The sequence below is a fragment of the Delphinus delphis genome, chromosome 1 (genome assembly GCF_949987515.2).
Source record: "Delphinus delphis chromosome 1, mDelDel1.2, whole genome shotgun sequence".
NCBI classification, from domain to species: domain Eukaryota; kingdom Metazoa; phylum Chordata; class Mammalia; order Artiodactyla; family Delphinidae; genus Delphinus; species Delphinus delphis.
Window position 1 is genome coordinate 12296340 of NC_082683.1, and position 228404 is coordinate 12524743.

Sequence of the window (228404 nt, forward strand, 5' to 3'; positions counted from 1 at the left end):
TCACAGACACAGGAGCTAATCTGACAGAGTTCCCAATGGCCAAAGCTGGAACAATTTGAACAATAAAATAAATAACCTAGTATTGAATTATAACCCAAAGAATAAGATAGATAAAGGCATGGGTCCACGCTGATAGAAATAAATGGGGGGAGGGGGAGGTGGGAGGAGGAAAAATCTTCCTAACAGAAGAATTCAAAATAATATATGTGGATATAGCTTCCAGGAGGTGGAGTATGGCTTCCCCCCAACTTGAGTGTGGGCTCCACTTGCTTCAAATAACAGACTGTGAAAAGGAGAAAATAGTTACTTCACAGTGGAAAAGGCTGGCAGACACCAAACTCAACCATGTAATCAAGGTTAACACAACCAGTAACAAGTCATGGGGACATGACGTGCCTCCTGGGATGATGTGACAAGAAGGGCACTTCACCTCTGTGGTCTTCTTTCCCCAAACCCACAACTCCTGCCCAGTCACAAGCATCACACAAACCCAAACAGAGGGACAGTCTAACAAGCTACTGACCAGAACTCCTCAAAATTGTCAAGGTCATGAAAAACAAGGAAAGACTAAGAAACGGTCACAGACTAGAGGTGTCTAAGGGGACGTGACAACTGCATGCAATGTGGGAACATGGACTGGCTCGTGGAACAAAAAAAAAGGACGTTAGTGGAAAAACTGGTGAAATCGGAAGAAAATCTAGAGTTCAGTTAATAGTCATGTACCAGCGTTGGTTTCTTAGTTTTGACAACTGTTCCATGGTCATGTAAGATGTTACCATTAGGGGAAACTGCATAAGGGGTATACAGAACTCTCTGTATAATCCTGCAACGTTTCTGTAAACCTAAAATTATTCCAAAGTAAAAGCTATATTTTAAAAACTCATACGGGGGGGCTTCCCTGGTGGCGCAGTGGTTAAGAATCCGCCTGCCAAGGCAGGGGACACGGGTTCAAGCCCTGGTCCAGGAAGATCCCACATGCCGCAGAGCAACTAAGTCCGTGCGCCACAGCTACTGAGCCTGCGCTCTAGAGCCTGCGAGCCTCAACTACTGAGCCCACATGCCACAACTACTGAAGCCCATGTGCCTAGAGCCCGTGCTCTGCAACAAGAGAAGCCGCCGCAATGAGAAGCCCGTGCACCGCAACGAAGAGTTGCCCCTGCTCACCGCAACTAGAGAAAGCCCACGCGCAGCAATGAAGACCCAATGCAGCCAAAAATAAATTAATTAATTAATAAAAAAAAGTCATACGGGGGACTTCCCTGGCAGTCCAGTGGTTAAGACTCTGCACTCCCAATGTGGCCCAAAAAATAAAAAAATCATACAGGATATAAATGTATGAACCAGCATTCAAATTCAAATATGTCTGTCCTCTTAGCCCATACATTCCACCTTCCCTGCACCATCTCATGTTAGAAAGTCATTCCCAAAGCCTTCTTCATGGGTCTGAGCTTCTTCCCATCTGCCCATGTTTGCCCTCTCGGACCACCCTAACTCATTTGTTTCCTTTGCCCCATGACCTCCTCTTGAGAGATAAAGGATGCTCCTATCCCCTCAGGTGTGTACACATCTCCAAGCTCATTATTCCCAGGTCCTTCCACTCTCATGGATGACTTGGGTTTCAGTGAATATTGGCCTCCCTAGCACCTACTCCTCCTTTGCAGCAGCCAACAGATTCCACTTGGGGATCCATTGGGGTTCCAGAGAATATAACCTGGTTCCAGAGATAAAGCACATGACTTAGGCTAGGTCTATTAGCACACACCATTCCTTGGCCACCGTGATCAGCCCAGAGGTAGCAATGTGACCCAAGCAGGTCTAAAACATCCCAGGACTTTGACAGGGAATGCTAGGACAAAGACAATTCTCTTCCTCCATTTTGGATGTAAATGAAGAAGCCCCTGGAAGCCTTAGGATGAAGCCAATTATAGGGACAACAGTGTAGAGAAATGGAAAAAGCTGGGTTGTCAGTGACATCAATGAGCCACTGGATCAAGCCTTGCCTGAAGCACATCCCGCCACTACACTTCTCAGTTGGCTGAGAAATGCTCCCCCCCAAAAAGATATCCACATTCTAATCCCTGGAACCTGTGAATGTTATCTTATAGGACAAAGGCAGGGGAGGGGGGTTCTTTGCAGATGGGATTTAAATTAAGGATTATAGGATGGGGAGATTATCTGGGTGTGCCCCAAATGCAACCACATGTATTCTTTTATTTTTTTTTTAATTTATTTATTTTATTTTTGGCTGTGTTGGGTCTTTGCCGCTGCGCACGGGTTTTCTCCAGTTGTGGCGAGCAGGGGCTACTCTTCGTTGCGGTGACCAGGCTTCTCATTGCAGTGGCTTCTCTTGTTGCCAAGCATGGGCTCTAGGCTCATGGGCTTCAGTAGTTGTGGCTCGCAGGCTCTAGAGCGCAGGCTCAGTAGTTGTGGCGCACGGGCTTAGCTGCACGTGGGATCTTCCCGGACCAGGGCTCGAAGCCATGTCCCCTGCATTGGCAGGCGGATTCTTAACCACTGTGCCACCAGGGATGCCCCAACCATATGTATTCTTATAGGAGGGAGGCAGAGGGAGATTAGACAGACACAGAAAGAAGGCAATGTGACCGCGGAGGCAGAGAGTAGAGTGATGCGGCCACAAGCCATAGAATGCTGGCAGCCACCAGAAGCTGGAAGAGGCCAGGGAACAATTCTCCCCTAGAGCACATCTCCTCTACAAGACAGAGCACAGCCCGGCCGACACCTGGATTTTGGCTCAATGATACTGATTTCAGACTTCTGGTCAGAATTGCGATGGAATAAATTTCTGTTGTTTTAAGTCATCTAGTTTGTGCTAATTTGTTAAAGAAGCTGTAAGAAAAAAATCCAAGAACTAATATATTCTCTTTAATATTTAAGACTGTTTGAATCTGATATTTTGTTAATTGCAGCCCGAAGCAGCCTAACTGATATAGAGCCCCTCTCTCACCCTCCTCTGGTTAAGAGGTAAACTCTACAGAAGGGCCAATGCCCAGTGGGAGGCAGCCAGAGACCCTCCTGATCTTTAGCTGGGGAAATAGGGCTGGGGTGGAGGCAGCACCAAAAGGCTCACAGACTCCAAGCAAAGGCATTATGGGACTTTATTTACAGACAGGTCACAGCAACCAGGGCCCCCACAGGCTCAGGCCAGAAGACTCCAGATATATATACATGTACAGGTCCCAGCACCCAGCAGCACCACAGCCATTGCCAGCCAGGTCCCTGCCAGAGGGACCAAGAGTCAGGCAGTGTCGAGGGCAGGAAAGGGAGAGGGCCCCAGCCCTTGCCAGATATCAGAGGTCACAAGTTGTGGCCCCCAAGCCAGAGGAAGAAACTACCCTCGTCCCTGAATTGTGGACACTGAGTAGTATGACAGGGGAGAGCCCCTCCTGTGTCCAGCCTGTACTCTCAATGCCAGGTCTCGGAACAGAAGTCCCAGTGCCAGCATCTTGGGGCATGGAGACACTGCAGGCCCCCTCCAGGCCTGTCCAGGAGCCGGGTGTGGAGCAGGTGTCCCAGGCCATGGCTGCCCATCACACGGGCTCCCCCAGTTTGCTGGCGGCAGTTGTGATCCGCTTATTTTCCCGGAGGTTTCGGAGGCGGGCACTGAGGCTGCTGATCTCTTCCACGTAGGCCTGGGGCACCCACCCTTTCTCACCATCTGCCAGGCGGACCCCCTCCAGCCAGCCTAAGGGCACATAGGCCAGGAGTTGCATCAGTGGCATCAAAGGAACACCTGGGCTAGGTCTGCGAGGAAACACCTAGGCCCTGATACAAGCCTCGTCTGCACCCCTGGGGCCGAGGTGACATCATCTCAGCATCCCCCAGATCCCGGAAGGAGCATGCCTCTAGCAGACTTGTAGATGAGCTTCTGACCTGTTTTTCCCGACATCCTCTCAGAAGGGATTTCCCACTCTCCCTCATCAGTTACTCTCAATCCTAATCTTTGCAAGCCGGAAGTTCCTCCTCTTGTCTAACTTGATTCTTTTTTTTAAATTTATTTTATTTATTTATTTTTTTTAACTTGATTCTTGAATGCTGTGGTTGACCAACACTTGCATAACCTTTTTCCTGTGCAGTCTTAGCTACCTAGCTACTTCCTGCCCACCGAAGCCCCATCAGGGCGGCCTTCCCAGGAGGCCCCTCTCACCATCACTGGTCTGGGTCCTCACTGCCAGGATGTCAGTCTTCTCCAAGGTCAGCTCGTCTGGCTGCAGTGCCTTGTATGTCCTGACACACTGAACCTGGGGGCGGTCTGAGAGCCCAAGGGAGAGTGAGGGAGTCCCCAGGGTAGGATGGGGCAGGGGGAGGCAGGGAGAGGCAGCAGGAGCAAATAAGGGCTGGGAGGGTAGTCTCTGCTGCTGCTTTTCCTCTGTCCACCCTGGCCACTCTTTTCTCTGACCCTAAACACAAGTTCTAGGTGAATCCAGTCTCTCCCGGCTTCAATACTGCTTCTGTGCCTGGGCTCTCATCTTCCCAGCTCAATTCAATACTTTGTTCCTGACTTCCTGGTCTAACTGCCCCCAGAAAGCCCCCACAAAACAGTAATGGTCCCTTTGTATGTCCCCTCATGCTACTCTGGTGTTCCCTCCAGTCCCTCCTTCTCAGCTGAGATTCAAGCCACATCACTCCCCCATTTATAATCCTCCAGGGCTTCCCGCTCCTCTTAGAATAAAATCCAAAGTCCTCCCCACAGCCTACAAAGCCCTACACAGTCTGGTGTGGCCCCCCTTGCTAACCTCCTCACCTCCCTCATCTTCCCCTCTCTCCTTCGCTCATGAAGCTCAGTCACACTTGTCACCCTGCTGTCCCTCAAACACTCTAGGCTCCCTCCTCCTTCAGGGCCTTTGCACTGGCTGTTCCGCCTTCCAGGAATGATTTTCCCCAGATCTTTTCATGGCTGCCCCTCCCCATCCTTCAGGGGCCTTCCCTGACCACCTCTTTGGAGTGGGAAGTTTACCCTCCAACCCAAACAGGACCTCTAGCTCAAGTCAGAGAATCAGCTCCAGTCCAGGCCCTCAGCCGCTTCTACCACACTAGGTGGGCTGGGAGTATCGGGAAAACCACAGGCCTTGGGGCTAGACCAGCTTATTGGCTGTATGACCTTGCAGGTTACCTAACATTCCTGGGCCTCAGTTTTCTCAGATAGGAAAAATGAATAGGATTTTTGACTAATGACTAATAGGATCGTCATGAGGATTAAATAAAATAAAGGCATATACAAAGCCCCTAGCACCCTGGCACATGGAAGGTACTGGGTGGAAGTGAGTTCCCTACCTTCCCCTTCATTAGCTTAGCCTTAACACCCTCTCTCAGAAACCTTCCAAAGCTACCTGGTACCCACTACACCAAGATGCTCTCTGATGGGGCTGCACCCTAGCTTACCAGCCTCATTTCATACCCAGAGAAGCCTCTGGCTCAACAGAGCAGATCCCTCATCCTACCACCCCCACCCCCATGCCCCAGCCACTCTGGTTCCCGTCCTCTTTGCAACTGATGCAACGCTAGAGACAGACCTGGGTTCCAGTCCCAGCTCTGCCACTTACTAGCTGAACTTGGACAAGTCACTTTACCTTTCTGAATCTGTTTTCTAACTTGTAAAACGGGGACGAAATGGGAGGATGTAAAAGGCTATGTCATCTCCAGGGTGCTACCTGTGCACGTGGAGGTTGGTCTGTCCTATGTCAAGCCTACCCACCCTTCAAGCTTTCACAGAGCTGCCCCTGCCTGCCCCAGGCCAGTTGATCTCTCTTCGCACTAACCCCGCTGGCAACAGGACACCCGGGGCTGGAGGAAAGGGGAGAGCAATGAGGTACCCAGCCCAGGGAATGTGGCTCCAGTGGGGGTAGGGGGCAGGCTGTTACCTTCCCCCTCGCTGATGACCTCCCTGTCCTCCTGGGGGGTAGAGGGGCACATGGCTGAGATCCATCGCTGCTTCTCACTTCTAGGGAAAGGGGGTCTGAGTTGTCACAACATGCAAAGTGCAGTCTCCCAGGGCCAGGGTGGTGAAACCGGAGCTGGGAGAACTGGATACGATTTCCAGACCTGGGACCCAGAATTAGGTCTTCTCTACCCCAGGGCCCACCCACGGCCCTGTTCCCAAGCCGGTGCCCACCCAGCTCTGAGCATAAGAACAGAACAGGTGCAGGACACCCTGGATGCCAGCTCTGCCCATGTCCAGCCTTATGCCACCATCCTGAAGCCAGAGATAAAGGCCTTGTGCCTGCCGGGGGGTCCTCTCCCCACACCCCAGCCCACTCACTCTGTCCGGGCCCTCAGCAGGAACTGGTGCTTCGTGTGCTGCCCATGGAGGAGTTGAAGGAGGAACACGTGGCCAGGGATGCCCTGGAGCTTCAGGCTCAGGTCCTTCACCTGCAGCTCAGCCATCCTGGCGTGGACGAAGACGGCGAATTTCCCCAGCCTGCAGGACCAGAGGAGGCGAGGTCAGCCCGGCCCCCACCCTCAGGACGAGATGAGTTCTGATTGCAAGAGAGGAGAAGGGGTCACCTGTCCCTCTAGGTCCCTCCTCAAAGAAACCTGGCTGCACAGGGCACCGCTTCCCTGGCAGCCAGCAAAGTCCCTAAAAGGAACAGGGGCTCCATTCGTGCTGGCTCACTGACAGAGGTGGAAGGTGATGGAGACCAGTCCCTGGCCCCCAGGCACACTTTCCACTTCTCTCTGAACCTCTTCCTGGAGGCTCTGCTCCAAAGAACCAACTGGGCAGCTCCCCTGATGAGATCTATGGACTGTTTCGTGTCTGACTCTCTAACTGGTAGAGAAGCTGAACTTTGTCTCGTTTGCCGCTGTATCCCAGCGCCCAACACTGCCAGGCCCACTGTTTGGGTCTGATAAACCCTTATGGGAAGGATGCGTGGGTGGGTGGGTCAAGGATGTTCCATAAATTCCTTCATCTCAACCCATCTAAACAAAACCAGTATCTCCTACCCCAAACCAGGTCCCTTCACTGTTCCCCATTCCAGTGAAAGACGCCACCAAGTTGCCCAAAAGGAGACTCAGTCATTCTCACCTCTTTCCTCCCTCTCCCCCGACACCCAACCAGTAGCTGTGTCCTATCTGTCTACCTCCTTATGGTCCCAGAATCCAGTTATCCCCAAGCCCATTACCACTTCTGGAGCATCTACTCTCATTTGGGCAGTTACAAGAGCTTCTGGTCTCTGCCCTTCCGGCCCATTCTCCAAATTGGCCTGGAGTAAATATCACGCCTCTGCTTAACTCCCCATGTTCCCTACTGCCTTCAGAAAGTCTAGCCTTCCTGCCATGACTTTCAACATCCCAACTTCCTTCTCCTGCCCTTCCCCTCTATAAATCCAGCCATACTAGGCTTCATCGTCTCCCAAACATACTCTGCTCTTGTACCCTTCTGTGACTTGGCTATATCCCCCCAAATTCCTCTACCTGAAAAACTCCTACTTATCCTTCAAAACCCAACTCAGATGTTCCTTCCTCTGTGAAACTTTACTGATTCTCACCCCACACCAGGGGATACTACAGTATACTACCCCCTTCCATCAAAACCCTGAACAGGTGGTTATCAGGATGTATTTTCACTGGTCTGAGAGCTCCTACACACTTTGGAGGGCCCAGTATAGAACAGGGATTCAGTGATGCATCATTGAATGAATGAGTAAATCAGCAATGAACTCTTTTCACGGCATAGGATGTCCATCCTTTTCATGGCGTAAGATGTCCCATCCAGCCTTAAGGCTTACATCATTCCAGCAGTCTCTCCCTCATCCCAAACTTATAATAATCAAGACTAATACTGAGTGAATGTTCATTATGTACCAGGCACTCTGCTAAACTCTTCACATATTATCACATTGAATCTCCCTTCTCTTTTACATATGGAAGACAGGATAGTACAATAGTTAAGAGTCTGCGATCTGGCATCAGACAGACCTGGCCTCCTCCTGGCTCCTGCACTTACTAGCTCCATGATCTCGAGAAAAACAAGGGAGACTACTTCTCAGGAAGATGATTAGAGGATTAAAGGGAACAATCCACATAGCATGCCTGGAACAGAATACACTCTCAGTAAATGTTGATCAGTATCATTATGACTCAGGGGAGACTGGGACTCTAGGGTGTGCTTTTAATCTCTGCTCCAATTAGCTTAAGCTCAGAGCAGCTTCAGAGTTCTTGGCACACAGTTCAGCCCTTGATTCTCAGGTCCAGAAGATGGACTTGCCCTGGCTCTGCCTTTCCTAGGGGAACCTCCAAGGCTCAGGGAGCCCTGGGAGCACAGCCTGTCAGATGGACTGATTGTGAGCCCGTTGGCGGGGAAGAAGAGAGCTCCACTCTCATCTACACCCACCCCCGCCCCGACTCACTCCTTCCTCCGGGAGAGCAGCAGGCAGTCGTTGAAGAGGTGCAGGTAGACCGCCTTGCTGGACAGCTTCAGCTTGGAAGGGGGTGCTGCGGGCAGCGGGGCCAGCTCCACCAGCTCCCCGTGCCGAACCAGCCAGCGGGCCTGCGAGATCAGCGGGAAGATCTGGGAGGATAGAGGAGGCAAGCGGGAGCCCAGGTCAGGCCGGGGGCAGCGGGGCAGAGAGCACAGGGCAGGGGATGGGAGGGCTGGACAGTGATGAACTGGCTTGCAGCCCCCAGGGAAGGAGGAGACAGGGCTGTCCCTTCGCGTGCCCCATCCTATCGGCTGCGGTCACGCACCTTGCCCTCAAAGTGGATCTTCTTGCTCAGGTGGATGAGCTCCTCCGTCCTCTTCATGGACTGCACACTGGCATTGCACTCTTGTACCAGCTGGGGAGACCAGAGGTGGGTCACCTGCAGCGCCCCCTACCCCGGCTCCCAGAGCCCAGCCTCAGGCTCCCACCTGGGGACCAGAGACTCTGAAGGCTGGGGCTCCTTTAGAGGCACACAGGGATTCCGGGGAGGCCCTTGGAAGCCAGACATCCCCCGCCCTGCCGAGCTCACCTCCTTGAGTGCATTGAAGGCCTTGGTGGCCATGTCTTCGTCTTCTGAACCCTGTGCTGTCCGTTTCAGGATGTTCTGGAGGGTGGGGTCAGCACAGTGAGGCAGGCTGTGACCTCTCCCAGTGACCCTGCCCAGCTGTGGGTGCCCGGAAGGGGCTGCGGAGGGCACAGCAGCATCTCCCCCACCCAGCCCTCCCCACAGCCTGGTGCCCTCTAGGTACCTCCACCAGCATCTTGAGGCGGGTGATCCTCTGAAACGGCAGGATGAGGAAGGAGGTGAGGGGCAGACGCTGGCACACGGGAGACTCCTCCAGGCGAGCCAGGATGCTGGGGAACTTGGGGTTCTCCAGGCTGGAAAATGGGGAGAGGGGAGGGTCTGCGATCACAGGTGACCCTGAACTTCTGGATCCACGACTCCAGCCACCCCATTTGTCCTTGAGGTGCGTTCTCAGGAGAGAGCCCTTCTCAGGTACCCTTCCCCTCCCAGGTCACCCTTCCTCACCCAGTCCTCTGCGCCTACTGCTGCCTGAGACTCCCCTATCCTCCCCCACCTCCCCTTTCAGAGCCCCCAGCCCTACAGCAGCCGCTGGTAGGTGCGCTCCTGATAGGCCTGGTTGGTGACATAGGGCAGGTAGACGCGGCGGAAGGCCGGACAGTGGTGCAACACAATATCGCACACGCTGAAGCGCAGGACATCGGCCTCCAACCGCTGCTCCAGGTCCTGTAGGAACCTGAAAGGTCAGAGAGGGGTCAGGGCCGGCACCAGGATGAGACCCCAGATATGGGACCCCAGGCTCGGTCCCTGATTCCCGGCGAGGCCAGACCACTCCCTCACCTCTCGCTGGTGCTCTTGACCTCGGGCAATTTGGAGAACAGCCACTGCTTGTCCTGCACCCCCAGACACTCACTCAGCTCGGTCGAGCCTAAGAAGTGGCCCACGGCCACCGACAGGCTGTGGATGTATGAGGCCTCGGACGTAATCAGCTCAAATTTGGCCTGAGTGAGGGCGGACGCAGGATTGAAAAGGCGGAACCAGCCCACGCTGAATGCGACCGCTTCGCCCACCACGCACACCCCAAGCCCTGGACACCACCTCCTTAGACGTAGCTGCACTCCGGTGTCGCCTCCCCTTCTCTAGCCTCACCCAGGATCTGGCGCCAGATGGGGTTCGGAGACACGCCTCCTGCTTCTTGCGATTGTCCAAACCCTACTGCAGCCCTGGTTTGCGCCCTTAGCTCCGCCCATCCAGCCGGGCCCTAGTCTTCTGATGGCCCTGCCCCTCCCTGGTGCGCCCTCCCATGAGCCCCGCCCTCCCTCCGACCCCGCCCCTGCTCTTCTCGCTAGGTCCTGCGCGCACCTTGCGTTTTGCGCTCTGCATGGCTCCCCCAGCCCAGTCCCCGCTTTCAGTGTTCTCTGTCATAAGGCCCAGCCAGATTCCGCCCTTCCTCTGGCCCTGCCCTATCCTAGGCCTTGCCCCGTTGACACCGCCCCTCCATCGAGCTTCCCCACTCGCCTTTGACTCCAGGGCTCCTGCGTCCTCGCTTGCATCCAGCCTCACCTTGTCGTGTTCTAGACCCATCTTCCCCATTGACAGCCCCTCTTTTGTGGCCCCTCTTTCCCCGCTGGATCCCATGCCCACCTACTGCAGTTTGTAGTCCCGCTGGCCGGGTACCCCTGCGGCCCGCGTCGCCTTAGTCCGCGGACCACCTTACTCCGCGGACCACCTACTCCTGACCCCGCCCCTTATGTTGCCCCGGCCTCTTTGGGCCCCAGGACCGCCTCCCACGGCTGGCAGTCCCGCCGGCCCCGCCCGCCGGGTCCCGGCGCCCACCTCCTGCAGTTTACAGTCGCGCAGGCTCAGCGTAGCCAGGACGCCGCTGCCGCGCACGTCGGGGATGTCTTGCCACAGCGAGAAGGTGGAGCCTCGCGCCGAGCGCTGCGCCCGGAAGGAGCTGCTCGGGGAGAGGTTGGCGCGTGGCGGCCCGGGCCCCTCCTCCGCGCCCTCGGCCTCGTCCCCCGGACCCTCCTCCTCGCGCTGCTGCCGCCGCAGTTCGCGGGCGCTGGCCACGTCGCTATATTCCTGGTAGAGGACCGCTGGGCGGGGAGAGGGGCGGGGGAGGGCCGTGGGGCGCCCGCCAGCCCTGCCCGGCTCTTCCCAGGCTCCCCCGAGGGCCCGCCTCGCTTAACCAGCCTTTCCGATGGTTCGGATAGCGGGACTCAGTGAATTCATTAATTCACTCACTCATTCCACGAACACTACTTGAGCACCAATTGCGTGCTAGCCCCTGTGCTGGATACTGAGAGTTCAATTCTCTCCCTCTCACAAGAGCCCTACCTCTCAACTCTCCAAACCCCAGTTTCCCAGTACACCAAAGCCCCCAGACCCTTCCTCGGTGACCCCCTCCCACGTACAGTTAAGGAGGAACCGTGACTGGCGCCGCTCGCTGGCGCTTCTGGAACCCGGAGCCGGCTCTTCCTGCGCATCTAGCCTAAGAAAGGGAGTGTCAGGGCCCTTCTTCACCTGTACCCCGCCTCGGACCCAAGGCCGCAGTGGGAGGTAGTACCTGGGCTCGGGCCAGCTGCCGTGGCCCCCGCTCAGGTCAACAAGAGCCCGCATCGCCATAGCGTCCACCCGCATCTCTACACTGCGCGACTCTCTTCCAGACGCTTTCCCTGGAGGGGGCAAGAGCTGAGGGAGGGTGGCCCCAAGAGTGGCGCTGGGCACCGGGGCACCACCACACTCCAGTTGACCAGGCCCCAGTCTCAGGTATCCAGTGAGCGTGAGCTGTGCCCCACCCCGCGTCTGGCTCTTGGGCTGTTCTTAGGGCCCAGGGGAGGAGGCTGTACCTTCCCGGGCAGCAGCTCCAGGGCCTGACCCTGGGGTCAGTGCCCTGGCTGCCGAATTCCGTCCCAGGCGCAGGGAAGAGTGCAACCGGGTCATCAGCTCAGAGGCTGAGAAGCGCCTCCGCTCAGGCCCCTCGAGGCCCACTCGGGTGGGCCCAGGCAGCTCCAGCGGCCTAGGCTCTGCTGTGCTCAGGGCCTGTTCTGTCGCCTGGCTTGGCTCTAGGAAGACAGCATGGGCCTCAGGGCTGCCAAGGGCCTCTTCTTGCTGGTACACCCGCATCTTGCGCCCTGCAGGGGGAGGTGGGGTGAGAGAGAATAGGCTGGCACCCACTGGGGTCTCTCCTCTCCTCCCTGCCACCGCTCTGTGGCCCTGAGCATCAGCGAGATGTGCCTATGAGAAAGGCCAATGTTTTTGCCGGGTACTTTCCCCAGAGTAATGGGATCAACAAGAGGGGCAGAGAGGAAGCAAAGTGCCTGACTGCAGTTGGCAACGGGTGGGCAAAGGACCAGGGAGGCCAGGCCAGCCACTCACTGTGTAACCTCGGACAAGTCACTTGCCTCCCCTGAGCCACAGTTCCCTTATCACTAAAATCTATCACTTGTCCCACCTATTTGGGGAATTTGGGGGCTTACGGGTCCTAAAAGAGCCACCCAACCTCTTCCTCGTCCTCCCCACCAGGCCACCACCCCCCCACCCTGAGTGACTCACAGGCTGACTTCTTCTCCGAGCCGTGGCTGGCCCGGCGCTGTGGCTGTAGGTGCTGGGAACTCCAGGGTCCCTCCAGAGCTGGGGACTGGGCACTAGGACAGTGTGGCCAGCTGCCAGCCCTGCTGGGCCGCATTCCCCCACCGGTAGAGATCTCGGTGTCTGGGCCTCCTGGGGATGGTGGCCATAGCAGCCCTTGGAGAGGAGCAGGGGTCCCCAGAGACCAGCGGCTGCCAGGTGCCTGCAGCTCCTCTGGAGCGACGGGGAAGAGATCCAGACACACAGGGCTCGGGGGCTGCAGGGTGGGCAACTCCGCAAAGGACAGACTCTCCTGCTGGCACACAGCTACTGGGCGGTGGGCAGTGCCAGGTGGCCCAGCCAGATGGGACTGGAGGGCGGGAGGTGGCCCACAGTCCATTCCTCCTTTGCTCTGCCACCCACCTGGGCCTGCAGGGGAGAAGGCATCAGAGCGAGACACAGGACAGCAGGGCTGGCCAGTAAGCACCATGTCCTGGAGACCTGGACAAAGCCTTGTGTACACACATCCGTACAAGCACACACACACCTTATTATATAGTAATAGCTGATGCTTACTTGGCACTTACTGAATGACAGGCCAAGTACTTTACACATCTTATTTCATTTAATCCTCACAACAACCCCGAGTTGATACTATTATTAGCCCCTTTTTATAGGTGACGAAAGTGAGGCACAGAAGTTGTTATTTGGTAAATAATGGAGCCAGGATTCAAACCCAGGCAGTCTAGCTTCTGAGTCTGTGCTTTGAAGCACCTTGCACATTTCCTAACTCTCACTGACATGCAATCAGACATACAGATACACACATTGTCACACAAACCCATGTCTGTTCCATGCACATCCACACACATTTTCTTCCAAGTATACACATTGACATACATACTTGCACGGATATACTCAGACATTTCTAATTCGCAGGCTCACACACATTTTTATACAAGTACATATATTCACTCAGACTTTCACAAACACATGATGACCCATCAGATATTTCCATATCCACTCAAGTTTTCTCACACTCCTGTTCCATTCACACTCACACACCATGATGCAGATACAAACACACAGGCCCAGAAATCCTTGCTTTGGTGTTACCCAACCTCCCCTCCCGCGCCCAGAGTTGTAGCCTTTAGCGCTGAGTGGTGCCCACACCCATGCCAAGCTGGCTGGGAGGGTCACACACTGGCAGGCAGGCCACCACGCAGATCAGACTGGGCCCTCCCAAGAGACGGGCAGGGAAGTGCCCCAGCCCCTCAGCTTGGGGTGAGGGAGGGGTTCTTCCCTACCCCAGCTCCCCGCCCCAGGATCGGGCCAGGCTGAATGGGTCCTCTCTGGGCAGGACGTCGTCCCGAGGCAGGCTGCCGGAGCCTCAGGACAGGTCTACTGATCAAGGGGTCTGAGCCCCCCAGCCCTTGCCCTGTGGCCCTTTGCCGGCTGCCCTCCTGCAGCCCCTCACCTCTCCAGCCAAGGCCCACAGCTGATGTCGCTCGGCTGCTCCGGCAGGGGAAGCCCTCTCTCTGCCCAGCTGGCTGGGGGAGATCCCACCCAGACAAAGAGTTTGATTCATCAAACCCTGTGGTAAGGCAAGCGGGTAGGGAGGGAGGGAACAGGCAGCGGGCTGGGCGGGGGCCTACCCTAGCCTGGCCTCGCTGTGGGCAGGCTGGGCAGCGAGGACCCCCCAGAGGCCCCTTCAGGCCAAAGGGGCAGTGCCCAGCCTCGCAGGGCCAGGAGACCCAGGAGACAGAGACTGAGAGACCGAGGGACTGAGACCTGGAAAACTGAGACCCTTTAGACAGCAACCCAGAAACCAAGACCCCAAAGCACTCAAAACCAGAAAACCACAGACGCTGAGACATTCAGGGACCCAGAGATGGAGACACAGAGACAGAGACACTGAAAATTTCAGACAGACCAGATATTCAGAGACAGATGTGAAGCCCGGAAAAACTCGGGGAGACACATGGGCAAATGTTTCATGCCCCGCAGGATTGCCAGTCTCGTGGGGAAGCCAGAAATGAAAACAGTTACAATACAGGTTGGCAAGAGCCAACCCAGAGGAACCGTCAGATTAGGGTGCTGGGCTCCGCTCAACCCGGGCATTCCAGGAAGGCATCCTGGAGGAAGTGAGAGTGAACTGTTCTGGCTGAAATACCCAAGGACCCAGGTCCACAGAGATAGGGAGAAAGCCTCGGCCTGAGAGAAACAGTGACAGTGTCAGTGACCCTGGGAGAGAGGGAAAGAGGGGAGGACCCAGTGGAGGACAGCTGGATCTGTGACTGGGTCCCACTCTCTGCAGTCCCTCAACCTGCTTCCCCTGCTTTCTCATCCCCTGCCTGGAGTACAGGTAGGGTGGCTGCTCCTGAGGGACAGTTACTCCTCCAGACCCTCCCCACAGGGAGCAAGTCTCTTCTTATCTGGTAAATGGGACAGTCATGCTTCAAAACGCTAATAGGAGAATTAAGAATAATTTAGGGGGCGCTTCCCTGGTGGCGCAGTGGTTGAGAGTCCGCCTGCCGATGCAGGGGACGCGGGTTCATGCCCCGGTCCGGGAGAATCCCACGTGCCTCAGAGCGGCTGGGCCCGTGAGCCATGGCCGCTGAGCCTGCGCGTCTGGAGCCTGTGCTCAGCAACGGGAGAGGCCACGACAGTGAGAGGCCCGCGTACCGCAAAAAAAAGAATAATGCAGGGGGACTTCCCTGGCAGTCCAATGGTTAAGACTCCTCGCTCCCAATGCAGGGGGGCACAGGTTCAATCCCTGGTCGGGGAACTAAGATCCTGCATGCCTCACGGCGCAGCAAAAAAAAAAAAAAAAAAAAAAGAATAATGCATATGAAGCACCTATCACACAGTGGGAGCTTTGCAGTTGACAGTCATTCTTCTGAGTTTTATTAGTCTTTCTCTAGTCAGATGGATGGCTTCAGCCATCACAGAATTAGGGAAACTGAGGCAGTGAGGGTGAGACACACCCTATTTTGTAGGAGCATGTGGCAGGAGACACAGGGGACCACTGCCCACCAGACAGGTCTCTTTCTCTGCTGGAATCAGAAGTCCTTAACACAGAAGTCCCACTTGCTTCTGTGGGTACACATGTGCAAGAATACACACTCTGCTCCCTTGTATTCTGGGTGATTCTCTCCACTTGGGTTCTGGAAGCCCCTAGAGGGCAGGGAGGAACCCCCTGCCCTTGTCAGTTGCAGGGACAAATGAGCAAAACATGGAACCCTTGGGGCAGGAGCACCCCCAATTTTTTTTTTTTTTTTTCGGTACGCAGGCCTTTCACTGTTGTGGCCTGTCCCATTGCGGAGCACAGGCTCCGGACGCGCAGGCTCAGCGGCCATGGCTCACGGGCCCAGCCGCTCTGCGGCATGTGGGATCTTCCCGGACCGGGGCATGAACCTGTGTCCCCCGCATTGGCAGGCAGACTCTCAACCACTGCGCCACCAGGGAAGCCCGCACCCCCAATTTTTAAAAAAATTTCTTTTTTTGGCCATGCCACGCAGCATGCGAGATCTTAGTTCCCTGACCAGGGATCGAACCTGTGCCCCCTGTCATGGAAGCGCAGAGTCCTAACCACTGGACCACCAGGGAATTCCAAGGAGCACCCCCTATTAAAGCCTCAGAGGAGAAGGCTGAGTAAATGGAGGGGGCGTGTAAGGCCTCCTCAGGGGCCACAAGGCTGGAGGCAGGTCCCTAGGGAGGAAGTCAGGAGTGGGTCAGCCTCCACCTCCGTCCAGGCCAAGGGACAATGAGAATGACCCATCTAGCCAGGATGCCAGCCCTGTGGCCTTCCATGGATGTTGTCCACTCAGCCTCAATGCTGGGGACCAAGGAGGGGCAGAACTATGTTCATAGTGTTTATAGCTTATCCCTGCTAGAAGAAGAAAAAAAAAAAAACCTCAGGAAGAGACTGGCCCCAGGTAACAGAGGGACATTACCTGCCCAAGACATTGTCACGGGATACTCTAGTGCCCACTAGGCAAGGGTCATTCTGGAACCCACAGGGGAAAACCCCTGCCAACGTTCAAGGCCCTGCGTTGACACTGGCCTTAGGCAAATCATAGCCTGGGCCTGGGCCTGAGTGTGCCCATCTGTAGAGCAGCCCCTAGGGCCCCTCTCAGCCACCCCACCTAGGAAACTTTGGTCATCGTGAGTATCTCTGCAGGCTGAGAAGGATGGGCAGGGCCAGAAAGTGTCCCATCCAGTGGGCACTGCTAATCACATGGACAATGGGCCCACTTGGTAAGGCTGGCAGGGAAGGTCCCTGGACACTACTATGGTCCGGAGAAAGCATCTCTGACCTCCTGTGCCCAGCTTTTCCCTTCCCCCTCCCTGGTGCCCCCTGCCCTGCTGCCTGAGGAGTAGGGCCCTGCCAGGGCCCCTCTTCTCCTTAAGGGACAAGGCCAAGTGGGAGGTCATGACTGGAAAGGGAATCCAGGCCAAACAGGCTGTGGAGCCCCAAGAGGCCTTAAGTGTGTGGGAGCCAGGATCAGAGGCCAGGCAGGCTGCACAAAGGACTCGCTTGGGAAGACTGGCGGGAGGAGGAAGGGGTTGCTGGCAGCCAGGTGGGGCCCTACCTCAGCCAGGGAGCTCCGTCCAGCCTCCAGCACGGTCCAGGGCTCCAGGACACCCTGAGAGCTCTGGGGATGCAGCCGGGTCCTCAGGGGGCGATGTCAGCATGGCCCCTGAGCCAGGCAATGCAAGCTCCCGGGTATTGTGTGGGGCAGGGAGAAGGGGAGGCAAGGGCGGAGGGAACCTCGCGGGCGGGCAGGCGGCTGTCTCAACGTGCCTGCTCCCCGCCCCCCTTTCCCAGAACCGGTTTGGCCAGTCTGAGGTACAAGAGGGGGGCTGGAACAATGGGAGTCCTATGCCCAGGAGAGGCTCTGAAGGACCCCAGACCGACATCCTAAAGATGGGGGAGGCACTGCTTTTCCTCCCAGGGGACAGACAGGTCACCCCTCTTCTGGAGCTTCCCAAATGTGAGATGTGCTCAGGGGGCTTCTTGGGGCTGGGGAGCATCCTGGGAGTTTTGCAGAGAAACTCCCAAGCCTTGGTCTCCTCAGGGATCCTGAGAACTCTGCAGTGTGTTGATCCTCTCTGAGCCTGCTACAGCATCTATAAAGGGATCACTCATCTCTATGGTTGGGGACGGAAATCGTGAAAGCCAGTGATGTGACACACCTGGCACCATCCTGGCCATCCTCCCAGCATCACAGCTCCTCATGAATGATCTGTCCTCCCCTGCTACCTGTAATGACCCACCCTCACCATCTCCAACAGCCTCCTCCACCAGACTTCCCAGGCTCTAGTCCACACTGAATGAGCCCTCAAAAAACCAATTCAATGTCCCGAATGGATGAAGAAGATGTGGCACATATATACAATGGAATATTACTCAGCCATAAAAGGAAACGAAATTGAGTTATTTGTAGTGAGGTGGATGGACTTAGAGTCTGTCATACAGAGTGAAGTAAGTCAGAAAGAGAAAAATAAATACCGTATGCTAACACATATATATGGAATCTAAAAAAAAAAGAGGTTCTGAAAAACCTAGGGGCAGGTCAGGAATAAAGACGCAGATGTAGAGAATGGACTTGAGGACACGGGAAGGGGGAAGGGTAAACTGGGACGAAGTGAGAGCGGCATGGACATATATACACTACCAAATGTAAAATTGCTAGTGGGAAGCAGCCACATAGCACAGGGAGATCAGCTCTGTGCTTTGTGACCACCTAGAGGGGTGGGATAGGGAGGGTGGGAGGGAGATGCAAGAGGGAGGGGATAGGGGAATATATGTATACATATAAATGATTCACTTTGTGATACAGCAGAAACTAATACACCATTGTAATGCAATTATACTCCAATAAAGATGTTAAAAAAAAATTCAAATAGCCCAGTGGTATGCAATCTTTGCATGCCTTCTTTTTTTTTTTTTTGGCCACGCAGTGAGCCTTGTGGAATCTTAGTTCCCCGACCAGCAATTGAACCCCCCGCCCTGGCAGTGAAAGCGCCGGAGTCCTAATGGACCACAGGGAATCCCCTTCGCATGCCATTTATTTGAGCAATTGGTAATTGCCAGACACTTAATATGAAGATGTATACAAATACTAATACTCACGTTGCTTAACAACTCTTATTGTACACTCACTGTGTGCCAGGCACTGTTCTGAGCACTTCACATAAATAATCATTTAATATCCACCACAACCCAGATAGATACTGTTACTGCTCCTACTTACCAGATGAGGACATGAGACTTGTACATGTTAAGTACATTATCCCATTTAAATCTCTCATCAGTTCTATGAAGTCCCTATCTTACAAATGATGAAATTGAACTTGCCCAAGGTCACACAGCAAATAAAAGTCAGAATTCATATTCAGACCCAGGTCTGTGACTCCACCACCAATCTGTGCCCTTAACTACTGCCCAATACTGTCTCACCAGGCTTTGCGGAGGATCTGGTGAAAAGTGTGTGGAAGTCCATTGGGAGGTGTCTCAGCTGACCTAACTATAGACACTTTCATTACTATTGACACACTACAGGTCTTGATGAGCATACAGGGCAGGAGGTCCACGCCCAGACCCTAATGAGCTCTCCCTTACCAACTGCTGACCATTCAGTTCAGAGAGGTTAGGTCCCTTCACTCCTTCATATCCACTTCGCCCCCCAGAGCACAGTCACATAATGAGGAGACACTGCAAAGAGTGGTTGGGGACCAGATGTCCATGGAGAGGTGGCACGCTGGGGCGCAGAGAGGATTATTGTCAGCGTTGCACATAGAGCAGGACACTGGAAACATGAAGAGGGAGGCAATGCAGGACTAGGGGTCTTCAGAGAACCCCAGCCCTCTCATCCCAACTCCAGGGCCGACCTTGGGGCCGCTGGCCAGGGTACTGCCCAGACCCCTAGCTGGAAGCAGAGGACCCCAAAGGAGGGAGGATCCTGGGGGAACTAGGGTCTTGGAAGGGCAGTCTCTCCTCACTCGACCCTACGTCCTGGGCTCTGGGAACAGCGCCCTTGCTGCAGTGGACGGAAAGCAAGGCTAGGTCAGGCTGAGCAGGAGGGCCCTCCAGAGCAGAAGCGACAGTGGTGGAAACAGTGTAAAAGAAGGGGCGTGGCGTGCGCGGAGCTGGATGAAGAGGGAGGCCAGGCGAAAATTTGAGGGCGAGCGGCCAATCCTCCCCCTGGGCGAGGCCAAACAAGAGGGCGGGGCAAGAAAGCAGAGCCTAGGCCTGGGGGCAGGCATAGGGGCGCGGTCAGAGGGGTGGGGCCAGGGTCCGTGGGCGGTGCTAACCGAAAGTAGCGCCTCCCTGTCGTCCTCCAGCGCCTGCTTGGCCAGGTAACGCTCGCGCTTTATCTTGGTAGCCAGGGCGGCTGGCACGTCGGGCACGAGCCAGGCGATGAGGCCCAGGAAGAACACCACGTGCTGGGGAGAAGGAGGGGCCAAAGAGAAGGACTGTTTTAGCAATCTTAATCTGCCGAGCGTTTACTAAGTGCAAGGCACTATTCTGAGGGTTTCCGGGTATTCATTCAGTTAATCCTCACAACTCTAGGAGGTGAGTAAATTACTTCCCCTGTTTTACCTGTAAAGAAACCGAAGCATAAAGAGGTCCTCATTTGCCCAAAGACAGGGAGGTATAATTCGAACCCCTTAACACTAGGGACCCTGTTAGAATCAGAGCTAGAGAAAGAGGATCTTGAGCAAAGCTGGAAGGAGCTCCAGGGCTGTTGCCAAGAGACAATAATAGTAGTAGTCGTGACATTAATTCACTGCGCACCCACTATGCTGTGCAAGTACTTGCCACTGAATCTTCAGAGCGATCCTATGAAGTAGATCCTATTCTGTAATATACCCCGTTTACAGCCAGTCAGCCGCACAGCCTGAACTTGGACCCGGGTCCGTCCGACGCACAGATGGCTGAGCCTACCTCGAAGGCGATGATGAAGCCCAGACGCACAGCCAGCAGCTTCCAGTAGAAGAGGGTGAGATTCCTCTGAGCGTCGCGAAAGCCCTTGTACCTGGGTTGAGGAGGGCGCGGGGTCCCGCGAGGTTCTCGACTCCGCGACCGGCACTCCCACCCCTCCCCACCCTAGAGCCTGGCCCTGCCAGGTTAGCAGTACTCTCAGCCAGCTCTGCCCTCTAGCCGCCCCCTAGACTCAGCTTCCTGCCCTCCCAGTTAGGCCCCGCCCCACCCCTCCCACAAGCTCACTGCCCCGCCTCCAGATTCAGCACCCCGCCCCCAGCCAGGCCCAGCGGGTCCGCAGACTCAGGGCCCCGCCCCTCCCAAGCAGGCCCCGCCCCACCGCGTTCAGCCCCGGCCGGTCGTTCTCCCACCTGCAGGGCGTGTGGTTGCCCTAGGCAAGGTAAGCAGGGGGTGTGGGCGCCAGCATGAAGTTGACGTGGCAGGAAGTCCGAGGTGAAGGCCATGAGGAAAGCCTGCAAGGGGGCTTCACAGGAAGGCCGTCCCGCCTTTCAGGGCCCAGTCTCCTAACTCATCCCCGCCCAGGTCCAGCCCCACTCCCGCAGGCAGGAACCTGTGCCCGAGGATCCTAGCCTTCTGCCCCTATTTCCCAATCTCTCACCCTGATTTCCACCCTCAGCCCCCATTTCCCTATTCCCGAGCCTCCTCCCAGTCTCTGATCTTCATTTTCCCCTCTGACCCTGTATTTCCCTCCTTACCCCCCTCTCCTCACATTCACGATGACAGAAAGGTAGGCAATGGCTTCAAGCAGGAGCAGCCGGGTCCGCTCAGCCGCCAGCCACCAGTACTCACACAGAACTTCTGGGTGTCCGGTCGGATCTCCACCCAGTTGTTGAGCAGAGCAAATAGGGGTGCCGGTGGGAAGGCTGCCACGAAGATGGTGATGAACCTAGACTGCAGCACTGGAGTTGGGGAGTGTCAGGCCTGGGGTCACCTCCCCTGCTGGGCCAGGCCCCCAGGAACCCTGCTGGGCCTGGTACTGCTGGGCCACTGCTCACCCATCTCCAGGTATTCATCAAACTGGCCCTTGAACTCAATGAGCTCACAGTCCTCCTCCCAGCGCCGCTGCTCCTGCCTGATCTGGGTGTCCTGCAGCCCGGCCAGGTGTCTCTTCTGCCGCCAGGTCTTCAGCTTCCTGGGACCAGACAATGCCATTTCTATCCTCCCACTCCCTTAAAGATAGGCACCATGATAATTCACACTTTACAGAGGAGGAAATGGAGACTCAGAGACCTGGCCCAAGGCTCCCCAAGTTGTAAATGGTGCAACCAGAGCTCAAGTCCTGTTTGTTAGACTCCAGAGTCCAGGGCTCTTAAACTCTGTGCTTCCTACATGGCCATCCTCGGTCTCTGAAAGCCCTTCCCCAATCTAAAATGCTAATAGAAAGCCCTCCTCTTTCCTGTTCAGCATATCATTTAATCCACTCAACTCTCTTGGAGAGGTATTATTGTCCCCATTGTACAGGTGAGCAAACTGAAGCTTAGAAGCAAAGCCAGAGCTTACAGGAGGCAGAACTAGGACTTATGTTCCAGGGTCCTGACCCCCATGGTGGGGGGTGGTTTCTGCTTTGCTCTCATAAAGGCCCCCTGCCCCAGCCTGACTAGGCCCAACCCCCAGATCATCCCCTGCGCTCACAGCACAACGAACTCCTGCACGTTGCTGACCAGCTGTTTGCCCACTGTGATGATGAAGAGCTGTTGAGCAAGCTCGAGAAGTCAGCCTCCAGGCTCACTGTGATTGGCAGACACGCAGCACCTTACTCAGGGCTTAGGGGCTGGCCCCCTACTCCTTGGAGGCCCCAGAGGCAGATCCTGCCCTGCCAGGCCTGAGGGTGTGATGCCCCCCGCCGTCCCGCAAGAGCTGGCTCTCTAAGGATACTCACGTCCTCGTTCCACATGCCAAGCAGCCTGCCGTGCTCACCAGGGTATCCCACAAACCTGTAGACCTACCGCATCTGTTGGCAATGTGCCCACCCCTTCTGGAGCCAGGCCACAGCTAAACTCCACGCTGAGGCTGACCTCTCTCCCTGCCCACCCACTGAGAGATAACTCTGGTGACCGGGCTGCTGGGAGGCCTTGTCCCACCGCCCCCAACTAGGCTATGTTCCCAAGGCCTGTTGGGACCATGGCCCATATCTACTGCTCAACCCATAAGAAGTCAATTGGGTATTTCTGGCCCAGGAAGAGGGAGTCATGCTGCTGGTGGGGGGAGGGGTGGTTCTTTTGGTGATTCTCCCTCCCATTCCTGCCAAATGACAATGGCAATTACACAGTAACACCACCTCCTGGGAGTCTAGCCCTTGAGGACTCCTGACCCATCCTTGTTAAAAACTGGAAGCTCCTAGAGGGAAGGCCCAGCTCTGGTTCATTTCTGTGTCCCCAGCATCCAGTCCAGACTGCTCAGTGGAAAGGCGACCACAAAGATGGTGATGAAGCCAAATGTCAGCAATGGGAGGTTGAGTGAATGAATGAATGCAGGTGTTCGAGTTTCACATTTACCCAATGATGCACTGGAATATTACAGTTGAGAAAATTGAAGCCCAGGGATTTCCTTGGGGCAGCGGTTCAGACTCCATGCTCCCAATGCAGAGGGCCCAGGTTCGATCCCTGGTCAGGGAACTAGATCCCACGTGCATGCCACAACTAAGAGTTCACATGCTACAACTAAGGAGCCTGCGAGCCACAACTAAGAAGCCTGCCTGCCACAACTAAGACCCAGCACAACCTAAATAAATAAACATGTTTTTTAAAAAATTGAAGTCCAGGGAAATCAAGGACCAACTTCAAGGTCAAGACCTTGGTATAGACAAATCTAGAGGCTCAAGGATGCTGCCACTCTGCTGGCAAATCATCTGAGAGTCGACAGCCTTGGTGGGGGTGGGGGGGGGAGTCCTCACCTGCCTTTGAAGAATGCCACAAAGAAGGGAGAGGAGTAGATGGACTCCCCTGGCGGTCCAGTGGTTAAGGCTCTGCACTCCCAGTGCAGAGGACGTGGGTTCTATCCCTGGTTGGGGAAGATCCAGTATGCTGTGTGGCGTGGCCAAGAAAAACAAAAAAAGAGAGGAGTAGAAATTGACAAACTGGAAGATGAAGACTTTAAAAGTGAAGGCATCTTCATGGAGGGTCTGGGCTCTGTGCATCTCTGGGAAAAAGGCAGAGCTGGTCAGAGTTTTATTGAGTGTAAGGGGGCAGGCCCAGCCCATTGGGTCAGCTCATATGCTTCTGTCCCCAATCCACCTTCCCCTAAGGCCAACCATGCCCCCCTGGCCACCTTCATCTGAGGTTGGCTGAGCAGGCTGGGGACACCGAGGTGGGAGCTGCAGGCTCTGAGATGCAGGGAGCCCTGCCTCAGGGCTCACAGTTCCCAAGTGATGCCAGGACACCCCTGCGATCTCCTGCCCTTACTCATCCCACCTGGTGAGTTGCTCAGCCAGTGAGGTGTAGATCTGGCCCAGGAGGAGGATTAGTACCAGGTAGGGCACAGTGCTGCCGATGTCGGCAACATTACCAGCCTAGGCAGCGTGATAGCTATCACCTTGAGCCCAGCCACGTGGAGAGGCAGAAGGAACTTGAGGATGCCCCCGTTGTGCCCAGAGTCTGGAACAGTGGTCCCACCCTCCATTGCTCCAAGGGGCACTCACCTGGGTCATGAGCACAGAGTTGGCCGTGTGGAACATTGCAATGCTGATGATGCCACAGTAAATGATGACAGACACCAGGAAAATCATCGCCACACAGAGTGGGGGCCAGCAGAGAGAGCTGTCAGAGCTGGAAGGCAGGTCCACCAGGGCACCAGCGCATCCCGGAGGGCACAGTCCTTCCAGAGCAAGGGCTCAATGCCCCCTCACCATGATGAGGATGGCTGCAGAGCTGGTGAGTAGGCGGGGAAGACGGGTGTGGGGTGGGAAGTAGGGCTCCTTCAGGCCTGTCACTGGGTTCTGGGCCATCTGTGGGGCCAGGGCAGCAAACTCTGGATGTGGGCACTCCTATCAGAGGGGGCAACAGAAATGTACATCCCAGGGCCCAAGGGTCTGGGTGTCATGACCCTGGGGCGGGGGAAGCCTCCTGCCTTTTCCTGTTTGCACAGGGAGCTCTGGAAATGCAGGAATGAGGTCTGATTCATTTTTGTTTCTGCAGGGCCTTTTTCCCTAAGGCCTGGCTAAGAGCCTGTGGATGGATGGATGGATGGATGGATGGGTGGATGGGTGGGTGAGTAGCCAGAGAAGTAAACAACAAATGGATGCACACGTAGGAGAGGGCTGGATAGTCTGAAGGACGGGTGGCAGTAGGTGGACAGGTGGGTGGGCAAACTAGACAGGCAAATCTCTATAAGTGAATGCACAGATGTGTGGGTACATGGGTAGATGGGTGCATGTACGGATGGATGGCTAGACGGAGGAGGACACGAGGGTGTGGTTGGATGGACGATGGACATGAGGATGGATGGGTAGATGGATGGATGTGTGGATGAATAGATAATGTATTAGTTATTCAATAACTATTAACCGACCACATACACTCTGCAGTAGATACTGGATATGACATGATGAACAAACTGGACAAAATCTAAGTCCTAACAGAGTTTACAGTCTAGTTGGGGAGACGGACATTAGATAAATGAACACAAATATGTACTTGTGAATAACTCATATGAAGGAAAACTGGTCTTCAGGGATGGTCACTCAGAGGAAATGACATTTTAGCTAGGACCTAAAAGACAAACAGGTGCTAAGTAATGGGAAAATGAAGGGGAAGCACGGCAGGGGTTGGGGAGGAGACTGTGTGCAGAGGCAGGGCCACTCTTTGAGTCACATGAGTTGTATAATTCACTGCTCTAAGAGGTGCTGGGGGCTTCCCTGGTGGCGCAGTGGTTGAGAATCTGCCTGCTAATGCAGGGGACACGGGTTCGAGCCCTGGTCTGGGAGGGTCCCACATGTCGCAGAGCAACTAGGCCCGTGAGCCATAACTACTGAGCCTGCGCGTCTGGAGTCTGTGCTCCGCAACAAGAGAGGCCACGATAGTGAGAGGCCCGCGCACCGCGATGAAGAGTGGCCCCTGCTCGCCACAGCTAGAGAAAGCCCTCACACAGAAACAAAGACGCAACACAGCAAAAATAAATAAATTAATAAACTCCTACCCCCAACATCTTCTTAAAAAAAAAAAAAAAGAGGTGCCGTTCACAATGACTTCGTTACTTCAGTTTTTCCTTCCTGCTTTTTCAGTCCTCCAGAACCTGTTTAACCAATCAATACCTTATATTAAATCCTCTCTGTTGAAATAACTAGTCTCGTTTCTATCTTCTTGTCAACCCTAACTGTTGGATGGATTACCTTATGGATATCTGGACAGATGGATAGGTGGAGAGATAGATTTGTGGTTCACAGATTCACCCATCAAATGTTTAATGAGCACTTTCTATATGCTAGGGACTGTTCTGGGCCCTAGGGAGACAGCAACACCACACACAAGGTCTCTGGAGCTCACATTCTAGTGGCAGAGGACAGACAAAAAACAATAAACAAGAAAATGTAGTGATAAATGCTGTGATGAGATTAAAACAGTGATAGGGAGCCTCTTCAGACTGGGTGATCAAGGAAGGCCTCTTTATTTTTATTTATTTATTTATTTTGGCCACCCCCTCGCAGCTTGTGGGGTTTTAGTTCCCCGACCAGGGATTGAACCCAGGCCCTTGTCAGTGAGAGTGCAGAGCCCTAACCACTGGCTATCAGGGAATTCCCAAGAAAGTCCTCTTTAAAAGGGTGACGTTTAAGTCAAGATATGAATGACAAAAAGCAGGCCATATAAAGTCTGGAAGAAGATTCTAGCAGAGAACAGCCAGTGCCAAGGCTCTGGGGTGGAAATAACCCTGTCCTATTCAAGAAACAGCAGGAAGCCAGTGGAGGCAGTGGAGGAGAACTAGGCAGAAGCCAGATCACACAGGGTTGTGGGCTGCTGTGAGGGGCTTAGATAGTTTTCCAAGTGCATATGAGAACCCACTAGAACGCTTTGAGTAGGATAATTCAGGATGTGATTCGTATCTTCAAAAGATTGCCCCAGGGGCTTCCCTGGTGGTGCAGTGGTTGAGAGTCCGCCTGCCAATGCAGGGGACACGGGTTCGTGCTCCCGTCCAGGAAGATCCCACATGCCGCGGAGCGGCTGGGCCCGTGAGCCATGGCCACTGAGCCTGCGCGTCCGGAGCCTGTGCTCCACAGCGGGAGAGGCCACAGCAGTGAGAGGCCCGCGTACAGAAAAAAAAAAAAAAGATTGCCCTGGCAGCTGGGAATGGATTGAATGGGGCAAACATAAGAGCAGAGAGATATATTGGGAGGCTACGGCAGGGGTTCAGGTAAGAGAGAATTGTGGTTTGGACTGGGGCTAGGGGGTGGGGAAAGTGAGGGTGGCAGTGGAGACGGAGAAAAGCAAACAGATTCAGGATCAATGATTAGATGTTTGGATGGACAGGTGGATGGCTAGATGGGTAGGTGAGTGGAACGCTTCTCTCCTTCTTCCCTGTTTCAGGAAGAGTTTCTCTTTGAGCCTCTAAATGCCTCTAGTATTTAACTTCACCAAACCTTATATCATCCTGATGTCAGGGGAGGGTGGGAAAGTGACCCAGGAAAATTGTAGGGAAGAGTCAGATCTGGATCCCGGGATGCTGGACTCCAGAGTCCGAGCTGTTCCCAGCATGCCTTATGGCCTCTGAGAACTGCAGGAAGCAGGGTTCTGGGCCTGGAGGGCTGAGCTGGGCGTCACTTCCTCTTCCTGGAAGTCACTGCAGTCCCAGTGGTGGGCCAAGGTGGTACTCTTGTGCTTCCAGTGCTCCAGGAAGGCTGTGGCCCAGAAGCACATGAGGATGCTAAAGAACACAGTTCCCAGATGGTCAAAGAGATAGCCCATCTGCAGAGGAGGGAGAGAGGGCGCACTGCAGAGGGCACACTGCCTTCCCAGCAGCTAGGCCCAAGGTGCTGGGTCCCAAACACCTACCCATTCCCTTGCTCTCTTCCCTGGCTCACCTTGGCCATGGGGCAGATCTCGGAAATATTCCATGTGGCACAAGTATCACAGAGTGAGCACACGAGGAAGGAACTCCTGCTCGCACAGATCTCCTCCCTATGAGCAAGGGGTACCCCATCCTGGGAGGGTCTATCCTCAACCAGCCAGCTGACCCAGCCCATGCAGCTCATCCCCCCAGCACTCCCAGTCATCACGCTGGTACATTTGTGCCCATGGTAACTAGGCCAGAGGTAAAGACCAGGGTACCCACAAGAGCAGCACCCAGGCTGTGTAGGTGACAGAATGTGGGGGGACGGAATGCTCATGAGCCTGCATCTCTGTACTCACCCCCAGCTCCCAGCCCTCACCCCCAACACCAGATGCACCAACCAAAGCAGATAGCTTCCTTGTCCCCAAAGTCCTCCTGTATGTGGTGCAGGGGCTGGTACTTTTGCCAGCAGCCCCAGCAGGCCCAGTATGAATACAACAATTGTGGAGGGTTGAGGTCTGCACCAGGCACCTGGTACCTGGGCAGATCACAGGGGCCCTAGGGAGAGGAAAGGCAGGAGGGCTGCAGGGAAGTCCCAGAATTTTCTCCTGATGCCCCTGCAGTGGAAGAAAGCTGGGTTTGTGTCATCTCTACCTCACGCAGTGGGAAGGCTGCAGTGTAGACTCCCTCGGTCAGCAGACGGGCCATGACCATCTCTGCACGTTTCTCTTTCCCATAGATTGTTCAGGCCAGGATCTCTGCCACCTGCCAGAAAGAATTCTGGCATCAACTCCGCCCCCGTAAGGTCCCAGCTGGACTCTCCCCAGGCAGTTGTCTCACCACTTGGTGCCTCTGGGTGCTGGAGAAGTAGGAGTCATGGGAAGCCCTGCCCAGGAATCTGTGAGCAGAGCAGGGGTCAGAAGCTGAACCCTCCGCCGAATGCGAGACCTAACACGATGGGAGGGCAGTCTCTAGGCTGGGGACACAGGGATAAAACGTGCCAGCTGGACTTCCCTGGTGGCACAGTGGTTAAGAATCCACCTGCCAAATGCATGGGACATGGGTTGGATCCCTGGCCGGGGAAGATCCCACGTGCCATGGAGCAACTAAGCCCGTGCGCCACAACTACTCAGCCTGCGCTCTAGAGCCCGCGAGTCACGTCTACTGAGCCCGCGAGCCACATCTACTGAGCCCGCGAGCCACAACTACTGAAGCCCGCGCGCCTAGAGCCCGTGCTCCGCAACAAAAGAAGCCACCGCAACAAGAAGCCCGCGCACCGCAACGGAGAGTAACCCCCGCTGGCGGCTGCTAGAGAAAGCCCGCGTGCAGCAACGAAGACCCAACGCAGCCAAAAATAAATAAGTAAAATAAATTTATTTTAAAAAAATGTGCCAGCTGCTAAAACCAGAGAGCCCTTCTCCCCACAAAGCTCAGCCTGGGCTGGGTGTTTTGCAGCCAGGCGAGCATCTGAGGGGCATTGAACGGGTGGGAATCAGGGACGGGGAGCCGCTCGGGCACGGCCTGAACCCCAGGCTGCGGAAAGGACAAGCCTGAGACCTAAAGTGAGTTAAGCAGGAGTTGCCTCACTGGCAAAGCAAGGAGGAGCAATGGAGCCTCGATTTGGCTAAGCCTGCGGCTGGCGCCCCTCCCCTCTGCGGGAGGCCCCGCCCACCCGAGACAAGTCCAGCTTGGAGCGGCGGAAAGTCCAGTGGCTTATTGGGCACGTGTTGCTGCAGAGGTTGCAGCAGGCGAAGGCGCCGCAGTAGCTCCCCCCACCCCCCCGTCCGAGTCCGGGTTACGTCGGGCCTGCAGGACTAGGGCAGGGTCACCGGTACCTGGGAAGACTCCGCCCCCGGGCTGACCTCGCCCCGGCTCGTCCCTCCCACCTACAGCGGCACACGCTGGCTCAGTTCCTCTGCCAGCAGCTCCCAGGGCGCACAGCTTGGCGAAGTACACGGCGAGGGCGCGGCGCTTGGCAAGACACTACTCCTTGGGGGGCCGGGGTCTCCGGATGGGCCAGAGCCCGGAGCCCCACCTCTCATGATCCCGCCTGGGAGTGACAGTTCCCGTTCTGCGCGCGCGGGCCCTTGGCCACCTTCAAAAGCGCTTTGATTTGCGTTTCCTCGTTTGAAATTCAAACGAGGGGGGAACTAGCACCCTCATTTTACAAACGTGGAGACAGACGCAGACGCTGAGTAGGCCGGAGTCATAGAGTAGTGGCTGCTGGTTCCCATTTACTGAGCACCTCCAATGAGCAGGCCGTGGGCTGAGCGCTTTGCACGCTCGCCAGTTTAATCATCACAGCCCCTCTATGGGCTGACGCTACGGTAAAGCCCATTTTACAGATGAGGTACTGAAGTCGCTTGCGCAGGTCACAAGGCTCGTTAGGGAAGCCCGCGCTCGGCCTCGGGGACTGAGCCCCCGCAGCCCGACCGCGCCGCGCTCACCTCCTCCAGGAGCAGCCCGGCGCGCTCAGGTTCCTCTGGAACTTATCGCGCCAGCTCCGCTTGCAGGAGTCGCTGTCACCACGCCCGCCGCGGGGGTCGCAGCTTGTCCTCCCTCACGAGCAGGAAGTCTGTCCCATCGCGGGGGCAGAAGGGCAGTTAGGAACGGTCTGCCCCACCCTACCCCACTTCCACCCTGGGTGGGGAGTTGGGGGCTGGGTTTATCAGTCCCACTAAGGCCCAAATTAAAGGAAATAGTTCGTGGGACTTCCCTAGCGGTCAGTGGTTAAGACTCCGCGCTCCCAATGAGGGGGCGCGGGTTCGATACCGCGTGTCGCAACTAAAGATCCCGCAGGAGACAACGAAGGTCCGCGTGTCACAACTAAGACCCGGCACAGCCAAATAAATAAATTTAAAAAAAAAAAGGAAAGTTCGCGCCACAGCAAGAGCGACTGGGCTTAGCTCAAAGGAGGAACTGCCCATTGCAAGAAAAGGACCAGAGATGCCACGGGATTCCTCGCGGAGGTAAGACCTCTCTTTCCTCCCTGTAAGAGAGGGACGGTGGGTGGGCTACTCCGGCTGCCAGAGTGAAGCGGTGAAGTGGGGGTAAGAGTCCTGTCTGGCCCCAGTCTCACCGATTTCGGTTTTCCAGTCGCGGAAAATGTTGCCTCCGGAGTCTGGGACACAAATGCTGCAGCGGGACGCGCAGAGACGGTCGTCCTCCGGTCCTTGTCCTCGGCACCATCGCCGTCCTGGGCGCAACAGGACCGGAGTGCGGGTGAGAGGACCCCGGCGCAGGTGCAGGTGCCAGGAACTTCTCCACCAGCCCAGCTGGGCCGCCCCTCCTTCCGCCCACCCGCCCGCCCACCGCTGGCTAATTATAAAGCGCAACAGTGGAGGCGCTGTCGGCGCGATCTGCGACCCTTCTCCCTCTTCTCCACTCGCTCTCAGCCCCAGAAACACCACCACTACCATAAGCAACAGCAGCGACAAAGACAGTAGCCAACATTTGCTGGGCCCTTAATTCAGTGCCTGGCCCAGTGCTAAATATTTTACACGCATTTACTTGTTACAACTCAGAAGAAGTGAGCGGGTGCTCTTGTTCTCTCCATTTTATAGATGACGCAAAGGAATTACAGTGACCAACCCAAGGTCACAGCTCTTCACCTTCCTTCTGGACCACGGCCCCAAGCCTCAGTCGGTCCCCTTTGCTCCCAGGAAACACCCCTTCTTTCTAGAATAGAATTGAACACCAACTCTCCCCACTTCACCTCGCCCCCACTGACCCAGCCTCTAGGTCTGAGGTCACAGGGAGGGAGGGGCCCCCCCACCCCCCTACTCCCAGCTTGGGCCTCTGGGGATTTGCCTCCACACAGCTCTGACTTGTCTTGGGCCCTGAGCCCCATGCCACCCTCTGGGCACTGCTCCCCCAAGTCTGTTTCATGGCACGGGGTGGAGGCCGGGGGTGGTGTCATGGCTGGCACCAGGCTGCCCTGGGAGTAAGGAGATCCAGGGCAGCACCAGGGAGTCCCACCCCCATTCCGGACTCACCCAAGGCTCTGGAGGCCTGCCCAGCAGCCTTTGCAGATCTGGCTCCTGCATCTCCTTCCTCATCCTGGGAGCAGGCAACTTGCCTGGGGTTCTCCTTGTTGTCCACAAGGCCGGGCTTGGCTGGTGGCTGGCAGCAGGCAGGAGCTTCACTTACCAGCTCACTGTGGCCTGGGAAGGATGGGGGAAGGAGAAAAAGAGGAGAGGGAGGAGGGAGCCAGGCACCAGTACCGTATTTCCCCTCCTACAGGCAGCCCCAGGCTTCTGGTTGGAAAAGCAAGACCAGATGGGATCATGTGAGGGGCTGCACCCAGAAGACACCATTGGGGGATGAGGGGAAGGGACAGTCCAGGGGAGAGGGGTACGGAAGGCTAAGGGCATCAGGGCTGCTCCATGGCTCTGCAACCTTGGAGAAACGCCTGACCCTCTCTGGCCTCAGACTCCCTATCTTAGTCCATTGGACGGCTATAACAAAAAACCACAAACCGGGTAGCTTATGAACAATAGAAATTTATTTCTCGTGGCTCTGGAGGCTGGGAGTCCAAGATCATCATCACAGCCCAGTTCTGGAGAGGGCCCTCTTCCTTGTTCGCAGCCAGCACTTTTTCTCTGTGTCCTCAGATGGTGGAAGGGGCTAGGCAGCTCTGTGGGGTCCCTCTTATTAGAGCACTAATCCCATTCATGAGGGCTCTGTCTTCATGACCAAATCTGCTCCCAAAGGCTCCTAAGACCATCACACTGTGGACTAGGATTTCAGTGTATGCATCTTGGGGGGACACAACCATTTGGTGCATAGCACTCCCCCTCTGTAGGAAAGGGGCTTGGGGAGGGAAGAAGAGGGGTCTGGGATGTCCTGACAAACAGCACCAGGGCTGGGCTGCAGCACATACACACCCCCACCCCTGGAGAAGCTAGTTCCTCCTCCCTCCAGCTTCCCTCTAGAGCCCTGAAGTCTGTGGGCTCCAGGGCCCGGAGGAGCAAACATGGCTACCCTCTTCCCAAGGATCCCCTCTAAGTCAGGGCTCACCCTTGAACCAGCCTGGGGGCACAGTCACCACCCCTTCCCTCCAGGTAGCCTCAGGGCCCACAAAGGGAGCAGCAGGGTATTTGCCTTTGAGCTGTCGTAAGGCTTAACCTAACGGTGGAATTTCTGGCACCAAAATGGGGAGAAGGCAACTCCCCGACTTCCGGTGGCCTCCGGACAGGCCACAGGATGGCCTCTGTCTCCAAGGCCCTGAGAGAGGAACTTTATCTGGAGTCTGGACCCTCTCCTGTGCAGGACCTACCACGTGATTGGTGGTGTCCAGTGGAAAACTATTGAAAAATTATTAAGGATTTCAAGATGGCAACAGCAGAGCATTAAACCAGGTGTGGGCCCCCCAGTGCAGAGCCCTGTGGACTGCTCAGGTGCCAGGCCCACAAAGCCGGCCTGAGTCCGTGTGTGTGTGTGTGCACACACATTCTCTTCTCATTTGCTCTCCACGACCCTGCCCAGAGTCCACTCTGCGGCGACAGCCACCAGCTATTAGGAGAATTATGGCTCTGCAGCTCCCTCCTCCCTCGTGCTTCCAGTTCTCTGTACTTCGGTGGAGGCCTCTAAGAGGGTAGCCTATGAAATACCAAAGTGGCACTGGGCCTGGGCTCTGAGGGGCTGAGAAGGCAGCGCTGGGACGGCAGGTGGCCGGCTCCAAGTCTTAGCACCGTTGTGGTCCCCACTTCGTTCTTACTCAGGGAGAAGGGAATTGTTTACCTCCTGGCTTGGGGTGAAAGTGTGTGAGGGGTTGATTCTCTGACTGGAGCAGTGCTAACCAGTGCCAACCAGTGCCCCGCTCTGCTGTGGGGAGGATCTAGGTTACTTCTCCAGAGCAGCCTCTGGCTCTTGGCTGAGCTGGTGCCCAAGAAGGATGCTGACGCTTTAAGGCCTGAGATAACTGGCTGGGATGTGGGGTAGCTGGTGCCCACAACACACACGGGTATCCATAGCTGGAAGGCCACAGTCCAGCCCAGAGGCCACCTTGGCTGGGTCCTGCCTTGCTCTGCCTGGTGGGTGAGGTCTACTGGAGCTAAGACCAGAGGGAAATGGGCCAAAGCAGAGCTGAAGGCGGCGGTGGGACACTCTGCGGCGCGGGAGCAGGAGTCGGCCGGTGGGCTGTGCAGGCTGTGAGGCCTGGGTCCTGCCCAGCAACATTCCTCCTCTGGGACATGGGCTAAGCTCAGGTCTCAGCTCTGAACCTGAGTTGGGGGTAAGAAGGTGCTAAAATCAATGCTTTAGGCCCTGGAAAGGTTGACAAACCTACAGGCAGTGCACAGGGTGGACAGACTGACGAGCAGTGCCATGCAGGCCATCAGTAAGCCAGGAGCGTAAGCCAGGGAGAGCATGCAGGAGCCTCCTGTGTGCACCAGGAGGGAGAAGCGGGGCAGCATTTTAGGGCAAGTACTGGTGTGTGTGGGCACATGACCATGCGTGTGAGTGTGGAGTGTTCAGAGCTGCTTTCTCGAGAGGGGGCTCTGAGGGTCGGCTGGCTGACCTGGGCATCCAGGGCCCTTCCAGCTGGGTCAGACTCAGGCCGGCTCTCTGCCCAGGGGTCCATCTATGGGGCTGGAGAGGGTGTCACCGGGGAGGGAAAGAAAGTATAAAGGCCGATTTTGTAGGCATCTGCCCGCAGGTGCCTACAACTCTAGCCCGCATTCACTAGTGTCTGGCTGATGGGGCAAGGGCACAAGGTCACTCACCTTCCTGCTCCTGTCCTTGCTGGCCTCCTGCCAGCTCACGCCCTGACCCCCACACCTGGCCCAGTCCCTGCCCAGTGATACTTTCTGGTTCCCCCAGGCTGGCAGGGCCCCTGTCCTAAGCATAGCTTGACAGCTTCATGGTCAAAAAAAGGAATTCCAGAGTGAGGTGCTTGCCTCCTGGACACACAGGTGGACTACATTTCCCAACTTCCCCTGCTGCTCTGTGTGACCATGTGACTAGGTGCTGGCCAATGGAATGTGGGCAGAAATGAGGCACACTGTCCTAGGCCAAGTCCATAGAAACCTGCTGGGGGACCTTCCACCTGCACTCATCCCGTCTGCTGACTGGATGTTGATGCCCCAGGACAAACTGGGAAGAAACTCATTTAAGATGTCAGAGGCTGGGTCTCTGAATCAGTGTATAGAGCAGAGCCTCCCCACCCACCTTCACTTCCACCTGAGGTGAGACATAGAAAGAAAAAAACTTCTATTAAGTTAAGCCACTGAGAGTTCAGGGTTTACCTGGTACAGCAGATGGTGTTACCTCAACTAACACGTACAGGCTCTGACTGAAGTCACTTGAGGTCCAGGGCCCAGCTGAGGCACCCCCTCTCCCCAGTCACACTCCATGGTTGCTGCAGAAGGGGGAAGGGCAGGGGGAGGCTGGGGAGACGCTTGAGCCCTCAGGCCTTGCGCATACAGTTCCTCCGTTTCCAGAAACCCAGACTCCTAGGGCAGAAGGAGGAGGCCAGTGGACAGCCAGATGCCCTCAGATGGCTGCCCTACCGAGCCTTGTGCTCCACTTCACTGCCAAGAATTCCACAAGGAAAGTGCTCTGGGGCTGGGAGCCTTCTCAGGCCACCATTCTCCCTGACTAGGACCCTCTGGCCAGCCCTCGGGATGAGATCAATATTCCTGTCCCAGCCTTGGGCCCTGGGTCCTGCTCTGGGTCAACTGAGGGTGGGGAGTGCCCACTCATCATGCCACCACCCCTCAGCTGGGGGGGTCCTCTGAGGGGCTGGGGAGCAGGCCAGCTGCCACCTGGTCCTGGTGCCACAACTGCTCTGCCAGGCCGTTGAGCACATGGGCAATGTCGGCCAGCCCAGCCCGCCCATCCAGCGTGCGTCCATCTGCCAGCCGTCGTCCTGGCACACTCTTCACCCGCAGGAGGGGCAGCTCCCAGGCCTGCCGGAAGGCTGTGAGGTCACGCTCAGGCACGTCCGTGTGCATATACTGGTCAAATCTGGAGGAGGGTCAAGGAGCCTGGCCGGGCACCTCTGCTTACCACTCCATCAAACCCAGCCTTCTCCCTCCTCCCTTGCCCCCAACACCCAGGGTCTGGGGGAGGCCCTGTTGCAGCCTTTAAGATAAAGCCCATGGGGCTGGACCCCATAGCTGGGCAGAGGCAGAGGACCCCATAGCTGGGCAGAGGCATAGCTGACACCCTTGCTCCGTGGCTTGCCAAGTGTGGCCTCTGACAGTCCTAGGGGCCACCCAAAGGATACTTGGAGCCGATGACCATCCTGACCGCACCAGGGGCCTCGCCTGCTACTCGGGCCAGCTGTCCAGGGAGGTCTTCAAAGGAGGCCCGGTCAGTGAAGGAGAAGAGGAAGAGGAAAGCATCTGTTTTCTCCTGGCAAGCCTGGGGATAGAGGCTGATGAGCGGCTCATACGAGGCTTGTAACCGGAGCCTATCGGCTGCAGGGCCCTGAGAAGTCTCAGCACCATCCGTCCTTTCACAGACCGGGAAACTGCGGCCCAGAGCAGGGAGCGGCTGGTCCCAGGGCAGAGGTCTCCCCGCCCAGGCAGCATCCTCAGTCCATTCACGCCCGCTTCTGGCTCCTGCAGACCAGGCAGGCCAGGCTCAGACGCCTGTACTCAGAAGCCCACCTCAGGCAACCAGCCCCTCCTGGACCCACCCAGGCCCACCTTCCTGCTCACCGGCAGCATGTGATCAAACTTTTTGAGCGCAGACTCCCCGCAGTCCCAGAACTCAAAGCGGAACATGACAACACGGTCGCTGGCCTGCAGCTTGGCCGGCCAAAATACCACGGTGGTCTGGATGCCTGGGGAGGCCGGGGTCAGTCACTCAGCATGGGGGAGGCAGAGGTGGAGAGGAGTAGGGGGCCCAGAAGGAACAGGAAGAGGAGATATGTCCCTACCTTAATGGGTCCTCAGTCTGATGGGGAAGGCATAGTCCCTGACGTGGGAGAATTCTCAGTCCGACGGGGGAAACTGACCTGCCCCAGAGGAGCCTCCAGTCTACCAGGGAGAGGCGGCCCTAGCCCTAGCCATGACAAAGTAGTTTCCTCTTGTGCACTGGGGAAGCCAAAGGTCCCGGAATACTCTCAGATATTGCAACATGATGGTCAATCAGCATCCAGTAGAAGAAAACAAGAAAGGAAGATCGGTGTTTTCTGAGCACCTACCCTGTGCCAGCTCAGTGCTAGGCATGTTACCACCACTATCGCTAGTACCAACCCCACCACAACCCCAAGGGGTTGGTACTATTATCCCTTTTGGACAAAGGAGCGAATGTAGGCTCAGAGAGGTGAAGTGACTTTCCAAGGTTGCAGAGTAAATGGTAAGGCTGGTTACAAATCCCAGCTTATGTGGTCCAGGGCAAGTCTTTTCTCCACCCCAGGGAAGGCCTCCTAGGAGGGACTCACCAGTGGTCTCGTGGTGCACCACGGGCACCTCCAGGCCAGCCAGCTTGGCCACCAGCGCTGTCTTGCCCACACCACTCTTCCCAGACACAAAGATCTTGTAGCGGGCGGTGTCAATGGCCACAGGCGGGGAAAGCACTGGTCGCTCGAGCAGCCCTGGGGCAAGGAGGGATCCAGGTGGGGTCAGGGAGTCAACGTGCACTTGCCCCGTCATACCTTGGGTGTACAACCTCATCTCTCAGGGCTTCTTCAGTGCCAACCAACCATTCCCTATACAGCACTCATGACAGAGGCCTGGGATACAAGCAGCATCCCCGGAGGAGAAGCTCTGCTGGGAACACCTGTGCTCTGTGAACTGGGCCAGTGCCTACTCCAAATAACACCATTTTTCAAAAAAGTTTGATGCATGAGATGATTTTTATTATTTTATTTTATTTTTTGCCACACCACACGGCTTGCGGGATCTTAGTTCCCCAACCAGGGATCAAACCCAGGACCCGGCAGTGAAAGCACTGAGTCCTAACCACTGAACAACCAGGGAATTCCCTGAGATGGTTTTTATTAATACTATCACATATCCTAGATTTCCCACAGGTAAAGGAAAGGTTTTTCCTAATTCTCTCCTCAGTGAAGAAATATCAGCAAAAGTATTCTTAATTAATATAAACTCCTTAGAACCAATACAGTGAGATATTTAAGAATGTTTATTTATTTATTCTTTTTTTTTTTTTGATCCCACCTTGCAGCGTGTGGGATCTTAGTTCCCTGACCAGAGACTGAACTCAGGCCCACAGAAGTGAAAGCGCCGAGTCCTAACCACTGGACCGCCCTGAATGTTTTTAATTTAAAGCTTGCAAAAAATAAAGTCTACACTATGATCCACCTACAGGTGTAGGACCTGAAAGTCCTAAATTGTGGGTTGCCTGTCACTCTCTGGTCTTAAGCCTTCTGCTGTTTTGTCTCTCCCGGCCAGAGCTGGACTCCTGCAGCCGATGCCAGGCCCCTCTGCTGGCCTGTCAGCTGACCTTGCCTGCGTGAGTTAGCTTCATCCTGGGGAACATGAGTGTCTTACCCTGGAGACAGCAGGACATGGAAGAGGCTTGTCTCTACTCACTAGGGGATCTTGTACAAGTCTGCAACGTGCTGTTGAGAAGGTTAAATTGGAGTCCATTGTATAAAGTGCCCAGCAGAGGGCCTGCCACCAGCTGAGGCCTCAATCAACAGCCTCTCTGGTGACAGTGGTTCCTGGCAAGGTTTTGGCTGTTTCCATGGCTCTGATGACAGAATTAACGCTAAGGAGGTTTGGGGGTGGGGACCCCAGGATAGGGCTTCTGGGGTCCCCAAGGTTGAGAAGTGCAGTGGAGAAGGCCCTCACTGCCCTGCTTCTCTGCTCCACGCCCCCCACCACAGGGGACACTGTTCTCCCCAGGGAGTGGCAGGTGACAGGCTGGGGGAGGGGGGCACTTACCAAACACCCGCCGGCGGTTCTTGCGCAGGATACAGGCCAGGTACTCCTTGCCCTCGGCGCTCTCGTGCCAGTCTGGGACAATCACTGAGCCTGGGGCAGGTAGTCTGGCCATGGCTGGGCAACCTGACGGGGAGGGTAGATGGTAGAAAGCTGAGAGTAGGGGATGGGAGAGGGTAACTGTTCTAAGCTGTACCTGTGAGGCCTCTTAACCTGCCCTCAGACTCTCCCCTGGAGCCCCAGCTCCCTCCTTAGAGGATGGAGCAACTATGGAGCCCCACCCTCCTCATTATTACGACTAACATTTTTGGAATCCAAGCTCCCTTTCAACATCCTGAGGTGGTACACACCCCCGTCCCCCTCTTATCACCCAGAAGGTGCAAAACCATAGTCCTTTCTCCTCCGTATTGCCCCCTGGGGGACAGCCATCCCATTATTGCCCCAGAGGGCATTTACACAGTCCCTAGCTCCCTTGTCACCTCCGGGGGGTGGGGGAGTCACACAGACCTGCTTCTCCTCTGCCTCCTGGATCCTGACTCCCAAGCCCACCCAGCCTTCACCATCAGCAGTCCCCGCGGGCGAATGGGCCCGGGTGGAGACAGCCCCTTTAAAAGCCTGCCCAGCGCTCCCGCCGCCCAGCCAGCCGAGCCAGCTTCCGCCCTGCTTGCGTCCAGCTTCGGCTCAAGCCGCCAGCCCAGGCGCCGGTGCTTGAGGCGCATGTGCGGAGGCTGTTGTCATGGAGACGCGGGGGGCGGGGTTAGGCTGCCGGGTTCCACGTAGGTCCTATGTGTGCAGCCACCCCGGCTCAGAGACGCCCTGGACAGGGACTTGCCCTCTGGGCCGTGGATCCTCTTCACTTTGCTCAGTCCCAGCCTCAGTCTTTCCTCCAAAACTTGATCAAATCCCCCTTCTCCAGGAGCCTTCCCTGCCTCTTTGCTCTTCAGTTTCCTCTTCCATAAAGTGGAGGTAAAATACTACTACCTCCTAGGGTTCTTTACAACACTGCCTGGTCCATAGCAGTGCTCAGTAAGTTTGCTTATTATTGTTGTTGCTTATTCCTGCTCGGCAGGAACTCGATATGAATTAAACACCACTGGCTTCACAGATGGGGAAAAAGCTGCTGAGAGATGTCAACGGACTTGCTCAAGGTCTTAAAAATGAGTCAGAGGCTCTCCAGTCACTCATTTATTGATTGATGTCACTCATTCAACAAATAATAACTGAGCGCCTATTGTATGCCTGGCCTGTTCCAGCTGCTGGGAATACAATGGCAACAAGAAGTCCCTGCCCTCCTGGAGCTGACGTTTCAGCACTGAGGCCATGAGCCCTTCTCCACTGTTCCAACACTGGGCATCAGGCCTGTTACCCAGAAGATGGGTGCTCAGTAAATGCCCATTAGTTGGACAGGACGCAAAGTGGGTCATTACTGACAGGTTGTCTATTACACTTTTTTTTTTTTTGGCTGCGTTGGGTCTTCGTTGCTGCACGCAGCGTTTCTCTAGTTGCGGCGAGTGGGGGCTACTCTTTGTTGCAGTGCGCAGGCTTCTCATTGCGGTGGCTTCTCTTGTTGCGGAGCACAGGCTCTAGGCACGCGCGCTCAGTAGTTGTGGCTCGTGGGCTCTAGAGCGCAGGCTCCGTAGTTGTGGTGCACGGTCTCAGTTGCTCTGCGGCATGTGGGATCTTCCCGGACCAGGGCTCGAACCCATGTTCCCTGCATTGGCAGGCGGATTCTTAAGCACTCTGCCACCAGGGAAGTCCTCTATAAGTTAACTTTTATTGAAGGCCAACTAAGAGCCAGACAGTGGGGTCTTTACAGAGGTTAGCTTGTTTACTTCTATAAACAAACTTGTGGAGTAAATATTATTATCCTTCTTTTCTTTTACAGATGAGGAAACTCAGAGACAACGGGATTGTCTGAAGTCACGCCATACAGGTGGTCAGTGGGAAAACTAGGCTCAGAACCTAGGGTTCCTGGACTCTGAAGGATGTCTCTGTTCTGCCAGATTGGGTCTTGTGTTTTTAAAACTTTGACCCCAGCCACTAGGAGGGCCATTCCTAGTAAAGCTGAAAGCAGCCAGAGGGCCATGAACCCACAAATCATTGAGGTCCATTATGAGGCCCCAAGGGGGTAGAGGGGACAGGGCACTTGCCCGCAACTTGCTTGCACTGCAGCTAGGCAGAAATACAACAAATTAATAACCATTCCTACAGGATTCTGCAGCTTGAAACCATTGCCTGTACTCCCAGGTCACTCAGTTCCCCTTCCTGCAGTTCCTAGCGCATCTGCCAGAGGTGGGGTTAATCACAGCTGTGTGGAGTTCACACCGTGGACCCCGAGTGCCTCAGTCACAGGCCTCAGATCTGATTTATCTCTGGGTTTCCAGACTTCACACCCAGCCCTGCTCAGGCTTGGCTTGTGGAGGGCTCAGGGAGAGTGTGAGGAAAGGGGGCAACTCGACAGAGTGAGCTTACTAGTTAACCTGGAGGCCAGATAAGATGTGAAGTCCTCTTGGGCACAGAGAGGGAGGCTGGCGGTCAGAGGAGCTAGTGGCCGGAGGGTTGGGGGGGATCAGTCTTCACTGCCCTCAGGAGCTCATGGAGAAGACACTTCAGTGAGCGTCAGCAACCTGTTCAAAACATGGGTTCTCGGGCCCCGACCCCCAGGGATTCTGCTTCAGGGGGTCGGATGGGTCTGTGAGCCTGAACATTTAACAGGAGCACTGGGCAGCTCAGAAGCTGGGCTCTGCATCAGTTGGCTTGGGCGCCACAGACGGGGTGCTGGAAACAACAGAAAGTGTCTTCTCACAGTTCTGGCAGCTGGAAGTCCAAAACCAAGGTGCCAGCAGGGTTGGTTCCTGGTGAAGACTTTCTTCCTGGTTTGCAGGCAGCTGCGGCCTCACAAGGCCTTTTCTCTGTTCACACGCACCCTTGGTGTCTCCTCCTCTTTTCATAAGGACACCAGTAATATTGGGTTAAGGCCCCACACTTATGACCTCATTTAACCTTAATTACCTCCTTAAAGGCCCCACCTCCAAATAAGTCACATTGGGGGTTAAGGCTTTAACACGCGGTGGGGGTGACGCAATTCAGTCTGAAACAAGGCCCAAAGGCCTCATTGAACATGGTCACCACTGCTCAGGACAGGAAGCCAGTTGGGGGTTGCAGCCTGGGAGTGGGGTAGTTGGAATTGTGTTTCAGAAGGATGCTGTGAACATGGCCTAGTGAGTTCCTCTCTCCTGTGCCTCTTTGACCACTAAATTGTGTGTCCCCATAAGGATCTCCTCTTTGGGTCTCAAGTGAAACGGGTGGGCCATCTATCTAAAGGCCCTTCTAGTGTAGAACCTTCGGATTAATCCACTCGTTTTTTCATGGTTTGGTCTTCTCCCCAGATACAGCACCTCCTGGACAAGGCTCCACAAGGCCTCCAAAGGAAGGTCTTCAAGGCAGGGACGCAGGTGGCTCAGGAGGGCAGACACACACAGAAACCTGAGGACCTGGAGGGCAGGGCTGGGGGTGGGTGGGACGCCCAGGGAGTGTAAGTGGAGAAGGGACACCATCAGCTTCATGTTTCCATCTCTTGCTCGGATGCTATAGCTGCTTCCTTTAGGGCTTCCCTGCTTGCCCTCGGGGACGCCACACAGGCACCAGAGTGATCTTTTTGCAACATAAATCCACTACTATCACACCCATGATTACAGTCTTCCAGTAGTTTTCACTGCGCTCAGAATAAAATCCAGACTCCATGCCTTCCAGGCCTTCCATGACTGGCCCCTGACTACCTCTCGCTTTCATTTCAACTGCCACCCTCTTCCCCTGGCCTACTGCACTCCAGCGACTCTGGGCTTTTCCTGTTCCCACTTAGGGCCTCTGCGTTGCACCCCACCCCAGGAGCCCCCTGCACCACCCCAGTGCCTCATGTGGATGACTGCTCCCTGGCTCAGGTCTCCTGCACAGAAGCCTTCCTCCCCTACACTCAAGGATATGCCCGCACACCCCTGGCTCACTTTCACATCGTCCTTTCTTGATCCTGAAATTTTAAAACGTATTGTCTGTCTCCCTCACCTAGGACATAAGCTAGGATAGGGGCCTTGTCTTTTTGTTCTGTTATATCCCTGTATTAATTTCCTAGAGCTGCAGTAACAAAGTACCACAGACTGAGTGGCTTAAACAACAGAAATGTATTTTCCCAGTTCTGGAGGTTAAATATCTGTGATCAAGGTGTTGGCAGGGTCAGTTCCTTGGCGCGGTGGTCCCTAACCATTCTGGCACCAGGGACCAGTTTTGTGGAAGACAATTTTTTCCACGGACGGTGGGAGGAGGGGATGGTTTTGGGATGATTCAAGCGCATTACGTTTATTGTGCACTTTATTTCTATTATTATTATGTTGTAATATATAATGAAATAATTATACAACTCACCATAATGCTGACAGGAGGTGGAGCTCAGGCGGAAATGCAAGCGATGGGGAGCGGCTGTAAATACAGATGAAGCTTCGCTCGCTCGCCCGCCACTCACCTCCTGCTGTGTGGCCCGGTTCCTAACGGGCCATGGACCGGTACCAGTCCATGGCCTTGGGGTTGGGGAACCCTGCGTTGGAGGGCTAAGAGGGAAGGATCCATTCCAGGCCCCTCTCTTTGGCTTGTCGGTGACCATCTTCTCTCAGGGTCTTCACGTCGCCTTCCCTCCGTGTTAAGTCCCTGTCCAATTTCCTCTTCTTATAATGACACCAGTCCTACTGGTTTAGGGCCCACCCTGAATGATCTCATTTTACTTTCATCACCTCCGTAAAGACCTTATCTCCAGGGCTTCCCTGGCAGCCCAGTTAAGACTCTGCCCTTTTACTGCAGGGGGTGCAGGTTTGATCCCTGGTTGGGGGGACTAAGATCCTGCAGGCCGTGTGGCCAAAAAAAAAAAAAAAAAAAAGAACTTATTTCTAAATATCACATTCTGAGACACTGGCGCTTAGAACTTCAACATATGAACTTTTTCCAGGGTGGGGGAGACATAATTCAGCCCATAATAATCCCTATTGCTTAGAATATGTCTGAAATATAGTAAAAACTTAATAAAAATGTGTTGACTGATTGCCTGGCTATGGCTACAACATGAAGAATGGCTTGAAGGACCAGTTAGAAAGCAGGGCAAACATGCCAGGCACGAGTGGATGAGGACATGTGTTTGTCAAATATTTATGAGCGCTCTGGGTGCCAGGCCAGACACTGGGAAGACAACAGTGAAAGAGATGCAGGCCTTGCCGTTGTGTGTTCCACATTCTGACACAGACTGGTAAGCAGGGCAGTAGGGTAGAGAGGATTCTAGTCGGCAGACTGAAAATATCCAGATTACCTTTATTTTATTTTTTTTTGTGGTACATGGGCCTCTCACTGCTGTGGCCTCTCCCGTTGTGGAGCACAGGCTCTGGACGTGCAGGCTCAGCGGCCACGGCTCATGGGCCCAGCCGCTCCGCGGCATGTGGGATCTTCCCGGACCGGGGCACGAACCCGTGTCCCCTGCATCGGCAGGCGGGCTCTCAACCACTGTGCCACCAGGGAAGCCCCAGATTACCTTTAAATACAGGATTTGGGGCTGGAGCTGCCAAATCATCCCCAGGGAGTTCTTTTTAGGCTGGGATGTGACAGGTTTGTGCTTGGTGGCAAGGCTGGTGTCCTTGACCTGGACAGCCTCGGGTCAATCCCCTGCTTAAAACCCTCTAACAGCCTCCCACTGCACCTGCTGTCCACACCCCTCCCTCACCATGGCCTACAAGGCCCACCTGTGCACTCTGCCCCTACTCGACACTCCAGCCACACTGGCCTTGCTTCTCCTCCTTGCACTTGTCAAGTTCACACCAACCTCAGGGCCTTTCTTCCTGTTGTTCTCTCTGCATGGAATGCTCTTCCCCCCATCTTCGCATGGCTGCTGTTTCTTACATTCACGTCTCAGCTGAAATGTCACCTCAGAAAGGACACTCTGATGAGCCCAACCCCATCACATTCTGTCACATCCCATTTTTATTTTCTTCATAGTATTCATCTGGAATAATCTTGCTTAGTTGTTTACACATTTGTCTGTCCCTTCTCCTGCCCCTCCACTGACATGTAAGTTCCACAGAGCAGGGGCAGGGCCTGGAAGTGCCCCTTACAGTGGGTACTATATATATCTGCTTAATGCAGGGATCCACGCTGGCCAGACACCTCCTTCTCCACCGCCAGATCCAGCTGGCCACCAGAGGCCGATTTTTCTCTTTATGATTCTAATCTCTCGTCGTTGCCACTGTCTGGGTTCAGGCACCCATTCCTGGGCTCTGCCTCTCGTCCCCCATCTCCAATTCATTCTCCAGTTCTGTCCACTCCAGTCACACTGACCTCGAGGCTCTGGAGAGGCCCGTCACACCCGGGTCTCTGTGCCTTCGCACAGGCTGCTCCCTCTACTGGAAGACCCTTTTCTTTCCTTCCTCCAGCACTTGCCAGAATCCCTCTCATCCTTGGTTCTTGTGGATCCCAGGCACTTCATCTGACTCCTCTCCTTCTATTTGGAGCAAGTACAAGTTTTTACCTCCACTGATTCAGACATTTAAGAAACGGAGCTTTGTTTCCTCGGACTCAATTTAACCCGTCTCTGCTATGCAGACATTTTAATCCAGCAATTTCCTGGCAAACTTAAGTTCAGTGATTCCTCATTCCTCATACAGTTTAAACACTCAGTCTTCACAAGGCTGTTCCTTTTCATCCCTCCCTCCTCTGGCCCTGGGGCTCGTGTTCAGTGGGGTGGCGGGGAGGCATGGTGGAGTGCGGGTGGGGTACACAGCCCGCAGATGTCATCCCTCCTGGGCCTTTGTGGGCCTCCTGCTCCAGAGAGAACTCTCCTCTGTACCTTTGCCATGGCCTCGTCCATGCTGGCCTGTTAGAGGTGTTCTCTCCTCCCACTGTGGATCCTGGTCTTGAGCTTCTGTCCCTGCTACATCTGAGGGGATGACCTCTGGTCACTCTGCATTGTCCTCAGCCCTGAACACCGGCTCCTCTGGACATGCCAGACTCCCCACAGCTTCTCTCACCCTTCCTGGAGCACAGGGAGTCTGTCTTCCCAGTCTGAGGCCTGTAGGTCTGCATATTCTGCATTACTGCCTGCCAGAGGCCAGGCCTGGGCCCCCCCGAGCTGGGATCTCCCAGAAAGGCTCGGTCCTCATCTGCCCTCTGCCTCAGTTTAGCAGGGTGAGGCCAGGACAAGAACAATTTCCTAGTTCTCTGGCTTCTTCTCAACTGTCCTGCCCCCTGCTGGCTGTGTTGGTTGTTCTACTGACTTCACCTTCTTCTCATCTTTTGGTATGACATAACTGCACTGTCTTTTGGCCTCAGAAGCTCAGGATTTGTAGTCTTTGTTCAGGCAAGGTGACACTCCCTGGTGTGTGACGAGGTTGTGAACTCCTCCGGGGGCAGGCCTCTTTTTGCTTTATCTGTGCCCAGTGCCTCAGGGGTCAGTCCACGTTCAGGGAACATGTGCTGAGAATGAGTGATCCCCAGGGCAGCCCTGGGCCCTCCCGGCCTTGCTGATGAGCGGGCAGCAGCCCAGGTCCCAGGGCCCCAGAGCAGGGGCTTCCTTCTTCCAGGGCCCTCAGCCCTCCTTCTCTTCCCTGCAGTGGGTGGGCGGACAGGCTCCCTGGTAAGGGCATGGCACACACCGCCAGGCCTCTCAGGCATTTAAAACTTCAGCTCAGCTTTGTGCATACTGACAGGGCCCGGGCCCAGAGCCCAACCCCATGGGGAGAACACTGGCTTTCCCACAGCCGGGGGCTGGAGCAGAGAGGGCAGGCCGGCCAGCTTCGGGATGGTGCTCAGAGGTGTGGCAGAGGCCAGAGAAGGGGTCCTCCCCAGGCTTTACCAACAGAGGTGGAGGAGAAATGGGCAGTTTTCTCCTCTAGCCCATTTAGTTTCCTTCTCAAGACTGCTTCTGATAGTGTCAAGGAGGACTTGAAGCCTTTCACAGGGTGCCCCCAGGTGGTCTTTTGAGGAATCACACCCAGGCCATAGACTAGCAATTATTGCTGGCTCCAGCTGAACTGCTAACCTGTGAAGCCAGCGGCATCATAACCGTTTTAGCTGAGGCTCAGAGAAGTGGGATGACTTGCCTCAGCTCAATGAGACAGGAGCAGCTTTTGAACCAAGGTCTTTTCTGGTCCAAAGTCTGTGCCTATGTCCCTGTCCTGCAGCCTCTCTGGGAAGTTCTAAGTCCACAGAACCACGTCTCAAGAATTAAAAGGGCATATGGCGGTCCCTTGGTCTCATTATTGATCTGATGCATAAATCATCTCTGTCATCACCTCCCATACAATTTACCAGTCTCTGCTTGAATACTTCCATCAATAGTGAAATCATTACCTCATAAAGAATCCACAAGAATGCTGGACTGCTTTTGTCAATGGTATATTGTAGGGAGAAGGGGATAGTTACGGCCATTGAGAGCAGAAGGCAGACTAGCTGGAGATGCTCCCCTCTTCCCGGAAGAGGTAAGAAGGGTAAACCCCAGTCACCTGTGGTGACACTACAAGCAGACCAGCCTGCAGGATTTCAAGGTGATGCCTCCTGTACTACCTGGACCTGAGGATACTCACAGCCTGGTCTTTCCCAGGTTCCCCGGATGAGGGTGATGTGAGGCAAAGTCTTAGGCTGAGGAGCCGGCTCAGGGTAGTAACAGCACGTGTAAGGCCTTTGTCTCCTTGTTGGAGTCAGTGATTCCTGCACTGCTTCCCCACAGGGCCGGCTGGAGAAGAGCTGTAGAGATGCGGGAAGCAGACAGGACAGTGTGGCATTGCCCTTTCGCTGGCTGGGTGCTGTGATTGAGACGCAAATGTACACAGGCCTCTGGCCCTTTAGTACCCAGGGAAGTGGCCAGGGAGTACTGTGCTGGGACTGCACGGGACTGCTGGCTGCCAACTCCTGCAAGGCCTGGGATTGAGTCATGGCTCTTCTCTGCGCTGTGTTCTCCTTGACATTAAGGTTTCTCCTCAAATTGGCAAGTTCCCTCCTCTCTGCTCCACACATCCTCTGACGTGGGGTCAATCACACTGCTATCTTCATGCTCTGACGCTTCCAGAGCAGGAGCCTGCTCATCAGTAGTTAGGAGCATGGCCCCTGGCACAGATGGACTGAGTTAGGAAGCTGTCAGGGAGCCTTATGGGACTGACCTATTCTGAAGGCTGGGCATGTGGGGTCTTCCCGGACCACCAATCACCACTAGCACCCTACCCACCGAACATCACCTCCTCTACAACATCCCATAGTCCGACTATCTAGGCAATGCTTGAATTCCTCCAGTGATGCCACACTGGTTCCTCTCATTTACGTAGAGCTCTGACAGTACAAAGTTCTTCCCAATGAGCCTTCTCTAGAGCTTCTACCTACTGGACCTTGTTTAGCCCAATAGAGCCATAAGGAGCAAGCCCAACCCTTCTGCAAAGGCAACTGTGGAAGCATCCGAAACAATCCTTCTATCCCTACCACCACCAAATCAGTACCTGCCAGCACATGGGCCCTCTGTACCCAAGACCCTTCCTCACACCATGGTCTAGTTTGCTATAGGCCTCAAAGTACAGTAAACAGAACAGAGAGTATCAGACCACACGTTGTTAGAAATGGAAAAGTTTCATCTTGCAGCTTGGGAAACACAACTGTGCAGACAGGATGAGACCTGCAGGCTTACAGCACCTGAGCCTGGGATAAGGTTAACGTTCAGCATGCACTGAATGAAAAGAACGTGACAGTGCTTGGCGCAAAGACCCAGGGTTACGAGAAACTGGCGCATACTCAGCAAGTGGCTTCAGGGCTGCAGCCCCCCCTCCCAGGCTCCCACACGGGTGGGCAGACTCATGTCATCAGCCCCCAAATGATACTAAGTGTGCCTTTTTCTTTTTTTATTACCTACATGAAAACTGGTGTCCTTCTCTTCCTTTATCCTTTAAATGTAGGAGACACAGGAAATTGACCTATATCTGATGGAATCTGACTTCTTCTGAATGTTTTTTAAAAATATTAATATATCTATTGTACAAGAAACACCTGTGGTTACTACAGAATACACATAAGCAAAAAACCCCTAAAATTAGCTATAATTCTACCACTTAGAAATAAGTCTGAAGTGGGTCTCTTGTAGACAGCATATATATGGGTCTTGTTTTTGTATCCATTCAGCAAGACTGTGTCTTTTGGTTGGAGCATTTAATCCATTCACGTTTAAGGTAATTATCGATATGTATGTTCCTATTACCATTTTCTTAATTGTTTTGGGTTTGTTTTTGTAGATCCTTTTCTTGTGTTTCCCACTTAGAGAAGTTCCTTTAGTATTTGTTGTAGAGCTGGTTTGGTGGTGCTGAATTCTCTTAGCTTTTGCTTGTCTGCAAAGCTTTTGATTTCTCGGTCGAATCTGAATGAGATCCTTGCCGGGTAGAGTAATCTTGGTCGTGGGTTCTTCCCTTTCATCACTTTAAGTATATCATGCCACTCCCTTCTGGCTTGTAGAGTTTCTGATGAGAAATCAGCTGTTAACCTTATGGGAGTTTCCTCATATGTTATTTTTTGTTTTTCCCTTGCTGCTTTCAATAATTTTTCTTTGTCTTTAATTTCTGTCAATTTGATTACTATGTGTCTCAGTGTGTTTCTCCTTGGGTTTATCCTGTATGGGACTCGCTGTGCTTCCTGGACTTGGGTGGCTATTTCCTTTCCCATGGTTAGGGAAGTTTTCGACTATATATAATCTCTTCAAATATTTTCTCTGGTCCTTTCTCTCTCTCTTCTCCTTCTGGGACCCCTATAATGCGAACGTCTTTGTGTTTAATGTTGTCCCAGAGGTCTCTTAGGCTGTCTTCATTTCTTTTCATCCTTTTTTCTTCATTCTGTTCTGCAGCAGTGAATTCCACCATCCTGTCTTCCAGGTCACTTATCCGTTCTTCTGCCTCAGTTATTCTGCTATTGATTCCTTCCAGTGTAGTTTTCATTTCGGTTATTGTTCATCTCTGTTTGTTTGTTCTTTAATTCTTCTAGGTCTTTGTTAAACATTTCTTGCACCTTCTCGAACTTTGCCTCCGTTGTTTTCCCGAGGTCCTGGATCATCTTCACTATCATTATTCTGAATTCTTTTTCTGGAAGGTTGCCTATCTCCACTTCATTTAGTTGCTTTTCTGGGGTTTTATCTTGTTCCTTCATCTGGTACATAGCCCTCTGCCTTTTCATCTTGTCTTTCTGTGAATGTGGTTTTTGTTCCACAGGCTGCAGGGCTGTAGTTCTTCTTGCTTCTGCTGTCTGCCCTCTGGTGGATGAGGCTATCTAAGAGGCTTGATGGGAGGGACTCCTAAGTGTGCCTTTGAATCCAGGCAGAATCCTTCACGAGCTAGAGGCTGAATTCAACTGGCAAACCAAAGAATAAAGTCCACAGGGAGACGAAACTACTGAGACCATTCTGACCTGATTGATGGCAGCAGCTGCTACGTACTGCTCTCAAGGCAAAAGCCTCAGGGGTTCTCATGGTGACATGTAAAAGACGACTCAGACAACTGTAGACATGCATAATCTTTAGTATGGCCATGCTCCTAACAATTTACACACATTGCCCAGCACTTTCATTCAAGATCACGTATTTTCTTCAAGGGCTAATTATAAATAACAGCCACCATTTATTAAGCATTTATTATGTGCCAGGCACTGTGCTGGTGCTCTTCATATACAACTTTAATTAATCCTCATGATCCTATAAAATAGAAACTATATTTATAGATAGGAAAGTTGTAACCAAGATTAAGTAGTAAATAGCGGAAGGCAGAATTAGCCACAGGCCTATAGGGCTCAGGCCTGTGTTCTGAACCCCCATTTGCTATGCTGTTTCAAGACCCGGAGGCCCCGTGTCCTCATCTTTGCTTAGGAGGCCAGTGATGGCGTAGATGTCATCCTGGTCCCTGGGCCTCTGCTCCAAGCTCATCACCTCTCTTGGGTCTCCAATGCAGGGTGGTACTGAGGCTCTGAAACACTGAGTCCTTCAAGCATGATGGAGAGAGCTGCTTTATTAAATGACGTCCTCATGGACGGGCAACCTCCTAGAGGAGGAGAATCTTTCCAACTACCTTGCTTCCAACTTCAATCTCCAATTGCTTTTCGTCACAGCTTGCTTTCTTTCATACTAATAAAACAGTTAAGACAATTCTATCCATTTTGTTTTATTTGTTAAACTGCTAAAAAGTCATTGGGGAAATCATAAACAAAAAATAAAATCGACAGAGATTTAAATATCAATGAAATCAAATCCACTTTTCATTCCTACACTGTTATGTGCCTAAAATGATCATCTCAGGGTAAGCCACCCAGGACCCCTGAGCTGTATGGAAAACATCACTCACAGCACCAGCTTCGTCAGGGCACAACAGGTGTGCACTGACATGAACCCTGGTTGGTGGGAAGGGAGCAGAGCGAGGAAAGAGAGAGTACAGTGGAGCCAATGCCTAAGGGTTGCTTTCATTTGACAGTGAACATGGTGGAGGGAGCCACTTACTGGTGACCATGCAGAACATGCCTTCTGCAGTTCATGGGGAGGCTGCATGGGGTACAGGCTTTGAAGTTCGGCTTCCTTGCCCCTGGGTGTGTTCAGATCCTCCCCACTGACTTGTGCGCTGGTAAGAGACCACAGATAATGCAAAGCAGAGCACATCACCATACCAGGATCATTACAAGGACAAGGACAGACAGACAAACCAACCAGGAATGTCACTCTGAAGAAGCAAAGCAGAAGGAAATCCAGAAAAATAAAGTGAAAGGAAAAGGAAGCATCCCTTTGTTCTCCATCAGCTGGTGGCTTTCTGTCCTCCAAAGTCAAGACTTCAGTTGCTTTTCTTTCTTCTTCCTCTTCTTCTATTTTAAAGAGTTTGGACACCGTTCCTAGGATAGTTCGTGGTTTCAGCTCTTGATAGAAAACTCAAATATTAAAATGAAATCAATCTCCAGAGGGCTGGGAGGAGAGTAAGCCCAGTATTGCCTTACAACTAAAATTTAAGTTTGTTTTGATACCAAATGTGTGCTTCCAAATGTATGGTGGGTGCGGTGGGTGGGTGGGTGGTGGTTTGTGGAACCCACCACCGAAGTGTAGCAGCAGGGCAGAAACATGAGCAAAAATACAGAACCCTCTCTGCTGCACAGCCTGCAAAATGAGAAAACAGGAAGCTCTGTTCAAGAGGACGGGAAGAGACTAAAATTCTCACGACGTCAATGAGGTGGCCAGTGGAGTCAATGTGACATGGGGGCTCTCAAAGGCACACTTGCAGGAATGGAAGGGGGTTAAAGCTTCAAGTAGAAACAAAATGTATTTTAAATACTTAAATATGGATAAATATTTACTTTAGGTGCTCCTGAGGGTTTAAAAAAATATTTTGCCTCATTTTCCTCAGTGAATTTTAAGACAAAGTCGGCATCATGTCAAAACCAGAGCTGTGGTTAAATCTGATCTGACTGAAGCATCCATGGCGCCATGGAAATGGTCACCTCAGCTGAGACGCCTGAAGTTCCACTGCATGGGGTGGCTTCACAAGGGCCGGAGGAGACAGTCACCTTGACTATGTTGAGTCACTCTCCCAAGATACACGGCCACAACGCCCAGGAGCCACCAGGACCCACACCACCAGGTGCGGAAGAGGCAGATTCTTCTTCAAGAGCTGTAAACAGACAGTCTGGTTCCAAGTGGCGTAGGTAATACTGGGATGCCATGGAGTTCCGAGGAGCCAGGTTACTTTCTAAGAGAATCATCATCTCTGTTGCCTGCCTACTTGGGGAAAGTAGAAGGAATCAACAAGTTAACAGCTGGCTTAGGAAGGCCACAGGACAAAAGGAAAGATTACAAAGTTGAGATTCTGAACTTGCAGGCTTCCAAATACTTTATATTTAAGTAGGAACTGAGTTTGGAGGCACTGTCCATGCACAAATGCAATGTCATAAACAAGGTTCAGCAATAGTAGTAATGCCAAAATTGCTGATCTTCTAGGCTAGCTTTCTCTTGTGAATAAGGACCCCCACACGATCAAACAGTCTTTGCCAAAGAAGGACTGGCAACAGGCCCAGAGCAGAGAGTCTGGAAAGCTAAGTGCTGAGCTCTGAGCAGTTGGACACCACAGTAAGTAGGCACATGGTAGTTTCCTCATCTAAGGGAGCACATAGAGCAGTTTCTGGAACACGTACCCCTCCCCATGAGCTGGCCCTTTCCTGGGCTTGGCACCAGGGGCGCTTTCCCACCAAGACCACATTGTAGAGCCAATGGCTAGGGGAAAGGATTTAACATGACGTTAACAGGAGAAAACAGACTTATCAGACAGACTGCTAAGAGCTGGCTGAGAGCCAGGACCCAGGGCCAGCTGTAGCAGGCTTGCGCTTGGGAAATGCTAACAAGAAAAAGGGGAGTGTGGGGATGAGAAATGCCGTGTTTTGAAATTTAAACCCTAAAGGCAAAATAAAAATCCTCTTTCTACTGATGAGAAATCACCAAAAAAATCCACATTTAAGTGGTGCCAATGTATCCTATGTCCAGGCCGTGGTTTAGAGACTGGTAACTTGTAATTTCCTGTGTCAACCAAAGAATATGCTCTGGTTGGTTACACCTTATCTCAGAAATGACATGAAAGTAAAAACCCAAGCCTTGTTTGGGTGACAGGTAAACATGACAATGACAAAGAAGGAGCTGCTCCCAAGGTCAGCCACACATCAAAGAGGCCAAGCACATGATATTCAACCCAATCACCAGTCAACAGCCAGGCAGAAAAATGCATGTCACAAACAAGGGCAAAAGTCATTTCTAGAAGGAACCGTTATTGGGATTCTCTCCCAAGATCCATTTCCACGTTCCATAAACATGGATGGGTGTGTCCAACGTGCTTTGGAAATAAAAAGAAGCCCATAAGGTAAAACAGTATCTTTTGATGCTTCAAGGATTTCTCATGATACTGGCATCTCAGAATTCCCTACTGGTCCCCTAGTGACACCAGAAAATGGATTCCAGAAATATTTCTAAGAGATTTCTCTGGGCACCCAAGCTTAATAAAAGAAAGTGCGAAAGGTTTTAGGGCTTAAAAAATCCACATATTAAAGAAAAAGAGGGAGGGAGGGAGGAAGGAGGGAAGAAAAGCAGCCTATAAATAGCAAAGGCAGCCTCTGAGGATCAGGTTTTAAGGGAAAGAAAAAGAGAACAAATGTGGTTTTTGGCAACTGCAACGAAATATGATTGTCAGAAAATTCCACAATCAGACACCAGAATGTTTTCTGAAACATGGAGAGAGCAAAAACCAGTGGACACTAGGTGTTTCTGCATAAACTTTGTTTCACGATGATCCCGGCACACAAACGTGGAACAAAATCCCTTGTTGGGTAACTTTCCTCAGTCACAAAGAGCAGAATAGGGCCAGGCACAGGGCATTACTGCAAAGAGAAGTTTTCACAGGTCCTCTGCGGGCGGGGCAGGGCGGGGAGAAGAACAGTTTTCTACAGGTTACTTTTACCCTGCCAGCCCCTGAAGCATGGGAATCTGAAACCTCTAGTCGTGCATCTTACACATGCCCTTTCTTTTTCTAACTCTAAGAAGGCCAAATAAGATTTACAGGTGGCTCTTCAGTTTCTTTAGTAAGGTTCTGGTATTAATCTATTCCCTAAATTCTTGGTCTAGTTATCAGCAAAGTAGAAAAAGGCAGCACAGCCTCTGCTAAAACACAGCAACAATTTTATCTGAACCAGGACGGAGATCTCTCCCTCTTTGTAAACAGAGTTGGCTATATAATATATATTTATATAATTCTTTTCTTAATGGAGATTTGATCCCAGCCTGGAGTGAGTGAGGTTGGGAATTGGGGTTTGGTTTATGAGAGTAATTTTGTCCCTTGTTTTCTCAATTCTCAGTCCAAATGCTTGCACGCTGGAAAATTCCAAATTAAAAGCCACAGGAAGGGAAAGGGTTTTAGAACATATTATCTCTTTGCTCGCACAAAGTACAAGGCGTTTGTTTTTGGATAGTACTTCACATTCTGCTTCTTGTCCATGAGTCCTCCAAATATGATGAGTTCGCCCCTGCCTTGTACCACTGTATGCAGGCTGGTTTCGGGAGGTCCAACCACAGAACTGCTATTAAATACTTTCCATTTGACTCGCCCCTTCTCCTTGGTGTCTTTAATGTCCAGCACGTACATCTGCATGGGCTTGCAGTTCATACTCTGGTACAAGGGTTTGCCAACATTTAGGGACTGTGGAGGGTGGTGGCCCAGGCGCCGGGCAATGGGAGGTAAGGAATGTCCATCTCCTTGGGCAGGCCCTGGGCGGGGAACGGGCACTGTTTCTCCACTGCTCAGGTTCTGGCTCCCAGGGGAGCCTGGAGAAGACCCCAGAGGAGGACTTAGTGCTGCGGAGGCTGGGGGGCCTTTGGACGACATTGCTTTGATGGCTTCTAGGCTCCGACGCAGGGCACCTGGGGAAACTGCTCCTGCAAGGGCACTGGCCACGTGCGGTGGGGTATGCACACCATTTGTCTGTTCAGGAGGGTGTCTCAAACTTCCCCCAACTGTTCTGTTGTCCACACCATCCATGTGACTGCTACTGGAAGCAGGTTTCGGATCCCAGTTCAGATCCATTGATCCCAATCTTAGATCTTTCTGATCTGGTAGTGACCCTCGCCGGGGGGCCAAAGAAAGTCCCATTTTTAGGTCATATCCTTCAGTGGTAGATGGAGTGCTAGGAGATATAGCCTGTACAGGACTGTCCAAGGAAGAGCCACCTACAGCTGCTGATCCTGGAGATAAGTTCCCACCATTGAGGATGGGAGAGCCATCGCCTCTGGCTGGGGAAAGGCTTCCTTCTCGGGAACTTGAGGGGGTCTGTCTTTGCGCTCTGGGCCTCAGTGTTCCCCAGCGGCCGTTAACACAGGGAGCTTCATCCATACTCCTTACCGGAGACTGAGAGCGGTATTCTCGAGGTTCGGGAACTAGGGCTGGAGGAGTGGCACTGATAGGTGATGGGCGAGAGTTCAAACTGGGGCTGAGTGGGGCTCGCCCACTAGGAGCCTGGCTGAAGACCACCACGCACTGCCCTACCTGGAAGATAAAAAACCTGTGCTCAGTTCTGATCACTCATTTAACCATCAAACATTTTATCATGAGCATCTGGGATGTGCCACGTGTTTTGTAGGTACCTGAGATGTAGAGGTGAAAAGATTGCAGTCTGCCCTCTAGGCTAGATGTGGGGATAGATGGGAACAATTTGTTGCTACAGGGAGACATGTGCTACCATTTGAATTATCTCTACAGAATAGGGGTAGAGTGGAGGAAGGAATCAAGTATTTGTTTGGGGGACCCTGGGGCAAGTTTTAGAGACAAAGAGATGCTTAAAGCTGGGGCTTAAAGGATAAGTGGGGCCCATGTTAAGTTTTTCCACCTAGTGGCTCATGTATGTGAGAAATACCCAAAAAGCTATGGTCAATGTCCACCTCTTTTGTGACATCAAGGGGTTTTCAATTTCCATACAAAGTTGCTTGGAAATCTGATGAGTTAATTTGGCTTCAGAGTTTAGGACTCTCCTTCTGCTGGCCTGTCAGCTCCCTACTTACTCGGCAAGCTGGATGGCACCACAGTTCTGGGGCCCCATGGTCTTCATTTTCCACCTTGAGTGGTTGCCAGGCCCAGGGACCTGAGTGCATGTGCAACAACCAAGCATCCTTGAACAGCTGTAAGAGAAGCACCAACAACAGGACTCAGGTGTGGTACACGTCACAAAACACATACACACACAGAGCTGGAATCTCAAAGTTGTGCTGCCTGTCATAGAGTGCGTGAATTCGTCAGAAAGAATAGCAAAATCTCTAGCCATTCATTCATTCATATATTACCACTGGCCTGGCACGTGAAATTGTACTTGTGACCCCATGAATCAATTTTAAGTGGTTTTGAATTTTGCCTGTGGTTTTATGTGTGTATGTGTACACTGATGAAACGGTAGATAATATATATCCAGCATGTCTGAATCTGCATTTTTTTTTTTTTTTTTTTTTTTTTTTTGCGGTACGCGGGCCTCTCACTGTTGCGGCCTCTCCCGTTGCGGAGCACAGGCTCCGGACGCGCAGGCTCAGTGGCCATGGCCCACGGGCCCAGCCGCTCCGCGGCATGTGGGATCTTCCCGGACCAGGGCACGAACCCATGTCCCCTGCATCGGCAGGCGGACTCTCAATCACTGTGCCACCAGGGAAGCCCTGAATCTGCATTCTTAAATAAATTCCATGTGAACTCTGGCCATTATCCACCTGCTTTTCTGTCCCACCCATCCTTGAAAAAATAACAGCAGCAAACCTTATAGCCCAAAGACTAAGTGGGAGTTAGGAAGACTTTAGATATGAATATTCAATAGACGAATGTCTCTGATGAAAAGCTTCCCTCCGCAAAAAGAGAGTGGAGAAGAAGGCCAGAAAATACAAAGGCTACATACCCAAAGTGGAAAAGGTATTTTCTAAATAAAAATGCTATAGAAATGGCCTTGTACACTTTTACAAGATGAGACAGGGGAAGCAAGTTTTGAATACTTAGCAGCATGTGCATGGGAACGCCATACCAGCAATACTCACAGCATTGGGACCACCACACCCTCCAAGGATTAAAATAGTTGCATCATCTATGACAATCTGGGGAGATGAAGAAATTTAAAATAAATCTACAAAGACACAGGCATCTGACCTCCTGTACTTCAGTGGTAAATGAAAATAGTCTACTCAGCTCCCAAATGAGAGTATTCTATTTACCATAAGATCCCCATTACCCAAACCATGTCAATTCTGATCCTTGTAAACAAATTACTGATGATTCACCTGAATGGATTCTTTGTTGATCAAACATTATTAACATGAGAGTGCCAACCACATAAAATGCAGGGTTCTCTTGAAAAATAAAAAAGCAAAGTAAATGCTTTCAGGAGAGGCATAATATAAAGCCAACAAAAATAATGATAAGCCATTAGAAGTTGAAAAATAAATACCAGCAAGAAAGAATGATAAATTCTCTTTGGCTTTTGTATGTTGGCATCTTACCTGCCTCCCTCCTCCCTCTCCTGCCCTAACTGAAAGATGCTACAGTGTTTGCTGAATAGTTATTTTAATTTCTGAGCACCTGAGATTGGCCACCTCGAGGATGAGGACTAGGGCCAGAGATGTTCGGCTTGGACCACGCCCACTGCTCGAGGTCAAGGACCCAGACGTCGTTGCTCCTATAAGACAAGGACAAAAGAATGAAGCAGTTGGGAGCTCTCAGGGACCACAAGAACTGATATAAATGAAGTTACATTCATAAGGATGCCCCCCAAGAGTGCCATGCTCATAGCTAGCACTCAACTATATTTTTCTTCTCCTCCTTTCCCTGGAAAGGAGAGCTTCAAACCTTTGCTCTTTCCATTGACCCATCAGGCCTCATTTGAGTCATGTCTGTAGCCAAACAATAATACCTAAAGTTAGAGTTAATTAATTGGTGATAGCAGGAAATAGATACTAGTCATGATATAGTCCTTCAAAGGCAAAACCCACAAGGAAGAGAAAAAAATTATTCAAAAGGCAGTTCTATCATTGTCCAGGAGATAAAGATTTATTGACTTTGGCTACAAAAGGTAATTTCACCATGGCTAATGAAAGCTGCAGTTTTATCAAGGACAAATTGGCATCTCCAACCCTCAAGGGACCAGTATGGCACGGACAGACTCCTAAATGGCAGTCTCTATTTTACGGTCCCCTCTCTATGGTCAGTTATTCACACACAGAAACACAGGAGGAAGAGCTCCAATACCTTAAGCCCTAAACCCTCTCATCTGGAGGGTAGAGCTCACATTGTCTCCTCCATACCCTTTTAAAATAAGAAGATGGAAAGTACCCTGAGGGGGAACAGGGTTGGATCTGGAATGGTTTTATTGCTGACAGCTCATCAACTTCCATTTCAAAGCACAGAGGAAATGACCGCTACTGCTGCTAACGCCAAAGCAGATACACAGTGATTCACAGACTCTGCTCTGGGCCTGGCCTGGGCTGGCCAGTCGTGGCCAGAGGTGGAGGGCAGTGGGCAGGGAGAACCACCTCACAGGGGATGTCAGGCCTGACACAGTTTTCTTGCTCCTACCCATTCCCTCAATCCATCCTATTTGGAGAGTGAACCATTTCCACCTGTCCTGTCAATCGACCTCTCTCCTTCTCTAAAGCTGGGCCATAAAGGGGAAGAAGGAAAAGTACTCTGCTTCTTGGAGGGTGGCCTTCTGTAGGCACAGGTAGAAACAGACAAGGTGGAGGCCCCATCAGAACTTGATCCCACTGAATTGAACCACATATCAAGCAAAACAGAGATTCTACACAGCCCTGATTCTATGGAGCAAGTTTTTCAACTTATTGGTCTACGACTAGAATCAAAAAATGGAATACTAGGGGGAGAGATAATTATTGGATTAATTAGAACCATGCTCAGGAATACTGACCCTGACTAGTTTACTTTTCTGACCTAGTTTACTCTTCCAGGAGTATTTACGTTCAGGTTGATAGCGAGCAAGCCAAATATACTTACATCTGCCGGGATCCTAGGGAGCCACCAAAGACGATCATTTTATCGTCTATCACACAAGAAGAATGCCCAGCCATGGGAGGTGGGCCATGGGTTGTCACAATGCAGTTCCACCTAATACAGAAAGACAGGAGGAAGCCAAGAAGTCAGCCCCTCTGCTTCTGGTCTTATGTGTTTAAGGTGGAAAACAGTAAGCAGGCTTCCATTTAAAATGACAATCCTATCACCTTCAGTAGAGAAACTGTTAGGATAATATATGGAGGATGCCACAAGGTATTTATGCCTTTTCTACGAATCTGCTAGCGTTATGTACACTTTCAGCTTCTCAATGTGTATGGCTTGGAGGTAGAGTGATGAGAAAACAATGACAAGGGATTCCACTATGGTTCCTTAGCTGCTTCGGACTAGTTTGCTGAAGGAACACCACCTGCTATTTCTTCCTAGAGGCCTGATCTGATCAGTGGCGGCCGCCAAGAGCCCTGTACTAAGTAGTCCATTACAAGGAACAGAGGTTACTGTCATTTAAAAAAGACAAGTTTGTAAAACAACTGGGAGTCAGTCTTGGGGACAAAGCAGGGAGTAAAGAATCATCTGGGTCCACAGCACTCCTGGGGAGTCAGTAGCCAAAGCTGAAGAGCTCTCTATTCTTCAACTGTCTCATTCATTTTTCTTGGAAGAGGAATAAATGTCTTCTACATTTTCTCTTTGGAATAAGCGTTCTTAACTTCAAGTTTTAAGGGGGTCCTGTAAACCCTCTGAAACTGTAGGCAAAATCTGTGCATATGTAAAAATTTTGTTTTTCTGGGAAAAGAGTCCAAAGCTTTCATCAAATTCTCAAAGAGATTCCTGGACACACAAAAAAAGGTAAGGAATCCAAACATTTTAAATCTTCTACTCCAGATTGAAAGGACCTTATCCTTGTGGCTTACCAGTTTTTAGAGGGTGAGTAAGTATGTATTTCATCAAAGAACCTCTCTGGTTGGTGTAGGGGGTAAGGGCTTGGCCGTGTCCAACCACCAAACAGCACCAGCAGGTCCTTGTATACAACCAGAGTCGCGCCAGCTTTGGGGGAAGGATAGGACCCTGGGAGAAGTCAATAACAGCATGGTTAGGATTCAGGGCCTCACAAAAAACCGTAATTAGGCTGTCTATAGATCACCTTTTCCTGGAAGAGTGGCAAAACAGGAACCAATACTACAAAGCATAAGGGAGAGGAGGAGACAAAACTGGGTTTGCAGGTCTGAGAGAAAACCATCCCCAATTTATACGTCTTTTATAACTGAAGTAAAGAAACCTGAATTAGAGGAAAGTTACTTAGTCTCTCTCAGGCTTAGTTTGCTCTCCTGAAATTAGGGATGAGCGTATATATCTCATAAGGTTGTTTTGAGCATTAAACAGTAATTCAAAGCACCTAGCACAGTGCCGGGCACATAGCAGGTACTCAATAAATGTTGACTCTCCTGTCCGTCCCTTCAATAAGCTTAACAGAGATCACAAACGAAAGCATGTAAAGGATCCGGGGAGGAGTATATATAAGGCTAGATACAACTTAAAAATAACTGCTGCTAACAAACATAGGTTAAAAAAAAAAAAAAAAAGGAGGCAGAATGCAGTTCTCATTTGTCCTATAAGTCAAATGTTAACATAGTGACCTTTGGGCCCCTAGCTATGGGCCTCACTAGCACAATGGAAGCGGACTTTCAAGGCTTGATATGAAAGCATTCCAATGAAACTGCAGCCAAGAGTGGCTACTAAGGCCCTCCAGGCTGGACCTCTGAGCCATGATTTCACATTTCAAAACAATAGAAATCTGGCTTACGCTGGAAAACTTTATGGCTAACAAATGTCCCACAGGAGCATCATTTGTCAGAGCTTCTTGTCTTTGACACAATAACTATTTCTCCCAGTCTCTTACTCTATCTGCCACCTTTAGTTTGCTTAAGACCAAAGTAATTTGTCTCATCCAGTATTTACTAATACTGGAATATTAAAAAGAATTTTTGTTGTTGTTAAAGCTACAGGATCTATTTTTCAAAGGAAATCTTAAGCAGAAAGAAGCCCAGCAGTATATTAACATGATAGCTGTTGAGGTGCTCCAATTTAAGTGGATAACTTGGCCTCCGCCTTCAGCAAGGGGTATGGGAACACAGTTTGAAAAGCCCTACTCAGTCTGCTTTAATGGTGTCGATTACACAGTCCTGAGGTTGAGAAGGTGGAGAAGAGGACTGTCTTCCCTGGGATGCAACTTAAGAGTAACAACATGAGGAAAGTCCCTGGCAGTTTAGCGGTTAGGACTCTGTGCTCTCATTGCTGAGGGCCTGGGTTTAACTCCTGGTCAGGGAACTAAGATCCCACAAGCCTCGTGGTGTGGTTAAAAAAAAAAAAAAAAAAAAAAGGAGTAACAACATGATTTACTAGGAAGGTACTGGCACTCAGAATATGGAGTGAGCATCAGATATTTTGAATACTTTTCTAATAGAACACACATCAATCCAGACCAGGATCTGACCACAGAAACAAGTCTTCTCTAGGAATGGTTCTTGCTGAGACACTAGGTGAAGTATTCCATGAGTCACTTCTTGCTATCCTCATATCTCACAGGAATCACGACTAAGGGGGCTACTCATGATATGTTGTCTTTCATACAATCTCATGATTTCTGGTTAAAAACTTTTGCCCTCCTAGGAGGAAGCCTCCTAGCCCAACTAGAAAGCCTAACTAATACAACAGTCTAGTTAAAATGCTAGTGTTACCCCAAATGATTTAATTTGTGAAATACCAAACAAAGCTTCAAGTTCTTGCCCCTACTTTGGAACTCCTAAGTACTGTGAAAAAGTTGGAAAAAGCTAATAAAATATGTAACAGGGGCTTCCCTGGTGGCGCAGTGGTTGAGGGTCCGCCTGCACATGCAGGGGACGCGGGTTTGTGCCCCGGTCCGGGAAGATCCCACATGCCGCGGAGCGGCTGGGCCCGTGAGCCATGGCCGCTGAGCCTGCGCGTCCGGAGCCTCTGCTCCGCAACGGGAGAGGCCACAACAGTGAGAGGCCCGCGTACCGCAAAAAAAAAAAAAATATGTAACAGACTTCAGCAGAGTAGTAGCTTAAAAACTTTCCAGACTAAAATTTGGATTTGAATTTGAGATACTGGAAATCCCAGCTTTTAAATTGAGTGTATAAAGTGAAGAAGCAGAGAATTCCCTGGTGGTCCAGTGGTTAGGATTCTGTGCTTTCACTGCCGAGGGCCCAGGTTCTATCCCTGGTTGTTGAACTAAGATCCCGCAAGCGGCAAGGTGTACCCTTCCCCCACAGAAAAGTGAAGCAGCATACCAAGGTTCCCCCAATAAGCAAAACATGGAAACAAACAAAAATAGGATTTTTAACTTAAAATGAGCAGTTTGTATCAAAAAAGTTTAAGTGCATATGCTTTGAATCAGAAATTCCATTTCTAGGGATTAATCTAACAAGACAGCTGAGCAAATGAAAAAAGAAAAGATACAAGGATGCTTATTTGCAGTGTTTAAATAGATCAAGGAATATCCATATAAAAGAGTGGTTGGGAAAATTAAATGACTTAAATCACATAATGCATTTAGGACAGTGCCTGGTATTGTTATTATCATTGCTAAAGCAAATTAATACGACGTTAATACCAGGTCAATTGGCCACAGACATCTGATAGTACTGCTTTCTACATGGCACAAAGTTTATGAGAACAGAACTGAACTGGTGGACATATTTAACTACTACAATATGATTACAGTATTCCTGGCAGAGTAACTATTTAGCTCAAGAAAGTACAATAGAAATGAAATTGTAACTGATGCTACATGATATGAAAAGGAGGTCTTCCCAAGTCCCAGAAGGGTAACTCAAATATACCGAACTATGATTTGGAAACAAAAACCAATGGTTAACATGATAAGACTAGTTAGGGTTTGCTCTTTCATGTGTACTATGTATTTCCTATAATATCTTTTGAAATAAATTACCAATACTTTACGAGGCAAGGCAAACCAATGTTTACCACTGCTGGGTGTAAAGAGATTACAAATGTAGTATAAGAATACATACCTCTTAAGGGGAAAAACTAGTCATAGAATCAAAAAGAGTGTTTGTAAAACATAACAACATGTAAAATCAAACCCAAGTAAAGACTATACTTTAGACCTGCATGCCCAACACAGTCACCATTTAGCCACATGTGCTAGTGACTACTGAATTGGAAAGTATAGATACACAACATTTCCAGCATTACAGAGACAGTACTACTTTAGACAAACGATTTTAACTTTATAAATTCTATGCCTATGTTCACAGGGTATGGGGAAGGTGGTAGGGATGGATGGGTGACCTGACTGACTTTTAAGAGAAATTACAATTACTGCTACTTAAAACTATTACTGGGACTTCCCTGGTGGTGCAGTGGTTAAGAATTTGCCTGCCAATGCAAGGGACACGGGTTTGAGCCCTGGTCCGGGAAGCTGCCACATGCCGCAGAGCAACTAAGCCCGTGTGCCACAACTACCGAGCCCATGTGCCACAACTACTGAAGCCCGTGTGCCACAACTACTGAAGCCCGTGCGCCTAGAGCCCATGCTCTGCAACAAGAGAAGCCACTGCAATGAGAAACCCGTACACCACAACGAAGAGTAGCCCACACTCGCTGCAACTAGAGAAAGCCTGCGTGCAGCAACGAAGACCCAACGCAGACAAAAATAAAATTAATTAATAAAAAATAAAGTTAAAAGACTTTTTAAAAGCCTATTACTACTGCTACTAATGATAATGACTAATATTTACTGAGCATTTATTATATGCTAAGCACATTTCTAAGTACTCTGCATGTATTAAGTAATTTAATCCTTCCAAAACTCTAGTTTTACCTCCATTTTATGTTTTTTTTGTTTTTGGCCATACCACACAACATGTGAGATCTTAGTTCCCAGACCAGGGATCAAACCCGTGCCCACTGCAGTGGAGGTGTGGAATCTTAACCACTGGACCACCAAAGAAGTTCCTTTATTTTCATTTTACAGATGAGAATACCGAGGCATAGCTTATACTCATTCTCTAGATTGTTCTTCATGCACACAGATACATTCCTTCTGAGTAGTTACCACAGACAAGTGAGGCACCTCAAAAGGTCTGAGTGTTTCAAAGCTGAAAAAGTTCTTTCCTAAATCTTTTTAAGTTCCTTTGTATTAAAAAAAATTTTTTAATTGAAATATAGTTGATTTACAACCTAAATCTTTTATTATCTTTCTTTCTTTCTTTTTCTTTCTTTCTTCCTTCCTTCTTCCTCCCTCCTTCCCTCCCTCCATTCTTCCTTCCTTCCTCCCTCCCTCCCTCCCTCCCTCTCTCCCTCCCTCCCTCTCTCTCCCTCTCTCCCTCTCTCCCTCTCTCCCTCTCTCCCTCTCTCTCTCTCTCTCTCTCTCTCTCTCTCTCTCCCTCTCCCTCTCCCTCTCCCTCTCCCTCTCCCTCTCTCTCTCTCTCTCTCTCTCTCTCTATCTTTCTGCGGGCCTCTCACTGTTGTGGCCTCTCCCGTTGTGGAGCATAGGCTCTGGACGTGCAGGCTCAGCGGCCATGGCTCACAGGCCCAGCCGCTCCGCAGCATGTGGGATCTTCCCGGACCAGGGCACGAACCCATGTCCCCTGCATCGGCAGGCGGACTCTCAATCACTGCGCCACCAGGGAAGCCCTACAACCTAAATCTTAATTAATTAAAGCCACAGACCTAGAACAGACAGAGAGATAAGTAAATTGAACAGAAGGCTATTCTTAGGATCTCTTTTCCACAAGGCTCTGGGTCACACTCTACCTCTAATATAGACAGGACCCTTTATTTGTTCTCCAGGCTCTCCAAAGAAAGTAAACTGGGACCAGTGACAATGATAAATCAATCCTTAAGGATTATCTTAAATAAGGGCTTCCTGAAATGACTTCTCAAATATCTTGACCTTTAAGAAAGCCAAAAAATTTCCCTCTACTCCTTATCCAAAGAAGTAGGAGAATCCTCTCATCCAAAATTTCCAAGGTCTGTTTTGTCACATATGGAAGCTTTAATTTCAGCATCATACTATCTTGACAGCTATATAGAGTCATACTGAAAAGTTAAATTGTGCTCCTCCACCTCAATTTATAAGGAAAGTGGGGGGAAAATTACCCTACAGGAACAAATGAAGCAGGGGGGAGGGAGGGCACAGAATTCAACATACAACCTCTGTACAGTTGGTGCAGCAACAAGAGGTCAAAGACACTGGTGTGTCAAATTTTCTGTGACCCAATCATGCACGTAATGCTATTTGTTGCAAATTGGATACTTTAAAATTCCTGTTACTTGAAGAAATCAATATTGTAAAGCCTTTGTCAAGAGCCCCTAATTTTATCATTTTTAAAATTTACATATTTCCTATTTTGAATTTGTTTAAAGCAAAGGGTCTTCAATTCTCCTCCCAATTATCTTAATGCAAGGTCCACAAATGAATTAAATTTATGGTGAGATCAGAGACTGCAGAGGTCAATGAATTTTGGCAATTTCTGTATCTTAAAGAATAAACAGTCTATTTATCCGAGTTCTGGAAAGCAGACAATATCTTTACCAGAATTCTCAGAAAAACAAGAAAACTCATTTTCAAATTACATACCTTTATTTGCTGTTTTAAAGTTCCATGAAAAGCAAGCTATGTAAAGAGTAGTATTTACAAACTTTATTAAAAAACAAACAAACAAACAAAATGACCATACGTTATTGGGCGAGGAAAGTAACTTTTATATGGACTATGCCTAGATAAAATATCAGGTCCTAAACTTTGAAGAACTACACCTATGTGCAAGCAATTCGTTCCACACAGTAGCTAGAATGACATCACATGGTTGTTTAACACACCCACCTGTGACATTAGAGAGGGGATGAGTCACTGGAAATCTTGTACAGTATAGGGCAGTCTGACAACAGAAGACCTTCCACAGTTAAAAGGCCCATCATCATCACGGTGACATATGATAAAATAAATACCCTTCCTTCAAGAAAACTTATAAATGGAGGTTTTCTACTCATTAGGACCTTTCTCGGCCTGCCTTCAAAATATGAGGTCACTGGGGCTCTAGACAGTCTAAATATCATTGTAACACAGAAGTGGAGTTAGAAAGGGTGTCACTCCCAAATCGGTTCTCATCAAGCACCACAGAACCAAATATGCCCACGTCAGGCTTGGACAGACATGTTACTTAAGCTCGTTCCTCCCAGAGCTGATGGCTATCCTCACCGGCTTCTTTCCCCAAACACTAAAGGCTTCTAATCACACAGGAGATATGATCAATGGAGCAAGTTTCAAAACAAGGCACAAGCCAAAAAGGCATCTGTGGGAAACTGGATAATCTGATAGGCACCCTATACACAGAACTAACATTCCCTAAAATCACTAATTGGCTCACATGTTTCCCAAGATTCCTATGAAATCAGAAGAAATTTTCACATATGAAAGGCAGAATTACAAGGTAGAATTCTGGTAGAATTACAAGGTAGAATTCTGGTAGAATTACAAGGCATTCTCGTTTACTTTTGCAAAGACGATGGTAAAACAGTGAAGCGATGCCAAATTCTGGTTTGGTTTCTACGCCACTTTCCCACAACTGCGGTGTCTACTCACGTAGACCCTAGCACTAGAAGAGAAGCGCGATTGTTTGATACAAGATAAAACAAGCACCCATTCTAATTGGGGGTGCCTGTATTTTATGCATGGCTAAAAAGCTACTTTTACTTCTCCATACTGTGAGCATTATTTATTAATATTATTGGTTTACTATTCAGCTGTTATAGTTACCATTCCCCTCGAGCTGTAGTTCTCAAACTTCAGTTGTATCAGAAGTAGCTGAAGGACTTGTTACAACACAGATTGCTGCGACCCATTTCTGAGTTTCCTATTTAGTAGGTATGGGGTAGGGTCCATGAAGTTGCATTTCTAACAAGTTCCCAGGTGATGCTGATGTTTGGGGACTAGACCTTGAGAACCATGTTGCGGAGAGTTAAATAATCCTTGGGTGAACCTGTTAGAAAATGCTCGAAGATGACATTAAAAGGGCATGTGGTCAGCCTTTTGACTTTTTCCCCAGTTTATATGATTTTCCTTAACACTGAATCTATCCAGACTTCTTTTATACATACACTCTGTTTATGACTATATGAACATGGGTCCAAAGTGGGTTGTCCCTGACAAGTGCTTTGATTAAAGGGGTGCTGAGGGGCTTCCCTGGTGGTGCAGTGGTTGAGAGTCCGCCTGCCGATACAGGGGACGCGGGTTCGTGCCCCAGTCCGGGAAGATCCCACATGCCGTGGAGCCGCTGGGCCCGTGAGCCATAGCCACTGAGCCTGCGCGTCCGGAGTTTGTGCTCCGCAATGGGAGAGCCCACAACAGTGAGAGGCCGGCGTACCGCCAAAAAAAAAAAAAAAAAAAAAAAGGGGGGGTGCTGAAAGGAACTACTTTAACATTTTCAATACACAAATATTTCCTTGGTCATCCTCATCTACATGTTACTGAACCTACACTCTTCAAAATAAATAAATGGAAAAAAATTGTTCCACCTACTGCTTTCAGACAAGTCAATTTAAGACTTATTTACAGCAACATAAGTGACTTGCTAATAGTTCTCCATGACTCTGAAAATAGAAAGATCTAATACTAGGAATTAGGTACGTATAAGAGGTAAAGTTTGAAAACAAGAAAACTATGAGCATGAAAAATTCTACCAAGCGAGACTCACTAGCATGCCAATTAATCCAGAAGAAAAGCACTGGACAAAAACATCTCCACTTCGCTCATGGAATTACAGAATGCTTTGGTGTGTGCTTTGCTTTTTTAAAAAGGGGGTCTAAATTGCTTCTTAACTGGAAGTCAAAAACTTTTCCCTGGATGCTTTCAAATAATTACTATTTTGTAGTAATGATGCCAAAGGGGACATTAAAGAATGAATAATGGGACTGAGGTTTCAGGGCATACTCTCCATCTCATATTAACAACTCCTCACTCGCACTCACTTTCTCAGGGTAGGTCCAATGAAAGGCATTCACTCGCAGCTCCAAATGAGGTACTCTCGTCTATCCCACACAAAACTGGCCTTGAGGGCAAAATAAGACCAGATAGACCAGATTAACCAACAACCCTACCTCACAGTTTCTCTTCTGTGGGTACTCGTCTGTGGTAGTGAGGAGCCTGAGTTGGTGTGTGTGTGTGGGGGGGGGGGGAGGGAGTAGGGGGAGATGAATTTTGCTGATAGGACCCAAGCTGGGTCTTGGGAAGTGGACCAAGCCCTTGGTGTGACAGAGCTGTCATTATGGTAGTGTGTGAAGTGACTGACCTTGGTAGCAGGAGTCACAGGTCAAGAGAAGGATAATTTGGAGAGGTATTTCCCAGAACACCACATTAGCATCTGAAATCAGAAAACCTAGAGGGCACAAGAAGATAGGCTGGCACTTATAACTTAGGAGGGAAGAGACCCTTTAAAGAAAAATTACTGGAGTTATAATTTAACTGCTTACATCTCTAAACTGGTTTGATTTTATAGGTAATACTTTGTAATCAGAACAAGAAAAGCATGTTTCATGGTTTTATGACTTGAGGAAGGGGGAGACAAAAGGAGAACTGAGAAGAACACAATTCATGAGTATAAAGTCTGTCTTGGGCACTCTAAACACCTTGAAGACTAATAACTATTCAGAATGGTCTCCAAAGTACGCAGCCAGGACCACAGAGGTTCTATCTGGAACAGATATCAGTTTCTCTTCAGCTAATGAAAATGTTTCCAATTGAACTTCAATGTGGCCAATAATAATTATGCTGAGTCTCCTCAATTATTTACATGCCCAGGGAAGATACAAAACTATAATGCCTATTTTAAAGAACAAGGGTAGGAGATAAATATAAAGTTACTCTTTGGCAAAGTCACTACAGAACCCCTAAACTGCTTTCCAAGACTTGATTCTAGCCAACTGTGCTCTTTAATTCTAAAATAGGGACTTAAGTTAGTCACCAAGGACATGGTACTGGATGCAAAAGAACTAAGTTCTTCTAGACATGGCTTTCTTCAGGACCAGCACATTCCTTCCCATGCTGGGCTAAAGACCTCCTAGGGGAGGGAGGGGTGAATGGAGAGGGACAACCTTTATCTAACCTCAATCTGAGCATTTAGGACAGTGCTGAAATTATCCATTTAGAATCTCCCAATAAGATTATATTATTATATTATCCTAAAGAACAGGAACTATTTCTCATGAAAATGTTTGCAGAACTGAACCCCTCCAAGGAAGCCAAATGGTTACGCATCCCTTGTGGGCTGGGATAAGACCTGGCTCCAGTTAATCACAACCTACCCTGGAGGTATCAGTGTGCCTTTCAGCAGGGGAAAGACCAAACACTTCTTTAGGTGTTCCCCTCACACTCCAATTTTTTTTTTTCCTTTTCCTATTTTTTTCCTCAGTTGCAACATGGTCAGAAAGTTACTGATTGATATCAAAACAACTCACTAATATTAGACAAAGCTTGTCTGGATCTCAGGCTTCATGGCACACATTTTCATTATTACAATTATACTCATATCTTTAAAAACATCACTCCCTGGGTCATTTACAGAACATCCAAAACAAGAGGAACTTTTTAAATAGGCATGAGAAACTTTTAGATCCTGTATAACTATATTGGCCATAGGCATGAACAAAAAGAAATTCCTGGTTGGCACTGTTTTCACTTCTAAACAAACCCACATGAAAGACCACTTGATAAATAAGGCAGCACTTATCAGTTAAAAACTAACAACATGAAAACCAGTAACAGTTCCTTGTTACCATTTTAAGTAGTCTTTTGATTCAATTTCTGGGGAAGGAGATGAGGTCCAGAGTCTGAGTTTAATCTGGTAATTTGTTAATTGCAGTTCTCAGGGTGGGGGGTAGGGGTGGGGTGCCCTTTTAAGTGGTTCTGTTTAGAAGTCAAAACAATGTTGCTAGTCATAAAGTTTCTGGCCTGGTAACAAAACAGGAAAATCCTAGTCAGGCAGGAGAGAGCTAAACTGAAATATGGTATAACCTTATTTATTCTCTTCCTTAGAGGACTAAAGTTCACCCGGATTTGTGCTATGCAAATTTCCCCACTCTTCTCTCCACCAGGAGAGAATGTGTACCCACCTTAGAAAAGCATGTATTCTGGAAAAATCCCAGGATCTGAACTTTATAAATAAACAGAAAGGATTCCTTCCTTTCCTAGGGGAACCCACTGGCTCTGCTCTCATTCACATCTCCCGAGACCACCACAGATCCAGGCTGTTCCAGGATTGCATAGGGCTAGAGGAGACAAGGAGAAATCACCAACTCATAAAGAAGATTAACCAGGAACGGGTCCATGAAGCAGGAAGGAGCTCACTCAACAAAGAATTTAAAGTAGTCACTTAACATCCTATGCCTTCCTCAAAGCGATTAACACTATGGTATCTGGGCCCTGGGTGCCTTCCTACTATGAAAACAAAAAAAATGGAGATGGAGATTCAAATATGTCAGAGTTATTTTTTAAAAAATCACATAATCTTAATAAAAACAACTAGTCTTGGGCTTCCCTGGTGGCGCAGCAGTTAAGAATCCGCCTGCCAGTGCAGGGGACACGGGTTCGTTTCCTGGTCCAGGAAGATCCCACATGCCACGGAGCAACTAAGCCCACGTGCCGCAACTTCTGAGCCTGCGCTCTAGAGCCCATGAGCCTCAACTACCGAAGCCCACATGTCTAGAGCCTGTGCTCCACAACAAGAGAAGCCACCGAGATGAGAAGCCCGTGCACCACAACGAAGACCCAACTCAGCCAAAAATAAATAAAGAAATTTCAAAACAAAATAAAACAACTAGTCTTAAAAATAAATTGTACCAAGGAATCCTGTGGCAGTCCAATGGTTAGGACTTGGCGCTTTCACTGCCAGGGCCGGGGTTCGATCCCTGGTTGGGGAACTAAGATCCCGCAAGCTAAACGGCGGGGCCAAAAAAAAAAAAGGTAACAAATTGTGAACAGAATCCTATTTCATTAGTTTACTACTTTTCTCCTCATAAGTCATATTTCTTTTAAAAACCTATCCATCCATATAAGTCCTGGCTCTATATACATTTTATAACTTATTTAAACACCTCCATCTACTTTCTTGCACCACCAGTTATTTTCCTCTTAGTTCTTTATATTTTCTTCGTATTGATTTGTTTATTGTCTTATAGACCTTGCCACTTGTTCACATCTATATCTGCAGTACTTAGAACAGCACTGGGCATAAATACTCAATAAATAAAGCATGAAAATGAACAAACAAAGGAATGAATGCACTTTTCAAGCTTTGGGAACTCGAGGATAACTTATGACCACTCTCTACACTCCTCAGCTAGGACTTCAGTATATATATAAAGGTGTATTGTATATAATCTGAACAAAAACTATGAAATGTAGGTATTACCATGTGTACCTTATAGGTGAGGCAAATGAAATGTTAAACAACCTGTCTAAGGTCATCCAGTTACTAAGCAACCTTAGCCTGAAGAGATCAGATGCAAACCTGTGTTTGCTCGGCACAAAAACCATGCTCTTAATGGTACTACCACCAACTAGCCTTCTTCCTCCCATCACTTTAGGTTATGAGGCCCTAATAATGAGTGTACCTTTAATTACTAGCTGAGTGGTCTTTTTTCTTCAAACCTCTAAAATACTTAGTTATATCAACATATCCTCCTACTCAGAGCAAGACTAAGTGAGGAGAGAACTCTCTGGGTACTTAGTGTGTCTAGAATATTCTTTTATTTATTTATTTTTGTCTGCGTTGGGTCTTCGTTGCTGCACGCGGGCTTTCTCTAGTTGAGGCGGGCGGGGGCTACTCTTCGTTGTGGTGCACAGGCTTCTCATTGCAGTGGCTTCTCTTGTTGCACAGCACGGGCTCTAGGCGTGTGGGCTTCAGTAGTTGTGGTGCACGGGCTCAGTAGTTGTGGCTCGTGAGCTCTAGAGCTCAGGCTCAGTAGTTGTGGCGCTCAGGCTTAGTTGCTCCGTGGCATGTGGGATCCTCCTGGACCAGGGCTCAAACCCGTGTCCCCTGCATTGGCAAGCGGGTTCTTAACCACTGTGCCACCAGGGAAGCCCCCTAGAATATTCTTTAAAGTTGACAAGTAGGTCTTAAGTAAGAAATGAGTGCATACGTCCACAAACAAATTTATGTAAGAATGTTGTCTGCAGCTATATTCAAAGTGGAAATAACCCAAGTATCCATCAACAGGAGAATGGGTTCAAAAAAAAGTGGTATATTCATGTTACGGAATACTGACAGCAATGAAAAGGAATAAACCACTGATAGATGCAACCACATGGATGAATCTTAAAAAAAAAACCAAGATGAATCTCAAAAAAATCTCTTGGAAGTCAGAATAGTGGTTACCTCTGTGGGGAGTGGTACTGACAGGAAAGGGGCACAGGGAGCTTTCTGAAGTTATAGCAGTATTTTGTATCTTGATCTAGGTGATCATCACATGGCTGTATACACATGTAAAAAAGTCTTTGAGTTATACACTTAAGATTTGTTCATTTCCCTATATGTAAACTGTCTTAATAAATTTATTGTTAAGAAAGAAAAAATGGCTAATGCCAAAGCTAATGTTAAAGCATGCTACACTGTTGTCACATGGTATCACCCACTACTTTCACCAGTAAACAGAAATACCAGCAATCCATTGTCAGAATTAAAATTCATTATGTGAGGTCTTTAAGAACACATTCCTCATTTAATATCTAACCACTCTATAACTCATATATACATATAAATCAAATAGCAACAAACATTTTAAGACTGGGCAATGGGATTTCACACAGCTTACTAAAATGGGAAGAGAAAGCAAGAAAGGAACACAGTGCAAAAGCCAACAAACCACATATAAAATCCACAGCCCACAGTCACTTTCAAGAGAACCATAGAAAAGAGAAAATAATCAGGGGTACTACTTGTTTGATAAGTAGTCAATTAAAGTATAGTTCAAGAGTTCATCTCCCAGAGAAGAGATGAGAGGTAGCTTCTGAGCTTTGAAAGGATAAAGTAGTTTCCCAGAATTCAGGCTGATATTTTTAAGTTAATAAATGACCAAACGCAACTCTCACCCACCTGGGAAGAGCACCCTGTAGATTCTTTACAAAATCTCCTCAAGGTTAAGAGAGTTGGAAAACTTGAGAAACTGGCCTGATCCTGGATTGTAAACAGCCAAACAATGTGCACTGGGCACGAGGTGGTACACTGTAGTGCTGAGTGTACTAGAAACCAACAGGGTCATTCATGGGGAAGGAGAAGTCAGAGATAACACAAGGACAATACCTTTTGTGTTCCCCCATACAGGACTAGCTTTCTAAAACTTCATTCAGGACACAACATTAATAAATCAGACAAAATGAAGTTTACTGTGGTCATAAAACATGAAGTACTCTTGCCCGGGGTAGGGTGTGGGGTAGGGAATTATGTGTATACCTGACAATAAACAGAAACACTAGATGGTCTGAGAGTTTTACTGCACAAGGAATCCAAGAGCAACCAAAAATTGTTTGTCAAGATAGTAGGCAGACATGAACACACGTGTAGATATGAAAGCTCAGAATTCTAAAGAAAGTCACTGCTTATATTCTCAATGACACTCTGAACTTCTATCTAAAATAAGAAAAAAGATTAGAAGGTTTTAAGAAAGGACAGGAAAGGCTCATGAGTTGGACCAAATGAATAAAGTTAAAGGATATAGAATTTCCAGCATGGAAGAGATAAACTAAGGACAGATTTTAATACATTTTGGTAATCAAGAAAAGATCTGTAGGTAAGAACAAATTGGGACTTCTCCTTCATGAAGAAAATATTAAAACAATGGGATCAATGATTTGTTTTTTATGACAGAAGAGAAGCTTGAAGTGCATTTGAAAGGCATGCAATCGTGTCCTCTTGCTACACAGTCTAATATGTACCAGCTGATAAGCATCCATCTCTCCCCCTTCTCCATAGACAGTATTCTCAGAACACATTTACATATAATGGTGATTTTTTTAAAAAAAATGTATAAAGTGTTTAGATGCAAAGCAACGTTAAAAAGCAGAATCTAATGCCTATAAGTACACTAATACATTTTATTCTAAAAAATTCCACATCCAGCTATTTCAATGTCAGCATTGACATTTGGGACCTAAGGCAAGGGAAGGACTGGGTCATCTTCTCCTGAACACATTTTTCTGTCAGCTGTTTTGGTTATATCTGGTGCCAGGTATCAGTCCCAGACTTCCTTCTTTCCAGGTGATATTACCACAGGCTCAGGAAAGGGCAGTAGAAAACCTAAGAGTAAGCATTTCCACTAGACACAGAACAGAAAGCTTCATCAATGGATCCAAGAACCCTATGAGTATCATTTTTAAGGTATCATTTACACAGAAGAGAAACAGTGACACTCTGGGAAGTTATTTCTGGATAGTTCCAGCACTTCTCAGCTTCTGAGGATACTCTGGCCTTCCTATAAACATCTGATATGACCAATACTCTTTCTTTTTCCTGCCCCTGACTCCAAAAGTAGACTTTCTGCAGGATTACTCAGTGATTTTGTAAGATGTGATTTTTCTCTTGAGGAATGGTCCTAAGGAAACAAAATTATTTCCAACAGAGCTTCTGACTCTGGATAGCTGGAAGGATCTTGATTGGGTTAAGTCATAATAAAAGAGAGATTCTGTCTTCAGCATCCTCCTGCTTCCCACCAAAAAATTTAAAAAGGCAAATCATGTTGATATTTTAAAATTCTCTAAGCTGCGAAAAGGTTTCTTTGCTGACATACCCTCTGCTCATCATTCTTTCCTGACTCTGATGATAGACATAATGGCCAGACAGCTTAGTTATTCCCCCTCAAATTGAATATCAAGGACCAAGGGCAACTATAAAGAAAGAAAAGAGAATCACAGGAAAATAAACAAACTTTAAAAAAGAATTTTAAAGGGAGGGGAAAAAAAAGAATAATTATTATAGTGGAGAAATCTAATGAACACTATCTCAGCCAGATGATAAGGCTGACATCAACAGTGATAAATCATGGTGACAGCATTTACCCTTGATGGGATGGGATGGGATGAAAAGGGCACTATACCACTATGGTCTTCTTCCCCCAAATCCATAACTCTAGTCTAACCATAAGAAAAACATCAGACAAACCACAACTGAATGATAGTCCACAAAATACCCCTAAAACTGTCAAGATCAACAAACGAGGAAGTCTGGGAAACTGTCATAGCCAAGAGGAACCTAAGGAGACTTGAAGACTAAATGTAATGTGTCCTGGATGAGATCTTGGAACAGAAAAAGGACATCAGAATAAAAAAATAAGGAAATGTGAATAAAGTATGGACTTCAGTTAATAATAATGTATCAATATTGGTTCATTAATTATCATAAATGTACTATTATGACTAGATGTTAACAACACAGAAAACTGGTTGTGGGAACTCTGTTCTATTCTAAAATTTTAAAGTCCATTTAAAAAGTAAAATTGAAAATGTGAAACTAGCAAACTATAGAATAAAATAAAACTACTCACAGCATGTCATAGTAGAAAAAAACACAGACTCTAGAGACAAAATCTTGCGTTTCAATCACTGCTCCGTCACTTATTGGCTGTGTGATCTTAGGTAAATTATTAGGTGATTCTCTGAGCTTCAGTTTCCTCACCTGCAAAATGGGGATAATAGTAGTGCCAACCTAGTTGGGTTGGTTTGAAAGTTAGGTAGTATGTATGAAGAGTCTGGGGCAACCAACATCCAAAACCTTTCTCCATAATCATTTCCTCAGAAAGTAGGCTATTCCTAACTAGGGTAACAGCTAGTTCTACAAAGCAGCAGCTAAGAGAGCACAGAGCGGCCATTCTTAACAACAGTTAGGGAGTCCAGTTTGGCACACACCCACCTAATAGACTGTGACAACAAAGTGAGGTCACAGTTTGCACAGTAAGAAAGCAAGAAGATTTCGCAGCGATCCAGGGTTTCCAAATTTAGCTAGGTTTAGAATCAACTGGGACATTTTCTTTTTTAAAATGCAGATCTCCCCAATCCCTTGAGAACAGGCGAGTGACTGTTATGAGGCTGAGGAATCTATATTTTTAGTAAGTTTCCCAGGTGATTTGCTGTGTAGTTTTAGGAACAGTGGTCTTGTCTTGTCCTCTTTATACAGTGAAGGAAATCGAGGCCCAGAAAATGCAGACGTGATTAACTTCAAAAGCAAGTAGCTCAGAAGTAGCAAGGCCAAGATTAGAACAGGCATCTAGTACGTGTGTCTCAGACCTTGATATGTTTTTCTAAAACAAAGGGCCTGAACCACAACCCATCATTTGGAACTCCACGTGTGACTAAAAGGGAAGAAACTAGAAAGGGGGAAAAAAATCCTTGGGAAAGAAGATTCTATGGGGAGAATGTGGTAGGAAAATCAACTGTGCTCCAGGACTAGAGTTGACAGGCTAAGCTTTAAATCTTTACCTGACATTTATAGGCTCTCCCAAAATTTATAGACTCTCATTAACTATGGAGAGTTTTAAAACTGAAATGTGTTTCCCTTTTGTAAATGGGTGTGAGCTAATGTTTAATAAGTTTTAAAAATCACAACAACAGTCCAATATTAAACGTAAAAATTTCTACTTGAAAATTTCTACCTGGATTTAAAGTAACCAAAAAAGGCTGTGACTTACGACATTATATATTAAACAGATGCCAAAATTAGCTTCGGTTTGAATAAAGGGTATTTTAGAAAGAGTGGTTCAAACATTAGTCTTTTGAAGTGCCTGTCCTAAGAACTGCTCATTTGCTTTGGGAACTGAACACAGGCTGAGTCAAACAAAACTAAGAGCGAAGGTGTTACCTTAGTACAATACAGGAAGTCGAAACATTCAACTTCCTAGAACCGCCTGGCAAAGACTACAATGAATATAATTGTACATTCATAATCACCAGCCCAGATTTCCAAGGGCTTCTGTTCTGTTCCATTCTTAATTATTTTATCTGAGTGATGAAGCAATCAGTAGAGAACTTCCACCAGTTCCCACATCTACCCATCCACCAGCATCCGTAATCTGATATTCCTTCTTGTTCCTTTGGATAAAGGGTCAGTGTTCCTATCCACAGTCAAGCCCTCCACCTGTATAGTAGATTCTGCCTTTGTCACTATGTGAAGACACTGTCCTAGCAATTAATTCTTCCTCTTTATCCAAATCAATTCCTCCCTCTAGAAGATCATTCCCATCAGCAAATAAACATGTTATATCTGCCATCTTAAAAAAAAAAAACAACTCTCAATTCTACATTCATCTCTACTTAGCACCTCACTTCCCTGCTCTCCTTTATAGTAACACTCTTTTAAAAAAATTAATGTATTGTTCATACTTACTATCTTTAACTCCTCTCTTCCCATTCTCTTAAAACCATTCCAAGTAGGCTTCATCCTTACCTCTCATTGAAAATACTCTTTATTAAATTCAAAGTCAGTTCTCAGTCATATGACTTGACCTCTTAGCTGCATATGACGTGGTTGACTATTTCCTCCTCTTCTGGAAACACGTGCAAGTATGGTAGCTTCCAAGATGCCACATTCCCCTGGTTTTCTCATACCACCGCCCCCACCCCCCCAACCTTGCTCTTTTTCTAATGTTTTGCCGTTTCCCTCTCCTCCCTGATTTCCAGATGGTGGAGTCTCCCAGACTTAGCCTCTCTATCTTCACTCACTCCCTTGGTAATTTCATCCAGTCTCACAGCTTTAAATCCATCTACATGACTCCCATTTGGCTATCTACACAAAAATCTCTAGCCTGCATTTCTCCCCTGAACTCCAGGCACATACCTTTTTCCACCTGGATGTCCTAATGTGCATTTCAAACTTAACATGCTTCAAACTGAATCTCTCATCTCTCCTGCACTTTGCCAACCCTGGCCACCCACAGTCTTACTCATCTCAGTGAATGGCAACTCTATTCCTTCAAGTGCCTAGGCTAAAAATCCTTACAGCCATCCTTGACTCCTCTCTTTCACACTCCATATCCAAACTGTGGGCTCTATCCAATGCATCCAATTTTTATCTTTCTGCTAACACCCTAGTCCAAATCACCATCATTTCTTGCCTAGACTATTGCTACCATTTCTTAACTGATCTCCTCGCTTTTACACTTGCCATCTGACAGTCTTCTCAGCAACCTCAATCATCAGCCATTTCACTCAAAGAATATGACAAAGTCCACGAAGTCCTTATAACATCCAGAAAGCCTTATATGTAGGACACCCTCTCCTCCATTATTTGTCCAACCTCTCCTAGTACAGTCTCCTTTGTTCACTCTGCTCCAGCCACACAGGATTCGCATTACCCCTTGACTGTCCCAAGCACACTCTCACCTCTGAACCCTTGCACTGATTATTCTTTGGAATGTTGTTTCCTTAGATATCCACATGGTTCACTTCTTGTACCCATCAAGTCTTTGTTCTAATGTCACCTTCTCCATGTGGTCTACCGTGATCCCCCTAGTTATAATCTCCCCTATTCCTCATCCCCTTTACTATGCTATAGTTTTGCTTCAATAGCATTAATCATCTTCTAATATATTATATTAGGTACTTGTCATTTTATTTTATTTTTAAAATCTATTTATTTTTATTTATTTTTGGCTGCGTTGGGTCTTGGTTGCTATACGTGGGCTTTCTATAGTTTCTCGGCAAGCAGGGGCTACTCTTCTTTGTGGTGCGAGGGCTTCTCATTGCAGTGGCTTCTGTTGTTGCAGAGCACGGGCTCTAGGCGCACGGGCTTCAGTCGTTGGGGCACACGGGCTCCAGCAGTTGTGGCGCACAGACTTAGTTGTTCTGCGACATGTGGGATCCTCCTGGACCAGGGCACGAACCCATGTCCCCTGCGTTGGCAAGCGGATTCTTAACCACTGCGCCACCAGGGAAGCCCTGTACCTGTCATTTTAAATATGTCTTCCCTCACTTGAATTTAATCTCCAGTAGGATTTTTTGTCTGTTTTATTCAGTCATGTATCCCCAGCATCTAAAACAATACCAGGCACAGAGTAGGCAATCCATAAATATTTGCTGAATGAACAAATGAAGGATAAAAGAAGAATTAACTAAGCAAAAGGACTGTACTGCCATTTAAGGAAAGTCAAGCCCTCTATTTTAAATGCCAAACTCCTCATAACAACTAATTACTTGATACCATCACTTAAATGTTTAAAGAGGTAAAAAAAAAAAAAAAAAAAAACTCTTCCAAATGTTTCTTCTCCATTTCAGCAAATGGCCCCACTACCTACCTAAGTGAACAAACCTGAAACATAAGTTAGCCTTGATTGACCCTCTCACCCCCCCCCCATATCCAATCCATCAAGAAGTCCCATCATTTTTAACACAAAAATTCAGCTCAAATTCATTCACTTCTCTTTATCTCCACTGTTAGGACTCTAGTCCAAGCCATCACAGTCTCTCACCTGTACTATTCTGATAGCCTCCTACCTGTTCTCTCTGCTTTATTTTCTTGCCTTCTTTAACCCATTTCCTAAATAGCAGCAAAAGTGTTCCTAAAAATGTAAACAGGATCATAATATTCCTTTGCTTAAAATCTCAAAATCTCACAGACTATGGTTTGTGAATGATTTGGCTTCCATCTATACCTCAACTCCATCTGTGCCACTCTATCCCTTGCTCATTATGCTACATCCACAAAGCTCTGTTTTCAGTTCCTCCAATATGTCCTCTTCTTTGTATATGCCATTATCACTTCCTTCCCTGCTGCATCTTTCATATCTCAGCAAAAAAGGTCGTCTTCTGTTTAAAGTAGATCTCCCCCTCTTATTTTGTATCTCATTCCTCATTTCCTTCATAACTGTTTTTTTTTTCTTCCCCATTACAGTATAAGCTCCATGAGGGTAGGGATCACCTACCCTCATGTAAAAGGGAGGAGGCGGTAACTCACGTAACTCCGAAATGTCGGAGAAGTACTGTAGGTCTCTCTCAACTGTAAGAGCTGTCATTCCAGCACTCATCACCACCATGCTCCCTCCAGATGCTCCCTCCTTCTATCATTTCAAAAGGAATGCAAGACAAGGTTTCATTGGCAAATCACATTAATTCCAACTGCTATGGACTGAATTCTGTCCTCCCAAAATTCATATGTTGAAGTCCTAATCTCAGTGTGATGGCATATGGAGAACGGGAGCTTTGGGAGATAATTAGGTTTAGACACTCTTATAAAAAGAGGAAGAGATACCAGAACTCACTCTTTGCCATGTAAGGACACAGCAAGCTCACTAGCTCTCTGAAAGCCAGGAATAGAGCCTTCACCAGCACCCTGATCTCAGACTCCTAGCCTCCAGAATTGTAAGAAATAAGTTTCTGTTGTTAAATCCCCCCAGACTTTGGTATTTTGTTATGGCAGCCTGTGCTAAGACACCAACCAAAATGAGATGCTCCAGTCTCATCTGTAATAAAACCAAATACACATGTAAAAAGATACCTGATACAGTAGCATTCTTTATCAAGATTCTGCTCTTAACCCAAACTGTTCCACTGTTTTTTGATGCTCTTTTCCAAAGAGCTACACTTTTGAAGACTGAGCACTGTTAAAACTATCACCCTAGGCTTCCCTGGTGGCGCAGTGATTGAGAGTCCTCCTGCTGATGCAGGGGACACGGGTTCGTGCCCCGGTCCGGGAAGATCCCACATGCCGTGGAGCGGCTGGGCCTGTGAGCCATGGCCGCTGATCCTGCACGTCCGGAGCCTGTGCTCCGCAACGGGAGAGGCCACAACAGTGAGAGGCCCGTGTACTACAAAACAAAAAACAAAAAAAAACTATCACCCTAGATACCCATCACTTGCAAATACTCAAATGCTAGAAGACGTCACATCTGGTACCAAAGGGTGGGGGTAGCACCTTTCCCTCAGCTACCATCTAACTTAGCCACCACCATGCACTGAAAACGGGTGAGTCAGGCACACCAAGACATACCAACAACTGTGTTTTATTCAGAAAGACTCACTGATGTTTCAGTTAGGAAGTAATTTTGGTTGCGACTCATGACAGCGTATAGAAACATTTCCCCAGGCAATCTTCCCATGGGATTTCTGCCTAAATGAGAATCTCATAGGACTCTTTATTAAATTAGTGGTTTTTTTTTTTAAAGTAGACATTCAAGAAGCTCAGTTTCCACCCCTCTAAAACTAGGCTCTAATTGTAGATTAGAGGGAAGCAGAAACTAGATTCTTTGAGACATTTTGTTAGAAAATTACTTTTAAACATTCAGGAGCTAATATATTTTATAAAAGGGAACAGTCTAACATTGTTTTTTTTTTTTTAATGGCGATTTTTTTCTTTATTGAGAAACTTAAGACTTGGGTAACATTGTATTTTTAAAAAATTCAGATCCCTGGGACTTCCCTGGTGGTGCAGTGGTTAAGAAGCCATCTTGCAGTGCAGGGGACGCTGTTTCGATCCCTGGTGGGGGAACTAAGATCCCACATGCCGCAGGCCTACTAAGCCCGTGCCGCAACTAGAGAGACCGTGCACTCACTCTGGAGCCTGCACAACCACAACTAGAGAGAAGCCTGCGCGCCACAACTAGAGAGAAGCCTGTGCACCACAACGAAGATACTGCACCGCAATGAAAAGATCCCACGTGCTGCAACTAAGACCCGACCCAGCTAAAAAATAAATTAATAATAATAATAAAAAAAATTCAGATCCATTGTAGAATCTGAATTACAAAGTCAGTTATTTCTCTGATACTTCTACCTTGGGGATTTCAAAGCATTGCCTTTAAACTTAGTATTTAACAACAACAACAACAAAACATCCCATGTCTATCTTATAGGGAGAAATAAGGAAAAATAAGCAAAGTAGATGCCAACAGGCCATGAAGGTCCAGAGCTCCATGTCTACAAGAAAGAGCAACACCCATGCCAAAGGCATAAAGCTTAGTTACGAAACAGAGAAAGGCAGTATTTGTATTTTGCGAGTGGAACATCAAAGCTACTCTGAAATGGGGCCTGGACAACAAGTACAATGGCAGTAGGATGTTTAAGCCAATAAGACCCTCTGCATTTTAGAATCTGTGATTCTAGATTTTAATTAATATTGCATTAAGTACAATAAAGGACAAAGTGCTAGAAAAGGAAATGCTCCAAAGTACAAAATTCTGAAGGTTCTAAAATAATACTAATCTTCAAAAAATTTTAATGATTAACATCTCTTTATCTTTCCAATAATTTGAAAGAATTTCATCTGTACAAAACCCAGCCCCACTTGTGACTATCCACTGTCAGTATGCTCCTCCCTCCTATATTTGCCTACTGCAGAGGAAAGAAACAGAACTTACAGCTCTGGGGAAGCAAAATGTAGCTTCTTCTCATGAAATGATTTTAAGCCCCTGGCCTAGACATTCACAGCAGTCATTACAGAAATAAACGAAACATAAACCAGCTTTCCCGACCCATTTAAAAACAGAATCTTCTGCTCCTCCTCCATATTTCTCCCAGAAAGATATGGTAACTTGTTCATAGTTACATGGAGAATTGGTGATTTTGCCAGGAAATGAAACTCATGTCTCCTCACTCTTAGTCCAGTGACCTTTCTAATACACCATGTTGTCTTCCATTTAGTAATCAAAGTAAATCAAGACCTAAATAAGTATGGAATCTGCCCAAGGGATACCCAAGTCTCCTTAGTCCTAGAGTGATTTCCAACCTTGAAAAGCCAATGAAGAATGTTTGGGAAGAGCTTGCCAACAAATCTAGCAGAATACTTTATACTCAGTGGACTCTATTTCTCCATCACACCAGCCCCTCCAATCTCATAACTGTGCCTTTTCAAACTGTCCCGCCTCATGAGTGCAAAAACAATTTGTGTGTGTGTGTGTGTGTGTGTGTGTGTGTCTGTGTTTCTTCCCCAAGAAAGATTAGGTCAAAAGAGAAAATAATCTAGTTTCTTTCTGCCAGAATTGTGGCATAGTGGGACTGTGCAGGAATGTACCTGCTGTGGAATCTTCCCACACTCCTGAGTTGTTAAAAGTAACCAGCAGAGGCATGTTCCATACACTGCCCAAATACCTGAGCTGGCAACAAGAAGATATTCAGACATCTTAGCCCTGGGACAATAGCTTCTGTCAGTCAACTACAGTTCTCACGACTGTGCTTCTTCTGCTCTTACTTCAACTTCATACCAAAGAACATATCACACCTGTACAAGTACTTCAGAAAACCACACAAATGAATTCACACAGTAGTATAGCAATTTTGGCAGGGTACCAATACTAATGATGAAGTATAATTAAAAAAAAATTCAAAGACCTTACACAAGCATATTACTCTTAGCATTTACAAGCAGATTTGACAAAGGATCTGGGGCCCCAATAATCTGTTCTTGAGACCAACACCTAAAGGATCAGGTAGAGTTTCCACACAAAGGGGGTTACCTGATAAGGAAGCAAAGATCAGCATTTTCTCTCTTACCTGAAGCCAAAGGTCGGATCCACTCTTTGCTATTTAGGTCAAGTCTCCAGAGGTCATTGAAGGCAGCATTGCAGCTGCTTTGGGTACAGCCTCCAAACACATACATAGACTGATTAGCATCATAATAGCACGCACCTAGAGAGAAAACAATAAATGAATAACTGATGTCTAATTCTGAAGCCACTCTAAACCTTAACTATAGCCCATATCTTTCAAAGATCAATTACTTCACACATTCCGCAGTTGTTCCCAGGTATCAACCTTTCTATAACCAGCCTCCTGTCTTCAGGTTGATCAATATCACATTAACCTTTAAAATAAGGACCAGAGAAAAGCTATGGAAATGTTATGTTATTTCTGAGCACACTAAGCAAACTGACAATGATATCATTAAATAAGACAATATAATTCTAGCAAGAGAACACAAGAATTCAGACTACGGGTGTTCAATGAGTGAAATTTCAGCACAGCTGCATCATTAATCTAAATCTGCATTGTTATCATCTAGGGCTAGGAGAAGACAGTCAGCGCTAACAGAAGTACTCTGTCCTCCCGTTCCTCTCCACCTGTCCTCGTCTTATTGCTTTTGCTTTCAAATGAAACATGAGGCACAAAACAATAACAAGACTTTATATGGAAGAGAATGACAGAAAACAATTTTAAGAACCTGCTGTATGTATAAATAAATAAATAAAATTTAAAATTTCAAAAGAAAAGAAAACAATTTTAATCAATGCCGTAAAGTAACCACACATACAGAACCAATGTAGCTCAGCGATCTCAGAGGTAGTATGGTCCCCAAACAACTGAGAGAAAAAACATGAAAGTCATTAAGCTCCTAGGTGTGTATCCAAAAGCCACCAAGGCCGACTGGTTGGTGCTGAATAGAAAACCAATGCAGTAGGTAACAGTTAAAAAGCACCAAGGTCTCCAAGAAAAGCCTTTTTAATTAGGTGACTATATACACCTCACCAATGGGCACTATTCTGAAGAAAAGAGTCAATGACTGTGAGAGGGGCTGTTCCCGTAAAACCAGAAAGACCAGAGCCAGAGCCTAGACAAGAAACATGAAAGCTAAGCGCTGCCACCTTGCTTCTCATTGGAAAGTTCACTTAGCCTCTGTCCTTTGGAAAAGATGACCATGCGCTCCTTCCAGTCCTGCATTTACCATCTTGTATTTCAGGAAAAGGGCTGAGCAAAACTTCATTCATTTCATGCATACCACTGGGAAAAACAGACCTCTCAATGTGAAACTAGGCTAAAAAAGTTAAGCGTCACATAAAAGAAAGGGTAAAGGGAAAAGAAATTCAGAGATTCAACCCACTAGTGCGTGGCTTCAGTGATCATCCAGTTTACCTGTAGGTCTTGTTCAGTTTAGCACACCACCATTTCTAAGATCTCTTCTGAACTCTGGCACCACTTATTCAAGTTCAGAAAAAGGGAAACACCACCGCTATAATTACCTCTGTGATATACACTAGCTCTGGGAATAACCCTCCTTTTTTATTTTTTCTTAACTCAGCCCACTTGATATGCCTTTAAGGACTTACACTAAGAAAGCCAAGTCCAAAAATTGGATGAGTTAAGAGATAATAAAAGCAATGTGTTCAGTCACACCCGGTAATCTCAGCCAGTGGAAGGCGTAAATCCAAAACATCTGGGACTTTACTGGGGGCACAGTGGTTAAGAATCTGCCTGCCAAGGCAGGGGACACGGTTTGATCCCTGGTCCAGGAAGTTCGCACATGCGGCAGAGCAACTAAGCCCGTGCGCCACAACTACTGAGCCTGAGTTCTAGAACCTCTGAGCCACAACTACTGAAACCGTGTGCCTAGAGCCCGTGCTCTGCAACAAGAGAAGCCACCGTAATGAGAAGCCTGCACACCGCAATGAAGAGTAGTCACTGCTCGCTACAACTAGAGAAAGCCGGGGCACAGCAACAAAGACCCAAAGCAGCCAAAAATAAATAAACAAATAAAATTAAAAAAAAAAAATCTGACCTCTGATGCTGTGCAATAACAGAGCTACAGACTTTTCAAATTAACAAATTAAAGAAACTAGAGATGTGAAGAAATGAAATACCATTTAATCATCAACAGGCTCACATCTGCAAAATACTTAATTACTCCCAGAACTCAAACATGCTACAATGGTATATGAAGGTTTAAATGATCTTACACTTTCCACTGACTTTCTTCCTTTTTTTTTTTTTTTGGCTGTGCCCTGAGGCTTGCGGGATCTTAGTTCCCTGACCAGGGATCGAACTCGGGCCCCCACAGTGAAAGCACCGAGTCCTAACTACTGGACTGCCAGGTAATTCCCCCATCCCCTTTTTTATTCCTACTGACTTTCTTTGCCTTTGAAAATAACTTCTAATCCATATCTAAATCAGTTTTTAAATTAACATTCCAATAAGAAAGTCTATTAAGAAGTAAAATCCTGGGAATTCCCTGGCAGTCCAGTGGTTAGGACTCTGTGCTTTCACTGCCAGGGCCCAAGTTCAATCATGCAAGCAGCATGGCCCAAAGGAAAGAGAAGAAGAAAAAAAAATAAGTAAAACCCTATGTAAGTCCACTGCTCATGTTTCAGGTTTGTTGAGAACTGCAAATAACAAAGGATCAAGTTAGATGACATTAAACAAACAAAAAGGATAATTACTGAAGCCACACTTTAATATCCACTAAAGGGGGCAAGCTTCAGGTATCTTGGTCTTCTCATACATACCTTTTTGAACTAGCTACTCCAACAAACTGGGGCAATTTTGAATTGAACTGACTGGTGCCTGGCATAAAAGAACGTTCTCTTCCACCTGATAATCCATAACCCCAGAACAGAAATTAGCAATATCCTCTGGCTTCTGAAACCTTAACTGATCTTCACTGTAACAATGTTTAATAAGACAAATCCATGATTTCATAACTAAAAGAGTCAGTAGCTCATTTATGTCCCACTATCCCTCAAAGATCAACTCTGGGCAGCTGCTTCCTTCGTGCAGCAAAAAAGCACAGCGCCTTTATTTTTCAAAGAGGTAGCAAACATTCTTCTTCTCTATTTGGACTGAAAACCTAGCCAGCAGCTGGGCCCCATGAGGTCCTTACCACGTGTATTTTAATGCTATACTAAAATAAGGCAATTGGCATTTTCCTGCTTCTCTTTGAGCAAACAAAGGTTTCTGGAAGAGGAAGGTACAGCCCAAACCCTATGCAAAGCTAATGCGACTGAAACGACAAGTTTCACACACTGTAGTTTCAATATCCAGCAGTCATTATCAACAAAGCTTGGAGAGGAAGGGAGTCAATTTAGGCAGCTATGTTTAGAACTCAGATATAATGGGAATGAGAAACAGCCATCAATAATACACTCAAATATTTTAAGCATCCTACTGAACTCTGTTTGCCTATTTTTATTTAAGATGCGTACATGTTGGTCTGGGTGGGGGTTGGGGACCCAAGTTCAATGAGCCTTTCAGAAAAAATTAAGAATTTAAGCAAATACCACTGCTCAAGTAAATACTTCCTTTTACCAAAGTTCTCCACCCAAACAGAACATTCTCCTTTCAGAACATCTAGACCACTGGAATGTGCTATACAAAAGTTACCATTTGTAGTACAGTATGACTGCTCTGCTAAGAAATAACATTGAGAACGTGATTATTCCAACTGCTAGATCTCTTCAAGCTTTCTGAAATGTGCTTGACTGCTCCACAAACAACTATTGCAAGTCACATACCTCAAGTTAAAATCTAATAATCCCTACTCGAAGACAAGTCAAATATGCACAATTACACTCATGACAAGCAAAGAGTTCCTCAGTGTTCTGAATACTTTTCCTACTATATTATAATCCTCTGAAGTTCAAGGTCTTCCAGTTGTTTCATATTTTCCATGGTGCCTGGTAGTCACCAGATTAATGTTCACTGAACTCTAATTTTTGCACTTTCAGAGGTTAAATTCTCTTGTTCCCTCACTTGTCTCCAGGGAAAGGTCCTGAGGCATTTATCCCATGCTTAGAGACTATGCTGTCATGTGTCTCACATCTACAAGCCAGGACATACTTGATAAGGCCTGTAATTATGTAACTATGGAATAAGAAAGGTTGGTTATCCAGTCTGGGCCTGCTGGCTATTGCAGGAGCAAGATTAGCAAGTGTATGGAATGACCTGACCATATTTGGAGGCTAAACACTAAAAGGTTTTTCAAAACATAATGCTGGGGATTCAACAGACCCCTATGTCGATCTGAAAGGGACATTCTACCTCAATCAAGGATTGCATGATTGGCCATGAACATACTCATCAAATAACCAGGAGAACTGGCTTCATTTTATTTTCCCTGCATTTTTTTGTCCCAGACTTCTACATAAGAAAGAAGCTCTATCGCTCGTATCTTTGTTACACAATTCCACAGAATTAATAGATGTCAACTATGAACCTGGTGTTATGAAAGGTGCACAGATGTCTAAGACATGGAGCCTGACTGTCCTCAAGTAGACAACAATCTTGTGGAGGAGACATCATCATCGTCCTATAATTTTGCAGGTTAAAATATATTTTTGCAAGTGTTTCCTCAATTAAATTTCCTAGCAACCCTGTGGCACAAACAGAATTTATCATACGCATTTTACAGATGAGGAAATTGTGGGTTAGAGGAGCCAAGGAATTTGCTTCCCAAGTCTAAAGTTCTTCCTTTGCATGCAGCCTCTCTTACACAGATAATTATGGTAAAAGACAAATGGTAAAACATTAAGAAGAAGGTATGAAGAGTGTATTAAACGAGTATAAGCAGAAAAAGAGAAGAGCTTAATCTCCATGGTGGGGAATTTGAGAGTAGTGTGAAAGACGGTGGCTTTTGGCTTTGTCTCCAAGATGGGTTTTAGAGGTCAGGACATTTTCAATCAATTAACATGGGGCGAACAAGTCTAGAGGTGAAAGAGGAATGGAAGGGGAAGGGAAAATGAAATCAGGGCATCCAAACAAAGCCATGAGGTAGGGAAGTTGAAGACAAACAAGGAATCTCGTGTGGGCAGAGCCTGGCTGTGTAAGGATGCAGCAGTGAGTCAGGCTGAAAAGGTAGGCTTGGTGAATGCCAGGTGGGGTGGAAACTTCTACATGCAGTGCAAAAAGGCTCAGGCTTTTTGGCAGAGGAGTGACAAGGCTGGTTTTATGGTTCAGGTTTGCAGTTTTTCCCGACAGGAGCTCCTGTCATTTTGAGCAAGTCAATTCTTTGTGTGCAGGATCATCCCATTCACTGCACAACATTTAGCAACCCAAGTAGGTCCTTGCCTACTAACTGCTTGTAGTACTTTCCAGTCAAGACAATAAACAATGGCCTTACACATTTCCAGATGCCCTAGGAGGTGGCACTGTCCCCAGGTTTGGAGATGGCTGCCAAGTGTCTACACCAGGTTCAGATGAAGAGAGAAGAAAGGCAAGAAGATTGTATAGAAAAGACTTAGGGGGACTTCCCTGGTGGTCCAGTGGTTAAAACTCCACGCTTCCACTGCAGGGGGCGCGGGTTCGATCCCTGGTTGGGGAACTAAGATCCCACATGCCACGGCCAAAAAAAAAAAAAAAGAAAGAAAGAAAAGATTTAGGAAAGATGGAATGATTAAGTCATAAGTGTGAGTAATGGGGGGCATGGTGAAAGGAAAGATATGAGAGAGAGTGCAGAGATAGAACAGAATCAACAAGATTTGACTTTTGTTGTTGAGGGAGGGAGAAGAATTGAGGATTAATCCAAGATTTCAAGCTTGTATAATTGAGAGAATGATAATGCCATTAACTAAATTAAAGAGAGGAGAAAACTGGGGGGAAACTACTGAATTCTACTTTTGGCTCACTAAATATGAAACATCTGTGAATCTCTGTGGCAGTACGAGCAAAGAACTGGAAATGTGGATCTCAAGCTCCACATGAGTTAGGCATAAGGAATAAAATAGAGCTAAACGGAGAAATACAGAGATGGAAGTTGAAGGAGCTAAGGAAAAAAATTAAAGGAATGCCTTGTTTTCAACCTATTTTGAAAACTGCCCATTCCCTGTAATAATCCTCTTCAGTTTGCCAGTTAGATAGCATGTAGAGACTGATGGAAGAAAACAATAAAGAGACAGACCGAAAGAGACAACGAAAGACAATGAGAAATCTTTTCTTGGATATCAAGTAAGGAAATGAAAATACCAAGTAAGGAAATGAAAAAAAAATTTAAGCAAAAACAAGTATCAAAACCCACCAACCCCTGAGCTTCTGTGAGCTTACTCATGGTACTATTCCTTTCTATTTCCCCTTCAAAGAACTGCCTCTACTTTGTGTAATACTCTTTTTCGAAAGCTAGTTAACTGAAAAATATTTTTTCCCCTCTCTTATCAGAAAGCCAAACTGTTGCTATGATAATTATTCACCCCTATTTCCTATTCTAGTTTCACTTTCACCCTGATTCATTTGATTGCCCTCTTAGGGTTCTAAAACTATTTGTTTCCAAACACCATTCTAATAAAAGTCCTGTCTTTAGAAACCTCGTCTTTGCTTCTCATTCCAATCATCTGTAGGTAACTGAGGTTACCCCTCCCTCAACAATAAATACTGGACCTAATATGGATCCTCCTGTAATTTCATTAAATGTTCTCAGCAAGGACTCATGTATAGTTTATTGCAGTCATGATCAAAGTGTGGTCTGTGGACTCCTGAAAACATTTGAGACTCTTTCAAAACTACTTTTATAATAATAATAATAAGTACTAGTAGTAGTAGTAGTTGTAGAGGTAGTAATTTATTGTTTTTTTCACTGTGCTGACATGTGCACTAACGGTGCCAAGGCAATGCTGGGGAAAACTGCTGCAGCCTGTGCATGACTCAAGGTAAGGGAACTCAACTACTCTACTGTCACTGTGCTCTTCACTACCACACACTCACAGATTAAAACAAATGAAGCCAGTTCTGACTTCACAGATCCCCCAAAGAGTCTCATAGATGCCTTCCTCCCCCAAAGTCCAGGAATCACACTTTGAGATCTACTGCTCCAGGGGATTTACAACAGCACAAAAATAGCTCCCTGAGAGAACTGAAAACACAGCAAATAGTTTGACCCATTCCTTTGATCTATTTAGATACAATTCAAAGACAATGACGAGTTATCATTATTTTCATTATTTACGGAACTCTCCTCTGGATATGAGAGTACAGCATGTGGTCTGGGGCAGTCAACCACCAAGAGGCCTCCAAGGATCCTCACTTCCTGGTATTACGCCCTTGGTCAATCCCTGTGTGACTTACAGGATAGAACAGAAAAGATGGTATTCACTTCAGAGATTAGGGTGTAAAAGATACCTTGGCTGCTGTCTTAGTGTCTGTCTCTGTTTCTCAGATCACTCATTTTGTGGAAAGTCAGCTGGCAAGCTGTGAGCAGCTCTATGGAGAGGTCCATGTAGTAAGGAACTGAGTCTCCTATCAACAGTTACTGAGTGAGCTTGGAAGCAGATTCACCGGGCCCCAGTCAGGCCCTCAGGTGACTGTAGCCCCAGCTGACAGATTGACGGCAACCTCATGAGAGACCCTGAGCCACAACCTCCCAGCTAAGCCACTCCCAAATTCTTGACCCTCAGGAACACTGTGAGATAATGTTATTTTAAGCTGCTAAGTCTGCAGGTAATTTTTACACAACATGGATAACCAATAACTCTCCTTCCCCTCAAGAGTTCAAAATATGGCTTAAAAAAAAAAAAAGACACAGACATACAAGTTAACAATGAAAGACAATGTGAGTTAAGTGCCAAATTAGTATTCCAGACATAAGCTCGGAACAGGAAAAATTTTTCTGTGGGCTAGAGAGTTGAGAAAAGGTTTCCCAAAGGAGCTAAAACTTCAACTGAGTTTTCAAGGAGAAGCAGGCTTCAGCTAAGTGGATGGGAATACTCTAGAGAGGAAGAATCAAGTACAGCAAAGTGACAACTTGAAAGAGGAGAGCTCTTGGGAAAAGTTGGGAGATGAAGTGGTAATTTAGAAATAAGTCAACTTAAAGAGGGTTTTAAATATAAGACTAAGTTTTTATCTTGTAGGCACTGGATAGACACTGAAGGTTTCTGTTTTTCTTTTTTTAAAATTAATTTATTTTTGGCTGCGTTGGGTCCTCGTTGCTGCACGTGGCCTTTCTCTAGTTGCAGCGAGCGGGGGCTACTCTTCATTACAGTGCGTGGGCTTCTCATTGCAGTGGCTCCTCCTGTTGCAGAGCTTGGGCTGTGGGCGTGCGGGCTTCAGTAGTTGTGGCACACGGGCTCAGCAGCTGTGGCTCGCAGGCTCTAGAGCACAGTCTCAGTACCTGTGGCGCACAGGCTTAGTTGCTCCGCGGCATGTGGGATCTTCCCGGACCAGGGATCAAACCCGTGTCCCCTGCATTGGCAGGCGGATTCTTAACCACTGCGCCACCAGGGAAGTCCTGAAGGTTTCTGAATACAGAAGTAATATAACTAAAGCAGCAATTCTGAGAACTTTCTAAGCGGCTTTCCTCTCCTGTCAATGAACTTTCTTTATGAAAAACCATTAATAAATACAGCTTTTGTGGCCTAAGATAGATCACATCTCAGTCTCACTTTGATGGAGGGATATAAATCACTAATAGAATAAAATGGTATCGGGAATTCCCTGGTGGCCCTGTGGTTAGGACTCGGTGCTCTCACTGCCAGGGCCTGGGTTGAACCCCTGGTGGCGGAGCTAAGATCCTGCAAGGCGTGGGGTGCAGCCGGAAAAAAAAAAAAAAAAAAGAATAAAATGGCATCTACAAAAATCAATTAAAATGGAGAGTTAATTCTAGAAAAAGTTGGGGCTTCCCTGGTGGCGCAGTGGTTAAGAATCCGCTTGCCAATGCTGGGGACACGGGTTCAAGCCCTGGCTCGGGAAGATCCCACATGCTGCAGAGCAACTAAGCCCGTGCACCACGACTACTAAGCCTGCACTCTAGAGCCCCTGAGCCACAACTGCTGAGCCGACGTACCACAACTACTGAAGCCTGTGTGCCTAGAGGCTGTGCTCCGCAACAAGAGAAGCCCGCGCACCACAACGAAGACCCAATGCAGCCAAAAATAAATAAATAAAATAAATTAATTTTTTTTTTAAAATCCTAAAAAAAAAAAAATTCTAGAAGTCAAAAACTCTAAATTGTCTATTTGCCAAAACATTTTATTTATAATTTTACTACTTAAATTTGTATTTTATAAACAATATCCTTCATGTTCAAAATTTTTGTGTGACCCTAGTCAAATTCAGTGTTTGCTGAACATACACTACGTTAAGATAAAGAGTTATTGCAAAAATTAGTGCTAAGCTCTGGCTACTCCCTAAGCAGGATCCCAGAAAAACCCTCATGTATGCCTTTCCTTTGTTTGCCTCTTACATGATGTCAAATGTTTAAAAACCTAAGCATAACACCTTGACCTCTTTGGAGTAGAGATAGTACAAAAATCCAATGAAAAAGCAGAATACAAAATTATACCACAGTGCCTACAATATGTTTAGGCTCATGCTCTTCCCTAATTCTGATTGTAAAATTAATATAAACCCTTATTTAACATTTTCTTCATTAAGAAGTCAGACAAAATACAAGCCTCCAAAGTAGCTTTTGGAAATACGACCACCGGCAGGATGGGATCTGCTTTCACAGTAAATACTTACTGTGTGAGAACCGCTGAGTGATTGGGGTTCCAGGATAAGGGTAAGTCCGACTCTCCCACTGAATGTTTCCTTCCTGGACAGCCTTTATGAAACCATGATAACACTGGTGGGCTACACCTAAAGACAAAAATAACAAAAGCTTCAGCCTGGACTCTTCGCTTGTAAATCAAATTATTAAAACTGCATCATTAATTGTCATCCCTTTTATAAGACATAAGTTTCTTTGAGGAACTCCAAATTTCTTTGATTTTTTCATTCAAAGACAGAAAACAGAATCACAGAATTTCAAAACTGGAAGATCTAATCCTTTCATTTTACCAAGGTTAAGTGACTCCCTCAAGGTTACAAAATCAGCTCACACTTAAAATCTGCTCCCCTTTACATCATATCATGAGGCAACACATCAAAATAATTGGTGCTATTTACTCCAAAGCAAAGGGGCTGGGAGATAATTTAGTTTTATGAAAAAAGCGTGGTAAAACAGTCTCCGGAATATAACAGCTGTTCAGTAAATATCTATGGTTAGACCATGGCAACCAAGTATTCTCCATCTTAAACAAGGAGTAATAATAAGCTTACAGTGGATTATGAAATGATGAATTTATAACAAAGGAAAGCTGTTTTTTTTTTAAAAAAAAATCAGAGTTTTTACTATAATGCTGGATACATGTCATTATATATATGTCCAAACTCACAGAATGTACACCCTATGTAAACTACAGACTTTGGGTGACAAAGATGTATCAATGTATGAGCGTCAATTGTAAGAAATGTACCCCTCTGGTGAGGGATGTTGAAAGTAGGGGAGGCTGTGCATGTCTGGGGACAGGGGTATACGGGAAACCTACGAACCTGCTCAGTTTTACTGTGAACTTAAAACCACTCTAAAAAAGTAAAGTCTATTTTTAAAAAAGTGAGAGCTTTATACTTCTGGAACAATCTGCTTTCCCAACACACGAAATTACTTTCTTATTTCAAAGAGAAACATTTTGAATGAAGAGTACAACCAATTTTATATATATATATATATATATATATATATAAATTTTTAAATAAATTTATTTATTTATTTTTGGCTGTGTTAGGTCTTCATTGTTGCGTGTGGGCTTTCTCTAGTTGTGGTGAGCAGGAGCTACTCTTCCTTGCGGTGCAAGGGCTCTAGGCGCGTGGGCTTCAGTAATTGTGGCACATGGGCTCAGTAGTTGTGGCTCGCGGGCTCTAGAGCGCAGGCTCAGTAGTTGTGGTGCATGGACTTAGTTGCTCCGCGCCGTGTGGGATCTTCCCGGACCAGGGTTCGAATCCGTGTCCCCTGCATTGGCAGGCAGATTCTTAACCACTGCGCCACCAGGGAAGCCCCAATTATTTATATTTTGAAAGAGTGTATCATTCTTGAATTTATGCCACCTTAATGGATCCTTAAGCAGGATCACAGAACATATTTTCTAATGATGATCATTATCCCTTGGTTGAACTCACAGTTAAGAAATGGAATATTAAAAAGACATGGCCATTTTTTGGTTTTGAAGAAGCTGGGGGCAGGAGAGGAATAAAGACGCATATGTACAGAATGGACTTGAGGACACGGGGAGTGGGAAGGGTAAGCTGGGATGAAGTGAGAGAGTGGCATGGACATATATACACTACCAAATGTAAAATAGATAGCTATTTTACATTATATTCTCCATAGCAAATGGAGATCAGCTCAGTGCTTTGTGACCAACTAGAGGAGTGGGATAGGGAGGGTGGGAGGGAGACACAAGATGGAGGAGATATGGGGATATATGTATATGTATAGCTGATTCACTTTCTTATAAAGCAGAAACTAACACTCCATTGTAAAGCAATTATACCCCAATAAAGATGTTTAAAAAAAGAAAAAAAAAAAGACATGCCCATTTTTAATGTGTGACCATACTGCCAACTACGCACTGGTGAAGTAATACAGATTTGCAAATGCTGAAATGAGGTAAGGCAGTAATGAATAAAAGACAGACACATAATGATTGAGGGGAAAAAAAGCTGTCTTGGCAGTGACTTCCCCCAGAAGATCTAAGAATGCGAGTACTAGGTTAAGGCTCTTCTCTCCTAAAGAAAGATCAAAATGATAAGAACGCCAAATAAAACCTAAGAATAAATTCATATATTTGATTAGATCACCACCCCTTGTCTGTGATTCTCCACCTCTATTTTAGAGGTAAAACCATCTATTTCCACAGTGTAAGGAGCCAATCTCTCCTGAAGAGTCCGTTAACTCTGCAAACAGAAGCAGGCTGTGCATACCAGTATTACCAGTTGGGAGCAGATGAGCACAGGGCCCAGCAAACAGTTTCAACACAGCTGGTCCTTATTAGCTCTCTAGGTTGGACTTTGGACAAATGACAGGGACCCTAATCCTCAGAGAATCACTCTGATTTGAGGAAAAGATTTTAAGACTGATTCTGATCTAGAGGTTTTTCTCTCTCATATCTCTGGCTGCCTTGTTCCCAACAGGAAAGAAAAAATTGATACGACCCTTGCTTTGATCAAAGATTATTCAACTGGCTCGGTCATCTTCATTCAAAAAATGGGCCCTTTCCACCTAAAATGGAATGAAACCAAATAACTGCTATTAATTAAAACTACAGTACAACTAGTAACCTCAACATTTAGTCAAAGTTGAAATCTTGATTAGAAAATGGAGGGGAAAAAAAAAGAAACTCATTTAAAAAGTAAAAGACATACATAGGGCCTGTTGTGTTTAGAGATAAAATCAAGCAGTAAATGCTTTCATAATCCCACATCTGCCACAATTAGCTACTTTAAGCTATTCATAGTTCGCTATGAGGATTGTAAAACAGTTACAATAGTCCTGACAATAATAAGGGTTATATGAAGGTTAACTATTACTGTCAATCCAAATCCATCCCTACTCTACCTATTCAAGAACAACACAACATACCAGATCAACTCCAAGAATATGCAGAAAAAGAATCCTCATTTTAAAACTGGAAATTGGATTAAATACTATAGTATTCAAGCTGTTCATAAAATTAGGCAGGATAAAGAGAAAAGAAAAATGTACAATGCTAATCGTCTAACACTGAATTTTAGAACCACAATAAATTTAAGGGAGAAAAGAGAAAATGAAATTGGGAGGTAAAAATAAATCATTCAAACAAATTTTAAGTAAATAAATAAAACTTTCAAAAAAAAAAAAAAAAAACTTTCCACTTTCCACAGTACCTTTAATAAGTCGGTACCACTGTTTGCAGACAAGGGCTGCAGTTTTGTGTTCCTGGTATGGTGAGAGAAAGGACAGGATATACTCCAAAACCTCTTCTGGCAGCTCAGACATGGACCTATTATGTCTAGTCTCCTCAACCTCCAATACTGGGCGGGGCTCCTCATCTTGCTCCATTGTCCCTTCCAGCACAGTCTCTTCTTGGTCCACAGCCATGAAACTATCATCTTCACTGTCCGAGGAGCTGGCCATGACATTCCACTTGACAGCTACAGCGGGAAAGAAACAAACATCAGTATACACTGTCTGAAGTTCTGAAATAACTCAGGCAAGGCATCCAAGCTGTTCATGATTTCTTTTAGATGCTCAATCTGAAATCTGTCCTTTAGCACTTTCCCACACCAGTTGTGAGCCACCTTAATTTATCAAGTACAGCTCAAATACCAATGCCATCCCAAATATCTAATAAATCCCTAAAGGCTTCTGATGGTATTTTTTTCTCTCCACTGAAAACCAGAGTGACAGCCGAGTTCTGGTATAACCATAAAACCAAAAAACTTGTTCTCAACAACTCCTCTAACTCAAGGATCTGACTGGCAGACAGCAAAGGGAACAGCAACTAGCTTCCCTTGGCCAGTAATATGATTCAACACCTCAAACTTAGAAGAAAAAACTAACTGTGGGTCCTAAAAGAGTAAAAAGAACATTCTGAGGATATGGGAATAAGAAATGACAGGTTTTTTAGCTTTTATACAAGGTAATTCACTTAAGAGGACAATAAATATTTCAATAACAGGCTTAACTAGCTATAATACCAAACACAAGGCAATATTTATATTAGAAAACATCAATAACAGATCCAAGGAGTGAAAAACTGGAAATAATACAAATGCCCACCACCAACAGAACAGGTAGATTGTGGTACATTCACACAACAGAATACTATACAGCAAGGAACCACAGATACACACATGGGTGAATCTCTTAAACATAATACTGAGCAAAGAAGACAAAATAGTACATACTACATGACCATGCTTATATCAAGTTCAAAACTAGGCAAAATTAATTTATGTTGTTGCAAGTGAGGATAGCGGTTACCAAAGGTAACGACTGGGAGGCTCCTGGGGTAGTGGTAAAGCTTCCTGATTGGGTGATGGTTACACAGATGTGTTCAGTTTGTGAAAAATTCACCCAGGTGAACACTTAACACACTTCTCTAAAGTTTACCAAAATAAGCCACTATTAACAGTTACCTCTAGTGGAGATTAATTAATTTTTTAAAAAATATTATGGGTATTTTTAAATGTCTTTGTGCTACCTGTATTCCCTGAATTTTCTAGGAAGAGCACAAGTTAAAACACACACAGATGGACTTCCCTGGTGGCGCAGTGGTTAGGAATCCGCCTGGCAATGCAGGGGACATGGGCTCGAGCCCTGGTCCGGGAAGATCCCACATGCCGCAGAGCAACTAAGCCCGTGCACCACAGCTACTGAGCCTGCGCTCTAGAGCCCATGAGCCACAACTACTGAGCCCGCGTCTAGAGCCCATGCTCTGCAACAAGAGAAGCCACCGCAATGAGAAGCCTGCGCACCACAATGAAGAGCAGCCCCTGCTCACTGCAACTAGAGAAAGCCGCATGCAGCAACAAAGACCCAGCACAGCCAAAAATAAATAAATAAATAAATAAATAAAACATACACAGAGGCAGGTAATTCATTTATACCACACCAGTGATGTTTCATGCAAATCCTGAGGTAAAAACAGTACAATGTTCAGGAAATAGGGTGATTTATGTAAGAAGTGTGTCACAGGTTAGATTCTAGAGGAAGCAGATGCTAAAATAAAATTAGGAATGAAAAAGGTTTAATGGGGAGAACTCTTACGAGAAGAAAAGAATAGGATTTAGCAGGAGAAGCCATCAGACCATGAGGCAGATCTGACAAAGCCTGTCCAACAGAGAGCTCGGGAGCAAGGACGGCCAGCAGAGGACTCCAGAGCTGGGCAAGAAGGTGAGGCTCTTAGATCACTGCTCTGCTCACCACCACTGCCTGCCCTGAGAAGAGCATGACCTTGTTTCCAATGCTGTGGCAGACCCTGAAAGGACTAACAGCTTTCTTTTGCTACATTCCTTACAAACAGGCAGCAAGTCATTTCTTGAAGGGGCATCTGAGTTCATTCTATAATTTGTTAATACATCTATTCCCTTGACCATACACACCTACCCTGATCATTCACTACGCCATCCACCTTACAAATTTCCAGCATTCCCTCCAGCACTAACGAGAAGGATAAGAAATAACAGGAAGAGAAGAGTGACCCTGAAATATACTTTGGGGCCTAGAGAAAGATCTGAAATGTTCCAAAAGGTGAGGGGCGGGGGTGCGAGGAGAGCAAAGAAAAGAAACCTCCAACCTCATCTCTACCGCTCCTGTAATTCACATACTAATTATGTACAGCATCTTAAAAACTGGAAGAATGATCACATTAAGAAAAACATGAGTCAAAACTCATGAAATTGCTCCCAACATAATTTATCCACAAAATTAGCTCATGATACTGCAATGTATCCTAGCAAAGTGGCTGCTAGAATCTTGATGATGATGAACAACGGGTGGCTAATTAGAAGTAGGGGAGGGACGTCCCTGGTGGCACAGTGGTTAAGAACCTGCCTGCCAATGCAGGGAACACAGGTTCGAGCCCTGGTCCGGGAAGATCCCACATGCCACGGAGCAACTAAGTCCGTGCGCCACAACTACTAAGTCTGCGCTCTAGAGCCTGTGAGCCACAACTACTGAGCCCACGTGCCATAACTACTGAAGCCTACACACTCTAGGGCCTGCGTGCCACAACTACTGAGCCTGCGTGCTGCAACTACTGAAGCCTGTGTGCCTAGAGCCCGTGCTCTGCAATAAGAGAACCCATCGCAATGAGAAGCCCATGCACCGCAACGAAGAGTAGCCTCTGCTCGCCACAACTAAAGAAAGCCCACGTGCAGCAACGAAGACCCAACGCAGCCAAAAAAAAAAGGTAGGAGAGTAGCCTAAATCCCCCTATCTGGGGGAGAGTGGTGGCGGCAGAGGGAGGGCAGCAGCAATTCCCTCCATTCCTCAAAAGTAGAGAAGTATTGTGATAGGTTCACTATAAACTGTGTTAAATAAAAAATCCTTAGCCACATCTGCCCTATTTTCAGTGAACTGTTTTTCCACATGCTTAACTTGCTAGAGGAAGGCCTTTCCATTTCTAGCCCTAACTCCTACCCTAAAAAGAACAGTTACATATCAAAATGACTATACTACCCAAGGCAATCTACAGATTCAATGCAATCCCTATCATATTACCAATGGCATTTTTCACAGAACTAGAACAAAAAATCTTAAATTTTGTATGGAGAAACAAAAGACCCTGAATAACCAAAGCAATCCTGAGAAAGAAAAATGGAGCTGGAGAAATCAGGCTCCCTGACTTCAGACTACACCACAAAGCTACAGTCATCAAAACAGTATGGTGCTGGCACAAAAACAGAAATATAGATCAATGGAACAGGATAGAAAGCCCAGAAATAAACCCACACACCTATGGTCAATTAATCAATGACAAAAGAGGCAAGACTATACAATGGAGGAAAGACAGTCTCTTCAATAAATGGTGCTGGGAAAACTGGACAGCTATATGTAAAAAAATGAAATTAGAACATTCTTTAACACCATACACAAAAATAAACTCAAAATGGATTAAAGACCTAAATATAAGATGGGATACTATAAAACTCTTAGAGGAAAACACAGGCAGAACACTCTTTGACATAAATTGCAGCAATATCTTTTTTGAGCCATCTCCTAGAATAATGAAAATAAAAACAAAAATAAACAAATGGGACCTAATTAAATTCAAAAGCTTTTGCACAGCAAAGGAAACCATAAACAAAACGAAAAGACAACCCACAGAATGGGAGAAAATATTTGCAAACTATGCAACAGACAAGAGATTAGTCTCTCTCCAAAATTTAAAAACAGCTCATGAGGCTCAATAGCAAAAAAACAAACAACCCAATCAAAATAAGGGCAAAAGACCTAAATAGACATTTCTTCAAGGAAGACATACAGATGGCCAAGAGGCACATGAAAAGATGCTCAACATCTCTAATTATCAGAGAAATGCAAATCAAAACTACAGTGAGATAACACTTCACACCAGTCAGAATGGTCATTATTAAGAAAAAAATCTATAGGGAATTCCCTGGTGGTCCAGTGGTTAGAACTCTGTGCTTTCACTGTCCAGAGCCCGGGTTCAATCCCTGGTCAGGGAACTAAGTTCCTGCAAGCTGCACGGCACAGCCAAACAAACATATCTACAAATAATAAATGCTGAAGAGGGTGTGGAGAAAAGTGAACCCTCCTACACTGCTGGTGGGAATGTAAATTGGTACAGCCTATGGAGAAGAGTATGGAGGTTCCTTAAAAAACTAAAAATAGAGCTACCATATGATCCAGCAATCCCACTCCTGGGCATATATCCAGAGAAAAACATGGTTCGAAAGGATACATGCACCCCAGTGTTCACTGCAGCACTGTTTACAATAGCCAAGACATGGAAACAACCTAAATGTCCATCGACAGATGAATGGATAAAGATGTGGTACAATGGAATATTACTCAGCCATTAAAAAGAATGAAATTATGCCATTTGCAGCAACATGGATGGACCTGGAGATTATCATACTAAGTGGAGTAGGTCAGATAGAGAAAGACAAATATCATATGATATCGCTTGCATGTGGAATCTTAAAAATAATGATACAAATGAACTTATTTACAAAACAGAAACAGACTCACAGACTTAAGAGAATGAATTTATGGTTACGGGGGGAGGGGGGGAGGAGGGATAGATTGGGAGTTTGGGACTGACATGTACACACGGCTATATTTAAAACAGATAACCAACAAGGACCTACTGTCAGGGAACTCTGCTCAATATTCTGTAATAACCTAAACGGGAAAAGAATTTGAAAAAGAATAGACACATTTATATATATTACTGAATCACTATGCTGTACACCTGAAACTAACATAACATTGTTAATCAAATAGACTCCAATATAAAATTTCTAAAAATCTTTTAAAAAAGAGTACAGAAAACAATAAAGATAATTAGAATTTTTCTGGCCCCTCTCCCACAAAAGTGCCTTTTTCTACTGGAAAAAATATCACTTCCCACAATCCTTCTTACTCTTTCCCCTGCAAGTTACCATTTTTCATCTCCCATTGACCATATTCCTTTATTTATTGACTTTCTCATATATTTAACCCTCATTCACCTCTGAAATTCACCAAGGAAAAGAGTCCAAAGAAACAGATTCCTTGAGTTCGGCTGCATCTTTCACATTTGAATTAAATATAGCATGTGAAATACAACTGCTCCCTTACACATCTTGACAGATTGTGAGCTGAGGGTCTGCTTCTGAACAAACTCAATCAATGAAGGCTGCAAAAGGTTATTTATATTACTATTTTTTCCCAAGCAAAATAAATCTGTTTGGCTCAATAAAACAACTTCTTACTCTCTTCCCAAACCTTCTCAAAGTACAATTAGCAAGCTTAAATAAAGGGACTCACACTTTTGTAATTCCAAGTTTTAAGCAATTCTCATCGTTCAACCATTTCACTGTCCATAAAAGCAGCAAACCTCATGCCCCCGAGGGCATGTTTGCTGACTTGGCTTTGAGCACAGATGCCAATGAGAACACACAGGTATGGGCTCAGATGCAAATCCTCTGTAATTACGTGCCCTGCACCAATTTGCACAACCCTTCATTTTCATGTCCATGATTAGGTAATGAAATCATCACTCATACTCCCAGAGGATATAGAGACACTTTGAAACAGTTTTTCATTTTTTCATGCCAAAAGGTGTACACTGGCCTGAGAGTCTGCTGCCAGACTCCTGAGCCGTACCCAATGACCCTTTGCTGGGTCAAGAGGGATGGTACTGAAGAGAAACCATTTATTTGGCCCAGCTGTATCTTTTCTTTTGAAAAACTACTACACTATATCCAACTAAATACAAACCAATATTTAAAACCCAAATATTTTGCCCTTCTGGAGTTTAAATTAAGGTTAAGACTTTGAGACTGGGAGATCTGGCTACTGCTTCTAGCAATAATGATCTGTTACCCAGGCTAAGTCACACAGTTAAAACAGGAAAATCTCTCTATCCCTAAGTAATGAAAGTTCCCCACCTACTTCATAAAGATTCTGTAAAGCCAGCAGATGGCAACAAACTCCTCTGAACTTATTGGAGGAAACAGATTAACTTGTAAAGGGTTAAAATCGATTCAAAGAAATTCAAGATGGGAATGAAACTACTTTGTTATCCATGTAACAATCACTGCCTAGTACAATATTTGACCAATTGTACCTTTGATTTCTACACAACTAGCCATCTGACAATCCTCTTGGAGTAAACACATTTTCTTTTCTTAAGAAAATCAGAATACACTTCACTTACCTGAAAGGAAATTGAACATTTAAAATACAATCAAGCTTATTCTTCACAATTTCAAAAGGTTAAAAAATGCAATTAAGGAAGAACCTTAATGATGATGGTAAAAAAAAAGCACTGAGACCTAACTAAAGAATGCGTAGCTGGATTGAATGGAAAGCACCCACAGTCATCGTCAGCATGAGGGCCTCTCAAGCTTCAGGGGCAAAGTAGCAACCCTGCACAGACCTCATTATGAACTCACGAAGTTACCCACCCCGGCCACACTAATGGGAGCTAAGTATTTTTTTTTAATATTTATTTATTTATTTGGTTGTGCTGGGTCTTAGTTGTGGCAGGTGGGTTCCTTAGTTGCAGCACGTGGGCTCCTTAGTTGCGGATCGCAGGCTCCTTAGTTGTGGCCCGCGAGCACATGAGCTCCTTAGTTGTGGCATGCAAACTCTTAGTTATGGCATGCACATGGGATCTCGTTCCCTGACCAGGGATCGAACCCGGGCTTCCTGCATTAGAAGCGTGGAGTCTTATCCACTGTACCACCAGGGAAGTCCCGTGAGCTAAGTATTAAATACTATCCTTGAAAACAGAAAATACTGTTGAATGAAGATTTACAGACCACAATATGATCCAATCTAAGATGATAATAAGTCTTCTTCATATTAATATACCACCATTATTATCATTATTGTACTAGGTCAAATGAAAAAGTTACAAGAAGTGAAAAAATGGTAAAATATAAATTTCTACCTTACTTCATGCACTCAATAAATACCAATGGAACATTTGCTATATGTGAAAATACTGTGCTTAGATCTCATGGGAGTTATAAAAAGAAGATATGCCACTGTTTCCTCTCAAAGAGATTCACCCAGTAAGAGCCAAAGACACATAAAGAATACCAGCACAGGACAGACTGTGGTACCAATCAAGAAGCTCTAGCAGCTCAGGAAAGGAAGAGATGGTTTCCAACTAGTATGAGAAGGAAGTAACACAGAAGCAAGCATTTTGGCTTTGAAGAATAGGTAGCATCCCAGAGAATGAAATGGGGAAAGGTGGAAAGAGGAAAGATTTTCAAGTTACTGTCTCCTGTACGATATTCTTTGCCACTTACAGAATTACTTTTAGGACAAAAGGGCAAAAACTGGGCTTCCCTGGTGGCACAGTGGTTAAGAATCCACCTGCCAACGCAGGGTCACGGGTTCGAGTCCTGATCTGGGAGATCCCACATGCCACGGAGCAACTAAGCCCATGCAACATAAATACTGAGCCCACGTGTCACAACTACTGAAGCCCATGTGCCTAGAGCCCATGCTCCACAACAAGAGAAGCCACCGCAATGAGAAGCCCGTGCACTGCAACAAAGAGTAGCCCCTGCTCGCTGCAACTAGAGAAAGCCCGCGCAGTGATGAAGACCCAACGCAGCCAAAAATAAAATAAATTTAAAAAGAATGATAAAAAAAATTTTTTTTAAAAAGAGCAAAAACTTTTTTATTCGATGGGCATTTTACCACATGTACAAACTACTTAATATTTTATCTACATTAACAGAAGCTCATGATCTGGAGACTCCTTGGTTCCTGACAGTCAATGTTTTGATATAAAAAAAGTCTAGAAATAGAATAATTTGGCATAACTACTGTTGCTATTAGCAAACTGTGAGCTATTTTGACAAGTAAATTCAGAGAGCTGTTTCTAGAAAGCATTCCAAATTTAATAACAGATATCAGCTGCAGTAAGGTTTGTTCTTTTTAAATGGTTAATCAACTCTGTGTTATCCAAGTAAGAGTCCCTTTAATGAAACAGAAAAATAAAGTATTTTCCCAAACTACCCAACAGTATACTTTCTTATCATTCTTTGCAATGGCTGATGTTAAATGAAAGCATTTTATGACTGTTACAGAATAGTAGCAGAAATGTACAGTTCTCACGGCCATTCCCCATATTCATATGTAGCAGCCAAAGGATTTTACTAAGTATAAACGGCTGAGAAAAATATACTGGTTTCAATCATCAATGAAGATGTTCTAGGTTCTGAAAATTCCATATGGAGAACCATATACTATAGGTTCAGCAAAATGTTTCATGTGGTACAAAATGAAAAAAGTATAACAAAACTTTAACACTCAAATTTATATTTCGTGAGAGCTTGAATTTTTAGATTTTAAGAGAAAACAGTAATAATATACAAAGTATAGCGTAATTCTAATTGTAGTAATTTAACTGTAGGACTTCCCTGGTGGCACAGTGGTTAAGAATCCGCCTGCCAATGCAGGGGACACGGGTTCGTGCCCTGGTCCGGGAAGATCCCACATGCTGCAGAGCAACTAAGCCCGTGTGCCACAACTACTGAGCCTATGCTCTAGAGTCTGAGAGCCACAACTACTGAGCCCGCGTGCCACAACCACTGAAGCCCGCACACCTAGAGCCCGTGCTCCGCAACAAGGGAAGCCACCTCAATGAGAAGCCCGCGCACCACAATGAAGAGTAGCCCCCGCTCACCGCAACTAGAGAATGCCTGCGCACAGCAACGAAGATCCAGTGCAGCCAAAAATAAACAAATAAATTTATAAAAAATAATAATAATTTAACTGTAACAGTGATTTTAAACAAAAGGCTTTCATTTGAAGTGTAGTACAAATCAGAGGAGAGTTAGAGAAAAGGTGCATTAAAAGGTGCAATTTTCTAGGCTTGGAAATTATTTTCCTCTTGAAAATAATTATTTAGGAAAGTAAGAAAATGCAAAAGAGGCCAATAACCATACTGTAACAGTAGTAAACTGTGTTAACTCAAAATTGACTGCACCAGGCTGCAGAAACGCTCAAAGCACACCTACCTCTCCCTCTGTGCTTCCACAATACTAAGTACCTGCCTTCATACTAGCAATTACTATACTGTTGTCTGTCTGCCTCCTCCTCTCCCCTTAGGGCACAAAAGAAAATAATTTTATTTCTTGCATTCATATACACACTCAGCAAAAGGCTGCTGAATGAATAAGCAAACAAAGCTTTATGAATTCATTTTAGAGTCAACAAAAGCTAAATGTTCATTTCTAAATATTCTGATTGAAAAAAACAAACTTCATATCAAAATTTTAAATGAAAAATAATAAAATCACAGATTTCAGATGGTTAAAGACAAATAAAACTAGAGGGTAAAAATGGGGCATAAGGGACTTCCCTGGCATCCCAGTGGTTAAGACTCCATGCTTCCACTGCAGGGGGCACGGGTTTGATCCCTGGTCAGGGAACTAGGATCCTGTAAGCTGCGTGGTGCAACCAAAAAAATTAAAAATTTTTTTTCAATTAAAAATAAATAAAATGTATAGTACTTAAGCAAATCATTACTATTTTTTAAAAATATTTATGTATTTATTTGGTTGCACCGGGTCTTAGTTGCAGCACATGGGCTTCTCAGTTGCAGCTCACTGGCTCCTTCTTTGCGGCACATGGGCTCCCCAGTTGCGGCATGTGAACTCTTAGTTGTAGCATGCATGTGGGATCTAGTTCCCTGACCAGGAATGGAACCCGGGCCCCCTGCATGGGGAGCGCGGAGTATTAACCACTGCGCCACCAGGGAAGTCCCAAGTCATTACTATTTTTAAGATGCTCGATTTTTCTGCCATTATGTACCCTCATTCTGAAAACAAGGGAGGAGTATGCAAAACCACTGCATATCAGGATTCTCTTAGCTTTTTGGGGAAAGGTTCTATCACAATGGTTCCCAGACCTCTGAATTTCACAGACCAGCAAGTTTTTTTTGGTTTTTTTTTTTTGTTTTTTTTTGTTTTTTGCGGTACGCGGGCCTCTCACCGTTGTGGCCTCTCCCGCCGCAGAGCACAGGCCCCGGACGCGCAGGCCCAGCGGCCATGGCCCACGCGCCCAGCCGCTTCGCGGCATGTGGGATCTTCCCGGACCAGGGCACGAACCCGAGTCCCCTGCATCGGCAGGCGGACTCTCAACCACTGCGCCACCAGGGAAGCCCCAGCAAGTTTTTTTGAACTGACATAGGGTCGACAACTTTTTATTTTCCCAAATAAGGCAGGAAAAAAAAAAAAAAAACCTACCTACCCACACCCACAAATCCTACCATCTAATATCGTCATAGTTTCATAAAAGGACGTTTAAAAACCTGAACAAGTTGGATTGGAAGATCATAATCTCTGATAAAGGATTTTCCTTCCAAGAAAGGAAACCTTATAAACACACGCATGCACAAACCCTCAAGACAATATGAACCTGAACCAATTTTTTGGGGACTACTATTTCACTATGTCAGGCTATTTCATTTTACTACTTATTTACTTTGTGAAAAAAAACCCACAATTTAAACAAGTTATACAGTCTGAAATTTTTTAAAGGCTAATTTAAATTAAAACTCCCAGCATGCTGTGAAACCATTTCCAAATGCTAGAAAAAGAGAGACAATGATGGCTACTGGCAAGAATGCATGAAAGATGAATGTAACCTGATTTCTTTTAAAAATAGCTTAGCTGCTCTTTTGTTTCACTGGCTGGTGAATTCATAACGTTTTTTTACTCAAGTGTTTCCCCCACTAAATTCTTAAGGTCTGTATTTTTAACAAGACAACTGTAGCACCTTTTTTTCTTTTAAACTGCAATGGAATACATCAAATTTTATTACTGTTATTAGGGATACTACAGTCAAACCATAGAGTTTCAAAACTTCCCATAGAAGCTAAAGTTTAAAACATAAGATGCTATTTTATGACACATTAAAAGAAAAAAGAGAAAGGAAAAAAAGGAACAAGTCCAAACCTCATTCCAAAATGATCTAAGTTAGAAAACTCTTCAAAATCCAGAGGAAAGTCTTTTCCAGAGGAAAACAAGTCTCCCCTGAGTTAAGGATAGTTAAAGCAATCATCACTTCATGGTTTCAGTTTTAAGAAGGGCTAACATCTTTCTAGTTCAGTCATCCACTGCAGATCTATTTCAATGGAAGGAAGAAAATTTTTTTAAGTTTTATTATTATTATTATTTTTGGCCACACCGTGCAACTTGAAGGATCTTAGTTCCCTGACCAGGCATCAAACCCGTGGCCCCTGCAGTGGAAGTGCAGCGTCCTAACCACTGGACCGCCAGGGAATTCCCAGAAGGAATAATTTTTAAAAAATCAAATTCATTTTACTTTGCATAATCAGCTCTGTAGCATTAAATGAATATTTTCCCCATAATTAAAAAACAGCAATTGACTTTAAGTTTCTTTTAAATATATCAACATATACAAGTATTTCTACTATTGCACAGAACTTCTTGAATAGCTGATCCTTGAACAAGGCAGGAATTAGGGGCGTCTACCCTCCTCCACTCAGTTGAAATCTGCGTATAACTATTGGGTTGGCCAAAAAGTTCCTTCAGTTTTTAAGTAAAAATAAAAGACACATTTTTCATTTTCACCAAGAACTTTACTGAACAATGTATTCACCATTTTGTTCCACTACCTTCTGCCATTTTTCAGGCAACTTCATAATTCCATCTTCCCAAAACTTTTTATCTTTTTGAGCAAGGAACTGTTCCAGGTGTCTTTTACAGTCTTCCAGGGAATTGAAATTTTTCCCATTAAGAGAATTTTGTAAAGATTGAAATAAATGGAAATCTAAAGGTGCAATGTCTGGTGAATACGGTGGATGAATCAGAACTTCCCAGCCACTGTAACAGTTTTTGCCTGGTCATCAAAGAAACATGCAGTCTTGCATTATCCTGATGGAAGATAATGCACTTTCTGTTGACTAATTCCAGACGCTTTTCGACAAATGCTGCTTTTGGTTGGTCTAACTGGGAGCAGTACTTCTTGGAATTAATCATTTATTTTCAGGAAACAGCTCATAATAGAGGACTTCCTTCCAATCCCACCATATACACAGCATCACCTTCTTTGTTTTTTGGGTTTTTAAAAATAAATTTATTTATTTTTGGCTGCATTGGGTCTTCGTTGCTGCGTGCGGGCTTTCTCTAGTTGCAGCAAGCGGGGGCCTCCCTTTGTTGCGGAGCATGGGCTCTAGGTGCGTGGGCTTCAGTAGTTGTGGCTTGTGGGCTCTAGAGCGCAGGCTCAGTAGTTGTGGTGCACGGATCTTCCCAGACCAGGGCTTGAACCTGTGTTCCCCGCATTGGCAGGTGGATTCTTAACCATTGTGCCACCAAGGAAGTCCCAACATCACCTTCTTTGGATGAAGACCAGCCTTTGGTGTGCTTGGTGGAAGTTCATTTCACTTGCCCCATGATCTCTTCTGTTCCACATTATTGTACAGTATCCACTTTTCATCGCCTGTCACAATTTGTTTTAAAAACAGAACGTTTTCGTCACGTTTAAGTAGAGAATCGCATGCGGATATATGGTCAAGAAGGTTTTCTTCACCTAACTTATACGGAACCCAAACATCAAAGCGATCAACATAACCAAGCTAGTGCAAATGATTTTCAACACTTGATTTGGATATTTTGAGCCTGTCGGCTATCTCCTGCGTGCTATAACGTTGATTGTTCTCAATTAATGTCTCGATTTGATCGCTATCAACTTCAACAGGTCTACCCGACGGTGGAGCATCGCCCAGCGAGAAATCTCCAGCATGAAACTTCACAAACCACTTTTGACGCATTCGATCAGTCACAGCACCTTCTCCATACACTGCACAAATCTTTTTGTGAGTTTCAGTTGCGTTTTTACCTTTCTTAAGATAACAAAGCATAATATGCCGAAAATGTTGCTTTTCTTCTTCCATCTTCAATATTAAAATGGCTACACAAAAATTCACCAATTTTGATGGGTTTTTTTTTAAGTGCACGCTGGTATGACAGCTGCCACAATACAATCTAACAAAATTGTTTTTAATCAAGTTAAAGACAACTAAGTGCTACTAGAGCCATCTTACGGAAACGCCCAACGCAGTTTCTGGCCAACCCAATAACAGCCCTCCTTATATGCGTTTCCTCCAATCCACCCCCAGATGGTGTACTACTGCAGTATTTACTACTGGAAAAAGAAAAGCCCTGCATAAGTGGTCCCTTGCAGTTCACACCTGTTGCTCAAGGGTCAACTATATAAGCATTTCCGTCTTCAGAAGAAGGAAAATTGCAGTAATGTATGGGATTTGGTGGCAATGACTTGCCGTTTGACTCAGCAAGTTAATTTTCAGGCATCTTTCCAACACAAACATCTATACATGTGCACTAGTGGAGGTTTGCTGCATCTTCTCTGTAATGACAAAAACTTGCAACTACCTAGAAGTCCATTAATAGGACTTCCCTGGTGGTCCAGCGGTTAAGATGTAGCTCCTCCACTGCAGGCGGCACGGGTTTATTTAGTCTTTGGTTGGGGAAGTTCTGCATGCTGCGCAGTGCGGCCAAAGAGGAAAATAAAAGTCCATTAATGGAAGAATGGCTATGTAAATTATGCTATATCTAAGCTACAGAATTTAAAGCACTAGTTTTTTAAAATGTGGGTATGCCAGCATATATTGGCATGAAAAGATCTCCAAAAACTGAAAAATAGTATGATTAATATAATACCACTTATGTTAAATAATAAATCAATGGCTGCCCATCAGAATCGTCTGAGAACTATTAAAATTCAGATTCTTAAGCCCATTCAAGCCAATCTAATCAAAATCTCTGGGGGGTTGGATCAGCCAGTTCAACAACAACAACAACAAAGGAACAAATCAAAATTGTATCAATATCAAAATTGTATATCAAATATCAAAATTGTATATCCACATAGGTATCTATATCTATATCTATATGCATAGAAAAATGATCTAGAAAGACACACATCAAAGTTAGGAGCAGCACCTCTGAGGAGGGAAAGAAGGAGGCTTTGCCTTTTTAAAATTAATTTTTAACAGCCAAATATTGATATATCATACAGACAAAACCATAGAGAGGTACAGCCACAGTGGGAAACAGTATGACAATTTCTCAAAAAATCAGTCAGAATTACCATATGATCCAGCAACTTCACTCCTGGGTATATACCCAAAAGAACTGAAAGCAGGGACTCAAACAGGTATCTGTATACCCATGTTCATAGCAGTGCTGTTCACAACAGCAAAAAGGTAGAAACAACTCAAATGTCTATCAGTGGATAACGGATAAACAAAATGTAGTATACACACGTAACAGATTATTATTTAGCCTTAAACAGGAAGGAAATTCTGACACATGCTACAAGGAGAAGCCTGAAGACATTATGCTAAGTGAAACAAGCCAGACATGAAAGGATAAGTACCACATGATTCCGATTATGTGAGGTACCTAGAGTACTCAAGTTATACAGCAAAGTAGAATGGTGGTTGCCAGGGGAGCTAGAGGGTGGGGAGAACAGGGAATTATTGTTCAATGTGTATGGAGTTTCAGTCAGGGAAGATAAAAACATTCTGGGATGAATAATGGTGATGGTTGCACAATAATGTGAATGTACTCAATGCCACTTAACTGTACAGTTAAAAATGATTAAAATGGTAAACTTCATGTTATGTAAATTTACCACAATTTTTTAAAACTGCATAGGACTTCCCTGGTGGTGCAGTGGTTAAGAATCCTCCTGCCAATGCAGGGGACACGGGATCGAACCCTAGTCTGGGAAGATCCCACATGCGGTGGAGCAACTAAGCCTGTGCGCCACAACTACTGAGCCCACACGCCACAACTACTGAAGCCCGCGCACCTAGAGCCCACGCTCTGCAACAAGAGAAGCCACTGCAATGAATAGCCCCCACTCGCCACAACTAGAGAAAGCCCGCACGCAGCAACCAAGACCCAATGTAGCCAAAAATAAATAAATAATTTTTTAAAAATTGTAAAAAAAGAATTTTTAACAAAAAATACATAAATATTCCTAAGCAATACACTGCTTAGTTGTTAAACGTAGCTGCAGTTCATTTTCACTGCAGTGTAAAACCTTTCTGTATGAATCAGTCATAATTTATCCTTGCTGAATGAAATCAATTGTTTCCAATGTTTTGCTCTTATGAAATAATGAGCATTTTTTAACTTCTCTAGAATACTGGCTTTCAAATTTTGACAGCAACCACAATAAGAAAATACACTTTACCTCATAAATCAGTCTACCCACACATACACAGATACATAGCTAGGAATAAGTTTCACAAAATAATACCCTTACAGTAAAGTACACTGATATTTTCTATTGTATTTACCAGTTAAGAAAATGGTTGGTCAAATGCCACTAAATTGTCTTCATTCTAATGGGCTGCAAGCCACAGGCTGAAAAACAACGCTCTAGAGTACATGTTTAGGAGTGAAATTGCTGGGTGTAGGTTATACATCTTTACTAGATAATGTCAAACTGTCTTTCAAAGTGACTGTTCCAATTTACACTCCCACCTGCAGTGTATGCAACAAGTGATTTTAATTTGACTTGATTTTAAAATCATAAAGGGGCTTTAAAAGTCTATCAAGGGCTTCCCTGGTGGCGCAGTGGTTGAGCGTCCGCCTGCCGATGTAGGGGACACAGGTTCGTGCCCCGGTCCGGGAAGATCCCACATGCCGCGGAGCGGCTGTGCCCGTGAGCCATGGCCGCTGAGCCTGCGCATCCGGAGCCTGTTCCTCCGCAACGGGAGAGGCCACAACAGTGAGAGGCCTGTGTACCGCAAAAAAACAAAAACAAAAAGTCTATCAAATACTTTCGCTCAATTATTAAAATATCATGTTTCCTGTTAGTCTATTGGTGAAATAAGTTATATTAATTGATTTTAAAAAAATATTTATTTATTTGGCTGTGTTGGATCTTAGTTGCGGCACGCCGGGCCTTAGTTGTAACACGTGGGATTAGTTGCGGCATGCAGGATCTAGTTCCCTGATCAGGGATTGGAACCCGGGCCCCCTGCATTGGGAGCGCAGAGTCTTGATTAACCATAGGACCATCACTGGACCACCCTACTAATTGATTTTCTAATGTTAAAACAAGCTTGCATTCCTCAGATAAACTGAATTAGGCCACAGTTTATTATATGTTTTACAATGCTAGATTCATTCTGCTAATGTTTAGTTTAGGATTTTTGCATCTATGTTCATGAGAAACACAACATATAATTTCTTTCTTGTACTGTCCATTCCTGGTTTTGGAATCAAAATCATGCTAGTTTCATAAACTGATTTGGGGACTGTTCCTTTCCCCCCCATTCTCTGGAAGAATTTACATAAAACTGGAATTACCTGTTCCTTGAATATTGGGCAGAAATTGCTTGCAAATCTATATAGACCTGCAGTTTTCTTTTTTTTAAAGGAAGTTTATTTATTAATTATTTTTTGGCTGCTTTGAGTCTTTGTTGCTGCACGTGGGTTTTCTCTAGTTGCAGCAAGCAGGGCTTTCTCTTCGTTGCGGTGCGCAGGCTTCTCATTGCGGTGGCTTCTCTTGTTGCGGAGCACTGGCTCTAGGCGTGTGGGCTTCAGTAGTTGTGGCTCACGGGCTCAGCAGTTGTGACTCGTGGGCTCTAGAGTGCAGGCTCAGTAGTTGTGGCACACGGGCTTAGTTGCTCCGCAGCATGTGGGATCTTCCCGGACCAGGGCTCGAACCTGTGTCCCCCGCGTTGGCAGGCGGATTCTTTATTTTTATTTATTTTTGGCTGCATTGGGTCCTTGTTGCTGTGCGTGGGCTTTCTCTAGTTGTGGCAAGCGGGGGCTACTCTTCGTTGTGGTGCATGGGCTTCTCATTGCAGTGGCTTCTCTTGTTGTGGTTGTGGCTCATGGGCTCTACAGCGCAGGCTCAGTAGTTGTAGCCCACGGGCTTAGTTGCTCCGCGGCATGTGGGATCTTCCCAGACCAGGGCTCGAACCCGTGTCCCCTATATTGGCAGGCGGATTCTTAACCACTGCACCACCAAGGAAGTCCCTGGAGTTTTCTTTGTGAGACCTTTCTGTCCACTGATTCCATTTCTTTTGTAATAGGACTACTTGAGTTAGTCTCACTAGCCATAATCAACTATAGCTTTTATTACCATACAATTTAAACTTAGACTAGTGACAAAACATAGAGGTGAGCTACACTGATGTCATGTAAGCAATGAGTAAATGCCCTTGAACAGGTTTTATCTGTTCTAAAAACTTTCAATTTATGTTGAGCCAACTAACCTCTTCTAATCTCCAACAGACGTCACCAAAAAGTCTGTTCACTTACACAGCCCCCATGTCTATAACCTGCTTCTTCTCCACTAGATTCCTTTCTTCCCCACTACATTGTACACTCCTTGAGAGCAGAGACTAAGTCATATTCATCTTTGTACATCTAGCACATTAGTAGTTACCTTACCAATATAAATACTTTTTTTTTTTTTTTTTGTGGTACGCGGGCCTCTCACTGTTGTGGCCTCTCCCGTTGAGGAGCACAGGCTCCGGACGTGCAGGCTCAGCGGCCATGGCTCAAAGGCCTAGCCACTCTGCAGCACGTGGGATCCTCCTGGACCGGGGCACGAACCCATGTCCCCTGTATCGGCAGGCGGACTCTCAACCACTGCGCCACCAGGGAGGCCCACCAATATAAATACTTTTTGTAATGAATGAAGATCACAAGGTCCCTTACTGAAGAGCTTAATGTTAGTGACTCACTTCTGGGTTGCCAAGTGCACTCCTGAAGCGTTTAGTGTTGAAGAACTCTTATCAGACCATTCTTTCACATGGCCCTCCTTGTGACCAAAAGCACATCTACTAAGACAGTTTGCCTTAGCTGGTAGTACGATATAAAATAGGTTTTTGGGGGGGCTTCCCTGGTGGCGCAGTGGTTGAGGGTCCGCCTGCCGATGCAGGGGACGCGGGTTCTTGCCCCGGTCTGGGAGGGTCCCGCGTGCCGCGGAGCAGCTGGGCCCGTGGGCCATGGCTGCTGGGCCTGCGCGTCCGGGGCCTGTGCTCCGCGGCGGGTGGGGTCACAGTGGTGAGAGGCCCGCGTACCGCAAAAAAAAAAAAAATTTTTCTTCCCTGATGAAGCTACTGAAATAAAAGTAAATCTTGAGCTACTTGCTGCACCTGAACTCCCTGCTAACCAAATGAGTCAACTAAGTATAAAACTGTAAAATGAACAATAGGGATGACACTTCAAAATGATCAGGGGAAAACGCCAGGATATTATTCTGAGCCAGATTACAAATAACTGCCATGATTCAATCACAGATTCTAAGACGCCTGGAATTTTTGAAGACATACTAATCCTCTATGGAAATCTGCATGTTGCCAAAAACAAACAAATAAGCAAGCTCCCACTCCCTTGCCCCAAACTGCCCACTTTTAATAGTGCTACGTCCCAAAAGAAAAACATTAAAGGGAGGCCACAAAGAATGATAAGCATTAGAATCATAGCACTGGGACTTCCCTGGTGGTCCAATAGTTGAGAGTCCTCGCTTCTACTGCAGGGGACGCAGGTTCGATCCCTGGTCAGGGAACTAAGATCCCGCGTGCCGCACAGTGGAGCCAAAAAAAAAAAGAATCATAGCACTTTAGAAGTGGGACTTACAGTTCTGGCCAAACCATTTTTAAAAGCATTTTAAAATTCAAGTAAAACTTACTATCCCAATCCACATTTGTCAAAACCCACAGAACTTTACAGCACAGAGTCTTAATATATGCAAATTCTTAAAAAGCTTATTAGGAAGGAGTGAGACTATGACTAAAGAATCTAACTGTATTACAAATATATAAAACAGTCATGAGTGCATGAAAAGTTGCTGACCACATGAGTGGCATCTGTAACACTAAATGCAAAAGGAACTGCATGTAAGCACTAGACTCTACTTGAACTCGTTTCCCACAGAAACACAGTTAATTCTAATATAGCTATATATGTATAATGAAGCTGAACAATTAGTAGATGAATGGTGGATGGCAGGAGCCAAGCTTCTCACTGTCCTGGAGTGGGAATTTACAGACAAGTGAGGGAAGGAGTGTAGAATGATCATGTGATAACAGATCAGAGTAGAGATACAATGTAATATAGATGGTTACATATAGAAAGTTATAGATTTATATATATACAGGGGTTAGTATACATACATATATATCCTTGCACTGTCAGCTGAGAGGGCCTAGAAGCAACAACACCCCCAGTAGCAATTAGTATATCTAGCACCCAGATCCTGATTTTTTTTTTTTTTTTTTGGGCTGCATTGTGTCTTTGTTGCTGCGCGCGGGCTTTCTCTAGTTGTGGCGAGCGGGGGCTACTCTTTATTGCGGTGTGCAGCTTTCTTATTGTGGTTGCTTATCTTGTTACAGAGCAGGGGCTCTAGGCATGTGGGCTTCAGTAGTTGTGGCACATGGGCTCAGTAGTTGTGGCTCACGGGCTCTAGAGCGCAAGCTCAGTAGTTGTGGCACATGCGCTTAGTTGCTCCAAGGCGTGTGGGATCTTCCTGGACCAGGGCTTGAACCCGGGTCCCCTGCATTGTCAGGCGGGTTCTTAACTACTGCACCACCAGGGAAGTCCCCTGATCTTGATTTCTAATACTATTTTCCAATAAAAGGAACAACAGCAGCTTGGTGAAATGGCAGAACTAGGACTAGGACAGGAACTACACACGATGAGCCTGAATAATTTTGTAGTGCCAGAAAGCAAGGATGTGATTCAAAAACAAAACACGTATGGCATTATATCAAAAGAACATAAGAGACAAATGAAAGAACTCCTGATGGCCAAAGATGAAACAATTTGAGCACAAAATAAATATCCATGAGTTCATACTAATATAAATGATTGAAAAGGGGGCGGAAAAAAAAAAGAGGGGAGAGAAATCTCCCTTGCAAATTTCCAAATGATTCATGTAGATTCTCCCCCTTCCAGTAGGTGTGGCTTAATTTCCCTCATCTTCCTAATTTGTCTCCACCTAGGTAAAATTCTTATGCGCATACAATGTAGCTTGATACTAAGCTAGTTTTACAGTGGATAGGAAATAATTTTTCTTTTTTTTTCTTCAGCTAAGACAACAAAAGAGATGATTTATTGTACATGTGTTATATTCAACCACACTGAGAACAGAACTAGTCCAGAATGTCACAGGTCCAGGATAAAGGACCAAAGGGGACTGATTTGGTATGAGCAAGAAGGGCCTCTCCAATGTGGTGGAGGCAATCAGATGGCAATGGATGCTCTAGATCACTGAGACAAGTTCTAGATGTTAGGCATGCAATCCAACAATTTGCACCAGTGTCCCTGGCCTCTGGTTCTCCTTGTTTCTGCTCCTGTGGCTTCCATGCTGCACTAGCTAGCGGTTTATCTGGATCTCTGACTCATCTTTCTTCTTTTGTGCCTATTCACTTCTTCCTCCACTTGACTCTCAGAGCGCCAAAATTTCTAAGAAGATGGCACTAAGGCCGAGAGAGCTAGAAAATAATTTCAACCAGAAGACTGCTGCATAACTTCATTCTTTATACCTTGGGCAAATAAAACTTTCATGTATATCTATGCCAGGAAATTCACAATGGGGAAATGAAGGTTAAAAATAAAGAAATGAAAAACAACCAGTACTTTCCATTACAAGGCATCAAGATGGCACCCAAGACCTCACTTCTAACTGTCATATGACTGGCAATTTGTTTACCCCCACAAGCGTTCCTTTACATTTGCACACGCAGAACTAGACTGCTCGTTTAAGTAGCTGACTTAAGAATTAAGTAAATCACAAAACCCTTGCTTACAAACTATTCTTCCCTTTGCTGAAGTGAGCTATCAACATTTATTAATATATATTCAGCTTCCGTGCAAATAACTCAAAATATAGATAGTAAAAGAGCTGTATGACAAAAGCATATCAATATTAAGGAGGCAAGGCCTCAATTGACCCCTTTGAGAGGATTTTCCGAAGCTCAATTCTGATCACATTATTAAGCAAACTCTTAAGATCTTCTATTCATTTCCTTTGGGAATAGTCCTGAAATGATAAAACCATAAAATACCGATGAGGAACTCTTATTACCATCTGTTCTGGACTGAATGTTTGTGTCCCCCCCTCAAATTCATATGCTAAAGTCCTAACCCTAAATGTAACGGTTACTTGGAGATGGAGCATTTGGGAGATAATTAGGGTTAGGTGAAGTCATGAGGGTAGGGCCATTATAATGGGATTAGTGCCTTTATAAGAAGAGACACCGAAGAGCTTGCTCACTCTCTTTCCCCGAAGCAGTCGTGTGAGCCTACAAGAAGATGGCAGCTACCTACAAACGAAAAGAAGCCTCAGAATGACAGCTGCTTTGCTAGCACCTTGATCTTCGACTTACGAGTCTTCAGAACTGTGAGAAATAAATTTCTGTTGTTTAAGCCAACTATCGTATGGTATTTTGTTATGGCAGCCTGAGCTAAGACACCTTCCCTCTAAAACACCCCATAACGAAAATGTCAACAGAAGTATGTAGGAAGTAATAAATAAACTAACATTTTCAAGGACTTCGAGGGGGGACTGCCCTGGCAGTCCAGTGATTAAGACTATGTACTTCCACTGCAGGGGGCGTGGGTTCGATCCCTGGTGGGGCAACTAAGATCCCACACGCCTCCCCGCAGCCAAAAAAAAGAAAAGAAAAGAAATCAGGCAAACCCATTAAAAAATAAATAAATAAAGGACTTAGAGGAAATACATAGTATCAGTCACTGGTTATATCTCCTCATTTTTAATATTTAGTCACTTCTGACGCAGCATATTTTTTCCTTAGAAAAGATCCACTGATTTCGGAATGCCTTTGCTTCCCCCCAAAAGTTATGATAAATTGATTGATTCTGGGATAATAAGCAGATATAGGGAGGGGGAAGGAAACAAATGATATCAAAATGTCACTGCCATCTTCAGTAAATTTAACCTCACATACGGAGAGCTCTGCTTATACTTAAAAATGATATTGCATTTATAGGTTAAAACTTTAAAATTTCTCCAACATAGCAGGAAAGCAGATTGCTATTATTACTACTGAATGAAGGAAGATCAAATACATGTATTTCTCTCCAAAAAGAGAACACTTATGGAATATATGAAAAGATTTAATGGAAGAAATTCTGATAGAATGTCAACTGGACAGAAAGTAAATAGTTATCCTCCTGAACCCTGGAAAATATATCTTATTTGGTTTAATTCTTCCCATCAGAAATATGAACATTTTAATAAAATGAATGAAATTACCAGGTAATATAAAATAAATATACCAGTCATTTTGAGCTACTTGTTCCTCAAATAACCTAAACTCTTTTCCCATCTCTGGTCTTTGCTCCTGCTGGCCACCAATCTATCTTCCTCAAATCCCTTCTCCTACTTGCCAGTATGGCAAATTCCTATTCATTATTTGAGTTCTTTCTTTTGGAGGGGATTCTCCCATCCCCTCCAGCCAATTAAATATGCTTCTGGCCTTCTATTCATCTTGTACAGTATCTTCATTATCTTAGAGTTGTATAAATATTTGTTGAGTTAGGTGGCCTATAAGACCTAAGCAACATTAGATAAATAATACAGATGGTTTCTACTTTTCACCACTTCACAAGTTACGACTCTGCTCATTAATAACTTGTCTAATTAAAACCCATATTTCACGTATTGTTGTTGCAGTTTCCGATAAAGTCCAGACAAAGGCAAGAGCCCAAAAGGCAATCAAGATGCAACATGCACAGCCAGAACTTTGCTTTTAGGCAGACAATATGCCGTAAGATACAGCGTCCAGGAACAAGTGAAAATTGCCAATGCCACCTGCCCTTTTATATGTGTTGTATCATATTGTATTCAGATGGATACTGTGATGGCTGAAAATCTTTAATACTCTAATTCAAATTTAAGAGTCCACATTTAAAGGGTGGAGTCAGGGAAACAAATTTCTATCTTTGACTTTCTTTAAATTTGCTATAATCTCAGGGAAGCTGATTCTGCATACTGTATCAATTGTCTGGTTTAAAAAAAAAACAAGAAATGTCAAAATGCAGTATTTTGTACCATTTTTATAAAAATAAGTGAAGACTGTGCAAAATACAAATGTATTCAAAGAATGTTTATAATATTAAATTCCAGGTAGAAAGAAATATGTGATGGTGAGATTTTGTCCTTGGAGCCAAAGGTCAACTGAATGGTCTATCCTAAACAGTTGCCTTTAAATATTCTTTTTTAAAAAATTTCATAGAAATATAGTTGATTTACAATGTTTTGTTAGTTTCTAAATATTCTTTAAAAGAAGCCTATAGGGCTTCCCTGGTGGCGCAGTGGTTGGGAAGTCTGCCTGCCAATGCAGGCAACACGGGTTCGTGCCCTGGTCCGGGAAGATCCCACATGCCGCGGAGCGGCTGGGCCCTTGAGCCATGGCCGCTCAGCCTGTGCGTCCGGAGCCTGTGCTCCGCAACGCGAGAGGCCACAACAGTGAGAGGCCCGCATACCGCAAAAAAAAAAAGCCCATAAATAATAACATACTATAAAACGAAATGCCCCTAATTTCACTGCTTCACATTTACTATTCCAGATCAGTTTACAAATTCTAAAATCAAACTGACATACATTTGTAGAATTCCCACCCACACAATAACATTACCATACAAAAGAAAGATAACCCCTGGTTTGTGAGGAGTTATGTACTTCCCTGTTACTTCTTTTAAGCTGCAAACCATAGTCAAAACTCCAGACAGGAGAAATGTTAAATGGAGAGTACATGAAGATGAACCAAACAGACAAACAGGTATGCAGAAACATTCGACTTCTTTTATTCTTGTACAATGAAATTCTCTGGACGAAAGTAAACACCCATTAAATGGAGTTTCAGAAAGGAAAGCAGTGATCTTGAGAAATTAACAAGAAGAAAATATTTGAAAAAATAAAATTACTTAATTGTATAACAAGTTGGTGGCATAATACCACTGAGAGAGAAATTAGTTCAAGTAGCTTTAAAAAGCAGTGTTTCTGGCCTTCCCTGGTGGCGCAGTGGTTGAGAGTCCGCCTGCCGATGCAGGGGACGCGGGTTCGTGCCCCAGTCCGGGAGGATCCCACATGCTGCGAAGCGGCTGGGCCCGTGAGCCGTGGCCGCTGAGCCTGCGCGTCCGGAGCCTGTGCTCCGCAACGGGAGAGGCCACAACAGTGAGAGGCCCGCGTACCGCAAAAAAAAAAAAAAAAAGCAGTGTTTCTTACTGCATATCTTCTGTGCGTTATATTTTAAGTACCAAAAAAATTCACGAAAAAAATAAAGCTGTATTCAGTTGTCTTACTTGTAGTAACAATATTGTCATTATTTTTTTTAAACTACTACAGGTGCAGTGTAAAGCAAATAAATAATTACGTTTACTCCATTAAAAACAAAAACCCAACATAAAAGAGATACAAGTATAAAATTAAGGAGATAAAAAGGGGCTTTCCTGGTGGCGCAGTGGTTAAGAATCCGCCTGCCAATGCAGGGAACACGGGTTCGAGCCCTGGTCTGGGAAGAGCCCACATGCCGCAGACCAACTAAGCCCATGCACAACTACTGAGCCTGCGCTCTAGAGCCCACGCGCCACAGCTACTGAGCCCGCGCGCCTAGAGCCCATGCTCTGCAATAAGAGATGCCACCGCGATGAGAAGCCCGCGCACCACAACAAAGAGTAGCCCCCACTCGCCACAACTAGAGAAAAGCCTGTGCCCAGCAATGAAGACCCAATGCAGCCAAAAATAAAAATTAATTAACTAATTAATCATTTAAAAATCACTTAAAAAAAAAAGAAATGGCCGTTTCTACAATTGGGGCAGGAAACGTACAAGATGAGCCTGGAATATCTTCTTGTGCCCAAAAGCAAAGAGGCTATTAAAGACTAAAGCAGTCATGTCAAAAGGTCATAGGACCCAACTTGAAGGCACTCCCATGGGCCTAAGAGGAAACAGTCTGAGCATAAAAAACACAAAAACCTAAGAAAACTATTGTGGAGTCAAATGTATCCAATATATAAAAACTTGTAAGTTCAAAATGATACCGAAGAAAATTTACCGGTCACTAGGAGAGGCTGCTAAGGGACTAATTCATGATTACTAAAACTTCATTAATAAAATGGAAAGAATCCAGTCCTCTTCCTGCCTTTCCTATACTAACCAACAGAGCAACCAAATAGCTAAAATGGGAAAGAACCTTGTGAGGAATTCTATTTAGATGAAGAAGGAATGACTGAATAAGAACATTATCATTTTGCAAACTCTAATAATTTATAATCAACAAAGGGTGCTAAAAGCATTATTTAAAAGATTGATGGAAAACTAATAGCTAGATCAGGCTGATATCTGAACCTAGAGCTCAATCTGTGAGACCAACAGAAATTACACCTCATGAGGAATACAATGGGAAGTACGCAGAACTGCCTGTGAAGCTTTCTTGCTCTAAAATTTTAACTTAATCATGCCTTTAGATCAAGCTAAAAAAAAGAGTGATTGCCCAGGCCTTCTGCCTGAAGGCAATTTTTGGACCTAAATGAAGTGAGGGGGAACCAAAAGAGCCCATCAACTTCTCTGACTTGAGGAGACAGATAACAGAGTTCAGGGAGGCTGAGGAGGCTGGAACTTGTGAGGGCAGAATTCCAGAAAGGAAGGAAGCCATACAGAAAAAGAACTCCAGAAATGGTCAGTGACCTCTTGAATTTTTGCTTAGTATTGGGCAACACATACATAGTGAAACTCCACAAAGTCAGGCAAAGAATTACAAGAAAGTTGTAAGATGATCAATTCCCACAGCTCCCAAGCAGGAAGACATTCAAGTTCCATCAAGTCAGACTGGAGAGTTTCGGTGATCACCTAGGATATTCAGTGCAGACCCCAGAGAGTTCACCTTAATATAGAGCTAAACTGTCCCTAAATTGAGGACTACTGTAGATCCACCTTAGCAAGACTTAAAAACAGACCTCAAAAAGATGAAACTGATCAGCAGGCAACTTACCTGTCTGCCAAAACACTCTTTAAAGAAAGACAACAGGGCTTCCCTGGTGGCGCAGTGGTTGAATGTCTGCCTGCTGATGCAGGGGACACGGGCTCGTGCCCCGGTCTGGGAGGATCTCAGGTGCCGCGGAGAGGCTGGGCCCGTAAGCCATGGCCGCTGGGCCTGCGCGTCCGGAGCCTGTGCTCCGCAACGGGAGAGGCCACAACAGTGAGAGGCCCGCGTACCGCAAAAAAAAAAAAAAGAAAGACAACAAAGGCTTCCCTGGTGGCGCAGTGGTTGAGAGTCCACCTGCCAATGCAGGGGACACGGGTTCGTGCCCCGGTCCGGGAAGATTCCACATGCCGTGGAGCAACTAAGCCCATGCACAACCACTGAGCCTGCAGGCTGCAACTACTGAGCCCACCCGCTACAACTACTGAAGCCTGCGTGCCTAAAGCCTGTGCTCTGCAACAAGAGAAGCCACCACAATGAGAAGCCCCCGCACCACAACAAAGAGCAGCCCCCGCTCGTCGCAACTAGAGAAAGCCCGCATGCAGCAACGAAGACCCAACGCAGCCAAAAATAAATAAATAAAATTAATTTATATATAAAAAAAAGAAAGACAACAAAAGCCAGATACCCAAACCAAGACCCTGAAATGGCAGATGGAACTAGAAGACAAGGACATTAAAAGAGCTATAAAAAGTACACCACTATTATGCTCAAGGAATTAAAAAGAAACAACTATAATAGAGAGAGAGAGAAGACATTTAAAAGGAAAAAAAACTTTCAGAGATGAAAAATACAATATACAACAAGAAAGTGTCACTGTAGGTAATTAACAGCAGATCAGAGCATGAAGAAGGAAAGAATCCATTGAAACTTAAGACACAGCAACACAAACTATCCAAAATGAAACACACAGAGAAAAAAAAGACTGAAAAAATTTAACACAGCTTCAGTAACTTTTGTGGTAGTAGCAGACAGTCTAACACACATGTAATTAGAGTCCTGGTAGAAAAAAGGAGCCAGGTAAAGATTTTTTTTAAAAAGGTGAAAAATTTTCCAACTTTGATGAAAACTATAAACCCAGAGTTCCAAGAATCTAAACAAACCAGGTAGAATAAAAACACATACATAATGACAAAACCACACCAAAACACATCATAATCAAATTGCTGAAAACCACTGATAGGGAATGCCTGTCAGAAACTATGAAAGCCATAAGTCAATGGAATGACATTTTCAAAGTGCTGAAAGAAAAAGAAACCAACTTGGAATTCTATATACATGATAATATCCTAAAAGTAAAATAAAAATATTTTCAGACAAGCAAGGTAGAAAAAATATAACACTAGTACACCTGCATGACAAGAAATGTTAAAGGAAGTCCTTCAGATGGAAGGATGATATCAGCTAGAAATTTGGATATACATATACTAAGAAATGAAGAACACAGGAAATGATAGATATATGGGTAAATATAAGAGACTTCTTTTCTCACTTAAAAAATTTCCCTAAAAGGTACCTGTTTAAAGCAAAAATACTGTATTGCGAGGTTTACAACACATAGAAATAAAATGTATGACAACAATAGCACAAAGAATGGGGAAAAAAGAAAGTACAAGGTCTTACATGTGAAGAGGTATAACATCATACCCCTGTATAACAGACTGTAGATAAAAGTAAAATGCATATTGTAGACTGTGATAAGTTTAATATCTATATTGTAAACCCCAGAACCACACACGCACCCAGAAGAAGTACAGCTAATAAGCCAATAGTGGAGATAAAATGGAACACTAAAAAATACTCAATTACTTAATACAAGGTAGGAAAAGACAAAAAGGAACAAAGCACAGATGGTACAAAGAGAAAACAAATAGCAAGATGGCATCAATAGATAAAAACTCTAACTATATTGAAATAAACTAAGCATATGGTCTAAACACTCCAATCAAAAGATAGAGACTGGGCTTCCCCAGTGGTGCAGTGGTTGAGAATCCGCCTGCCGATGCAGGGGACACGGGTTCGTGCCCCGGTCCGGGAAGATCCCACATGCCGTGGAGTGGCTGGGCCTGTGAGCCATGGCTGCTGAGCCCGTGCGTCCAGAGCCTGTGCTCCGCAACGGGAGAGGCCACAACAGTGAGAGGCCCGCGTACCAAAAAAAAAAAAAAAAACAAAAAGACAGAGACTATCAGACTGGCTAAAAAAGTAAAGCCTAATACAAGCTGTCCACAAGAAATGTACTTTTTTGTTTTTTGGACACGCCGAGAGGCTTGCAGGATCTTAGTTCCCTGACCAGGGGGATTGAACCCGGGCCCTCAGCAGTGAAAGCGCCAAGTCCTAACCACTGGATGGCCAGGGAATTCCCTGAAATGCACCTTAAATATAAAGGTGGAGAGAGTCTAAATGTCAAAGGATGGGAAGGATATAAGGGAAATTTCAAGCGTTAGGAAGCTACAATGTCTATATTAACACTTGACACTGTAGACTTCAAAACAAGGAATATTACTAGGAAAAAAAAGAGAGACATTTCACAATGATAAAGGCGTCAATTCATGCAGAAGAAAAAGCAATCCTAAATGTGTACTCTCTCAATAAGAACTGCAAAATTCATGAACAAATCACCTCCAAGACCCCAAAATCAGCTAAAGATGAATATCTAGGTATTCATTAATGACATAATAGGGTATCTTGACTTTGCTTTAAAATACTCCACCACCACCCTGCCCAAAAGTGGGGAGATAAATGAAATAAGACAGTTAAAAATGTTGGTAATTTTTGAAGCTGAGTGATGAGTACACAGAGATTCACCGTATTATCCTCTGTATTTATGCATGTATTTGACATTTTCCATTATATAAAGTTAAAAAAGGAAGAAAGAAAAAGAGTTTACTGAACTAATTAAACTGCTACACTAATTAAAAGGATACTACTGGGAATTCCCTGGTGGTCCAGTGGTTAGGGCTCTGAGCTTCCACTTCAGGGGGCACGGGTTCCATCCCTAGTCGGGGAAGTTCCATATGCCACTCGGTATGGCCAGGAAAAAAAAAAAAAAAAAAAAGCAATATTTTAGAGTTTCTTTAAAAAGCCGTAGTTTCCTTATCTATAAAATGTGGGTAATAATAATACCTATCTCATAGAGGCTTTGTGAAAATTAAATGCTTTAACACACGTAAACTCTCGGAAAAGTGTAAGGCATATAGTAAATATTCCTTGCATTTTGTTTTACATTCTATTTGCAGAAGTTAATGGTTAAAGTATCAATATTAATAGAACATTTTAAACAAGCCAGTAGTGAAAATACATTTGTTTTACCATATATACCAATTTTATACCAGAAGACATGCTTATTAAAGTTTCCTTTGAGAAAAGCAGTTGTATATTCTGAAACAAATTGAACGAATCAATGTTTTTAATAAGCACAAAGATGTAAACATATTTAGCTTTACTTCAAGCTGGTTAGCAAAATAGTGTGCCCTATATTGTTACACAATGAGGCAAAAATTATTCAAAGAAAAATATGCAATTTACAATCCCTTATACCAGCAGTTCTAAGCCTAGCAAAGAAATTTCCACTGGAAAGCAGTACCACGTACTACAGGTCCAAAGGGAGATAAAATAGTCTTTCATGATCAGTTTCACTTGATTTGGGTTTCCAATGAGCATAATCCTTTAGTCAGAGAACATTGGCGATGTCTTTATACACACAAGGCATACACAGAGAAATAATACTATATATGTATATATTTTATACCTTTTTAATGACAAGTAATCATCCCATAATTACAAATCTCACGCTGTTATCCTTAAAATTTCCTGAAACTATTTTTCATCATGTAAAAAGTATCTATGTCTTGACTTCCGGATGATTTTATAATCTCTAGTTTCATTCTGATAGAAGAGTTTGTTACTGTTACTTTGTACAAATAATATTCCTATTCCTGCCTTCTGAGTGGAACAGAACACTGTATATAAATAAATATTTTCTTTCACATTTCAAATAATTTTCTAATTATGATCCTCTACAGAGAGTTAGTATAGAAACTATATTTACTGATAAAGTAACTAAACCTATGCAATTTACTTATACTAATGCTCATCTGCTTATATTACACTAGTAGAGAAAAAAATATTCTTCTCTCTTATTTCCCTCCATAGTTGACTTCTAGACTAAAGTATTCCAATTTAGGAAGCCTAACAACTTTAAAGAAAACTTTTCTTTAAAATCAGCTTACCCACAAGTTGTTTATACCAATTTTTGTAAAATGCAGAAGTACTTAAGGGAAGCCTATGGTTATATTTCTAAGTATTTATTTTAATTTTATAGAGAAAAGGCTTCTTAACTAAAACAGCAGATTAGCATAATTAATTACCTTCGTTATTACTTCCTATTTACATAGTGTTATGGCCAGAACAAGAAGCTATCTGTAAACTTAAAAGAACTGAAGGAAAAAATTAATTTTCAGAATTCGAACAAAACAATTGCACCAAATTCTACAAATGTTTGCTGCCTACCACAATCTAATTTAGAAAGAAATGCAAAATCTCACACATATATATAGGTGCAGGGGGTGAAATCACACACACATATATAGGTGCAGGGGGTAAGGAGGGAGGAGAAAGAGCATTGAAGATTTAGATGTTACACAAGAATTTTACTATTAATAACATTCACTTGCAGTGATACTGATATCAAATTTGTAATAACTGAGATGTAGTCATTTATATGCAGACATGGAATCATCAAGACTCTTCTATTTATTCTACTTCTATATTCTGAACTAAATTTGCAAAACTTTCCCAGTCAGAATAGACACTGGCAGTTTTGTACACTGCTGAGCCCCCTCTGCTGGTTTGGCAACAGTGGTTGTCCAAAAACTACTTGAAGTAATAATGGATACACTTTTTCATTAAATTAACTTAAAAAGTTAATATATTGAAATAAATATATTCATTAAATATACATTTCATAAAATACATACTTTCAGGACTTCCCTGGTGGCGCAGTGGTTAAGAATCCATCTGCCAATGCAGGGGACACTGGTTCGAGCCCTGGTCTGGGAAGATCCCACAGGCTGCGAAGCAACTAAGCCCATGCACCACAACTACTGAGCCTGTGCTCTGGAGCCCGCGAGCCACTACTGAAGCCCGCGCGCATAGAGCCCGTGCTCCGCAACAAGAGAAACCACCACAATGAGAAGCCCGCACACTGCAACGAAGAGTAGCCCCCGCTCGCCGCAACTAGAGAAAGCCCGCACGCAGCAACAAAGACCCAGCGCAGCCAAAAATAAAATAAATTAATCTAAAAAACACACATACTTTCAGTTTAAAGCAAGTTACATTACCTTTAGACCTCAAATGTAAGGGAAGTCGTTAGTAAAAAAAAAAAAAAGTTACATATGTTAGTACAAACGACATGCTCCACCAACTCACTTTTCACATTCACAAAAATTACTTTATAAAACAGAATGTAGGGCTTTCCTGGTGGCGCAGTGGTTGAGAGTCTGCCTGCCGATGGGGGTACACGGGTTCGTGCCCCGGCCCAGGAAGATCCCTCATGCCGCGGAGTGGCTGGGCCCGTGAGCCATGGCCGCTGAGCCTGCGCGTCCGGAGCCTGTGCTCCACAACGGGAGAGGCCACAGCTGTGAGAGGCCCGCGTACCGCAAAAAAAACCAGAATGTAATTTGTGCAATATTGCTCATTTTAAACTTAAAACTGACTGTCATTTATATTTATACTTGCATAACAATACATTCACTATATACTATAGTGTGAATACATGAATATATAGTAAAATATACAAACATGCATGGGAATGATAAATACCTAATTCATTATGGTTATTTTAGAGAGAGATAAAGACAATTGGGATTGGAAGGGGAATACATACGGTTTCAACTACTACCTGTGTCTTACATTTTCCTTAAAAAAAAAAAAAAAAATTCTGGGGCTTCCCTGGTGGCCCAGTGGTTAAGAATCCGCTTGCCAATGCAGGGGACACGGGTTTGAGCCCTGGTCCGGGAAGATACCACATGCCTTGGGGGAACTAAGCCCGTGAGCCACAACCCCTGAGTCTGCGCACCATACCTACTGAAGCCCGCACTCCTAGCACCCATGCTCTGTAACAAGAGAAGCCACCACAATAAGCCTGAGCACCGCAACAAAGAGTAGCCCCTGCTCGCGGCAACTAGAGAAAGTCTATGCACAGCAATGAAGACCCAACGTAGTCAAAAATAAATAAATAAAATAAAATTCTGAAGCAAATACGGGAAAAGGAAACTTGATAAAGCTAGTTGAAAGGTTAAAAAAATTTATTGCCCCAAAACTATTTTTCTGTATAATATGGTATAAAATATAAAACATTATAGTTCTTTTTTCAAAGAAACAAGGAAAATGAAGTATTTTTTAAAATTTTATTGAGGTATGGTTGATGTATAATATATAAGTTTCAGATGTACGACATAGTGATTCACACTTTTTAAAGGTTATACTCCATTTATAGTTATTATAAAATACTGCCTATATTTCCTGTACAATTTGCTGTACAATATATCCTTGTAGATTATTTATTTTATACATAGTAGTTTGTGCTGCTTAATCCCTTACCTCTATCTTGTCCCTTTCCCCTTCTCCCCTCTCTCCCCCCTGGTAACCACTAGGTTGTTCTCAATATCTGAGTCTGGTTTTTTGTTATATTTACTAGTTTGCTTTATTTTTTTAGATTCCACATATAAGTGATATACAGTATTTGTCTTTCTCTCTCTGACTTATTTCACTAAGCAGAATACCCTCCAAGTACATCCATGTTGTTACAAATGGCAACATTTCATTCCTTTTTATGGTTGAGTAGTATTCCATTGTGTATATATACCACATATGAAGTATCATTCTTGAATCAACCTACTAGGTACTTCAAATTAAATAAGTTAAATATTATAGTGAAATTAAATAAACAGAATCAATTTTCTATGTGGGAAAGATGAAAACTTGTTAGGAAAAAGGTTTGATTTAAAAAGCAGTAAGAATAAAGAAAGGTATTATTATTACGTAAAAAATGTGGGCCTTCCCTGGTGGCGCAGTGGTTAAGAATCCGCCTGTTAATTCAGGGGACACAGGTTCGATCCCTGGTCTGATAAGATCCCACATGCTGCAGAGCAACTAAGCCCATGTGCCACAGATACTGAGCCTGCACTCTAGAGCCCGTGAGCCACAACTACTGAAGCGTGTGCGCACTAGAGCCCATGAACCACAACTACTGAGCCCATGTGCCGCAACTACTGAAGCCCACATGCTCTAGGGCCCGCGTGACGCAACTACTGAGTCCATATGCTGCAACTACTGAAGCCCACGTGCCTAAAGCCCGTGCTCTGCAACAAGAGAAGCCACAGCAATGAGAAGCCCGCGCACCGCAACGAAGAGTAGCCCCCACTCGGCGCAACTAGAGAAAGCCTGCGCACAGCAACAAAGACCCAACGCAGCCAAAAATAAATAAATAAATTTTTAAAAAATTTTTTTAAAATGTGAATACACTTAATGCCGCTACACACTTAAAAACAGCTAAAATGGTTAATTTTATGTTATGTATATTTTACCACAATAAAAAAGAAGTATATTGTGAGCTAGGCCAATTTAGATTGAAGGAAGACCATATTTTATTTTATTTTATTATTTTTTAAATTAATTATTTATTTTTGGCTGCACTGGGTCTTCGTTGCTGCACGCAGGCTTTCTCTAGTTGTGGTGAGCAGAGGCTACTCTTAGTTGCGGCATGTGGTCTTCTCATTGTGGTGGCTTCTCCTGTTGCAGAGCATGGGCTCTAGGTGTGCACACCTCAGTAGTTGTGGCTCGCAGGCTCTAGAACACAGGCTCAGTAGCTGTGGCGCACAGGCTTTGTTGCTCCGTGGCTTGTGGGATCTTTCCCAACCAGGGATCGAACCCGTGTCCCCTACAATGGCAGGCGGATTCTTAACCACTGCGCCACCAGGGAAGTCCCGACAATACTTTATTTATAGGTAAAAACTAAGGACAAAAGTTCCAAGTGGGAATTTCTGCTGATGACAGCAGAAATCCAAAGCTGAAAGCACAGCTGACTGGCACACTAATGTAATTCTATCTCAATCAGTTATGGATCAAAAAATATAAAAAATGGCAAAGAGAAAAAAAGGAAACAAGATTACATTGTCATCACTCCCATGGACAAAATAAAAATAGCAAAACTTCAAATTCATTTTAAAGAAATTTCTGAAATTTTCCAACTTCATCTTAGCACTATTTTGATTCCTCAAATTCAGTTTACTTCTTGATGACTATATATGATCCCCTTGGTGTCTACTATCTCTCTGTCCCCTCATTTTGAGGTTCCTTTCTCCTTTGATACCCCAAATGTTGAGGTGGACCCCAAAATTCCATTTTTGCCTTCTCTGCCCTTGCTACATTTTCTCCTTAGAGGATCACATGGTTTCAAATATGACTACTAAGAGAGCGACTTGCTAGACTGTGAGATCCTTGAGGATACAGACTGATGTGTCCATGTTCTATGCCTGGTATAAGACAAATTCAATGAAACATTTGTTCAAAAAAATGGATGGATGGACAGACGGATGGACAAATTAATCACTCCAAAATTCTAGGCCTGATATTCCTGAACTACCTCTCTGCATCTTCTTATTTTCAATTGCCTTCTAGACAGCTGACACCAAATTCCTATTGAACATTTTCCCAGCTACCCGCTTATCTTCCTTCCTTCCATTTACCTGACTCAAAACCTAGAAGTCCCTTTTATTTTTCCTTTTCTCTTTCCTCTCACATCTAATTAGTTGACAGATTTCTCTCATATTATCCCTTCCTTCCAATTACCTCACTGTTACTCTAATGGCCAAAATCATCTCTTAACTAAACTACTGCAATGAAGAGAATAAGCTGGTTTTCCCACTGCTTACTCCTTCCTTCCCCAATCTATCCTTTATTTCGATTCAGGATTGATCTTCATGGTGCAAATCTAGATCGTTGAGTCCTCAGTGCCAAGTCTTTAATATTCAAGGTCTTTAACGTTGCATTATTTTGTGTTTATTTTTATTGTAGTAAAATAAACATAAAACTTAACATTCTAATCATTTTAAAGTATACATTTCAATGGCATTATCCATCTCCAGAACTTTTTCATCATCCCAAATGGAAACTCCATACCCATTAAATACTACCTCCCGGGCTTCCCTGGTGGCACAGTGATTAAGAATCCTGCTAATGCAGGGGACACGGGTTTGAGCCCTGGTCCGGGAAGATCCCACATGCTGCGGAGCAACTAAGCCCATGAGCCACAACTACTGAGCCCGCGTGCCACAAATACTGAAGCCCATGCGCCTAGAGCCTGTGCTCCACAACAAGAGAAGCCACCACAATGAGAAGCCCGCGAACCGCAAGGAAGAGTAGCTCCCACTTGAGGCAACTGGAGAAAGCCCACGCGCAGCAACGAAGACCCAATGCAGCCAAAAATAAATAAAAATTTTTTTAAAAGACCCTATTTCCAAATAAAGTCACATTAAAAAAAAAAAATACTGGGCTTCCCTGGTGGCACAGTGGTTGAGAGTCCGCCTGCCGATGCAGGGGACACGGGTTTGTGCCCCGGTCCGGGTGGATCCCACATGCCACGGAGCAGCTGGGCCCGTGAGCCGTGGCTGCTGAGCCTGCACGTCCGGAGCCTGTGCTCCACAACGGGAGAGGCCACAACAGTGAGAGGCCCTCGTACCGCAAAAAACAAAAACAAAAACAAAAACTAATTCCCCTCAGCTCCCGGTAACTACTATTCTATTCTGTCTCTATGAATTGGACTACTCTCTAGGTATCTCATGTAAGTGGAATCATAAAACATTTGTCCTTCTGTGTCTGGTTTATTTTACTTATTAACATAACATCTTCTAGCTTCATCCATGTTGTAGCATGTGTCAGAATTTCATTCCTTTTGAAGGCTAAATAATATTTCATTGTATGTATATACCACATGTTATTCCATTCCATCCCTTCATCAATTGATGGACATTTGCTGTTTTCACCTTTTGGCTACTGTATATATGTTACTATGAACACTGATATACAAATATCTGTTTCAGTTCTTGCTCTCAATTCTTTTGGATAGACACCTAGAAATGGAACTGCTAGATCATACGGTAACTCTATAATCTTTCTTTTTTAATTTTTGGCTGCGCTGGGTTTTTGTGGCTGCGCGCAGGCTTTCTCTAGTTGTGGCAAGCGGGGGCTACTCTTCGTTGCAGTGCGTGGTCTTCGTTGCAGAAGCATGGGGCTTCTCTTGTTGCAGAGCATGGGCTCTAGGCGCGCAGGCTTCAGTAGTTGTGGCTCGCGGGCTCTAGAACACAGGCTCAGTAGTTGTGGTGCACGGGCCCAGCTGCTCCAAGGCATGTGGGATCTTCCCAGACCAACGTTCAAACCCGTGTCCCCTGCATTAGCAGGTGGACTGTTAACCGCTGCGCCACCAGGGAAGTCCCTTGTTTAATATTTTGAAGAACTGTCTTCCACAGCTGGTATATCATTTTAAAGTCAACACAATCTGGGTCTAAGCTCTCTTTCTGTGTATCTCTCCCTACCGCAGTCTAGTCCTCTATCATTCAGCCAAACTGAATCTCAGCAGAGCCTCTTCCTTCCTACCTCCAAAATCCTTTTTCCTTGCTGCTCTCTGTTTGGGAAGCAGTTGCCTAAGTGCAAATCTACCCATCCTTCGAGGCTAGCTCAAGCACCACCTACTGTGGAAAACATTCCCTGATTTCTCCAACTAGAAGGAATCTCTTTTTATGAATTCCCTTTATATTTCCCTCTCACTTTCTACCATATATAATAATCAGGTACACATCTTTCTCAGCAAGTATGTCTAATTCATATATATATACTGCCTTCAGCAACTAGCAAGTAGTAGACAATGGGTAAATGAATAGAATGGATCAATGACAAAGGAATAAAGATAAATTTTAAGTTAAAAATAATTCAAAATTTCCGATCAAGTTGAGGACTGTCAAGGAAAACTAAACCATACCAGTTAAAATCTTTTTTAAAGTGTTATCTATCAACATTTTAAATGCACAGGCCAGATGACTCAGACATTCTAGTTCTAGAAATATGTCTGAAGTAAACCTTGGCACAACTGCAAAAAAGGTGTTCCAAGCAGCACTGTTTTAACAGCAAATTTAAAAAATAAATAGAAACAAGCCAAGTGTCCATTCACAGGGGAGTAGACAAACATATTATGACACAACCATAATCTTAAGTAGCTGTTAAAAGGAGGTGGACAATACTCTACAACATATTACAAAATTTAAGAAGCCATTTCTGCCTAAAAATGCAGAAGTGCATTTTTTTGAATCCACAGAGAAAATTTCATTTCAAACTGTCAAAAGTAGTTATCTGTGGTAGTTTGTAAAAAAGGATTCACTTATGTGAATTGATTACAACAAACATCTATTCTGTAATTTATAAAAATGTCTCCCAAATTTTCAGTAAATTCAACTTGGTTCTGGTTTTTAAATGTAAAAATACATATTTAAAAGTAGAATAGGGGGGCTTCCCTGGTGGCGCAGTGGTTGGGAATCCACCTGCCAATGCAGGGGACACAGGTATGATCCCACATGCTGCGGAGCAGCTAGGCCCATGCACCACAACTGCTGAGCCTGAGCTCTAGAGCCCGCGCACCTAGAGCCGGTGCTCCAAGACGAGAGACGCCACCACAATGAGAGGCCCGTGCACGGCAATGAAGAGTAGCCCCTGCTCACCGCAACTAAAAAGAAAGCCCACGCGCAGCAACAAGGACCCAACGCAGCCAAAAATAAAAATGAAAGAAAAAAAAGTAGAATAGGGACTTCCCTGGTGGTCCGGTGGTTAAGAATCCGCCTTCCAATGCAGGGGACATGAGTTCGATCCCTGGTCAGGGAACTAAGATCCCACATGCTGCAGGGCAACTAAGCCTGCGTGCCAAAACTACTGAGCCCACGCACCACAACTAGAGAGAAGCCTGTGCGCGGCAACAAACAGCCCACATGCTGCAACTAAGACCCAAAGCAGCCAAAAATAAATAAACAAATAAATAAAAATAAAAGTAGGCTATTCTACAGTGTAATTTTATTTTATTAAAATATTTATCTATCTATCTGGCTGTACCAGGTCTTAGCTGCAGCATGCGGGATCTTCACTGCCACATGCCAGATCATGCAGGATCTAGTTCCCTGACCAGGGATCAAACCCGGGCTCCCTGCATTGGCAGCCCAGAGTCTTTGCCACTGGACCACCAGGGAAGTCCCCTCTACAGTCTAATTTTAAAACAAAAGACACCCAGGAGAGTGTATAATATTCCTGCCAAAAATAAATAACAAAACTAGCAATTTTGTAATATTTAGAAACAAAGTGCACAGTGGTTTAGATATTACAGCTATGTATCTTTAAGTAGAGGAGAAAAAAACAAACTGTATAAATGGGTGTTTTCCAAAGAAAACTAAGCATTAAGGTTTTTGTTTTTAATTGAGGTATAGTTGATGTACAATATCATATAAGTTTCAGGTATACAACACAGTGATTCACAATTTTTAAAGGTTATTATAAAATATTAGCTATATTCTCTGTGTTATACAATATACCCTTGTAGCTTATATATTTTATACACAGTAGAATGTACTTCTTAATCCTCTACCCCTATCTTGACCCTTGCCCCTCCCCTCTCCCACTGGTAACCACTAGTTTGTTCTCTATATCTATGAGTCTGTTTCTTTTTTGTTATATTCACTAGTTTGCTGTATTTTTTAGATTCCACATATAAGTGATATAACACAGTATTTGTCGTTCTCTGTCTGACTTATTTCACTAAGCATAATACCCTCCAAGTCCATCCACGTTGTCACAAATGGCAAAATTTCATTCGTTTTTACGGCTGAGTAGTATTACAGTGTGTGTGTGTACCACATCTTCTTTATCCACTCATCCACTGATGAACACTTAGGTTGCTTTCATATCCTGGCTGTCATAAATAATGCTGCTATGAATAGTGAGGTGCATATATCTTTTTGAATTAATGTTTCTGTTTTCTTTTTAAAAAATCAAGGTTTAATACTACAGCTAAAATTATTCAAAACTTGCCAGAATTTTTTTGCGCTCTACTACTTTAAAAAGAAAATCTATACAATAAATGGATACATCTCTAATACTGACCAGAAAAAGACAACAAAAAAATACACGAAGTATGATTCCATTTATGTAAAGTTGACAAACAGGCAAAACTAAACTACTGTTTAGATACGCAGGTGATAAAACTATCAAGAAAAGCAAGGAAAGTATCATGAGACAAAACAGTAGTTACTTCTAAGACAGGAAATGGTTGTAATCAAAAAGGGCTACACTGGAAGTACCTCTGAGGCACTGGCAATATTCTATCACTTGACCTGGATGGTGGTTACACAGATGTTTGCTTATAATTATTCTTTACACTGCACATATTTTATGCACTCTTCTGAATTTCTCACTATAAAAAAATCTACCTAAACCTAACTTTTAATAGTATTTAATAATAATACGTAAACACTTCTGCAGGTGAACTTTTATTCTGAACACGTGCTCACGTATTTGATCTAAAATAGCTTTAGCTAATAGCGCACAGCAAAACCAACCTGCCAAAGGTAAAAAGAACAACGAAATCATTAGGAACTCAGACAAAAAGAAAATCTCTTAAGGTTCCAATGCTTCTCAAATTTTAATGAGCAACTCAAACTACAGATTCAGATTCAGCAGGCCTGGAGTGGGACCTGACATTCTGCACTCTCACCCTGGTGATGCCAACGTTGCCAGTCCATGGACTCTGAGTACCAACTTCTTAAGAAATCATTAAAAGGCAGCTGGTGTGAAGACTAGCTGAGAGGAAAGGGAATCAACAGGTATTAAGAGTTTGTGCCAAGCGCCTTATCTCATTTAACCCTACCTCAATTCTATAAGGGACATATTATCAGTTATGTTTTACAGATGAAGATTATGAGACCCAGATAAATTCATTTGCCTACAATTAGCCAGCTTTGTAAAAAGAAAAGGAACCAGAACTGGAATCCAATATGTTCTGAAGTCTCTAGGAAGGAATTCACTAAATGTGAGCAAATGAGAAGCATGGTGAAAACAGTGTTTCAGGAAGCAGAATTCAAAGCACTCTACAACTGTATGGTATTCCCATCAAATATCTCAATTTGCATATAGAACCAGCAACCTCACTGACACAAAAACATTCTGCAAAGAACATAGTACATTTTGACAAGATGCTGTAAGAGAATGGAAATTTTCATTTCTACTTATATTTCTTCTGGTGGTGGTCAGAGAAAAGGAATTCATGAAGGGTAAATAATGTCCTGACTACTCCCTATCCTCAGGAAACCTAAAGGACAATGGCATGTGCACATGAAGTAAATCTTGTTTCACAAGCTTGATCATTAAAAAAAAAAAAAAAAATCACTTAGTAGGTACACTTCCTAGAGACTGTTTCAGAAAACAGGGATGGGCCCAGGAATCTTAATTTTTTTAACAAGCACCTGAACAGATTCAAGTTTAGAAAACCCTCAGTAGTACTTCTAAAACTTAACCTTACGTTCTCGTTTATAATTTTCCTATGCTTTACATACTTTACTGAGCAATAGGTTTAAAATACGGCTAATAAAACTCTCAGAAAAATATAAAATATTATAGCAGGAGATCTTAGAGATTATGGAGCAATTTAACCCTTATTCTACAAATGAGGAAACTGAAGTCCAAAAACAGGTGACTTCCTTAAGGTCATGTATTTAGTGGCAAAACAGAACCTGTTATCAGCTCAATGCTCTTTCTAACACACATACCAAAATCTATTTTAAAGTAGGGTGGGTTTTTTTTTTTGGCCATGCCACATGGCTTGTGGGATCTTAGTTCCCCAACCAGGGACTGAACCCAGGCCCTCGGCAGTGAAAGTGCTGAGTCCTAACTACTGGACCGCAAGGGAATTCCCACCAAAATCTATTTTTAAAAGATCAGCAGTAAAGCATTACTTACTGATTACCATCAAAAAGTGACTAGTTGAACAAATCTGGCACATCCACACAATGAAGCTGTGAATATGATTAGGGACTACCTCTGTTCCAATAAGGCATAATCTCTAGGATATACTAAGTAAAAAGAAATGCTGAACAGTGTACATAATATGGCAATCTTTTGTGTAAGAACGGATAAAAAAGAATATATGTAGGTATTTGTTTATTTTTGTAAAAAGAAACACTGTAAGGATAAACCAGAAACTAATAAACATTAGGAAGAGGATGATCCAAGCACCAGCCATGTGGCGTATCTTGGCAATTCCCCCTCTTGGTCCCAGATCTGAAAGTGGCAGCAGTGCTTGAGGTCGTGGGTGACCCCCTCTCCATTTTCTTTAAAAGGTTTGATAATACCATCTATCCCTTTTGTTCCCAACTCTTGAGATAATAGTTTCGCCCCAGTTACTTTATTTATTTTTTAATATTTATTTATTTACTTGGTTGTGTTGGGTCTTAGTTGTGGCATGCAGGTTCTTTGTTGCAGTGGGAAGAATCTTTAGTTGCAGCATGCAAACTCTTAGTTGTGGCATGCTTGTGGGATCTAGTTCCCTGACCAGGGATTGAACCTGGGCCCCCTGCGTTGGGAGCACGGAATCTTAGCCACTGGACCACCAGGGAAGTTTCAATTTCACCCTAGTTATTAATCTCTAAATCACCCTGCCCTACTCTTTTTTGCTCTCTCAGTCTTGCAACCTACATTAAATCTCCTATATTTGAACTATCTAGTATGTTTTCCATTTTCTTTACTGGATGTTGACAGAATGTTCTAAGGGTAAAAAAAGAATGACAAATAAATTTTAAATTTACCTCAGTAATTTTGTTAGTAACAACATGAAGACTATATATATATGTATATGTACATATGTATGTGTATATATATACGTGTGTGTGTGTATATATATATATATATATATATATTTTTTTTTTTTTTTTTTTTGTGGTACGCGGGCCTCTCACTGTTGCGGCCTCTCCCGTTGCTGAGCACAGGCTCCGGACGCGCAGGCCCAGCGGCCACGGCCCACGGGCCCAGCCGCTCCACAGCACGTGGGATCCTCCCGGACCGGGGCACAAACCCACGTCCCCTGCATCGGCAGGCATACTCCCTACCACTGCACCACTAGGGAAGCCCTGAAGACTATATTTTTAAAAGTTACGTATGGGACTTCCCTGGTAGTCCAGTGATTAAGACTCCACGCTCCCAATGCACGGGGGCCGAGGTTCAATGCCTGGTCAGGGAACTAGATCCCGCATGTTGCAACTGAGATCCCGTGCGCAGCAACGAAAATCCCGCGTGCTGCAACAAAGACCCGACACAGCCAAATAAATAAATAAATATTTTTTAAATAAAAATAAGAGTTATGTATACTGTAGTATAGAACAAATAAACGTGAACAGTACTAAAAAAATAAGATTTCCAGTTTAAGGAAAGAGAGACAAATATAAAATCTAAAGAAAAGAACCCTGTAAAGATTCAAATTAAATTGGAAATATCAATATGCAGTTTTGATTTCTAAAAAACATATTTTCTATCTCTGCCCATTGAAAGGACCTAGAAATAATGAAGACCCAGTAAGCAATGAGCATTCGTAGCACTCAGATCTTGGTTTCTAATGGCATTCTCTGTAAAAGTAACTAGGTCTTCCTAGAAAAATGACTGATTTCGGGTCAAGAACAGAGAGAGTACAAGGTGCACCTGGAAGATCTTGCAAGAGAAAACAACCCAAACACCAAAGGGCACACGGGGCACATCAAAAGGACACAACACTAGCTTGAAGACACTCATACTGGTGAAAGTTCTGCGTTAAAGAGACTAATGGGGCTTCCCTGGTGGCGCAGTGGTTGAGACTCTGCCTGCCGATGCAGGGGACGCGGGTTCGTGCCCCGGTCCGGGAAGATCCCACATGCAGCGGAGCGGCTGGGCCCGTGAGCCATGGCCGCTGAGCCTGTGCGTCCGGAGCCTGTGCTCCGCAACGGGAGAGGCCACAACAGTGAGAGGCCCGCGTACTGGAAAAAAAAAAAAAAAAAAGAGACTAATGGCTGTAACTAACTGTAAAATAATGAATAAATAAAAATTCACGTGCCTACAATGATACAGAAAATAGAAAAGAAACTCATTTGCTACCACTGAGGTGACCAGTTCTTCACCAAGAAAATTTACAATGAAAAGCAAAGAATTAAACAAAACACCCTGCCTTATTAGGAGAGACTTTTAGTAGTTAATTCTCAGTTGATTCTCATTTATTAGCCAGCTAATAAATGTGGAAGGAATACAACAATAACAATCATCCTTTTGCAACCTCCAATGAAACAACTGATTCAGGCAAGGATCTCCGACGGACGTTAAAACCAACAGGTGAAAGATGGAATAGAGTAATTGTGTTGTATTAAATTGCTACCCACAGATTACTTGATCCATGTAAAGGGAAACCTTTACAATGGAAAGATCTAGGACTTGCACATTAACCAAGTGATCAAATTCAGCATCATTATAATGGCAAAAGCTGACATCAAGTGTGATACAACTTGAATACATAGTATCACAAAGGATTGCAAATTGTCAATTGTCTTAAAAGGTGATAAAGGAAGGACTTAATTGACACAAAGAAATAGTAAGACAAATCATGAATGTGGAAGAGTCTACCAGAGACCCAGACTGGTCTCTTCAAAAAGGCAGTGTCGGGCTTCCCTGGTGGCGCAGTGGTTGAGAGTCCGCCTGCCGATGCGGGGGACACGGGTTCGTGCCCCGGTCTGGGAAGATCCCACATGCCGCGGAGAGGCTGGGCCCGTGAGCCATGGCCGCTGGGTCTGCGCGTCCGGAGCCTGTGCTCCGCAACGGGAGAGACCACGACAGTGAGAGGCCCGTGTACAGCAAAAAAAAAAAAAAAAGAAAAAAGGAAAAAAAAAAGGCAGTGTCATTGAGCAAAAGAGAAAAAAAAAATGGGAAGGGGAGGAGGCTATTTTAGATTATGAAGCAAAAACTAAACAACAGCCAAATGCAACTTGAGAGTCCCAACTAGATCCTGGTTTGTACTTTAGACCTTTGCGCTAGCTGTTCCTTATGTCCCCACAACTTAGCATTAAATATTCTGCCTTGTGTCTTTCAGCCTGAATATCACCTTCTCACTGAGGCTTTCTCTAAACCAATCTCAGTCTTCCCTTTTAGCTAACTCTCTTTTATTTTCTTTGAAGTATTTATTACTGTCTGAAGTTTTGTTCATTCATTAACTGCTTTCTTCATTCTCGAATGTAAGATCCTAGAAATCAGAGCCCTTGCCTATTTTGTCCACTGTAACCCTAATATCTTGAACCATGCCTAGCACACAGCATTTAATAAATGTTTTTTGAATGAATGGACCAATGAACAAAAAGGCAAAAAAGACTCAACAGACACTTAGGATCATGCAATGCCTCAGAAAGCTCACGAAGAACATCAGCCCAAAAGAATCAAACGCATACACTGAATGAATATTTGAGTGCCTAATATGTAAGTACTAAATGTGCACAGAAGACACTAAAAATATTACATGTGAATTATACTGCATGATATATTCCTTTGAAGTATTTGGCAGGAATTCATTAGCACAGGGCAACAGTGGTTAAGTGGTGGAGCATACAGGAGATACTCTACAGAGCTGGATAGAGTAGTTAATGAAAAATATGCCTCCTACCTAGGAAAATGAATATTCCAGTTATAAAAATGAACATGATATACATGAGAGGCAGTGAGACTAGTCTGGCTTGAACAGACCGCATGATGGGTATCATGTAAAATAAGGCTGGAAAGGTACAATGAGGGCCAAATGGAGAGCTTCAAAGATCAGTAAGGGAGTAGGCAATAATGAGTTACCGTAGGTTCCCGATCAGAGGGGAAACATTCAGATCGCAGTCCCTTAAGATTGGTCTGTTGTAGTACTGTCACTTCAATCTTAACCATTTCCAAAAATTACCAAGAAGAAAAACTCAAGTAACAGCAAATACTTCTTATGCAGTGTTCACCATGTGTTAGACACTTAGTTAAATATTGCACACGTATGTCATGCAGTAGGAATTGTAACTCCCATTTTGAAGATGAGGGAGGCTGAGATCATACAACTAGTAAGTAGCAGAGCCCTGGCAACAAGACTAGTTAAGAACTACAGCAGTACTTCAGTCTGCCCTCAGCTCATAAAAGCCTGGTCTAGAGTCATGTCAGCAAGTATAACGAGGAGCAGGGAAACCTAAGGGATACTGAGGAAGATAATACAGATCTACATGGCAGGATACAAAAGATTTTTTTTTAAAAAAGGGTATTAACAAATGACTCCCAGTTTCATGGTCTATCAGACCAGATTAAACGTATTCTATCTACAGAGATGGGAATATTAAGAAGGGAACTTGGTTAGTAAAGGTTTTTATGTTAAGGGAGGTAAGAGGTGAAACAATGGACTCAGTTGTGAACACGTGGACAGCTGAGTTAGAGGATATGCTCTATAAAGTCCCTGGAAAACCAAGAGGCATAAAAGAAAGATCACATCTAGATGGATTTAAGAGACATAAGGGCAGTGATATCAAATGAAGACATGAATAAGCCCAGTTCTCCAATCAAATACAGAAAGGGAAGCACGGGAGAAACCAGAAAACATGTATTCCTGCTACAGGTATGTCTGCATACAGGACAAGTATGCCATTGGACTATGCTATGAGGAAGCTAGGAGACAAGTTTCCCTTGTCCCAGTTTTACTGTTCCATAAAACAATGTAATAATAATGTGTAAGATTTAAGTGTTTACTATATGCTAGGCAATGTGCTGAGAAAGTTCACACGTATTCCCACATTTAATTGTCCCAAAACGTGGGGGCATCATCCTCATTTTATAGATGAAAAAACTGAGGCTTAGAGAACCTAAGGTGCATACCCAAGCAAAGTAGCAGAACTAGGGTAGAGGCCTGGGTCTACCTGGGGCCAAAGCCTATGATCTTAATTACTATACTGAAATAAATAATTATCAAGCCAGCCCACAGAGCACACGTAAACCATTAAGCTTCCTGTGTGTGTGTGTGTTAATATACACCTTGACATAAAACCTGCCATTTTAACCATTTGCAAATATGCAGTTCAGTGGCATCAAGTACATGCACATTGTTGTGCAACCATCACCACCATCCATCTTCAGAACTTTGATCCCAAACGAAAACTCCATATCCATTAAAGGTAGCTCCCCTTTCCCTCCTCTCCTCAGCCCCTGGCAACTACCATTCTACTTTCTCTCTCTATGAATTAGACTATTCTAGGTACCTCATACAAGTGTAATCATACAATATTTGTTCTTTTGTGGCTTATTTCACCTACCATAATGTCTTCAAGATTCATTACCATTAAGTTACTTATAAGTTAAATAAAATGTGAAATTCTAACGCACACATCATTATGCAGCTCTATAGGGAATTATATTCCAAAATTCCATTATGATTTATGAAACACACTTGGAAGAGAGAACTGCATTTACTGGAAAAAAAAAAAAAGGTGGGGGGACGTAAGGAAGACAGACAAATCAAAATTTGAAGGACCCACAGGAAAGTAAAACTTCAGATTCAGTAATAAGGAAGACAGCAGCTTGCTTGCTTTTGACTAGACTGAAGGATCTATCTAAGTATCTCAAGGCAAAAGCTAAGAAAGCAGTCCTGCAGAACAGACTGCAAACATTTAACACTGCTGGATCAACCAAGAAAAGACAAGACACTGTCGCTTTTTGGCAAAACACAGCAAGACTACTAAGCAAAAAAGCTTTAAAAATAAATACTGAAACAGAAGGATAAATTCCATTTTCCCTTGATTTGCATCTGAAAAACCAGCAGATGGGAGAGGCAACATTTAGTAAAACTGTATTGATCAATTTATAATTAACATCAATCTTTCTCCAAACAATGCACCAAGAGGTTCATTCTGGAAAAAAATTTCTTGTTCTCTAGATAGTAACATGAATCAAACATTTAAAATGAGAATAATAAAGGAAACACAAATTTGGAAGAGTATGCCATACCAGTGAATTCCTTAAAATAGCTGAAATAAACGTATCCTAAATGTTAAATATTCTAAGGGAATATTAGTAGCTAAAACTGGAACTTGCTTGCCTTTATAGAAATTAAATGAACTGGGACTTCCCTGGTGGTGCAGGGGTTAAGAATCCATCTGACAATGCAGGGCACACGGGTTCGAGCCCTGGTCCGGGAAGATCCCACATGCCGTGGAGCAACTAAGCCCATGTGCCACAACTACTGAGCCTGCCCTCTAGAGCCCACGAGCCACAACTACTGAGCCCCCGTGCCACAACTACTGAAGCCCATGCACCTAGAGCCCGTGCTCCGCAACAAAGAGAAGCCACTGCAATGAGAAGCCCGCACACCACAACGAAGAGTAGCCCCTGCTCGCCGCAACTAGAGAAAGCCGCAGCGCAGCAACGAAGACCCAACACAGCCAGGAAAAAAAAAAAGAAATTAAATGAACTACCTGAAATCTATGTATTACTAGGAGACAAGAGAAAATATGTTACTATTTAAGCTAAGTTACTGTCCAGAGTAGTAAAATTTACAAGTAACTATTGCTTTATAGAATATCTGTACATTTATCAGATTTATATATATAAACAAGCATCAAAGTACCACAAGATACTTCCACCTTTGAAGCAAAACAGCCACCTTTGAAGCAAAACAGAACAGCAACACTAGAAAAAATTAAATAAAAAGCCTAGGAGAAAACTTTAGAAATTAAAAAGTAGAAACTTAATAAAGGAAGAATCAGAATTCAAAGCAAATTTGCTTTCCGATACATGCATGAGTAAGTAAGCACAAAATTAAGCTATACAGGAGTACCACTAATTTTACAAGATATTTAGAAGAATGGCATAAGAAACAATTTTAAAAATAAGCTGTAGTGTTATGAGCTTCATACTGGGCAATTTTAAAGTGACTTGTCTGTAGGTCGTACCTTTCTACATGTGACAAACTGCCACAATATAGAAGAATGAACAGACACATCACCTTCACTTCCTTGTCAACCACCACCTTAAAGCACTCATGTTCAGTTAAGATACAGATGGTATGTGTTCAATACTGCACCACTTACAGATCCCACTCAATCCAAAAATCCATAAAATTTCTGCAATGTAGGTGACAACATGCTAAATTAATCATAAAATACCACAGCACTAAGATGAGGAACTTGCATTGAACAGAAGTTTAATATCAGAGATGCTAAGCAGCCTCGATCTACATAAATAGATTCTATAAAACAGTTTAGTATACTTCTGGCTTAAACTGTCAGCTTCACCTCAAAAGGAGAAGGACCTTCTTGTTTTATTTATTATTGGGAGACCGGAGACAGTACTAATAATCACTTACAGCCAACATTCTAAGGGACTGACAACTAAACACTTATTAACTGAATGTGATCAAATTCAAATCATACAGTACTTCTTGTGCCAGTTTACAAAACAAAAATAAAAGCATCACCACTCTAGAGCTGTCACCACTTAGTAATCGGAGATATCTGAAACTGCAGCTGCAATGTTTGTGTTTATTGCCTGTGCATATGACTCACTCTCAAAAAGGTTCTCCCAAGACTCTGGTGGATTTTTGAGAATGCAGAAACCATAACTGGGGCATACTGTGTGGGAAGTGTCATGACAATGAATGAATAAAAGAGGAAAAGAACTTGTGACAGAAAATTTTTAAGTTTTTATAAAAAGCAGGTTGCTCACAAAAGGCATATTTTTCTGCAGAATAACAGGAAAGGTTGGGGAAAGACATCCTGGCTCTGAGAAGCCTTCCTTGACTTCCTTGGTTGCATTCAGTGCATTTCTTACACTACAATATATTTAACTAGTTTCTCAGTCTGGCTCCCTGACCAGACTGCTGGCAACTTGAGACCAAAAGCGGTTAGAATCATCAGTACCTACTTCCCAAAATGTCCAACACACAGAGGGCTCTCAATAGGTATTTTCATAAAACTGGTTATTGAATAATCAATCTTACATTCACCTTCTAATTTACAAAGCACTTTCACAAACATTACTCTTTTGCTTCACATTAACAATCTTGTGAAGTGGGAAGGGCAATATTTAAACAAATGGCTTCTAGTTTTATATAGACTAAAACAACCCTGAAATCACAAAGATAATCACGTATTTGTTCATCTTTGAGATAACTTCTCCTTGGGACCTCAATATTCTTGTAAAACCTAGAGGTTTTGCTAGCATTTTCACAATGGGTAGCAATTACACAGCTCTGAGTCCTACAGAAGGGTTTTAACTATATAAAGCAGTGTTAGAGAAGGCTCTTCTAGAAATCAGACATTTAAGAAGCATCCTAAGCTATTTTTCCTGATCCTCTTTCTTTGTGACTCTGAGAAAGCAAGAAATTGCAAAAGGCAAAATGCTGGAGAGTGAATGATGTCATGGATGTCATGAAGGTGCATCAGTATCTGATGATGATTTAGCACAACAATGCAACACATTATGCCAAGAAGTATAATGTCAAACCACCAGGATGTTTCACTGCATTAATTTCATGACTCTTTATTAGCAAATTGAAATGGAGAGTGGCTCTCCAATTGTCTAAAATGGAGAAGTTGTTGGTTTAGGTTTATGTCCTTAGCAAAGGCACTAAGAAAATGTACAAATCTCTATGGAAAAGGCTTTAAGAAAAGAAAAAAAGGGTCAAAAAATTAGCTACTATTAAACTAAACAGTTGTCATTTTAACAATTAAAAGCTTTTTGAAACAGACAAAACACCCATGGGTCAATGTAGATAAAGTAATATATTCATACTGGGCTTGTCAAAAGCAAACAGTTACAGGATATAAAATGACAACATACAACAGAAAGGAAACCAATCAGATTATACACATGAATACGCTCAAAATTAGGGATCTGAAACAGAGCACCACTATTCACTGTAAAAGCTATAGACTGAATCTTAAATGTTCAATTCTAAATGATGCTATTTCCTCTCAAATTTTCCTTGTCCCTTTAAATCCATGACGTCATCATTCTTAAACACAAATTTAAGTTATAAAAGGTATTTGGCGTGCCCAAGCCAATGCCATCTCCTCAACAATTCCCCATAGCACAACTGCAACTGAAGCCTTCATTCCTCAAGGAAGAGACCACAAGGCTTCAAACCGGCTTTCCTACTTGAAAGAAACAAAGTCTCCAAATTAGCATTTGAACAACAACAACAAAAGTTGTTCTCAAAAAGGGTAAGTATAGTACAATGTCCCTGCCAGCAAGCGAGAACTGGTAATGTGTCTGAATCTTCACGCTGAGCAGTAGGAATCCCACCACGGAAAAGTCCAAAGACTTTGGCAATTGAGAAATGAAGCTTTTATTTTCCTAATAAAATTCGGGAGATTAACAGACAAAAGCAATTGGGTATTCCGAATCTCAACAATCCAAAGGTTTCAAAGGATCGAGAGGACTTCATTAGCCCCGAAGTTACTTTCCAGACACTATCAAGATCTTACGACTGTTTTTTTCTTCGTTTACAAATTGGTTCCCACCCTCCACGGTTCCCTTTGCACCAATTCTCACCAGAAGCCTTCCACGGTCACAACGTGGGCTGCTGTCTCAATCAAGGAGATCCGCAGTTCCTACCTCACTGGGGGAACACTCAAAAAACTAAGGGGTAGGAAAGGCTGCTTGTGTTTCATTTTTTAAGCCAATTCCAAAATCTTCCTTTTGCAGCTTCAGAGATGCTGGCCCCTCGCCGCAGCCCCAATTTTGGAGGGCACCGAACTCCGGCTCCTCTCAAAAGGCGTTAAAGATTTGGGGGTGGGGTGGAAGATAATTTGACACCCCAAAGCCATCCTTACACTGGTCACACACCCTTTCGTGGCTCCGGTGCGGGGACGAAAACCGCCGTGCTAGAGGGGAGAGGCCGGGTTCGCCCCCATCCCAAGGGCTGCCTGGAAAGGGGTTCTCCTCCGCCCTGCCTCACCCGGGGAGGCCGAGAATGACTACAGCAAGGCCCCCAGGCCAGCCGGCACCGACCCCCGCGCGGGGTGCAGGGCCTGCGCCGGACCCGTGGCATAAAGGGCATAAGCCGCCAGCTCCCCGCCGCGGCCCCGGGAGAGGAAGAGGCCTCACCTGGCCCAGCCAGCGCCACGCTCTCGGGTACGCTCCGCTGGCGAAGAAGGTGAGGGAGCCGGGGATAGGATCTGAGCAGAGGCGCTCCGCCCCAGGCCGCGCTTGCCGCACTCGGGATTCCTCACAGCTGGCGGGACACCCAGCCGCTCCGAGCCGCCATCTTCCTCCGCTCTAACGCCGCAGCCGCCTCCGCCGCCGTCACCGCCGCCGCCGCCGCTCTTGCTGCTCTGGCCGGGAGAAGACCACACGGAGTGCGCATGCGCCGGGGACCGGCACACAGGACACACGCGCGCGCACACACGTCAGTGCAGCGGGACCGCGGCAGGCGGCCTATGGGCGGCGCCATGTTGGGAAGGTACACGCCGCGGCCCGCCGCCCCCACCCTCCAACCCCCTGGTCCCCGGAGATTCTCCGAGGTTGGAACGCCGCCTGGGGGAGCCAAGCTGGAGTGAGGAAACCTCGCGCTTCCGCGCCCGCTTTCTTCGGGTGCCTACAAACGGCATTAGAACTGCACTCACCCTCCTCTGCACTGCTAGGGACAACTGAGCAGTTTTCCCAACGGCTTGAGTCTATGATAGATGTTAGACCAGGAATTAATTCATGTGTACCCCGAGGGCCCGATGAGCACAAGCGCTGTTGATGTCAACTGAAGGAGAGAAACTCAGTGCCTTGGTTATGCAACCGAAGCCTCCCATAATTGTGTACCAACCATTGTGTGACTTGTTACTAGCTCCATGTTTCAGATGAGGAAACTGAGGTGCGGGATATATCAGTTATTTTCCCAAAGCCACATATCTGGGGAGTTGGGGGGGAAGGTAGGATTTGAACTCAGGCGCTTCTGGTTCCCAAGCTCTTGTACTTTCCAGTATCACTATCACTGGTTCCAGCAAAATCCCCCTTCCAAGGGAGCAGCCTGGTGTGTAGGTGAGAACCTCCGTGAATTACCTGCACAGCATGTGGTCTAAGGAAATGCCAGAGATACAGAGCCCAAGGGCTTCAGTCTTCATCCCTTGCACCTAAAAATGAAGCAACCTTGAGCTGCCAGCCCACCACCCTGGGTAAAGTGGACCTTCTGGGACATCTCTTAGGACATAGGGCTGGGCCAGAACCCAGGTCTGCTCTCAAGTTGGGAAGGCAAGATGCTATTGAACAAACTTGGGTCAATCTCACACTAGAAAGCACTAGATCAGTGTTCCACAAACTTGAATAATGCAAAGACCCCTGGGTAAACACTCATGGAATCCCAGTATGAGAAACACTGATTTAAGAAACTCAAGTCTTTCAGTTAGGAAATATCACTGCAAAAGAGAAACTTGGCAATTATAAACATAAATAAATATTAAAATTGTATCATTAAAAATCTCAAGCTTAAAAATTGTCATAGAACTTGTGAACCCCACCACCCCGACCCCCAAGTACCCTGTAGACTCAATGTTAGAAACACTGGACCAGCTTTTGAGCACTTCCTTTTAAAAATGCAGGCTCCACCTTTTGGCTCTCTGAACAGTACCACGGAGGTCAGCAAGAACAAGCACCTTATGAATAGCAGCAAAAAGGGTACCAAGAAGAAAGTGGTTGATCTGTTTTCTAAGAAAGATTGGTATGTTGTGAAAGCACCAGCTATGTTCAATATAAGAAATATTGGAAAAACACTAGTCATAAGAACTCCAGGGGGACTTCCCTGGCGGTCCAGTGGTTAAGACTTTGCCTTCCAATGCAGGGGGTGGGGGTTTGATCCCTGGTTGGGGAGCTAAGATCCCACATGCCTCATGGCCAAAAAAACAAAACATAAAACAGAAGCAATATTGTAACAAATTGAATAAAGACTTTAAAAATAGTACGCATCAAAAAAATCTTAAAAAAAAAAAAAAAAACCTCTGGGAACCAAAATCCCATCTGATGGCCTCAGGGGTTGTTGTTTTTGAAGTGAGCCTTCCTGATCTGCAGAATGATGAAGTTGCATTAAAAAAATTCAAGCTGATTACTGAAGATGTTCAGGGGAAAAACTGCTTAATTTCCATGGCATGGATCATACCTGTGACAAAAGGAGCTCCATGGTCAAAAAAACAGCAGATCGTGACTGAAACTCATGTTGATGTCAAGACTACCAATGGTTATTTGCTTGTCTATTCTCTCTTGGCTTTACTAAAAAAATGCAACAATCAAATTCAGAAGACCACTTACGCTCAGCACCAACGGGTCTGACAAATCCAGAAGATGATGCAGACAAATGACGAGATAGAAATTGTCAATAAGTTGATTCCAGACAGCATTGGAAAAGACATGAGTCTCACCAGTCTAATTATCCACTCCATGATGTCTTTGTTAGAAAAGTAAAAATGCAGATATATATACATATGTATAATAGAATCACTTTGCTGTACACCTGAAACTAACACAACATTGTAAATCAACTATATTTCAATAAAAAAATTTTTAATAAAAATAAATAGACAATAAAGTAAAAATGCTGAAGAAGTTCAAGTTTGAATTGGGAAAACTCATGGAGTTTCATGATGAAGGTAGTAGTTCTGGAAAAGCTACTAGGGGTGAGGTAGGTACTAAAGTTGAATGAGCCAACTGATATGAGTCATGAGTCCAAGAATCTGTTTAAAATTCAGACGCTTAACAGTGACAAAAATAAAATCTTACTTGTATAAAAAAATGCAGGTTGCAGGGCTCACTTTAGACACTGACTTAGACTTCTTCTAAAGCTCCCCAGGGATTCTGATGTCCAGTTAGGTTTGGAACTGCTAGATTATGTTAGAACAGGTTCAAATACAGAAACCACTCCACCCTGAATCTCCTAGCTCAAGGATGGCAGGGATTTTTGTCTGTTTTGTTCAATGCTTTATCATAATTATAGAGACTGGCACCCTGTAGGGACTCGCTAAATATTGGTTAAATGGATGAAAGAATGAATGAACTGGGAATTTGAAAACTAAGAGGGCATTCAGTCAAATATTTAGTGAGCACCTAATATGTGCCAAGCCATGTGGTATGTACAGCAACGTACTTTTAAATAAAACAACGAAGTCCCTGCCCTCGTGGAGAGCCCAACAGTTTACTGGGAGAGACAGACAATAAACAAATAAATAAGCCAATATAAAATTATCAATTGTGATAAGCACAAAAGTATTATTATTAAAGCAAAGTCTTTAATAATAATCACAGTCGATGTATATTGTATACTCTCATTATGTACCAAATAACTGCTAAGTAAGTGCCATTGTTTAGCTTATTTTACAGATGATGAACCTGAAGCACCCAGGGATTAAGTGACTCAACTCATGGTCATGGGTAGGGTTTGAACGCAGGTGGTCTCACCTCAAAGCCTTTGCTATTGAACTCTACACAATGTTGCTTCTGACAAACAAGAGGACATAAGATTGAGGTCAGTTTATATACGGCCTGGAATATCAGGAAGAAAACTGGGTATTACCTCCTAGGTCATGGAGATTTGGGGGCAAAGAGGATATGTGATGAAATGGTGTTTTAGCACAATCTCTCTGCAGTGTGAAGACAGATTGGGACATGGCTGGAGGTACAGGGACAAGATATAAGGCTAGGATGAGAGGAGTGGCTATGGTCTCTCTCATAAGTATCATGCAGAGTTCATCCCCACAATCCATTACTGAAATTCATTTCTTATGCTCTTACTTATTTAGAATAAATAATATATGTACATAAAAAAAAGTCAAAAGGTACAAAAGGACATATAATAAATATTAAGTCCATCCTACCGGTCCCCCCAGCTACCTGGTAAACCTTGCCTCTCCACCAAAGTGACCACTGTTACAAGTCCCTTGTATCTTTCCAGAGATGCATATACAAATACACACATACACATATAAATAGATAAGCCTACAAACAGCAGCCGACTATAAACACTGCTCTGGATCTTGCTTTTTGTTTAAACTTAACTATAGCTCTTCGAGATCATTTAATGTCAGTTTATTTAGAACCATCTCAGTTAACAATTCATTCTATTCCTTTGCATAGCTGGACCATATAGTTTTAAAATGAATCCTCTAGGGATGGACATTTGTTTCCAGTCTTTTGTGATTATAAACAAAGCAGCAATGAATAGCCTCATAATTTTATTTGCATATGAGCCAATGTATCTACAGGGAAATTTCCTAGAAATGCAATTGCTGGCTCAACGGGTATGTACATTTTAAATACTGGTAGGTTTTGCCATTTATTTAACTGTCTACATAGCCCCACATTGGAAATCAGATGGAAAGTTTTCTCACTATGGGCTTTGCTCTTATATTCCTATCACATACCAGAGTGTTTCACGTGATAGATCAAAGGTACCTGCAGGTCTGAGTGCAAATCACTAAGCCCCAAACATGAAGGGTATAACAAACATATTTCACAAGAAAGAGAAGCTCATGCTTTAGGGTCTCTGCCAGTGCCTGTTTATGCCACTGCCTCAACTTTTGGGGCTCTCCCCCTGGAGGAAGAAACTTCCACCACTTCCTCAATTTTAGACCTTACTTGGCTCCATCCCCTCATTTTACAGATGAGGAAGGGACTTGCCCAGGAGGCCTATGTGATTAACTAGGGCTGGCCTCTTGATTATCCATTTAGTGGAAGAAAAGCTATTTCCTTTGCAAAGGAAACGAGCTCAAACGAGCTCCAAGATATCTATCTTTCTGGTCTCTTAGTAGATTCAGTCTTAAGAATGCCCAACATGGGACTTCCCTGGTGGTGAAGTGGTTAAGAGTCCACCTGCCAATGCAGGGGACACAGGTTCAATCCCTGGTCTGGGAAGATCCCACATGCCGTGGAGCACCTAAGCCCGTGTGCCACGACTACTGAGCCCGCGTGCCACAGCTACTGAAGCCCACGTGCCTAGAACCTGTGCTCCACACCAAGAGAAGCCACCACAGTGAGAAGCCTGCACATCACAATGAAGAGTAGACCCCGCTTGCCATAGCTAGAAAAAGCCCACGAGCAGCAACGAAGACTCAACGGAGCCAAAAATAAATAAATTAATTAATTTTTAAAAAGATAATTGGAGAATATCAGAAACAATTAAAAAAAAATGCCCAGCAAATTCCTTTGTTAAGTAAGGCTCATTGCCAAATGTAACACAATTGTAAGAAGCTGTCTCCCTCTGCTGGTAACATACTGCAACTACAAAGCCTAAAACGACTTCATGACTTGCAATTAGGGAAAACTAGACGTAGGTGATGACTGATTGATGGTCTCATCCACCTTTCTGCTGCCAAGGCTCAGTTAGGATAATTTACTTAAAAGAATGAGTTCACAGGAGGATGTATTCAAAGTAAATATAGTTCCAGAGAGTGAACAAGACAAAATCATTTTTTAAAATTTATTTATTTAATTTATTTATTTTTGGCTGCATTGGGTCTTTGTTGCTGCGTGCGGGCTTTCTCTAGTTGCGGTGAGCGTGGTCAGTGCAACGGGCTTCTCATTGCAGTGGCTTCTCTTGTTGCAGAGCATGGGCTCTAGGCACGCAGGCTTCAGTAGTTGTAGCATGCAGCCTTAGTAGTTATGGTTCACGGGCTCTAGAGCACAGGCTCAAATTCTTAACCACTGCACCACCAGGGAAGCCCAAGACAAAATCTTTCATCTTTGAAGTTGGTCAGGCCGTTAACGGTATTAGTGATATTTTAGAATAGAGTATTTGAGCTGCTAGTGGAATAGCCATGTGAAGTGCCAATAAGAAGCCTAGCTATATGAATCGGAAACACCGGGTCAATTCAGGGCTGTAAATCAACTTTGGGAGTCACCAACAGTGGGTGGCTTACACCATGAGCATCTAGGTAAAAACAGTGGACTGAGGACAGACTCAGAGATGACTGATATTCCAGAGACAGGAAGTCATGAAACCAGAAAATTAGTAAGCATGTTACTTTAAATAAAGACTAGTCAGAGTTAATACATGACTGCAATTTATAATAATCATTAGGAATACAAATGGCAACATTTCTCAACAGGAAATTGTCACTTTGGAAAGATTAATGGTGGACTTCCCTGGTGGTGCAGTGCTTAAGAATCCGCCTACCAAAGCAGGGGACACGGGTTCGAGCCCTGGTCCAGGAAGATCCCACATGCCGCGGAGCAACTAAGCCCGTGCACAGCAACTGAGCCTGCACTCTAGAGCACGTGCACCACAACTATTGAAGCCCACATGCCTAGAGCCCATGCTCCGCAACAAGAGAAGCCACTGCAATGAGAAGCCCGCGCACCAAAATGAAGAGTAGCCCCTGCTCGCCGCAACCAGAGAGAGCCTGCACGAAGCAAGGAAGACCCAACGCAGCCAAAAATAAATTTATTTTAAAAAAAGAAAGATTAATGGCATGCTAATAACACAAGAAAAAACCCATTCAAAAAACCCATTCTAAGTCAGATAACTTGATTATAGTAGCCAAATGCAACACTACTGAATGATATGGTTTTAATACTGAGAGGCCTACAGGAACATGTCAGTGAGAATAAAATCACAAGGTGTTTGCTTTTCCTCCTGCTTTTGTGTTTTGGGGAAAAAAGGATAACTAGAGAAGTGAGAATTATAAGTCTTCTTAAGGCAGGCAAGACACCTCTATAATGATTATAGCTAATTTTTAGAACTCTTACTATGGGTTAAGCATTTTCCTAAGATTTTTAGCATAGTAACTCATTTAATCCTTACAATCTACCTTTGAAGGAGCTATTATTATTATCTTTTTTTACACTTGGGGAAACTGAAACTGAGGCACAGAAATCCTAAGCAACTTCCATAAGATCACACAGCATATTAAAGTTGGAAGTGTCCAGGGCTTCCCTGGTGGCGCAGTGGTTGAGAGTCCGACTGCCAATGCAGGGGATGCGGGTTCGTGCCCCGGTCCAGGAAGATCCCACATGCTGCGGAGCAGCTGGGCCCGTGAGCCATGGCCGCTGAGCCTGCGCGTCTGGAGCCTGTGCTCCGCAATGGGAAAGGCCACAGCAGTGAGAGGCCCACGTACCGCAAAAAAAAAAAAAAAAGTTGGAAGTATCCAAAGTTGAACTTTAAAGTCCAGGGTCTCCAATTCTATACTGTAGAAAAAAAAAAAAGAACATTGTTTAGGAAGACACATAAAGTAACTTTCGAAGTTAATGTACGAATCTGTCATTAAAGACTCAGGAGAACTTCAGCAGTTCTGGTCATCCAGCTCAGGTGCAATTTTATCAACTAATGTTGATAAAACAACTAATGTTTTCACCTCAAGCTAGAGGATATAAACTAGTGTTAATAGATGCTTGGAATACTGCTTTATGAGCAGGAAATACTGTAATCATTTTCACTCTACCAGATAGAAATAATAAAATGTTTTATGCATCAGCGGATATTTTTCATCCTTTTGTTACCAAGCAAGGGCTCACTGTCTAACACACATAGAAGCAAATACTATGGCACCAGCTTTTAAGAAAAGAAAGCATTTTATTGTGAGTCAACCGACAGGAGGCAGGGCTCAAATCTGTCTCCCTGTCCAGTGTTCAGGGCAAAATGTAAGTTAGGAGAATTTCACAAGCTTATTGGCTAGTGTTCACAGTCAGAAGCTGATTGGAATCAAGCTATTTGGGCAGCTGGAAGCTGGATTTTTCTTATTGAAGAACTTCTTGCTTGGTAAAGGGCTCCAGTGGCAACATGTCTATTGTTTGAGTTCTGCAGACTGAAGATTCTTGGTTCTGGGGTCATCCTGGAGACATGGGTTCCTGTCTTGCACATGGGAGTGCTGTCTCTGTAAAATAACTCAAGGTTTGATTAGTCAACAACCTATTTAAGGAGACAAAACTAGGATAAGCAGGTCAATGTTTTATGTGCTGTTTTAGTGCCCCTCTTTTACTTTGGACATTCCTCAATCTTAAGGGAAATAGGGCAACGACCGCTCTAGCTGCTTCCTGCTGAGAAGGGGCATAGATTTTTATAAGAGGAATGAAATTGTTTTTGCACTTGATTGTAAATATTCACGAGTCCCACTCTGAACGCTTAAGTCTTGGGCAATCAACTTGCGAGTGGGGGAGGCCTTTTTAAATATATGAGATAGACAATAAGTAAAAAATTTGGTGAGTAAAAAGATTAACCCCATGATACACAGAACTATGATTCCTAATTTTAACAGTCCTCCAAAAACAGACCTTATTCTTTGGGAACCAGTGAAAACATGTTATTTTTAACATTCTTAGTGACTGAATTTGGATTTATATCAGCCTGGTCCAGACTTCTGGGTGGAGCTGTCTACCTTCGAGATGTCCTCGTCTTCTCTTCCTGACCAGGTGGAGACTTAGCTGTCCTGTTTCTATTTGAAAAGTAACTTAAGTTCAGTTAAGGGTTTACAAGTGTAATTAGGGGCCGAGAAATCAGTAGTGGGTTTCCAGGCCCCTCTGGTGTTAGTAAGGTTGGGTCCTCCTACTTCCTCCTGTCCATGGAGAGCGTGCCCTGTTTGGGAACTGTAAAGGGGACAAGGGGGGTGCTGGTTAGAAATGGGTACTATTTTTACTCTGGAGGGGTGTATCCAAGGTTTAACTCCTTTCAGCTCTACTGAAGAATGTGTAACCAGAAGGACTTCATAGGCTCCAATCCACTTGGGTTGCAGTTGATCCTCAGGGCAGTCATTTTTCCAAGTTTGAGGAGGACCCAATTCCCTGGGCTTATGCAGTGCACAGGAATGTCTGCAGGAAATGTTAATTGGCTAGAGGCATATTTATATACAGAAAATAAGATAGCACCAAGGGACTGTACACATTTTATAGTATCTAATTCTTTTACAATGAGATCACTTTCAAGACAGCAATAATACTTAGTCTTAAGGAAGGGTCTCCCGTTAACATTTCATAAGGGCTCAAGTGGCACTCGCTTCTAGGGGCTACTCTTACCCTCAGCAGGACAACTGTTAAGACATTATCTCAAGTGAAGTTGGTTTCTTAACATACTTCGGTGATTGTCTCTTTTAAGGTATGATTCATCATTTCAGTAATAAGGGCTCCATGAAGCATGTAACTTCTATTGTAGTCCGAGGGCCCCAGATACCCCTTGCGTTACCTTGGCTATGAAAGCTCCTCCACTGTCACTTTGAATGGAAAGAGGCAACCCAAAATGAGGGCTAATTTCTTTTAGTAAGGCCTTTTTACCTAGGAAGATTTCTCTCTCCAGCACAGAAAAGCTTTGACCCGTCCTGTGAAGGTGTCCACAAATACCAGCAAATATCTATAATGTCCCATGGCTCTTGGCATAACAGTAAAGTCTATTTGCCAGGCATCTCTTGGTTCTGTCCCTCGGGTTTGCACCCCTTTGAATATTGGAGGTGGCCCAGCTTTAGGATTGTTTCTGGTGCAAATCAGGCAATTTTGTATTACCTTTTGGATGGTCCTTTGCATTTATGGACTAACAATAAACTTCTGTAGCCAATGATAGGTTGCATCCTTCCCGTAATGGTTTCCTTGATGTAGATGAGTAATAATTCTTTCCATTAAATGTTGGGGCATAAGCACTAATCCCTGTTCATTATATATCCAGCCTTCTTTGTTTGTTTGGTACTGATAACGATCTATGTCTCAAGAGTCAGTGTGAAATTCCCATTCATCATCTCACTCTAGATCCATTTCTGAATACTGAGGCTTAAACAGGGACAGGTCCACACTTTGAATGAGTGCTAGGGTGTTTGGCTCTGGTCGCCTGTTTTGCTACGTGTTCAGTCAAATTATTTCCTTTAGCTATACAGCTATCAGTCTTTTGGTGCTGGCAATGTACTATGGCTACTTCTTCCGGCATTAAAAACAGAGTTTAATAAGGCCAGTATCTCCTCTGCATGTTTAATTTTTTTCTTTCCTGATGTTAGTTGACCTCTCTTTTTCCACATGGCCCCATGTGCATGCATGACAGAGAAGGCATACTTAGAAGCAGTATAAATGGTTACCTTTTTCTTAGCTCCAAGATGCAGGGCTCTCCTGAGGGCTACGAGCTCTGCCTTCTGGACAGACGTACCTGGAGGGAGAGCTTCTGCTTCTACGACCTCCTGATGAGTTGCCACTGCATGTCCAGCTTTTCGGAGTCCACGATCCATGAGGCTGTTCCCGACTGCAAACATTTCCATATCTGGATTCTCTAAAGGCTGATCAGTCAGGTCAGGTCTGCTAGAATACTCTTCTTCAATTTTTCGTATACAATCGTGAACAGGTTCTTCTGTTTTCATGTACAATCGTGAACAGGTTCTTCCGGGGAGCAGAGTGGCTGGGTTTAAAGCAGATACTTCTTTTAATGTTACCTTTGGGTTGTCAAATAGTATGGCCTGGTATTTGCCCAGTCTCCCCAAAGTAAGCCAATATCGGCCCTTTGGTTCAAGTAAAAGTTGCACACGATGTGGGGTGTGCACAGTGGTAGGACAACCCAGGGTAAATTTTTCAGCTTCTTGTAAAAGGTCACAGGTTGCAGCCACAGCCCCGAGGCAAACTGGCCATCCTTGAGTTACAACATCCAATTGTTTGGAAAAGTAAGCTACTGGCCTTTTGGCAGTATTTAAATTTTGAGTTAGCACTCCAAGACTCATGCTCTGTCTTTCATGCACAAAAAGATCAAATAACTTTCTAATGTCTGGGGGACCAAGTGCTGGGGTTGTTGAAATTTTCTCCTTGATGGTGCGGAATGACTCATGGCATTTCGCAGTCCAGCTTAATGGCTCATTGGCATTTCTTTTGAGAGACTCATATAGAGGTTTGACTATAAGTCCGAAGTTAGGAATCCAAATACAACAAAACCCAGCCATTCCTAAGAATCTTCTCAATTGCTTTCTGGTGGTGGGTGCTTCCCTTCGATCTGGCAAGTTTCTTTCTCCTTTTGATAACTCAATTCCTAGATATTTTACAGCTGGTTGAGAAATTTGTGCCTTTCCCTTGGAGATTTTATATCCCCGGTCTGCCAAAAAGTTTAAAGTGAAGATTGTATTTCGGTCTGAAGCTTCCTTAGTTATACTAGCGCTTAGTAAGTATATCATCCGCATACTGGAGTAAGATTCCTTCATTTAACTGGAGATCCTTTAAGTCCTTGGCTAAGGCCTCCACAAAGATGGTGGGGGCATTTTTAAATCCTTGTGGAAGTACAGTCCAGGATTACTGCTGTTTTATATTAGTCTCTGGATCATTCCACTCAAAGGCAAACAGTTCCTGGGACTCAGGACTTAGGGGTATGCAATAAAAGGCATCTTTTAAGTTCCGAACTGTAAACCAGCAAAAGTCTCCAGATAAAGTTGTAAGCAAAGTATAAGGATTTGGCATCACCGAATGTACATCTTCTACAATTTGGCTGATAGCTCTCAAATCCTGTACAAAACGATAATCTCCAGTCCCAGGTTTTTGTACTGGTAGGATGGGAGTGTTATACGGGGATTGACAAGGTCGGATTAATTGGCATTTAAGAAAAGTGTTTATCAGAGGCTTTATACCTTCCTTTGGGTGCCTCTTTAAAGGGTACTGCTTTAACTTTGGAGCCTGGGCACCTGGGTGGAGTTTTACTACTATTGGGTCAGCCGTCTTGGCTCTTCCTGGTGTCCCGTCAGCCCAAACTTCTGCTCTTACCTTTTGAAGAATTTCTTCAGGTACATCTGGTTGAGGCTTGTCTCCCAATTGTAATGGCGCAGCTTGGAGGGCGCAGTCTTGACCTGGGAGTACTTTGGTGTCTACTTTTTCTGCTGAGAAACCCACTTGGTCGTTTAAATTTGTTAGTACCTCTTGCCCTGATGAGGGACTATGACATCCAGGCACATACACAAAGCTGTACTTTACATGTGTTTTCTCTACATGACATTCAAGCCATTGTAGAAAAGGTTTCTGAGAGACTTCCCCAGATACACCAGTAATGGATGTTATCTTGGGGGAGAGGGGGCCCTGTCTGTTTTTGGGACACTCCCTTTTCCAGTGCCCTTCCTGTTAACAAAAGGCACACTGTTGTGGCCCAACAGATGGATGGCCTTTCCGGCTGGGTTTTGGAGGTCCCCAGGGTCTTACCCGTGGTCGTCTGTTCTCTCCTGCAGACGTCCTGCTGGGTTTTGACTGGTTACAGCTGAGCAGAGCAACCTGCCTCACGATGCAGTGCTCGATGCATTGCTCCTGCTCTTCCCAAATTTCGTATCGGCCTTTGAACACTTCAAAAGCAATCTGGACCAACTGAGACGTTGGTGTCCATGATTGCCCTTCCAGTCGTTCTAGGTTTTTTCTTATATCTGGGGCACTCTGACCGATAAAGTTTAAATTGACCAGTCCCATGTCATCTGGGTGTTCCGGATCAATATCAGTATATTTTCGGAAAGCCTCATAAAGCCTTTCAAGGAAGGTGCATGGGCCCTCCTCAGGCCCTGGCTGTACATTCCGGACCCTCTTGAAGCTGTTTGCCCCTTTCTGCAGTCCAGTTATTAAACAATCTTTATAACGATTCAGCCTTGCTTGATCCCCTGGGTCACTGGGATCCCATCCTGGTTCAGTTCCAGGGATGGCCTGCTTTGCTGGAGTTCTGATTGGATTATTTGGTTTTAATTCATGAAGGCCTTGGCTTCCTGGAAGGCCTTCTCTAATATCATGCTGCGTTCCTCTGGACTGAGTAGGATACACATGAGGGTCTGTATGTCAGCCCAGTTAGGATGAAAAACAGCAAAAATATATGTAAAGAGATTCTCCATATTCCTAGGATCATCTTGATAAGATGGCATTTTAGCTTTATAATTAAGGAAATCTATGACTGATAACGATGATGCATGATTCCAAGTGCTCTGGATTGGCCTTGGTCATCCAAGCCTGCTGGGACCTGCCTTAATGGAAATTGTCCCGCCTACAGTCGAGTGTTCCCTGGGCCAAACTGAATACCCTGGAGGGTACAGGGAGGGTAGACCATTCCTTGTTGACCATCTGCTAAGGGCGAGCACAGAGCCGGACCAGCAGCCCTACGAGGACTGGTAAAAGTCTTGGCACTGCCTGCAGGAAGATCCCCTTCAGGATTCGCGGGAACCACAAGAGGTGCTGAGGGAGGGGCTACCGTAGGAAGTGCCCACAGTCCGGCTACTGCAAAAGGTGCAGACAGAGGGACTAGATCGTCATTAGACTTTGACTCGGGTAAAACAGGCTTTTTGTGAGGTTCTTCCCTCTGACCCATCATTTTATCAATAAATGCCTTATGCATATTTCTCCTCTTATATAAAGACATAAATGAGTCTACATACGGGATTTCGTCCCATTTTTTCTCTCTCTTACAAAACGAGTCTAACTGTATAATAGTATTACAGTTCAAAGACCCATTTGGGGGCCATTTTTCCCCTGACTCCAGTAGATATTTGGGCCAGGCAGTGTTACAAAAGAAAATCATTTTCTTTTTTTTATACCTCTTTCATCATTAGAGGTAAACATTGACCAACCTCAAAGAACACTTTTCAAGGGAGTGCCGTCTGGTACGCTGTTATCATTCCCCATCTTGGAAGTATTTTTTTCTCAGGATGACCACAGCAAAATGACATAAAACAGATTCAATAAAGTTTTTCTGTGGTCATCCAATAGTTAACCCTACTAGCCAATTCCTAACAAACAAAACAGTCAGACATAGACCAAGAAATCCAAAGGCCTGGGATTCTAACCGGATCTTTTGGGTACCTCGGTGGTTATAACTTTTTTTTTGGCCGCGCTGTGCGGCTTGTGGGATCTTAGTTCCCAGACAACGGATTGAACCTTTCATACTGTCTCCCTTAGAGTGGGACTCTAACCCACAATCCTGATTAGACATTTATTGTCTAATAATTGTTATTAGACAATTTAGGCACAAGCGCGTTTTAATGAGGTTACTCACCCAAAAGATCCAGGAGCTGTTTCTTTCCCCAAAAGTGAAAGTAGCGCGGAGGAGCTTGGAGCGCAGCTGCTGCGGGAAGCAGGAACCCGACAGCCGAGCCTCTAGACAAATCGGGTCTAGGTGGCCACTCAGGGTCGGTGACGAGGGCCTACACCCAGCCGGGGGCTACAGTGCCTCAGCCAGGCGATCACAGGAGCTTAGTTCGTTTGCGATCGCCAGAAATTCTCACCGAGCAAGGGCTCACTGCCTGGCGCGCACAGAAGCCAATACTATGGCACCAGCTTTTGAGAAAGGAAAAAGCTTTATTGCGAGGTGGACCGGCAAGGAGACAGGAGGCAGGGCTCAAATCTGTCTCCCCCAGCCAGGGTTTGGGGCAAAATTTAAGAGGTTAGGGACATTTCAAACTTGGCACAAGCTGATTGGCTAGTTTTCAAAGCAGTCCATATATGGTAAACAAGGTACTATGGCAGATGGAAGCCGGATTTTCCTTACTGAAGGACTTCTTGCTTCAGCTGGTTAAGGGGTCCGATGGCAACATTTCTATTGTTTGAGTTCCCCAGACTGAAGATTCTTGGTTCCGGGGTCATCCTGGAAACGTGGGTTCCGGCCTTGCACATGCGCAGTAATGTCTCTATAAAAAACCCTCAAGATTTGATTAATCAATAACCTATTTAAGGAGTCAAAACCAGTTTAAGCTGGTCAATGTTTTATCTCCTGTTTCACTTTGTTGAGGTATAAAAATGTTTTCAGAATTTTGAAAAAGCATAATATGCAGTTTATGGAAACTACGACTTAAAAAAAAGTAATTGTTTGCCCTTAGAAAAGATGGTTCCAGGGACTCCCACTGAGAGAGAGAGAAAGGGCGGGGGAGGGGGACGGGGAGGGGGCGGGGGAGAGGGAGAGAGAGAAAAATCACGTTGCCCTTAAGAAAAATGGCAACTTTCTGATTTCTCTGCCCTCTCCCAAGATGGCTTCCTGGATGATCTTGGGCCTTGGACTGAAGCCTCTTCCGGGCTTGGAACGGGGCGGGGTTCATTGAGCAAAACCTTGCGCGCTGGCGCCCGCGACCGAGACGCGACTCAGGGCGCAGGCGCGGATAGGGGGTGGGGGAGGAGGGAAAGCGGCGAGTAAGATGGAAGATGAGGAGGTCGCTGAGAGCTGGGAGGAGGCGGCAGACAGCGGGGTAAGGAGGAGCCGCCGCCCCGGGGCTGGGCCGGGCGGGACCTGGCGTGAGGGAACCCTCCGGGGAGCGGGTCTGGGGATGGTTCTCCCCGAGGAAGGGCCCCGCACGCCGGACCGGGGGCGAAGGAGAGGCCCCCGGCCCCAGAGCGCCGTGAAGGCCTCTTAAAGGGGCCGCGTTCCATTTCTCCCTCCACCTTTGCCCGGTGCGCCTCCTTCCACCCACCACCCCCTTAGCGACGTGCACGTCACCCGGGGCGCCACACCCGCCCCCCAGGGCCTGTTTTTCAGGCGCCTGCTAACCCGCCCCAAGTTCCTTTGATCCTTCCTTTCCCAGTCGGCTCTCCCCCCGCCCAAAGCACCATTTTAAAGTTCATGTGCTTTGAAGAGGAGCTACACACCAAGTGGGGAGGGGGTGCGCGGACCTGGGGCGGCAAGCCCGGCTCCGCAGAAGAGCAGGAGGAGGAAATTGAGTCATTTCTGGACCCCTCAACTCTGCTAAAATCCCCCACTGCTTTGCGCCATACGCCACGGTGGGCGAGTCTGGGGTTTTTTTCCTCTTTCAATTTTACTCTGAGAGCCCGCGGCAGGCTCGTCTCCCGGGGACCTCGCCGTAACAACCGAAAGCCCAGCGGGCAGCCTCTCTCCCCGAGGCCCACCCAACGATCTGAGCACCGGGGAAGGGTCTCGAAGTGTGATCGCCGGGGTCGAGGGGGGAGGGGTGCGGTATGTGAAGTAGGCGCATTCCTGGGAGAGGAGGGGGAAAATGGACCGTTCGACTTCGTTTTTTGGAGTTTTGTTTACCTCCATAAGCTATAGGAAATTAGTTTTTCTTAAGCCGAATAGCCAGTTCCATTAGGTTCGTGTTTAATTTGGTCTTTTCAGAGTATGTGGTTCTATGGTGACCCTTGTGAAGGTGGGGAGATGTCTTTTTGTCCTCCCCGTGTTCGTGTCTGTTCAGTGCTGGCTCGAGTGACATCCACCGTGAAGGTTTCTGTGTCGGAAGTAGGGCGTGGAGAGCCGAGTGTACCGGGGTAGAACATCGAGCTGGGTTTTTTTCCCCCAAGCGCACTTTAGGGTGCTTGTCAGCGCTTGAAGAGGTCGAGAAACGGATCCCTTAACATTTCCTTAATGTTGAAACTTTGGCGTTGAAGTTTTTCCCGGTGGTGGTTCAGCGTTTCTCTCAAGGTCTTTGTTTCCCACTTAGCATAATTGAGGATTTGAAGAATTAATTCGTTCAGAAGGTATTCGGTACAGCTCTTCTGTGCCGACCATCTTCCTTGGATTTTGACTTGAGTAAGGAGAGCAATCGAAAGATTTTATAGGGAGCAACAGGTGTCAGCTAGGTATTATTCATTCAACAGACATTTGGGAGTGTCTGCTCTGTGCTAGACAGCGTGCTTAGCAGTGACTTTGTGCCAGAGAATTTACAGTCTCCGGTAGGGCGTTTATTGCCTACCACCAATGTGAGTGAATCATTCAGAACCCCTCATGCTGCTCCCTGCAAAAAAAGCTTGGCCTACAGTTTGAATATGACTCAAATGATAAGTTTCTTGAGCATCTTGTCCTTTCTTTGTTTTTCCTCACATGTTTCAAAGGGACATGAGTTTCTCATGTTAAGGAATAAGAAAATAAACAAAAATGAAGGTAGGGTTCAGAAATTGAGGATTGCTTTAGTTTTTCAGAACTGGTAAGCTGCTTAGAGATCAGCTAGCACACTCCTGCATTTTATAGCTGAATAAACACCAGAGATGTAAGATTTAACTTAGATCTTTCTGGTGCTCGTCCAGTATTTGTACTGTACTTTACGAAAACCCTTTATAAGTGCCAGGTACAGAAATAGAACCCAAACCTTATTTCATTGACATCATGAGCAGTACTGCCAAAATGCAAGTTCCCTTATATAGCTTTTATTTAATTGAAGTAACCCGTAGAGGTATTACCTTCCTTTAGTAAATAAGGAAACTGGGGTTTAGGGAGTAACCTCTCTTGCTCAAGGCACACAGATAGTAATTGGGAAGCTGGGATTTTGACCTGACTCCAAAGCTGGATTCTTTAGCATTTTGCTGTCTCCTACCTGGGGACCTATGGAAAATTTGGGAGTTGGGCATTAACTTTCATTTTTAATATGTTTGTTTTGGGCTTATATTTGAAGGTTCTCTTGAATTTGATTCCCTTTGCGAATTTCACAAAGGGTCTTGTAAATGTGCATTTTAGAAGGAGGGGTTGAAGCATAGTGTCCATATCACTGGGAAACCAACTAACTATACAGCGTCTGAAGACGTACCGGGTTGCATATGTGAAAGTCTTAGCTTCAGGTTACCCTGTCTCTCAACTGATATATGGTAATGAGTGTTAAATTACACATACACAACCCCTTGCAAAAAAATGAAACACCGGGATGGCAAGACTAGCAAATGGGGTCGACTAATTCTAAAAGTGAGCATTTAAACTTTATATAATTTAGAGGCAGTTCTAATCCTTGAAAGTAGAGGCTTTTGGTGATCCCTTTCCTCCAATACCACAAAAGAATTTTGCCATCATGCTAGAATTTTTTTCTTATTTGTCAGTACATGTGAGGTCATTGTCTCCTTTGTATTTTCAGAACACTCAATATCAAGTTCTGTTGTGTCCTTCAGGGGAAGACTGACTTTGAGAAACACCTCAAATATTCTGTAAATACACTGCTTTTTGCTTTTAGTTAATATGGTGTATCTGATATAAAATTGTCCCTTTACCTGTTCTCCCAAGGAGTTACATCCTCAAAAAAAGGACATTCAAAAAATGTAACTTACATTCCGTTGAGGAAATGCTTCTTTAAAAATATGCTGCCTTTGGGAGAAATGAAAATGTAGAATTGAGTTTATGTTGATTCAAACTCTAAATTGTGTCCTTGTCTTAAGCACATCTCAAGGGACAAATAGCGTACAGTAGTTTGTAATCCTTACTCCCCCCCGAAATCAGATCAGCAGTTTGCTCAAGTTGAAAAGACGAAAAGGGCTCACGTGCCCAGGGCACAGCAAAGTAAGGTGTTTGCAGCAGAGTAAGGATTTTATTGCAAGGTGCCAAGCAAGGAAGTGGGAGACAAGTCTCGGATCCACTCCAACTTGGTCTTTTAGTTAAGAGTTGGTTTTTTGTTTTGTTTCTGTTTTTGTTGTTTTTTGTTTTGGGGGGTTTTTTGGCTGAGCCGCACGGCCTGTGGGATCTTAGTTCCCTGACCAGGGATTGAACCCGGCCTCTCAACTTCAGAGCATGGAGCCCTAACCACTGAACCTCCAGGGAATTCCTTAGTTAGGAGTTTTTAAAGGGGAAGGAGAGGGGAAGCTGGTGGTTAATCATGCTCTTGTGACATTTCTTAATCATAGTTCCAGGAGCCAGGCTGTCTGTGGTCTATGTGCCTCCTGCCCGGTGGTCTGTGACCTGGTGGTCTGGACGTGGAGCCTGCAAAGGTCATCTTGTTCTGAAAACAACTTAGGCTTGTGCATCAGTGATGTTATCAGAGGTTACAGTCTTCAGATATCTGGTACTGGTTAATTATTACTGTGCAAGCATGGGGTAGAATTTAGAGGAGGAAAAAGAAAAGGGAGAAGGGGAAAAGTTTAAAATCAAAGCTTTCTTAAAAGCTGGTTAATGGACTCAGGCTCAAATTTCTGATAGTTTGAAGCTTTATATTCACTTGTTGTTTAGACACACAAAAAAGATACGACCTAGTCCATCTTGTTGGTAATGAGCTAACCCAGTCCTAGGGGAAGACAGATAGTACATAAATGGAATTGGACTGGTATTTATTATAAAGAGTTGGCAACCTTTCTAATTTCCTTGCATCTCAAAAGTTGCGTTTTATTCTTTTTTGCAAGGGCAAGTCATGTAGCTAATTGGAAAGAAATGCATCTTGCGTAAGTTAAAGGATACTGGTCTTCTGGATTAAGAATTTAAATTATGTTTACTTTCTACCCTCATTGAGCTAGTCATCTAAACATTAGCCCTTCAGCAGTACTGCATGGTATATAAGTCTCTAGTAAGGTGCCAGTAAACATGGAATACCTGCTGTATTCCAGGTACTAGGCACAGCACAGTCCAGTGGAGGAGTCAAGTGGGGCAGCACTTTCTTTGGAAGAGGCACAGACAGGGTACCGTGGCTGGGATCAGAGACAGTCTTGTAGAGAAGGTGATAAGATTTGAAGGACCAGTTGAATAAAGCAGTAGTAGGTCTGAGAGGGGAGGGGCAGGTAGAATGTAGGACAAATGCACACATAGGCAAGGAGGCAGTGAGAGAAGAGTTTGCAGCATTGGGAGAGCTACAAGTATTTCCTTCTGGCTGGAGGGTAGAGTGTTGGCAGGACTGAGTGGAAAGAGATGAGGCCCGAGAGGTATGCGGAGAGGTATGCAGAGGCCAGATCAGGAAGAGCCTCCTTGTACTTGGTTCTGGGGAGCTTGGACTTTGTCCTGAAAGCAGAAAGGAGCTTTGGAGGCTTTTTTTTTTTTTTTTTTTTTTAGCAGAGTAGTGACATAGTTTTTAATTTAAGAGATAAGACCTTTGATTTGCTTATCTTTCTTTAGAGAAGAGGCCATTCTCCCTGAAGTGTGGCTGCCACCTCACTTTGGGGTCTTCAGTGCTACCTGTAATTGCTGTCATCACAGAATGTGTACAGTGGCTGTGGATAGTGGGCAAATACTAGCTATTTTGGGGCTACCTGGTGCTGATTTCCTTATGTCTGTCCTTACAGTAAAGAAGATATTTAAGATTTGTGCTATAAGCACAAATCTAGGTGTACTGTGCCCAAAGGAACCATTTCTAAGCTGTTTCTGGTCCTTTTGGAAAGATTGAGTTCTAGGCACTGATGTCTTCAGAAAGGACTTTCTATAAAGCAGTTAGTTTAGACATGATTGTGCTGAGCAGTCTGTCCCTGGGACTCTGGAGAAAGCTTTTCACTCGTAACTGCTCAGCTCTTTTCTTTGAGGCTGCACGGGGGTCTTGTTTCCAGCATGCTCTGGGTGTACAAGAGAACTGCCATGGTGCTGTGGGTTGGAATTCGGAAAGTTGCTTTTCCTTCTACAACAGGACAGAATTGTGTGTCTTTCTAAAGCTTTTGGTAAAATCCTCCAAGAGAAAAGGCACTGTTGTCTAGATCTGGTGACTCAAAAGTATTCTTGGGGCCAGCCCTTTCTTTCCAGTTTCTCCCTTTACACTGCTGTGGGCCTCCCACAGTTAATGTCAGTTTCTGGCTGTATCAGTTAGCTAGCCTTCACAAGGTGGAGTCGGTTCTTTCCTGCACACTTTCCATGGAAATGGAAATTTTTTCCTGTCATGACAACTACTGACTTGTTGGTTTCCTAGGAGAAGATTGAGTTTAGCTACTTTTATCTGTGGCCAAAATACAAAATGAAATGTTTTTTTTTTAAGTGGTAGCTATAGAGATTTCTCTTCCCAAGGGTTTTTTAAACTATGCTAGACTCCGCCAAGCATCCTTCTCCTTAACATCCAGCTCAGCTCTATGCAAGATAAAGGTTAAAACCAGCCACCACAGAAATTAGCAACAAATCCTAACAGTGGTCTGTGTGTACTTAAAAGAGTCTTAGCCCTGAGGGTAAGAGATTTTAAAATGTCCCTCACAGTAAGTTATCCACTCCCCACACCCAAAACTCTTTTCCTTATAAAATGAACACAGGAAATAGTCATTCCTTTCTAAAAGGAATAATAAATATGTACAGTTAAAATTGCATTCTTTGGGACTTCCCTGGAGGTCCAGTGGTTGACTCCATGCTTCCAACACAGAGGATGTGGGTTTGATCCCTGTTTGAGGAACTATTATCCTGCATGCCGTGTGGCGTGGCCAAAAAAAGATTAAAAAAAAAAGTTGCATTCTTCAGGGGTGTGATCCTTAGATGAGATTGTACAGGACAGTTATGACTCGAGTCTGGAAAGGTCAGGACTGTCGTTACTCTTTATAGACATTGGGAGCCAAATTACCAGCCCTCATGCTCTTGCCTTCTTGGCTTATAAAAGCATTTGCGACCCTTCAGCTGTCAGTTGTGTTTCTGCTACCTAGTTGCACATCGCGGTGGTGAATGAATGAACACTGCCTATAAACCTGTGAACTCCCAAATTCCACTGGCCTTTCTGAAAGGGCTTCTTAGACAGCATCTTGAGAGCTCGTTACTGGGCAGGTGGAGTGCCTTTTTACGTTCATTATCCCATTCTGTTTCAGTGACCTAGTGAAGTGTAGGTACTATTATTCCTAGTGTCCAGGAGAGGAAATCACATGGTCGGTCTCAGCCGAGGCTTTTGGCATCCTGAGCCTACACTTAGGGATCTTATTGGACAGTTTGTTTACCTTTGCTTCTTGGCAGATATTTAACTAGTTAAGTGCTTTAGGGTGCTTAGTTGCTAGTTCCTTTGAAGTATTGTATTTGTTTTGCCTGGGATTGACCTCCTGCTTCTGGATGACCAGCTAATAAATTTTGTGTATCTGAGAAACTTGAACTCGGTGCTCAAGAGCCAGAAGGACAATGCTTCTGTTAGCTGTTAATACTAAGAACAGTGACTGCAAGTGATTGAAGTCTTTCTTTTAATCTTTTTTTTTTTTCTGGCCGCACTACGCAGCTTGCAGGATCTTAGTTCCTGAACCATGTATTGAACCCAGGCCCTTGGCAGTGAAAGTGTGGTATCCTAACCAGTGGACTGCCAGGGAATTCCCTGAAATCTTGATTATAAATGGGAAATAACTTTTTAACATCTAGCCAAGCAGAGAGAGAGAGAATGTAAATAATTTTTGCTCAGATCTCCTGAGAAGATTGAACATCTCTGCTATCTTAGGATCCCTTTATCTGTACTTCACACTGCCAGCCCTCAGGTATTCGACCTATAGACTTTTTTGGGGTGCACGTTGTTTTTTAAATATTGAGTCTGAATGTCTTTACCTACGTCTTGATTCCTCTCAGTCTCCTCTCTTCCATAGTCCCCACCGCATGTTACCTACCTACGTATTGTGTTACCTGTTGTGTTTTGTCCTGCCTGCTTTGTTGATTGACTTGGCCCTGGAGGCGTTGTTTGCTGACCCTCCTGAGTGCGCGATTCTCACTAGCCTTTGGTGAAGGCGCCCTTGGGTGTTTGAATAAAACCTGGTGTTGGGGGGTGGTAATAGTGACTTTGCTCCGTCTCCCAGTCTGTATGCCTAATGTTTCCTTTGGGAGAGGAGACTTGCTGTCTTCATTCTAAAAGGTAGCAAGAAAGAATAGGTTGCCTCTGCCAGTCAATGATGCACTTCCACCATCCGTGGCAGAAGTCAGAAGTCTAGGCTAAGGGTTCAAGTGCCATGTCTGATTTTGGGGCAAGTCACTACCTACTGTCAATGAAAAAGTTAATCAACAGTCAGTCTAAGTAAGAAATGGAAAATTTTATTCTAGCCAACCTGAGGATTATAACCCGGAGACAGTCTCTCAGAGAGCTCTGAGAACGGTTCCGAAGAGGTAAAGGGAGAGGCCAGTAGATGTGTGATTTTGGCGAAGGGGTGCACGTACTTCAAGCACGTGCACCTTGGTAGAAGGTTACTGCTGTTTACGAGGAGCAGGTCATCTCAGTTAATGCTTTTAGTGCTTTCTAAGTATGGGAAGATGTGAGAAACTGGGTCCATACAATCTTCTCCTGAAAATATCTGAGGGCCATTTCTGCCAGTTTTCCCAGAGCATAAAATGTCTCATCCTGATCATCACCCTGAATTCTTTTTAGGTGTATTGTTAGGTCAGTGACTGCAGTGGCTAATGGCCTGATTCTTGTAGAACTGGATGGTGGGCAACATTCTTTATTGTACAGTCCCTTCCCTTTCGGTCTTAATTTCAACCAAGGTTTGGGAGACATTTCCTGACCAGTTTGCCCCATGGCACTAGGAATGCTCATTCCCAGGTCAGGTGAGGATTTTGTTGATAGGCCACTTAATGTGCTATTACTCGACTAGGCCCTGTTAACAGTAGCCAAAAGCTTCTGGACCACCTGACTTACTAGTCTGTTATGGTCCAGGAAGTGGTTCCCTCTTGTTGCTTCTTCCTGTACGTAGGGTTAGACTATTACAGTCATTGATCTTACAGAACTGTATATCTGGTCAATTGTTTCAAGTGACCTAGTCATCATTAATTTTATTAGAGGCTCAGTCATACATTTGGCAGTGCAAAAAATTATAATCTTGTAAAACAGGTAGAATACAAGTAATAGAGCTAGTAACGTTAATAAGGTCATAAGTAAGTATTTAAGCTGAGAACTTGCATTAGGTGCAACCCAGTATCTCCCCAGGTTGTCTGACCAGTCTGTTCTGCACCAATCACTGTGTTTAAGCAAACTGATATATTGGCATTGTACATAAAGTTCACCAAAGATGTCTGCATGTACAAGGCAAGTGGTAGGTCATTCTGACTCCTTACAGGATTGAGAAAGGAACGTTATCTACTAAGGAGGTGCGTAGCCGACACCAGAAGAAAAGTGGATCTTTACCGTTGAGCAGGTATTTCTGCCATTGGGAAGGTGTGGTTAATGCATAATACAGGTGCACAGTGCACACTAGAGGGGGAGGGAGGGGACCCAAACGGGCAGAGGAATCTTTTGTGTTTAAATTTTTCCTGTTTTGTCTTAAAATAATTTTTATTTCATCACTACCTTTCAGCTTCGTTTTCCTCATTTGTAAAGTTAGATTAATAAAATCTGCCTTGCCTGGTGATGAGAGGTAAATAAAGCATCATTCAAAGACAGTGCTGGAGCAGAGCGTGTTGCTGCTCTGAGTGTGAGGGCTGCTCTCCAGCCATTGACAGTGTGGCCTCTGTCCCATTAGGGTGCAACAGGACTGGCTGAGGGGTCTCTTTCTTGGCGCCCCAGAGGACTAATTTGTATGTTGTTTTACTCTAAGAGTTGTATTGCTTAGTGTTGTATGAAAAGGGAAAGGAGAAAGCAATAATAAACATGGAGAAAGGGGACCCCCATTAGACTCTGCTTCCTGTTTTATTCCAGGGGTTGGGCTCACCACCGCTACTCCCACCCCTGCCTGTTCCACTCCTTTAAGGTAAGGGACTGTGTGGATTCCCTCCCCCATGGAGACCCTCTGAAGAGGCACTCGAAGCAGAATAATACATCGTCTCAAGATGGCAAGTTACAGAGTTTCTGAGGGATACATCTAAATTGCTAGGCCTGTTCTGGAAATTTGTTCCTTTGGGGCACTTCTTAGATTTAAGACCTGGACTTTGGAATTGAGCTCTGCTGTAGTCCTTCCTCAGGAACTGTGGGCTTGCACTCACCTGGCTCGGGGTGCACAGGCAGGCAGGCAGGTTGGTGATCCCTGTCAGTCTTTTTTTTTTTTTTTTTCTTCTGTACGCGGGCCTCTCACTGTTGTGGCCTCTCCCGTTGCGGAGCGCAGGCTCAGCGGCCATGGCTCACGGGCCCAGCCGCTCCGCGGCATGTGGGATCCTCCCGGCCCGGGGCACGAACCCGCGTCCCCTGCATGGGTAGGTGGGCTCTCAACCACTGTGCCACCGAGGGAGCCCTCCCTGTCAGTCTTTATTCTGCTTCTTAGTTCCTGCGGCCACACACCAGCCACACTCCTGAACCTTTTTGCTTCCTCCTCTTGAGGTTTAGGGTTCAGTTCTCTCGCTTACTAGTTGCGTAGCCTTTGGTAAGTCAATTAACCTCTGAGCGTGCAGCAGGGGTGCTGTACATCGCTTGAGTTGTGGTGAGGATTAGGGTGGTGAAGGAAGGACCTGGTGCCTTCCTGACACATATCTGTGGCAAGTGTTTGGAGAGTGTGCTCCCACCACCACTACTGTGAAGTGCTTAAGGCAGCCTTGGATTTTATTTGGAACATGGAGAGTGTCACTGCCTTTGGATCCGGATAGACCCAGTTCATATTCTGGCTCCACCCCATAGTAGCTGTGGAACCATGGTCAGGTTACATAACCGCCTCTGAATTGGTTTGTAAATCATTTGTAAAATGGGGATATAGCGCTAAAATCTTGTTTCATAGGATTGTTCCTTGATTTATGTGTTGGGTACTGTTTTAGGCACTCCGGACAGCTGTAGTGAATGAAGTTTCTACTCTCATAAAGCTTACTTTCTAGTGCAGAAAGATGGACAATAAATAATAAATAATATTTTATGTACACACACAATGAAGAAAAATAAAACAAATAAAGGAGCATAGAAAGTGACTGGCAGGAGTACCTTTTTTGTTTTTTATTATTTATTTTTATTTTTTTAAAATTTGGCTGTGCTGTGTGGCTTGCGGGATCTTAGTTCCCAAACCAGGGATTGAAACCGGACCCTCGGCAGTGAAAGCGTGGAGTCCTAACCACTGGACCACCAGGGAATTCCCCAGGAGTACCTTTTCTTAAAAACAGTCAGAGAAGGCCTCTCAAATAAAGATAGGCTGAGAGAGCAAGCCATGTAGAAGCTGCAGAAGTACATTGCAGGCAGAGGGAACGCAAGTGCAAAGGCTCTAAGGCTGAATTGTGCTTATTTTATGTAGTAGGAATGGATGAAAGAGAAAGTGGCAAGAGATGAGGTCAGAGGTAGCAGGGAGCCAGATCCAGTAGAGAATAGGAGGCCGTGGTGGAGATCGCCTTGAAATAGGAAGCCATGTGAGGGTGTTAAACAGAAGTTAACTTGGTTTTTAAAAAGGTAGTTTTGGCTGCTGTGTGTAAAATAAACTTCAGGGGCAAGAATGGAAGCACAGAGACTAATTAGGATATTGTTACAACTGACCATTCAGGGGCTGTTGGTAATTCGGACCAGGGTGGTCACAGAAGCAGAAGTGTTGAGAAAATTCAGGGTACATTTTGAAAATAGAACCAACAAGATTTGCTGATGTGGGTGTGAAGGAGGCATCGAGATGAGTGCAGAGTCTTTGGCCTGATCCCTAGAAGACTGGAATTGCTGAAATGGGGTGGGTAAAGGGAATGTGGGAGGAGCAGGTTTGGGTGATGGGGTAAAATCAAGAGTTGGATTTTGGACACAAAAGGTTGAGATACCTTTTGAAATGCAAGTGGGAATGTCAAGTTGGCAGTTGTGTATCAATGGTTTTAAAGCTGTGGAACTAGATGAGATCACTTAATAAGCCAGCTTGGATACAGAAGGGGCAAACTCTTCAACCTCAAGGGATCAGGAGAGGAAAAGGAACCTATCTTGTTATAGGAGAAATCAAATATGGAATGTGAGAGGGAACTACCAGGAGAGTGGTGTCTGGAGACTGAATAAAGAAAATGCTTTATGCATTCTATATATAAAAGCTTACTTCAGTTAATTAATGGACTTCCCTGGTGGCACAGTGGTTAAGAATCCTCCTGCCAATGCAGGGGAAACGGGTTCGAGCCCTGGTCCGGGAAGATCCCACATGCCGCGGAGCAACTAAGCCCGTGTGCCACGACTGAGCCTGTGCTCTAGAGCTCGTGAGCCACAACTAGTGAGTCTGTGTGCTGCAACTACTGAAGCCTGTGTGCCTAGAGCCCGTGCTCCGCAACAAGAGAAGCCACCGAAATGAGAAGCCCGCACACTGCAACGAAGAGCAGCCCCTACTCGCCACAACCAGAGAAAACCTGTGTGCAGCAACGAAGACCCAACGGAGCTAAGTGAAGATTTGGAATTTACGAGTGATTTTGGCCAATGACTGCATGTCTTTGGCAACTTCGACAAGAACAGTTTCAGTGGGACAGTGGGGCTTAGAGAGCTGGATTGAAATGAGGTGGTGAATGTTACCCAGAGCAGGACCTGAGCCAAACATTGGGCACTGGATGAGTGCTAGTTGCTGTTATGCCGACATGACAGATAGGACCCACCAAAGTAGGTCTTGCACATCAATACACACCATGCCTCTTGGGTCCTTAAGACACTCAGTCACTAGTTGCCGACAGATGAAATGTACAACAGAGGCACATGTTATTCTAGGGTTAGATCTAAAGCAGTGTTGTCCAACAGAAGTATCATGCAAGCCACATAGGTAATATAAAATTTTTCTAGAAGCCACATTTGAAAAGTATAAAGAAACAAGTGAGGTTAATTTTAATATTTTTAATTTAATCCAGTATATACAAAGTAGTATCATGTCAACATATAAATATTGAAAATATATTAATGAGCTATTTTACACTCTTTTTTTTTGTACTAAGTCTGGGAAGTCTGCTGTGTATTTGGAACTTAAAGCACGTCTCAGTTTGGACTGGCCACATGTCACGTGCTTACCAGCCACACGTGGCAGTCACCACTGCACTGAGTGGTATAGCTGGATCTAGTGCAGAAGAGAGTGTGCCCAAAGGATTCCCTCTTCCTGGGCAGGCGCAGAGAGGTCCAGAAAGCTGTAGCGAACTTGGAAAAGAAAGCAGGAAGTGGTTGTTCCTTACGAGCAAGTACGAATTGTTTGGTCTTTACAGTGTACCACCCCAAAGCCTTTTGTGGTTTTCTGGTGTGCCTAAGTTCTTCCAGTTCGTATCATGCTGGCCCTATGAGTTACAACTAATTTTATGCAGTAGTTTGTTTTTTTGTTTTTTTTTTTTTGTGGTACGCGGGCCTCTCACTGTTGTGGCCTCTCCTGTTGCGGAGCACAGGCTCCGGACGCGCAGGCTCAGCGGCCATGGCTCACAGGCCCAGCTGCTCCGCGGCATGTGGGATCTTCCCAGACCGGGGCATGAACCCGTGTCCCCTGCATCGGCAGGCAGACTCTCAACCACTGCGCCACCAGGGAAGCCCATGCAGTAGCTTTTTGAGTAGTGTTGACACCAAATATGTTTTGTTTTTTTGTTTTTCTGGGGGTTTTTTTTGGCTGCTTTGGGTCTTCGTTGCTGCACGCGGGCTTTCTCTAGTTGTGGCGAGCGGGGGCTACTCTTTGTTGCGGTGCACGGGCTTCTCTTGTTGCAGAGCACAGGCTCTAGGCACACGGGCTTCAGTAGTTGTGGCACGTGGGCTCAGTAGTTGTGGCTTGAAGGCTCTACAGGACAGGCTCAGTAGTTGTGGCTCATGGGCTTAGTTGCTCCATGGCATGTGAGATCTTCCTGGACCAGGGCTTGAACCCATGTACCCTACATTGGCAGGTGGGTTCTTAACCACTGTGCCACCAGGGAAGTCCCCAAATAATAAGAACCATTGCTGACTGCAGCTAAAGTAATCTCAGATGGTTTTCCAAACCTAGATTTTTTAAAAGAGAGATGGGTCCATTATCAAATACCTTTCTAGATTTGAATATCTCCATTTAAGAAGTATCTTATTTGGGGTTCCTTTTTTCTTTCCCTCTATTCATGTTTTCATTCTTTCTCCCCAACTTTATTATGCCCCTTCTCTTCTCCTTGAAACTCTAGTCCTTTAAGTTTTTGCAGCTTCCCTGACTTCTCATGGCAGGCTCGTCCCGCCTTCATTTCTCTTTCCAAAACACTGTTGTTACAACCAACATGGCAACTGTGGTTTATCTGTCTTCTCCCACCTGGCTAGGCTCTCCTCATCAGCGGGGATTGCCTTACTCATCTCTGGGTTTCCAGCTTCTAGCATATCTACTTTATAGTAGGTTTTCCATAAATGCTTGTCTCCAGCTTTTTTTTTATCACTGTAAAGCAAAAGGAAAATGGCCTTGAGATACATTAACAAAGCGTAGACTTCCTTAGGGAGGGAGCTTTAGAACTATATCCTGTGCCCTACAGTGGCCCACGTAATTAAAGTGGAATGTTTTCCTTGCTGTGGGAGTAACAGAGGAAGGAGGAATGTTTTGCGGGAAATGGAACCTTCAAACAGACTAACCTGCGTCTGTATTAAAAAGGCAGCTGATGGCCTAGCTGTGCCCCCACAGGTCTTCTTTGTGTCTCAACTTCTGATTTCTGCCTTTTGCTTTTTCTGAATTACCCAATCATGTGTGCTCAGGAGTTGAGTTGATTTTCTGAACTTGACAGTAATCCTGAAGCATCACTGTAAAATCAAACCTGGGGTGGTACGACTTTGGGTGCTTCCCTCCCTGGAGTTAGTCGGGGGAGGTAGAATAAGCAGAAGCATTGGAGACGGCCAGCCCCACTGGGGCAGGACAGTGTCACTGCCATGCCACTGATGTAGAGAAGCAAGGCAGGGATGAAGCACGGAGTTACACACGTCGATATGAAGGTTGTTTGGAAACGTCTCTATGGATTGCACATCTGGACTTGAAATGACCAGTGGTGCACTTTAAAAGTTACAGAGACCTTCTTATCCGGTTTTAGACCAGATTTTGCTGGTTCTCCCCATGAATTCTTTTTGCTTTATTCCTGAATGAAATAGAGGCCCTCGTGGAAGGAGCCAGAATTCCATCCTTGTGTGTGGTATGGAGACACAGGCACCTTTCTGGGGAGACTGCTCTCCAGGAGGCCCTGACACAGGCAGTCTTTTAGCTAGGGGAATGGGCGCTGATGTCCTGCCCAAAACTTAAAGACATTAGGCCCTGCTTGGGCACTTCCTGCTGTGGTGGGAGTTCGGGAGCCGGAACGTACTTGGAAGGTGGTCTCACCATCAACTCCTTGACAGCGTCTTCTCTTTGCTTTTCATCAGGACCGGTCAGGCTCTGGTTCTGAGAGAAACACTTGTACTTTCAGGACTCCTGTCTCTTCAGATCCCCCCAGTGGTCTGCTTGTAGATATGTGCTCCCCAATTTGGGATAGCTGGACGAGACCAGATGAGCCTGTGGGGCATAGTGGTTCACAGGGAGCCCAAGACCAGTTATTAATTCCTTGAATCTGAGAGGAAAATCAGAAAAGATCCTCTTCTGAAATGGAAACTGACAAAGAGAGGCAAATTGCCCCGGAAAAGTCACTTAAATAGTAACTGTTGCTGATAAAAAGATGTTATTTCCTAACTCAGAGCCAAGACCTCTTAGACCTCCATTCAATACAAGATTACTTGGATTCTTTGGAAGTTGTGCTGGCTGCATTGGTGACCAGAGGATTTGGGTTATCAGCGAGAGGGGTGCTGTGGTGGAGCAGGACACCGTGCGGTGGGGGCCCTGGGGAGCTGGTAGCCGGAGGTCAGGCTCCGGAAAGGACAGGACACCTCCTCCCACCCCTCCTAGTGTAACGGATCAGGATTGGGGTTTGTTCACTCTGTCTCCTGCGAGTGTGGCTAGTGTGAGTCAGCTTCACCATCCCTAGGTGAGCTGATAAAGTCTGGTTTTGGGGACAGTAAGCTGTAATGGTGCTGTACTTGCTGTACTTTGCACCAAGGCCCAGAATAACCTATCTGTTTCTCTCTTCTGCCTTTCTTTCCTCACCCCTTACCTTCTCACTTTTCTTTTTTCCTTTCTCATGCGCCTCTTAGTGTTACAGGAGTGAGGCTCTCACTGTAGTCTGCCTGCCCTTGCACATACATCCTGGTCCTCTTTGTTGCCTCTGCCCCTTTTGAAGGTTGTGGCTGGGTCACGGCTTAGGCTGTTTGAGGCGTCTCCTCCCCTCCCATGCTTCCATTCCCAGCCCTCTGCTGGAGGTTCACGTGAGCATAATCATTGCAAGACTAAGGTCCTCGGCAGCCGGTGAAGCTGTGCTGCTTCCCTGGGGGAGCTGAATTTGCAGATGTTGATGTCTTGTGTCGCTCACCCGGTGGCTGTGGCCTCCCCTCTGCCTCCCATGAGGATGAGCCCATCCAGAACCACCTTGCTCCCCACTGTGGCTCTTCATGACCTCCTGCCCCCATGCTTGCTTTCTTTATGGTTTCGCTTGTTCTCTCAGACCAAGAAGCTTGTACCTCATTTTTGTAGAGGAGTAGCTCCACAGGAGAAGTGATACCTGTGCTTGGTAACAAGAGATCTTTTGTTTAGAATTTTGACCCAAAGAGAGGTGGCCACCCCACTTAGCAGAGAGCATCATCTTCTGGAGTCTCTTCAATGCTACTTGACAAACAAAGAGCTTTTCTGGAAGGAGAAGCCGTAGGAAATCAAACTTTCTTAACACCTCCCCTCTGATTGCTTATCCCCTAAAACTTGCCTTGTGTCCCGGCGACGCTTCCTCACTCAGAGCTGAGTTATAAAGTGATGAGCTTATGGGTTTCTTTCACTAACACAGAAGTCCTTGGTCCTCTAACACAGGAGCCTTGACCTTGGGCCGGGCCTCTGTGCATCTTTTTAAAAAGAGAAGGTGCCCTTAGATAACTAGATTCTTTGTTGGGGCCCACATCTAGATGCTTCCTCACACATTCTGAGGCCTGTTTAATTCCTTTGGGCTATTGCATCTCTGGAGGAGACAAGCATTCTCCTTGTAGTGCACCCTGTAGGAAAGTTTCCACTTGGTCCAGCTCTTCAGAGCATGAGTCTGAGAGCAGATTGATTGCAAAGCCTTGTCCAAGGAGAGAATGGACTGACTCATGGTACCTGGACAGACTCCAGAGTGAGGTGCAGTGCCCTCTCTAGCTGTTGGCAGAGCACCCCTCTCCTGCTTGGACGGCGCTGAGCATGCTGGTGTACAGCTGGCCATCTGGAGATGGCCAGGATCCGCTTTCCACCAGAGCTGTTGGGTTCATATCTTGTCCTCTCATCTGATGGAAGAATTCTTCAACTCCGATAAACCATCCTGTCTGACGCGATGGAAATTGATGGGAGTATTAGTTATTGGAGTGCCAGGGAGCAGTGTAGGATTCAGGGGCTATATGGAAGAGGGGATCAATATCTAATGACTCTAGCAGCATTTCCAAGGGTTTGAGCACTCCTGGGGGTGTGGCAGCACGGGACAGGGCCTCCAGAGGCCGTAGTTCTAGGGCTGCCTCCATGATGTACACCTTGTGACCTTGGCTGAGTTCCTTAATCTCCCTGAGCAACTTGCCTTCATCTGACAGAGACGGATACAAGCTACTTTGTTTATCAAACAGAGTTGGTGTGCCAGAAATGAGTGTTTGGGAGTGTATTGACAGCCATTAAGCATTATAGTCCGTATGCCCTCTTGAAAGGCTTCTTTCCACCCGAGCTGTATTTGCTGGGCTTGGGCAGATTCCTCGTCTTCCCTAAGGCCCTAGAGAAAGAAGGAAGCAGTTTGCCTTCCTGAGAGGAAACCCGGATGCGACCTCTCAAATTCAGCCACTGTAATGTGTATTTTTCCACAGTGTTTTAAAAAATCAGCTACCGTGTTAGGCCCATTTGCCTCTTGTCTTATTTGGCCCTTAAGGAGATATGAAAGCCAGAGTTCACATAATGACGTTTAAACATTTAGAGCTTTCCCATAAAAATCTCCTAAAATAGCAGCCCTGGCCGTGTCCTCCAGGGCTTGGCTGCCTGTCTGTAGGAGGAATGCGTGTTCTCTGGTGCCTCACAGCCCCGCACCCCCTCACGGTGCTGCCTGCTTATGGAGTTTGGTTACTTGCCCGCCGGTGGAGGCATTTGATTTTGACTGTTTGAAGACACCTGAATCCCACAGATGTGAAACCTTGCATTTATGATGGAGAAACTTGAATAGGAAGTCTCATCTTCAGATTGGAGCAGAATGATAGTGTGGAATTTTAAAACTGCACGTTATTTGTGAAAGGCCCATAAAAGGTAGGGGGCATTAGACTAATGTGAAACATAGTATTTACTCAGGCAGTAACACTGTTATTAATCCAAAAATTTAGAAGAATTACATTACTGACTGTGCTGTGGCATAGATTCCCTTAGAGTGCGTGTCTGTCTGTTCACAGAAAACATCTAGGCCATTCTCTTACCCTCCGTGCACCATTTCTATTCAGTCGTTTAACAGCCATCGGGTGCCAACTTGTGTTCCATGCTTGAGTGAGAGGTTTTTGTTCTGTGGCTTCCTACCCCCTCCAGAGAGTTGATGGTGCCCTCAGAATACAGTTTGTTGTGCTTGCCTAAATATACTTCGGGTTTTTCATAAAAACAAAAAATTTTAAACACAACTCAGCATCAGTCATAATGAGTGTCAGTGTCAGACTCGATTTAAATTCAGCTTCATATGGTTAGGCTAGCTTCATCTTGCTTACAGGAAACAAAAATAAGGACATGGAGAGACAAGAAGTAAGAGAGGAAAACATTTCAGGGGATACTAACCAAAAAAAAAAAAAACTGGCATAGCTTCATTAATGTGAAATAATAGATTTTAAGGTAAAGAAGATTACTTCACAATGATAAACTTTAATGTACTAGAAGGAATAATTCTTGATTCTTTCTGTAGTCCATAGATCAAACAAATCAGTAAGAATGTAGAAGATTTGAATAATATGGTTAACCAGCTTGAACTGCAGAAGAAATACAGAGCATTTGTGAAAACTAGCTACACGCTGAGCTCTGAGATGGAACTCAGCAAATTTCAAAAACGTTTTACTAAGGTAGTCATTCTTAACATTTTGCAAGTAACAGACTCCTTTGAAAATCTCATCCATCTTATAAGTCAGGGTTTCTCAGCCTTGTCACTGTTGACATGTGGGGCTAGATAATTCTTTGCTGTGGGGCTATTCTGTGCATTGTAGGATTTTAGTGGCATCTGTGGACTCAACCCACTAGATGGCAGTAGCAGCTCCCTTCCAGTAATGACAACTAAAAATGTCTCCAGACGTTGCCACACGTACTGGTGGACAAAGTCACTCCTGGTTGAGAACCACTGTTATAGATCTACTCTCCAGAGAAATACATAATTTTGCATAATCCAGTAGCTGGATGGTCTTGCCGTTGCAGGTTGGTGGAACGTTTTTTAAGAAAAAGCAGTGGGACAGCCAAGGAACCTGGAGGTTTGGGCTGTGCTCTGTGCACAGCTTCCCTGTCCCGTGCATGGAGGCTCGTACACGAGGCCGTGGAGGAGTTCCTGGTGCTGAGTGCCTGAGGACTCTGACTTCCATCCAGTTCCACAGGTGTTAGGCTTCTGTTTTGTTCTAGGCCTTTTGCTAGGTGCTACTCACAGTTCAGGTCCATACGAGTAAGAAAAATAGATCATAAAATATGTGACACACATGATCATGAAGGAATGTAAAAGGGAGAGCTTATGTCTGAGGAGCAGGTGATTAGCTGTATGGGATCAAAGAAGACTTCAGAAAGAAGAGGTGGACATTCAAGCTGGGTGTTGCAGGATAAATGAGAGTTTGCAAGGAGGCGGAGATTGCAGGCAGGCGGATCAGCACGCTGGGTTCTGGGGGCTGCCACAGTTCGGTTTCGCTGTGGTGTAGCACAGGGACAGAAGCTAAGGGGATGTGTGGGCGAGGCACGCTTAGGAGCTTGGACTGGATCCGGCCAGCAGTTGAAGTGTTTTAAGTAGGGAAGTGACACAGTCAGACTTACATTTGGAAAGTTGATACGACTGGCTCTGTGAAGGACTGATTGGTGACCAGGAGACTAGTTGGAGGCCATGCAAAGAACCCAGCTGAAGGATGAAGTCTAGAACTCTCACCGCAGCCACGGGGATGGAGGGAGATGAGCCTGCAGGGAGTCAGAGCCCCAAATCCCGGAGTCTCATAAAGGGAGGGCTGCATCCGTTACTTCAAAGGACACAGTAATGTCCCTGGTCAGAAAGGACAGTGCCCTTAGCTCTGAAAATAAAGACGTAAGTTTTTATTTGAGAGAGATTTTTTTCCACTTTTTATATACATTTTTTTCCTCTAGGAAATAGACAGACGGTTGGAAAAAAAACTGAAGATCACACAAAAGGAGAGGTAAGGCTGCTGTCTGGTCTGAGGGCTCATGCTCTCTGCCGTGAGAGCTGGGCAGTCAGTGGTGTTCTCCAGCTGGCCGTTAGATACAGGCAGGTCAGGCTCCTGGGCAGCGAACCCTTCCCTTAGGGACACGGTGGCTTGCGGCTTTGGCAGTGAGGCTGGAGTGTTGCACCTGCCTCCTGCCTTAGTGGGCACCCTGTGTGAGGTGGGGGGTGACAAGTCAGAAGGCTTCGGCTTGAGGCCTGACTCTGAGGTTTGGAGCAAGTTGTTTCCCTTTCTGGACATCACTTTCTCTCTCTGTGACACAAGGAGGTCGGACAGATGATTTCCCTGGGCCCTCCGTGACTTGGTGGCTTGGGGCATTACGAGGGTATCCTAGAAGAAAAGATTCTTGGGAATCCTTCAAGACCTTTAAGGATAGCTTTTTTCCCCCACCCAGGCAGCAGAGGAAGTGGGTTTCCGAAGCAGGTGAAAGTTGACTTCAGCAGTCTGTCTTTGCCCTGGTAACCTGTCAGCTTCCCCCAGGGACAGGCGGCAGGGAGGAGGGGGGGCCTCTCTGGACTTGCTTGATGGGCTGCACAGTCATCCCCAGGGAACTGGGGGTGCCCTGCCCGTCTGCTGACTTTCCTGGCTCCCTGCCTCTGTGATCCGAGTGCTGGCTCCTTGTCTGTCTGCTCATCTCAGCAACGACACTAGCGCCTGGTTACAGTCCCCTGGCCATGCTGTCCTGTCCCACCCAAGACTTGTTCCAGCCCCCCTGGCAGCAGCCCTCCAGTACCTACTCCTGACAACCAAGGCTCTGAAAACAGGCCCCTGAGCGCTATTTGGTTCTGAAGAGAAGCTAGTTGACTGCTCTGGGGAGGGTCTCTGTGGCTGTTGAGGGGTGGCTGTTCCTGCCTGGATCCCTTGCTCTCCTGTGGCTTTTGTTTCTTTCCCTTCCTGTGTCGTTTTCCTCCTCCCCTTGTGGACACATTGCCCGATGTGCACATCTACCAGCCTTGGACAGTGCTTTTCCTTTGAGCACTGCCAAGCACTATTTCCAGGGTCATCCTTGACCCCAGCCCCGCCGCGTCCAGCAGACCAGAGAGCCCTGGTGAGGGAGGGGTCTCTGCTCAGAAACTCTTCTGAAGAGGCCATCCAGTGTCTGGAGTAGCTTGTCTCTGGGAGGCACAGGACACTCACCAGAGGCTGAGGCAGTTTGGTAAATCCTGTCTTGATGCCAGGCAGGGACGGCGGAGCTGGAGTGTTTGGTCTGAGTGCATGTTGTGGGACCTTGACTGGGAGTGAACACTTTGCTGATCCCCAAGCTAAGGGGCTCCCACCGCACTGGCCTGTTACACGCTGGTCTGTGTAGGGAAGCTGGGGTTTTAACTGAGGCCATTGGATTCTGGACAAGAGGTGTTTTGCCGCAGGGGCCCGACAGTGGTTGATGTGACTTTGACGAACGCGGGGATAGAAGTTCCAGAATGAGCTGACGTTCCTGCCCCCCTTGCCTGGGGTTCGGTCTGAGGAGCAGACCTGTGGGCTGCGTGAGCTTAATAGGCAAGGTTGCTCTTTCGAGAAACCCTTCTTGAAGAGTGAGAATTTTGATGTCTGGTCAGAGGCCAGAGAATAACGAATAGAATTAGGAGGGGGAGGGAGAGAAAAGTGGTGAGGGGTGGGTGTGGGACATGGATGGGGCCTCTGTAGTCAAGGGTAGGACTTGTGAAGCTGTGTTTGCTCTTTGTCAGCAGGAAATCCAAATCTCCTCCCAAAGTGCCCATTGTGATTCAGGACGATAGCCTTCCCACGGGGCCCCCTCCACAGATTCGCATCCTCAAGAGGCCCACCAGCAACGGTGTGGTCAGCAGCCCCAACTCCACCAGCAGGCCAGCCCTTCCCGTCAAGTCCCTAGCACAGCGGGAGGCAGAGTACGCGGAGGCCCGGAAGCGGATCCTGGGCAGTGCCAGCCCCGAGGAGGAGCAAGAGAAACCCATCCTCGACCGGTGAGTGTAGCTGGCAGGGGTGACCTGCCAGCCAGACTTGACCACTCCACCAGGCCACCTTGAGGAGGAGGAGGAGAGTGGGCTGGCTGCCTGCAGAGTAGTGAAAAGCAGTGAGAATCATGGCCGGAACCATCGTGGCTGCAGCTGCCCACCCCGGCTGGTAGGGCTGGTTTGTTGTCTGCACTGGCTCTGGGACTGCTCTGAAAGCTTTGCTGGCATGCTGCCTCTGCAGGCGCCAGGGGCCAGTGTGGCATACAGGGTAAAGGCATGGACTTTGAGTCAAAATCAGCCAGTCTGAGCCCATCTCTGCCACTTAACTTCTTTTTTTTTTAATATAAATTTATTTATTTATTTATTCATTTATTGGCTGCGTTGGGTCTTCATTGCCGCCCGCGGGCTTTCTCTAGTTGTGGTGAGTGGGGGCCACTCTTAATTGCGGTGCGCGGGCTTCTCATCGCAGCGGCTTCTCTTTGTTGCAGAGCACGGACTCTAGGCATGTGGGCTTCAGTAGTTGTGGCTTGAGGCTCTACAGCGCAGGCTCAGTAGTTGTGGCGCACGGGCTTAGTTGCTCCGCGGCACGTGGGATCTTCCCGGACCAGGGCTCGAACCTGTGTCCCCTGCATTGACAGGTGGATTCTTAACCACTGTGCCACAGAGGAAAAGTCCCCCTTTGCCACTTAACTTCTGCTTAACTTAGACCTACTTAACCCCTCTGTGCCTAGTCTGAAAAATGGGATAATGATCGTACCTGCCTCGTCCATTTGTTGTGCAGTTAAATAAATGGGTTCTGGATGTTATCTTTTGGGCCTTATAATGGCCCACTGTGATGTTTCTGTGAATTTTCTAAATTCTTTTTTATTCCTGGCATTTTTTTCTTTGCAGTCCTAGAGGTTGTATTATGTAAGTTTGTCACCTCCTGGTAAAGCAGTATTTGTTGAAACAGCCTCTTTCTAACTTTGAGACTCCTCCTTGGATGGTGTATTCTGGGACTTGCAGTGCTAATCTGTACCTTATTTCTACGCCTTCATTATTTTGATGGACTTCTGTTATCTCTCCTGTAAGCCTTCATTTGGCAAAGTAGAAAAAGTCCATTTTCTTGTAGTTTTCCACAGTAATATGAGTCAACCATTAATCCCATGATTTGGAGAGAAGCAGGAGAGCAGCAGTGGCGGGAGCCAGGTCACTCTGATGAGCTCTTGGTTAGAGGTCTTTACCTTGGCCCGACCTCTGGGGAGTCTGTGCCATGAAGTTCTGTGGAAGAGATGCTATCCATGGTCACTGCCTCTGTACAGGATGGGCCCTTGAGCACTTCCTCTGCCTCCGGTGAATGATGGCAAACCAGCCTGTGGGGAAGAGTGCTGCAGGCGCTAGAGGTGAACATGGACCGTCCACCCCACCTGCTCCCAGGGGCTTCCCAGCTTGGAGCTGCACTGAGTCCGCTTGCCAAAGAAGCAGGCTCAGAGAGCCAGAGCTGGCTAATAACCACTGTGACTTCTGCCCCAGCTGCAGAATTGGTTGATTTTAAGATTTAGGGGCCTCTTTTATACCCTTTTTCAGACCTCACTCTGATCTTCTTCCCTTCAGGCCAACCAGGATCTCCCAACCTGAAGACAGCAGGCAGCCTAACAATGTGATCAGACAGCCTTTGGGTCCTGATGGATCACAAGGCTTCAAACAGCGCAGATAAACGCGGGCAGGGAAGGATGCCGCCGCCACCGCCGTCACCACCTCCTGGGTCGTCCGCTGCGGGTCGCATTGCCGTGGCAGACAGCTGGACTTGAGCAGAGGGAACGACCTGACTTACTTGCACTGTGATCCCCTTTGCTCCACCCACTGTGACCTTGAACCCCATGCACTGTGACCTCCCTTTCCCCCCCTTCCCACTGTGATTGGCACTTCTACAAGGGCTGTCCCAAGTCCATGGAAAGGGAAAGGGTGGGGGTTAGAGGAGGGTTGGGGGGACCCACCAAGGACTCAGAGTAGAGTCAGACAGTGCCACTTGGCCACTTGGGGTGAAGCCAGTGCCAGCAATAACAGTTTATCATGCTCATTAATTTGGGATTTCAAAACACAAATGAGAACTCCCGTCCACCCACCCTCAAGTGCATGTCTTCATCACTTAAAAGCAAGTTCCATTTGAAGATATCCTTTCTTTTTTTTTTCTTTCCTTCCTATTTTTGTTTGTTTATACAAATATTTGATTTGCAAAAAAAAGTACATGGGAGGGGTTTTAGCAGTTTAATGAATTTTTAATTGAGAAAGGGTAGTTTGGTAGTCTACTTAAAAATGTTTCTGGTCAATCCACTAGAAACATTAACCAATAGGATTTTGGTGAGCTTAGCTTCTGTATTCCTACTGCCGCCGAGAAAAGGGGCAGGGCTCTGCAGCCCAGGACAGATGAGCACCCCATGCCTATACCTCCCTCCCCGCAACTAAGTACCAGAGCATCTGGGCCCTACCTGGAGACTGGGCCAGCTCTGTAGGCTCAGAGAGCCTGGGGAGGGTGCCAACCCCTCACCTTTAGTATTTTGGGAGATAGGGAAAGTGAACAGAGTTTCCCTTCCAAAACCCCTCAGGGTGGTTCCCTACCAGCTGGGCTTACTACTTCTAGAAGAGGGCAGGGAGTGAGGCTGCACTCCCGGGCTTTAGGAGTGAGGCTGCAAGCCTTGCTCAGTATTTTGCTGTCAGCACAAGGAAAGCCAGGAGAGAGTCTGACTCCAGGACTCTGAGCCTCCTGCCTAGTGTGGTCAGAAGGTAGGTGGGTCTTCCCACTCCAGCAAGGCTTAGAACTCTCAGGGGTCTGTGGAGCACCATCTCTGTTGATGGCATCAGCTCAGTAACTCTACCCGGTACATTTCCCTTGTGAAATCACTACCTTGGGAGCAGACCATTCTGAATAACATTTGGGGAAAGACAAGCTGTGCATTGCAAAGACTGGTAATGACAGACGGGTTCCCCATAGGCCTAGGTTACCCTCGACCCCTTTTTCCAGAGCAAGGGCCTGGAATGAAGGCAGTTTCCCCTCGGTCTTTGGAGCCTGGAGATTTGCTTTGGCTCTTTGAGGTGGAAGAGGCTTAGGGGGCCCAGCCCAGAGCAGCTGTGTGTATACAATTTGGTCCCTCTCAGGCTGTCCGATCTCTTCCGTTCCACTTCGCCTTATATCCCTCAGCCAGCCAGACGGCCTCCTTGCTCAGCAGATGAGTTTTGGAGTGGTTGGTGTGACATTTGTGATTAGGGCAGCTCGCGGTGGCCAAGGTGGCAAGCTAGGTCTTGCAGGCTCACTCCACCTTTGGTTTGCTGGCTCTCAGCCTTGCCCTGTGGGGATGTCAGCCGGGCCCAGCAAGCCTTGGCCCACTACATCTTCCCATTAGGAGGAAAGGTCAGCTGTCGGTTAAGTCAGTAACTAGTCCATAGCACAGGCTTATAACTGCGTGAAGCCAGGATATTGTCCGTGAGCAGAGCTGGAACAAAGCTTCAGTCAGTAAGAACCCACAGAACATTGAATGGTGCCCACATTGCTGTTCTGAGGGGAAGTGACCTCCAGGAGTGGGCAAGGGAGAAGGTTGCTGCTGTCTTTACAGTTCCACTGCCCTGACCAAGTTTCTGCATTCTAAACGGATAGTGTCCATCCCTCATGTAATAGTGGTTTCTGGCCCAAGATGAGACTGTCCTTTTCAGTTGGAGAAGGTACAGAGGTAGGCCAGGTGGGAAGGCCAGAAGTGCTGACTGCTCAGCTGTCGGGACCGCCTGTCCTTGCTGCCCTCCTCTAGTGGGAGCCAAGGGGAGGCTGGCTGATGGGTGTCTGTGGATCAAGGATGTAGTAGGGACTGATGCTCCCACCTCCCTGCGGCCAAAGATGGGGCTCTGCCCGCTGTGTGCCTGTCACCACCCACCAGCGGTCATGTCCTGGCTTCCCAGATGGAGAGGTGACAGGCAACATTTTAAAGAGAAAGAAATGAAAACAGGAAACTATTGTGTTGGGGGGAGGTGGGAGGGGAGATGAGAGAACGGTTTGGATTTTGTGTGTGTGTTTGTGGTTGTTTTGGGGGTTTTTTTGGGGGGGTAGTTGTCTGTAACTTTCCTTAAGTGCTTTTTTTTTTTTTTTTTTTTTTAATTTTTTAAAAGTAAGCTGCAGGCTTTGGCTTGGAAAACCCCAGGGGAGTTGGGGGCAGAAACCTGAGGCTGCTGCCCCTTTATCTGCCTTCATGGTACTGTCCCCTTCCCCCAGCTCCTCCCTGACTCCGTGAGCCAGGCCTCAGACCTTCCAGCTAACTGCTTCCCATGAGCCACTACTCTGATGTCAGCCTATAACCAAAGGAGCTGGGGGTCTGGGCCTGGTGACCAACCCTTCTCCGCCCACTCAGTCAGGGTGCTCCCCACCTGCAGGCAGGAGGCAACACCCTATCTGCTACCATCAGCCCCTTCCAGAGCCCACTGCCTCACCCCACCCTGTCTAGCCCAGCCGTACCCTGCTCTGCCCCATCTGGGGATGCTCTGCTCAGGGATGGGCCGGCAGGGCTGCCCCAGCCTCCCTGGTAGGCAGAGACTCTGGAAACCTCTGGGGTCCTGTTTTCGGCCATGTGATCCCAGGGGTGCATATGGGCCCCTTGGGTATCTGAACAGAAGGGCATGGGAGGGAGGGCCGCACCCCTGCAGTCCTGCTCTGCTGGTCTAGCGGGTAGCTGCCCACCCTACCCCACCCCGCACCGCGGGCTCCTGAGTTGGCAGATTAAGCATTTTATAAATTGTATTTTAAATACATGTTTTAAACTTGTCAGAACCTTGTCCTCATTTCAGTTTCTGGCCTCCTAACCTCTTGCTGTGGCTGCTTGTTTAACCACTGGGAAGCTATCTCTGCTCAGTCCTAGGGAGGGGCTCTCGCTTTGAGTAATAGGCCTGGGGTGGTGTATGGATTGGGGCCACGGACCCACATGCTTAGGCTCCAAGGGAAGGGCACCCCTGGGTCCTGGCCCTCTGTTGGTGAGAGCATGGCTGAGGCCCCTCCTGCCCTTCCACAGGGTCTGTCCGTTTTAGGGGCCAGTGTCTTTCCCAGGTACTTCCATTATGTTCACCATTCCCTTCAAGCAAGTGGGAAAGAGAATTCCTGCCCTTATGGGACTCCTAGTCCAAGGCGTGGAGGCACCCATCTGAGAATAGTCCCAGCTCTGTGCTTTGAGAGTGCACAGGAGGTCAAGACTTTGAACCCAGGGCCACCTCTAGCAGGACTCCTGACCCTCGGCGGTGTTTTGAGGCGAGTCTTGCTTCAGGGGCTCCGAAGCCTGAGGGAGACTGAGGCCCTCCGCTCTGAGAGCCGAGTGGAAGGGTGAAAACCTGGGGCCTTCCCTGGCACCAGGCACAGAGGCTGAGGTTCTTGTTGTTTATTGGCTTACCAGGCCACAAAAGCAAAATCCAGCAGCAGTCCCTGCCTGATGACCCGTCCGTCTGCAGGCCCTGATTGCCTAGCTGCCCAGAGTCAGGACTCCGCAGGGTCAGTGGGTTCGAGCCGGCACAGAACTGAGCCACTTTTCGGCTGTCAGAGCTGGGTTCCCTAGGGAGAGAGGTGGAAGAGAAGGGTGGGAGGAAGTGAACCACCCCATGTACCCAAGGGGAGAGGAGTCCTTCCCAGGGAGGTGATGGGGCCAGCAGTCGGGCTCAGAGGCCTGATTCCAAGTCCAGTGTTCTTTTATCCCAGGATGCCTGGAAGAGGACTGCTGCAGGGGAAGCTTCCCTCCACCCAGCTGCTAAGCCTGTTTCCTACTACTCCTAACATGGAATCAGACTCAGGCAAAGGACTTAAACCCCCTGCATGAGAAAGGCAGGTAGTGCTACCGAGTCCCGGGCACAGAAAGGCGTAAGTACCATGACTTAGGAACAATCTACCTGGGACACAGACACTCAAAGGTTAGTTTCTTCCCCCTTCCATCCTTTCCCCTTTTTCCTCCCTGGAACAAGAGTCTCTGAGGCATCTCTTGGAAGGATGGATTTCCCTTGGGTTAGGCCAGGGACTTCATAAGGAAGGAGGTGGATGGGCCTGGGCTGCAGTCCCTGCCCTCTGGGTACCCACCTGCTTCCTTGAGATCTAGTCTGGAAGAAGAGGCTACGGGTGTCAGGGCCCAGGCTTGTGGGGGTACACAGCTCCAGCATGTAGTGGCTGCCCTGCTTCCGGCGGACCGTATTGTCCAGCCTCGGGCAGAGTGGGATGCAAGGCACCTGGGCATAGGGGCTTTGCAGGTTGGCAGCTGGCAAAGGTGGAAGAGGCAGGAGAGGGGAATGTTTCAGAGCACGTCCAGTGCTGGGAGGCAGGCAGACCCATGTGAAATCCCAGCTTTGCCACATAACGACCTGGGTGGGTTTGGGCAAGTAACTTAACCTCTCTGAGCTTCTGCATAAGCTGGAGCTGATGGTGGTATCCGCCTCAGAGTTGATGATGAGGATTAAAGGGATAATATATGCAAAGCACTCAGCTAAATGCTGAGAACAGTGTAAGGGCTAATACCTGTTTAAAAAGGAGCACATGTCTTTGGGATGAGTCCTGGCAGAGTCTGATAGGCACACTCTACAGACTCTAGAAAGCTTCTAGCCCATCACTTGGCACACAGTAGAAGTCTACTATTATGGGAAGGTAACCTTGCCCAGAGGAAAGAGCACAGGTTTTAGAGTCAGACCTGGGTATAATCTCCCCTTTCTGACACATGCTAGCTGTGGGACCTTGGGCAAGTTGCTTAAACTTCAGTTTTCTCATCGTGAATACGTGGGGTAAGTATGTGATTATGAGGATTAAATTCTAGCATGTCTGCAAAGGGCTTAGCATAGTGAGTGACCCCAGAGGGTGCTCAATAAATGATGAGGTGGGATTGCTAAGCACTCTTCCTCCTCAGTCCAGGCTCTTGGGACCAACCTGTGCTCAGGGCTAAGGCTCAGGGGAAAGGGTGTGCGGAAGGCTGGAGATGGGTGGTGATTATCAGCCAGGTGGCTGATGGCACACAGTTAAGCCCGAAGTGGGAAACCATGTCTCAGCTCCTGGGCCTGGCTGTGTGGCACCCAGGGCCCTCACCATAGTTCTGCTGCTTCAGCTGGCTCAGGATCCTGAGGGCTCTTCGTTCTGGGACTTCCAAGGAGTCTGCCTGCTGCGGGTTGTAGGGAAGCTTCTTCTGGGACTGCAGCCGGCCAATGGCCGGTTCCATCTCTCGGGCCTTACAGGTGCCTTCCTTCAGCTTCTTCTGGTAATAGCTGGGGAGGCAGTGCCACCCAGCTCAGCCCAGCCGTGTTTAATTCACCCTCCTCCTCCCTCACTCTTTCTGAGCCCCTGTTCTGTCTGGCCAGCTCAGGAGCAGGGCCACAAGAGATCTGGGTTTTAGTCCTGGCTCAACTATTAACTTCCTGTAACTGTGGGCGAGTCACTGCTCTGCTCTGGGTCTCGGTCACCCCTATAAAGTGGGGGGAAATGGTTATCTCTGCCAGTCATTGGAAGTCACTTCTCTAAGCAGATCAGTCAGCGTTTTTTATGGGGTTAAAAACAAAGATTAAATAACAAGACCCATTAAGCATTCAGCAAATTGACTCAAGGAAAGAGCTTGGTAAATGTTGCCCATGATTTCTATCACTGGTATTTTTACTTAGATGTGCAAGTGCTTTGTAAGCCAGCTGTGCAGTTAACTCCTCCTCATCTTCCAGGTCGCAGTTTAAAGGCCATCTCTTCCAGGAAGTCCTCTCTCCTCCAATAGACGGGTTAGGCTCCCACTATAGGCCCCCTGACAACTTGTACTTAACCCTATCACAGCCCACTTAATACTCTTAACTCATCACTACTTGCCTTTTCCCCACTAGACTGCAGCACCATTCATTCATTCATTCAAATATTTATTGAGTGTTTACTGTATGCTGGCCACTCACCTAAATGCTTGGGAAAGAGCAGTGCAGGAGATATTCATATAAGGTCCTTGTGTCATCTCTCAGCCCCACCTCTTAGTCCAGCCACTGTCATAGCAACCACTTCTACGTGGGCCTCAACCAGCTCTGCACAGGGACAACCTGGCCCAGTCTCACCTCAGATCTTACCTCTTGCTGCTTGCTCCAGAGCCTCTCTGACACATATGCGCCCCAGAAGTGCAGGAGAGTTAAACATCTGTGTGGGGCACCCTTGACAAAGGAACCAGCAGCTGAGGTATACAGGCTCCTGTCTCTTCCCCTGATGGTTCTGAGCCACCATTCATAGTCTCCTCAGAAGATCCTGGGGATGGCTGACTCAGTAGCACATCATTGTATTGGCTCCTCCTCCTTCTGTGTTCATGTCCCTTCCCTCACGTCTGCTCCCTGGTATCACTTTTTAAATCAACCACCCAGGCACATATCTAGTGGGAGAGTCGGACCATGAACAAGTAAATAAATTATGGTACCATGTGGGGAGTGATGGGTGTTCTGAGAGAAAGTAAAAGCTGAGTAGGAGGTAGTGATGAGCTATTTTGTCCATAGTAGTCAGTGAAAGTCTCGAGGTGGTGGCATTTGAGCAAAATGAGGGGAGGAACCAAGCTAAGTGGATATCGGGAAGAAGCCTCTTTCAGGCAGAGAGAATGGCTTGTGAAAAGGCCAGGAGGCGTGAAAGAGCTTGGTGAGCTCTAAGAACAGAGAGGTGCTAGAGCTTGTGTGTGAGGGAGAAGGGGGTAGAAATGGGCAGCAGGATGGGGGGGCCAGACTACCTGAGACTTTGTAGGCAGTGATGAAGGCTAGGCATGCTACTCAGAGTGTTAGGAAGCCCGTAGGGCTTAAGCAGGTGGTTCTGCTAGGACCTCTGCCTATCCCTGAAGCCTGGAATTTTGGGTTTTAATAAGCTTCACACAGAGAAAATAGAAAATGAATACCAGAGCCCTCAAATGGAGATTGGATCTAGACCCCTGTGTAGAATTAGAACCTGAAAAGACAGCATCCTGAGTAAAAATGGACTAGGAAATAACTTCACCCCATAGGGGCCAACAGGACATGAGCAGAGTGTGTGCAACTTTCTCAGTCACCATTTTAAAGGAAATTGCTTGCTCTCTACTTCCTCTCCTTCCCCTTCTTATGGGCTTGAATTTAGATGTGTTGCTGGTAAATTGGCTTAGGATTGACCTAGGGAATGGCGGAAGAATAAGTGGGAAAGAAACTGGGTGCTTGAGCAACCTTGCCTTCCTGCCTGCTTCCTCCAAGCCATCAATATGAGAGAAATAAACTATATTGTTTGAACTGTAGTACATTGGGGTCTATTCCTTAATGAATACACTAATCTAGAATTCTGTACCTAGCTAAATTATTCAGTAAGTGTGATGGTAGAATAAACAATTTTGTAGACATACAAAATCTCAGAACTCATGCCTCCCATTCATCCTTTCTCAGGAAGGTACTGGAGGGCATGTTCTTCCAAAATGCGGGCATAAACCAAAAAGAAAAGGAAGATATACATACAGAAAATAAGAAATCTAACACAGGAGAAAGACAAAAGTTAAAGGAAGATGGTGAAGGGAGATCCCACAATGGCAGTGCAACTGCCATAGAGGACAACCAGTTTAGGTTGGATCACTATAGCTTAAAAGACAAAACTTTCAAGGGCTGGCATTCCCATATCTGTCGCTGAATTACTGCCTTTCTAACCCCAAAAAGCTACTGGTGAAACATGCTCCCGTTATTATTTTTTTTAAGCAAATCAAACCAAGAAAGAGTAAGCAAATCAAGGAAAAGTAAGACATGTGATCCAGTAGACAGAATTCCAATCAGAGGAAAGGAAGAAAGAATTCCTAGGATGACAACAGACTCCCAAGATGACGGCTCTGCAGCATGCCTAAGAAGAAATTAATCCAAAAATGAGAAAAATGGAATTATTTAGAAAATGCCTCCAAGAAAAAGAAGCTCTAGGAAGGTACAAGAATTGTCAGTGAGTACAAAGAAAAAAAAAAACATCAAGGCAATTGTCAACTTTTAGGAAATGAAAAAATAAGAAAGGAAATGAAATCATTATATAAAAAATGCTCAGCTATGAATAATTGTGTAGCCATAATATTAGAAACCCCAAATATTTAGTAAAAAAATGATAATATATTTGAATGGGGAAGGAGGAGCTGAGGGGATAGTTGTATCAGACAGCTAAATTCTTACCATAACAAGAAGTCAGTAGATACAAGTCTAAAGATCATTAACCAAAATGTTGTAGTACATCCATATTATGTAGAAGTAACTGCCAGAAATATTCAAGAAGAAAGAGAAAGCCTGGAGAGGGTGTGGAGAAAAGGGAACCCTGCTACGTTATTGGTGGGAATGTAAATTGGCACAAACCACTATGAAAGACAGTATGGAGGTTCTTTTAAAAACTAAAATTAGAGTTACCATATGATCTAGCAATCCCACTCCTGGGCATATATCTGGAAAAGCTGAAAATTCTAATTCAAAAAGATACATGCACTCCAATGTTCATAGCAGAACTATTTACAATAGCCAAGACATGGAAGCAACCCAAATGTCCATCAACAGATGACTGGATAAAGATGATAAAATATAAAATGGAATAAAAAAAGAATGAAATAATGCCTTTTGCAGCAACATGGATGGACCTAGAGATTATCATACTAAGTGAAGTCAGAGAAAAGACAAATATCATATGATATCACCTGTATGTGGAAAATTAAAAAATGATATAAATGAACTTATTTACAAAACAGAAATAAACTCACAGACATAGAAAACAAACTAATTGGTACCAAAGGGGTAAGTTGGAGGGTGATAAATTAGGACTTTGGGTTAAAATATACACACTACTATATAGAAAATAGATAAACAACAAGGACCTACTGTATAGCACAGGGAAATATATTCAATATCTTGTAATAACCTATAATGGAAAAGAATCTGAAAAAGAATATATGTATATATGTAACTGAATCACTTTGCTGTACACCTGAAGCATTGTAAATCAACTGTACTTCAATTAAACAAAACAAACAAACAAAAGAACCTCCCCACAAAGAAAATAAGGTCCAAGCGGCTTCACTGTAAGTTCTGTCAAACCTTTAGAGGAGACTGAATACCAAGATTTCATGAACTCTTTCAGGACATGAGAGCACGTAACTCATTTTATGATGCCAGCATTATACTAACAGGAACACTAGATATCACCCAAAAAGCAAGTTAACGACCAATATCTCCTTTGAACATAGGTGCCAAAATTCTTAACAAAATAGCAGGTTGAATCCAGTAATATATTAAAAGGATGATACATTACAACTAAGTGGAGTTTTTCCAAAGAATGCAGTTAGTTTACATTGAAAAATCAGTTTTATCTACTATATTAACAGAATGTAAGAGAAAAACCTTATAATCATCTCAAGATGCAGAAAAAGCATTTGACAAAATTCAACTCCCATTCATAATAAAAACTCTCAGCAAACTAGAAATAGAAAGGAACTTCCTCAACATGATAAAAGTATCTACGAAAATCCTGCAGCTAAAATCAAGCTTAATGGCGAAAGATTGATTGCTTCCCCCATGATCAGGAGCAAGGCAAAAATGTTTGCTGTCATCACTTTTGTTTTACTTAAGGTCTTAGCCAGTGCAATAAAACAAGCAAAAGGAATAAATGCTAATGGATTGGAAAGGAAGAAGTAAAGCTGTCTTTATTCACAGATGACATCATTGTGTGTGTAAAAATCTTAAGAAATCTATTATAAAAAGCTACCAGCACTAATAAGTGAATTTAGCAAGGTCATAGGATACAAGATCAATATACAACAATAAACTATACTTCTATAATACCAGCAATGAGCAATAGGAAAATGGAAACATCTACAACAGTATAAAATATGAAATACTTACGGATATATATATATATATATATATATTTTTTTTTTAAACTTCTTAACCGTGAACTCTCATGCTTTGCAGAGGTCTAAACTCTCAGCACCTTATCACTACTTATGGGTATATTCAACAAAATATGTAAAAGATCTATATCTTGAAAACTACAAAATCCTGCTGAAATTAGAGACCTAAATAAGTGAAGAGTTACACCATGTTCATGGACTGAAAGACTTGTCATTATTAAGATGTCATTTCTCCCAAAATGAACATATAGATTCAATGCAATCACAACAAAATACCAGCAGCCTCTTTTATAGAGATTGACAAACTGATTCTAAAATTTATATAGAAATGCAAAGGACCTAGAATAGAACAGGATCTAGAACTCTTTGAAAAAGAACAAGTTGGAGGACTTACTCTACCTGATTTGAATACTTACTATAAAGCTGTAGTAATCAAGACCTATGTGGTATTTGCAGAAATATAGACACGGGAAGAGAATAAAGAATCCAGAGGTAAACCCAAGTGTATATGGTTAATTAATTTGGGGGGGGGGACTTTCTATTTATAGTGTATTTTTTTCTTAACTAAGGTTTTTGATAGACTTTTTTAGATTCACAGAAAATTGAGTGGAAAGTACAGACAGTTCCCATTTACCCGCTGCCCTTCCCCCACACACACACACCCACAGACTCCCCCATGATCAACATCCCCCACCAGAGTGGTACATTCGTTACAACTAATGAACTTACACTGACATATCATTATTACCATAAGGCCATAGTTTACCTTAGGATTCACTCATAGTGTTGTACATTGTATAACGTTGTGACAAATGTGAAATGACATGTATCTACCATTATGGCAATACAGAATAGTTCCATTGCTCTAAAAATCTGTGCTCCACTTCCCTCCCTCTCCCCTCACTCCAGTAAGCACTGATCTTTTTACTGTCTCCATTGTTTTGTCTTTTCCAGAATGTCACATAGTTGGAACTGTAAAGTATGTAGCCTTTTCAGATCAGTTTTTTTCACGTAGCAGTATGCATTTAAGTTTCCTCTGTCTTTTCATGGTTTGATGGCTCTTATTAGTGCTGAATATTCCACTATGTAGGTGTAGCACAGTTAATTTTGTGTGGACTAAGTTTTCAGTTCTTTTGGGTAAATACCAAGGAGCACAATTGCTGGATCATATTGTAAGAGTTTGTTTAGTTTTGTAAGAAACCACCAAACTGGAACTTCACTGATGGTACAGTGGTTAAGAATCCGCCTGCCAGTGCAGGGGACATGGGTTCGATCCCTGGTCTGGGAAGATCCCACATGCCGCAGAGCAACTAAGCCTGTGCGCCACAACTACTGAGCCTGTGCTCTGCCTGCATGCCACAACTACTGAAACCCACGCACCTAGAGCCCAAGCTCCACAACAAGAGAAGCCACCGCAATGAGAAGCCCGCACACTGCAACTAGAGAAAGCCCATGCGCAGCAACGAAGACCCAATGCAGACAAAAATAACTTAATTAATGAATTAAAAAAAAAAAACCCACCAAACCGTCTTCTAAAGTGGCTGTACCATTTTGCATTCCCACCAGAAATGAAACGAGTTCCTTTTTTTAAATAGATTTATTTTTTAAATTTATTTATTTTTGCTGCATTGGGTCTTGCATGTTTATTTATGCGCATATATATATGTATATATATAATATGTAAGTAATGTTTTTCTACTCCAGATGGTATTGATAAAAATTAACTTGTAAGAGAGCTGTATTTAATTGGCTTAAAGAAAGGGGAAAAAAAGCTTATGTAAATTAAGACTAGTCAAACAAGCATATGTTATCTCTACCAGATGTTTAACATTATAATGCTATGAATTCAACCTAAGAACAAAATGCACAATTAAAGTGCACTGTTTGATGTTTGTCAACCATGACAGTAAATTAAAAGTAAAAAAGAATGGAGAGAGCCATACGTTTAACTTTCTAGGTTCTTTGTCTCTGTGATTTCTTTTTGTCTTTTTTAATTTTGTCCGCGCTGTGCAGCTTGTGAGATGGTTCCTGGACCAGGAATTGAACCCAGGCCTCCACAGTGAAAGCGCCAAATCCTAACCACTAGGCCACCAGGGAACTCTTTGTGATTTCTGGTACTTGCCTGATTTGTCCACAAAGAAACTAATATATATATATACACACGCACACTAATATATATATACACACACTAATATGTATATTAGTATATATTAGACCTGAATCACTTTGCTGTACACCTGAAACTAACACAGCATTGTAAATCAACTACACTTCAATAACAAAAAAAATTTTTACAGACAAATTAGTCTTACTTTGATTATCTGATAAAAATGGAACTGATTGTGGAGAGAAAAATTCTGTGTTTCAATAAAAGCTATAACACCCCTTTGTAGGTTGCTGAACAGTTAGTTCACTTTGAGCTTTTTGTCTTCTTTATAAACTGGCTCCTGCCACTTGTATTCACAAAGTGAATCAACATTTCTAGTTTCCCTCCACCCTCCTGACCTGGCATCACTGAAAACTAGGACTGCCCTTTTCCCAATGCCCTGCAAGCTAAAGCAACTTAATATAAACGTCCATAAGAAAAAATCACTGCAACAGATCATGTATAACAACCCTGTATGCCTGCTGCTGTTAGTTCACGGGAACACCCAGTGCCGTCACCAAAGACATTCAAACTGCAAGCCAGAAAATTCATCAGAGAGCCACCAGATAGCCTCACTCCACCTTTTTTTTTTCTTTTTTGGCCACTGTGTGGCATGCAGGATCCGAGTTCCCCAACCAGGGATTGAACCCGTGCCCCCTGCTGTGGAAGCGCAGAGTTTCAACCACTGGACTGCCAGGGAAGTCCCTCCACCATCTGAAGATGCTTTGAGACTGACATGTAAGAATCTCACAATTAACTGCCCTCTGGTCTCAGAAACTGAGTTTACAATTTATTCTAACCATTAACCTCTGTTTCTCTTTTTCCAAAGAAATGCCCCTCAGTAAATGCTTGCTAGCAGCTCACCATATAAAGGCCTAAGTTAGGCGGGTGCCCTACTCCCACCTATACCATTGCCTCCTAAAGTGAGCTCCGACTGTCACTGAACTGACCTGTTCTCAGGACTAAGAGACGGATCCAGGGAAATACAGGATCATGTGCTTAGATTTGTTCTTTCCTGCTTGTTCCAATCTGTGTTTTCCTCCCCCTTTCACAGATCTCTTTGCAACTTCTAACCCGACTTTTTCTCCACGGCCACCAACTCGGCTTTTAATAGATGAACCTTCTAGGGAAGTGCCAGATGGAGGGAAGGAAGGAGTTTAGGACATGCCGTCCCAATATGTGCCACTTCAGCATGTTGATTATTTTGAGTTAAAGGCACTTGAAAAACAGTAGATGCAAGAAGGGTCCACTGACTTTTTCTTTCTAAAAGCAGGAGACAAAATTCCCAGGTGAAAGCTGCCCTCCCTGAACCAGGAGGAAGAAACATTCTTATCACAAGAGAGGAAGAGGGAACTTCGCGGCGGTCCAGTGGTTAGGACTCTGTGCTTTCACTGCCGAGGGCCAGTGTATACGTGTGGTGCGGCCAAAGGAAAAAAAAAGAGTCCAGGCCAAGAGAACTCTGTACAAACAGACATGGTTAAAATAACTCTTATCTTCCTAATTCTGCCCATATATATATATATATATATATATATACACACACACACATATATATATATATATATTTTTTAGACTGTGCTGGGTCTTCGTTGCTGCGCACGGGCTTTCTCTAGTTGCAGCGAGCGGGGGCTATGCCTCGTTGCAGTGCGCGGGCTTCTTATTGCGGTGGCTTCTCGTTGCACAGCACAGGCTCTGGGCGCACGGGCTTCAGTAGTTGTGGCACACAGGCTCAGTAGTTGTGGCTCGTGGGCTCTAGAGTGCAGGCTCAGTAGTTGTGGTGCACGGGCTTAGTTGCTCCGCAGCATGTGGGATCTTACGGGCCAGGGCTCGAACCCGTGTCCCCTGCATTGGCAGGCGGATTCTTAACCACTGCGTCACCAGGGAAGCCCCTGCCCATATGTTTTAGTTACTCTTCTACAGTTGCTACTCTTTTCATCCTTGTATGCAAGCCCCTCGGGCTTGTCAGTTCTTTGGGTCTTCATTATTCTTGTCAGGGCTCCCATGTGCGTGTAAGTTAAACTTGTATGCTTTTCTCCTGTTGGTCTGTCTTACATCAGTCCCAGCTGGAAGCTCTAAGAGGGTAAAGGAAAATTTTACCTCCCCTACACACTAAATGTCATTTTTTACTTGAAAAAAGGACAAACTATGGTTATGCAGCCTTGCGTATTTTGGCAGGTATTTTCTCGAAAATGGATGAAGTTAGCCCATCCTTTCAAGGAAAAGAGCTGACAGCATTTGTTACCTATGACAAAATGAAAGCTTTCAAGTAAAAAATTAGAATTTGGGAAAGCAAATCTATTATCATGGGACTTCCCTGGTGGCCCAGTGGTTAAGACTCCGAGCTTTCCATGCAGGGGGCCCGGGTTCGATCCCTGGTCAGGGAACTCAGATCCCCACATACTGCAACTAAGCCCGAGTGCTCTAGAGGCCACACACTGCAACTAGAGAGCCCGCACACCGCCACGAAGAGCCTGAGTGCCCACGTGCCACAATGAAGACCCAGTGCAGCCAAAATAATATAAATAATAAATAAAATTTTAAAAATCCATTATAATCATGTGTCATATGCATGTTCATACACAGAATAGTTTATAACAGTCAAATGAGTGAACTGAACTGTAGCCTCACACGACACTTCTAATATTTAAAAACGTTTGTGGCTTGTGGAATCTTAGTTTCCCAACCAAGGATCTAACTTGGGCCCCAGCAGTGAGAGCGCCAAGTCCTAACCACTGGACCGTCAGGGAATTCCCTAAAGACTTGTCTGACATTAGGGGTGATATTAATAATTATACATATAATATATGGAATAACTACAATGAAATGTGTCAACATTTAGAAGATACGCAATATGTTCTAAATGAACAATGCATGTTACAAAAGCCATTTATGGGAAAAGATCCATTTAAACTACAAAAACAATAGATTTTTTATTTAAAAGAGTACAACGAGGGTACTTCCCTGGCGGTGCAGTGAATAGGACTCCGTGCTCCCAATATAGGGGGCCCGGGTTCGATCCCTGGTCAGGGAACTAGATCCCACATGCATGCTGCAACTAAGAGTTCGCCTGCCACAACTAAGGAGCCCTGGAGCTGCAACTGAGGAGCCTGCTGGCCGCAACTAACACCCCACACAACCAAATAAATAAATATTTTTTTTAAAAAGTACAACGAACAGTTCACAGGTATGGCATCAGATTCCATATTGCAACCAACTTTTAAGACACTACTGCTCGTCAAGTTTGGTGTACTATCAAAGAAAACTACCTCCATGATATATGGGATATTAAATGAAAAGGCTATTAAAATACTTTTTCCAATTACATATTTGTGTGAGGCCGGATTTCTTCATATACTTCAACCAAAACAACAGATTGAATGCAGAAGCATATAGGAAAATCCAGCCAACTTCTTTTATGCCAGACACTGAAGAGATTCTCAATATTGTAAAGCAATGCCATTCTTCTCATTAACTTTCTTGTTTGTTTGTTTTGGAAAATATCGTTATTTTTTCATTTAAAATGTTTTTTTTCTATTAACATGTAATGGGGTTATCTTTGTTAAATAAATTAATATTTTTTAGATCTCTCAGTTTTAAGTTCATATATAGAAAATATTGACAGTTTCCTAGATGAAAAAGTTTTAAAACTGCTGCTCTTGAGAAACTCTTGCCCAGGTATCCTGGAAACATATACAAAATTTTAACACTGTTTCTACCATGGCTGGAAACTGAACATAGACCTAATGTCCATCTGCAGAACAAATACATATATTATGATGTAGTCATACCAGATAATAGTATGTAGCAGTGAAAATGATAAATGATCTACAGCTATGCATAAGAACATGGATGAGTCACAAATACCTAACACTGAGAAGAAAAAGTAACAGAGGACTTATAGTATGAGTCCACTCCGATAGAGGTAAAAAAATATGGAAAGCTAAACAATAAGGTATTCAGGAATACAAACAAGTGTGAGTCAAAATTTAAAAGTGCCACTGCAGGGCTTCCCTGGTGGTGCAGTGGTTAAGAATCCGCCTGCCCATGCAGGGGACACGGGTTCAAGCCCTGGTCCGGGAAGATCCCACATGCCGTGGAGCAACTAAGCCCATGCGCCACAACTACTGAGCCTGTGCTCTAGGGCCTGTGTGCCACAACTACTGAGGCCACGTGCCATAGCTACTGAAGCCCGTGTGCCTAGAGCCCATGCTCCACAACAAGAGAAGCCACTGCCATGAGAAGCCCGCACACAGCAACGAAGAGGAGCTCCCATTCGCCACAACTAGAGAAAGCCCGCGCGCAGCAACGAAGACCCAACGCAGCCAAAATAAGTAAATGAAATTTTTTTTTTTAAAAGTGCCACTGCATATCCACCAGACTGAAACTAGCAAGACTGACAGTATAGATATGCACAAGATGTGGAGCAACTGGAACTCTCGTACGTTGTTGATGTGAGTGTAAAATGGTAGAATCACTTAGATAAAAAAGTCTGGCAGTTTCTTGTAAGTAAAATACACCTATCCTGTGACCCAGCAATTCCATTTCTGGGTACTTACCCAAGTAACAAAATATATGTCCACACAAAGACTTGTACAAAAATGTTAATAGCAGCTTTACTCATTATAACCCAAAACTAAAAACAGCTCAGAAATCTACCAATGAAAGGATGGATGAATGAACTGTGGTATATTCATCCAATGGGATACAGTAATAAGGAGGAGTGAGCTGTTGCTGCCCACAGCAACATGGATGAATCTCAAAAGCATTATGCTGAGTGAAAGAAGCTAGACACTAATGACTATATACGGTTTGTTTCCATTTATATGAAGTTGTCAGGCAAAACCACTCTGTAATGGGAAAAAAAAAATTAGAAGAGTGATTGCCTCTGGATGGCGGGGGCAGTTCAGGGACCAACTGGTAAGGGTCATGAGGGCACTTTCTGGAATGATGGTAAAGTTCTGTATATCTTGAAAGGGGTTCAGGTTGCTGGGGTGTGGGCATGTGTTGAGACTCATTCAATGATACACTTAAGATCTGTGCATTTCACTGAATGTACATTATACCTCACAATATGCAGCGGGGGGGAAGCTCTATTCAAATATTGATTATTAGCTAATGCCATGTATGCTGAAGTATTTAGAGGGAAATAACTATCATTTACTTTGAAATGAGTAAAAATATAGATCGATGAACAGATGGATAGAAGCATGGCAAAAGAAGTACGGCAAAATGGCAACAGTAGAATCTAGGTGGTGGGTATATAAATGTTCACTGTAAAATTCTTTTAACTTTGCCGTATGTGTGAAATTTTCAATGAACGATAAGGGAAAAAATAAGCAGTGAAATTTTAAAACAAAAAGCAAAGGAATAAGGGTTGGTTCTTGTTAGGGAGAAAGTACTTTGTGATTGGGGTAGGGCACACACGGGCTTCAAGATTACTGGAATTTTTATATATATATATATTTTTTTTTTTTTTTCTTCTGGTACGCGGGCCTCTCCCGTTGCGGAGCACAGGCTCCGGACGCGCAGGCTCAGCGGCCATGGCTCACGGGCCCAGCCGCTCTGCGGCACGTGGGATCCTCCCAGACCGGGGCACGAACCCGTGTCCCCTGAATCGGCAGGCGGACTCTCAACCACTGCGCCACCAGGGAACCCCTGTTTTTAAACTGGAGAAATTGATACCTGGCAATTTGTTTTATTGCTTTTAAAATCATACATTTGTCGTCTTCAGACTTATATATGTTTAGTGATTTATAGATGCCGGGAGGAAGAAAGATCTCTTGTCTTTGGGGTTTGCTAAGTTGGTATTAGTGGAACAGCCTGCAATCATTGCCCCTCCTCCGGCCCCTGCCGAAAAAGCCTGGTCTGTGGCAGGAAAAAATGATCCAACTTTCTGAGCGATAGGGACAAGCTTCTGTGTGCTGCAAGAGAGACCAGGTGGGCCATTCTGCCTTGACCCTCTGCTTCTAGCCCTCGAATGTTCGTGTTGTTTTTGTACACAGCCGTCTCTTCCTTAGGTGAACCACTAACCACCCACCAGCCCACTCTGGCAACACGGGGAGGCTTCCACCTCGTGTTCTCTAGCCCTAGACAGGCCCTATCACATTCCCTTTCTGGGACTGCTGTATGAGTACTGCAAGAAGGTATTCCTCTTGCTGCTGAGGTTGCAAGACAAGGAGGGTATGCGTAGAGTAGAGGCTGCCGGTTGCCATCCTTCCCACTGTGGGAAGAGGCTCGCTGAGCTTGAAGCTAATGCAGAGATGAGCGGGAGAGATACAGCCTGAATGGTATCATCTGGTCTCCTAGATGCAGCCATTCCTGAGGCCCTGAGCAGTGATGTGAGCCAATACATTCCCCTGTTGTATAAGCCAGTTTTATGTGGGTTTCACTGGCAACTAATAGTCCTAATTATCAAAAGTCCTCAGCTGCCAAAACGCTAGGTGCCATTTCCGTGTCCGCAACCCTCCACTCCCAACAGCCAGTCCTACTCACCTGGTGATCTCCTCTAAGGCTGCCTCAGGTAAGGCCAGCATCTCCACCAGCAGGGACAGGATCTCAAAGAGCAGAGTGCGGGGGTTTGGGGGAGCCATGTCCGTCAGGCCTTCTCTGCTGGGGACGTGGGATGGTGGCTGCCGTTACCACTTAACAGCCCTGGATGCCTAACAGCCCCAGCAGCCACCTGGCCCCTCCCCCCAGCTCTGAGTGCCCTGGGCTCACCCCTGCTCACCCACAGCAGAAGAAGCTCTTGGTGTCTGTCATCACGGCCAAGAAGTCTTTGAAGTTCACGTGGCCGTCTCCTGTGGAGGCCAGAAGAATACAGTGTGGCCAGGGGCCTTTCACAGCAGGCTCGGGCATTGCGACCCAGGCACGGTTATTAGCATTTACTCTTTGGGTTTGATGATAAAAGTAACGCATATTCAGTGCGGAGAGCGTGGTGCACACAGGAAAGTAGAAGGTGAAAATTAAAATCTCCTGGGTTAGAAGCTCCCAGAAGTTCCTGGAAGCAGCAGACTGGGTTCATGTCTGGGTTCACCACTTACTATCTTTGTGACCTTGGCAAAGTCTCTTAACCCCACTAAGCCCTAGTTTTCTCATCTATAGGGTGAGGATGACCTTAACACCTTTCTCATGGGAGAGAAATTGAGGCAACGTGCTCAGAATAGGGCCATGCTTATAATACACGCTCATTAAACGTCAGCAACTCTTATTACAGTGTGCTAGTCTCTGCATGAGAACATATTTGTACCTACAGTTTTCCCACTTTGGCCTTCAAAGTCCTGCTAGACCTGCCCGTTACCTGTCTCCAGCCTCACCTGCTACCAAACTCCCCAGCGCTAACCTGCTCTCCCTCCAGAGGCCACATTCTTCCCTGTTGCGGGCCTTTGTGCACGCTGCTTCCTCTTCCTAGACTTCTCTCCACCACCCTCCAACTCTTTTTGTTTGTTTGCTTGTTCTTGTTTGTCTGCTGTGGCCCTGCAGGATCTTAGTTCCCCAACCAGGGATTGAACCCAGGCCCCGGCAGTGAAAACGCAGGGTGAAAAACGCGGAGTCCTAACCACTGGACTGCCAAGGAATTCCCTCCAACTTTCTCAATGCTCCCCCTTGACCATCACTTCCTTAGGGAAGTCAGACCAGTGCAGGTCAGACCCCCTGTTGGACACTGTCATAGAACCCTTGTACTTGAACCACACACTCATAAGATCTGGGATTTAACTGAAGCTCTGGGAGATAGGAACTGGCTGTTTTGTTCTGCACTGTGTCTTCAGGGCTTAAGACAGAGAGGTGCTTGGCAAATGTTCTCTGAACTACTTGACAAATTGATGAGTGGTCTCTAATTCTTAAAGCCACCCTTGTGGGGGGGTGGGGGGGAGGAGGTGGGGGGGTCGCCTAATACTCTTATCCCCATGTCACAGATGAGGCCTGAGGCATAGACAAAAGTAGGCTGTTGCCTGGGGTCATGTAGGGGCCGAGCTGAGGTCCATTCTTAGCTTGTGTCTGAGGATTCACACTCAGGCAGTGATGGAGGAAGCAGAGCTGACACTCAGAGGTCAGGAGCCCAGGCCCCCTACAGCTCCGCTGTGTTCCATGCATCTAGCCAACCAAACCACATGTGATGCTTCTCACCCTGTGCCCTATTCCCTTTGTCCAGGTTATTTCTGCCACCAGCAATGCCCTTCTTCCTTCCCCTCTCCCTGCCTAACTCCTGCTTCATCTTTCACAATTTGGCTCAGGCATCACCTCCTCCAGGAAGCCTTCCTTCCTGATCCCTTCCTCCAAGCCACCTTAAGCACTGCTTCCTTTAGCAACTCTTCCTTCTGTGTCATTGACTGTGTGAGCACCTCGAGGGCAGGTCTCATAGGTCTTACACATGTCTTTATTCCCTGTGCCCAGCACAGGAATGGACATACAGTAGCCAGTTAATAAAGATTTAGTGAATGAATAGTACCAGCAGTTAATGTCTCCCGGATGCATGCTCTGCACCAAGTGTTGTGCTCCATGCTTTGCCTGGATTATCTCATTTAATTATTTTAACAGCCCAGTGAGATGGGTATTGCTGTAAGCCCCATTTTACAGGTGGGGAAACTGAGACTTGGTGAACTTCAGTGATTTGTCCAAGGTCATACAGCTGGTAAAATGAGTGACCAAGTCATGGAGGAATGTCCGATGAAGCACACATAAAGCTCTGGAAGGAGTGATCTCAGAGATCACCTACATCTTAGGTCATGAAATAAGTCTTGGTCATCTCTGGGTCCCCAGAACCTGGCACTGAGTAGGTACTCAGGGAGCCCTAACTTTGGGGCCAGGACAAGCTACATCATTTGTGGGGCCCAGGTCAAAATGAAAATGCAGAATAGGGCCCCTCTTTCAAAGATTATCAAGAATTTCTAGACTGTAACAGCAGAGCATTAAACCAAAGTCAGGACCCTGTAAGCGCAGAGCCCTGTGTGACTGCACAGGTCTCATGCTGCCCATGAACCTGACCCTGCCTGGGGTTCAGGATGAAGCCTCCCTCAACTCACCATCGATATCAGCACTCCTCAGGGCATCCTCCACCGGTGGAGGAGTCCACCTCCTCAGGGCCGGTGTCAGGGACATGCCCACGAGGAGCAGGATGTTCTCCAGGCTCTGTGCATCCACCTCGCCATGACCACTGAAGATCTCAAAGTAGCTGCGGAAGGCTGGGGTGGGCAGTGGGGTTGTTTCTACCATTCATCCCATCCGCTCCAACCACCACCTGTCCAGCCTTCTTTATCACCATGGCTGGGTAGAGGGACAAACTTAACGAAGACTGAAAGTGGAGGGGTGTGGGCCCATTGACTCACTTCACTCTCTAGTACAAGGTCAGACCAAGGGCTCAGCTGGTGTGGCAAAAGCTCAGCTAGTTAGCTGCCTTCACCTTGCACCAGAACATGCCCACTTTAGGGCACCCCTGCTATGTGCCAGGCACTGTGCTAAGCTCTTTATAGCCATGTTCTCATTTAATTCTTACAACAGCCTGGTAAGAGTAGAATGCTTATTCCCTTGTAAAGATGGGGAAACTGAGGCTCAGAGGTTAGAGGACCAGATAGATCTTTCTGACTCCGAGTCTGTGCCTTGGCCTTGGGGCTCTGCAGTTACTTATCTGGATAGACATACCCTCTAAGACAGCTCCGTTTGTCTGGACCGGAGCAGAGGACCAGGAAAAATGCTGAGAAAGTCCCAGAACAGCACCACTTGATAGAAAAGTCGTGTCCTGGTCATAACATGTGTGGTGTCTGGTTTCACAGCCCACAGCAAAATCCAGGTTAGAATCAACAGACCTAGTGATAAGACTGGCTCTGCCATTTCCTAAGAAGCTGGGTTGCTGTTACGAGCTAAACTGTGCCTGCCGCCTAAAGTCATGTGTTGAAACCCTAATACCACCCCACCCCCATACCTTAGAATGTGATGATGTTTGGAGATAGGGCCTTTAAAGAGGTGATTAAGTTAAAATGAGGCCACTGGGGTGGCCCCTAGTCCAACCTAACTGGTGTCCTTAAGAGGAAACTTGGGCACACGAGAGACACCAGCGATGCATGTGCACAGAGGAAAGACCATGTGAGGATACAGGGAGAAGGCAGACGTCTGCAAGCCAAGGAGAGAGGCCTCAGAAGAAACCAAACATACCAACACCCTGATCTTGGACTTCTAGCCTCCAGAACTATGAGAAAATAAATGTTAAGCCACTCAGTTTGCGGTACTTCATTATGGCAGCCTGAGCAAGCTAATATAGTTGCCGTGGGCAAGTCACTGTGCTTCTCTGAGCCTCAATTTTCTTATCTGTAAGATGGACAGAACAACAGTACACCCTCCCAGAGAGGTTGTATTAATTCATTGCTTGGCACATCGTAGACTAAGTCTCTGATGAACAGAACTGAAATGTGGGGAAGAGGTAGGGCTGGGATTAGGGTTGGACTAAGTGGTGAGCTGCCACAGGCAGGCACGCTGAAAAAGGAAAACGGAACAGCTCTCAAAAGTGGTAAGATCATCCCAAATGCAGGGTGGTTTGGACGATCAGAGCAGGTAGCCAGCTCTTTCCTCACCAGGCAGGGCTGAGCCTTGGGGAGAATGCTGAGTCTCTAAGCCAAAGTGGCACATTGTCCATGAACTCAGCTCAAGAAGATGGGCAGTGGGCGCTGGACCTAGAAAAGCCCCTCTAAAAATGACTAGAGACTTTTAATGCTAAAAGGAGTGAACTTCAAAGATGGGGTCCTAGGGAGCCAGAGAGTGCATTCAGGGAAGGCAGAAGAAGGGGCCGCTCTGGCCCTGCCTGGGGCCCAGACTTTGGGGAAGAGCGGAGGGTGGAAGGAGGGCACACACCTCCTCATTCCAGGGCAAGAGCCGGGTGTGGCTGGGTTGGCAGTGGATGTGGACGGCTGATTAGGCCACCTCCAGAGCCCAGAGGAAGCAGCAATCGCTCCTCAAAGCGCAGGTAAGTGGAATCACGGGGCCCAACCCCAAGGACGACGGGGAGCAAAGGGCACAGTGCCTCGCCCAGGGTGCATGTTCAGAACTTTTAAATTTTTTGGTGGAGGTGGGATGCAGTGGAAAATGGGGACCTGTGTGTAACTGAGCAGGACCCTATGGGGCCTTCCTGGGACAGACCCCACACACACACCTCCCATGTCCTCTGCCTGCCTCTTCTTGTTTGTAGAAAAACTTTAGCCTCCTAGGCTTTCCCCAAGTTCCAAAGAATGGATTTAATCAGAGAAGTGAGAAAATGCAGAAAGAAAGGAAAACAGTCAAACAAGACAAACTAATAATAGTTCAGACATTAAACAAAGTCAAGGACATTTAGTTCCTCCTCAAGGGCTATAGATAATATTCTGAGCCATGTCCTTTGAGCTGTTTTGCAGATACTGAAACCCCTACCAAGTGGAAGAAGTTAACTGTATGCTGACCATGAGCACGTAGACCCGAGACCGGTTGAAACCAGGTTGATAATGTCAACTCTCGGTTACCTCACCACCAACCAATCAGAAGAATGTCCGTGAGCTGATCACACACCCCACAACCCTGTCCCTCACCCTCTCTTTAAACACCTTTCCCTGAAAGCCATCAGGGAGTTTAGGCCTTTTAAGCGCTAGCTGCCTGGACTCCTTGCTTGGAGCCTGCAATAAACGCTGCCCTTTCCTTCACCACAACCCGGTGTCAGTAGATTGACTTTACTGCGCGTGGGCAAGCAGACCCCAGTTTGGTTCAGTAACATGTCCAGGGCGGGTGGTCTTGTTAAATGGTGAGGGATGGTCTAGGACAGGTGGAGGCTCTACAGCCCTGCGTCCCATCCAGGTGGCCTCTGCAGAGGACCAGTAGCATGGGCTTGGGTTGGGGTAGGCACAAACGTCTCCAGAAGCGAAAGAGCTTTGCAGGGCTTGCTCCATTCATTCAGACAGGTGGCTCTGGAACAGAGAAGAGAACTGGACCCCAGGTGAGAGGACCCAGCAGGATTGTGCTCCCCAACTCAGTGGTGTGAGAGTTTGGGTCAGCCTCCTACCCCACTAGCCAAGTGCAGGGCTGGAGTAGGTACCAGGGCAGCAGCACGATCAGCAACCCTGTCCCCCACCCCGGGCTTATAAACCCAAGGACTGAGGGTTCTGCCTGCCCCGCAAGGGGCTCCCCTGGCCAGGCCCACCCTCACCTTCCTCTTGCTTCAGTGTGAGGTGCTCTTCCGACCTCTCCTCCCAGATCTGACACACCTTCAAGAGGCAGTGTTCTTCCAGCTCCTGCCTGCAGAGGACAGAGCCCGGGCAAAGGGCACACATTCAGCCACCCACCCTGGCCCTGCACCAAAAGCTAGGGGCGGGTGATGGGGAGCCGAGGCAGAGGGGGTCATGGGAGGAACCCCGGGGGAGGCTTTAAGAGGTCAGGAGATTCTATGAGTGATCCAGGGGAGGAGCAAGGCAGAGGTATGGGGAGTCTAAAGGGGGTTAGAGAGAAAAAGGGGCCCAGATATGAAAGATCAAGAGCTGGGAAAGACAGGAGACAGAAGTGAGGGGAAATGGAGCGGGGACACATGGGAGGGAACAGACAGGTGCAGTGACAGGGACAAGAATCTGGAAGAGAGTAGCCAGGGGCCCTGGGACCAGGACCTGATCCCAGACACCCTTTCTGGGGTGGCTCCTACTGTGCCTTGGGGTAGTTCAGGCTCCTCTCCCCGCTGTGGTGCAAAAGTTCTGTCCTTCTCCAGCCCAGGTCTGATGCAGGGGCCGGCAGGACTGTGATGCGCACTGAAGCTGGGGCTCCCATGGGGGCAGGAAGTGGCCCAGGGGCTGGCGGTCGGGCCCAGCATGGGGCCATGGCAGGAGCTGAGGCAGGACTCTGAGGCAGGGTCAGAGGCAGGGTTGGGGCTGAGTTGCCAACCGGGACAGAGACGGGCACGGGGGCCAGTGTCCTGGGGGACTTCCGGCTTGGCGGCGCACGGGCCTTGGTGACCCTCCAAAGCGTGGCCTTCTCCTCTTACACCTCCAACAAGCACTTCATGAAGCCCGGCCGGGGGTTGCCAAGGTCCTGGGCCCCCGTGGCCCCCGCGGGATCCTGAGGCTGCTTCTGGGTATGGTCCATCTCCCTCCTCTCTCCGATGTCCCTCGCCTCCTGGGGACAGGACCGGGCAGGGGATTTGGGAGGCCTCCGGCCAGCCAGATTGTCCCACAAAACTTCTCCCAGCCACCCACTCTGCAGCGGATCCTCACCCTGCCCCTCCCTCTCTGGGCCCCTGGGGAGGCCCACCTCTCTCCTGCAACCTACTAGGCTCCCACTCCATGTCCTCCCCCACCCCTGACCTGGGCTCTGCCCCCTCCTGGCTCTCTGAGCTGTGGTCTTGAGCGAGTTACTCCCCATCTCACCACTTGTTTATTTGCTTCACTGCAATCAACACAATTTGCAATGGCCCTGTCCGTGCCTGTTGTTTGCCTGCCTGACCAGAAGTAAGTTTCCAGAGGGCAGGACCTCGTCTGCCTCTTTTACCCATATTGACCCAGCAGCCAGCTTGTGGTAGGCACTCGATAAATTCCCACTCATTCATTCAGCAAATGCAGCACCTCCTGCATCCGTCCCATTAGAGGGATGAGCTGTCCCCTGCCCACCTCCAACCAGGCCACGCCACGCAGGCTCCAGCCCAGCCCTTTCTCCGGTTCAAAGATGTAGCTCTCAAAAAAAAAAAAAAAAAAGATGTAGCTCTCACCACACACCTGCTCTTCCTAAAGTATCAGCACTACCCTCTCCGCCAGATTATTCCCATCAGCATGGAAACATGCTGTATTATCTTCCCTCTTTAAAAGAAAAAAACTCTCCCGACAGTACAAAGCCTTCCAACTACCATCCCAGTTCTCTGCTCTTCCTTTAGAGCAAAATTCCTTGAAAGATTTGGCTGCACTCCATCTCCACTTTCCTCCTATCTCCAGTCCGGCTTCTGCCACCACGCCCCAACCAGACCCTTGCAAGGCGGTGGTCAGATCTCTGCCCTCCTCAGAGCCTACCACTGAGTGGTGATAGACCCAGATGACCACTCCATCCCTCTGGAAATGCCTTCTTCTCCAGACTCCCACTCTCTCACCAGCTGGCTCCCTCCCTGAGCATTCGGCAGCCTCCTTCGCTGGCTATTCCTTGCTCTTGCTCCATTTTTTTAAAATTAATTAATTAATTTATTAATTTTTGGCTGCGTTGGGTCTTCGTCGCTGCACGTGGGCTTTGTCTAGTTGAGGCGAGCGGGGGCTACTCTTCGTTGCCATGCACAGCCTTCTCATTGCGGTGGCTTCTCTTATTGCAGAGCACAGGCTCTAGGCGCACGGGCTTCAGTAGTTGTGGCGCATGGGCTTCAGTAGTCGTGGCTCGCGGGCTCTAGGGCACAGGCTCAGTAGTTGTGGCGCATGGGCTTAGTGGCTCCGCAGCATGTGGGATCTTCCCGGACCAGGGCTTGAACCTGTGTCCCCTGCATTGGCAGGCAGATTCTTAACCACTGCACCACCAGGGAAGTCCCTCCATTTCTAAATGTGGTAGAGACCCAGTGACTTGTCCTCAGATGCCTTCCTGCTCTATATTCACTCTCCTAGATGTTATCCCCATTTTTTTCACATTTACATCTCCCATCCTGACTTCTCTGTCCTTCCTAACTCCAGACGTCCTCCTGGCATTTGTTCTTGGGTGTCTAGGACATGACCAAAGCAGAACCTTAGGTTCTTCCTGTCTGCTGCTTCCCCAGTGTCACCACCTTGGTTAATGACACCACTTGTTGCTCAGGCCCCAAACCTAAAGCCTCTTTTTTTAAATTGAAGCACAGTTGATTTACAATATTATATTAGTTTCAAGTGTACAACATAGTGGTTCAATATTTTTGTAGATTATACTCCCTAAAGGCTCTTTGATTCCTCTTTTTCCAACCTACCATTCTACCAGGCAGACGATGACTGTATATTCACAGGTTGCTCAATGAAATCAAAGAACTGGGAAGTGGCAGAGTTGGCAGAGGTGGGGATGGCTGGGAGGGGGATGGGAGCCTCCCAGGTGTTCAGGGAAGCTTTGGGTTGTGTGCTGTGACTGAGAGCAAATGGGTGGAAGAAATCCGTGCTGATGTGGAAAAAGCCATGACCTGGGGTGAATCCAAGGACTCTAGAGTGTAAGAGCATCCTTGACCCCCACCCAAGATGCACACACATGCACATGTGCAAACACACACATACACACATGCACATACATGTGCACACTCATGCAAACACACAGGCACACGCTCACACCTTCCCCAGTTTGACTCCAAATACTGTCCCATTTCTGCCTCTGCCCCCTTCATCCTCCTGATCCCCAGCCCACCCTGTCCCCATCCCCACTGTGGCTCTACTTACAGGTGGAGGAACAGGCCCCAGTGCTGCCTGGATCTCCACAGCCTTGTCCCTAAACAAGGGAGGAACTCCCAGGTGAGGGAGGGGCTCGGCTCAAGGCTTACCCCTTGCACACTCCTTCTCTCAGCCCCCAGGACACTCAGGTCCACCGCCCCAGCTTAGTTCCCCTGGCCTTCTAATCCCAGACGGGCTCCTCATACCCTCACATCCCCTGTGGGGACATGGCTCTTGAAGAATAGGCCCGTGGAACAAAGAATTCTGGTATTAGAGCTACTATACAGATGGGGAAATGGAGGCCCAGCGGGGCACGACTTGATCAAGTTCTACATCATATCAGGAGCTGTCAGGACTAGAATTCACCTCCCCTGTAGCTTAGCAGAACAGCAGTCTTGTTGGGGTCAGGGAGTGGGGTGGGGGGGCCATCAGAGGATGCCTTACCTTTCTTTGGGTGTGTTAGGTCTTGGCATAGATGGTGGGGAAGAGTGGGCCGTCTTTTCCTCCAGAGTTGCCGTGGGCATTAGGGACATTGCTTCCTGGGGACTGTCCTCATGTCCCCCTGAGCCAGGCTCTGGCAGAGCGCCCTGTGGCCTGATGGGTGGGGTGTCCACTTCCTTGGGGGGCTTGTCCCCCAGTTGCTGTCCACAGCTGTCCAAGGTGCAACAAGGCTCTGTTGGCTGCACTATGTCTGACTCATTGGCGGCCAGGTGACCTGGGAAGGGCTGACACTCTGGGTCCTGCCAAGGACAAGGACATCAAGATGGTGAGCCCCATCCTGGCTCTCAGTTGACCCTCAACACTCACCAGAGACCAGCTGTCAAACCCTTACTCAAGCAAGCACTGCAAGCATTATCTTACGGAGTTCTCCCAGCACCCCTAGAAGGTTGCCCACTTTCCATCATTTTGAGGGATGAGGACATTGAGGCCCAGAGGAGGCAGGACCTGCCCAAAGTCATATCCAGGCTTCTCTGTGCGGGTAGAATGGGAGCCTGCAGAAAGTGAGATGATCTTCTTTAAATGGGATTTCCCAAGGGATGTTTCAAAGAACCAGAGTCCTTCATGGCACTCCCTACAAAGGGGATTTTTACATTAACTGATTTTAAGACTTTAGTAAGTTGCTACAATCAAGACAGTGTGGTGTTGGAATAAGGATAGACAAATAGATGAATGAAACAAAGTAGAGAGACTCACACATATGTGGTCAAGTGATTTTCGACAAAGGTGCACACTCAGCAGAGAAAGGATAGTCTTCAACAAATGGTGCTGGGATGGTTGGACAGCCATATGCAAAAAATGAACCTCAATCCATCACTCAGACCATATGCAAAATATTAACTCAAGGTGGATCATAACCTAAATGTTAAACCTAAAACAATAAAACTTCTCAAAGAAAACATCGGAGAAAATCCTATGTGACTTCAGGTTGAGTAAAGATTTCTAAGAAATAATACCAAAAGAAAAGCCATAAAGAAAAAGCTGATCAATTAGACTTCATCAAAATTAAGAACTTCTGTTCTTTGAAAGTCACTGTTAAGAGAATGGAAAAGACAGCTCCCAGACTGGGAGAAAACATTTACAAATTAACATATATTATAAAGGACTTGTATTCAGAATAGATAAGAACTCTCAAAACTCAAGAATAAAAAAACAACCCAGTTTTGTAAGAAAAGGTCAGAAAGTGAAATGACAATCCATAGAATGGAAGAAAAAATTTGTAAATCGTAGATCTGATAACAGTATCGTATCCAGAATATATGAAGCGCTCTTACAACTCAACAATAAATTGACTAATTCAATTAAAATGATGGGCAAAGTATTTGAATAGGCATTTCTCCAAAGATATACAAATGGCCCATAAGCGCATGAAAAGATGCTTGACATGATTAGGAAAATGAAAATAAAGACCACAGTGAGATTCAACTATACACCTATTAGAATGCTTAGAATTAAAAACTGACCATACCAAGTTTTGGGGAGGATGTGGAACAAGTGGGACTCTCATACGTTGCTCATGGGAACGTAAAATGGCACAGCCACCTTGGAGAAAAGTTTGGCAGTGTCTTAATAAGTTAAACATACAAATACCATATGGCCCATTCTACTCCTAAGCATTTATTTGCCCAAGAGAAATGAAAGTACATGTACGTATAGACATGAATGTTTCTGTAAGTCTTATTTGTAGTAGTCAAAAAGTTGAAACAAACCAAATGTCCATCAATAGATGAAAGAATGAAGAAACTGGTTTTTGTTTCTTTCCGCTGTACAGCAAAGTGATTCAGTTATACATATATAAACACTCCTCTTCATATTCTTTTCCTATATGGTCTATCACAAGATATTGAATATAGTTCCCTGTGCTATATAGTAGGGCGAGAAATTGTGACATATCCGTACAATGGAATATTACTCAGCAATAAAAAGAATAAAGCATTCATCCACACATTAACATAGCTGACTCTCAAAATAATCATGATAGTTTAAAGAAGCCAGACTAAAAGAGTGGATACTGTATGCTTCTATTTATGGAAAATTTTGGGAAATACAAGTTTATAGTGACAGAATGCAGATCAGTGGTTGCCTGAGGCTGGGGGTGAATGGGAAGAGAGATGACAAAGGGGCACAGAAAATTTTGGGGGGTGATAGATGTGTTTGTTTTCTTGATTGTGGTGACGGTTTCGTGGGTATACACGTGTCCAAAACATCAAATTGTATACTTGAAGTATGCGCAAGTGTATGTCAATTATACCTCACTGAAGCTGTTTGTTTTTTTAAAAAAAACTTAAATCTTAAAATAAAAATAAATTAAAAGATATTTTACATTCAAATAAGTTTGGAAAAGGTACCATACTCTAACCACATCTTGCAGGGTCCCATAGTGCTCAGCAGCTAAGAAACAGATGCTAGAATATCCTAGCATTAAAAAAAAAAAAAATTGAGGGCTTCCCTGGTGGCACAGTGGTTGAGAGTCCGCCTGCCGATGCAGGGGACACGGGTTCGTGCCCCGGTCTGGGAAGATCCCACATGCCGCGGAGCGGCTGGGCCCGTGAGCCATGGCCACTGAGCCTGCGCGTCCGGAGGCTGTGCTCTGCAACGGGAGAGGCCACAGCAGTGAGAGGCCCGCGTACTGCCAAAAAAAAAAAAAATTGAGCTTTGTTTTTGTTTTTTTATAGTGAAAACTTTTATATTGAGAATTGGCCAGCTGGACTCAGTATAGATGATCCCAATTTTGTTGGCAACATCTAAAGCATCATAGTCAGGAGCCACTCAAACATGTGCCTTCTTCTCTCCAACAGGCCTGATCAGGGTGTGGACCTTAGCCACGTCAATGTCATAGAGCTTCTTCACAGCTTGTTTAAACTGGTGCTTGTTGGCCTTGACGTCTGCAATGAACACCAGTGTGTTGTTGTCTTCTATTTTCCTTTCTTTTGTTTTCTTTTTATTTATTTATTTTTGGCTGCGTTGGGTCTTCGTTGCTGCGCGCAGGCTTTCTCTACTTGTGGTGAGCAGGGGCTACTCTTCGTTGCGGCACGCGGGCTTTTCATTGCGGTGGCTTCTCTCGTAGCAGAGCTCGGGTTCTAGGCGCGCGGGCTTCAGTAGTTGTGGCACACAGGCTTAGTTGCTCCACAGCACGTGGCACCAGGGCTCGACCTCGTGTCCCCTGCATTGGCAGGCGGATTCTTAACCACTCCGCCACTCCGACAAGGAAGGGAAGTCCCTTGTCGTCTTCTATGTTCTTCATGTCTGACTCGGTGGTGAGGGGAACTTGATGGTAGCACAGTGGTCAAGCTTGTTTCTCCTAGGGGGCTCTTCTGAGGATATTTGGGCTGCCTCCTGAGCCGCAGTGTTTTGGGCCATCGGAAGGTGAGTGACGTCCGGATCTTCTTTTGTGTGTGTGTGTGGCTATGGACGCCTTTCCACACTGCTTTCTTGACCTTCAAAGCCTTTGCTTTAGCTTTGGCTTCAGGAGGGGCAGGGGCTTCCTTCTTTGCCTTCAGCGCCATCATCGTGAAAAGCTATCTGAGCTTTGTTAAAACCAGCATGTCCCGATTTTAATTTTACACAGAACCCCCCATCATCTCCTCCAACAATTCCCTGCTCCCTCGCCTCCCCTGTGGGTCAGTCATTCCATACCCTCCTGCCCAGGTCTCCATGGACATTACCTGGTGGCTCTCGGGGAACTGACCCTCCACAGTTCCTAGGTTCTGCTGGCTCCCCTGTTGGTCCTTGGTCTCCTTCCATGAGCTCTGCTGCTGCAGCCTTTCCTGTGCTGCAGGGACCCTGGATGGCAGCACCTCCAGCTCACTTCCTGGCGTGGCCTGATCCTGGCCTGCTTGCAGCTCCCCGGGCCCTTCCTGTGGGGGCCAAAGATGACTGCTTCATCCTGGGGAGAACAGACAAAGGGACACCTCAGCTCCCAAACTGGGGCAGAGTTTTACATTCTTATATTTCTTCGTAGTTCCCAGAGCACCCGCACAGGGCTCGGCACACCATAGGTGCATAACTTAATGCCTAGGAGAAAGAATAAAGGACTAATGTGAATTCCCCCAATCACAGACACTTTGAGGTCAATGTTTAAGAGAGTTAGGATTTAATATTTTATTATTACTTATTGCTTTTTAGAAAAAAAAAAGAAAGATCAGGGAGAACTGAGATTCAGAGAGGTCGGAAGACTTAAGCCTCGGGTCATTAAGCTGAAGTTGACAGGTCCGGATTTGAATCTGCACCTATCTGATCTCACTTTAATATTCCGGAGTATTTCCTGCAGGCTTCTTCCTAAGGATATACATACATATTTTTAATGGGGATTAATTTAAATACCATCTTCAATTATTACATAATTTTACCTAGTTATATTGCGAATACAATTTTGCAATCTTTTTTCAATTAACAGTATAATCTAAATTTTTCCCATGCCAAAAATCTCTCATAAGCATGCTTTTTTTTTTTTTTTTTTTTTGCGATATGCGGGCCTCTCACTGCTGCGGCCTCTTCCGTTGCGGAGCACAGGCTCGGGACGCGCAGGCTCAGCGGCCATGGCTCACGGACCCAGCCGCTCCGCGGCATGTGGGATCCTCCCGGATCGGGGCACAAACCCGTGTCCCCTGCATCGGCAGGCGGACTCTCAACCACTGCGCCACCAGGGAAGCCCTAAGCATGCTTTTTAATGAAAGTATAAAATTCTCTCTCTCTCTCTCTCTTTTTTTTTTTACTTTTTGGCCGCACTGTGTGGCATGTGGGATCTTAGTTCCCTGACCAGGGATTGAACCTGCGCCCCCTTCAGTGGAAGCGTGGAGTCTTAACCGCTGGACCACCAGGGAAGTCCCCTAAAATTCTCTATTTTATAGAAAATCATAATTTACTTAACCATCCCCCTATTGTGAGCATTTAGTGCACACTGGCATTTCCAATTTTTTAGCATTTAAAATAATGTGGAAATCTTTGTGCATAAAACTTTGCCTGAATATGCACTTATTTCCTAGATATTTCTAGAAATAGATGAGGGTAAAGACAGTTTTAAAGCAGTTTAAACAAAGTGCCAAGTTGTGTAAGCAGATGTGTGGAAATGGTTTCTATTTCTGCCAGCACGGTGCGCAACGCCTGTCTCAGGGGTGCTGACACCTGGCTTTGATTGATTCCCCTAACTTATCGTGTAGAAGAGATTATTTAGAGGTTTTTGGTTATAATCAAATTTAAATGATAAGCTGACCAGTCTCCCAAGTCTTTCACTTTGCCTCTGTCTGGCTCTCTCTCCATTTTCTCTTTTTTTTTTTTTTTTTTTTTTTTGCGGTACGCGGACCTCTCACTGTTGTGGCCTCTCCCGTTGCGGAGCACAGGCTCCAGACGCGCAGGCTCAGCGGCCATGGCTCACAGGCCCAGCCGCTCCGCGGCATGTGGGATCTTCCCGGACCGGGGCACGAACCCGTGTCCCCTGCATCGGCAGGCGGACTCTCAACCACTGTGCCACCAGGGAAGCCCCTCCATTTTCTCTTTTTAAAAAGAATATATTCTCACTGTAGGCAAGCTTAAAGATATATACAATATTTAGAAAGTAATAACAATAATTCCACATAAATGTGTGTTTCTGTGTCTCTCAGCCTCTCTTTTGTTCATTCTTCTATGAATTCAGTGAATACGTATTTATTGCTCATCTGCTACAGGCAGAGTCCACGGCATGAGGGATGTGAGGTTAAACAAGACATAAATGCCCCTTGAACAAGACACATCACAGAAGTTTGTGGCCTAGTGGGGGAGCTCAGGCAAAAGGTCGACATGAATAATTATTTAGTGTGATTCATGCTATGAAAGAGGCTGTGACTTGTCACAGGGGCTGTGACTTGGTGGATCCACCTTAGCCTGGAAGTTGTCCCTCCTCTCCCCCACCACCAGGTGAGTCACAGGGGATTCTCTCCTGGAGCTGCTCTCTGGGAAGCCCCTGGCTCACCTTGGCCCCGCCGGAGGCATCTGCTCCTGGGTGCTGAGCTCTGGAGACCCCTTCTCTGTTGCCTCTCTGTGTCTGGGCCCGTCCTCTGGCTCTCCTGGTTCTGATGAGGGCTGCTTCCCACTGTCTATCCCTTCAGCATCTGTAAACACAACCTAGAACGAAGATGCCCATGGTACTGGCTCAAGTGTTGGCCCATTCTGGAGGGATTCTCCCACTCTCTGGCATCGTCCTGGCCTCAGGGACGGGGAGATCCCGTGCCTAACTGGGGAAGACATTGGAGAGAGGCAAGGAGGAGACAAGGGGCAGGGGGAGAGAGGCTCGGTCAGCACCGATGGCTCCAACGTGAACCTGGAGTCCAGAGTAGTACCTGGGCCAAGGGGATGCCACTGAGGACAACTTGACAGAGTGCCCTGGGGGACTTCAAGACCCTCACAAGTTCCAAGAGAGGCTTCCACAATTTCCGCTACTTCAGAGCTCAGGCTCTGGAGCTGGGTGTTGATGCCCATCACTCTCTAGTTGGGTGACCTTGAGTCAGTGACTTAGAGGCAGCTCCAAGCCTCACCTGAGTCAGCAAACTCCAGGCAACCTGGCTCAATCAGTTGATAATACAAGTTTTCACTGTGAGCCAACACTAAGGGCATCTACCACGGGGCAGGGCCAGTGTCAGGTGCCTCCAGGGACTTAACTCAGTTAATCCTCGACATGACACACATGAGCCCATGAGGCTCAAAGGGCTGCAGTGACGTGCCCAAGGTCATACAGCTGGTTAAGTGGTGGCACTGAGACCCCCTGACTATGCGCATTGGAAAAGTAAATGGGCAGGTAAAGGAAGCCCTGAATGTTTACCACAGCCTCCTTCCAAGACCCCCATTTCAGGCCCTCTCCGGGCGCCTAGGAGAAGCCATGATTTATAACAGAGGCTACAGGGAGAGGGTGATACTTAATCCAAGGGAGTGTTGACTATTTTTATGGTGACATTTTTGGCTCTGGGGACACAGAAAGGAAGATCTTCTCTGTGCTCTTCAATTCATGCCACTTGGCATTTAAAAAAAAATTTTTTTTTTTTGATGGAAAGAGGCCGAGAGGAGCACTGAGAGCTTAGGTTGCAGGCTAGGGGATGAGGAGGGTCATGGATGGAAGCTTTGAGCAGCTGTCAGGGGACTAAAGGATATCAGGGACAGGGAGGCTAAAGGCCATGGAAGTAAATAGGCAATTCTTATTTTGCTCACCCAGCCAGCATCTCTTTTGATAACAAAGCCAACATTCTTTTATGGGAAACTTCCTGTCTCCATTCGGCCCACGCAGCTCAGCGGAGCAAGCTGAGTACCACCTCTGGTTCCATTATACCAAGAGATCCAGGCCACTCTGCCCTGCCATGGTGACTGGTTCAGGGATAAACATATGACTACAACCTGGGCCAATGACACTGATACCAGAGACTTCAGCTATGGCAAAGAGGCTCTCCTCCTGTTAGGAATGCTAAGCCAGAGGATGTAAGATGGGAAGATTTAAGCCTGGAGTGGCCAGGGCAATTCTTGCCATTTTGCAGAGAGAGCCTGCCTGGGAATGCCACAGAGGAAGGCAGAGCTGAGAGACACTCACTGAGCACCTTGATCCAGCCATACCTGAAGTCTACAGGTAGATTTGTCAGTTACGCAGGCTGATGTGTTCTCATTCCTGCCTAATCCAGTTTGAATTGAGTCTTGTGCCACTTGTAATAGAGGCTTAATTAAAGAAGTTGGGGAGGGAAGGAAACCTGGGCAGGGGAAAGGAAAGGTGGCTGCTGGGAGTAGAGATGCAGGTCCCTACCTGGCTGACTTCTGATATGGTGGGCTCAACACCAGCCCTGTTGCTGGCAGTCCTCAGGCCAGGACTTGGCTGGGCCTCTGGAGCCGTGATCCTACACTCCACGTACATCAGGGCGTTTCTGTTGTGCACTGTGCCAGGGCCAACGAGGGTACCGAGTGAGGAGCATCAAATACTGTGTTCCCAGAAAAGAAATCCAATCAAAGTTCCACCAAGCCCATTACCCAACTGCCTCTTCAGCAGCCCACGTGGAGTCTGTCATGCAGAGAGCCTGGCTCAGGGGAAGAGGTAGGACCAGGCCCGGCATAGGAGAGGCATGCAGCAAGACCAGAGAGCCAGCCACATGCGTTACCCACATGTTTTCCCCGATTCTCATGATGACTCTGGGGAAAAGGAGGCTCTGGGAAACAAAGTGACCTGCCCGAGGTCCAACACCAAGTAGGTCACAGAGCAGGAATCAAACCATGGCCTATTGGGTCCCAAAACCCACACACTTTTCCCTACAGCAGCATTTCCTAACAGGTGTTCTTGGGGATATTGGTCCCATGAGGTACACCACAAAAAAAAAAAAAAAGGGTTCTGAGGCCAAATGTGTCTGGAAAGTGCTGAGTTAAAATGAAATAGGCTCCTTCCTGCAGGATTTCTCAGAGCCCTTAATATCCTAAGATGCATTTTAAGGAGAGCCCAAGAGGGAATTCCCTGGCGGTCCAGTGGTTAGGACTCCGCGATTCCACTGCAGGGGGCGCGGGTTCAATCCCTGGTCGGGGAAGTAAGATCCCGCATGCTGCACGGCGCAGCCAAAAACAGAACAAAACAAAAATAAAGAGAGCCCAGGAGTGTCACGGCTGCTGCTGCTAGAGAGGAAAATTCCGTTCTTCTTGGAGCTAAGGAATAGGAGTGGGGAACGTCTGTCTTGGGGGCCCTAAAGTCACCAATGGCAATAGGTAGTTCACCAAAGCACCCTGACCCTGCCCTGGACACATCCCTTTCTAAAGCCTTTCTTAGGGTCATTTTTTTTTAAATAAATTCATTTATTTATTTTTGGCTGCATTGGGTCTTTGCTGCTGCGCGCAGGCTTTCTCTAGTTGTGGCGAGCGGGGGCTACTCTTCGTTGCGGTGCGCAGGCTTCTCATTGTGGTTGCTTGTCTTGTTGCAGAGCAGGGGCTCTAGGCGCGTGGGCTTCAGTAGTTGCAGCACGCAGGCTCAGTAGTTGTGGCTCACGGGCTCTAGAGCACAGGTTCAGTAGTTGTGGTGCACAGGCTTAGTTGCTCCACGGCATGTGGGATCTTCCTGGACCAGGGATCGAACCCGTGTCCCCTGCATCGGCAGGCGGATTCTCAACCACTGAGCTACCAGGGAAGCCCCTAGGGTCTCTATTTTTGCTTCTCCTACCCAACCTCCTATTAGGCTGTACTGCCACACCCTACACAAACATTCTGTTTTAATCTGGGCAGACTCCTGCGATCCTAACCCTGCAGATCCCCCAGCCTCTCTGCTCGTTTCCCACTTCTCTCTCTTTCTCCAGCACCTCCCCCCCCCCCATCCTTCAAGCTCCCAACTCTTCTCCAGGCTTCCAACCACCTTAGCCCTCTCTCCGGCCTCTGAATTCCTTTGAGGCAACATCAACACCCTTTCTACAGAGACGCCACGGACCTCTCTTCACTGTTAACTGGTTTCTAAGGGTAAATCCTACCCCATCAGTGAGACCTTGAGGATCTTGATGTTGCTTCTTCCACTTTAAATCATGACAGGCCGGCCACCATCCACGGAGGAACGTTCTATTTGCTGGGCACGTTTGCCAACGGTATTCTAACCACCCTGTCCTTGAGGTCAGTGGGTTCAGCCCTGTTTTAAAGATATGGAAACGGAGGCTCAGGGTAGCCCAGAGTCTTGTCCAATACCACACAGCAAATCTGCAGAAGAACCGGCTTCAAACCCAGGCCTGTGTGACTCCCAAGACTGCTTATCTCACCACATTATCTTGCCTCCAAACAAGCTTAATTCATTCCCTCACTCACCCATGCAATCACCAGTTGTTTAACAGACATGTGACATCAGGCCTTGGGGATACACTGGGGGTCTGGTAGCTCTCACAGTTTGTTTACAAGGGGCACAGGGGAGGTACCCTTAACAGCTGCTGACCCGAATCCCCTCTCCCTTCTCCTTTCCTCCCAGCCTTGCCTACCCTCCAGTCCTACCCTCTGGGCCTGTATCCCCACAATGCAAACAAGCCTCCGCTCCCAGGTGACCCCCACTCCAGGTGCAGCTCCAGCCTCCCAAAGGCTCTCACCTGGCACAGAGAGGTCAGCTCTGTGACCGAGCCCCTCTCTCTCTCCTTGGAGTTCCTCCCTTCTCTCCCATTAGGGCTCCCTAAGCCTTCCCCTTTCCTCTGAGCCTTCCTGCCCCAGGGGTAGATGACCCATCTGGGGGAAACCTGCCCCCCTCCCAGACCCCTCAAACACCCCCCCCCATCGTCTCCACCTCAGAAAGAGCAGTCTCAACCTCAGAATTCTCAGGTCCCAGTATTCCACAAGCTGGAGTTTTAAGGGGGCAGAGGCTCCGGAGGGGATCCAGCCCCCTCTCCATACCCATCTGGAGCTTACAACCTCTGTGAGAATCTAGATGAGAAGAGGAAGCCCCACCCCTAGCAGAAAGGCATGGGATCTGAGGATAGAATTGAGGGGGGTGGGTGGCCAATAGAGACTCTGTCCCCCTTTCAGGGCACTTTCTTCCTCACAACTTCATTGAGATTTGATTCATGTATTGTACCACTCGTCCACTTAAAGTGTACAATTCAATGGCTTTTAGTATCTTCACAGAATTGGACAATCCTCACTCCAATTTTAGAATATTTTCATCACCCCCAGAAGAAGCCCCACACCCCTTAGCCATCACCTCAGTCCTCCCACCCCACCCCTAGCCGTAGGCAACCACTAATCTTTCTGTCCCTATAGACTTGCCTATTCTGGACATTTCATTTAAATGGAATCATACACTATGTGGTCCTTGGTGACTGGCTTTCACGGGGCAGATGTTTTCAAGGTTCATCTGTGTTGTAGCTTCTATCAACCCTTCATTCTTTTTATGGCCAATATACTTTTTTTTTTTTTTTTTTTGGCCGCACCGTGCACCTTGTGGGGTCTCAGTTCCCCAACCAGGGATTAAACCTGAGCCATGGCAGTGAAAGCCCGGAATTCAAACCACTAGGCCACCAGGGAATTCCCCATTTTGTACATCCATTCATCAGTTGATAAACATTTGGGTTGTTTCCACTTTTTTGGATTATGAATAATGCTCTTGTGAACATCTGTGTACAAATCCTTGCTCTGCTTACCTCACAGGGATTATTGTGTCAAGGTAACCTCTTCCAGAGAGCCTTCCCTGACTGCCCCCAGGCTGAGTGGGATCTCTCTTCTCTTCGCTCCCACATCCCCCTGTGAGTTTCTTCCATCATAGCACTTTTCACTCCGCATTTCTCTCTGTCTCCTCCTCTCTGTTAGCTCCCTGAAGGCAGGAGCTGGGGGGGCCTCATCTCTGTGGTCCCATCACCCAGCACCTGGCCTATAGTCGATGTTCAATGCCCATCTTTGTTAGACTGAACTGAACGGGAAGTGCTCTGAACACATTGTAAAACCTGGCTGCCCCCTGGCACAGAGTGAGCATTCCCTTCCAGATTCATGAGAGGAAGGTGTCCTACCAGGGGCAGCTTCATGGGGAGCCCCAAAACAGTCACCGTGGGCTTCCCTGATGATGCAGTGGTTGAGAATCCGCCTGCCAAGACAGAGGACACAGATTCGAGCCCTGGACCGGGAAGATTCCACATGCCATGTGCATCACACTACTGAGCCTGCACCCTGGAGCCCGCGAGCCACAACTACTGAGCCCACGTGCCACAACTACTGAAGCCCATGCACCTAGAGCCGGTGCTCCGCAACAAGAGGAGCCACGGCAATGAGAAGCCTGCGCACTGCAACGAAGAGCAGCCCCCCGCTCGCCGCAACTAGAGAAAGCCCATGCGCAGCCACGAAGACCCAACGCAGCCATAAATAAATAAATAAATAAATAAATAAAAACAGTCACCGTGGGCCACCTTCACACTGCTTGGCTTCCAGAGAGGAAGTGACGGATCTTGGTGCTGATGGTGGATGCTATCCCAAAGTTTAGCTCTTAAGAGCTGGTCCTAGATGCTCTCCCAGTTGAAATTTTCTCCAACTCAAAAGGTCCAGGTGCTTTACTCCTGGGATACCCTATTTTCCCCTACTGTTGTGCAGCACATACTGATGCAAAGACAGTGTGAAAGAGGAAACACAGTGCCTCATTCCCAAATTGCCCCTTGGCTTTGGGATGTAACCAAATGAACGCGCACACACACACACACACACACACACACACTCATTTACCCATTCATTCACTGAGCACTTACTCTGTACCAGACCCTGTGCTGCTGAATACAGGGATTCACAAAGGCAGGGACAGGGTCCTGCATCCAAGAAGCTTGCAGTCTAGGGACTTCCCTGGCAGTCCAGTGGTTGAGACTTCGCCTTTCAATGCAGGGGGTGTAGGTTCGATCCCTGGTCGGGGAGCTAGGATCCCACATGCCTCATGGCCAAAAGACCAAAACATAAAACAGAAGCAACGTTGTAACAAGTTCAATAAAGACTTTAAAAATGGTCCACATAAAATAAAATAAAAAACCTTTAAGAAAAAAAGAAGAAGCTTGCAGTCTAGTGGGAGAGCAGACATGTAAACAGAATGATGAGAATGTGAGGGGACAAGATTGTCAGTGTGAGAGTGTGCTCTCCCCTCCCATCTCAACATCTCTCCCCTCCAGCTTCTAAGGGGACTTCTGTCTCTGCCACTCCAGGACTTTAGGAAAATGAGTTAGGAACAAAGAACTAGGAGGAAGAAATCTCACTTCTCAATTTCTTCTTTGCTGTGCAGAATCAGGGTAAGGAGCAAAGTTGAAATTAGAAGTTAAATCAATTCACGTAAAGAGAGGTTAACTTCATACCCACTGGGATGACTATTATCAAAGGAAATGGAATATAAGTATTGGCAAGGATGTGGCAAACTGGGACCCTTGCTGGTGGAAATGGAAAATGCAGCTGCTGTGGAAAAGTTTGGTAGTTCCTCAAAAAGCTACACATAGAATTACCATATGGGCCAGCAAGTCCACTTCTAGATATATACTCAAGAGAACTGAAAACAAGGACTTGAACAGGTATTATTCACCAGTAATCCACAGCAGCATTATTCACAATAGCCAAAAGGTGGAAACAACCCAAATGTCCATCAGCAAATGAATGGATAAAATGTGGTGTATCCGTTGTTGACCTGAAATAAATAGACCGCCAGAATTTCTCCAGCAAAGATGGGTTTACATGAGATCAGCAGAGAATTGCAACTCAGAGTCTGCAACAATGGCCAGCCATGTGCAAGTTCCCTCGGGGCAAGGGAAGCAGAACTCTTTCACAGAGGGGGAAAGGAAGTTGGGAAAAAGAAGGATACAGTAAACAAAGAGTTCGTGGCTTTTCATTGGCTGAATTCTTGCCAGGAAAGAAGAGGAGTCTTTCTTCTTCCTGTTGGGCTCTGCTATCATCCCAGGGTGTAAGAGCTCCCCATTCTGGTCTCCTATTTAATTGCAGTTTCTGTTTATTAATTGTTTTACACCATACAATAGAATATCATTTAGCCATTAAAAGGAATGAAATTCTGATACAGGCTATGACATGGATGAACCTTGAAAACATTATACTAAGTGAAATAAGCTGACACAGAGACAAATTCTGTATGATTCCACTTGTATGAGGTACCTGGAATAGGTAAATTCATATACAGAAAGTAGAATAGAGATTACCAGGGGCGGGGGGTGGGTAGCAGGAAATGGGGTGTTATTGCTTAATGGGTAAAGGGTCTGGGATGATGAAAAGTTCTAGAAATAGATAGTGGTGACTGTTGTTCATTTCACTGAATTGTACACTTAAAATGGTTAAAATGGTAAAGTTTATGTTATGTATATTTTACCACAATAATTTTTTTTTTTAATTTAAGAGGGTAGATCAATCCTATAATAAAGAGCTTATAAAGAGTGAGTGAAAGGAGAGAGAGAGGAGAGGGAAGAAGGGAGTGGAGAAAGTTTGGGAGCATTCAGTAAATCAGTGAATTTGGGATCAGCTGTGCCCCACAGAGGACCTGGCACATTGTAAGCACTTAATTAAATATTTGTGTAATGAATGAGAGAATGGTAGAGGAGGAGAAGAGATTTTGAGAATTTGACTCCGGTTAGACATTGTAACTCCTATAAGATTCTGTGAGAAATCCAAGTTAAGACTGGGATACTTTTT

The 228404-nt window shown here is 45.9% G+C and overlaps 6 protein-coding genes, 1 long non-coding RNA gene and 1 pseudogene across 13 annotated transcripts; 3 read left to right on the forward strand and 5 right to left on the reverse strand.

The window, feature by feature from the left end:
- Positions 1 to 2888: 2888 nt before the first annotated feature.
- On the reverse strand, positions 2889 to 20988 carry ARHGEF19 (Rho guanine nucleotide exchange factor 19). Of its 2 annotated transcripts, XM_069540766.1 has the most exons (18): positions 20896 to 20988; positions 20489 to 20579; positions 19855 to 19986; positions 12520 to 12768; positions 11814 to 12098; positions 11531 to 11639; positions 11379 to 11455; positions 10798 to 11060; positions 9802 to 9962; positions 9545 to 9697; positions 9188 to 9317; positions 8968 to 9042; positions 8704 to 8793; positions 8367 to 8527; positions 6278 to 6436; positions 5880 to 5959; positions 4166 to 4270; positions 2889 to 3703 (listed from the first exon to the last, which is right to left on the reverse strand). In XM_069540766.1, the coding sequence occupies exons 1-18, from the start codon at positions 20986 to 20988 to the stop codon at positions 3549 to 3551; spliced, it is 2568 nt and encodes an 855-aa protein (XP_069396867.1). In that variant the 3' UTR covers positions 2889 to 3548. The 2 variants fall into 2 exon arrangements, with proteins under 2 accessions (XP_069396867.1, XP_059871096.1); XM_060015113.1 differs by lacking the exons at positions 19855 to 19986; positions 20489 to 20579; positions 20896 to 20988 and having other exon boundaries at positions 12520 to 12962.
- On the forward strand, positions 19987 to 23254 carry LOC138414109 (uncharacterized). The gene is made up of 3 exons (XR_011246518.1): positions 19987 to 20116; positions 20425 to 20543; positions 22925 to 23254. It is a non-coding gene; the product is annotated as an uncharacterized lncRNA (long non-coding RNA).
- Positions 23255 to 23942: 688 nt separating this feature from the next.
- On the reverse strand, positions 23943 to 31581 carry LOC132430044 (anoctamin-7-like). The gene is made up of 7 exons (XM_060019195.2): positions 31519 to 31581; positions 30603 to 30719; positions 28949 to 29056; positions 27295 to 27438; positions 24386 to 24527; positions 24183 to 24277; positions 23943 to 24053 (listed from the first exon to the last, which is right to left on the reverse strand). The coding sequence occupies exons 1-7, from the start codon at positions 31579 to 31581 to the stop codon at positions 23943 to 23945; spliced, it is 780 nt and encodes a 259-aa protein (XP_059875178.2).
- Positions 31582 to 33957: 2376 nt separating this feature from the next.
- On the reverse strand, positions 33958 to 39022 carry CPLANE2 (ciliogenesis and planar polarity effector complex subunit 2). Of its 2 annotated transcripts, XM_060033864.1 has the most exons (7): positions 38887 to 39022; positions 38383 to 38505; positions 36918 to 37070; positions 36190 to 36314; positions 35754 to 35890; positions 34771 to 35491; positions 33958 to 34114 (listed from the first exon to the last, which is right to left on the reverse strand). In XM_060033864.1, exons 2-6 carry the CDS (start codon positions 38492 to 38494, stop codon positions 35242 to 35244), a joined length of 777 nt encoding a protein of 258 aa, XP_059889847.1. In that variant the 5' UTR covers positions 38495 to 38505; positions 38887 to 39022; the 3' UTR covers positions 33958 to 34114; positions 34771 to 35241. The 2 variants fall into 2 exon arrangements, with proteins under 2 accessions (XP_059889847.1, XP_059889939.1); XM_060033956.1 differs by lacking the exon at positions 33958 to 34114 and having other exon boundaries at positions 35356 to 35491; positions 35754 to 36090.
- A 14432-nt stretch (positions 39023 to 53454) lies between these two features.
- Positions 53455 to 148129, reverse strand: FBXO42 (F-box protein 42). The gene is made up of 10 exons (XM_060015126.1): positions 147906 to 148129; positions 96361 to 96627; positions 93139 to 93255; positions 83482 to 83616; positions 59885 to 60038; positions 58959 to 59069; positions 57531 to 57627; positions 56993 to 57049; positions 55985 to 56101; positions 53455 to 55472 (listed from the first exon to the last, which is right to left on the reverse strand). The coding sequence occupies exons 2-10, from the start codon at positions 96608 to 96610 to the stop codon at positions 54357 to 54359; spliced, it is 2154 nt and encodes a 717-aa protein (XP_059871109.1). The 5' UTR covers positions 96611 to 96627; positions 147906 to 148129; the 3' UTR covers positions 53455 to 54356.
- Positions 148130 to 148249: 120 nt separating this feature from the next.
- Positions 148250 to 150519, forward strand: LOC132431351 (small ribosomal subunit protein eS1-like; annotated as a pseudogene).
- A 12315-nt stretch (positions 150520 to 162834) lies between these two features.
- On the forward strand, positions 162835 to 186300 carry SZRD1 (SUZ RNA binding domain containing 1). Of its 5 annotated transcripts, none has more exons than XM_060015149.2 (4): positions 162836 to 162904; positions 182442 to 182491; positions 184222 to 184476; positions 186061 to 186300. In XM_060015149.2, exons 1-4 carry the CDS (start codon positions 162854 to 162856, stop codon positions 186161 to 186163), a joined length of 459 nt encoding a protein of 152 aa, XP_059871132.1. In that variant the 5' UTR covers positions 162836 to 162853; the 3' UTR covers positions 186164 to 186300. The 5 variants fall into 5 exon arrangements, with proteins under 5 accessions (XP_069396872.1, XP_059871132.1, XP_059871142.1 ...); XM_060015159.2 differs by having other exon boundaries at positions 184225 to 184476; XM_069540771.1 differs by lacking the exon at positions 182442 to 182491 and having other exon boundaries at positions 162835 to 162904; positions 184225 to 184476.
- Positions 186301 to 188990: 2690 nt separating this feature from the next.
- On the reverse strand, positions 188991 to 214038 carry SPATA21 (spermatogenesis associated 21). Its single transcript, XM_060021754.2, is given in 11 exon segments — positions 188991 to 190001; positions 190003 to 190024; positions 190541 to 190715; positions 191531 to 191706; positions 204958 to 205071; positions 205193 to 205262; positions 207486 to 207644; positions 210623 to 210711; positions 211109 to 211575; positions 213819 to 213867; positions 214022 to 214038. Coding segments are annotated over 11 exon segments (1374 nt in total). The 3' UTR covers positions 188991 to 189965.
- Between the last annotated feature and the right edge of the window lie 14366 nt (positions 214039 to 228404).

Excerpts from the sequence above, each read along its gene's own strand:
- ARHGEF19 (XM_069540766.1), bottom strand. The coding sequence starts at position 20,988 with ATGGCCTTCACCTCGGACTTCCTGCCACGTCAACTTCATGCTGGCGCC. Across the intron at positions 9,318-9,544 it reads CGCACCTACCAGCGGCTGCT|CCTGGAGAACCCCAAGTTCC; the intron begins GTAGGGCTGGGG and ends CCCATTTTCCAG. Across the intron at positions 8,528-8,703 it reads AGATCCACTTTGAGGGCAAG|ATCTTCCCGCTGATCTCGCA; the intron begins GTGCGTGACCGC and ends CTATCCTCCCAG.
- LOC132430044 (XM_060019195.2), bottom strand. The coding sequence starts at position 31,581 with ATGAGGAAGGAGATGCAGGAGCCAGATCTGCAAAGGCTGCTGGGCAGG. Across the intron at positions 30,720-31,518 it reads GCAGGCCTCCAGAGCCTTGG|GACGGCGATGGTGCCGAGGA; the intron begins GTGAGTCCGGAA and ends TGTTGCGCCCAG. Across the intron at positions 29,057-30,602 it reads CGACTGGAAAACCGAAATCG|CCTGGGGTTCAGGCCGTGCC; the intron begins GTGAGACTGGGG and ends TCCTTTCCGCAG.
- CPLANE2 (XM_060033864.1), bottom strand. The coding sequence starts at position 38,494 with ATGGCCAGACTACCTGCCCCAGGCTCAGTGATTGTCCCAGACTGGCAC. Across the intron at positions 36,315-36,917 it reads GGTGCACCACGAGACCACTG|GCATCCAGACCACCGTGGTA; the intron begins GTGAGTCCCTCC and ends CGGCCTCCCCAG. Across the intron at positions 35,492-35,753 it reads AGGATGGTCATCGGCTCCAA|ATTTGACCAGTATATGCACA; the intron begins GTATCCTTTGGG and ends ACCCTCCTCCAG.
- FBXO42 (XM_060015126.1), bottom strand. The coding sequence starts at position 96,610 with ATGGCCAGCTCCTCGGACAGTGAAGATGATAGTTTCATGGCTGTGGAC. Across the intron at positions 93,256-96,360 it reads GTGGTACCGACTTATTAAAG|GTGTAGCCCACCAGTGTTAT; the intron begins GTACTGTGGAAA and ends TTTTGTCTTTAG. Across the intron at positions 59,070-59,884 it reads TACTCACCCTCTAAAAACTG|GTGGAACTGCATTGTGACAA; the intron begins GTAAGCCACAAG and ends TTTCTGTATTAG.
- SZRD1 (XM_060015139.2), top strand. The coding sequence starts at position 163,276 with ATGTGCTTTGAAGAGGAGCTACACACCAAGTGGGGAGGGGGTGCGCGG. Across the intron at positions 163,434-184,224 it reads GCTTTGCGCCATACGCCACG|GAAATCCAAATCTCCTCCCA; the intron begins GTGGGCGAGTCT and ends CTTTGTCAGCAG. Across the intron at positions 184,477-186,060 it reads GAGAAACCCATCCTCGACCG|GCCAACCAGGATCTCCCAAC; the intron begins GTGAGTGTAGCT and ends TCTTCCCTTCAG.